This window comes from Dromiciops gliroides, chromosome 6 (genome assembly GCF_019393635.1).
Source record: "Dromiciops gliroides isolate mDroGli1 chromosome 6, mDroGli1.pri, whole genome shotgun sequence".
NCBI lineage: Eukaryota > Metazoa > Chordata > Mammalia > Microbiotheria > Microbiotheriidae > Dromiciops > Dromiciops gliroides.
The window spans coordinates 121,845,407-122,132,042 of NC_057866.1; the positions used below are offsets into that span (position 1 = coordinate 121,845,407).

General features: G+C 38.3%; 3 protein-coding genes and 1 pseudogene across 3 annotated transcripts; 1 reads left to right on the top strand and 3 right to left on the bottom strand.

The window, feature by feature from the left end:
• Nucleotides 1-5,302: 5,302 nt before the first annotated feature.
• On the top strand, nucleotides 5,303-29,839 carry NIPAL1 (NIPA like domain containing 1). The gene is made up of 6 exons (XM_043971815.1): nucleotides 5,303-5,414; nucleotides 18,250-18,516; nucleotides 20,572-20,628; nucleotides 24,793-24,883; nucleotides 27,119-27,279; nucleotides 27,831-29,839. The coding sequence occupies exons 1-6, from the start codon at nucleotides 5,363-5,365 to the stop codon at nucleotides 28,430-28,432; spliced, it is 1,230 nt and encodes a 409-aa protein (XP_043827750.1). The 5' UTR covers nucleotides 5,303-5,362; the 3' UTR covers nucleotides 28,433-29,839.
• Nucleotides 29,840-39,820: 9,981 nt separating this feature from the next.
• TXK (TXK tyrosine kinase) lies at nucleotides 39,821-77,868 on the bottom strand. The gene is given in 16 exon segments (XM_043971715.1): nucleotides 39,821-39,993; nucleotides 45,643-45,800; nucleotides 49,424-49,451; nucleotides 49,454-49,544; nucleotides 51,243-51,307; nucleotides 54,029-54,245; nucleotides 57,470-57,641; nucleotides 60,869-60,943; nucleotides 63,125-63,252; nucleotides 64,637-64,685; nucleotides 64,688-64,714; nucleotides 69,797-69,855; nucleotides 74,536-74,601; nucleotides 76,246-76,451; nucleotides 77,531-77,633; nucleotides 77,804-77,868. Coding segments are annotated over 16 exon segments (1,578 nt in total). The 3' UTR covers nucleotides 39,821-39,924.
• Nucleotides 77,869-86,177: 8,309 nt separating this feature from the next.
• Nucleotides 86,178-87,141, bottom strand: LOC122731203 (annotated as a pseudogene).
• A 17,552-nt stretch (nucleotides 87,142-104,693) lies between these two features.
• On the bottom strand, nucleotides 104,694-227,328 carry TEC (tec protein tyrosine kinase). The gene is made up of 19 exons (XM_043971048.1): nucleotides 227,250-227,328; nucleotides 198,856-198,939; nucleotides 177,630-177,817; nucleotides 142,515-142,619; nucleotides 136,829-136,910; nucleotides 134,925-135,053; nucleotides 133,408-133,448; nucleotides 131,017-131,189; nucleotides 130,245-130,310; nucleotides 124,356-124,410; nucleotides 122,337-122,416; nucleotides 120,262-120,395; nucleotides 117,390-117,464; nucleotides 115,177-115,348; nucleotides 114,863-115,079; nucleotides 108,873-108,937; nucleotides 106,929-107,047; nucleotides 106,686-106,843; nucleotides 104,694-105,665 (listed from the first exon to the last, which is right to left on the bottom strand). Exons 2-19 carry the CDS (start codon nucleotides 198,857-198,859, stop codon nucleotides 105,582-105,584), a joined length of 1,947 nt encoding a protein of 648 aa, XP_043826983.1. The 5' UTR covers nucleotides 198,860-198,939; nucleotides 227,250-227,328; the 3' UTR covers nucleotides 104,694-105,581.
• Between the last annotated feature and the right edge of the window lie 59,308 nt (nucleotides 227,329-286,636).

The following is a 286,636-nucleotide window of genomic DNA, read 5'->3' on the forward strand; positions in this document are numbered from 1 at the left end:
TTTTAAAAAATGGTTATGTAAAACATTACCATATTAGTAATTTTAAATAGAAAGACTCAAGTAAAAAAAAAACACAAAATAGCATGCTACAGTCTGTGTTCAATCAATATCAGTTCTTTCTCTGGAGGGGGATAGTATGCTTCATTGTTAGTCATTTGGGATTGTCTTGGATCATTGTATTGCTGAGAGTAGTTAAGTCATTCACAATTGCTCATAGAACAATAATGCCATCACTGTGCACAATCTTCTTCTGGTTCTGAGCAGTCATTCTTTGTGATGTTATTTAGTGCTCACCATCTCTAGCACTTACCAATTCATTTTTTAAGGAAATATTCATAATATAGAAGTGTAACCTTTCTGCATAACCTAAAGTCTTTGCCTTGTTCATTTCTTTCTCTGCACCATATTTCTACCCATAGTTCTCCCTATCTTTGCCTTGGTTTTGCATTGAAGTCACCAATTATCAGTGTATTTTGATTTGTTTTGAATGGTCTTATTAAGTTGTTCATAGAACTTCTCTGCCACTCCATCCTCAGCATCTGATATCAGTGATCAAGCTGTAATAATTTTCACTGTGATCTTTTTTGTAAATACTTACCATTTAGTATTGCAATATATAATGAACAAATGTCCAATGAAATAATATTTCTCATAGCTTGGGTGTATATGATAAAAACCCACTTTGCCAATTCATTTTATTGGCTCTCTAAGTCATACTTGTGAGCTGTCTAGCCATTTCACTGCAACTTCCTTCTTCCTTCTGGATTCCTTTATAGAAAGTCAAGATTGAAATGATTCAGTTCCTTCAACTATTACGGGTACTTAGTGGTTGGTAGTCAAGGATATCACATTTTGAGTACTACTATTAGAATGGCATATCATATTAAAGTATAAACTACATGATTCTTAGCATTCTCTGCCCTCTCTGATTCTTCTACCACTGTCCCTTCAGAAATAGAAGAGAGCTGCATAGGCCATTAAAAAAAAACTTTCTTTGCTGAGTACTTCATTGTCTATATATGATTGTTATAGCCAATATTCTTATTTTTTTTATTTTTCAATATTCTTATATTTTTAAATATAATTCACTCCATGATCCTTGTTAAAAGTTGAGGACACATGGCCAAGTCAAATTATTCTTTTGTGTTCTCAGGATGTAAATCTGAAAATGCTATATGATTGCAGAGTACTTAGTAACTATTAATGATAAATTGTTACTCCTGTATAGGATGCGAACTCAAATAGTGGCAGATATATTGTTAAACTTTATTCCTTTTGGGAAACTTCATTTTGTGCTTTCACTGAAAATGTACATAATAGGATATTTTCCTTTGAAGGAACTATTAGTTTTAAAAATTTTTCCTATAAATTTTGTTTGACCTGATAATATCTGGTTTTCTTTCCCCTGTGATATCCAGGATACTAATAAGTAACCTTGACTGACAGAAAAAAATATAGCAATGCTGGATTATCTGTTTAGTAGGCCAGTTTTAATCTGTGTGTATGTCTTGCTTTTGTCAGCATGCTGTAATCTTTCACAATCTGATTAAAACTAATTATAAATTCTTATTAGCATGACATTGACTGTATTGTACTTGCAACTTAATGACTATATTTAGTTGGGGGAGTAGGGTTTCTTTGAGTCTGAAATCATTAAGTGTTTGAAATTCTTGTTTCTAAATCTGAGAACTTTGGCTAAACCAGTCAATGCCAGCCTCTTCCTTTTCTTTTTTTGTTTTTTTATGTGTGTGTATTGTTGTTGTTTTTTTATTTCAGGATTCAGCCCATGAGAAGCAGAGGCAACAAGGCTGTTAACATGCTTGTAATAATGAGAAATATACCCCGACAGCAAGTAATGGGATGTTCATCCCAAAATTCTCCTAATATAAATCCATGACAGATGCAACAACAACAAAAATAAAACTTGCCTTTTACATATTTAGAGAATTAAATAGGAGTGTGTGGGGGGAGAGTACAGAATCTGAAAACATATTGTCCTTATTTAATTTTATTATTTATATTTTGAAAGCATGAATTCATCTTTGGCTTGTGATTTTTTTCTTAAGCTAAGTAGTTTTAAAAAGCTATAATCCATTTATTTCCATTGGTAAATTAGCATCAGATTATAGAAATTCTTTTTTTAAATAATATTGTATTTCTCCCCATTTATATATAAAGGCAACTTTTTTTTTTAGTGAGGCAATTGGGGTTAAGTGACTTGCCCAGGGTCACACAGCTAGTAAGTGTTAAGTGTCTGAGGCCGGATTTGAACTCAGGTACTCCTGAATCCAGGGCCAGTGCTTTACCACTGCGCCATGTAGCTGCCCCCAAAGACAACTTTTAACATTAATTTTTTTAAAAATTGAGTTCCAAATTTTCTTTCTCCCTCCTTTACTTCCCTCCTTCCTGAGACAGTAAGCAGTTTGATATGGGTTATATATGTTCAATCACGCAAAGCATATTTACCATATTAAACTACAGAAATTCTAAACATGATTGGAAAAATGAGATGGATTCTCTTTAGTTCCTAAATCAGCCAACAATTGTAAGGCAATGACCAACTTTTAGACCTCCAGAGTGATACAAAGCCTAACTTGCATTCAGATACTGTCAATCTAAACCTTTGCATGACAGCTAAGAGTTGTCTTATATAAGCCAAATTTTGATATGTTGAGGGGAGACCCTGGGACATGAATCAGGGCTGTTTGTATATGCGTTCTCATGTATATTCACACATGGGCATATTGCCCACATGTATTTATGTATCCATACATATATATTATATATATATGTATTTATGTATCCGTACACATATATAAACACACACATGCACCTACATGTATGTTCTGTTTTTTTACATTTTAAAATTTAGTGCCTTTTTTCCCCTCATATCATAGTAATTTCCCAATATCTCCTATGATGCACACCGAAAAATTAAGCAAACTTTCTAGGCAAAGTGACCACATGTGATAATGTAAATCAGACATGTCAAACACAATGCCTTCAGGCCCTAAGTGACCAACCACACTCCCAGGTGCCATGTGTTGCAGATTTAAAATGTAATTAGGAAATATTTAACAAAATAAATAAAATTACAATGAAACAAAGATAATACCATGTTATAAATATTCGATCTAATCCAATATGTAGCCTGAAAAGCTCTTTATGTAAAGTTTAGTGGGCCCATCCTTTCCATCTGATTTTGACACCATTAATTTAAATAACATTCAGTAGCCTTATTGCTCCAGTGAGAGGAGAAATATTTTTTCATTTTTTTCATTCAATTCATCCTTTGTTCTCTTCAACCATGATTTTTCATTGAAATTAATGTGCATTAAGCTGCATTTTAATGTTTTCACTTATTATAGCCATGGTGCATTTTTTTTCTCTTGGCCTTGCTTCCTTTGTTTTGCATAATTCATATGCTGTCCCATATTACTCAAAATTCTTCATATTTGTAATTTCTTACAGTTCAATAGTATTCTGTTACATTCACATACACAATTTGTTCAGCCAGGCAACAGTAGAGGGGCATACACTTTGTTTCTGTTTTTTTTTTTCTACCACAAATAGTGAGCTATGACTATTTTGGCACAAACCAGACTTTTCTCTCTGTCACTGACTTCCTTGGGGAATTTTTCCAGGGTGGAATCACTGAGACAAAGAATCCATCAACAATTCATGAATTTATCTGTTTTCCCATGAAGGAGGACCTGTTTTTTGGATTAGAAGTTAGTTATAAAACCTTACTTCTGTGTTCTCAAATATTTACTGTTTGCCTTCAGAATCCAAAATAATAACAAACACCTTCATAAAATAAGCAGCTCAGTTTTAGAAACTGATTTTCAACTGTTGGCACAAAACATTTTTCAGACTACTGCCCAGTTTACTTTTTATATCTTTTTTCACCTTACTTCCCTTCTATACTTTCGAAAGGTGGGATACAAACCTGTATGCAAGTATGTGCTTTAGAGATTTACTTTGACTAATTGCTCTTAATTCTTCCCCCATTAGCTTGAGAACAAGAAAAACAAGATTTATGCATCTACTGCATAATAAATTTAAGAGCACTTCCTGTGCAAAGAGTGGCAAAATTAGTTTTTACTCAATTCTTAAGTGCCAAAGCACAGAGCCTTTATAAACATTCAGATTCCCTTATTTTAAAAAATACAATTAATGAAAAATACCCTACCTAATAAAGTCTTGATTTAATCAACTATCCATATCACATGTCCTATGGCCTGTTATGAATTTATGATGTTTTCAATTTTCGATTATGGTAATAGTTTTCAGTGGAAAATTAAGTTTATTTTGGAGAATTTTAAGTCACAAAAAGCAGGGGTATTGTGAAAAAAGCACTAAACTTGGAATGAGTGGGATATGGGTTCAAACCCTAGACTGCTCCCTTACTGACATGTTGGCTAAGTCACCTAACCTTTTGGGTTTCATTTGTCTAAAAAATAAATTAAAAATTAAAAAAAAAAGGAAGTCGGGCACTATGGAATTCTAGTATGAAAACTGTTCCCCCCTCCCTTTTAAAAATTATCTAATCAACATAAGCAGAGCTAAAACATAGTTGCAAAGTAAGTTCATTTAACTAACTGCTTTCTATCGTCACTTTCAACTGTAGATGCTGAGAAATTAAAAATGACACATAAAAATAAAATTGTTTATAAAGTCCTTCATCCTTGGGGTTGGGGATAAACCAAGGACAAAAGGAGGTATTCGGTCTAAAACACCAGAACCAGCCTAGTATTCAGAGTAGTGGAGCCTCAAAGCCCAAAATACTACAGCCAATAAATAACAGCCGCCAATGCAAGACGTTTAAAAATTAAAAAAAACAAAAACAAACTACCTTCCCACAGTCAAGCCCTCTGGTCTATCCGAAGAGAAAAGGAGTGCGAATTATCTGCAAACTTTCTTAGGGCTTTCCCTGAGGGTCGCCCCTCTCGTTTGACTAAAAGAAGATAGACAAAGAGAGGAGGCCACAGCTCTCCTAGACGTGACTCAGGCGCCTTAAAGCCATTGACCTGAGGATATCTCCAGCCAATGAGGTGACCCACAGCGCAGTTGAGGACTCTACCGGCCAGGACCATGAGCTCTCTCCTCCTCACCCCACCCCTCCTCCCCTCCTCCCCTCCTCCCCTCCCCTAACGTGGGAAGGGGTGTGGCCAGGGCTAAGACCTCGCCCAGTCCTTCCCCATTGGCTGAGGGAACCTGCAGGTGTGGGCCGGTAGAGTGGCAAGTCCAGAACTGGGTGTGGGGGGCAGCGGGCTTAGGAGTTGTCTTGCCATGGGGCGGGGGAGAGGGGGAGGTCGGTGAGGGAGCCTGGGTCTGCTCCAGGAAGCCCCGTCCCGGGACCATGGGGGAGCGGGTGCTGGTGCCGCTGCCTCCCGGAGAGACTTGCCTCCAAGGTAAGGAGGGTATGTGGATGGGGCGGGGAAGGGGATGCGGTGTGGGCTGGTGGAGAGGGGAGTACTCGAGTCCTCTGCTGTGTACAGCAGGGCCATCGGGATGGAGAGACACGCCCTCTCTTTACCACCCACCCCACTGTAGGTGGCCGAGAGAGGAGTTTCTTGGGGCACACAAGTGCTCATCGTCCTCCTCTGACCGGGGAAAGAAGGGGAACCCTTCACTGCTTGACGTTAGCCCAGAATTTGCACCCTAGAACCGAGTCACGACTAGAATTGAGCACCTCGAGCCCTTGCACGAAGTTAGAGTGTTCCTTTGCGTTTGAAAATTGCGCCCGGGCTGGGGGGGGGGGCGGTGTACATCCGGTGTTCAAAGTCTCTGGTGTAGTTTGCATGACGTGACTAATTACAATATAAATAAATAAATACCTTTCGGGAAACGTAATTATCTGGCGTTAAAAAGTGATTACATTAAGAATATAGTCCTTCAACATAGTTTAGTATCTGGCATGGAACAAGCATTTTATTATTATTATTATTTTTTTTTTGCGGGGCAATGAGGGTTAAGTGACTTGCCCAGGGTCACACAGCTAGTAAGTGTCAAGTGTCTGAGGTCAGCTTTGAACTCAGGTCCTGCTGAATCCCGGGCCGGTGCTCTAGCCACCGTGCCACCTAGCTGCCCCCAGAACAAGCATTTTATAACAGCATACTGATTGATTGATTGACTGACGATATATATCGATATCGATATCGATAGATACACATACATATATATGTATATGTGACTATATAGACATACATACATATAATGACTATATTATAAATTGAAAGAAGAAAAAAATTGAATTATATGTAATTATAATGACCAAGTCTATCCCCAAAGAAGATGGTGGACTACTATTGTGGAAGATTTGGTTGATGTATTGAACTCGTTCTTCCCACTCCCACCCCTTTTTTGGCTTTTATTCGTTGTTACAATGGTAAATCTTTAGATAGAGGAGAGGGAGACGTATATATATTTTTGAGACGCATATTTTTTAAAAAGCATGATGTAAAACGAAGATTATTCATTTAACAAATTTAAAGATTGAGTTTATAAAAAGTGGTATTAAAAAGAATGACTGTCATCTGTGATCTACTTCCCACCCGCCACTGACAGAAAGAGCAAGACGTGCCTGCTTCTGTCTGACTCTGCTTTCTTTAATTAAATCTCTGCTGGGAGAAGACAAGAGCTGTTGAAATCCTGTACTTGCCCGTTCCTGGATGTGTGTTTGATGTGTCATCTTGACACTATTTCCTTAAGACCTTGGACTTTGTTTAACTCCCTTACAAAAGCACTCTGAGTTGGAAATCGCCTTTTCTAAATTCTTTTCAGTACTGACAGGCTTTCTATGACTTGGTTTGTGACACAGCCAAGACTGAAATGCAATCTAAAAATACTTTCAGAAGCTAAAAGGAGAAAGCAGGAATAACTACTGAGTTCATGGGTTTTTGTTATAGTTTTAGGATGGGAACATCCACAGTAGTAACAACAACAACAACAACAACAATTAGCTGGCATTTATATGGTGATTTAAGGTTTACTAGTGTCATCTCATTTTATGCTCAGAACAAACCTTTGAAGGGAGGTGATATTAGTATTCCTGTTTTACGATAGGAAACTAAAGGGAGGTTAAGTGACTTGCCCAGCATCACATAACTAATAAGAAGGATAATTCAGAACAATAGAGAGACATTTTAAAACTTTCATTTCTAACAAGTAGCAGGCTGTTTGGTTTCTTCTCCCTTTTTAAAGGATTCAAACAGTGAATTGTCCAGCTGGAAGGAAGGAGAAAAAGCTACTTGAGTAGTACATAAACTAGATTCGAGAGACTTGGATAGATTGTGCTAAGGAACTCAACCAGAATAAGTTCCTGATACTGCATATAATTTCAGAATTTTTCAGTGGGTTGGTTAATTTTTCTGAACTGATTTTTTTTTCCTTTTCAAAAATTCTTTGTTAAGAGTTGGCCGTAGGAGGCCTGTAGATGGTGAGATACAATGGGAAATGTAAATGTAAAGTAAAAGATATGTTTAAAAAATAGAATTACTTTCTGGTTAAGTCAGAAACTTAAACTTATTTCCTACCTTTCCTTAATAATAAACCAAAAGGCAAAGGCTTTTCCAAGACAGCCATCTCTGTTTGCCTAAGGATCTGCATGGACGGGGTGTGTGAATTACAAATCTCATTGTTTAAGATATTTGCAAAGTTGAATTTATGAATGTAGTTTTATTAGAAATGAAATAATCCTGTTTCTCAGGTCCTTCTACCAGAGCAGCAGTCAGCAAGGAGGAAAGGGGACTGATGGGATTTGGGTTTGAGGTTTTTAGTGGTATGGTAGAAAAAAATAGTATATTTGAAGTTGTTGGACTTGGATTCAAATGCTTTTAATCTTATTACATTGTATATCTAACAATGGTCAAGTTTCTTAACCTCCAGGTCTCAGTTTCCTAATCCATAAAATGAAGGATTTGGCTTGGACTGTATGGCTTTTGAAGTCCCTTTCAGCTTTAAATCTATGATCTTTCTATTGACCTAACAACCCTTCCACCAAATTTTGAGATAATCAGAAGTATTGTAGAATATAAAAGTGTTAAGACCTAGACAGCCTGCTTATTGTTATTTAGAATGGGTACAGTCCTCTATAAACCCATATAGTACTTCTACTTTTTCAAAGCACTTCTGTAGTTACTGAATTATCTTGTTTCTTCTTCATAAGACTCCTAAAACTACAACTGTTAAGAGCACTGATCTTGGCATCAGAAGACTCAGGTTCCAGTGCAAGCTCAAGCACTGGGCAAGTTTCTTAAACTGAAGCTCACGTTTCTTTCTTTCTTTCTTTCTTCCTTCCTTCCTTCCTTCCTTTCTTTCTTTCTTTCTTTCTTTCTTTCTTTCTTTCTTTCTTTCTTTCTTTCTTTCTTTCTTTCTTTCTTTCTTTCTTTCTTTCTTTCTTTCTTTCTTTCTTTCTTTCTTTCTTTCTTTCTTGTGGGGCCGTGGGGGTTAAGTGACTTGCCCAGGGTCACACAGCTAGTAAGTGTCAAGTGTCTGAGGCCAGATTTGAACTCAGGTACTCCTGAATCCAAGGCCAGTGCTCTATCCACTGTACCACCTAGCTGCCCCCTCACTTTTCTTATCTATAAAATTGTGATAATAACAATTCTACTCCTGACCTAAAAGAATTGTTATTAGGAAACCACTTTATAAACCTTAAAGCCTTAAGTATATCAAATGAGGAAACTGAGCCAGAGGTTAAATGACTAAAGTCACACAGCCAGTTATCAGCACTGCCCAAAATTTTGTGGATAATTTGGACTTCTACTTTTCTTCCTCACTACCATTCTTTTTTTGTTTTGCTTTGTTTTGTTTTTTGGCAAGGCAATGAGGGTTAAGTGACTTGCCCAGGGTCATACAGCTAGTGTCAAATGTCTGAGGCCAGATTTTAACTCAGGTCCTCCTGAATCCAGAGCCAGTGCTTTATCCACTGTACCACCTAGCTGCCCCCCTCACTCCCATTCTTGAGCTCATTCCACTATATGCAGGGAAATGGTCCAGGTCTACATATCTGTAGATCCCATCTAGCCCTGTGATAAAGCACAGGAGTTAATATTTTCCCACAATTTTGTTGAGTGAATAAATCCTTCATATACTAAAGCCAATAGATAGCTTGTGTATTGTATTAGAAAAACTTTCTACCAAATTAATCTGTTTAATAGCTTCAAGGCATGAACTCTTTTTTCCTGATTATAGTAGGAATAAGTATAGTGACTGAACCTTGACTATCCTAAGTACTTAATAAATGCTTTTCAGTTGTTTGATTAATTGGTATTGGAGACATCAGGAAACTGGACTACTTATAGTCTTAGAAAGTTGGCTGGAGGACCTCAGAGTTTACTAGCTATATGACCCTGGGCAAGTCACTTAACCCCATTACCTCTAAAAAAAAAAGAAGAAGGAAAGAAAAGAAAAGAAAAAAGAAAAGAAGTTGCTTAGGGTACTGAGAGTTTTAGTGATTGGCCCTGTGTCATAAAGACTGGTCGATGAATGAGGCAGGACCTAAACTCAGGTCTTCATGGCTTCTAGGACAGATCTCTAAACCAAAATAAATAATCCCTTCGATGTTGTACCTTTTTATTACCTCATGCCACTGACATCTCCTCTTATGGACCAGCTAATCAAATTATACAACATAAAAATGTTCAATTCTCTGAGCCATAATCAGATTGGAGCAACCAAGCTGCCTTTTACTATTTCCCCAGCACAGAGTTCACACATCCTACCCTGCCTCCAGTAAAATTCCCCAAATGGTGAAGGAAGTCCTTAAATGGTCAAAGGTAATAAAAATTTCCCATTAAAAGTATTGTTCATAGAATGGGATATTTATCTTGGATGATAATATTTAATATAAATTGTAAATAACCAAGAAAAGGACAAACAGTGGCATGTGAAAGTAGTGCTTGGCACTGTGTCGAAATGTAAGCAATGTTGTTAAATTGTAAGGCCCTTTATAGCAGGTGCCATTTTCATTTTTGTTTTGGTATCAGTGCCTAGAACAGTACCTGGCACACAATAGTTGCTTATAAATTCTTGTGACTGAGTCCATTTCCTACCCATTCATCCTAAGAGATTTTTGCCTCTGTTGATCTAGGAACATTAACAGCAGAAAGACAGTAAAATATGGAAACTACAAGAGAGGAGGTCCAAAATTTGACAATTAATAGCGCTTCGGAGTACTTTGGATTCCTGAATGCGTTCTCTCTCTCTCTTTCTCTCTCTCAACATTTTTATTTATAGTTTTGGGTTCCAATTTTATCCCTTCTTCCCTCACTCCCCTCCCCCTCCCTGAGGTGGCAATCAGGTATGGGTTATACATGTACACTAATGTAAAACATTACTATTTTTGTCATTTTCTACAAGAAAACTTGATTAAAAGAAAAAAATGAAAGAAAGTAAAAAATAGCATGCTTCAGTCTATTCCATCAATATCAGTTTTCTTTGGAGGTGGATAGTATGCTTTATCATTAGTCCTTTGGGATTCTGACTGCTTTCTTAACTGAAAGTTTGTTTGTTTGTTTGAAAATTATAACCCCAGTATTTAACTGTTGGATTTGACTAAAACTGGTACCTCAGCTTTAATGTTGTTTATTTAGGCAGTTTGTTTATATAGGTTGTACTTAAATATTTATCTTCCCCACCCCCACCCCCACCCCACACCCCATACTTAGAGATAGGCTTGCCACTGATCTTGATAATTGTATGACCACAGACAAATCAATTGACTTCTCAAGACCTCAGTTTCCTCATCTATAAAATACCTATTTGTAAAGATCAAATGATTAAAGTGTTGTATGTTTAGATATGAACCATTATCACTAATTTCCCAAATTTATTTTATAATCTTTTCTCTTCTTTTTTCCTATTGTTGAAAAACCTTTACGTGATATCATTTGTTTATTAATCACCTTCCTTTAAAAATATACCCCTGGGGGGGGGGGTACAGCTGGGTGGCACAGTGGATGAAGCATCGGCCCTGGATTCAGGAAGACCTGAGTTCAAATCCAGCCTCAGACACTGGACCCTGGGCAAGTCACTTAACCCTCATTGCCCCCCCCCCCAAATATATATATACTCCTCTCCCATTCTCTCTTCAGAGATATATATACTGCTAAGACAAGTCGATCCAAGCTGTATTTGACTTATACCTCACAACAAGTGTTCTCAACCAATCTAATTGATCCAATGGGTGACTCCTCTGATTCTCTACTCCCAAGCTGTGCTGCTTATCTAGGTTTATTTTTCAATAGCAACTATAGTATACATTACTTCCAGCTTTAAATTCAGTAGAAGCAGTTCTGAAATCTGTCCTATGACCCCTCTCTCTCTCCCTCTCCTCCCTCTCCCTCCTCTCTTCTCCTCTCCTTTATATATATCAATTTGAAAAAAAAAAACAGGGCCAATAATAGTAATAATAATTGGTGTTTATAAAAACACTTTAAAGCCTTCAAATCATTTAACTCACAACTCTGGGATTAATCCTACAAATATAATCCCCATTAAACAATCTCAAAGAGGTTAAGTGATTTACAGTTAACACATAGCTAGTCATATATCTGAACTCTAGCCTTTCTGACTCCAAGGTAAGGTCTATCCACTGTGTTTGATCTCATTGAGTGAGACCAAAGAGAATTGAATGCATGTTTCCTCAGTTATATCTCATTAGATCCTTATTACTTCTTATGGGTAATAACTGACTCCAATTTACCATTCACTGGGTTTCCCACTAAGTAACACTAAAATAAATACTTCCTTCATTTCTCTCTCCTTTTTTATTTTCTCATGCCACAACATCTCTCCTTAAGCACCAGTTAAATGTGACCACAACATGAAAACGTTCAAGTCCTGGAATCAGTGATCAGATTGAAACAACTGGACTGCCTTTGACTATTTTCCTGCCCCAGACACTACAGCATGCTCTCATCTATTCTAACTTCCACTGTATACAATGGGCACATTACAAAGATCATTTTATTTCCTGCCCCACCCTTCAACCTCTCTTCCCTCCTATAAATGTAGGAGACATTTTGCCATGACTACTTAGAAAGAACATTGTTTCCCTGGTATGGCATCCTCCTACACTGATTCCAGGGATGGAGTTTTTGAAATAGTTATGTTAACCACATATTAAGTGACATGAATGGGACTGGGGGTGGAATTCACTTGGCCAGTCAAAGCCAGATGTCTTGAGTTGTTTGTTTGTATTTTTTTCAGCTAGGAATGTAACTCATGCTGATATGGCTACGGAGATTTTTGCTACCAAAAATACATACAATCACTCAGGCTTTTGAGGGGCAGAGAGGTGAAGTGGTACAACAGTCGCATTACCTGGTGTCAGCCTGTATGGAAGCCTGCAGTAGTCTTTGATAGGAAAATACTGCTGAAAATCATAGAATAGCGATTAAAAGTATGTAAATGGAAGAAACCTCATCATTGTTGTCATAACAATAATGCTTAGTCATAATTTGATTCTTTATCTCTGAAATGTAGTCGATCCTCCAAATTATGGAAAGTATTTTAAAGTTCCTGGATTATTTAAAATACCCATTTCTCAAATCTCAGCATTTTAGATATATGCTTAAGCAATAGAAATGAGAATACTATCTGTCCTATCTATCTTGTGATCTTGGGAAGACAAGTGGACTAAGAGAAAGGAAACCACTAAGCTCTTTGATTTCACCATTATTTTAGACTGGAATATTTTCTTTCTTTCTTTCTTTTTTTGCGGGACAATGGGGGTTAAGTGACTTGCCCAGGGTCACATAGCTAGTAAGTGTCAAGTGTCTGAGGTCAGATTTGAACTCAGGTCCTCCTGAATCCAGGGCTGGTGCTTTATTCACTGCACCACCTAGCTGCCCCTGGAATATTTTCTTTCATTTCTAAATTCTTGATGTAGCAAAACTCAGGTGATCCTATAACATTCTGTCAGAGCCAGAACTATTTTGGTTCCAGAAAAGGGAAAGGGAGATCTGGAGTAGATGACCGCCCCATGGGAGAGAAAATAATGAGGTGGAGCAGGAACTCATTCTGGGGGTAGAGGAAAATCTCAAGATTTTAAGTAAACAGCATGTACTGCTTTTATTTTCATTGCTCCTCAGGTGAATTTCTCAAACTGGAAGAGGACTAACCCATCCCCCCAAATTTCAACTCATGCCCCTGTAGGGTGGCTGACAATCTTTTGGACAAACCTCCACTTCCTCAATCCCTGGTAGAATGAAAGAAGGGGAAGGGAAACGGACAGAGGGGGAGGATGGTAACGGGGAAAAGTCCAGCAGGAGTCACCTCACTTGGTTCTGGAAACAGACAAGAAATTGCCCACAGTATGGTAGGGCACTGGTGGCTAAGAGCTCAACAAGGGAGTTTGACCTGAATTCATGGGGCTATGACATGGGGTCAGCAGAAGGAAGCATGCCTCATTCCCATGCTGGGTGCCCAAGGGTCGAAGTCCTGACTCACTCTGTCCAGAACAACCCTGTGCCTTTTTTGTATGGGGAAAATACTGATTCTTTTACTGAAGTTCTGGATCATACCCTGATTTGTTCATCAAATATTAAAGAATTTTTCCTTGTATAAATACTTTGAGAGGTATGTTTGTATGGGTTTTCTTTTTATTTTGTTTTTGGTGGGGCAATGAGGGTTAAGTGACTTGCCCAGGGTCACACGGCTAGTAAGTGTCAAGTATCTGAGGCCAGATTTGAACTCAGGTCCTCCTGAATCCAGGGTGGGTCTTCTATCCACTGTGCCACCTAGCTGCCCCCTGGTTTTCTTTTAAATAGGCACATTCACCTCTGAGCATATGCATTCACTAAGTAAAGTGAATACTCTCTTGAACATGAACTGAAAGTCCTTTACTGTCCATGGGAATTCTTCATAATTAAGGAGAAGCAAATGTATCTTTATTTTAAAATTCAATTGCTGCTCTGCTTTTTTCCCCAAAATTCTAAAATTCTAAAAAAAAAATGTTTTGAAATTTTCTCCTGGACATTTCAATCAAATTCAACAAAAACTTGGTAACTGTCGCTTGTGGGAGATACAAAGTTTAGAGAAGACACATTAACTGATGACAATAATTTGTTTCTCTTTAGCATTATTTCACTATATGATGTTAGGAACTTTGGGGAGTTTTTCAATACTTTAAAATACTTTGATTTACTTTATTGTTGAATGGAATTAATTCAAGTGAGTCATTTGTTCATTTAGCCTTCAGTACATTTTTTAAAAAGCACAGGCACACAAGTCACTTTAGTGTTAGTCTGATTTTCATTTAGAAGGAAAGTTAGAAAACCTGAGAAATGGTTCCCTTCGCTTAACACTGGTATGGAAAAATAACCACAGTTGACTGGTTTAGAAGAATGCTTTCTTCTTAAATCACCAAGTAGATGATTTGGGTTCCTTGTGGAATAGCTATTGTTTGTTAAATGAGGCAAATGTGCCAAGTACTCTACAGAATTTTTAGAGGAAAGTTGCGATTTGGAGGAAAGAACCTTGGAATCAGAAGTCCTTGTTTTAAGTCCCAGTTACAACACTTAGCTCTATGACCATAGGCACTTCCCTTAAACTCTATTAACTTCAATTACCTTAAATATAAGATGGAGACGATAGTAATTACACTTTGAAAGTGATCCAGAGGTTATGGAAAGATACCGGGTGGGTCAGACATGGTTACACATTCCTATTACCCCTGCTATTGTTGAGTCTGAGGCTGGTGAATCACTTGTGCTTGGTAGTTCTGAACTTCAGTAGTTCTTAAGCAATTTGGGTATCCACACTGAATCCAGAACCTTTATGGTGACCAGGAGACTGATAGGCTACCCAAGGACAGAAACAGCAGGTTAAGTCTTCAGAGCTAATCAGCAGTGAGATTGGGCCTGGATGAGAGAGGGAGAACTCGTTGTCTCTACCCCTTCCCCCAATATAAAGATCTGTGGTATATGTAAGTAAGCTGCAGGATATCATGAACAATGACTTGCAGCTCTTGAGTAGGTAGGTAGGATGAGTAGTTTATTTTCAGCCATTTTTCAGTCATGTCCTATTCCTTGTGACCCCATTTGGGGTTGTTGTTGGGTTTTGGGGGGGGGGGGGTTGGCAAAGATACTGGAGTAGTTTGCCATTTCCTTTTCTAGATCATTTTACAGATGAGGAAACTGAGGCAAACAGAGTTAAGTGAATTTCTCAGGGCCACACAGATAGTGTCTGAGGCCAGATTTGAATTCAGAAAGATGAGTGTTCCCGATTCCAGTTGCAGTAAGCACTCTGTGGAATACTAGAAAATGAGAGTTAGATTCAATGGCTTTGAAGGTCACTTCTAGCTATGAAGCAATGATCTTATGATCATTTCTACTACATAGAAGACATCATCAGGGCCCTGAAAAAGAAGCTGACTTATCATGTAGTAAGAGTGATGGCTAATGAATGGAGCCCTCAAAGGATTACATGAAATATCAGTAAAATAGCTGCATGCCCAATTCATTGATATGCTATTTCTCTTTTATTGGTGAAAGCATTTAGAGATAAATTTCCCCATAAATTCTGGTTTTAGGCTGCATAAAGATCAAAAGAAAAATGGAACTAGCTGTGTGACCCTGGGCAAGTCACTTAACCCCAATTGCCTCACTAAAAAAAAAAAAAAAAAAAAGGAAAATCTCCTATATGTTGAATAGATCCTCTGCAGCTCAGTTAGCCATGGACATGAGTTGCACTGGATAGAAAGGCACAGAGGAGTTTCAATCTTTCCTGTAGAGGGGAATACATACACTGATTTCATACATTCATTGAAATATAAGACTCAAACTACCTAGCTCAGGGGTCTGTTGTTGTAAACCTTAAGAATGTGGTATAGCAGCAAAACCCACAGAAGAATGTGCTGAAATCATCTTGCAACCAAGGATGGCTTGGAAAGGAGGGAGCTGTAAAAGTCAAGTAAAAGAAAGGCAAGATGAGCAGACAGAGAAAGGTGAGGACCATAGACAGTTTCTTTAGTGACAAGGAAGATGGAGGTCCACCTTCAGAGGAAAATGTCAACGTCAGGGCCCCTATATCTAAAGCTTCCAAGAAAAATTTGAATTGGTCTCAGGTCATAAAGGTGCTCAAAAAGGACTTTGAAGATAAAGTTAGAGAGGTAGAAGAAAAAATGGAAAAAGGAATGAGGGTGATACAAGAAAGACATGAGAAAAAAGTCAACAGCTTGAAAAACCAAATTGGCCAAATGGAAAAGAAGGTACAAAAGCTCTTTGATGAAAATAATTGCCTAAGAATTAGGATTGAACAAATGGAAGCCAGTGACTTTATGAGAAACCAAGACACAATAAAGCAAATCCAAATGAATAAAAAAATAGAGGGCAATGTGAACTATCTTCTGGGAAAAACTGCTGACCTGGAAAATAGGTCCAGGAGAGATAATTTGAAAACTATGGTCTATCTGAAAACCATGATCAAGGAAAGAGCTTAGACATCATCTTCCAAGAAATTCTTAGGGAAAATTGCCCTGAAATTCTAGAAGAAGAAGATAAAATAGAAATTGAAAGAATTCACCAATCACCTCCAGAAAGAGATCCCCAAAAGAAAACTCATAGGAATATTATAGCCAAATTCCAGAGCTCTCAGGTCAAGGAGAAAATATTGCAAGCTGCCAAAAAGAAAGAATTCAAGTACTGTGGAGCCCCAGTCAGGATAACACAAGATCTAGCAGCTTCTACATTAAAGGACCAGAGGGCATGGAATATGATATTCCAGAGGGCAAAGGAATTGGGATTACAACCAAGAATAACCTACCCAGCAAAACTGAATATAATCCTTCAGAGGAAAAAATGGGACTTCAATGAAAAAGAGGACTTTCAGGTATTTGTGATGAAAAGACCTGAGCTGAATGGCAAATTTGACTTTCAAATACCCCTAGAGAACCATAAAAAATTGGAGTTGGGGGACATACCTGAGGTCAGAAAGTGGGTGACTTTCTTATGTCTGAAGTGGGGTTTTGGCTGGCATCCCCCTGGGTCCAGGGTGTATGCTTTGTCCTCTGTGTCACCTAGCTGCCCCATGATGGCATCTTTAGGCTTAAATTGAGGGGTGAGGGGAATGTACTTGAGGAGGGGGAAGGACAGAGGTAGCATGAGGTGAAATCCCACATGAAAGAAACAGGAAAGGGTTTATGGAGTGGGGGAAGAGATGGGGGAGGAGCAGGGCAGTAAATGAACCTTATACTCATCAGAATCGGCTCAAATACCTTAATCTCATCCGAGTTGCCTCATGGAGGGATTAAAACACACACACAGCACACACCCAATTGGGTGGAGTAATCTATTTAATCTGGGCAGCCTAACACTCATCAGAATTGGCTCAAGGAGGGAATAACATACACACTCAATTGGGTGGAGTAATGTATCTAACCCTGCAGGAAAATAGGAGGGGAAGGGGATAAAGAGAGAGGGGCAAAAGAAGGGAGGACAAATTGGGGGAGGGGACAGACAGAAGCAAATCCCTTTTGAAGAGGGATAGGGTGAAAGAAGATAGATAATAGAATAAAAATCATGGGAAAGGGAATAGGATGGAGGGAAACAGTTAACAATAGTAACCATGAAAAAGAGAAAAGGGGAAATTGTACAAAAAATATTTATAGCAACTCTTTGTGGTGGCTAAGAATTGGGAATCAAGGGAATGTCCATTAATTGAGGAATGACTGAAGAAGCTGTGGCATATGATTGTATTGGAATGGTATTGTGCTATAGGAAATGACAAACAAGATGATACCAGAAAAACCTGGAAAGACTCATGAACTGATGTATAGTGAAGTGAGCAGAACTGGGAGGACATTGTGCACGGTGACAGCAGTATTGTTCTATGAGCAATTGTGAATGACTTAACTACTCTCAGCAATACAGTGATCCAAGACAATCCCAAGGGACTAATGATGAAACATACTATCCACCCCCATAAAAAGAACTGATAAAAAGAGCACTTGTGAATTGTACATATATAACCTATATCAAATTGGTTGCTGTCTTGTGGAGGGGGAGGAACGGGAGGGAGGGAGAAAAATTTGGAACTCTAAATCTTATGAAAATGAATGTTGAAAACTACCCATACATGTAACTGGAAAAAATAAAATAAATGTTTGTTGCAAAAAAAAAAAAGAATGTGGTATAAATAGGAACAATTATTATTCCCCTGGCTGATGAAGGTGGGAAAGTAGGGGACTCAATAAAGCACTTTTTCATTTTTGTAATGTTTCTCCTATTTGTCTTCTTCCAGGCTCTGTGCTCTCTTTGGTGTGTTCCAACTCCTACCAGGCATGGTGCCAGATCACCAATGTGTCAAAACTAAAGGCTTCTTACGTCACCCATGAGAACCAGGATTCCAATGGAACAAACCTGAGCATTTCTACATCTGCAGAGAACCAATACAGCCTTTTCCTAGGTGTAGTCCTGGCCATAAGTTCCAGTGTTTTCATAGGCTCCAGCTTTATACTGAAAAAGAAGGGACTCTTAGAACTGGCTAAAAAGGGAATGACCAGAGCTGGTAAGAAACTAATGCCCCAAACAAATTGGACCTTGGTCTTTCCTTCTTTCTTTCCTTCCTTCCTTCCTTCTTTCTGCCTCTAGTAGAATCAGAAAGATAAGAATAGGGATTAGATTAGTGATTTCACTGGTACAGGGTACCAGCCAAGTGAGGAAACTCCCTTCTACCAATGCAACTGGGCACCTTCACAGAGATTTCTAGTCTTAAAGAGGTGCCTGCAGCCCTGAAAGCATTAGCACAAGTGACTTGCCAAAGGATACTTTAAAGCCACTATGGTCAGAGGCCAAGTGGAAGCCAGGTCTTCCTGGCTCCAAGGCAGTCCTTCTCTTTCCACTATACCACATTGGCTCTGTTGAACTCTAATACTACAAATATCATATTCACCACCAGCCTTTACCAGAACAGTAGAAAAAACACTGTTTCTGTAATTAGAAAATAAAGTTTCAAATCCTGCCTTAGACTTTGGCCAAATCAGTTGATGTCTCTAAACTTCAGATTCATCATCTATTAAATGAGGAGGTGGGATCAGATGGATTCTGAGGTCCCTTCCAGCCCCCACCCCACCCCCCGCCACGATTCTTATCTTTCTCTTCTAACAATCTCCTACTTTTGTCAGCTATGGAGACTGGGACTAGGTAATCTAATCTTGGGAAGTTCAGGGACCTGATGAGTGAGCCCAACACATTGAACCTGGTCAGTTACTTTCCGGTTGAGAGTAAAATTAAACTGCTTCTTAATTTATAACTTGTGTGAAATTTGCTTTTACTTCATAGCTTTACCTTTGCAATTTTAGTGCTTGGAGTTACTTTCCTCAAATGCTGTAACTGCAATTTGAAGCTTTTGTCATCAGGTGACAGGAGTATTCCAGTTACATTGTTTGAACAATAAATCTTAACCCACAGGTCTGTTTAGCCTAAAGTCTCATATGGTGGCTCCCTGTTTAAACCTCTATTCCCCTCCCCTTCAATCAAGAATATTATATTCCTTTTTTTTAATTAAAAAAGTCTATAAAATAATTAAAATTAAATGAACATTAGGTAACCTTTGTTTTTTGTTTGCTTGCTTGTTTGTTTGTTTGGGGTTTTTTGCTGGGCAATGAGGGTTAAGTGATTTGCCCAGGGTCAGTAACCTTTGCTTTTAAAGATGACACTGCAGTATTTTTTAAAGGAAGTAACTGCCTAAGATTTAATTCATGAGATAGAATAAGATTTTAGTGTTTAGTGTTAAGAGATTCTCAATCTTTTTGGTCATTGGTCTCTTTGGCAGTCTAGTGAAGCCAATGGACCCCTTCTCAGAATGTTTTTAGATGCATAAAATAAAATACATATGATTACAAAGGTAACCAGTTGTATTGAAATGAAGTTGATTTTTTTCCCATCCAAATTCAGAGACCGCCTGAAATCTAAGGGTCCATGAACTCCATGTAAAAAACAAAAACAAAAACCTGATCTAGCAGAATTCCCCTCCCTCACTATACAAATGAGAAAACTGACACCCAAAGAGGTAAAATGTCTTGTTAAAAGTTGTGACTCAAGTTAGTGGCAGACTCGGGTCTCCTGACTCCTCATTTATTACTCTTTTCACTATATCATATCTACTGTCAATACCCTTTTTTCCTAACTAATCTTATGTATTAATTCATCCTAAATCTTGACTTAGATCATTCAGAAAGCCTTTCCCAATGGGACTGATATCATGGTGCAGCATCCCTGGACTTAGTCATCTCTAATTGGGAGACTACTATCTATGCTATAAACAATCTCTTTTCCTTATAGATGGAACTAAATAGGAAAGATCATGTGCTTTTTATCCTTACTTCTTTTTCTTTCTATACCCAGAAGTAGAAAAGAGAAAATTTCAGTTCTTGGGAAATTACTGGTAAAACATTTGCCGAAGAGGCTTTGTTCTCACCACCACCATCACCAACACACACACACACACACACACACTCACATGCACATACTTTTTTCTCCATTTTAGATAATTCATCCCAGTAATGCTCCTCTGAGTTTGAGTTTCATGATTTTCCATGTTAGAATTTGCTTATTTTTCTAGGGCAAGGTGGACATTCTTACCTGAAGGAATGGCTCTGGTGGGCAGGATTACTCTCAAGTAAGTTTCCAATACCTACAATACAGCTGTGAAATGACAAAGATCAAGAGCATGATGCTTTTTCAGAATTTGATAAGAGTAGATTCTCTCTATGGTAGAGATTGTTTCCATTTACCAAGCCTCTATATAGAAGTAGCCAATGTATATAAGGACAGGGACTGAAGCTGATTTTACTAGTTTCCCAGTTAAGGAAACTTTCTCCACCAATGAAAGTGTATACCTTCTCAATTTATAATCCTAGGGGACAGCTAAGCAGCACAGTGGATAAAGCACTGGCCCTGGATTCTGGAGGACCTGAGTTCAAATCCAGCCTCAGACACTTGACACTTATTAATTGTGTGACCCTGGGCAAGTCACTTAACCCTCATTGCCCCACCAAAAAAAAAAAATTATGATCCTGGGGAGTTGGCAAGAACACCAAAAGGTTAAATGATTTGCCCAGGTCACACAACTAGTGTCATAAATAGAACAATATGTATGTTTTTGTATATTTATGTGAGTGGACAAATAATTTAATTTTATGGCTCAAATAACTTTTATTTCTTTTGTACTGTATCTTACAGTAGTGTACAGAAAAGAGTAATGTTAAAAGTGATATTCAATTATGTATTTCCCCTTTCAATTCTTGGCATACACACATTTTGAGAATAAAATCAAGAGTAGTGCTTTCTTTGCATACTTCCCTCTACCTAATTTTTTTTCTGCTCTGAAACTATAACTGTCTTATCAGCATATCTCTTACATGCATCTTGTTCTTGTTAGAGCAGAAGCATGGTTAAAATAAGTTACTGCTTGTCACTTGAGATGAGGAAACAAAAACAAGTCACACTGCCTCCTCAGCCTGCTCCCAGCTGTCTCTGACCCTTTGATTCCTTACCTCTGACTCCCTCCTGGGCTAGAGTTACAGAAGAGTCTGATTCCAGAGAAAACCTCCAAACCCCTTGGTGAGATGCCAGTAGGGCTGCAGCTGGTGTCACTTCCATCTCAAAACTGCAACTTCATTAAAAGGAAATCTTAAATATTAGCACCTTTCAACCATTTGCAAATCACCCACTTTTTGCAACCAAAAGATTGGGACTTTCTTGTCATATTATAATCTAGAGAAGTGTTTTACAGGAATCTTTAGAATTTGCTCATAGAAGGGAGACATTTTCAATTAGAATCAACTCTGCTACTTACTACTTTTGTCACTGTGAGATTCAGTGGGTAAGAATCTCAAAGATATGAATTAATAACAATATACTTCTTGTTTATACATCACTTTGCAATTTTCAAGGTGCTTTTTCATCATTCTAATTAGATTTTTTTTGCCTTTTTTTTTTTGCAGGCAATGAGGGTTAAGTGACTTGCCCAGGGTCACACAGCTAGTAAGTGTCAGGTGTCTGAGGCTGGATTTGAACTCAGGTACTCCTGTATCCAGGGCCGGTGCTTTAACCACTGCGCCATCTAGCTGCCCCCTCTAATTAGATTTTAATTAAGATTGTTGAGGATTATACTGGGCCAAGGACCAGAAAATTAAATAATTGGCACACACCCTTTCATTGAGCTAAGATATAAGGAGAAAATTGTGTACCCATAGAGACAAATACATACTCATTGAGCTAGAAGAGGGCTTAGAAATCACCTTATTGAAAGCCCCTTCATTTTATAGAGGGAGGAACAGTGGCCTAACAAGAAGAAGTGATGGGCCAAGATGAATGACTGGTTTGTAGCAGAGGGAGAAGTAGTACTTGGGTTCCCTTTGCTCAAACACAGGAAATGAAAAAAATTGATAATCAGCATTGAGGTTTGGGGCAATAAACAGAGAAGTATCTGAAATGAAATACAAGTGTACCTCATTTTGTATAATCGGTATGGTCCAGAGACATGGCCTTTGATCACATTTTCCATCATTTTAGATGTACCAGGTGAGAAAGTACATTCAGAAGAAGCCTACAGAGGCCTCTTCCTGACACAGCAATGTTAATGGGCTATTCGGATTTGAGGAAGAAAGACACAGCTCCTGTTCATAGGGAGTTTACCTAGATATTACTGATGTTAAAATAAAAGATACATAGAGGACAAGTTTCGGTCCATGACCCAGATACTCGGGGCACTTTTTGTCCTCATCTACACACCATTGAACACTTGAAGACCAACCAGGAATTGGTCCACTCTGTCAGTACTGTAGACTGATCTGAATAGCTCTTGATAGTTGAGGTTTATACTTTTGAATGTTCAGGAATACAAAGACAGCTGGTGTCTATTACAAATGTATTTCTCTAGGGTAAGCAGATACCAGATACCTTCAAATTCATCTTTTGAGTCTAGTCATGACATATATGTGTGTCTATGTATATGTGTGTTTATTTATAAACATACATACACACACACACAGATGCAGAGATTATAGAATTTCTTGGGTGCTCACATGAAGGACTGAATACTCATTCTAGCAGTTTCTATCAATAAGCAGCTAGGTGGTACAGTGGATGGAGTATTAGACCTGGAATCAGAAAGACTCATCTTTCTGAGTTCAAATCAGGCCCCATATACTTATTAGCTATATGACCCTGGGCAAGTCATTTAAACCTGTTTGCTCAGTTTCCTCATCTCTAAAATGAGCTAGAGAAAGAAATGTCAAATCCCTCTAGTATCTTCACCAAGAAAACCCCAAATAGAGTCACGAAGAGTTGGACACAACTGAAAACCAACTAAACAGCAACAAAAATAAATATGTCCCTTCTGTTCCTAGGGGAAGGGCTTAATCCAACCAGAAAGTATAAATAGCTATCCCCTGATCAATCTATTCTGTAAATTCAGATTTCCATATATCAGATTTTTTCCTAAAGCAATTTATACTTGGTAGGTTAGCTGTGTGACCCTGGGCAAGTCACAACTCCAATTGCCTCATAAAACAAAACAAAACCAAAAAAAAACCCTATGAATAGAGGCAAAAAAGGGAAAATTTGTTATATGACGCATGAAGGGAATACTTCTCTTACTGTTAGCCTTTTGTTTATTGCTCTATGTTAATCCCTCATGTAAGGCATATGGAGTTGGGGATAGGGAGTAGAGTTTGGACATCCTAAAATCTGTGAGCAAATTTCCAAATGGTGACAGGACAATACTTTGACCTCGGAATCATTATTGACAGCACGCTTCTAAGGTTTACTCTTGCATTAGAAATTAATTACATTTCAGGTGTAGAGAAGATTAAATTTGGAGATGATCTTATGATCTTTTCAATGTTGAGCATTTGTAGACATTGGTCAACTAAAGAGCATCTGATTAGATTGTTCTGTGATAGGTTCCAGGCTTCCCACTCCCTAACTCTCCTCATTTACTACTCTGTGATCCAGTGACACTGGCTTCTTGCTGTTGTTCACACTGGACATTCTTATTTCCCAACTCTGTTCATTTTCACTGGCTGACCCCCATGCCTGGAATGCTCTCCCACTTCTTCTCTGCCTCTGGGCTTCCTTCAAGTCCCAGCTAAAATTTCACCTTCTGCAAGAAATCTTCCTGGTCTTCCTTAATTCGAATGCCTTTCTCCTGTTGATTATTTCCAATTTATTCTTTATCTATCTTGTTTTTGCACATGCTTGTTTTTATGTTGTCTTCTCTGGTAGACTGTGAGTTCTTTGAGAGCACAAATTGTCTTTTACCTCTTTGTATCCCAGCACTTAGCAGAGTAGGCACTAACTAAATGCTTATTGACAGGCTATTACCTATATCACAACTTGGGTCACATCTGCAAATCCCTCTAATTTTGTTAACTCCATTCTTTGTTTTGCGAAACAGTGAAGCTTTTTATTCAGGAAGAGAAATGGCCTTTAGTATTCCCCATGCCTTCTCTTACTAGTTTTCATTTGGCTACCCAGGTGTAATTGGAACTGTATTTTGGAAGTCTTTTCAATGCATGTTAATCTGTCTTTGATTGTGACTATCAGCCATTTTGTATTTGATCAGTTTTATTCCCTAGTTTATTATATGATGATGTGCTTTGAAGCACTAATAGGTTTTCTGGATTAATTTCAAACCTCAAAACTTTTCATGTATAATTTATTTATTTTTGCTTAGACCAATCCTTGGTATGAGTTCACTGCTTTGTATGTGTTATTTATTTTTATCTTCTAATAAATTAAATTAACGTTCGTGTCAACAATCCTGTTTACTTTATAGTGGGAATAGGAGAGGCTGCAAATTTTGCTGCATATGCTTTTGCACCAGCAACATTGGTTACCCCTTTGGGGGCACTGAGTGTTCTTATAAGGTATGTGAGACTAAGGAAGAACTACGTATAAGGGTGTTTCATGCCATAATAATCTTAAACCATAAGAATATATATATGTATATATACATACACACATACATATATCTATATAGATATAGATATATATACACGTGTGTGTGTGTGTGTGTGTGTGTGTGTGTGTGAGGTACAAAGAAAAATATTCTGGGGCAGCTAGATGGCACAGTGGATAAAGCACCAGCCCTGAATTCAAGAGTACCTGAGTTCAAATCTGACTTCAGACACTTAACATTTACTAGCTGTGTGACCAGGGGCAAGTCACTTAACCCCCATTAAAAAGAAAAGAAATAGGGCAGCTAGGTGGTGCAGTGGATAAAGCACTGGCCCTGGAGTCAGGAAGACCTGAGTTCAAATCCGGCCTCAAACACTTGACACCTACTAGCTGTGTGACCCTGGGCAAGTCACTTAACCCCCGTTGCCCCACACAGAAAAGAAAAGAAAAGAAAAGAAAAGAAAAGAAAAATTCTTCTCTTGGGATACCCCACATAGTCATCAGTATCTGTTTGGTTTCTCACTTGGCTTAAGCTGAGCATATTTCTTTTTTTTTTTTAAGGGCATTGAGGGTTAAGTGACTTGCCCAGGGTCACACAGCTGGTAAGTGTCTAGTGTCTGAGGCAGGATTTGAACTCAGGTCCTCCTGAATCCAGGGCTGGTGCTCTAGCCACTGTGCCATCTAGCTGCCTTGAGCATATTTCTTAACATTTCATTTTACAAAGAATGCTGTCAAGCTCTTGCTTTCCTATGCCATTGTTAAAGGTAGTGATCATGAATAAGCCTAAAAAAAATACAGTATTCATCTGGAGTCACTTTTCGAGCTTTTGCTACAATTTTTACTTGTCTGCATTTTGTTTTTGTTTAGAATTCTTTTTTTTTTTTTTTTACCAAAAATTGTTGTTTTCCTATTTAAATCAAACTAAAGTATGATAGGATCATACAATTTCAACTGGAAAGAACCTTAAAAGCCATCTAATCCAACCCTTCCCCCCATTTTACAGATAAGGAAACTGAAGCTTACAAAAGTTAAGAGACTTGCTCAAGTTCACACAGCTAGTAAAATAGCAGATGCAGAATTTGAACTCATGTCCTTTGACCACAAATCCAGACCTCTTCCCTCTCTGTCAGTGGCCTGAACTGAATATTAAGTTCATGGAAGAACATGACTCCAGTTTTTCTGAGTCTGTCCTTATTTTGCCCCCAAATAGATGTATTTTGGCAGGTCCATGTCCTCTCCCAACTCCTGACCAATGCTGCTTTTACGCTCCTTTTCTTTTTCCTTCTTTGTCAACAATCACAGTTAACCCCTGGTACAAACCATAGAGCCTCAGACTCCTACTTTTTCCTAGGTCTGGCATAGGTAGGTCTTCAATGTGCATGTCATCTTCTCTGGGCCTTTTCTATATTTATCTATCTTAAGATGATATTCTGTCACATTGATAAGATATTAAAATAGAAATTAGGAGAGTGGGGTTTTGAATTTCTGCTACTTTTGTCATGAAAATTAGGAATATTAAAAATAATTGTACAAGATTTTGCAGTTCATAGAACGATTAAAGCAATGATGTTCAACTTTAAAGTCTTCCTAAAAAGAACTAAGGTTAGGGTTGAACACTGGCTAAATCAGAGGTATCAAACTATGGCCCCCAGGTCACCTATAGCCCCCAACCCTCCTGAGAGCAGCCTGGACCAGATTAAAATGTCATTGGGGGGGGGGGGCAGCTAGGTGGCACAGTGGATAGAGCACTGGCCTTGGAGTCAGGAGTACCTGAGTTCAAATCTGGCCTCAGACACTTAACACTTACTAGCTGTGTGACCCTGGGCAAGTCACTTAACCCCAATTGCCTCACTAAAATAAAAAAACAAAACCAACAAAATGTCATTGGGAAATATTTAACAAAATTAATTAAAATACAATAAACTAATGTTAATATGTAGTTTTAAAACACAGGCTACAGAGATCCTTATTTATAGTTTAGTGGTCCCTGTTTCCATTTAAGTTTGATACCACTGAGTTCAGTTGTTCCTGGTTTAAATTGAGGAAGCTTTGAAAACATTTCAGTATTGATCAAGATCAGTTGGTTAAGATACAGAATAGCATGTGCTGTACCTTGACTGTTTAGCCACCATGTAATCAAAAGTTCATGGAATCAGAATGATTGCTTCTCGTTGTTGTTGGTTTTTTTTTCCCAACCCTAACAGTGCTGTTTTGTCGGCCCATTTTTTAAATGAGAGACTGAATATTCATGGGAAAATAGGCTGCATGTTAAGTATCTCTGGGTCAACTGTGATGGTTATCCATGCCCCCAAAGAAGAGGAAGTCACATCTTTACACGATATGGAAATAAAACTAAAAGATCCAGGTATGTGATTAAAACTCTGTTAAACGCATTTTACTTCACTTTCTTCCTTTGTCTATGGTGTTTGGAATATTTATTGCCCTTTTTCTGGAAGGAGGAAAGGTCCAGACATATGAATCTATCAATTTTAATATAGACAACACTCTTTATCAATGCAGATTGGCATTTTATGTAATTTATAGTCCCAGAGAAAGGCACCAAGAGCTTAAGGGATTTTCCTATGGTCAAATTGATAATATATGTCAGAGACAGGATTCAACACTAGGTCATCTTGACTCTAAAACTGACTCTCTGTCCACTAACTAATAATACCTCTCAAATTTATCTGTTCCTTACTAGCTTTATTAAGGGGATTATGAGTTTTCCTTGGTCATTACTGTTAATTGACTAGAAAGAAAAATATTGATACTTACTGTCAGCATTGCAAGTGTGTGCACATGAGACACTATATTTTGTCTGGTTCCATGGCTTCCTAACAATATAAGTAAAGTGATTTTGAAGAATATCTCGAAAACATTGTCTGACTGCTTTTTTTTTCTTCTCTTTCCTAACAGCGTTTATTTCCTTTGCTGTAATTATAATTGTGATCTGTTTGGTGCTGATTGTGGTTGTTGCTCCAAAGAAGGGTCAGACCAATATATTAATCTACATTGCAATTTGTTCGATAATTGGAGTATTTTCAGTTTCTTCTGTCAAGGGTTTAGGACTCGCCATCAAGGAACTATCAGAAAAGAAGCCAGTTTACAAGGAACCCTTTGTCTTTATTTTGTTGGCAACAGTAATTCTCTCAGTTAGTACTCAGGTTAACTATCTCAACAAAGCACTGGATACATTCAATGCATCTCTAGTGACTCCTATTTATTATGTATTCTTCACATCTATAGTTGTGACGAGTTCTGCCATCTTATTCAAAGAGTGGTATAGTATGAATGCTGGTGATGTCATTGGGACACTGAGTGGATTCTTCACCATTGTTAATGGCATATTCCTTCTGCATGCTTTTAAAAACACTGATATTACCTGGAGTCAGTTGACAACTACATCGAAAAAAGCCCAGTTATCTCCACATGCCAATGAAGACAGACATGTTTTATTAGAGAACATAGAATGTGATGATCTCACTTTATTTAATCGAATGGACAATCAAGGTCACTGATCCCCCTGGACAAGCCATTTTGAAGAGGGAAAAAGGAATACATGCCTATTTTTAGAACTATTGGAATATTCTGATGTATATTTTTATGTCCATATATGTGAAACCTATGTATGTATGTCTTGGAAGAAGATACAGTGGCTATCTTTAATCTTCCTATCTAAGGTAATCAGTGCATAATTGGCAGTTCAGTCTAACATTCTAGATAAGTAATTAAGGGTTGTTGGTTTTTTATTTTGTTTTGTTTTTACGAATCATTCTCTGATGAAATTTTTTTTAGCATATTCATAACAGTCTTTTGAACTACATATTGCTTTCCTGTTAGAGAAGCAGTACATATAAAGGGGAGTCTAGCATAATAAGCATCTCATAACACTCTTAAAATATTTTTGTGGCAACTGTGGAATATAACAACATGGTCTTTTTCAAATATCAAGAGTTCAGAGTATATTTGGTTTTGAATTCTATTTTTCAAATTGAAAAATTCAAAGAAAATCGGTAATCTTCCTATGGGATATGTACATTTTTCCCCTGTAAATCTCAAAAAACTACTATTGAGTTTTATTTGTGTAATGTTGTGTTTTGTTTTCAAAACTTCTCCACAGGAAACTTCTGACTTCTCCATAGATATTAATGCTCAATATTTCCTCTTTACAGTTTCCCTTCCATAGTTCTTTTTTATTATTTTTTCTTCTTTGGGAACTTTGTGAGTTCAATAGGTTTGTTGTCTTATTTCTTTTTTAGAACAAATGACCTCTAGATATGCTTGTCACATGTGTACATGGCACAAATAATGTCTTCATAGAAAAACTCCATTGGTTTTTATGCTCAGTAACTCACAGGACAATATAAAGTGGCTGAAGATCAATATCAGCCCCTGAATATTACAAAATAAATTTTTTACACTACAGAAATGTTAAGCAACTTCTGCAAACAGAGCAAGTGAACGAGGAACCATCCTAATAAAGAATTCTATAAATCTGGAAGCATTTCTGGATCTCTGATCTGACTAGGATAAAAATATAGACTTACATGATAGGTTTTTTTTTTCTTTATCACCAAGTTAGATTGCTTATGGTATCTTCTCTCTCTCAGCCTGCCTTTTAAAAGTAGCTACGTTTTATATTTTCCTTATATCTTTCATTGGGGGAATGGTATAAAAAAGTATCTATCTTCTAAAATTAAGAATTCATATAGAAACATTGGGGTTTTAAAAATGTTAATGATTTGGCATAAGATTTTTTAAAAATGATTTTTACATGTTAAATTATCAAATTTCAAATTGTTTTTAATTCCTCCCTCTAAGTCAAATGGAAGGAGGATCAATGTATTTTGCACTTGAGTTAAACTTTGTTCATTATACACAGATGTTCTCATAATTCAGAGTATAAGAACATCACAAACGAGAAAAATGGCTTCTTTCAATAATACTTGATGTACTCATATAAAGAATTTCATTTGTTATTCTATAAGGTTTTGCTTAATATATAGTAAGTGTATTATTTACACTAAATCCCTTCTTCTCTAAGGGGTTTTCAATAAGCTATTTTTAAACACCAACTTCATGGTGTTTGTTCATTTATTTGTTTTTCAAATATGACAATGACCCTGAAATTCAGTTTTTATCACTTTAAGTAATACATTAGCTGCTATTTTTTTTATGAATCCTGTATTGTGACAAGTGATAGGTTATAAATCTTGTCCTTTTAAAAATGTGTGTGTGTGTGTATACATACATTGACATATATATATATATATATATATATATGCATTGACAAATTTTTTTTAAACAAAAACGTTTGCTTTCAGAGGGGTTTTGTTGTTTAGTTTAGTTTTGGGTGGCTTTGAAAATATAAGGCCTGACAGTTTCCCATAAAGATTAATTGGTTATTATAGATACCCTAAGTGATTTTTAGCATATCTGACTTTCATGAACTTTCAGCACCTTATTGCAGATGTGCAAAGAAGCAATATATGTCCATAGGTGGCTTTATTCTGGCATTATTTGTATACAGAGTCTAAATCATCCACTGAGGGTAAACTACCTTTAAATATCCAGCCATTCTCAGATATTCTTATCCCAAAGGGTTTTTTTACCCTTTTGAATTGATGGAATTTTCTCCAAATTAACATAAAAAAAGAATTCCTCTATGTACTGAAAATTATTCTTTTGGGAATGGCTGAATAAGCTGTGGTATATGATTGTGATGGAATACTACCATGCCTTAAGAAATGAGCTAGTTGATTTTAGAAAAAAAAAAGTAAAGACTTGCATGAAATAATGCTGAATGAAATGAGCAGAACCAAGAGAACGTTGTATATATGTAGCAATATTATTCAAAGAGTAACTGTGAATGACTAGCCTATTCTAAGCAATAGGAATATTCAAATCAACTATGAGGAACTTGTGAAAAAAATGCTATCCTCCTCCAGGGAAAGAACTGATATATGAAGTATGTGGTATATGGTTCCACGTATATACCTGTCTCAAAGGTTGGCTTCCTGTATTGTGGGTTTGGGAGGGAGGGAGGGAGACAACTTATAACTCAAAATGTAACAAAAAATAAATAAATGAATAAATAAGTGTGTGTGTGTGTGTGTGTGTGTGTGTGTGTGTGTGTGTGTGTGTGTGTGTGTAAAAGAAAAGCATTATTTTGAGAAGAGGTTCATAGGCTTTACCAGACTGCCAAAACAATGGATGAGACAAATATTCAGGATCTGGGTCTAATCCAATAGCCTCATTTCTTTTTTCTTTTTTTGTGGGTTTTTTTGCAGGGCAATGGGGGTTAAGTGACTTGCCCAGGGTCACACAGCTAGTAAGTGTTAAGTGTCTGAGACCAAATGTGAACTCAAGTACTCCTGAATCCAGGGCCAGTGGTTTATCCACTGCACTACCCAGATGCCCCCAATAGCCTCATTTCTTACAGATTAGGAAATCACATTTCAGTTTGTCCCTCTCTTTTTCCATTGCCTACAAAAATGTTCTTGTCTTCCCTATACTATGGTGTCCCTTGGGACTGTAACATTGGAATGACGCCACCTGCTGGAGACTTACTGTGGGAAAGCTCCACCATGAGGAGAAGGTCTCTGAGGGTAAGGCCATGCAGCTCTTCTTTGGCATGAGGAAGTGATGTTTGCTGGTGGGAGGAAGAGGGGGTGAGGCTGGCTCTCTTGCTCTCTTTGTCTTTCCTCAGGACTCAGGTGGAAAAGGGAGCTAGAAATGCACTCTCCCTTTAATAGATAGATGAATCTAGGCCTTTCTCTTTCTTTTCACCAAATTCTTATTCTCCTTAATAAATGCTTAAAAGTCTAACTCTTGGGGCAGCTAAAGTGGCACAGTGGATAGAGTACCAGTCCTGGAGTCAGGAGTACCTGAGTTCAAATCCGGCCTCAGAACATTGACACTTACTAGCTGTGTGACCCTGGGCAAGTCACTTAACCCTAACTGCCTCACCAAAAAAAAGTCTAACTCTTGCTAAAGCTTATAATTTATTGGCGAGCACTCGTTAGATATTTTAGACAGACTAACTAGAATTTTATCCCCTTACAACTAAAAAAAAAAAACCCCAAACTTCCTTTACTATCTTGCTATACTTTCAAGCTATCATCCTATTAATGTTCCTGAAGAGGAGGTTAGGCAAGTACATACTTACATACACACACACACACACACACACACACACGTTTAGTGCAGCCCCTTGACTATAGCAAGGGGAGGTCAAGATACTTAGATTCTAGGCCATGTTCTTAGTAATGTGATCTTGGGCAAGTTTCTCCCCCTCTATAGCCCTCAGTTCCCTCATGTGTAAAATTACAAGGTTAGAATGGATGGTTGATCTCCAAGGTTCCTTCTAGCTCTAATATCTGATGATTCTAAAAGGACATTACTTCTTTTAATGTTCTCTTGCTTCCATATGAACAGCAGGAGGAGGAAGGTGAGAGAGCATTAAAAGAAGTAATGTCGGGCAGCTATGTGGTGCAGTGGATAAAACCCTGGCCTTGAATTCAGGAGGACCTGAGTTCAAATCCATCCTCAGATGCTTGACACTTACTAGCTGTGTGACCCTGGGCAAGTCACTTAACCCTCATTGCCCCGAAAAAAAATTGAAAAAAAAAGTAATGTCTTCTTGGAATCATCAAATGTTAGAGCTGGAAGGGTCCTTTGAGATTATCCAGTCTAAACTTCTACAACAGAAGGAGAAAGGAGGCAAGTTTTAAATTGAACTTGGTTATCTTTTGTTGTTATTCATGTCCAATTCTCTGTGATTCTGGGATTTTCTTGGCAAACATACCAGAGTGGTTTGTCATTTCCTACTCTAGCTTATTTCACAGATGAGGAAACTGAGACAAACCAGGTTAAGTGACTTGCCCAGGGTCACATAGCTAGTAAGTGTCTGAGGCTGGATTTGAACTCATGGAGGCAAGTCTCCCTGATTCCAAGTCCAGTGCTCTATTCACCATGCCACCTGGCTACCCTTTAGTGACCAAGGCTTAGAAAATAAAAAAGGAGTTGGTTTGCTTTAAGATTTAAAGAGGAATGCTTGACATTATGCTCTAAAAATTACTAAAATATCTGTACCTTTGATACAGAAATCTTATTATTAGGCATATACTCCATGTAGTTCAAAATAGGAAGAAAATTCCTAAATACACCAAGACATAACCAATAGCACTTTTTTGTGGTAACAAAGAACTGGAAATAAAGTAGATATCATTTTGGGAACAAATAAACAAATTGTGGTACATTTTAAAAATTGAAGGAAATGCTACATTTAAATTAGAGGTTAATGAAAATAAGGATGTAATTTTTTCCCCATCCAAGTTCATAGACCTTCCTGAAATCTATGCATTGAACCCTTGGTGATCTAAAGACCCCAAGTTAAGAATCTTTAGCCTATATGCTTCCTCCAGTGTATTTTAGTTCTAAGTCTATGATTTGGTGAATGAGGGAAGGAATAATGGAAAGGTCACAGAAATGGTTTCCAGAGGTTAGTCATACCTGGGAGAAGAGTCACCTTATTCTTTTTTTTTTTTTTTTTAGTGAGGCAATTGGGGTTAAGTGACTTGCCCAGAGTCACACAGCTAGTAAGTGTTAAGTGTCTGAGGCCGGATTTGAACTCAGGTCCTCCTGAATCCAGGGCCAGTGCTCTATCCACTGCACCACCTAGCTGCCCCAAGTCACCTTATTCTTGGAGACTAGAAAGATACAGGAAGGAATGTGTGATGGTATAGAGAGATCTTGAGGGGAACAAAGACTCTGGATTATTGGGGATTGCATGAGCAAAAAAATTCAAAAGGGAGATACATGTACAGTCTAGCAAATTAGTTTGGTTGACCCAAGGAGTGAGTCATGTAAAATAAAGTTAGAAAGGAAAGTGGGACCAAGTCGTGGAAGGCCTAAATTGTTAGGATAAGAGATTTGGGGTTTATGCAGTAGGTGATGGGGAATCACTACAAGTTTTGTTTTTTATTAGAAAACTGATGTAATAAGATCTATGCCTTAAGAAAATCTAGTAGAAAGAGATGTGTATGATGAATTAAGAGAGGGGAGAGAATATATGTAGGTGGAATCAGTTAAAAGGTCTGTTACAATAGTCTTCAAGAGAGCCAGGCTTGACTGGTGGCACCTGGAAAAATAAATGGGCAGTAGATTAAAGGATCTGGTAGCAGTAATTCTGGTACCACTCCTAGTGATGAAAATTCTACCCAGACAAATCAAAAGGCCTAGTACATGGTGCTGGAAAAGTGTAGAACTAATATCTTATGATTCTGTGGTTTTGCACCTGATAAAACGAGGAGCCATTGGACTATACTATTCCCCAAGTGTTACTTCTATATTCCATCTCCATATATGAATGTGAGAGAATTCCCCATGCCTAAAATGTACTCCCTCATTGCTAATTCTCAGAGCAGAGATGACTGCAGTCAGAGATGATTAACAGACATCTGTGGAAGAAGTCCTCACTGGAATCCTAGCTAATGGTTTGTTACATCATGTTAATCACAGCCTTCAGACAATATTGGAGCATTTCCTGAATCAAAATTCAGGAAAACTAATTCCCTGTCCTTTTTCCATTGATTTTTTTTTTTTTGTGGGGCAGGGCAATGGGGGTTAAGTGACTTGCCCAGGGTCACATAGCTAGTAAGTGTCAAATGTCTGAGGCTGGATTTGAACTCAGGTACTCCTGAATCCAGGTCCGGTGCTTTATCCACTGCGCCATCTAGCTGCCCCTTGCCATTGATTTTTAATCATCACCACTCTGCATCACTGACAGTTTTAAATAAAAGGATGTTTGAATGTTAATCTGTTTTCTTTGTCTTTGGCCCCAGAGACTTTAAGATTAAGTAACTTTTGGAAAGAAGAGAAGAAATTTCTGGGGGGCAAAATTAGGCTTATAGTTTGTCATGAGTGAGAGGTAGTGGTTCTTAGGTATTCCTCAATAAAGAATTACACTCTCGCACACAGTCCAATTAGAATTAAAGTAGTCTTTTATTTGGCGCTAGTAAGGTGACTGAGAGGAGTCAGAGACCTAGCCTCTCAGGGAGGAAAAATAGTTGGAAAGAATTTCCTCCAAGACTGTAGGAAAGGCAAGGCTTTTTATAGAAGATAGGTGTGTGTGGGTGGGTGGGTGGGGAACCCACTTGAAAACTGTAAAGTTTCCTTTTCGGTTGGGGTGAGGAAAGCTTAGATGCTTGTCATATTCCTGAGAGCGGAAGGGGATTTTTTTAAAATGATGGTCGTGACCTTTGGGGTTATTTCTGTCTCCTGGCTCCTGACAGGTTTGTAGACATACCCAAACAAGCCAATACTCCTGCTATATCTCCCTTTACTTTCTTGGCATATCTGTCCTGCTATCTGGTCATCTTTGAGTCTCCTCACAAGAGAAATACTCTCTAATTGATTTCAAGCCTATATCAGTTCTAATTGCCAGGGTTACCCCTCTCAAACTTTAACGGTCCTAAATGTCCTTAGGAATGGGGGGGGAAACACTAAAAATACAAAGCATTTTACCAAGTTTGAAAAATATGCTTTTTGTTTTGTGATCTGATCTCTAAATATAAACAAATCACTCATTCAATCCTTTTTTCTTATCACAAGGCATAGGCAGCACAGAGAAGAAGCAGGAATCCTATGGCTCAATTCCTGGGAGGAAACGTGGCATCCTAGAAAGGCCCACTCCAGACTGTCTGGCAGAAGGCACAGGTTCTAGTCCTAGTTGAGCCACTCATGAGCTGTGTGAGCTTAGGCAAGTCATTTAACTTGAGTTTTCTCATATGTAAAGTGAGAAGCTTGGGTTTGGATGATTTCTGAGATCCCTTCCAACTTTACAGGTCTTTATGCTGTCAAAGTCACAGAGAGAAAAGAAAACAAACATCAGGGAGGGTTTTCTCTGGCTCAGAGTGAAACAGAGCAGACTCCCTCAAAACAAAGGAGTTCTTCTTGTTCCGTTCTGATTCATATAGGAAGGAGCCTGATGGCTGAAGATTAGCCTGAGGCAGAATGAAGAAAAAAAGCCCTGCCTGAGCAACTGGTTAAGCAAGATCAAAAGTTATACTTGGAATGGGAGTAGGCTCTTTTATTATGGAGGGTGAAGGGGAAAACTAATCAATGGATGTCCACAATTTCATGAATTTCATTCTCATCTGTGCCTTCTAATACTCCAACCAACTGTACACCTAGCAGCTTTTCTGGGATGGCACATTTCCTCCCAAGTTCATTGGGTGCTCTATCCAGCACCATTAATTCTTTCATTAGTTCGTTCATTCATTCATTCATGCATTCGGTCATTCAAGTTGCAATTAAGTGCCTGTGATGTTTCAGGTATTGCACTAGGTACTAGAGGCAAAAAAAGAAGGAAGGAAGGAAGGAAGGAGGGAAGGAGGGAAGGAAGGAAGGATGGATGATTTTTAAATTCTTTGTTAAAAGGGATGACTATAGGGAGAGATATATTGGGAGAAGGTGATGTTAGAATAAAAGATGATCATTTTTTTCAAAAGGAAAATACCTGCTTTTATTTCACACCCCTGTTTGAGACTTTTTAAAAGAAACTTATTTTTAAAACCTTCCCAATAATCATAACAAAATTGTGCATTTTCAGCAAACTTGATTGATAAAGGATATTTCCAACTATAGAGTGACTGAAAACACACAGTTATCCAAAATTCACCCAGTTCCCTTGGCATCTCCAGCATAATTGGCTTTCTGAGCCTGATCTTTTGGGGCATCTTCATTTTCTTCACAGTTGTTTCCATCTTTCCCAATTTCTGCCCCTTTTTTCCCTTTGAGAAATTTTCCCTTCCCTTCAGGTGTTTGGGTTCTGACTTCAGAGGATAAGTTTAGCTACTTAATTTTTCCTGAAGCCCTCATTTTAAAACTAGGACTAATGTTTACAGAACTTTTTTCCTAGTGATTATTGTAAAAGTCAAATGAAAAATGTATCAAAGAATTTTTGTTGTCACAAGATGCTATAAAAATGTAAAGTATTGTTATGATTAAGAGGTGACTTCCCTTTCTCAGCCCCTTTAATAGAATTCTCCCAAAGCTTAGCAGCATAATAATGAAGACTATATTATCTTTTTTTTATTTTATTTTTTTTAAATTTTTTATATTATCTTTTATAGTATGGAAATATCACTTAGCCTTTAATTCTCTGAAGTTAGGAATTCTTTCACTGGAAGTCAGTGTGACATATTGAAGAAAGCAGCAGATTGTTAGTAGGCCAGGCCTCAAAGATTGGGAAGGTAGCCTACCAGAAAAGTAACATGGATTTGAGACCAGAGTACTGTAAGGGCTAAAATTCTAGCTATACTGTCTAAAATATCTAATGAGTGGTCGCCAATAAATTATAAGCTTTAGCAAAAGTTAGACTTTTAAGCATTTATTAAGGAGAATAAGAATTTGGTAAAGAGAGAGAAAAAGGCCTATATTAATCTATCTATTAAAGGGAGAGCACATTTCTAGCTGCCTTCTCCACCAGAGTCCTCAGAAAAGAGAGTGAGCCAGCGTGACAGCCTCCCCTTTTTTCCTCCCACAAGCAAACGTCACTTCCTGATGCCAAAGAAAAGACACATGGTCCTGCCCTCAGAGGCCCTCTCCTCATGTTGGAGTTTTCCTACAGTAAGTCTCCAGCAGGTGGCATCATTCCAATCGTTACAGTACCTAGATTCAAATTCTGCTACTTATTACCTATATAAGCTTGAGTAAGCCACATTGCAGACATAGATCTCTGTTTTCTTCTAGTCCTTACTCCTGCAATCCTATAAATTCTTCTTCTAGTCCTTACTCCTGCAATCCTATAAATTCTAGTTGTTACTAACTTACTGTGTGCCCTGAGGTAAGCTACTTCTCACCTGTCTGGATTTCAGTTTTCTCATTGGTAAAATGAGCGGGTCCAATCCTAGGGTCTTCAATATAGAGTTGGACAGAACTTCAGAGGCTCTCTAGTCCAGTCCCCTCGTTTGACAAATCAGGAAGCTGAGGCCCCAGGATATGAAGTGGCTGTCCAAAGTCATACAGGTGAACATCAGAAACAGAATTTGAACCCAGGTCGACTAACTCCACAGTCAATGCTTTTCCCCCTATACCATGTTAGTTGGATTAAAGTCTCTCCAAGGACCCTTCAAACATTAACATTCTATGATGTTAGTTGTACCATATATTATATGTGGCCCCAAGCCCCAGGCTCTGGTTTTATAGGGCCCAGTTTTCATATTGGAGGCTTCCCCCCAAATCAAGTGTTAATGTGCTTTGATAATGTTTGAAACAGTGGCTGGATTTGGAATCATGGAAGTTGGTTTCAAATCCCAGCTTTACTAGTTTCCCACCTGTGTTACCTTAGGTGAGTCAATTATTCTCTCTCCGACTTCATCTTCCTCATTTGTAAAACCATAGGCTTAAAATAAGTGACCTTGGGGGCAGCTAGGTAGCACTGTGGATAAAGCACCAGCTCTGGAGTTCAAATATGGCCTCAGGCTCTTGACACTTACTAGCTGTGTGACCCTGGGCAAGTCACTTAACCCTCATTGTCCACCTCCCCCCCAAATAACTAAAATAAAATAAGTGACCTTTTAAAATCTCCTTTGGTTCTAAGACTAGGAGCCTATGGCTCCTTGCATCTGACACCCTTGTCCAGCTCTTACTTCACTAGACCTTTTTTTTCTCATGTTTCTCTGCATTTATGGGTCTAGGGTGGTATTGTGCTGGTACCAGGCTCCTATGTCTCACAAGAGCTGATTGTTAAATGTTCAGTAAGCATTTATACTTTGGAAATCAGCAAATGCTACATCTCAGGACATGATTTATTGTTTTGTTGATTGTCTAAATTTAAGAAAGTAATGTTGAAAATGTTAATACAGATTAACTTCAAAGTATGTCTTGAATACATTTTTCCCCTATAGAGTCAGTTGATAAACACTTATCCATCTAGGGATGATAATATACTTACTTTTTCTCTCCTGGGGGAAAATGCCTATATTCCCACTTTGCCCCCCTCCCAACACTGATGAAGAATAGTCTGTTTCTTTTTTTAAAAAAGGACAAAACCTCTCTTCTTCCTGTCCTCACTCTCTATCAACCACATGAGTCAGCATTGGCAGTCGCCATTTTATTTTTCATTTATATCAAGGGAATAAACTGATGAGAACTGAAAGTAAAGAAAGATTAACAGTTCATTTGGATTGTCAGCTGAAGGGAGCTGCAGAGAGTAGGGATGGCTTGAACCATTGGTGGAGAACAGGACAAGGAGAGATACTTTTCCACCTGAGTTGAGAAAGGAGGAAAGAAAGGTAAAAAGGGACTTGGGGTGACATATACCAATCTATCCACTTAGCTCTCAACAGTCTTTCTGACTTGACCCTTCAGCTTCAAATCTGCAAGAGTCTGTGTGTATGGGAGTGGTGGTAAGAGAAGAAAGGGTAAGGTGCCTCATGTCAGGGTATGCCCCTCTAAAACACCAACTCTACTTTAGATTCCTTATAACTTGGCAAGATGAATTCTTTTTTGTAAAATCTTCTGCCTTTTGTGGCTTCCATCTTCTCTTTCCAACAAACCTCTTCAAGGATCAAAAGTCTTGGCGATGAAAATACTTGGGAATCAGCATAAATCCACACTCCAGCAAGTCAGGCCCCTCCTCCAAGTCATTTTACTCTCTGTGGTTGTGGCCAAAAAGCCATTATGCTTTCATAACATAAAACCAGGGGGAAAGATGGGGTTTTAGTTAGAACCCCCAGAGCTCCCCCAGCTTACCACAAAGAAATTTTGGGTCCCACTTGCTCATTATTTTGCACCTATGATGACAATCTAGTAACCACACTACAAACTGTGGATTGAAGATATAAAGTGAAAAGCTTCATACATCTTCACAATGTACAAATGTCATCCATCATAAGCAACTTTCTAAAGAAGATCATTATCAATAACAAAAAAAGGAATTTCCTTTCCTGAAAGTTGGACAAGGAGGACACTGGTCTCAGGGTCTTTGATGTTCCATCTCAGGTCACCCAGTCTCTGCTATATCTGTGAGTGCCTGAGTCAATTCAGCAAAAGTGGGGCGGCCTTCAGGTTTCTGTAAGAGGTCAGATAAGAGGACAGCATAATCAGAAGATTCATTCTGACACAGGTTATGGGCTTGCCTGGCACACAGCCATAACCTCAAGCAGAAGTACGCATACAAGGAAGAGAGCCATCAGACATCATTTCAGCAAAGGCATCAGAGTAGAGTTAGCCACAAATAATATGCTCTCAGCACAAAATAAAGGGGTGTGTGTGAGAGAAAGACAGAGACAGAAGGAGGTAAGGGGGAGAAAGACAGAAAGAGAGAGAGAGAGAGAGAAAGAATGAGAATCTTTTGGCAACTGTAAAATGAGGGTAATATTACTACCTGCTTCACAGGGTTGTTATGAGGCTCCAATTAGATAACATATATACAGAATTTTGCAAACCTTAAAATACTTTATAAATGTTAGCTATTAGTATTATCATTACCTTTTGCTTTTTACAGTCACCCCCCTCATACACTCATGTGTATCATGCCCAAATATGAAAGATTCAGTATACTAGGTCAAAAAAGTCTTGTTGGGGCATAGGACGGGGTTTGGATCCCAGTCATGGGATGGCTTAAAGGTAGGCAGACAACAAACTTCTATTAGGTGCCTGCTATGTGTCAGGCACTGTGCTAAGTTGGAGTACAAATGCAAGCAAAAAAGAAAGACAATTCCTGCCCTCAAGTAGCTTACATTCTAGTGGGGAAGACACAAGAAAGCTGAGAAGCAGGTAACAAAAGGAGGCATGCTGACAAAGTAATAACTATAGCTGGGAGGGAATGAAGTATGGCCAGCCTGGGCCAGTCCCCTTAAACGGTTTAAAAAGAACATCATTATTCCGGACTGTTTGCTTTCTAGTTTACCCAGTGATTTTCTAAATCTAAATTATTTCTGAACCCTTAGGTCATATAGAAGCAAAAAATTATAGGTTTTGGAACAGGAAAACCCCTTAATAATGGAGTTCACTATTATGTTGTGTTTTAGGATTTGCAAAGCTCTTTACATACACTATGCCTTTTGATCCTCACAATCAACCTCCTTTTATAAATAAAGAAACTAAGGTTCAGAGAGATCATTTCCCTTCTTCCCAGTCATAATGACTCCTCAGTCATGTCAGACAAACAAACAAAAAAAAAAGCTGAGCTCTATATAACAGGCTTTCATTCCATATGAAAACTCTATGAGAACAGTTAGGAGGGAAACAATGATACTGATCATAAATCCAGAGGCAGGAGAGATCAGTGTGGAGACTGAGCAAGGCCTTGAAAAAATGGACAGAATCGTCAGATGAGAAGGAGTGTGGTGGGCATTATACATAAACATCATTTCACTATAGACAACCTCTTAGACCCTTTCCAACTCTAAATATATGAAGCTGTGGGCGTATTTCCCATTTCTGTGATATATCATTTATTTGTACATAGTTGTTTGTGTGTTGTCTCACTTGTTAGACTGAAAGCTCTTTGAGAGTAGAACTGTCTTTTCTAAATTCCATCTTTATTATCTTCCATGGCTCAAAAACCTACAATGACTCCTAATTCCTCACAAAGTCCAACACTTCTATCTAGTTTTCATGGCCCTCCATAATCCCTTCATCAAATCCAACTGAACCTCTTAGTGTCCGCTCACCCCACCCAACCCCTAGCAAAAGAGGTGCTCATCTGAACTGGTAGAGGAATTTATCCTTGGGAGTTCCCTATACCAATGTAATCTTGTCTGGTTTTTTTAAAAGAAAAGGAAGGGGAATATTGGAAACAATGGAACTCAAAAGCTAGTGTTTGGTAAAGTGGAAAACATCAATTACCTAGAAAAAACTCTGATGAAAATCACTAGGTAAAAAAAAAAAATAATTAAAAAAGAAAAAAGAAAAGAAAATCACTAGGCAAACTGAAAAACAGTCTGCCAGAAATTAGGAGTACTAGATTATGAAAAGATTAGAAGAGAAACAGATTGTACACCTCTCCCAAGTATGGGTAGGAAATGCATTCTTAACTAAACAAGAGATAGAGGTAATTACAAAAGATAAAATAAATAACTTTGATTACATGAATTTGAAAAGCTTCTTCACAGACAAAATGAATGCACCTAGAATAAGAAATTATTGAATGGGAGAAAATCTTTGTCTCAAATTTTACTGATAAGGGCTTGGTATCCAACTTATATAAACAACCAATAAATGCATATGTAATACTAATAGCCATTATCCAATAGATAAACAGTCTAAGAATATGAGCAGTTCTCAAAAAAAAAAATTGTAAAGTATTCACAACCATGTGAAAGAATGCTCCAATTACTAATAATCAGAGAAATGAAAATCAAACATGGCTGAGGTTTCACCTCATATCCTGCAAATTGGCAAAGATTACCCCCGAAAATGGCAGTAATTAATGTTGGGAGGGATTGTGGAATGAGAGGCACACTAATACATTGTTGGTGGAGCTGTGAAATGGTATAACCATTTTGGAAAGCAATTTCGAATTATGCAAATAAAGTGACTAAAACGTCCATACCCTTTGAATCAGAGACTTCATTACTGGGTTTATACTCCTAGGAAGTTATCATAGAAGAAAGTTACCATATACATAAAAATATTTATAGCATACTTTTATGATAGCAAAGTACTTGGAAATTGCGATAATCCATTGATTGAGGAATAGCTAAAGAAATTGGGATATGTGACTACAATGGCATATTACTATTCTGTTAAAAATGATGTATATAATGAATACGGAAAGCATGGAAAGATTTATATAAACTTTATATTTATTTACATAAATAGAACCAAGAAAACAACATACACAATATGTACCCCAAAAAGTAAATAGAAAACACACACACAACACACACACACACACAAATGAAAAGTGAATGTAGCAAAATTATAAAGATCAAACATGACTCAAATGAAAAGACATGAGAGTATAACTACACACTGCACATGTTTTTGGCTGTTTTAAACTATTGATCAGATGGATTTTTCCTTTTTTTTTCTTCTTTTTTAGTCTGGGTGGGGCCAAAAGAGAAAGGGGAGGGAGGGAAGTATTACTAGGGATATTATTACGATGTAATAACAGAAGACCAATAAAAACTTATTTTTTTAAAAAGGAAGGAAGGAACTTAGTGTGTCAGTTATTAGAGATTCAGGAGATTGGAATTAGGGAGACAATCAAAGAAGCTGTTGCAGTAACTATAGAATTAGAAGCTAGAATAATAGAATTTCAGAGTTATAAAATACTTCAGTGCCTATCCAATCTAATCTACTAATTTTACAGATGGGGAAAAGGAAGCCATGAAAAGCTAAATGACTTACCCAAAATCACACAGGTATGAATTGGCTGACTGGGGATTTGAGACCTAGGTCCTCTTTATTCTAAGAGCAGCTAGGTGGCATAGGTAGCTATGCACCATAGTGCATAGAGTGCTCGTACTGGAGTCAGGAAGATTCATTTTCATGAGTTCAAATCTGGCCTCAGACACTTACTAGCTGGGAAGTTACCTAACCTTGGGCAAGTCACTTAACCCTGTTTGCCTCAGTTTCTTCATCTGTAAAATTATCTAGAAAAGGACATGGAATACCACTCCAGTATTTTTGCCAAGAAAACCCCAAATAGGGTCATGAAGAGCAAATAAGGCTGAAAAATGACTCAACAACAACAAATCTCTGATTCTAAAATTTCTCTTCTTTCTACTACATTACCAGCTTCTAGCCATGAGATGGCAAGAACATGGATTAAAGTGTTTACAGTAGTGGGGACAGCTAGGTGGCACAATGGATAAAGCACTGGCCCTGGATTCAGGAGGACCTGAGTTCAAATACAGCCTCAGATACTTGACACTTACTGTGTGACCCTGGGCAAGTCACTTAACCCGCATTGCCCCACCCAAAAAAAAAGTGTTTATAGTAGGAATAAAGATAAATGAATAAACCCAAAAGATATTTTGTTTGTTTGGTTTTTTTAGTGAGGCAATTGGGGTTAAGTGACTTGCCCAGGGTCACACAGCTAGTAAGTGTTAAGTGTCTGAGGCCGGATTTGAACTCAGGTACTCCTGACTCCAGGGCCGGTGCTCTATCCACTGCGCCATCTAGCTGCCCCCCAAAAGATATTTTGAAGGAAGAAACAACAGGATTTGGAGACAATTCAAGTACAGAGGATTAAGAAAAAGGAAGAGGCAAAGATGACTCTCAGATGAGAAGCCTTGGGAAAATAGTGGTATCATTTAGAAAAACTAAGACCCTAGAAAGGGGAACCAAGAGATAATGAGATCAATTTTGAACATATAGAACAGGAGACAATGGTCACACATCTAATTGGAGATGTTCCATTTGGAATGTGTTTTCCAGTTGGAAATATTGACTGAATGAGGGGCAGCTAGATGGTGTAGTGAATAAAGCACTCTCCCTAAAGTTGGGAGGACCTGAGTTCAAATGTCAGCTCAGACATTTAGAAGCTCTGTGACCCTGGGAAAGTCACTTAACTCTAATTGCCTTAAATATCCCAGGCCATCTCCAGTTGTCCTGATATATATCTTGCCACTGGATCCAGATGGCTCTGGAGGAGAGAGTGAGGTTAGTGATCTTGCACAGCCCTGCCTCACTTAAATCCAATTCAGTTCAAGTCATGGCATCACCCTGATATCATGTCCTATTCCGGACAAACAACAACAACAATTGACTGAACATCAAGGTGAGAGGTTAAAGCTAGAATTGGAGACATAAGTACATCTCTTTAAAGGAGCAATTATAGAAAAATAAAAAGAGAGGGCCCAAAACTGATACAGCAGTGATACGCAATAAGGAAGAGGAGCCTGAAAGGGAGACCTCCCCAAAAAATGAGCTCTGAAAGGAAGCATAAACAAGAGCATACATTACTGAAAATAGAGAAGATCATTTCTTTTCTTTTCTTTTCTTTTTTTTTTGGAGGGCAATGAGGGTTAAATGACTTGCCCAGGGTCACACAACTATTGAGTGTCAAGTGTCTGAGGCCGGATTTGAACTCAGGTCCTCCTGAAAATAGGGCCGGTGCTTTATCCACTGTGCCACCTAGTTGCCACCACCACCCCCCCCCCCAGAAGATAATTTCAAGGAGTGGCTGGCACCTTAAAGGGAATGAACATCAAGAGAATTCACACAATAGGTCAGCAACCATCTAGACCTACCTATACCTAAAATCAATCAATCAATAAATAAAAATCCCCTCTACAGTATACCTAACAAATTCCATCAGGTGATCCTCAGATTAGAAAAAGGCCTTTGAGGTCATGCAGTTCAACCTCCCTAATTTTATAATCATGGAAGCTGAGATACAAACAGATCAAGTTGTTTACTTGCACAAGGTTACACAGCTAAGTGGTAGTGCTCAGACCTGAACTCAGGTCCTCTAACCCCAAAGTCAGTGCCCTTTACAGCTAAGGCCACGTTTACCCAAAAGAATGGATTTTTAAGAGGAAAAAAGTACACTGACCTTTGCAGAAGAAAAATCAACACAAAATAGCAAATAAGGAATAGCCACACAGAGAGGATCCTTCACTTAAGGTTCTAATGAGTCATGGATGCGAAACAGACACTTTCTTGCTCTTTTAAGGATGGCTTCTTGAGTCCATATGTGAAGCAGGCCAGGTCAGTGCCAGAAGAGAGAGCCTACAGTCTATGTAAGAAAGTGTGAAAGACCAACCTCATGCCAACAGCTGTACATGACTTCATACACAGTCATTGGAGCCAAGTGTGGACGATACAGCCTGAACCCTTTGGAAATAGCTTCGACAACTTGTAAATTGGATTCCTTGGCGAAAGGCATCTTGCCCTCAGTAAAAACTTCCCACATCAAAATTCCTACAAAATAAAATACACAAAGGCAAGTTGGAGAGGAGAGAAATAATTACTCAAAAAAAAAAAAAAAAAGGGCAGCTAGGTGGTACAGTAGATAAAGCACCAGCCCTCGATTCAGGAGGACCTGAGTTCAAATCCAGCCTCAGACACTTGACACTTACTAGCTGTGTGACCCTGGGCAAATCACTTAACTCTGATTGCCTCAAAAACAAAAACAAACAAACAAAAAAAGTTGGTTACCTGGGATGGCCATAGGGGAGGAATAGAGGAGGAAAATTATATACAGGAAAAACAAAAGATCAAATTTTATTTTTAAAAACACCAAATGTACAATACCCCCCTGCAATTTTTAAAACTTTTTTTACCACATAAGGAATCATAACCCTTATTACATCCTGTGTTATTTTATACCTCTTGAATAATTACCTAGAACTAAATAAACTTTGGTTAGAAAGTAGACTCAGCCTCTGAAAAGGATTGTAAACAGAAGTTGCCTCCTCCTGTCCCTTTCAGCAGGTCAAAATGGCACCCCCTTCAGGGCAGCTAGGTGGCGCAGTAGATAAAGCACCGGCCCTGGAGTCAGGAGTACTGAGTTCAAAATCCGACCTCAGAAACTTAACACTTAACTAGCTGTGTGACCCTGGCAAGTCACTTAACCCCAATTGCCTCACCAAAAAAAAAAAAAGGCCCCCCTTCCCATGTTCCCTGAATATGCAGCAGCATTCTTATTCCTAAGCACCATATGTGGTCCCCACATAGGTTTCTATTTCACTATTTGAGATACTCAAGATATAGCAGTATTGTATGGGTTACAAGAACACGACAGTCCTTCAGCTGAGCCCCACCTGGTAGCCAGCGTTGGATTCCAGTCTGCCTGACTGGGCTTAGGGGTAAGCACTGTGATGAAATAATGGGAATTTAGCAGATACTCAAAGACCCACCTGAGAGATTAATCTATACTGATTGAATCAAGTGAGAGTGATTGACTGCTGATTAGCCTACTTCAAGTTAACTGGATTGTAATCACACCTGGCTAGCCCTTAAGAAAGTATTGTTCTCAGAAGCTAGACTGTGAACTCTAAACTTGAGAACACCTTCAAACCAATATATTTGGATGATGCCAACCAATCAGCTTGAAGCAGTGTATAATATAAGGACCGCCTCTGTTCCAGACCTATAAAAAGCTTCCACAATCAGCTTGCTGGAGAGTTCCTGATTAAAGCAGGTTCATGGTGGATGACTTGAGGAAGAACCCAACCAGGCTGGAACTCTAGGTTAGATAGGCCTTTTCTTAACTTTCTGAATTCCATGTTAATACCTGTATGCTTTAATAAATGTTTAATGCCCAAAGACTGGTGCTAAAGCTTCTAATTTAAGGCGATCACACAACATAGATTTTAAACATCACAGCACACACATATTTGCACAGTAGTTGGCAGCTATGGCAGAAATGAAAGAATAATGGCTCTGGAACTGAAAAATCCAATTATTGAAACCCATTCTTATTATTTTCTCAGTGGCTAACCTTGGTCAAATGGTTTAGTCTCCTCTAACTCCTCATGGGACAGTAGAAAGAACCCTGGGCTTGGAATCAGAAAGACCTGAGATCAAATCTTGCTTCCAACACTTACTAGATGTACGACCTTGCAAAACCAAAACCTTTCTGAGCCTCACTTGTTTGAATCTATAAAACAGAGACAATTATATTTCTAGTAGCTACTTCAAAGGGTTTTTGTGAGGGAAAGAGATGATGTATGTAAATACTTGGCAAACCTTAAAGCAAGCACACATGTTCCCTCTCAGACTTGTTCTCATCTCTGTGTGTATGGGTGTGTGCCAGAAAAACATGGCAAGACCTATATGGAACTGATGCAAAGTGAAGGTGAGAACAGGGAGAACACTGTATATAATAACAGCAATATTGTAATGATGATTGCCTGTGAAAGACTTGAGCACGCTGATCAGTGCAATGATCCAAGATAATTACAAAAGACTCAGGATGAAAAAATGCTAATCTACCTCCAGAGAGAGAACTGCTGCATTCAGAATGCAAATTGAAATATAATCTTCTCATTCTTTCTTTACTTTTCTTGCTTTTTTGAAAGTATCACTAATACAGACATATGTTTTGCATGATTTCACATGTATAATTGATATCTTGCTTGCCCTTTTGGTGGGTGAAAGAAGGAGCAGAAGGGCAGGAGAGATTTGGAACTCAAAATTTAAAAGAAAAAAAAACCCGCTAAAAATAATAAATAATAAGATGGATTAAGAAGCATCCTTTACCAATGATGAAAGCACAGTACCCACATCCCGAGAGAGATGATGGACTCAGAGGTTCAGATGAACATATTTTTGGTCATGGCCAATGTGGGAACTTTTCTCACTTGACTATGCATTTTTGGACTTCCTTTTTTCTTTTTCTTTTTTATTTTCAGTGGTAGGACAGGGATGAGAGAGAGAGAAAATAGGTTTTCATTAATTGAAAAAATTAATTTAAAGAATTCTTTAGCACCTAGGACAGTGCCTTATACACTGTAGGTATTCAATAAATACAGTTAATTACAGGGACTACTTAAAGGCACTCCCAACAGGAATTCTTGAGTATTCACCTGAAGACTAACTTGGGTCTTTGCCCTGTACACACAGGGGTGCAACCTCTCAGCTAAATTGTTGACTGTAAGCTTATTTCCTCATCTATAAAATGAAGGATTTGGACAACACCATCTGCAAAGTTCTTTCCGGCTCTGATGTTCTATGATTCTATTATTCTAAAATGCTACCTGCTATTACAATTACTATTATAAGTAGTGAAGAATTAAAGAGACTGAGGTTGCCAGTTTGATACTGTTGAGGGCTTGAACTTTTCTGCATCTTTTCTCTGTTCTCTGGTCACAAACTCCATCCCTAACCATGGCCAGCCATTGGGCAAATGAAGGTCTTTGGTCATAAGGGAGACTGGCCTAGAAAGTATAAATGATGGAGTTCAGATCTATCACTAATCTTGGAAAAAAAAAGTACATGACCTACTGAGGATGAGTTTATATGTACCATCACCCTCCTTTATGAAGGCCAGCATATACATGTGTATCAAGTTTTATAATGTACATCTAAACTAAGGCTCTATGCTATATTTTAAATTACCTAAATCCCACAAAATCTCAAGAAAATGAATTAAATATGGTGGATCCATTCCATGAATAAAGTGCAATTAATTCATGTTTCCAGGTGAACAATAGGGACATTTTATAAGTTTAAATGCTAGCTCTATTTACAAATTCATTAACTGATGAGGAAGTTCATTACATAACAGCTACAGATACCCTGGGATCAATTTTCTTTTCAAGACAGTAGTGGGGGAGAACTGTCAAGGGACTCTTTGTTTTAATTTAAAATTCAAAGTTTTAATTAACTTCTCACTTGGAAAGGAAAATAAGCAATCTCATAAGCCTGTACATCATAGAAGCCCCCGAAGACTGTTTGGATGGTTCAGACCACAGAAAGCAAGACCATAGATCTGAGAAGACACCATGCAAATTTCATCTTGCACTAAGAAACAAGGTGAAATGATGGTACTCCTCTACTTTGACAATCAACATAAAACCAGCTTCATCAAGTGAACTTACCAAATGACCAGACATCAGATTTGCCTGACTGTATTTGTTGAAGTGAAAGACTTCAGGGGCTGACCACTTAACTGGGAACTTGGTACCTGAAGAGCTGATATATTCATCATCTAAGACATACCTACAACCAAGTGAATACAAATTACAGTGAAATAAAAGCATTAATTATAACAGGTTCCCCTTTTTCATTCAAATCCTCAGGCAACTTTGAGTTGGCTACATAGTGAAATCCCCCTAAAAAGGGGCAAGGCATAATTCTTTAATACAAAGAGGTTTTGTGACTTCTTCTTATTAACAGTGTAGATACTGTTGGCTTCAAACTTTACCAGTTAACTTCAGTATTTATGCTATTGTTTGGTTCTCATAAACCTGTAGCAATTCTTCAAACCAAATATGAACTTTAAAATCACAAGTTATCAGCATGGAAATGTTAATCATAATAATTATTTATGTATTAAAAGATACACACTAGCCTCAGTGAGCATACTCATTCTTAGGAGGAAGGTGGGGGGGCTATGGGTATAGAGTATGGTATACACAGAGGCTATTGTCATGTCAGCTTTGCTTAACTACTTTTCTTTGTTACAAGGGAGGGCTCAATGGCAGAGGCATATGTTGGGAAATGATTGTGGTACTAAAAACAAAAATCATCAATAAACTTTTAAAAGAGTAGCATATTGAAGTATTCTAGTAACCAATTCTGGGAAGGGAAAAAAGACATGAATCAACCCCAAGCATCAAATTTCATGAATAGATTTTAGCACAGAATGAATTTAAAATTCAAAAAAGAATTAAATTAAAAGTTGTTTCAATGTCTTCTTTCCTTATTTAGCTGTGAACATTTGAGATTTGCAACTTTTTAGGTAAAAATCCCTCATTTATTATAATGACCCTGCATGAAAAATGAACAGGGATAAGCATCACCTCCTTTGACAGAACTTTGGACTGGCTTTCAAGAAATGAGTGACTTCCTGAAAGACAGGGACTATCTGTCTCTGAAGCTTCAGATAATGATACTATGAAGATAGAGAAGATTAAACAGTTATACTCACATTGCCCCATTTCAAAAGAACACACATATCATAAACCCCTCTGGCCTATACAATACTTTTTGTCTGTTTCTGTATGCCTTTCTCTTTGTGTGTGTCTTTTTGTGTGTGTGTGTGTGTCTCTCTCTCTCTCTGTCTTTCTGTCTCTCCATCTCTGTCCTTTTTTTCTCTTACAAAGAAAAACCAAATGTTTCATTATAAAGTCTAAAGAATGATCAGAATTATGGTCAGACAATTATTTAGTGGAGGAAACCTCAACCTGACACCTGGACTGAATATGTTGCATAGCTGTTCTCAGCTCTTGTGAACTGGGTCAACAGGAAATAATAGCCACAAAAACAGTTAGCCCCAAAGCTAACTCGCCCTTAGAGTGCAGAGCTGGTTGATAGAATTCTCTTCCCCAACCCACCAGTGGTCCTTTGACAGTCTATGCATCCTTCAGAACCTGTTTCAAGTGCTACATCTTACATTAAACCTTCCTGAATCCTTGAGTCTTTCCTTTCTCCAACCTCCCTGCAGTAGTATGTCTCTATTAAAGAGTTTTAATACTTGGTTTTTGCATCGTAATTAGCCCATGTCCAATCCATGTGGATAGGACAAAGACTTTCTTATCTTTGTGCTTTGTCCACAGAAAGCTCATGATGGTCATTAAGTTAACACTGAACAAATGGACAAAAGGAAAGCTTTGAAAGAAAGACAGGAAGGAAGGAAGGAAGGAAGAAAGAAAGAAAAAGAAAATGATATCTCTAGGTTCTTATATGTTCTCTTACCTTGCCATTCCAAAGTCTGAAATCTTTACTATGCACGTAGCGCTGACCAAACAATTTCTGGCAGCCTGTGGATAAAGGCGAACAATATATGGCCAAAATTACACTCCAGCAAGATGTTTTTCTACTGTAGCTTCCCCCCTCCCAGTTTATTTGTACCCCCCTATTCTATCTTTCAGCCTCTGCCCCCATAATCCATTTCTAGAGACTGTCATGGACGATAATAACCCTACTGATTATTGTTGTTGTTCACTCATGTCCAACTATTGACTCTATTTAGGGTTTTCTTGGCAAAAATACTGGAGTGGTTTGCCGTTTCCTTCTCCAGCTCATTTTACAGATGAGGCAAACAGGGTTAAATGACTTGTCCAGGGTCACATAGCTAATAAGTGTATAAGGCCAGATTTATACTCACAAAGATGAGTCTTCCTGACTCCAGGCCTGACACTATCTACTTCACCACCCAGCTGCCTTCACACAATGGCTTTTTAAATGATACCACTTTCAATAAGATTTCTTGCTTTCTCAGAGAGTTGTCTGGGTCTCAGAGAATTTACTGGCTCATGGCTGTGCAACTAATAAGTGCCAAATGCAAGATCTGAACTCAGGTCTTCCTTACTCCTATCACTCCAACTTCTACAACAAGCTGCATTTATTTTTTAATACTAGGATAGAATGTTGGACTCTAAGTAGTAAAGATTGAGTTTAAATCCTGTTTCAGATATTCACAAGCTATGTGACCCTGGGCAAGTTACTTTAACTTCTCTTAGCCTCAGTTTCCTCATCTGTAACATAGGTATAAATAATAGCACTTATCTCATTTGTAAGGATCAAATGAGATGACATATGCAAAGCATTTTGTAAACCTTAAGGCTCTATATAAATTCTAACTATAATTACTTATTAATGTAGCAAAGAAAACAAACTCAAACAAAACCAAACTCAAACAGTTCTGTTCTCCCAAGAAATTGCTTGCTCATTATTTTTATTATACTCTTCCTCAAATGTCATGTTTGATATACCAAACCCAAGAAAGATTCACTCCCTTTGAGGGAAAACTCTTAAGTATATATCTTATCATAAACTTAACTATATATCTAAGCATTATTTCCTGAGCTATGTGGTAGATATAACTTACATTATGTGACAAAATAATGGAATTTGGCAGATACTCAAAGACTCACCTGGAGATTAATCTAAACTGATTGAATTAAGTGAGAGAGATTGACTTTTCTGGTTAGCCTACTTCAAGTTAATTAGATTGTAACCACACCTTAAGGAGGTATTGTTCTCAGAAGCTAAGGACTTTGAACTCAACTTCAAGTCCAGTGAACCAATGGATTTGGATGACACCTACCAGTCAGCTTAAAGCAGTGTGTAAGGACCGCCTCTGCTCCAGACCTATAAAAAAGCTTCCACACTCAGTTTGGGAGGAGTTGGTGGTTAAAGCAGGCTCGTGGTGGAGGACTTGAAGAAGAACCAGACCAGGCTGGAACTCTAGGCTAGATAGACCTTTTTCTTAACTTTCTGAACTCCACGTGTTTTCCTTTTAACTAAAACCTAGTATGCTTTAATAAATGCTTAATGCCAAAAACTAGTGCTAAAGCTTCTAATTTAAGGCAACCACACATTAGATTTTTAGACACACATATCACAGTTAGATTTTAAACATCACAATTAACATAAAACATATACCAAAAGTAAATGTTCTGTGTAGACAACTGGTCTCTGACTTAATAGTTAAGTTTGAAGGAGTTGCCTGAGTCAGAGAGTTCAGGGAACTTGTTATTAACTTTTATGAATACAAAGTACACACAAATAGAATATCTGTGTAGATCAACTGGCCTTTGACTTAGTAGATAAGTCCTACCAAGGGTGTTGCCCAAAGTACTCAGAGACTAAACCTCAGAGGAAATATTTAGACCTGTCTTCCTAATACTATGGCCAGGACTTCCACTACACCATAATCCTAAAATCCCCTCTCAATCTCATCTTTATACTTTGGTACTCCAGGCACCCCTGATTCATCTGAATAGGTAACCCTTCCACTCACATCGTACCTTCATTATAATTTAGTAGGGAGGTCATCAGAGATTATCATACTTTTAAAAAAATTTCCACCTGCTGGCCAACTTTCTGGTGAGGAACCTCTCCACATGTAGCTAGGCTGGTTTTCAGACAGGCAGTTCGTCCTTCACTAGGTTTCTATGCAAAGCCCTGGTAAGAGTTGCCAAAGCATATGCTATTCTGTGATCAAAGGCTTCCAGAACCCAGGGTCACTTTCACCCTACAAAAAGGCAATTTCTGTCCTAAAATAGTACTTTAGGCATGGTTCATATTCAAAGATTTATAATTTCCAATTAAAATCAAAGTGATTTAGTAGAATGTATGCTATTTTGCTTTTATATCTCTATCTTGACCACCTAACATTCTGCCTGGCACATAATAGGCATTTAATAAATGATTCTTTAATCAATCATTCAGTCAGCAAGCTTTTATCAACAACTTATGTAGTGCTAGGCACTACGCCAGGTGTTAGGCAAAGAAATGCAAAAATGATATAATCCCTGTCCTCAAGAATCTTATATTCAGAGGAAAAGGGTAAGGGTAGGGTAGGATACAATAAATGTAAAATAGATACAATTACATATTAGAGGCTTTCTCTGGTTGGTAGGACCTTCCACAGCTTGCCGCATACTGGCATAGTCTTCCAAGATTACATCCATGTCAGATAAGGCATTGGATAAAATACAAATGAAGCAAAACTTGACTTAACAACTCATACTTACTAAATCCCGGTGAATGAAGCTACTCCTCTCTAGGTACTCCATCCCTTCACATACATCCTGGCACATGCTCAGTAGCATCCCTCTCCTAAGTCTTCCTTGTCTCTGTCTGAGATAATTAAGCAGAGAGCCATTTTCCATAAACTCTGTTACAATGTAGAGTGGCTTCTGTTGGATGCATACTCCATAAAGTTGTACCAGTCTTGAATGAGATAATTTCCTGTTCAAGAAATACATTTTAATAATTGAAAATTTGTAATTCAACTATAATTCACTTAAACAGAATTGGGGTAGAAGGTTTTTTTTTTGAGGGGAGGGATTTTTAAACCTGCTTTGGCACAATAAGAGTACTTAGCATTTTCATCTTCTGGACACAATATTAATCAAAACTTATGATTTTACTATAAAGATGGAAAAGTAGTTTTATTCTCTTTTACTAACTTAAGAAATTGGGCTTGAACAGTATGACCAAATTGATAGAATTGGTCTATTTCAGAGTGTGAGATGAAATATAGTTATCTCCACTAATCAGTCCCTGATGCTCCCCATTTGCCTGGGAGGTAATGACAAGACCATTCCAAATTATCAGATGATTTTTGTTTTGTTTTGTTTTGTTGTTGTTTTTTGGTAGAGCAATGAGGGTTAAGTGACTTGCCCAGGGTCACACAGCTAGTAAGTGTCAAGTGTCTGAGGTCTGATTTGAACTCAGGTCCTCCTGAATCCAGGGCTGGTGCTTTATGCACTGCGCCACCTAGCTGCCCTCAGCAGATGGTTTTTTAAAATTCCAATTATAATCAGGAAAATAATAACTGATAGACTATAAGATTAAGAAGGGGTTGAGTGATGATTGGGGAGTTTGAGTTTAACATGTCTCATGATCAGAGTCATAAGTAGCATATAGTGATTGTGACTGAAATTTAGAGGATTAGGACAGTATTTGTATTTCTTTAGCAGGTAGAAACAACAGAGTTGAGTACTTCACTAGCTAAATGGAAAGCTACCAGATGGCATGCATCCTTCTCACACACCCCAGAAATTTCTTGTTCCCTCCCCCACATCAGCATCCCTGGAAGTGGCTTTGAGGTATCCCCAAGTCACTGTCAATGTCTCTCCCCAGGTGAGCTTGTTTTTAAAAATTGACTCGAGAACACATTTTATACTGGTTACTTTGAACAACAAAATTTCTAGTTATAGCCATAAGCAACAATCAAGAGTTGTTATATGATATTGAATTTGCTTAGAAAAAACAAATATCAAATTATGAAAAAACAAAAAGGAAAAAACCAAGACTATTTCAGCAGCTTTGAGCTAATTCTGATCTTCAAAGCAAACAGCTCAACAGATAAGAATAAAACAAAAATGTCCTTTCCATGAAAAATGAACTATATCACATTCCAACCATACTTGAAAGAATGGACTTGAGATCAAAGTGATATGTTTGTGGTTGTTCAGAAACTACAATTTCATCAGTGTGAGGAAATGATGCAGATCTTGTAACTCAAGGTCTTAGAGCTGCCCAGGGGCATACTGAGAGGATCATTAAAAATATGGTTGGTTAACATTTAGAAATGGAAGTGGTGATTACAAAGAGGCAGCTTGGCTTCATCAAGAACAGGTCATGCCAGACTAACTTGATTTCCTTTTTTGTTTTTTTTAAAACAGGATTATTGAAGTAGTAGTTGAAGGGAATTTTGCGGACATAGTTTACCTAGAGCTGATGTTATTCTTGTGAAAAAGGTGGAGTTATAGATCAAAGAATAATACAATAAAAAACTGATTGGATGGGGTAGCTAGGTGGTGCAGTAGATAAAGCACCAGCCATGGATTCAGGAGGACCTGAGTTCAAATCTGGCCTCAGACACTTGACACTTACTAGCTGTGTGACCCTGGGCAAGTCACTTAAACCTCATTGCCACCCCCCCCCAAAAAAAAACTGATCAGATGGCCAGATTCACAAGATAGTCAGGAAATAACTCATTATCAATGTGTCCAATAGAGTATACCAAAGATCTTTGCTTGACCTTGTATAGTTTAACATTTTTAACAATGACTTGGACAAATTCTTAGATTATATTCTCATCAAAATTGCAAATGGCAAGAAGCTTTTCAACTAACATAGTCAGGATCTGAAAGTATCTCGACAGACTAGAGCACAAGGCTGAATCGAATGAGATAAAATTAAGGAAGGATAAATACAAAGTCTTGCACTTGGATACAAAAAGTCAGCTTCACAAGTGTAAAATAGGAGGAGCATAGTTAGTAGTTGGTCTCAAAAAGATCTAGAGATCTTTCTGGACATCTAGCTCAATGTGAGTCACCAGTATAATGTGGCGGCCAAAAAGGCTATCCCTAAAAGCAATATTCCCCTTAATGCAACTGAAAAATCTTCTCTTGCTTGACCTAAAATCCAATTTTTTTTCTGCTTGCCTAAGAATCCCACTACTAACCCCTCCTATCCTTCCCCAACCCCTCCCTTTTTTTCTTTTCACATATTTTTCTTATACCTGCTAAATTCTCCAAATGAAATGTAAGTTGAAGGTTGGCTTTATGTAATGGTTAGAATTGAGACTGGGAAGAAAAAGGTAGAGTAACCACCAAAGAACCCTAGAGAAGCAGCAGCCTGGAGTTGCTCTTCTCAGTTCCTGAGATGATGGCATGATGGCATCATGATGAGTCATGATGGCAGAGTGAAACCAGGAAGCTGCCTGAGCTCTCCCAAATTTCCCTCAGAAACAACATTAAATTAAGCCTCTCAACAGATTCTGGAGCTGCAAAATCTACAAAAAAAATAAAACAAAACAAAGCAAAACCAAAAATGGAACAAGTCGCTCTCCTCATAACCCATGGAAACTTGCATCTATCTAACAAGAATAGAGCATTCATCCTCTTCTAAAGTTTCCTTGTGATGTTTCCTCACAGGGCAGAATTGACACTAGGTTCTTGAAGTCAATGAAATTCAAGTTCTTCTATGTCCTAATAAATCAGAAAGGTTTCCGGTATGGTCAGGCTACCACCTATTGTCAGCAGGGCTGAGGGCACAGGATACTATCTCTCTTTTTTTTTTTTTGGTGAGGCAATTGGGGTTAAGTGACTTGCCTAGGGTCACACAACTAGTGAGTGTTAAGTGTCTGAGGCTGGATTTGAACTCAGGTCCTCCTGACTCCAGGGCCAGTGATCTATCCACTGTGCCACCTAGCTGTCCCCAGGATACTCTCTTCATGATGATACAACTAAAAAGATACTCTATCAATAGACAGGATGCCCACACTAATTATTGCTGGCTAAGCAAACCATTCATCTTTTAGGGGCAATTTAACCCTTTTAGGTCAGTATGATGCTGTCACCTCTGAAAAATGAATCATGTTTTTCCCAGTTACCATAGGCCTTGCATTTTTTTCTTTGATTAAACCTTTCAACATTTCTTTGGGTGTTATACATACTTACGTCATCACTTTAGCCTCCTCAATGAAGTCATCTTCTGACATAGCTCCTTCATTGATGGCCTTAATAGCAACTAGGATATGTGATTTCCATTTAGCTAAATGGACTACACCAAACTGGCCTTTTCCAATTTCCTTTATAAAAGTCAACTCAGATTGATCAATCTCCCATTTCTCTGAAAAAAACCCCAAAAAACCTATATGTTACTTATGAAAAAGGGAGAGAATCATAGATTATCAAAACTGGAAGAGGCCTTAAAGATCATTCAATTTAATTCCTTCATTTTACAGAGGGGAAAACTGAAGAGCTAAGAAATGGCTTAATCAGTGAACAATATCCACCAAGTCCTAATTTTTGTTAAGGAAGAATATTTTCACTCAAAAGAAAACTCTTATGTTTTCTTGGAGGAAAATGTGATTTTTCAGGCATCCTGAACTTCATTCATTTGCCATTTTAGTGTTCAAAAGGACAAACACAAGGGGAAATGCTTTCCTAGTATTCCCTCCAATTAAACTGTCAAATGTTCTTGTTGGCATGTAAGTACAACATAACTCTTTTTTTAAGGTACATTTCTTCAAGAAATTTTCCTCCAGCAGGGGGCCACATTTTTCCATGCTTTCTAATTCAGATCTACCAAACACCAACATTGGATTAAATGATGGATTAATTAAAATTAAATTTGGATTCTCTGATAGATTTTAACCCCACTCCTAGTCAAAGCTGGCCATAGGCAGGGTATTGACATAGATAACATCTGGCTTTAAGAAATCTCTCCTTCTTTTCTACTTCCCCCTCTATCAGTCCCTTTTCTACCTCCTACATCAACTTTTTTTTTTTTGAGGGGGTGAGGCAATTGGGGTTAAGTGACTTGCCCAGGGTCACACAGCTAGTGAGTATCAAGTGTCTGAGGTCAAATTTGAACTCAGGTCCTCCTGACTCCAGGGCTGGTGCTCTATCCACTGCGCCACCTAGCTGCCCCTAAATCAATTTCTAAGGGGTTTTTTTTCTCCCTTTTATTTTCTCTCTTCACCTTGCCTCAGGCATCAGCTTCCAGGCTGACTTGGACCCTCTTATCAAAGAAAAAAATCAATAAGAAAATAATTTTCTTTTTTTTTTCTTTTTGCAGGGCAATGAGGGTTAAGAGACTTGCCCAGGGGTCACACAGCTAGAAAGTATCAAGTGTTTGAGGCCGGATTTGAACTCAAGTCCTCCTGAATTCAGAGCCAGTGCTTTATCCACTGAGCCACCTAGCTACCCCAATAAGAAAATCAGTAAGAAAATCAATAAGAATTTAAGTGCCTTTTTGATGGCAGGATACTAAATCTACTCACATTAAGATGATAGGATTTTAGAACCAAAAGGAATTTTGGATATCTTGGGGATTTAACCTAAAAATATGATTTTCCATTAATTTAAGCTCCTTTTGTATTTTTACACTCAGCAGAAACAAATAGGGAAAGGGAAATTTTTAAAGAATTGTATTTCTCTAATATAGAAGTTGTACTTTTATAGATGAATACAATAGGGAGAAGACTGAGAACTCACTGGTATTCTGGGATTTGTAGTTGAGAAGAACAAGTAGCCCCCTCCTCTCAGTCCTGAGAGGGATTTGGAACTTTAACAATCTCTGAGACAGAAAGTAGACTTGAGTCACAACCTACTCTACTGAAATGATCAAGATTGATCCTGTACCATTTATTACTGATGATGTTTATAATTAATTTATTTTGTACTGTAACTGCCCAAGTCAGGGTTCTTTGTCTCTGAACTTAGTTCAGAATTCATCTGGCCTGTAATGGGTTAAGTTTAGAAATCCAGTTCTCTTGCTAATAATCACTGTCCTATTCTTTGCTCAAGGAATTTGGCTCACCTTGGGGGAGCCATAAAGCATAAGGCATAACTTGCCGAAAGGGAATCTGGTCTACCATGTTTATACCACCAAGCTATCCTTTAAGGATGTCTGATTTTTTTGTCCAAAAAGTCTGGTCTGTTATCTCTAGATCTTGCTGCTGGACCCAAATAATGAACACTTTTTAGTGGGGTGGGAGGAGGAAGAAAGTGGGAAGGAGAAGATCATGGCTAACCCTTCATTACCCAACTTCCAAAAATCACATTGTTTTCCTGGCCTCAGCTATGTATGGAACCAATCGTGTAGTCCTCAACCCCATGATGTCATCTACCCTGTAATGTTCTTTGCTCTATGCTTATAAAAATGAACTGCGTTTTTAGTTCTGGGTGTTTGGCATAAACTGAGGCAATGCATTGACCCTTTTATTGACAGCCATAATATATCATCGTTAATAAATGTTATCTTGTTTGGAGAAATATACCTTGGTTTACTTTTTTGTTAAATTTCATTTGTGACACTACCCTCCACAGTAGTACCCACCAGTATTATACACACATCAGCATTTGGCAGCTTAATTTGAGGGAACACCAGGAAAGAGTTCTGAAGCTGCCTCCAGAATCAACTTTTAGGCCAAAATAATCTAGTGATTTACATACATATATTATTTTCTTTGTAGAATTCTCATATAATAGTTTGCTCCTTGACCCTTGCATCGATTTCTTTTCTAGGCATGGGAAGAGAACCCCTCGGAAAATGTCATTTGTTTCTATACAAATGGCCACTTTTATAGGAAGGAAAGATGACACTTGTATGCTAGAGGTAAAAGCACTTAAATGAGGTATGAATACTATCCTTCTTTAAAGATTTTTGCTAGCTTACAAACACAAGTGCAGCTTGAATGTGGTTTTGTAAGAGATTCAAGTCTAACCTATAGTTTGGTTTTTGAGGGGAGGGGAGAGTTCCTCTCATTATTCCACTTTTCAAAGGAAATGAAACTTTTCTTCCCAAAAAGCAAATTTTGGGATTTGCAAATGCCACATTTCCTAGAAACTACCCAAGCTGAATGATGAATAAATTCCACCTAAAGGCAGTTAGGAAGAAGGATGATCTAGAAACTCCCATGCTTAGCACATACCTGCAGCTGACCTCTCTTGAGTAACGTCCCTTTCCCTGATGTCCTTGTTTCTAGAGAGCACAGCTATTTAAATAACAGCTAGGTGGCTAGAATGCTAGACCTGGAGTCAAGAAGAATATGGCCTCAGACACTTACTAGCTGTGTGACCCTGGGCACATCACTGATTGTTTCTGCTTCCTCATTTGTAAAATGGGGGAAATAATAGCAACTACCTCTGAGGGTTGTTATATGGATCAAATGAGATAATAATGGTAAAGAGCTTAGCAGAGTGACTGGCACAGAGTAAGGGTATAAAAATGTTAACTATTACTATTACTTTCTCAATTGCACCTCATTTTACATTAAGCAAGCTGGGAACTTGGAATGGAATTTCTTTACTAGTTCTACTATTTTATTACAACAGAATTTCAAAGTCTACCATAGCTAAAACCAGCCGTTGCTGGCAAGCAGTTTCCCATGGGGCCAACTGGATACCGGAGACGGGTTATGAGCCCTAAGAAAGAAAAGAAGCTAGAGTTAAATTTCTTAATCACAAGCCTCAAGTATAACTGAATTCCAGTCATTTTCCTATAGATTTCTTTGGCCTCCAGTCTTACTCCCACTCAAAAATTATCTTTCTTCCTTCCTAAAATTTCAAATAAAACTTCATGGCGGGGGGGGGGGGACCTTCATCTGGATTCCTCCTTTACAATTTATATTTTGCCTATTATTATAATTATTTTTGTAATATCATCCATTGCCTCACCCACTAGATTTTAGGCTCATTGAGGGCAGTCTGTTATATTTCATCTCAGTATCCTTTTACATGGTAGACATTTAATCTATATTTGTTGAGTTGAATTGAATTTCTCTTCATGTTCCAGTCTGTCTTCATTATGCTTTAAAATTTTTTTGAAAAAAACCCTCCCCTTTGTTTGATGATGCTAACTCCTTAAACTATAAATTCTATTCTTCTTTCCTTTTACTGCCAAACATCTTTTGTTTGTTTGTTTTTTTGTAGGGAAATGGGGGTTAAGTGACTTGCTCAAGGTCACACAACTAGTAAGTGTCAAGTATCTGAGACCAGATTTGGACTCCAGTCCTCCTGAATCCAGGGCCGGGTTTTTATCCACTGCTCCACCTAGCTGCCTCTACTGCCAAATGTCTTAAAGAGTAGGCTATTATACTCAATGACTGTTTCTTCTCCACCTGCATAATTCTTCAATACTTGGCAAGCTGGCTTCTGCTTCTCTATTGAAACCTCTTTAATGTTGTTGACCTAGTTATCAAATCCAATAAAGGTTTTTCAGTTCTTATTGTCCTTGAACCGTAAGTATATTTTGACACTATTTGATACTCCCACTCTTTCCTCAAAAGTCTCACTTCCTTTGCCTCCCTTACATTTCCTCCTACCTCTTTGACCGTGCTTTTTTTCTCTTTCCTTTGATGGTTATTCTTTTCCTGTCCCCTAAATGTGGGCATCCACTAAAATCCTGACCTCAACCTCCTTCTCTTCTTTATATCCTCTCTGTGGTCTCATTTCTGCCCCCCCCCCTACTTCCCAATACATTATCTGTCACCTTTATTCAGGTCTTAAATGTATTTGTTTTTATTCCTGACTTCTCTCGCCTGGGTGCTAATTTCATATCTCTACCTAGATATTCTGCTGACTCTTCAACATGCCCCAAATGGAATTAATATATTTCCCCCCAAACAGCTCCTTGATGACTTTCTCATTTCTGTTTATGTCACTACCATCCCCACAATATGACCCCCTTCTTCCCATCAACCCCTATAGCACTTTATGACACTTGATAAGTTCTGCCTTATACTATAGTTATTTGTGTCTATCTTATCTCCCTATTAGACTGAAATCTCCTTGAGGAATTTTCTTATTCCTAATTGTTTTCTCTGCAGGGTTGGTAAGCCTCAGCCTTCCCAACCTTAAAAGCCTGAGAACTTAGCCTAGTATCCAAACCAGGCAGGAGTGTGGTTATGATAACTCTGAAGAAAAATTCCAAGAATAAATGAGTGAATACTGAGAACTTAGAAAAATCAGCCATTATCTCCATTTACATTTTCATTGAAAATAAGAGCTAATCTAAATTCTGGAAATTCTTAAGACACTTTTTAACTTGCCCATTTTGTTAATTATTTTAAATCCCAATTTCAATTGGGATGTTTCCTTGTAATGGCATAAATAAATCTCACCAAAACCATAAAAGAGGGTTGTGTGTTTAATTCAGAAAGAGTAGAACAGGGAAATTAGAAACCTGCACAAGAGATCCCAGATGAACGGCAGAATGGTGGGATTGTTACCAAAAGGAACAATAAAGTAGATCAGAAAATGTCTCTCTAAGGAGGTTAATATCAGAAGGCCCTCTCCACCATCCCACCCTTTATTCTATCCCTACTGCAAGACCATGGCTCTATGTCTTCTATTCTGGTGGAAAATAAGAAAATAATTGAAAGTTGGAGTTCTTCTTGTTGTTTTTTGAACTTATCGAAGGTCCAAAACTTTTGTTTACTCCTGGCTAGGTTTTAGAAATACCAATTGAACAAGTTTGTTTATTAAAAAAAAAAAAGTTAGCATCAAACTAACTTCATTCCTTTAACAAATGAGTTTAATCTGATGATGAAGAAACTGTTTGGCTGTCCTACACCTCCTTAGTTGAAGTTTGTGAGTGTTTCTTACCTGCTGCATTGTGCTGATGATACCGAATCAGTTCTGGTATTGATGGGAAAAGGTGTCTTTCACTCACATAGCACTGCCCTGAGTCATGGTTTTTAATCTGATAATGCTTGATGGGTATCTTATCACTCCTGTGACCAAAGAAGCAATAGTTAGTTATGTAAATAAAATCACTATGGTACCCCAAACCATCACAATACTATTCCACCTTAAAAATTCAGATATCAACAGTGCACACTAACTAGCCAATTTAAAAAAAAAATACATTCTTTAGACTTCAAGGGAGTGTGACCATTGTGAACAGTAAATCTGGTCTGAGTCAAGAAAAAAAAAATGGGTTCAAGTTCTGCCTCAAGTATAATTGAATTCCAGTTATTTTCCTACAGATTTCTTCCCAGTCAACACAGCTTTTAATGAGAAAATTTGAAAATTATGAGTTGTTCCAAATCTTTGTCTCTCCTCATGTATTATCACAACCTATTTTGTTACTATATTCATAAATCTAAAAGAATTTTATGAGTAGTGTATTAAATTACCCGCCCCCCGCCCCGAGATTTATAGCATTTGTTGTTGTTACTGAATGGGGTTTAAGAAACAAAAAGCTTTGGAAACAATTGCCCCACACCAATGACATCCAAGGTCTGGATTAAAAACCCAAACAAATCATGTGGTAGCATTCCAAGACAAGTCCTCTGGCCATTTCATTTGAAGTCCCAGTTTCATGAATGATCACAAAAAAAGCAGTCTCTGTCCCTAGATAGTAGTGGGTGCTCAATCCATGTTCTCAAATTAATGCTACACTATTGCTCCATCTATATGATATGCTAACCCTTTAGTTAACTTTCATTTCTATTTTATTTTGATTCTTACAAAGTCTTCATATAGAAATGTCTATAAAGATAGGATAAAAAAGTTGGAAATGAACTCAGAGGTTTATTTCGTCCAGGAGTTCTTAACCTGGGGTCTTTGAACTTGTTTTCCAAAAAAAAATTAATTCTATTTTGTACAGTTTTCTGACATTTTTCATAATTGTATGATTGGTTTCTTTTATAATCCTATGTATATTATTGCATGCATTTAGAAACATTCTAAGAAGGGGTCCATAGGTTTTACCAAGTTGCCAAATGGATCCATGACACAAAGAAGGTTAAGAACCCCTGCTCTAGTCCAAACTCCTTAGTTTACAAAGAAGAACCTGCTCTTTAGAATTGAGACCCAGATTTCTTGATTCTCTGATCCAGCATTCGATCCTTCTAATATGCTTCCCTAAGAGCTTTCTTGTAGGATTTTTGTTTTTGCTTTGTTTTTGCAGGCAATGAGGGTTAAGTGACTTTCTCAGGGTCACACAGCTAGTAAGTGTCCAGTGTCTGAGGTCAAATTTGAACTCAGGCCCTCCTGAATCCAGGGCCGGTGCTTTATCCATTGAGCCACCTAGCTGCCCCTCTTTGTAGGTCTTAACCCCACCACTAGCATGTACAGTTCTTCCCAAAGCAACGTAGATTTATAGCTACTGACCTTCTAACTCTTGAATACACAGAGATGGTGTAAGCTCCCAAACGTCTGAATCTCTGACAATAAATGCACCTTCTTTGACTGCAAAACAATATATTCAACATAGAGGCTTATTTCTTTTCATTGGCATAAAGGCAAATTGACACAGGAGTCAAGAGAATTGTGTCAAGGGGAGAATATTCACCCACAGAGGCCAGTCTCATTACTTTGGAGGTTTTTAGTTTCTGTTCCAGGAGCATTTAAAACACAAAAGCGACAAGTATGAAGTGAAGTAGCAAAGTTAGTCTATGAGCTGAGAGGACACTGCCTAGCATAGTACAATGGTTCTCAAGTGTTTGTTATTGCTCTTTAGCTTCAGGCACTTGAATCCTTTGCTATAAAGAGTCATGGCACAGTAAACAATAAAATTGGCAGGAAGGTAGGATCCCTGACTTCCAGACCTGTTCTCTAGTTTTGAGGATTGCTCCACCTTTCCTTCCCCTCCACCATATTGCTCCCTCATATTTCTTTCTTTTCCAAGGGACCACAGTAGGAAATGTGACTTTGTCCTCTACACATTGGTGCTACTGTGACCTTCCCCAAGGCAAACAGAGAAGAGCAGGCAGAAAAACTGCATCTGAGGGAAGAGCTGGGGGGATGTGGCAGTCTGAAGTATAAGGAGGAGGAAGACAGTGGGCAGATGAAATGGCACTCAAACAGATGAAGGTTTGCAACCACCTTGGAATGCAATCTCCTTGCTAGAACGATTATTTCATTTCTTGCCTTTGTATACCTATCTCTTAGCATTGTACCTTACATGTAGTAGCTACTTTATTAATACTTGTTGATTGACTGATTGAATGCAGTTCAGGAGGGTGTTTGGGTTTTGAAGGGACTGAGTCACAAGCACAAAAGAAGGTGAATTTATGGTGGAAATCATAGTGGGTAGTTTCTAATTTGTAGTTTTAAATGGATATGTGGGGGGCTAAATTTCTGGGCACACCCAGTGAAAAGTGCCACTCAGCAACATGATCTTTGGAATCCACTGGCCTACACACTGAATCAATATAGCTAAAACAGTGAATTACAGAAATATTGAATTCCCTTTACATCACCATCCCTAATAATTATAAGCCATCTCTAGCAGCCTGTCTCATCAGTGAAGTGAGGTGGCCTGGAAAGTGGAGAATAGAGGCTAGAACAATTTCCTTTACTACTTTCTCTCCCAGTTACCTACTCACTCATAACCTTCATTTTGGTCTTTCTCCCCCTCTTTTCTTTCTGCTTGAAAAATCAAAATACAAAGTGTGCCACATGTATGTTTGCTGTTTATCTCATCTGATTTTTTTTTGGTTGAGGCAATTGGGGTTAAGTGACTTGCCCAGGGTCACACAGCTGGTAAGTGTCAAGTGTCTGAATCCAGATTTGAACTCAGGTCCTACCTGACTCCAGGGTCAGTCCTCTATCCACTGCACCACCTAGCTGCCCCATAAGATTTTTTTTTTTTGCAGGGCAATGAAGGTTAAGTGACTTGCTCAGGGTCACACAGCTAGTAAGTGTCAGGTGTCTGCAGTTGGATTTGAACTCTCATCTGATTTAAAGATGAAATTTATTTATTGTCTTTCCCCATGTACAGTGCCAATCTCCACTTGGTTCCTTCATCAGTGCTTCATGGTAAGATGGAGATTCCTCTGGGTTCCCAAAGACTATACCAGTGGAGCACAAGTCCTATCAAACTGGAAGGCTTGCAAGTATTAGCATGGTGATGGATTGTATGTCTACTTATGAAGACCAGCCTCATCACTAAGTTGGAAATGCATTACTAGGTTGGCTGCAGAATGCAGAAGATGCTTTTTTGCCACACCAAATTTAGAAGATAATCACCTAGTCCATAGAGAATTACAATTTTTATAAGTGGAGGGACTGCTCACACTGATGAAGTAAAAGGTACTTGAAATATTTAAATGCAATGTCCAACAAATAAATAATTAAAAGTCAAGTATAATAACTACTGGGGAGAACACAGTTACATTCACTTGTGTACATGCCATAGATGATGCTATTGACAACTGCTTAATAAAATGGTGGTAGTTTCATGGTGGTTTCTTAAATTGCATGTCATCTTCTTCCAGAAAACTCTAAGACTTCCAGGACTAGAATGTCACAGAATGTAGGGTGAGATGAACTATTACAAATGAGTGTTCTTATTGTGGATTTAAGAAGCTGTCATTGATCACCGACAAGTGTTTTGGGGATATAGCAGTACTAGAGGATTATGGGATTATGATGAAGAGAACAAGGAGAAGGAGGAAGATAATACCTTAATCTGTACTTTTCCCCAAACTTTTCCAAGTTCTCTCATTTTATCTCATCTCAATTTATCTTCATAGCCATCCTGTGAACTGGGTAATCAGAAGGTAAAGGACCCCATTCCTTTGTGCTGATCCTCCCTTCACTCCTCTTCCTTTCTAGGAGGACTATTACAGACTCAGAAAAAAGAGTAGGGCATTGTGTCCCAGCCAGTGTATTGGAACCTGAGACTTTGGTATGTTGCAAAGACTACTTTAGTGTATTTTAATCATGTAGACTTTCTAATTCCTTTTTTTGCCACTTTATGACTGAGAGGATAGGGTGTAGAGGATGTGGTAGGAAGAAGAGAAAAGATAGTGTGGGTGTATGTGTGAATGTTTATACGTGTGCACAGGTGTGTGCATGTATGCATGCATGCATGCATATAGTATTTATAATGTCAAAACAGGTGGTGAAACAAGGATAGAAAATGTAAATAGTAGGGAAAGGATGATGCTCCCTAGTGCAACTTGGCCTGCCCCTGTAAACTCACAATCTTTTTCAAAAAAAAAAGACTAGGAAACACTGGATTGGAGGAGCGAACTGAACTGAACCATGAACTGAAAGATAATAGTCAACTGCAGGAATTCCTTCAATTTATTAACATGCGATGTCCAATGGACTGTTAAGAGAAGCTATTTACAGCTTCCAATTCCTATGTATCTTCATTTCAGTTCTAATGGAATTATTCTGAAAGTTCCTCCTTTCTAATGTCTGCTGTCTATTGCCAGCCCTCCTGTTCTTTCTGCTCTTAGCAATCATCATAGCTTTAAAACGTTTTCTTTTCTTATGGATATAATCATAATAAGGCAGAATCTGTATGGACTTCCTGTTTAAGGTTAATACTTAAAGAGTTTTCTTCCACTGTTGGGTTGGGAGGTGGGGGTGGAGAGTTGTCTTCAAGTCTCACAGGGTGATGGTTTGAAACTCATTAGCTGAGTAGATAGAATAGGAGTCAGGAAACAAGATTTTTTTAGCTATAATTTCATAGAATTTGAGTTACAGGGACCTTGGGGATCCATTGTAAGATAATTCTCTACTCTAGTTTCTTTAAAGGAAACTTTAATAATAGACTTTCCATTTGCATAACTCTCATGGATGATAATGAAGCAAATATGCAAATAACTTATGTTTCACCCACAGGCTATTTGCTTGTTACAGGCTAGTTCAGTATTTCTGCCTACCTGTTTTCCCTTAGCAGCTATAAAGTTCAACCTTGCTTTGGTCACATTTGTTGAACATGTTATCATTTTTGTACACCTAAGCAATGATCATTGGGTGCAACTTAAAGGTTATCTCAAGTATCCAGTGGGACTGCTATTTCTGCTTCTCTACTAGCTGAGAAAATAAAATATTGATTTTTTATACTTTATTCCATTCTGTAATTGATTATATTCGGTACTTATTTGAACAATGTTCTTTGTCCCTGAGTTAAGAAGTTCATGAGTCCAGAAGCTGAGTTTTCCATCTTTGAGCTAGTTTATAACTCAGTTGTCCTATAATTCGCCCTAACTAAAAGAAATATATTATCTCTATACAGCTTTGTATACCCATGTACAATTAAGGGAGATCTGATATCTTACTAACAAGCCTTACAGAATACAGGGGGACACCAAGAAATCTGTTGTCTCTGCTCAACTAACAAGCAGATGGATTCTACCAATCAACTTTCCCTGACAAAAGGAAGGAGGGGTTGTTGCTAGTCCAGCCAATCATATTGTTTTCTCTGCCTATGATACTTCAGATTTTGTAAACAGTCATACTGTTTTCTATCTGTGATGCTTCCTGTTCTTTGTTCTCTTGTATTTCCCAAAACTATATGAAGGTTAGTAAGCCCTACCTTGTACTCTTTTTGGTTGACAGAAGAGTTGACAGACTCCTTTTATTGATAATTGCTAGTCTCATCAATAAATTGAACATGCCTGGAACTTCGTGCCTCAGTTTATCTGAATTCTCAAATGTAACATAAATAAGTCAAAGTTATTTAACTTACACAAGATTTTTATATGATTAGGAGTCAGTGCTTTTCATCAAGACTTCATTTGGCATCTATGACTGCTGTATTTTAAAATATAATTAAATAAAATGAAACCACTACCATTGTCCTGTTAAGAATAACACCACTGGCACTTTGCAGTAAACACTTTATAAATTAATGAATTGATGTCACTGTCCAAGTGGTTCTTCAAGGCCAAAGCAAATTTTTAGACACCAGTTTCATGAAGTCAGTAAACACTTCCCCAAAACACAGGAAATAACAATGGTCTGTATTTTGATACATGGACTTTTAATGAGCCAAGGCAAAGATCACATAGTTTGAATGTCCATTTGGTCAGCTTTTGTTTGTGGAAGGATAAAGCCTATAGAACTAATATGTTTTAAAAAGAAGAATGCTCCTTGATATGAATGTTTAATTGAATTCTTTTTATTACTTTCAAAAATTTACTTAGCACTTTTTCTGTTTAAGGTACAATGATAGGTTCTGAAAATACAAAGATAAATATAACATAAGACCCTGTTCTGAAGGAGTTTGCAATCGAAGAAAGGAAGGAAAGACGGAAGAAAGGAAGAAATGAAACAAAGGAAAAAAGGAAGAAAGTGTATTAAAAATTATTTCAATGGGAGCATGTCATTATTTGATAAAAACAAAGATTTGATATAAAATTATTTGCTTTCAACTTTTCACAAATACTCATATAAAGTGAAGTTAAGTTTCACTGAGAGATATTTTTAAAAAGAAGCAGCAAATGAGTCTTTTTGATGAGTAAAAATGCCCACAACAGATTCTTGGAAATTTTTATTGCTCTCCACAGATTCACTCACAAATATGTAGACTTACCTCTTGTTGCAAAAGATCTTCTGCCTGATTTCTAGTGACGTTTTTATGATACCACCTATAATTTGATGAAATATCAGTTACCATTCTAATATCATGCATGCTTTATTAGGGAAAAAACACCTTTCTTTTCCCTTTAGTTTAAAGGGCTGTCTTTCATGACTTTAAGTATTTAAAATATGCATCCCTATTCAGAAGTTCATCCATTCATTCATTCATTCTGTTTTATTCTTAGGTTAGCTTTTTTAGAACATACAAGACAGGGGCAGCCAGGTGGCGCAGTGGATAGAGCACCGACCCTGGATTCAGGAGGACCTGAGATATAATCCGGACTCAGACACTTAACACTTACTAGCTGTGTGACCCTGGGCAAGTCACTTAACCCCAGTTGCCTCACCAAAAAAAAAAAAAAAAAAAAGAACATACAGGACAGCCAAAGTAAAAAAAGTACACAACTTGCTCTTTCATACCTTGCAGTTCAACTTTCTGAAACAGAGAGAATTTTTAACTTTTTTTTTTATGAAGCAATTGGGGTTAAGTGATTTGCCCAGGGTCACACAGCTAATAAATGTGTCAAGTGTCTGAGGCTGGATTTGAACTCAGGTCCTCCTGAATCCAGGGCCGGTGCTCTATCCACTGTGCCACCTAGCTGCCCCAACAGAGAGGATTTTTTTAAAAGTTTGAATGATATGATAGAATAAAAGAAGCTATAATCTTAGGCAAATACTCTCTTATGCTTACGGTAAGCTAAAGTGAAAAATGTCAGTTTTCCCTTTCCCCACCAAGAACTGCCTAAGAACACCTTTGTATGCTCTCTGTTAAACCCCATAAGATACTACCCCCTCCAAACTTACCCTAAGACTAAATAAGCAGACTTTTTTGGGGGGGGGCGGGGCAATGGGGGTTAAGTGACTTGCCCAGGGTCACACAGCTAGTAGGTGTCAAGTGTCTTAGGCCAGATTTGAACTCAGGTACTCCTGAATCCAAGGCCAGTGCTTTAACCACTGCGCCATCTAGCTGCTCCCATAAGCAGACTTTTAAAAACAAACAGCCTCTAAAAGAAAGTCTAAACAAATTGGGCCTTTTTGTGACTGCAACCACAGGAAAACATCATAAGGTGGTGACAATTGTCGTGAGCCCAAAGAACAAATGGACGAAAAAGAAAACAATCTTCCTTATGACCATGCCAAACAATATTACTCTCTGCTTAAAACCTTCAGTGGTTTCCCATTACCTACTCAAAAAAGAATACAAACTTCCTAGCCTTTCACTCAAGGCCCTCCACAATCTGACACCATTCAAACTTCTTACCTTTTAAAAAATACTATTCTCTTGCATTTATTAAGTACCAATTTTATGGAAAGTTGCAGAGCGGGTGCTGTCTTTCATTGGTAGAGAGCCTCCTCATCTGGGAGTTCCCTATACCAATTAAACCACACGTACAGTCCCTCTTCCTCTACCTATGTGCAATGTGCTCAGTAATGGGAGTGATTAAAAACAGCAGACGATGCACAATGCACAATTCCTTCTCTCAGGACTCTTCGAACCTCCTCATATACTGATAAGTGCTTCTTCTTGGGTAGCTGAATCTCATTTTAAATACAACGAATGAAACAACTATGATGCTTGAGGATTTTAGCTTTAATATAATTTTAGTAATTCTATAGTACAATGTCTCTACTGAATCGCTTCGCTGAGGACTCACTGAGGCCCGGAGGTAGCCCAGGGCTCCGAAAGACCACAGGAGAGCACAAGCTCTGGCAAGACCTCCTGAACTGGAAAGATTCCAGGCATGGAGCTGGAGACAGCCGGCTGTGCGTGGGGCTGAGAACCCAGCTGGCTAAGTGCAGGGAGGTTCATTGCCACAGCAATGTGTGCACCCATCCACTGCTATAGGTGAAGGAGCTATAATTCACATCAGAAGTGGGAATAATTAGTATTTCATAATGTGACCAGTAAAACTAAATGTGTGGTCACCTTATTCCTGTCCCCAGTGTGGGGAAAGCTAGCTAAGTTTTACTTAGAAATTAGAAGCTTTAACACCAGTTTAGGCATTAAGCATTTATTAAAGTATTTTAGAGGTTAGCAAAAAGAGAACATGTATCTCTGAAAGAATAGGAAAGCCTACCAAAGATCTATGGGAGAGAGAGGAGAAAAAGCTGCCTCTACCTAGCAGACTCAGGCTACCAAGAGAAAGATCCTGTGCTGTTAGAGGGGAAGCTCCCTGTGGGTCCAGAAGACAGGCAGTCCCTACACACTGCTCCAAGCTAATTGGCTGGTAGCATTCAAGTTCATTGAATGACATGACTTGAAGGCAGTCCATGAATCAGAATTCAGATCCTCTGGAGGGAACAAGGCTTTGTGAGGTAACTTTGGGACACTGGGTTGACCTTAAATCAAAGGCCAACCAGGCTCTCTCAGCAGGGGGGGGCCCTGGTAATAATATTCTCACAATAATAAGGGATTTTTTTCTAGAACTAAAGTATGATACCATCTGTGCTGGGTAGACTCCAATTATTAATATCTCTGAAGAAAAGGGGATTTTTAAAGAAGAAATCAGAGAGACCCTCATGGAAAATAGCATGACTCTTTTATTGACTATTCTCTGACAACCAAAATCAAAGTTAGTGGACTAACTTAGGATGATACGGTATGCAAATATTCTAATGGTTAATGACCTACCCTAAAGTTTACCAGGTTTAATGACCTAAACTCAGTTCTAAAGCAGAGAATAATAATGATTCACACATTTATGTGGCACTTTGAAGTTTGCAAAGTGCTTTACAATATTATTTTATTTAATTCTCACAACACCAATTCTATTATTGGTTGATGTTATTGTCCCCATTTTACAGAGGAGGAAACTGAGGCAAATAGAAGTAAATCAATTAGCATAATGCCTGGCACATAGTAGGTGTCTAATAAATATTTATTGATTGACTTCCCAGAGTCACACAACTAGTAAGTGTCTGATGCCAGATTTGAATTCAGGTATTTCTAACTCTGGCAGCTCGATGGCTCAGCAGATAAAGTTTTGCACCTAAAGTCAGAAAGACCTGAGTTCAAATTTGACTTCAGACACTTACTGGTTGTGTGACCCTGAGCAAGTCACTTTGCCTTAATCCACTGGAGAAAGAAATGGTACACCACTCCAGTATCTTTGCCAAGGAAACCCCATGGACAGTATTGATATGTACTATGATCCATAGGGTCAACAAAGAGTCAGATTCAACTGAACAAACAACAACAACATCAATTGCTGACTCTAGATCCAGTATTCTGTATACTGTACCAACTAGTAACCTAATTATTTCATTTGATCTTCACAAAAACCCTACACAATAGGTACTGTCATGGTCTTCCTTTTATAGATGAGGTCACTGAGAGTCAGAAAGCTTCAGTGATCTGCCCAGGGTCACACAGTAAGTGTCTGAGGCAGAATTCAAACACAAACCTTTTTTTAAAAAAATGTTTTTATAAATTCTCTCCCTCTCTTTTGTAAAAAATCACTTTGCAGTTGGGAATTTCCACTTTTCAATGATTCTGAAGAACTCACACTTAAAACAAAGAAGTACAGTTGAGCCAAACATGTCAACTCATTGGCGATGTCAGAAAATGTGTGCCTCATTTACCACCTACATTCCATTAACCTCTCAGACAAGAATCAGAAAATGTTCTTCACCATGTTTTCTAAAGTCATCACTGATCACTGCATTGATTAGAGTTCTGAAGTCTTTCAGTGCTGTTTTCCTGAACATTATTGTGACCAATCATGTTAATTGTAAGTACTGTATCCAAGATGCCACACAGACTCTTAAATATTTATATGGCACTTGACAGTTACGTTAAAGACTTCTAAGTCCCCCACATCCACCAAAGTTCTACATGTATGCCTAATCATAAAATGATGGGGGTTGGACAAGAATCAGGGATTCCTAACATGGAGTCTGTGACCTTGGTTTTTAAAAATATTTTGACAACTATATTTCACTATAATCGGTTTCCTTTATAATCCTATATATTTTATTTTATGCATTTAATAGCATCATTTTTGAGAAGGGGCTCATAGGACTGCCAAGGGGGTACATAGCACAAAAAATGTTAAGACTCTAGACTAGATCTCTACGGCCCCTGTCAGCTCTAAGATGTTATGAGTCTATGAAAACAGGTAAATAATGACTCAGATTTATGGATTTGCTTAATTCTTCCATTATACAGAAATAATTCTTGGTTTGGTTTACACTTTCCACTGGGAATTAAACTTTGTTCAATTTGCCATTAATTGAAATGTTCTTCATTCCATTTTTTAATGTATTTTACCTAATGTTTTCTTTATTCCATTTTTTATTTCAGTAAATAAAAAAGAGGACAATACTAATTGACATTCCTATAGCACTTTAAAAGGTGCAAAGCCTCAGGTTCCAATTTTTTATGGGAAATTTTAATGTTAGGACAAATAGCAAATTAAGATGAGGATTTTTTTAAAGCCCATCTCTTTGACAGCAAAAGTGGTCACCACTAAAAAGCCCAGGTAAAACAAACAAACCCTGAAAATCACATTGCTAATTCAACCCTGGGAAAGATCTCTGATAAGAATTATCTTTGTTACTAAAATTGTTCAAGGTGTTACTTCCTTTCTCAAAAACAAAAGCCCCAAACAATTCTTCTACTTATAACTACCAAACGTTATTCAAGTTTTATGAATGGATTACAACTTGCATTTAGAAAGAATACTTACTCATATATTTCCAAATTGGTTAGCTTGTATTCTGTCACATAGTTGCTAGGGATTAATCCTTCTTTCCTAAAACAAAAACAACAAAAAGCAATGTTTGTGTAAGTGTGTGTTTATGATAATTAACAAAATTATTATAAAAATATTAACAAGATAACCACATAATTTAGAATTGGAAGAGACCTTAGAGATTATCTAGTCTAATTCTTGCCCTTTACAGATAAGAGAAGTGAGACCCTGAGAGATAAAATATCTTGTCACATAGGTAGTAAGCACCTGAGGTGGGATTCAAACCCGTTTCCCCAGCACATTTCCACTCCCACCACGCTACCTCTTATATTTATGTGGCATTTTACAATTATGTTCTTCACCTTGTCATGGGTATAGAGGTGACCCTGAGTTCTTAAAAGCAACAACAACAATAAAAATAACTCAAATATCTATAATGCTTTAAGATTGGAAGCATCTAGATGGCACCATGAACGGAGTGATAGCCTAGAAATCAGGAAGACCTAAGTTCAAATTTTGCCTTAGACACTTTACTAGCTTTGTGGCCCTGAGCAAAGCACTTAACCTCCGTTTGGGAATAATAAAAGTACATATGTCCCAGGGTTGTTATAATAATTGAGATAATAATTGTAAAGCACTTTGTAAAGTTCAGAGGTGCATAAGTATTGTGGTTGGAAAGCAGTGTTATTATTACAAAGTTCTTTCTCATTTAATCCTCACAACAACTCTATGTGATAGGCATGATTGTTGTCTCCATTTTACAGATGAGAAAACAGTTAAGTGACTTGCCCAGAGTCACACAGTTATCAAGTGTCTGAGGTAGATTTTGAAATCAGGTCTTCTTGACTCTTCTAGGATCTATACCAAGCTAGTATCAAATAGTAACTAATCTGGAGTCAGAACACCTGGAATGAAATTCTTTCTTTTACTTAATATCCATGGGATCTTGGGCAAATCACCTGAGCCTCACCATCTGTAAAAGGACAGAAATCAACTAGATGATCTCGAAGTTCCCTTCCAGTTTGAAATCCTATTTAGGAAAACAACAATCATTTATTAACGAGTATTTATTAAGATCATATATGCCTATGACAGAAGGATTCTATCATATTAAGGCCGGAGATCCAAGGAAAAACGTCACTTACTTGACAGTTTTGAAGAGAACTGATTCTGCAGGCCTATCTACATCTCTCTGGTAGCATCACTGTGCAATAGAACAAGACTGCGAGGAATGTATCAACTAGGCCTCCTGGGACTGTTCTATGTGAGGAGCGGGAGCTTAGAATGCCTACTCTCACTCAGAACTACACTCATTTGCCTTTTTCAGACTTGGAACATGGAGGTTTTAGGCTAGATGCCTTGAAATCCTCTCCTAAGTACATCCACAGGCAGAACATGGCATGACTTGATTGGTCAAACACATTCTCATATAGAGAGTTTCAGGAGGTGAGGGAGACAATAGGTATTCCACAATTTTCTCAGAAGGTGGTTGATCCAACTGGGGACTAAAAGATACCCTGGGAAAGGCCATCTGTTTTTAGTTACTGTGCAAGACTAGTTAGTCTTGACAGACTGGAGGCTTCCCTAACAATTAGAGGGAAGAAATGTATAAGAGACTGAACTACTAAACAGGGTCTTCTCTCTGTATCATCATTTTTAGAGGACAAAAGAATAGATGGGCTTGAAACAAGCCACTTGTCTTACCCAGTTCGGTCTCTTGCCTTCCACCAGTGAGGATTGTATTTCTCTAGTACCAGGTATTCTTCTGCTCTCTTTAATGCTAAATTACAGGATTCTCTGGGAAGGAAGTCATAGAGAGCCACAACTCGGATCTTCTCCCCATGACTTTCCCCTTGTGGGAGGGGTGGCAATGGCTTTTTTTTGGATGGCTGAACATGCCCGCTGTTGGACTGTAAAATTAAAGCCAAAGAAATGGTATTTGTGTATATTTTATCACTTGGTCTCTGATTTTGTCAGTCGGTAACTCCTGTTATAAAGACTCCTACCCATTACAGATGCAACATCTACCACCCTCAATGATTTATTAGGGAACTTGGAGACATATAGAAGCGACTTGTCAAAAATCACATGGAGAGAGCATCAACAGGTAAAATTTGACCTCAGATCTTCCTGACTCCACGCCCAGTATTCTATCCTTATACCAAGCTGCCATGCTATAACTTTAGTGATGGTTATTATTATATATCCTTCTTTATAAGTTTCACCTCTGAGATCCATGCTTGTCTAGCATCTATGATGCAAATGAAGCTATATAAGAGGCATGGCTAAAATTTTCAGTAGAAGGAGTTTCCTTACCCAGGAGAACTCTGCCAGTGCTATCACATGTCCAGCATTTCCACACCACATATTATATATGCATGATGACTGCTGATCAAAAGATCATGAATTCTCTGCCAATATCACACTGGTTATTTTAAGTCATTAATCTCAAAAAAACAGGTTTAGTCTCCTAAATCTTGTTCTGATTTATGAGGATTATCTTTGGTTTTCACCTCAAGAAAATGAAAACTGGCTATCAACTTTCACCTCTCATATGCTTGTATTTGGATTCAACACATTTCTAGGGAACACTTTCTTCCCACCATTGAAATAAAATCTAATATTGAGCAAAAAGTCTTAGTAGCTATGATGTTATCCCTGCTCCCTTCAAAATTCCAATTTTCAAATTCTAAATTCTGAGTAAAAGCATAATGGATTATTTCTTTCTTTCTTTTTTTGGTGAGGCAATTGGGGTTAAGTGACTTGCCCAGGGTCACACAGCTAGTAAATGTCAAGGGTCTGAGGCCGGATTTGAACTCAGGTCCTCCTGAATCCAGGGCTGGTGTTCTATCCACTGTGCCACCTAGCTGCCCCCATAATGGATTATTTCAAACAAGTTTTCTTTTTTCCCTCCTTTATTTTAGGGGGGAATTTGAAAAGCAAATCCTTTCCCCAATATTTTCCCTAAAACAAATGGTTACTTACTCACTTGGTTCTTATGAGGAGATGCATAAGAGGGCTGCTTTGGGCACCAAGTATACTCTTCACTTGAATTTCCATCATTGTTCAGGTTCATTTGTGTTCTCACTTGTCTGATGGTGATGAATAAAAAAAAAAAACGATCTTTTTTTTAAAAAAGAGAAACAGGGCTAAAAGATAATTGTGTATTATTTTGGGTCATCAGAAAATATTAATTAATGAATGATATCAATTTGTGAATCTGATAAAGTTTGTGAGAAGCTGCATCTTAAAGTTGATTTACCTCTTCTGAACCGAGCAACAGCAACAGAAAATGGACTGGATGGTATTGTCTGAAAGACAGAACATTTTCAATTGTTAAGAAAAAAAACCAAACAAACCCCATATCCATAACCAGATATTAGATGGATAAGATTGATTTGGAGAGACTCCATAGGAGAATGACAATAATTATGTCAAAGAATTATATCTTTGAATATATGTACAACAAATGACAAGACTTATACACTTTGTTATTTGTGGTAAGTAGGGCAGGCAACTGCCCTAGGAAACTAAGGCCTAAGCTAGGAAAATTAGGTTGTACTACACCCTGGTTAATGTGGTTTCCCTTCTCAAGCCCCACCCCCTCAGTTTGGTTTATATATTTCCTTTAACTTGCTAATAGTGAATCCCCATTGCAATCTCTTTTTTCTAATTCACCAATTCTAATATTAGAACAGAAGCAACGTGGCAGCATCCAGGGCCCTGGAATTGGAGTTAGGAAGACTTGGGTTCAAATTCCACCTCAGTCACTTACCAGCAGTGTGGTTCTGCCTCATATTTCTCAGTTGTAAAATTAATGGGAATTCTCTTCCAGGTCTAAATCTATGATCCAATGACCTTATATACCACTCGCAGGGTAGTTTTTTTAGATCTTTTTTTTCCTTCTTCTTCTTCAGGAAAACATCAGAGGTCTAGATTTGACTGATAACTGGACAGTGATTAGATTAATCACATCTCACCATCTATGCAAAGGCTAAACAACCAATAGCAGTTAATGTACAAAAACTACAAGAATAATTAGTCAACTAAAAATCTTGGTTTATGCTTCCATTTTAATGTTGAGCCTAATTACTTGTATTATTTGTATAAAAATACTCAACTCTTTTGAATTTCACAAGCATATTTTATTTCACAGTCTATATTTCACATCAGTTCACACTTTCTAACACAAGGAATGAAGGTGTGCTTGAGCTAACAAACTATTATAATCTTTCATAATGATGAAAAAAACAGAACTCCCATTTATGAATGAGGAGATTGTTCTTCCCTTATTTGAACATTATTGAGTTTCAGGCTTTAGACATAATACATACACACCAGTTGTTCACTGGTAGCATCCTCACTTACAACAGCAAAAAACAAGTTCAACTCCCAGACAATGAGCAGTTGTCTTTTGTTCCTTCTTGTTTCTATGCATGTGAAGTTTTGTAAATATGAAATAAGTACAAAAGCTTGAGAATATTAGTTCTATTCCATCATTTGTCAGTGGCTTTACTGTATGACTTTTACGAAGTTACCCACTTAACTATAATTTCCCTTTGCTAAGGATGGTCATGCGTTTAATTAATAAATGCTTGTCAAATACCATGAATAACTAGATCAATTACTACCATGTACTGTTTTCCATTCAGAAATAATGTTTTTGGTTTTGTTACCATTAAAAGAAAAAAAGTTAAGTGACTCACCCAAGGTCACACAGCTAGTGTCAAGTGTCTGAGGCCAGATTTGAACTCAGGTCCTCCTGACTCCAGGGCCGGTGCTCTATCGACTGTGCCACCTAGCTGCTCCTATTATCCTAATTCTTGACCAAAACCTATGACTATCACTTGAGGAAGGATTTGCCAGACAATATTTAGAGGTCTCAGGTAACTTGCAAGGGTTTTAAGTTCCAGAGCAGGTTCTATTATCCATGTAATCACAGATTCAGGTAAAAAAAATTCAGAGGACTCACAAGCAGGCCTTAAACAGCAAAGCCTCCTTAGCTGGTGTGGACATTGAAGAGGAAATGAGGCAGGCACATCAATTCAATACATATTTAGAAGCTCCCACTATGTGGGGGCATTATACTAGGATCTCAGGCATATAAAGATAAAAACAAAATAGGCTCTGCCCTTAAGGAGATTACAAATCTAGGATGGAGAAGAGGGGGAGATAAGTAGCTGACTAAATAACAACAACAACAACAACAATAATAATAATAATAGCTAGTACTTATACCACACTGTAGGATTGGCCATGCACTTAACATGTTATTGGTTCTTCACAATAACCCTGCAATGTGTTGTTGTTCAGTCCTTCAATGGTATAAAACTCTTCAAGATCCCATGGACCAAAGCATACCAGACTCTTCTCTCCTACACTATCTCTCAGAATCTGTCCAAGTTCATACCTGTTGCTTCCATGACACTCTCTATCCATCTCATCCTCTGCTGTCCTCTTCTCCTTTTGCCTTCAATCATTCCCCACACTAGGGTCTTTTCCAACGAATCCTGTCTTTCTCATGGTGTGCCAAAGTATTTAAGCGTCAGCTTCACTATTTGACCTTCTAGTGAATAGCTTGAATTGATTTCTTTAAGTATTGACTTTTGATCTCCTTGCTGTCCAGAGAACTCTCAAAAGTTATCACAATTTGAAAGTATCAATTCTGTGGCATTCAGCTTCCTTACAGTCCAACTCATACATTGCTACTGGAAGAATGATAGCTTTGACTATACGCACAGTTGTTGACAAGATGATGTCTCTGCTTTTTAATATGCTGTCCAGATTTGCCACAGCTCTCCTTCCAAGGAGCACTTAAGTATCTTAATTTCATGGCTATAGTTGCTGGCTTTGGTGATCTTTGTGCCCAAGCATATAAACTCTGACACTGCTTTCATTTCTTCTCCCTCTCTTTGCCAGGAAGTGATGGAACCAGTTACTGAGATCTTGTTTTTTTGATGTTGAGCTTCAAGCCTGCCTTTACACTCTTCTCTTTCACCCTTCTCAAAAGGTGTCTTAATTCCTCTTCACTTTCTGCCATAGGAGTGGTATCATCCATATATATAACACTGTTGGCATTTCTCCTGGAGAATTCCAGCTTTTGATTCATCCAGCCTGAAGTGACAATATACAGCCTTGTCCTACTCCTTTCCCGATCTTAAACCAGTCACTTGTTCTATGTTCGGTTCTTATTGGTGCTTCTTGGCCTGCCTACAGGTTTCTCAGGAGACAAGATCATCTGGCACTCTTATGTCTTCGAGGACTTGCTATGTTTTGTTGTGATCCACACAGTCAAAGGGTACAAGATAGATGTTATGATTATCCCCATTTTACATACAGAGGTTAGGTGATTTTTGCAAGGTCACACAGCTAAAGTGTCTAAAGCAGGATTGGAACTGAGGTATTCTTTGCTCCGAGGAATTAAATTAAAAGTATATGCATTTCAGCGGCAGCTAGGTGGTGCAGTGGATAAAACACCAGCTCTGGATTCAGGAAGACCTGAGTTCAAATCCAGCCTCAAACACTTGACACTTACTACCTGTGTGACCCTGGGCAAGTCACTTAGTCCTCATTGTCCCCCTCCCCCCCGAAAAAAATATATGCATTTCAAGAGGGAGAGAATGTTAAGTTGGGGAGGTGAAAAGAGAAAGGTGGAAAATTAAGAAGTTCTCAGAGGTGTGGTACCTGGGTTGGGTCTGGAAGAAAGCCAGAGATTTCAAGAAGGCAGTTGGGGGTTCATTCTATACATAAGGAATGGCAGGAAATCATATATTGTCTGTAGGGAGTAGTTAGCAGGGCAGTTTGGCTTGAACAGAGTTCACGGAAGTGTGTAATATGAAAAAAATTGGGAAACAGATTGGGAAGGACCTATTTTGAATTTTGTTGTTGTTGTCCAAGGTAGGGAAGTACCCATTCCTCTCCCAATCAATCAATTAATTGATAAACATTTATCAAGTGCCTTCTTGGTGCCAGATCAGCAACTGCTTTGAAGGTTATTGTTTCAGAGAGTTGCCCAAAGCTTTAATCGGTGACTCTGGGAACTTGCCCACCATCACATGTATGTATAAGAGGCAGGTCTCCCTGACACTTAGGTCACAGCTACACCAACCTGCCTCGTTGTTGTTGTTGTTGTTGTTGCTGCTGCTGCTGCTGCTGATCATATTGTTATTCAGTCTTTTTCAGTCAAGTCTGACTCTTTGTGACCCCTTTTGGGGTTTTCTTGGGAGAGATACTGGGATGGTTTGCCATTTTCTTCTCCAGCTCATTTCACAGATAAGGAACTGAGGCAAACAGGGCTAAATGACTTGCCCAGGGTCACACAACTAGTATGTGAGGCCAGATTTGAAGTCAGGTCTTCCTGACTCTAGGCCTAGCACTCCATCCACTACACCACCTACCTGCCCCCAAGCCACCTCTTATAATCCCTTAATACCCTATAACATGCAGGATTCCAGAAATAGGATATAATTTGAAAGTTGCATAGGGATTGGAGCAGAGACACAGGGAGAGTACAAAAGGATAATTTGCCTAGGCTTATAAAATAATTATGCAGGAACAGGTGTAGGACATGTACTTGGGGCAGGAGAGGGAAGAGTCCTAAAGGCTATATTTCACTGCTGACCACAATCAGAGTCTTGACAAGGAATTTTAGGATGGATAAGTGATGGAAAGGAGATGTGGTTAGGGGTTGGTAGTAGAGTAGGAGACAAAGATGGGAACAAGCTGTCTTTAAACTCTCACAAGAAAAGAAGATGTTAGAAGAGGGCACTAGAATGTATGTAATACCCCTAAAAAAAAAAAATTTAAAAAAAAAAAGAATGTAATACCCCTGAGAGTAAGGTCAATCTCACTTTTATGTCTGTATCCTCAAAACCTAACATGTGGCAGGCCTTTAATAAAATAAATACCTGTTGATTCAGTGGTAATAATAAAAACTTCAGAAGACATCTCTAAGAGACTGTAAGTAAAGAATGGTGTTCGATAGAGGAAAGAAGGAAGGGGGAGGAGGGTTGTGGCTGGAGATCAGAAGTCTTTTCTAGTCCAAAAAGGAAGAGGTCACCCTTGTTCTGAGCAATCAGCACAAAGGTCCATCCTGTGAGAAACTTCTCTTAGATGTGTGAGAGTGTGGGCAGTTTATTACACCAGGGCTGATTTTATGCAAAAACAGACCATGGCCCTTGTGTGAATGTGACCATGTGTGTGCTCGCACACGCGTGCGTACACACACAAATACCACTTGACTTGAGGTTGGAAGACACAGTACAGACATGACATAGAAAATGTGACAGGACTCATCCCACGCAGACTCTTCAGTTGGGGAGATTACCTGGGTGGTGTTTTCTACCTATAACTGGCCAGTCCTTCACAATAGGTTCTGATACCTGGCAGAATATGCAGGGTTTTGGTGTTTTTTTTTTTCCTTGGGGTGGAAAACTAGAATTCTAGCCATCCCCTGCTCTCACCATCCACTTTCCTTATTGACCTAAACATGTTGCCTTTCACCCTTTGGTACTGACATTTTCCTCCAGGCTATTGTTAGTATCTGGATTAGCTTGGCTTCTCAAAGAGGGTGCAGCCCCCCCTTCCCCTTGACTTCAGAAAATCATTCAGATCCCCATTTTAATTTCAGAGATATCAGCTGCAGAGACCCCATGGCCATGCCTAATTATGGAGATTGTAACCTATCTTCACAAATCCTCTCCTCCTTGCCAGGTGAAAAGTCATTTGGGGTTCTCTAGTATTTTTCTAGGCAATCTGCAAATAAAAATTTTCTTTTACAATGTTCATCTAAGGCTATGAATGCCTAGCAGAGACTACACATTCCAACACCAAATTCAAACTGGAGATTTCTCCACCTTCCCAGCCAGGCCACAACTTGGGAAGGCAACAGGATTGGGAATCAGCTTCGTGAGTTACAACCAAATATTTCCATAGAACATACACACAATTACAACATTTGACAGACACATAAATGCACATAAGAGGGGGCAGCTAGGTGTCGAAGTGGATAGAGCACCAGCCCTGGGGTCAGGAGGACTTGAGTTCAAATCTGGCTTCAGACACTTAACACTTACTAGCTGTGTAACCCTGGGCAAGTCACTTAACCCCAATTGCCTTACAAAAAAAACCAAAACAAATAAATGCACATAAGACACACAAACAAACCAACAACTGTTAGATAGTGAAGGTTACTTCTTGTCTAGCCCACTCTGAATATATTAGGAGCTGATCAGTAGGCCTGAATACCTTAATTCTCCTCTCTCCTGTAAATAAACAGACATTTTGTGTTACAATAGAAAATTATTTGTTTCTTTTCACCACAATCTGTTCCAGTTTTTTAAAGATACACCCAGGGTGGGGGTGGAGGGGGGGCAGGGTGATCACACAGAATGCTCTCTCCTTGTCCCTTATCATGGCGGGTTGGGGCCAGACCCCACTGAAAGATGACCACACCTGAGTCCAAGTGGGCACTGACCAAAAAACCCCAAACACAAAACAGAAGAGTATTTCTCAAGTCAGGACATCTCCCAGCTATAGAGAAATGAAGATCCTGGTTATTCTATTCTGACTTCAGACCATGGGAACCCACCCAACTCGACTAAGGCTCCTGACAGAGGAGAGAACAGTGTACACCCCACCCAGGGAGTCCAAGAGCCAAATGAGCAGTCCCCTTTTTATCTGCCCCAGGGTTTCAGTACCAAAACACTGGGGGTGGGGGGAGGGACTTGTGACCTGGATCAGGGGACTAGGTCACCCAAAGAAATGGAGGCTAACTGCAAACCTTGTAAAATAAAAAAAAAATTATTAGGAGAGAAGAATATATAGCCAGGGGACAGATCACTATGGAAAACTGTCCCCCAAAATTTTCTATCAAATGTCCAATGCAAACTATACTGTGTGAAATCCATAACATTAATACACTTCCTCCTTAATTTTGCCTCTCAGGATCTTCAACTTGCTTCTAAACTCATCTCAAGCATTGCCTCTTACCTACTCTCATCTACCTCTCGCTCTACTTATAAGGCCTTTACTGATTCCCCCAGGTGTTAATGCCCCTCCCCTCAAATTACCATATATGTGTGAGTGTGTACATTTATATGTATATGTGTGTGTATTATTTCTGTGTGAATATGTAGTTTACCCCAAGACAAGGAAGGTTCCATCTCTATATTCCCAGCAGCTAGCACAGGCCTAGCACCTAACAGGTTTTTAAAAACACTCGCTGAAATCAACAATGGCCAACAATGGGGCTCTCTCTCAGAAAGGAATTCAGGGCGATCCAGGGAGAGCTGGAAGACTTCACAATTCATACATAGTGAATCTTAGAACGGTGAGTATGACAAATCAATTAATCAATCAGCAATTATTTCCATACCCTTCCTCAGTAAAATGAAAGTGTTGACACAATGATGGCCAACATTTCTATAGAGCTTTAAAGTTTCCCATTCATTATCTCATTTAGACCTCATTCATTTAACTTCTCAGGGCCCCAGGTATTTCTGTGAGGGTAGGGGATTTAAGGGGAAGTGCAAGAATGAAAGATATTGTTGCCAAAACAGAAAAAAAAAAAAGTAAAAACATGTCATTGAAGAATTTTTTTAAATGAACAGAAAGAAATTCTATGGGAAATATGGACTAGCAGAACAGCTTTGAAAGTAACATTTTCAATTTATTATATACTTTTTTTATTAAAAAGCAAGCTGGGAGCAGCTAGGTGGCACAGTGGATAAAGCACTAGCCCTGGATTCAGGAGGAACTGAGTTCAAATCCGGCCTCAGACACTTGACATTTACTAGCTGTGTGATCTTGGGCAAGTCACTTAAGCCTCATTGCCCCACCTCTCCCCACCCAAAGCAAGCTGTATGCAATAGATTCATGGGGTTTTGTTTTTTTTTTTGGGGGGGGGGCAATGAGGGTTAAGTGACTTGCCCAAGGTCACACAGTTAGTAAGTGTCAAGTGTCTGAGGCCGGATTTGAACTCAGGTACTCCTGAATCTAGAACCAGTGCTCTATCCACTGTGCCACCTAGCTGCCCCCTAGATTCATGGTTTTACAGATTCCTCTTTTTGTCCCACTTTTTATATGGAAAGTTCTCTCCCTTTTGATGTTTGTTAAATTCAGAACAAAAATTAAATTAAAAAAAAATACATACAAGTTCTTCCCTGGGCAACTCTCAAACTATTAGTTTCAGAAAAGGTGTTCAGGTATGATCTGATACATTCGAAGCAATTTCCTCACCAGGAGTTCCCTCTCTGTATGAAATCACATACTTGGTTTTAAAAAATAATTACAAAAAGGAAAATTGAGTCTCAAATAGGTTACATGTGGATTACAAGGTCACATGGCAAATAACTGATGGATTTAATTAAACCCTTATTCATTTAATTCAAGATAGCACACTAACTAGACATTACCTTATATTGTTGTTGTTTTTTTGCACTGAATAAGGTGACTTTATTGATGGTACGTACACAATATAGGACTCCAGGCTTCTCCCTCCTACTTCAGGTGTGTTTTGGGACAACAATGTGAATGGGGCATGGAATCCCCAGTACAGGAACATAGGTTAGGGATGTGGGCTCCCCAGTGGTGGAACTTTTCTTTTGGCTGGGGATGAAGATCCATGGCTTTCCACTTTACTCCTGGGAGGCCATGTAGACCTTGAGGTCTACTACACAGTTGCTGTAACCATACTCATTGTCATACCAGGAAATGAGCTTCACAAAATGGTTATTGAGGGCAATGCCAGCATCAAAGGTAGAAGAGTGGGTGTTGCTGTTAAAGTCACAGGGTACAACCTAGTCCTCTGTGAAGCCCAAGATGCCCTTCAAGGGTCCCTCTGATGCTTGCTTCACCACTTTCTTGGTATCATCATATTTGACAGCTTTCTCCAAACAGCAGGTCAGATCCACAACAGACACATTGGAAGTAGGAACACGGAAAGCCATGCCTGTGAGCTTCCCATTCAGTTCAGGTATGACCTTGCCTACAGCCTTAGCAGCACCAGTGGAAGCAGGGATGATATTCTGGGCAGCACCATGCTCATCAGGCCATAGCTTGCCAGAGGAGCCATCTACTGTCTTCTGGGTAGCAGTAATGGCATGGACTGTAGTCATGAGTCCTTCCATGATGCCAAACTTGTCATGAATGACTTTGGCCAAGGGGGTCAAGCAGTTGGTAGTGCAGGAGGCGTTACTGACAATCTTAAGGGAATTATCATATTTATCATGGTTCACTCCCATCATGAACATTCGGGCATCAGCGGAAGGGGCAGAAATAATGACCCGCTTGGCTCCACCCTTCGAGTGAGCCCCAGCTGACAACATACTTGGCTCTAGCATCTCCCCACTTAATATTGGTGGGGTCCTGCTCCTGGAAGATGGTAATGGCTTTTCTATTGATCACCAGCTTTCCATTCTTAGCCTTGACAGTACCCTTGAACTTGCCATGGGTGGAATCATATTGAAACCTATAAACCATGTAGTTGAAGTCAATGAAGGGGCCATTGATGGCCATGATGTCTACTCTGCTGGAGTTGAATGCAGCCCTGGTCACCAGGTATCCAATTCTGCCAAATCCATTGACTCCGACCTTCACCATCTTGTTTCAGGGATGTGACTGAAGCAGCGGATCTTGGCACTGGGCTTGGGAGAGGAGTTAAGAGCCACCTTATATTGTTATTTAATCTTTCCCTTAAGCATGTCTTATCTCCCCTACTTAACCACAGGTTCTTCCAGCAGAGTGCTGGCACATAGTAGGTGCTTAATAAATACTGGTTGACTAATTAACAGGAATTGTGCCTTATATACCCATCCTCAATAGTGTGGACATAGACCCTTGTATAATGTGGGCACTCAAGAAATATTTTGAATAAACCTCTCCATAATTTCTGGATTCTCTTTCTAGACAACTAGTTGTACAGATTAATATCAGCTTTGTCTGGGCCACAGAATGTAAGGTTGACCATGACCTTCAGGTAGAATAGCACAATTCAAGAATCATGTGCTTCCAGACAAAAGAATTTATGGTAAACCATCTCAAAGATGATTTAAGAGTTCATGTCTTCCTCTAAACTCTGTTTTCAATGGAAAATCTATTAACTGAAATAAGAATGCCAAACTTCAGGTAATAAGAGAAATTAGTTTTGTAAACATATATGTGTCCAGAAGGTAAACAGGAATACAAAAGTGTAAAAATGTCCGGAGTATATGTTAAAGAAGAGACAAGGTTGCTCCTATCAAAAAAGCTGTACAACATCACCACCATTATTCAATATTGTACTAAAAATATTAGCTTTAGCAATAAGAGAAGAAAAAGAAATTGAAGGAATTAAAATAGGCAATTAGGAAACAAAACTATCACTTTTTGCAGATAATATGATGGTATACTTAGATAATCCTAGAGAATCAACTAAAAAACTACTTGAAATAATTAACGACTTTAGAAAAGTCACAGGATATAAACCCATATAAATCATCAGCATTTCTCTATATTACCAACAAAGCTCAGCAGTAAGACATAGAAAGAGAAATTCTATTTAAAATAACTTATAGACAATATAAAATGTTAGAGAATCTACTTTCCAAGACAAACCCAGGAACTATATTAATACAATTACAAAACCATTTTCATACAAATAAAGTCAGATCTAAACAACTGGAAAAATATCAGTTGCTTATGGACAGACTGAGCTAATATAATAAAAATGACAATTCTACCTAAACTAATTTACTTATCCAGTGCCATACCAATTAAACTACCAAAAATTATTTTATAGAACTAGAAAAAAAAATAACAAAATTCATCTGTAAGAACAAAAAGTCAATAAAAACAAGGTAATCAATGAAAAAATGCAAAGGAAGGTGGCCTACCTGTACCAGATCTAAAAGGATATTATAAAGCAGCATTCATCAAGACTATTGGTACTGGTTAAGAAATAGAGTGGTAAATCAGTGGAGTAGATTAGGTACACAAGACACATAGTAAATTACTTTAATAATCTCCTGTTTTTTTGTTTGTTTTTATTTGTTTGTTTTTTTTTTTAGTGAGGCAATTGGGGTTAAGTGACTTGCCCAGGGTCACACAGCTAGTAAGTGTTAAGTGTCTGAGGCCGGACTTGAACTCAGGTACTCCTGAATCCAGGGCCAGTGCTTTATCCACTGCGCCACCTAGCCGCCCCTGTTTTTATTTTTTATTTTTTCACGGTAAATGGTCTGGGATTTTTTTTCCACGTTTTATTTATATTTTTCTGTTCCAATCTCTATCCCTCCTTCCCTCTCTCCCCTTCCTCTTTCCCCAGGCGGCAAACAATCTGATATGGGTTATTCATATTTGATCATACAAAACATCATCATATTTGTCATTTAATGAAAGAATGTGAAAAATATAACATGTCAGTCTGTTCCATCAATATCAGTTCTTTTTTTTGGAAGTGGATACTATGTTTCATTAATATTCTTTTGGGATTGTTTTGGATTATTGTATTGTTGAGAATAGTCAAGTCATTCTCAGTTATTCATCGAACAGTATTGCCATCTCTGTGTATGGTGTCTTCTTGGTTCTGCTTACTTCTCTTTTCTTTTTTTTTTTTTGGTGGGGCAATGAGGCTTAAGTGACTTGCCCAGGGTGACACAGCTAGTAAGTGTCAAGTGTCTGAGGTTGGATTTGAACTCAGGTCCTCCTGAATCCAGGGCCAGTGCTTTATCCACTGCGCCACCTAGCTGCCCCTGCTTACTTCTCAATACATCATTTCATAATATCTTTCAAGCTTTTTTGAAGTCAACCTGTTTGTCATTTCTTACTGCGCAGTAATATTCCATTACCATCATATACCACAGTTTGTTTAGGCATTCCCCAATTGATGAGCATACCTTTGATTTCCAATTTTTAGCCACCACAAAAAGAGCTTCTAGAAATATTTTTGCACAAATAGGTCTTTTTCTCTTTTGGGGGATGTCTTTCGGATATAAATCAAGTAGAGGTATTGCTGGATCAACTGATATACACAATTCTATAGCCCTTTGGGTGTAGTTCCAAATTGCTCTCCAGAATGGTTGAATCTTTTTACAACTCCACCAACAGTGGATCAGCATCCCAGTTTTCCCACAATCCCTCCAACAACCAATATTTTCTGTTCTTGTTATACTTGCCATTCTAATAGGTATAAGGTGATATCTCAGAGTTGTATTAATTTGCATTTCTCTAATCAATAATGATCTAGAGCATTTTTTCTTATGAATAATCTACTGTTCGACAAACCCAAAGACTCCAGCTTCTGGGATAAGAACTCACTATTTGAAAACACTGTTAGGAAAATTAGAAAAGAGTATGGCAGGAACTAGGCATAAACCAATATCTCACACCATATACCAAGCTAAGATCAAAATGAGTACATAATTTAGACATAAAGGGTGATACCATAAACAAATTAGAAGAGCAAGGAAAAGTTTATGGTCAAAAGAGATACAGAAGACTATGAAACGCAAAATAGATAGTTCTGATTACATTAAATTAAAAGGTTTTTGCATAAATAAAACTAATGCAACCAATATTAGAAGGAAAGCAGAAAGATGGGAAACAATTTTTACAGCAAATATTTCTGATAAAGGTCTCATTTCTCAAATATATAATAGAGAATTGAATAAAGTTTATAAGAATACAAGTCAATCCCCAATTGAGAAATGATCAAAGGATTTAAACAGGCAGTTTTCAGATGAAGAAATTAAAGCTATCTATTGTTATATGAAAAAATGTTCTAAGTCGATATTGATTAGATAAATGCAAATTAAAACAACTCTGAAATACCACCTCACATTTATCAAATTGGCTAATATGACAGAAAAGAAAAGTGATGTGTTGGAGATGATGTGGGAAAATTGGGACACTACTGAATTGTTGGTGGAGTTGTGAATTGATCCAACCATTCTAGAGAGCAATTTGGAACTATGCCCAAAGGGCAATCAAACTGTGCATACCTTTTGATCTAGCAATACACTACTAGGTCTGTATCCCAAAGATATCATAAAAAAGGGAAAAGGACCCACATGTACAAAAATATTTATAGCAGCTCTCTTTGTGGTGGCAAAGAATTGAAAATTGAGGGAATGCCTATCAATTGGGAAATGACTGAACAAGTTGTGGTATATGAATGTAATGGAATACTATTGTGCTATAAGAAATGATGAACGGGATGGTTTCATAAAAACATGAACTGATGCTGAGTGAAGTGAGCAGAACCAGGAGAACATCGTATATAGTAACAGCAACATTGTGTGATGATCAAAATGATTGACTTCGCTCTTCTCAGCAATACAATGATATAAGACAATTCCCAAAGATTCATAATGGAAAATGCTATCCACTTCCAGAGAAAGAACTATGGAGTCTGAATGCAGATCGAAGGATAGTATTTTCACTTTTTTTGGTAGCTTCTCCCTTTTCTTCTATTTCTTCTTTCAAAACCTGACTAATGTAATGTTTAATGTATATTAAACATGTATAACCCATGTCTTGGGGAGGGAGAAAGAGGGAGGAAAGGAGAAAAAAATTAGAACTCAAAATCTTATAAAAATGAATGTTGAAAAGCATCTTTACATGTATATGGGGAAAATAAAATATTATTTACAACAACAAAAAAGCAGCATGATGGAAAAATGCTGGGACCTGAGTGTGACTTTGAAAGCCTCAGTTTCCCCATCTATAAACAAAGAGGCTGAACTTGATTACCTCTGAGGACCCTTCCAGGTGTAGATCTATAAACTTCCTCAAGGTCCTCTCAAGGTGCTTACCCTCTGACTGGGGAAAGATCAAAATGTACTCAAGAGAAATAGGATAGTCAGCTCCCACATTTTGTATTACACAATATATGTCTCTATTTCAAGTCCTGATTGACATCGACTTTGGGCCAGATCCTAAGCAGAATGAAGCAGTTTTTCTTTTGGCAACCAACAGAACTCTCTCTCCTGACCCTCTTCTACTCAGTAAGACCCTTTTCTCTATTGTCCTCATAATCTCTCCCTTTTCTGCACTATTAAAAAGCTCTACCACTCCATCACAATAAATCTTCAGTAACTGATAAAAGGGTTCAGAGTGTTCTCCTAGCCAGGGGTCTGTGCATTTTAAAAGACTTCAGGACAGAGGAATTCAGACATTAGTCAGGTGGATTTTCACCATCACTCCTAAAATCACCCCAATCCATAACTACAAATCACACTCTGTGACCTGTACAGAGATATCCTGAATATAATTAAGCAGAGTAAGTTATAAGTTCCTTTGTCGATACTGTTCTCCTCCTTCTTTTTAATAATAAACATTTTTATTTATAGCTTTGGATTCCAATTTTTATCCTTCTTTTCCTCCCTCTCCTCCCCCCTCTCTGAGGTGGCAAAAAATCATATATGGGTTATACATGTATTAATACCTATGCTTTTCTACAACATGGACTCTAGGAGCCAGACCTTTGAAACCAAAACACTTAATTGGTGAGCAGTGGATAGAGCCTTGGGCTTGGAGTCAGGAAGACCTGAGTTCAAATCCAACCTCAAATTCCTACTACCTAGGGGCAGCTAGGTGGTTCAGTGAATAAAGCACTGGCCCTGGATTTAGGAGTACTTGAGTTCAAATCCAGCCTCAGATACTTGACACTTACTAGTTGTGTGACCCTGGGCAAGTCACTTAAGCCCTGTTTGCCTTAGTTTTCTCATCTATAAAATGGGGATAACAATAGCACCTACCTCCCAGGGCTGATGGATCAAATGAGATAATTGTAAAATGTTTAGCACAGTGCCTGGCACATAAGTGCTATACAAATGTTGTTACCATTAACGTTGTTCTAATAATTAATAAATTCATCACTCTAACCTGTGAGTGAAAAGTAAATGCTATTGAACCAATAGGGTTTAGGCTGAGGTTTTATATACAGAGAAGGGATGCTACTCCCAAGGAGGGAGCCAGGAGCAGACAAAAGTCCTTAGGACAGGACAAGGCTGAGAAGGTGCACATCTTTCTAGTTCCTCCTCAGTCAACTCTGTACAAGGAAGAATCATTTTGTTTGAAAGTTAATCACTGGAGTTTAAGGCACATCCATTAAAAAAAAAGTTTTACTGATGCTTTCTGGTTTTTAAATCAGGGTTATTCACCAATAACAGAACTCCTCTCTCCCAAGGACCTTCTTTTATAAGCGGGAAAAACAGTTAAACACACTTAAACCAATACAGTAGCTTTGAATGACATCATGTGGAACAATTTGTACCTGGCCTCCACCACCCCTTACCAGGAGGAGAAAACATATTTCATCACCAGTTCTCTGGCTAAACAAGGCTGGACATTGGGTATGAACTGGATTCTGATATCATTATAGTCACTATGAAAATTGTTCTCCCGGTTCTGTTTTCTTTAATCTGTATGAATTCCTAGAAGTCTTCTGTATGTTTTTGAATTCTCCAGATTTGTAATTTCTTGCCAAACAATAGCACTGTATCCCATTCCATTCCTTTACTACAGCTTGAAAAGTACCTGTTTTGTTTCCAGTTCTGTGCTATCACAAAGAGGGCAGGGACTTTTTAATAATGTAAGTCTCCCAATTTCAGTGAAAGACACATATTCCCTAAATTAACCTGCCATTTTAGCTTTCCAATGTCATTGCCACCATATCTTCCATTAGCAGGAATAATAAAGAATTTGCTTCTATATATGAGCTATTTAAAGAGAAAATTCATCAAATGCATCTGACAGTTTAACACTCACAGAAGGCTGATTTATTCCTGTTTAAAAAAAAAAAAAAGCCTGGACTTTGGCTGAAGCTCTACAGCCTCCCTAAAGAAGATGAAAATCCAACAGGGAGAGATGCCTGACGGATCATTCCATATCCTTGTCTTTCCACACGACGGGAGCCTGATCAGCTTCTATCTGCACTGAATCCCTGCTGCCCTGCTCCTTATCCTCCAACAAACACGTTCCATTGTGTACTTTGTCTTGGCAAATCAGGGAAAGGGCAATACATCTTGCCAATAATCTATCTGAGCCTTAGAGATTTGTACATCATGTCTGGGGCCGGGCAAGTGAAAGGTGAGACGGCCCATCTCATTTTCCTTAACATTTATTTTCTTCCCCAAAAAGGCCCCCCAAGCTTTGTAAAGAGCCTCTCCATCCTTTTCTCATCTTCAGAAGACAAAACCAGTGGGATCCCATTAACATTCCTTCTACCTCCAAAGGCTACTGCTTTCTAACTTTGAGACCACTAGAGGGAACCGAAGGACCACAAGATCCAAGAGCAGCAATTTCCAGATGTATTAGTGTGATTGTTTTCCCACCAATATTTGCACTTGTGGGAGATAGTATACGCCCCAAGGCAAAATAGCATAGTCTGAACTGTCACCACTCCTGGAAGCAGGGCTGGGCATCTGCACTGGTTACTTTAACTTTTCCTGTGATTCTAGTTCCCAGCTGATGGGTTTTGTTTCCAATCAATCCCTCAGCTGAAATTTTTCTTTTTTCTTTTGTTTTTGTTTTTGTTTTTTTGTTTGTTTTGTGGGGCAATGAGGGTTAAGTGACTTGCCCAGGGTCACACAGCTAGTAAGTGTCAAGTGTCTGAGGCTGGATTTGAACTCAGGTCCTCCTGAATCCAGGGCCAGTGTTTTATCCACTATGCTACCTAGCTGCCCCAGCTGAAATTTTCTAACAAAATTTGGTCATAAGTCAACTGCCATTTTAGGATTTTCATGAAAGATCAGGCATTTTTAAAAGAATTAAACTTAAAGGAATTCCAGCAATAATTAAATTAATCACAAGCTTCCCTGATTGACCCAAAGACAAACCAGACCCAGATCCCACTATTTTGTATGGACACACAAAGATTTTCTGATATATATATCGGTTCAACAGTGAACTGAAACAGATTGAGTTGCATGACAGTGAAATAAAGGCAGACAGAAAAGGAAGCACTTTAATGAAGAAACCATTCTCAAACAGACAATGGAACACGAGCAGAAACTCTACCAAGAATAAAGTATGGTGATCCCAGACATTGTGAATACAAAACAGCTGAGAATTTACAAAGACTTAGATGATGGTCGAAAGAAATTGCCAGATTTTAGAATGAGAAAACTTTGTGCTAAATGCTAGAGTTTTTTAAAAGAAAAAAAAAATGTCCCTATAAAGGCCTGGGGAAAATGGACAGGAAAGATGCATCAAGGGAGGAAATGCTGAGATGGCCTAGTTCTAATTGATTTGACTTTAAAAGGCTGTGTAGGCCCCTTTCAACTTTAAAACTCTTATGATGTCATAACACTTTACAGGTGGGTATGATACATAAATCAGTGAGTTAGTTTAATTATTTAACCCTTTAACTACCTAATTTAAACTTAGTAAAAGTTTAGAAAAGGCATTCTTAATCTTTCTTTCATCATGGACCCCTTTGGTTACCTGGAGAAGTGTATGGACCCTTCCTTAGAATAATGACTTTAAATAATCAAAGAAAATACTCATTTCAATTAGGGATTAGTGAAAATAAAAGTGTAATTTTCCCCTCCATCCAAGTTCATGGATCCTCTGAAATCTGTCTGTGCACAGCCCCTGCTTTAGAGCATCAGGTCAGTCACTATATATAGGATAAATTAGAAATAATCAACAAAGGGAAGGCACTAGAAATTAAGGGATATAAGGAAAGGACTCCTGTGGAAGGTGGGATTTGGGGTAGGACTTTAGGAAAGCCAGGGAAGTTGGGAGTGTGGAGGAGATGGAGTGTGTTCTTTGGGGAACAATAAGACCTGTGCCACTGGATCAAAGGGTACATGAAAGGGAATAAGGTATAAGAAGCCTGGAAAGTAGGAAGGGACCAAGTTTTTAAGGGCTTCAAGGGCCAAGCAGATGTTTTTATATTTGCTTCTGCAGATGATAGGGAGCCACTAGAATTTACTTGGGAGTATGATGGAGGGACAGAAGTTCTTTATCTGGATGTGACATGGTCAGACCTGCATTTTAGGGAGATCACTTTAACAGCTAAGTAGAGGATGAACTGGAATGGGGAAAGACTTGTGACTGGGAGACCAACAAACAAGCCATTGCAATAGTCCAGACAGGAAATTATGAGCCAATATCACATAATAGAAAGTAGATGATGAATTAATGAAATACAAAGCTAGCAAGTTTTAGTGAAGAGAGAAAAATATGGCAATCTACCAAACCATAAAGCAAGTTTGTTGGTTCATAGGGCCTCTAAGTAGGAAGAGTCTTGAGGAATTTGGAAGCTATATGAGGACTGTGGACACCTGGGAGAATCTCCAAAAAGGAGGGAGAAAACACAGAAAAGATTTTCTCTTACTAAGACAGGCTCTATTTTGTCCATGTCCAGCCCAGAGCTCTTGGAACCCCAATTATCTCTATACTTAGGAAGGACAATTTCTTTTACAAAAAGCAGCCAATGTGAGCCAGACATCTCTTCTTCTCCATTCTTCCTATCTTCATCTATTCCCCTCCCTAATGTTTGTTGCAAATATTTTTCCCTAAGCTCCCTTCTAGCTGTAAAATTCTATTATTCACAAGTTCTACCCTGTAATGTCATCAAAGGAAAATTAATCTTCTTGAAGAAATGTGGGAATTAAGGTACCTAGAGATAAAGTCATTTTCCAAGGCCACACAGTGAGCTAAGAACAGTTAGGGTTAGTACCCTCTAGTTTTTTGACTCCTAGGCTAGTCCTCTTTCCATTAACACAACAACCCTAAATGTCAGTGCCTTAAAAGGAGTACAGAATTTGAAGTCAGCAGATAAGTTCTAATGCCATCTCTCCTAAGGAATACCAATGTGATCCCTATGCATGCCACTTAATTTCATTTATAAAATGAAACTTGGACTATATGACATCTAAAGTTCCTTCCAGAACTAAATCTAAAAATCAGAAAAGGAAGTCACTATCTTTTCAGTAAAGATTACTATGACTCTTGGAAGGAGCATTAGAGATTATCTAGTAGTCCAAGCCCCTTACATTTAATTTTCTTTTTTTTTGGCAGGGCAATGAAAGTTAAGTGACTTGCCCAGGGTCACACAGCTAGTAAGTGTCAAGTGTCCGAGGCCGAATTTGAACTCAGGTCCTCCTGAATCCAGGGTCGGTGCTTTATCTACTGAGCCACCTAGCTGCCTCCCAAGCCCCTTACATTTAAAATGAAGAACTCCTTCCACTCTCCTAACTTGAGGGCTGACATACATATTTCTTCCCAATGACACTTCTAAACCACCTCCTACAAGGAGATGGATAATTCTTCCTCTTTGGAAGCCCAGACCATTGTTTTCTACCACCCGCTCCCAGTCCTTGCCTTTCTCTCCAGGATATTCCCCTTGAAAGCAAGAAGACCAGTAATTTGTCATTTTATTTTTCATGTGTTAACAAGAGTGTTAGAAAATATTCTTCTCTGAAGTAATATGGCCACCTGGAGACAGCCCCAGCCTCAGTTGGCTAACACAGGAAAGTGACTCAAGGGAGGGGGGAAAAACCTGTATGGAGTTGGTGGGTCTTGTGGCAATATCTTTCAAGTCATACCCTTATAGACAGTTCTCTATTCTGTTCAAACCTACTGCCTCCCTGTCTGGGATTAATGGCTTGAGTTTCTCATAGTATGACAGGGTGTCTGAATTCTTTTTTAAACCACTCAGCAAGTAAGTTGTATTGGGAAATTCGTATGTGTGGTGACAGTGGCTATCTCTGTAATATTTCTTGGTACTATTACAGGAACAAACATATATTTTACTCAGAAGAGAATGGAGTCATAGCTAGGTGTAACACATAACGGAAGTAAGACTCATTTTTCTTATTCTACAATCATAACATCAAAAAAGTGGAGGTGATAGTGGGTATTCATCAAGTCTGTTTTCCACAGAATAAAAAATTTATTTCAAAATATATCCCTGGCAGGTACTCTAGTCCTTATCCATTTGATATTATTATTAGTGATAATAAAAGCTAGCATTTATTTAGCGCTTCAAGGTTTTCAGAGAGCTTTTCAAATATAAAATTTTCTATTCACAACAACCCTGGGAGAAAGGTGTTATCATTACCCCTATTTTACAGATAAAGAAAGACAAATAAAGGTGACTTGCCCAGGGTCACACAGGTTTTAAGTGTCTGAAGCCAAAGTTTCTTAAATTCTGGGTCATGACCCCATATGGGGTTGCATAACTAAATGTGGCGGTTGTGAAAAATATGGCAAGAAGGGTCACAAGTGGAAAAAGTTTAAGAAGTCCTAGCCTAGACCAAGGAGAGTTTAAATAACTTGGTCTAGGGTCATATAGCCAATATGTGTGAGAGGTGCCAATTGAACACTAGCTCCTTGAAAGGAAGGCTTTGGAAAATCTGTATAGCATATTAAAAAGCAGGGATATCACTGGGCTGACAAAGGTCTGTACAGTCAAAGCCATGGTTTTTCCAGTAGCAATGGATGGTTACAAGAGATGGAATATGAGGAAAGCCGAGCACCACAGAATTGAGGATTTAGAATTGTGGTGCTAGAGAACACTTTTGAGAGTCCCTTGGACAGCAAGGAGATCAAATCAGTCAATATTAAAGACATTAATTCAGGTTTTTCACTGGAAGGGCAAATACCAAAACTGAAACTTAAATACTTTGGCCACATAATGAGGAGACATGACTCATAGGAAAAGACCCTGATGTTGGGAAAGACTGAAGGCAAAAGGAGAAGGAGATGGCAGAGGATGAGATGGATAGTTTCATGGAAGCAACAAACGAGCTTGGATAGACTTCAAGAGACAGAGGAGGATAACAGGATCTGGTGTGCTATGGTCCATGGAGTCACAAAGAGTTGGATACAACTGAATGAGTGAACAACAACTTCCTAGCTCTGAGACCAGTTCTCTATCCACTACCCCACAGCTGTGCTCATGTGTGCATGTGGGTAAAAATTTATCAATCATACTTTGTAATTGTGGGAAAAGAAGATACCATCAGACGGGATGATGAGGAAAGAAGGGCCACTTGAGTTGAAACTTTGAAAGAACCTAAGGATTCTAAAGTTCAATCCATCAGAAGAAACAAGTCCAAAGAACCTCTGTTTTCCCAAAGCCACAAAAAGTAGTAAATGACAGAGCTACAGTTCAAGCCAATATCTTTTAACTGAAATAAATTTTTATGATATCACAAAAGAGTAGAGATGTACCAAGAGAATGCAGGTAATAGTGGAAGTAACACTCGACTTTTGAGTCTGAGGTTCTAGATTTAAATCCTGATTCTGACTTTGTCCTTGAGCAAATCATTTAACCTCTACTTATCTCTAAAAATGAGGGGGTTGGACTGGATGACCTCTGATCTCTCCATCCCCTTCCAGCTCTTTGTCAATGGTCATATGTCACAACTTTCCTGGGCCTAAGCTTCCTTGAGGCAGGTGGGTAGTACAGTGGATAGAGCGTCAGGTGTGGGGTCAGGAACACTCATCTTTGTGAGTTCAGATATGGTCTCAGACACTTACTAACTGTGTGACCCTGGGCAAGTCACTTAACTTTGTTTGCCTCAGTTTCCTCATCTGAAAATAAACTGGAGAAGGAAATAGCAAACCACTCCAGTATCTTTGTCAAGAAAACCCCAAATGAGGCCATGAAGAGTTGGACATGACTGAAATGACACAACAACAACCTTCTTCACCTGCAAAATGAAGAGGTTCAACTAGATGGCGTCGGGGTCCCTTCCATCTCTTTGATCTAGGATCCTATGGCTTGTCCTTGTCCGTTGGCTTTTGATTTTTTTAATTAACTATATCCCTGTAGACTTGGTCATATAGGAGTTAAAAATTTGAAACAAAAAGGAATGTATTTCTTCCCCATTCTTGAATAATTCTGATTATTATATGGGCTACATGAGTGTTGCAAATGAAAATGTGCACTTGGCAAAATAAAGAAATAAACAAACAAATGAACAGACAGACGGACAGACAGATAGATAGATAAATGATACCACCCTGCATAGATCAAATACTTCCAAGGTGCTTTCACTTGGTTTATGTCTTCTTCATACCATATTTGACATGTAGGCAATGTGTAAGTACTTCATTTGGGGACTTTAGCCCCATTCTCTATTGGGAAAAAGGGCAGAAAATTTGCCTGGTCACACACTAAGAAAGGCAGGATAGGAAATAGGCCTCTTGACTTCCAAGTCTTTTTCTACTAAACATGGTTCAAAAAAAAACCCCAAAACATTTTTCTGGACAATTATATTTTTGTATGCAACATTCAAACCATAGGATGCTCCAGTGGTTTTCCTTTAAATTTGTAACAGTAAATACCTTAAAATTATGGAGAGGCAAAACCTTCAAATGTTTTTTAAATTATATAACATATATACGTATGTGTGTGTATGTGCATATACACACAAGTTATCTGTGACATGCCATTGGTCAAATACTCAAAACAAATACTCCATGCCAATACATCAGTAAATAGACATTATTAAAAACAAATGGCAAAATTTCTTACTTACAGGTAGAAAGAATCATTGTTGATTGAGCTTTCTTGTAGATGTGCCCAAACCAGTCTTCAGTTAGTCATCTATATCTGAACCACAGAACCATATGCACACATCCCCTTTTTAACTGAAAATGCAGCTCACTCAAGTAGTTTGTCACAAGCAAAAACTAACCCCACCTATCTTCCTGCTGCAAAAACATCAAAGAATGATGCATGCAAAGCATTAGAATGATGGTTTGATGGTCTACATAAAAAGTTTAGTGAATTTATATCTCTATATCTCTAGGACAGTACGCCTCTCAATTCTCCAAAGGGACTACAGGGACCATTAGAATATTATAGCTGGAAGGGACATCAGAGATCAATCCACTTATTTGACAGATGATGAAACTGAGGCATAGAGCTAAAGTGACTTGCCCAAGGTCACATAGATGGTGGCAGAACCAGTTCTCTTGAAATCTACTTCAGTGCTCTGTCCACATCAGTTTTAAGATGTAGGATGAAATGGGGAAGTATTCAGTTTTTTTAAGTGAATAACTTTTAAACAATCTAGCAACCTGCTCATCATACCCATTAAGTAATGAAACTAAGTCAGGTCTCTCTTCTATAAACCTTAAAGACCTGAATCTAAAGGAAAATTCTGATGAATTCATCTTCCAGTTAGAGGTCACTTTGATCTGTTTCTCAGCTTTTCCTGTCTAGACAATGCACACCTCTCAGTGAATCACATTTTGGAGATGGAACAAACCTTAAGGATAATCTGGTCCAGTGGTATCAAACTCAAATAGAAACAGGGGCCCCTAATCCACATATGTAAGGATCCCAGTGGGCTGCATATTAATTTCAAAATGGAATATCATCTATGTTGTGTTTTTTTTTAGTGAGGCAATTGGGTTAAGTGACTTGCCCAGGGTCACACAGCTAGTAAGTGTTAAGTGTCTGAGGCCGGATTTGAACTCAGGTACTCCTGACTCCAGGGCCGGTGCTCTATCCACTGCGCCACCTAGCTGCCCCATCTATGTTTTATTGTATTTTATTTGTTAGGTATTTCCCAATTACATTTTAATCTGCTTAGGTAGCACTCAGGAGTGTTTAAGTCAGTGTGTTGGACACTCCATATCTAGTCTAATCCTCTCATTTTATAGAAAACTACAGCTCATTGAAACTTGTCTAAGGTGGAACTAGTTTTTTTTTTTTTTACTCTGAGATCAGGGTTCTTTTCACTAACCATTCTGCTTTTCCCTCTTCCATTGCCTTCTTTGCTTTTCAGTCTAATACTTAAAAAGAGTCCTGTTGGCCTCTGAAGGGCAGCATGGGATAAGGAAAAGAACACTGTACCAAGATTTAGAGACCCTGGTTCTAGTCTTGATTCTGATGCTAATGAAAGGTGTTACCCTGAGCAAGTCTCTTCACCAATTTGGGTCTGAGTTGCCACATGTGTAAAATAACAGGGTTAGAATTATTGATCCCCTCAGGTCCTTTTCCAATACAAGATTCTAGGATCAATATAGAGATTAGTTTCTAGAAAATGTGATAATACTTAATAATTTCCATTTACCCTACTGAAAAGAACCAGAATAACCAACATGCGGGGGATCCTTTAAGGACGACAAATGTGAATATGGGCAACAGATCTACCTACCATTTCTGTTACCACCATGCCTGTTTCTTCCCTTTCCAGCCACTTCCTCATTTGTATTCTGTGTAAATTCTTCTGTTTTGTTATTTTAGCCTTTGCCCTCACTAAGCAATATAAGAAAAAAACAACATAATACTAAATGTTAGCTAAATATTTAAAGACCACTGGGTGAAAATACTAAAAGATAAAATATGGTAAGGTGCATTTAAAGGTAATTCCATTGAAAAACTAAGAAGGACTCCTTTCAAATGGAATGACATTTTATGATAGAAATATGCCCTGTGGTAATAAATGCTTCCTCAAAGTTCAACAGAAGAGATGGGGAAGAAAGGAAAATATTAGCTATGTCAAGTTTAAAGATTGCCTTATGTTCTATGTTCTTTAAATGTTCTTGTCCAAACAAACAAACAAACAACAACAAAAAAAACCAATGAAACTTCCCGTATTCAGTAATGACCAATTCTAGATGTTAATTAGGGAAATTCCTTTTCTTGACCATTTTTCTTTACATTTTAAAACTCATGAAGGTCTCTTATGTCCTGCCTAATATTTCAATGGAATTGCTTTTAAGTACATTTTATCCTCTTTCATTTTTCAGCATTTTTACCCAAGGGTCTTTAAATATTTAGTTAACGTTACCCAGTATCATTCTTTTTTTTTTTTTTTTTTTTTTTTTTTGTGGGGCAATGGGGGTTAAGTGACTTGCCCAGGGTCACACAGCTAGTAAGTGTCAAGTGTCTGAGGCCAGATTTGAACTCAGGTACTCCTGAATCCAGGGCCAGTGCTTTATCCACTGCGCCACCTAGCCGCCCCACCCAGTATCATTCTTTATTCTTAGATAGCTTATTATGGGTAAAAGGAAAAATAAGTAAATGGAAGCCCCCCTACACACACACCAATTCTTGGAAGAGCTCATGATTTTTGTAGGGAGACAAGAGCACAGCAATAGAACATCCTGAAACAGATTTTCCACTTGTTCAGTTGTCAAATACATGCTGCTAATCACTAGTACGTGGAAGCCATCTGTAAAATGATGGGGTTGGAAGAGGCACAGAGACCACACTCTTACTCCAGATCTGGTTTCTTCAAAACTTAAGCATATTGCATATGCAGTGTTATTTCTCAGCACATACTTAATGTTTTTCCTTTCAAAGAGATCTCAAGTTAGAAGCGTAATGTAAGTGGAAAGAGTTTTGGATTTGGAATGAAAAGATCTGAGTTGAAGACCCTGTTCTGTTACTAACTCACTGAATGACCAGAAGGTATTGGATTAGATCAACCGTCCTTAATCTTCTTTTGTTTATTTGTCTGTTTTGGACCCCTTAACAGTCTCATGAAGCCTATAGACCCCTTTTTAGAATATTTTTATTATTAATAACTAGCATTTATGTACTGCCTTAAGGTTTACAAAATGCTTTATAAATATAATCTCATTTTTCCTCACAACAACCCTGGAAGGTAGCTATTATTATTATCTTCATTTTATAGAGGGAGAAACTGAGGCAGACAGTAACTTGCCCAGGGTCACATAGTGAGTGAGTATATGAGATATGTTTTAAACTCAGGTCTTCTTGACTCCAGGTCTAGCTAGTTATCCACTGTACCATCTAGTTGCCTTTAAATCATTTTAGAAAATAAATCAAAGGACTAAAAAGGAAACCAATTATACTGAAATACAGCTACCAAAATATATTTTTAAAAAACAGGTTAATAATTCCTGAGTTACATGAACTCTGAAGTGTCTCCCAATGCTAACATTCTGAATTCTATTTGTAGGCAGTTTAGACTTGGACAAATAAGGCATTTGTATCAGAAAATAAATAAGGATTATAAAGGACATATTTGTGTATGCTCTGTACCCTATTATTATATACTTACTACTTATTGGTTGCCTTGAAACAACTCTTTATCATAGGCTTATCTGATTTCCTTTTTACAATGCCAACTTAGCATCTAATACTTGACATTTTACCACTGAAATGTATTTATTCCCTTGAATGAAAGGTAGAAAATAAAGCAAGAAACATAAGAAATAATGGAGGGAGGAAGAAAAGAGAAAAGGCAGAGGCAGATATAAAAGATTTACAAAAAAACGTGGCAAACAACAGATGGGGACAACTGAATTTCTGGAGAAATAAAGAAATGAGAAATGAAAATGCTTTTCGATAAAAAAAAAAAGGAATCTGTGTATGGATCCCAGCATCTGACAGCATGACCCTTTAAAGTAGGATGTCAGCAAATAAATATCAGACAAAAAGGGACATATAGTGAGAGTACACACCAGGAAGAGGGGAGAAGTAGACTAGTTTCAGATTAACAGAGAGTTAATGGGGGGCGGTTAGGTGGCGCAGTGGATAAAGCACCGGCCCTGGATTCAGGAGTACCTGAGTTCAAACCTGGCCTCAGACACTTGACACTTACTAGCTGTGTGACCCTGGGCAAGTCACTTAACCCCCATTGCCCCGCAAACAAAACAAAACAAAACAAAACAAAACAAAACAAAACAAAACAAAGCAAAACAAACCCAGAGAGTTAATGAAGCTGCAAAACACCAAGATGAGAAAAGGCCGTCAGATTTAGCAACAGAAAGGATCATTGACAACCTCTGAGAAAGCAGCCTCAGTAGAAGGGTGCTGTTGGAAAGTAGATTACAAGGGATTTAAGGATGTAGAATGAAGAAGCAAAAATAGTAAGCGTAGAGGGCTGGAAGAATTTAGCAGTAAAAGGGAGAAAAGATACAGAAGAAAAGCACAAGGGATGGCAGAGACAAAGGAAAGACCCTTCAGGGCAGAGACCATGTCTTCCATCTCTTTGGATCTCTCATGATGCCTAGTGCTACAGTGGGAATTCAGGCAACAGTGGATGATATTAATGCTACTTTAATCTGGGTTTACAGGGGAAAGAGCAAAATAGTGAATCTTGGGGATGGGAAAAAGAAGTAGAAGCACTGAAACTGTAAAAAAAATTAATTTGGTTTTAAATCAAAGGAGAACTCACATTTCTTATAAATATATAACTTTATGTATATATTTACAATACATACAGCTTGTCAATCATTTGGATTGTAATAACACATAATACTTCAATGGACCTGTGATCTTATCAAGGCAGATAGCCCTTTCCACAGTGCAGACCACAACCCATTCATGCCTTCTCATCCTCTCCATCTCCTCCCACTGAATTTTCTCACAGGATCTCACCCAACATTCTGTAGCCTTCTGCTAAATCTCTTGCCACCGAAGAGAAGCCAACAGAGTATAAAGGTTATCCGTTGCTCATTCTTGCTATGGGACTGGTCCACCTCCTTTCCCAATCTCATATCTCTCTGAAAACATTCTATAGAACTCTTCAGTAACACTGCGTTGCTGCCTGCTCATGCCTACTATATGCCCCCTCCATCACATTCAGATGACACACAATTCTTTGAAGAATGGGTCAATCCATCACTTTCAGTCATACAACATCACCTAAGTATTGAAGAAAGTTCAATAATATAAAAAAATGACCCCAACGATGGTGACTTATATGATTTGGGCTCTTTCCTCTTTCCGTTTCTATTTTCAGGATGAGATGCTGGGCTCCAGGTCTGAGAAAGCGATAAGGAGAGAAGCCACTAGGGCATTCCTCTAGCTTATGGCACCGTTTCTATTATCATTGGCACCGCTGTCTTCTTCCAAAGGACACAACCACGCTTCACCCCAGAAGTGTGGGTCTTTGAGGAGCAATCTTTTTGTACTTCCTATCTGCAAGGCTGTTATCATCACTGGAGAACAAACCACCCTTTTGGCGCTGTGGATGCTCCTCAAGTAAAGGTCTAGTGTATTTCTGGAATAAACGAAATAAGCTGTTTATCCATGTGCAAAATAAATTAAAAGTTCTGCACAAGGCACTCTTTCCCCTTGTGCTTTGGCACTGGGCAACTGCCAGTTACAGCACCATTTATCTTCCAAAAGTTTCTTCACATTCTGCCAGTTCATCTATTGTGTGCAGCAACTCTTCAAATGAAGGTCTTCCCTCTGGTTTCTGTATCAAAAAAACCAAAAATAATATTTTGATGCTTAAACTCATTCTAAAATGAATTTATCTGTGATATAATGTGCTAACAGCAGGTCCCTCACAACCTACAACATGCTCATATTATTGCAATAGTCTTTTAACTAACCCTTGCCTTCATCCCTTAAACTCTTTTAATCTACTCGGAATACCACAATCAGACTAATCATTCCAAAATACCACTTCCATCATTATCATTCACTTACAAATGACTCCCTCCTGCTCCTCAGGTCAAGCTCCTCGCCCCCGCCCCCCCCCCAATCCATTCTGCAAAGCACAGCTATTAGCTAGGCAATTCCCAAATATTTACTGTTAGCTGCTCTGCAATACCAAGAGTTAATTGACATATTACAGGGGCCAGATACCCCATGCAGCTACCTACCATGTTTCCCAACTGATTTGGGATCACATCTGCGATAGGAATCTAGGATGGTATGGAAAATCAACTCCAACTCCCTATTTAGATGGGTATCTCTAGAGGAGTGACAATACTCCTCAGGCATGAATTACTCCCAGAGCACTCTGCTGGTTAAAAAGCATGACCCAGTTCCCTTTGGCAAGCATACCTAAGTAGAAAGTGAGGCAGTAGCCCTGAATTTTAGCTGAGTTCATTGTTTTCCTCTTCCAGAGGCAGCATAGAGAAGTGGACAGAGTGGCTGAGCTTTGAGTACAAAATATCTGAGTTCAAATTCCACCTTTGATATTTAATAGTCCCTAGAACTTATCTATTACTAAGTCACAGATAGATGCTGGAAAGAGTTATGAGATCAAGAATTGCCCATTCTAAGTCACAGCTAGACTAACCTTCCCCACTGGTGTGTGGAGTTGACAATAAATACTTGAAATGCACTTGGACAGGCTACTAGAAATTACTAAATGTACACCAACAAAACTACCTATAAAATGATGAGTCCCCACCATGCATCAAGCCTCACCCACAACTGAATCTTTCTAGAGAATGAAAAGAAATATATAGGGGAAAAAACATACCTCGTGCCAACAACTCAGCATAATTTCATAAACATATCTAGAAGCTAACTTTGGCCGGTAAAGCCTGTGACCACGGCTAACCATTGTTACCACCTCAAAGTTGGCATTTTTTTCAAAAGGCATTCTCCCTTCGGTGAATACTTCCCACATTAACACACCTGGAAATTGACACAAATCACCAAGTTAACTTTGAGCATTTCTTCCACAAAATGGTCTTGAAGAAATGTTGAAAAAGGCACTTACCAAATGACCAGACATCTGACTTGCTGCTAAATCGACAGTAATTAAAAACTTCTGGTGGACACCACTTCACTGGAAACTTAGCACCTGAAGAACTGGTATACTGGTCATCCAGGACGTATCTAAAATGAAAAAACCAAGAGCTCACACTACACGCTTAATTCTAAGCAATGGCAACATGTGCTATTGTAATGTGCATTGAGGTGAGACTTGAATATGTAGCATTAGAGCAATATGTATATCTTTTTTTTTTTTGGTGAGGCAATGGGGGTTAAGTGACTTGTCCAGGGTCACACAGCTAGTAAGTGTTAAGCGTCTGAGGCCGAATTTGAACTCAGGTCCTCCTGAATTCAGGGCCAGTGCTCTATCTACTGTGCCACCTAGCTTCCCCAATATGTATATCTTTTACAGAAAGTATCCAGAACACAGAAAAAGAGCACTAGAATAAGAGTCAGAAAACCCTGTGTCTAAAGACTGTAAGTCTTGGTTCTGCCACTTATAGCCATCCTTTGGCAGGTAAATTATATCAAGATTCTCTGGGTCTCAATTTCCTCATTTGTAAAAATGAGAGGATTTATAATAGATGATCTTTCAAGTACCTTCCAGCTCTAAAATTCTACGATTGTGATGCTAAGATAAGATAAGTATATGCCTCCAGAAGATGCACTCAAGACTTAGCCTTTTAAGCAGATTTTTATAAAAATAACTTATCATAATGAGATCTCAGGAGAGAAAGGGCCTACAAAGCATTTAATGACATATACTACCACCTAGTGGATCAGGATGATTAGCACTACAAGGTAGATTCATAATTAAAGAACATTTATAAATGAAGACAATAATGAACCTCCAGTGGTACTTGGAAAGGCGCTTGATCTGAGAAGACATTTCTTATAACAAATAACTAGCAGGATCCTTTTATTCTTCCCTAATGCATTCTCCATCATACTGCTTATAGCAGTTGTTCCACATTTCATTTCTCAAGCTGCTTCTCTCTCAGAGGTGGACATCACCTCACAATTGAATGAGAAAGTAGAAATCATCAATGATGGGCTCCCTCTTCTCTTCAACTTCATATTCCCCTCCAAATCCTCTACATCATTCCCTAATCTCTCCTTCTTTGTTCTCGTCTTTGATGAAGAGGTGGTCCTTTACGTCAAGGCCATTCGATCCCATCTCTGACACCTTCTCCTCCACGAGACTGCCAGTTTATCTACTCCTCTACCCATCCTGTTCATCTCCAATCTTTCCTTATTTCCTGGCTCTTTGCCTACAAACATATCCACCTTTCCTGTGTCCTTTAAAAGCTTTCACATGGGGGGCAGCTAGGTGGCACGGTGGATAAAGCACCGGCCCTGGATTCAGGAGGACCTTTCCATCTATCTTCAATCTGTTCTGTCTCTGCCTCTCTTTCTCTCTCACTTTATATACATGTCCTTATCTGATCTTGATAACAATGCTGTAACAAAAAGGTGGTGGAAGTTATTATTTCTATCTTACAGATGAGGAAATTGAGGCTAAGTAGCTGTCCCAAAGACCCATAGTTAATATAATGCAGTAGATGGGGGCAGCTAGGTGGTGCAGTGGATAAAGCACCACCCCTGGATTCAGGAGGACCTGAGTTCAAATCTGGCCTCAGACACTTGACACTTACTAGCTGTGTGACCCTGGGCAAATTACTTAACCCTCATTGCCCCATCAAAAAAAAATAATGCAGTAGAACAAGAACTAAAACAGAGTTCTTCTGAATCCAAGTGAAATGAATAATAATAAAACTAGTGATAATGATAATAACATTTATATAGAATCATTTGATCCATACTACAGTGTTCTCTTTATCAAATATCACAGTTAAATGCATTTTATTTTCCAAATAAAAAGATATTCTCATATCAAATTTCATTTAATGAAAATATATAGAAAACATTCGTGCAAACTTCCTCCTACCTTGCCATTCCAAAGTCAGACACTTTCACAACTCCTGACTCATTCACTAAACAATTCCTGGCAGCCTGCAAAACAAAAATATGATGCTATATTAAAAAGAGGCTCTACAGTGAAAACTCATGATAATTTCATCTCTACTTGGTGTAACCCAAAGTTTGGCAAGAGGGAAAAAACATGATAGACTTTTGGCATAATAAATGGTCATAGAACTATATCTAATGAGGAACATTCACTTGGTAAATCATAAATGCAGAATTTGACTTCCTTATTACATCACCTTCCTCAGGGTTCAATATCCAACCTAGTACTAGGTCAGGCCATCAGCCCAGTCTCTTTCCTTCCAAGGTTATTCTCATTATGTTGTCAGATCCTTCTACTACTATTGTACCTTGAAATTAAGGTCATTAAGCCCGATTATCACCAGCACTAGGTCTACAGAACTCTATGGATTGCCTCTTGGAAGTATAATAGCCAAGCGACGGACAAGTGGTTCATTCCTTTTCTCATTGTGCATCATTGTGACTAAACACAACATGGGTGAACCAACCTAGGTCCAAGGCAGTCAAATCTAAAGCATTATGTAGAACCAATCTGCATTTAATCATCATCATGCTTTCAGTGGAATTTTTTTGGGGGGGGGTAGGGCAATTGGGGTTAAGTGACTTGCCCAGGGTCACACAGCTAGTAAGTGTTAAGTGTCTGAGGCCAGATTTGAACTCAGGTCCTCCTGAATCCAGGGCCGGTGCTCTATCCACTATGCCATCTAGCTGCCCCTTTTCAGTGGAAATTTAAATGAGAAATCAATGCTCATTCTTCTAATTTATATTTATCTATTTACTCCATGGGCTTTATAACATCTAAGGCAGTGGTCATCAAAGGATGTGTGTGGTAGAGCACTGGACTTGGAAGTCACACATGGATTTGAATCCCACCTCAGATACTTACTAGCTGGGTCACTTGTGCCAATCACTTCACTTTTCTGGGTTACAATTTCCTGATCTGTAAAACCAGAGAGGGGGTGGACCTAATGAGGTCCCTTTTAGCTCTAAACCTGTGGCCCTATAAGTTTTACCAGATTTGAATTTTAGATGTTATATAATTGCAGATATAAAAAAATTTTGAGCAATTTTGTTTTAACGTACCTTCTGCTTAACAAGTATACATAGTATGGTTAAGTAGAATATTTACCAAATAAACAAAACTTGCCTGTTCCATGCATGCACTAACATCAAAACACTTGCAAAGAACCTGACCAATGATGCATCTCTTGTGGAAAAAAAAATGTGCACTTTAAAGTCTCCATCTACCCCCATTGTGTTGCAACTTAAATGCTCATTGTGCAGATTCCTCACAACAAAGAATACTTTGCCAAAAACAAAAACAGTTTGAGAATCATTGAATGATGAAAATAGCTTGATTTAAATGTGTAGAAAGAAGATGGACTAATATCATTAACCAGTCAATGTTAAAACTGGGGCAGAATAGGTCAGTCTAACCTCCCAAATTTTCAGAGGAGGAAACTAAGTCTCAAGATGGGTCAGTGATGTGCCTAAGGTCATAGAGCTAGTCAGAAGTAGATCAGGAACTTGAATGCCTGACTCCTGTTTCCAAGTCTGATGTTCTTTCCCATACTACAAACCATTTTCATGAAGCTTTTTTTGTAGCATGACATTTGAAAACACAGTTCTGTTCCTCCAAACTGACAACAGCAATGTGAATTCCAATGGAAAAAAAGGCTTACAAAGGTCATCTTAGTTAATAAAACGGAAGGTAAGTGCAGAGAGAGTGGTTCATTTGGATTAGGTGCCCAGTGTTGAGAAGATGCTTAGTCTAAGACACAGGATGCTATATGATGACTAAGCTAAAAGGTCCAGTTGTCCCGATGACTTTCTGTGTCAGTGAGGTTAAATTCACATCCATCCTTCTTGCCTTTGACATACAATTTTAGGACCAGGAAGTATCTGGTGCTCTCAGTCCCAAATTTCTCACAGCAGGACTCATTCTATTCCATAGCGCTCAGAAAATCTAGTGCTACATAAATTATATTTCTATAAGAGTGAATCAACATAGAGGACACTGAGTAAAGCAAAAGGGTGGGTGAAGAGGCACAGAAAACAAAAAAGCAGAACAGAAACGGATGATGAAGTGATGAAAAGGTATTCATTTCCTCCCTTTTCCAAGCACCATTCTTCTATAAGAATGTTATTAATTTTTTATTCAATCTTTCCATCAAATAATCATCATAATATGTATGGAAATTTGGGGGAACTATGTGTGAACCAAGATTCATTTGTTTTTCTATTCATCTCCAATGAGATGAATTCTCTTCTACCATGCATCAAAATGAAAATCTGGTCAGGAACACAAATTTGTTGATGATAATAATTTGAGGGAGAGGGATTTTATCAAGGGAGATACCACAGAGTCTTAACTTGACAAAGTACACTTAAAAAAACTATTTGTTATGGGATTCATGTTTTGTTTTGTTTAACTGTTTTGAAGTTTTGATCAAGTCCTAAATTATTTTGTTGCCCGAGAGAAAGGTCAAAGGAGAAATACAATAAGACCTTTACTGGAAAGATGACAACAAGATTCTTACACCAATATCTAACTTCTGAATTAAAAAAAACAACTTTATTAATATATTTTGTTTTTACACCATCTACATTTCTCACTGTATTTCTTCCCCACACATAATAAAAGATGAAGATTTTTTTAATTCTGAAAAAACTAAACTACATACCAAAAAACTTCTATCATATCCAGTAACCCATATCCATGACCTTCCACTTCTGCAAAGATGTGGAGGAAGGTGTCATATAAAAGGTCTTTTTGGGGATCAAGTTTGGTCATTATAAACTGAAGCATTGTTTGTTTGTTTTTTATTTTTCACTTTATTTCTTCAATGAAAAGATGATTGTACGTGAAACTGCAAATCTACTATGCACAACTTACTATTCTTTTCAGATATACAACAAAATTATCATGTAAATTTCTTTTTTTTGCTGTTTTAATTTATTGTTCTTTCCACAGACACTGAAAACTACTGTAATCATTGTGTATGTTTTCCTGTTTTTGCTTACTTCGCTTTGCATCAGGTTCATATAAAGTCTTCCCATGTTTTGCTTGTTCATTATTTCATACCTCTAAACAATATTCCATTATATATCTGTATCACAGTTTGTTTAGCTATTTCCCAAATTCTTTCTAGTTCTTTGTTACCCCAAGAATTGCCTCTGTAAATATTTTGGCCTACATTACATGAGTCCTTGAAATTAGAATATATTTTTATAAAATCAGAATGGGGTGGTTTTATATTCATGAATTTGTTTTCAGACCAAAAATCACTCTAAAAAGTTTAGCCTGGGGGTAGCTAGGTGGCGCAGTGGATAAAGCACTGACCCTGGATTCAGAAGGACCTGAGTTCAAATTTGACCTCAGACACTTGACATTTAATAGCTGTGTGACCCTGGGCAAGTCACTTAACTCCCATTGCCCCCCTCCCCCCAAAAAAAAGGTTTGGACTTGCTAGCAGTAAAGATGAAAATTTAAATTGTGGTCAGAAATAATTCTTGGGGCGGGGGGAGCAGCTAGGTGGCGCAGTGGTTAGAGCACTGGCTCTGGATTCAGGAGGACCTGAGTTCAAATGTGGCCTCAGACACTTGACACTTACTAGCTGTGTAACCCTGGGCAAGTCACTTAACCCCCATTGCCCCCACCCCCAAAAAAAAGAAAAAAGAAAAAAAAAGGAAATAATTCTTTGATTCCATCTCCCCTTCTTCACCTCTAAATATAGCCTCTTCATCTATATGCTATACCTCCTTACTCCTCCCCCCTCCCCAATCTCTTCTCTAAACAGATAATTCTGGGGAGTTGGGAGGGGAAAAAGCAATAAATAGGATCTCCAGAAACATTGCATTCTAACCTTGAGTCTACATTTGCAGAATAATCAGAATATTTTCAGAAAAGCTCTGTCACTTCCAATTTGTTCCTCAGATTGGCCAAAGAGCCAAAATCCAATTTCAGTGCTAGTTGCACTTGACATGTCAGCTTATGCCACTGCTCTTGTATAGCGTTTACCTGCGATTAAGTGACGGAATGAAATAAAGGAAGTGCCCTTCCCCAACAAGGTTTAAGGCCACAGCTGCAACATCACAGTCATCGTGCATTTTCCATTTATTCTGAAATGCTGTTCAACAACTGAGACCAGCAGATACAGTTGCACAAAAAGAAACTTGGAACACAAATGCTTAATCTACCAAAATGATAGATCCTTGGAAGCAGAAATATCACTGTGCCTCCTAGCTGCCTCAAAGAGAAAATATATTTCTTGGCCTAATTCCCAGAATGTTGAAAGTAGAAAGTTAGAGACTAAGGAGTCCAACCAGTACCTGAACAAGAATCCTTTCTACAATATACCTGACCTTGTATATGCCAAGGGATGAAGTAGTTTTGACCCCTTGAGTGAAGAACTCACTATCTTGCAAGGCAGTTCACTTTCCTTTTAGGGAGCTCTAATTCTTGAGCATTTCTTACGAGAGCAAACCTGGTTCTAACCTCTAAATCTAAGGAACACAGGTCTAGACTGTCTTCAACAGAACAATCTTTCAAATATGTATAGATAAATATCATCGTCTCAAGTTTCCTATTCTTGAGAATTATATGGTTGATGAGGACAGGGACTTGGCCATCTTTCGTTTAGTTTTGAATTTTTATTGATATCTTTTGTTTGTGTATTACATTCATTCCTGAGTACTGAGCACTTCGTTTAACCTGGTTGTAGATCCAGAAGAAATCGACATCAGTCTCTATATGGGATCAAGTACTAGCAAGACAATTGCAGCTCTGGAATAAGCTGAAAGTTATAGTTCAGAGGTCACAATATTTCCTTATACCTGAGAGTAAAGAACAAGACCATCTAAGGCCCTAAAAGAGAAATAAAGGAATAAGAGGAAGAATGTAGAGTAATAGGTAAGGGCTAAGAGGAAAGGGAATGAGGAAAGGAGAAGAAAGGAAGGAAAAAGGAAAAAATAGAGCATGTGTTTTTTTTTTCAGGGCAATGAAGGTTAAGTGACTTGCCCAGGGTCACATAGCTAGTAAGTATCAAGTGTCTGAAGTCAAATTTGAACTCAGGTCCTCCTGAATCCAGGGCCAGTGCTCTATCCACTGCGTCACCTAGGTGCCCAAGCATGTGTTCTTAACCTGGGGTTTTGAGACCACCAATAGGTCCATGGATAGGTTTCAGAGAGTCCATGAACTTGGATGGGGGAAAACTTACACCTTTTTGTCAAATTGTTTATTTCCTTTGTAATCCTAAGTATGTTTTATGCATTTAAAACCATTTTCTAAAAAAAAAAAAAAAATGCACAAAAAATAAGGCAAGACCAGAATCACTCAGAAGACAAATAAGGCATCTTTGAAAGTCAAATGTTCAATTAATCATGTACTTAAAAAGAAAAACAAGCTGTACATAATAGAGATTTGATGTTTCATATACAATCTTCTTATTCTATTCTACGAAGTATAAGGAAATGCCTACTTTATTTGGTATTTGTTGAATTCAGAATAAAAATAAAATTTTTAAGTGTTTAAAACACCAGGGCAGCTAGGTGGCACAGTGGATAGAGCACTGGCCCTGGAGTCAGGAGGATCTGAGTTCAAATCCAGCCTCAGACACTTAACACTTACTAGCTGTGTGACCTTGGGCAAGTCATTTAACCCCAATTGCCTCATAAAAAAAGAAAAAACCACACACATATCACTGTCCACAACTATTTCTAATGAATTATTCCCAAATTAAAAAAAAACAACTTGTAGAACTAACAGCCTTACAATTCTACCACTAATTCTGAATCATAAGTTGTAAGCTGCTAGGGCTTTGAGGATAAACTTCAGAATGGATGTTGCAAATGCTGGCCAAGAACAAGTCCAGCCACGTTTAGAGATATTTATCACCAGAAAGTTTGGCTAAGAAGCAGATGTAAGATTACCAGATCTCTGTGGATGAAACTGTTCCTCTCCAGGTACTCCATTCCTTCACATACATCCTGACACATACTTAGCAGAGCATCTCTGCTAAAATGACCATGTCTTTGTCGAAGGAAGTTCAGAAGACAACCACATTCCATGAACTCTGTAACAATGTAAATGGGTCTTTGCTGGGTACACACACCATAAAGCTGAACTAATTTGGGGTGAGTTAGCTTCCTAGAAAGGCAGAAATCAAAAACAAAGTTATTGCAGGAAAGTCCTTCTGCGCTGACAGACACATGCAGCAGAGCCAAAAGAAGAGGCTAAGACTCACATCATCACTTTGGCTTCCTCAATGAAGTCTTCCTCGCACATTGCACCTTCTCGAATAGTTTTGATTGCCACCTTGTACTGGGCCCGCCATTTGCCAAGCCTGACTACCCCAAATAGTCCACTTCCCAATTCTCTCATAAAGGTCAGCTCCGAGGGGTTGATCTCCCATTTCTCTGTATGAAAAAGAAAGAAGGTATTAAAATTTGAGGATCACAGTTTGGCATAACTGAGCTAGAAGGAACTTTAGGAACCCTGGAGCCCAACCCTACTATTTTAAAGATGAAGAAACTGAGACAGAGTTCAGGCGAGGTCACACAGCAAGTTAGTGTTTGAGGTAGGATTTGAACTCAGATCTTCTTGATTCCAAGCTGAGCACTATGTTCATCATGCCAACTAGCTTATGTTGCCATTCATTCTTTATTCTCTTTTCTTTCTTTTTCTTTTTTGTGTGAGACAATTGGGGTTAAGTGACTTGCCCAGGGTCACACAGCTAGTAAGTGTCAAGGGTCTGAGGCCAGATTTGAACTCAGGTCCTCCTGAATCCAAGGCCAGTGCTCTATCCACTGTGCCATCTAGCTGCCCCTCGTTCTTTATTCTCAAAGAGGACCATGATATTGGGAGGTGATATCATGACTTGCACTGAATTGGATTTAAGTGAGGGAGGGCTGTGCAAGGTCCTCACCTCACTTTCTCCTTCAGAAGCACCTGGGTCCAGTGGCAAGATATACATCAGGATAACTGGAGATGGCCCTGGATGTTTTAAGACAACTGTGGTTAAGTGAGTTGCCCAGGGTCACACAGCTAGTAAGTGTCTGACTCAAGTCCTCCTGACTCCAGAGCCAGTTATCTATCCACTGTGCCATCTAGCTGAACTCTGAATGAGCACAAATACTTCCAGAACAGGACAGAACAGCTGCTAATTTTGTCAAACAAAATAAAACTTCATCCTTTGGTCAGACTTCAAGGTACCGGGCACTCTGTGTCTACAATAGCCCTACTTCTTCTATGCTGTACCATGGTAAAACATGTAAAACTGAAGACAGATCAGATAGTACTGTTGGGCATAGCAGAGCTGCTCACAGGAATGGGATAAGCAGTGCAGTAGATACAGCACTGGATCTAATTTAAGGAAGAAATGAGTTCAAATCTACCTTCAGACATTTACTAAATGTGCGTCTCTGGGGAAGACACTCAACTTTGTCTGCATCAGTTTCTTCATCTGTAAAAGGGGGATAATAATAGCGCCTGCTATCCAGGATTGTTGTGGACATAAAATGAGATAATATTTGTAAAGTGCTCTGCAAACCTTAAATAATTGCTATCTATATTTTTATTAACCTCAATGCTTTAGCAAATGGTTCAATTCCCCCTTCTACTATTTCCTTCAAGGTTTATTCTGTTTCTCTCCCTTTAAAAAGGCAAAATATATCATTGGTCATCTAAATGATATATCAATATGAACATTTTAATTCCATTTATTTCAACAAATATTGATTAGGCACCCATCATGACTTGCACTATGGTGGTGCAATGGATAGAACACCGGGCTTGGAATCAGGAAGATTTCAGGTCAAATATAGCTTCAGACACTTACTAGCTGTGTGACCCTGGGCAAGTCACTTAATGGTTTGCCTCAGTTTCCTCATCTGTCTAATAAAGACACACTGGAGAAGGAAATGGCAAACTACTCCAATACCTTTGCCAAGAAAATCCCATGGACAGAAGTCTATGGAGTCATGTAGAGTCAGACACAACTGAACAACCAAACAATGAATATGTATGGGGCACTGAGCTACGTGCTGAGGACACATAGATGAAAAATGATACTCCCTACCCTCAAGGAGTTTCCAATTAAGGTGACTAACTTAATAAATATTTTTTTCCTCATACATCTGTAAGCAAACAATAAAAAATGAGAATGTAGACATTGCATTAACTTGTATAAAGTCTAATATGATACTAGCATTTAATATTTTCTAAGATTAAAACCCTCTATTTTAATATAAAATATGAAATAAGCAACAGCAAATTCATACCTATAAAGTGAATTCATATTGGTAAGTGCAAGTTATAGTTACATGTAGGAAATTTTTTAAAAACTCATGTTCTGTATATATTAAAATTTTAAATTCCAGTCTTATTATTTGGAATTTTTTACACCATGAATTTCTTCTGTGATAAACTGCCCAAAAGGACTATAAAGAGAAATATTACCATAGCTGAACCCTGCAGTCGTTGGCGCATTCCTCCCTTTCACACTTACTGGGTACCGCAGCCTGGTGACAAGCCCTTAAGATGAGAGAAAGTATTAAAATAGAACATCTAATACTAACCCTCTTTGTTACTTTATATCTGTTCCATTCATTCATTTATTCATCTGATGAGAGACAATACAGTACAAAGTCAAAAGATTTGGGTTCAATGCATGACTGCCAGCTAGTCAAGTCACAACTTCTATGCCTTAACCACTTCATGTTTAAGTGAGGTCAATATTATCTGCAGCCTGCACCCAAAGTTCCTACTTTAATGCCTTACTAGAAAGTGAAGAGGACCCTGGATTCTCTAAGACTTGAACAGCAGAGTTCACACTATGGCAAGACCTACTACAAAGCTGCAGAAATTTTGAGGCTAAGCTTAGCAATGGATATCATGAATGCTGGCTAAAGACCAGCCTAGCTAAGTTTGGAGATACTCATCACCAGAAAATTGACCATCAGGCAATGAATTATTTTGGTCATATCATTCATGAAACCATGTGTTAAAACATGGAGGTGTTGTGATCTATGTTGGTGAAGAGAGTACCCACCAAGGAAGTTTGAAATCCTTAGAAGTCTTGGAGTAATATGCATCCTACCTATCTCATAGAATTGTGGCAAGAGTGAAATGAGATCATGTATAAAAAAGGGTAGATAGATAGAGTGTGGGGACTGAAGTCCAGAAGACCTAAGTTCAAATCCAGCCTCAGACACTAACTATGTGATTCTGGGCAAGTCACTTAACCCAGTTTGCCTCCGTTTCCTCATCTGTAAAATGAGCTGGAGAAGTAAATGGCAAACCATTTCAGTATCTTTGCTAAGAAAACCCCAAAAGGAGTCATGAAGAGTCAAAGATAATGGAAACAACTGAACAACAACATTACAAAGTACTCTGCATTTTCTAAAGTGCTATATAAATTAGAATGATTTATTTGACAAGCATTTAACGAATTCTTGGGGCTAAAAGGAATACATAAAAAAGTAATTTCATCCCCAAACTCAAAGTGCTTATAATATAATCTCACTTTCTTATTCACCCTAAGTGAATCACTTGTTAAAGTGTTTGGTTGGTTGGTTTTGGGGGGTAGGGGGGAATCTCAATTCTACGGGCAGGCTGCTCATCCTGTCTGTTCTAAAAGAGAACATACATTTGCTGTTAACAGTGGTTATGACAACAATCTTTTCAGATAGATTCCTCACTTGAGAAAATAAAAATTAGACCTATTGGTTAAGAATTATGGCTAGTATACATTATATACCCCAACATAGTTTTCATGAAAAGACACAAGAACTTTGGTATATGATGAATAGCTGAACTCAGAATGAAGGTAATTTTAGTAAAAATCAGATTTTAATTTGCCTTCAGCAAAAAAATGAATATTTTTTGTTTGGGATGGATAAAACCAATGAAACTGATATAAGAATAAAATAGAAAAGAGATGAAAACATACCCCCCTCAAGAAAAGAGCAGAAATAAAGGATAAAGGGTAAGGTTCTAAGAATGTAGACCAGGGGCCCCTAAGTACTTAGCATGCACAAAGAGAAGACCATATAGAATCCCATTATTCAATTTTGTTGTATCTATCATATGTATATGTTTGTTAATTTACAGATTATAATTTTTGCATTAGAAATATTTTAGTATTCTTATGGATTGGAGATTCTCATCTAATTAAGGCAATTTTATTTCATTAGAATTTAAATTTATCTAGATACTAAAATCACATTAAATTATAACAGGATAAGAATTCTCCATCTGTGAGAAAACACTTATTAAACTCTTATTATGTGCCAACATTGTTCTAAACGCTGGAAAAAATAGATAGCTTAGTCTCTGTTCTCAAATAGTTCACAGTCTAATAGAGCAAGATAACATAAAGAAGAATTCTGATGCCAGGCAGATGAAAAGGCTTAACAGTTCTTAGGGTGCAGTGACAAGGCAGATGGAATGTAGCCTCTTTGGTATCATTTCTACGGATAAAAACCATATCCATTTCTGACACTGAACCACCTGACAGTGATGAGGCGTTTGGTGAATGATGGATGCAATTGAAGCAACTAAATTCAGCAGGTTTAGATGACTTTGGCATTGGGAGAAGGCAAGGATTATCATTAATCTTTACTCCTAGTTGGTCCCATTTTTAATGCTTCACTTTTCCATATTTCTTCCTATCTAAATTAACCTTTTCCATAGTGGGTGTGAAACAGTATTGATTTGAAAAAGGTTAATTAATACTTACCTTTGTACTATCCATAAAGAAGGGATTTCCTAAAGCAATAAATAGTGCAAACAAAGCTGCCAGCTAAATTTTTTCCATACTTAAGGGGACCTAAACTCAACCAACAAATATTGACTGCTCCTCAGCTAAGGATTTTAGCATATGAATTGAATGTATGCAAATGCTCTTGCTAATTATAAATATTTCCTATCCTTTAAAGCAAGTTGAACTAAAGAATTATAAAGGAGAATCTCAGTGACACTACTACTCAAATAGTGAACAATATAAGACAGGAGGTTAAATTAAAGAAGGAAGATATTAGAATAATTCACTGTCCTAACAGATCAAGTTAGTTGTTGTAAGGGTCCAATAGCATTTCCTAGTTTCAAATATATGTGGATACACAAACAGATAGACATATATGCTATACTATGCAAAATGATGGCTATTCTATATAAAAATCATTTTCAAAGTTTGAAATAATTTAATTTATAGTCAAAATTTACATTTAATTACAAAATTGTAACTCCTGAAAGATTAACCCTAAAACTTTATCATGTCATTAATTATATTAAATAAAACACATTTTTTTAAAAGGTCAGATAACTTTACCTGCTGCATTGTGCTTATGGTATTCAATAATTTCAGGAATCGAATTAAATGCATGTTTTTCTGCTAGATAGTACTTCTTTGGAGATGTTGTTGTTTCCTTTATATGATAATGTCTAAATCCTGATGAGCCTTCCCTAAAATAAAATTTTTAAAAAGAATTCAGCTATACCAATATTGACTTACAATTTTTTTTTTACTTATTCTTGAAGGAATTTGTAAAGAGCTTTTTGTTATTCATCCTTCATTCTCAAAAAGTACCATGATATGGGGAGGTGATATCATGACTTGCACTGAATTGGATTTTAAGCGAGGGAGGGCTGTGCAAGGTCACCAACACCTCACTCTCTCCTCCAGAGCCATCTGAGTCCTGTGGCAAGATAGATATCAGGATGACAGGAGATGGCCCCACATGTTTAAGGCAATTGGGGTTAAGTGACTTGCCCAGGGTCACACAGCTAGTTAAGTGTCTGAGGTGAGATTTAAACTCAGATTCTCCCAACTTCAGGGCCAGTGCTCTATTCACTGCACCACTTAACTGCTCCCCCCCATTTAAAAAAAAAAGAGCTTAATGTACATCTCAAAGAAGATGTGGCTCTTCACTTGGACAAGCATTTGGAATAATTACAAATAAAATATTATCTTGCTATAATTTGTATATAACTGAGAGTCCTTCAAACGTATACTGATCTGTTTCCTGAAAGGTCCAAATTGTATTATGTGCACACAGAATACCAAATACCAAATATACCTTTCACATGACTGTCATCCAGAAACACATGTAAATGGAGATTAGAAGTAGTAATCACCAAGACTTAAGATGGGCTGCTTGTAAGCAAGTCATGCCAAATTAACCTCATATTTTAAAAACAGACTAGTCAATCAAGAGAATGCCCTGGATATGCTATATCTGGATCTGAAGGAGGCATCTGACAAAATCTCTTATGATATCCTTGTGGAAAATATGGAGAAAAATTACCTGAATAGTATTAAGTGAATCTGGAACCACTGACTAGACCAAAAAAGTGATTAAGGGATCGGTGTCTATCTGGAGGAGGTTCTCTAGTGAAGTGCTCCAGGGATTCCCTGCTCAACATTTTTTTTTTTGGCCAATTACATGGATTAAGGCATAGATAGCATGTTTATCCAATTTGTGGATTACATGAAGTTAGGATATCTAGCTAATCTAAAGAAAGAATTGGGATCCAAAAATATTTTGAAAAGCTATAAAGATTAATTTAATTGTGATAAATGTAAAGTCCTATACTTGGGTTCAAAGAATCAGGATATGGAGGCACAACTAGACAACAATTCACATGAAAAAGAAGTGTTCATTAGTAAACAATAGCTTAATAAGAGAAATGATATGATGGTCATTAAAACTAGTAATGAAGCCTTCATGGAGACATGATAGCTGCCTTCAAATATGTGGAAAACTGTCATGTGGAAGAAAAAATAGAACTGTTCTACTTGGGCCCGAGAAGACAGAAATAACAAAAATAATAATGACAAATAAATATTATTTAAAATAATAAAAATTAAAATTTATAGATGCGGATTTCAAATTAATGAGGAACATTTTTGTAACCATTAAAAGAAAGAATGAACTGCCTCAAGATAGTGAGTTCTCTTCCACTCAATATCTTCAAGGACAATCTGGATGGCTAGTTGTCAGTGAGATTGCAGAGGGAATACTTCTTCAAGAAGGGGTTGAGCTAGATGAACTGTGAGATCCCTTCTAATTCTGAGAATCTGCGGGTTTTTTTTATATGACTCAAGGGGGAGTACGAATTTTAAACACTTGAATGTAAGAGTTATATTTATAGCAAAGGAGTTTTTGTCATGAATTTCAATGTTTGCTTTTTTTTCCAAAGGCCTGTCATACTATGCTGTTGTCCACAGGAGGTGGCCTCCTCCATAAAACACATTGGGTTATGAATCCAGATAATAGAAGTGGCTTTAGAAGCAAAATTTAGATTATTTTTTAATATTGGTATAAAAGGTATGTTGAATTTTATGAATCTAGCAGTCTACAAAAGAAATCCAAACAAACTCTAAATAAAGGTTGAATGACTTACCCTCCAAATTTGGTATAAAGGGAGACTGTGTATAGGCCTGGTTGACTGGAGTCCCTCACAATGAAACCACCTTCTTTATCCTTAAATTGAAACACAAAGCATGTTTTATATGCCATAAACCATAATTCATGCCATAAAAATGAAACTGAAAAAATATATTTGCAATTAATCCACACATTTTTTTCAGTCCTTAAATTTTACATTGGACCTGCCTATATTGAATGCCACTTCCTCCCAGGCCTATTCCAACCCTACCTACCTCTTCCATATCAAAGCTAGAAGAGGTGACAAAAACATATATAGAAAATGCCCTAACCATTTCCCACAGATGGACATTCCCATGAAATCAAACCTATTCTCATTTCCTTTAGGCCCTGGCTGACTATGCTAGCAATTAGTAAAGAAAAATTATTCTATAATACTTGATTTTCACTTCCTATATTCTCTCTTTTAATTAAATCTTTCAATCTTAATTCAATACAGCTTTCTGCTTATACGGCAATTTTCCAAGTGCTTCTCTTTAGTTAAGAACTACATTCCTCAATTTTCAGGAAAGCAAATGGTTGGCAGCATTATTCCATAGATTGGGAAATGGAAGCATAGTGAGCCAGTGTTCTAGAATACTTAAAATAAAAACCGTGGAGGTTAGGATAATCTGCCTGAATATGTGAGGTAAAATTCCCCAGTGGATTCCTAGCCAAAAAGAAAAAGATAGAACTCAGAATTTTTATGAACCTCATGCTCTGAAACAGCTCTTCTACCAATAAAAAGTCACTACCAGAAATTAAGATTATGCTTTAAGAGCAAAAGTACACCAAATATTGTCAAAAAGGCAGATTTTGTTTCACTAATTCATAGTTAAAGATAATGGGACAATCCTTTATTCCCCTGGTGAAGTCCTAATTACATATCAATGTCTTTGGTGATCTTATATGATCTAAGAGCTTTAATAATTTATATGCAAATTATTTCCAAATCTACATATCTAGCCCCACCAGTCTCTCTCCTGAAATCCAGTCCTGCAATGCCAACTACCTTCTGTCCAGCTCTATCTGGATGTCCCTCAAAATCTATCCTTCTTCCCTATTTCTATTAAGGACAATGACCCACATTCGCAATCAATAGCTATTATTTAGTTTTTACTATATTTAGTTTGTGCTATATTAGTTATTTGATTTGTGCTATATTATTTAGTTTATACTATAGTTAGACTATATAAACATAGAACTAAAAGGAATATTAGATTCTATCAGGTCTAACACCCTCAATTCCCAGGGTCTAAAAATTGGAGTCTAGAAGGACTAAGTAATATTTTCCAAGTCTAGGTTTTACACACACACACACACACACACACACACACACACACACAGAGAGACACACAGAGTTTTAAAGGATAAATCTGCTAACTATCCTAATTAATAAGGTAGCATGGCAAATTAAAAAGTCAAGGAGCTATAGATTATTTCCCACTAACCAGTTCTGAAAAAATATGTGTTATATTAAAATGTTTATATAAAATACATTAATAATAAACAAAATTATTTTACAACAAAATATTTTACATTGAAATATTTCATATATATATTTATACTATTTCATATAACTATAAAAATATATCCATTAATTATTTTTCAGAGCTGGCTAGTGGAAATGAATCTACCTCCCTGACTCTTTTTAATTTGTTATACTACCTCATTTAATTTAAGCACATTAAGATAACTAGCAGATTTATCTTTTAAGACATATTTTATGAAGCTATTTTCACCTCACTAATTATCACAAGTATAAAAATGGTACCACATACTAGCAATCTAAATCATTTATTTGAAAAAAAAATTACAGTTTCAAGAACAGAGAAAAGGCTGACAGTTCAATGCGGAACTTACATGAAGCAATAATGAACAAGTAAGAAATAGAATGAAAAGGCGATAACATAGTTAACATCAACATCTCACTCCTTAGTGCCTATGGTAAGAGATAGTAACTGTATCTCTGTACCAAGATAACACAGTCACTTACTTCACTTTTAAGGAGTTGCTCAGCTTTACTCCTATTCATATTTCGACAATACCATCTGAGGAAAAGAGAAATGAAAAGGTTTGAAGTTAGTTTTTTTTAAGGCCCAATCAAATATACTCCATCCCATATGACAACCTGCTTTTAGGTACTGTGACACTACACTGTAATACTATCCAGGATTAAGTGTTTCTCACTATTCAAGAAAGGAAAAGATTTAAAAAAAAATTTTTTTTTTGGAGGTGAGGGTTTCTGGAGGGTACAGTCAAATGGCTCTCACCCAGATTAGTCTATTCCATAACCTTTCCATTCACCCTTTCCCAGCCTCTTGCTTACAACCCTCCCATAGTACTAGGGCCATAAGAATAAGGAAGCAAAGAACACTTGGACCAGAAACTATCTGGGAGGAGCCCATAGTTTTCATTGTGATAACAAAGTTCCTCTCATTTTAAGACCACAATCATTATTACCAACCACCTTGTAAAGATTTTTCACAAATCACTGGGCTGCAAGAAATCTACTTGATCCATATGATATTGGCTGCTGTCTTCACATTCATTAGTGTCACCACCCCACTCCCACCCCCACACACCACCTCTTCCAATCGTTCTAGCTTTTCTATTACTTCTCATGTCACCTAAGGAAAAGCTCCAACAGAATACCTCAAATTCCTTCCCAAACATCAATTCCCCAAATGGTGAGTCTGGAAGACAGAACAGAGGCTGTGGGTCTTATCTGAAATAATACAGGGTCAAGAAAACAGAAACAAAAGGAGAACAGACTACAGCTGTGGAAATCATAATAATGCACATGCACACACACAGGTAATACACGGAAAAGAAGTTTAAAAAAGAACAAAAAGGATTCTGTTACTACCTTGTTAAAATGATTACTACTAGTATTGGTTCAGACCCATGATTTCATTAGAAAAGAGATTAGCAACTTGTCTATAGTTTATGGTCCTAGAGATTTACCAGGAGCCACAAGAAGTCAAATGGTTTGCCAAGGGCCTCATAGCTATAATATGCCAGAGGTGGGACTTTAAGCCAGGTCTTCCTGCCTTCAAAAAAAGTTCTCTCTCTACTATGTCACACCACACTGCCTCTCTAAAGTTAAATAATTAATAGAAGCATATGCCAGATTTTTCTTTTGCTTTTCTTTGTGCGCTGCACATGTGTGTTTTAGATGGGTGTCTGAAATAATATTAATAATTATAATTATATTAGCATAATAATAATGCCCAAATTCAGTAGGAAAAAAAAAAGTATGAGACCAATTGCCTGCAGATAACTGGTACTCTTCCAGCTACTCTGGTTGTTGTCAGGTATCTTTCCAAGCCCTGGGGATCCCTCTGTTGTCACAGAAGTTGGGACTGACTCTATTCCAGGCAAGGAGGTGAGTTATGCTGCCTCTGAAGCAATAGCAGGAAGAGTCTCAGGAGTCAGAGATTTCAGGCCATGCCAAGTGATTCATGGAAGGACAACTCTCTACTTGTCGAAATAACCTCTGTGCCAAATTTCCAAGCTCAGTCAAAATCCTTTCTCCTTGACCACCCCTTCTTTAATGACAATGTATAGTCAGGGAATGGAAGGTCATGTATATCCCATGAAACTAACCTATTAGTCTTCTGCATCCTGAGTTCAAAATTGCTTATATATTGTGATATGAACAGTGATGCTAAAAGCAAATCCACTTTCCAAATATCTGACCTACCATTCTGCCCGAAATTCTACCATTACAAATTTGTTCCTTTGGTTTAAAATTTCAGAAATTTTGTGTTAAAATACAATTACCGGGGCAGCTAGGTGGCGCAGTGGATAGAGCACCAGCCTTGGAGTCAGGAGGACCTGAGTTCAAATCTGGCCTCAGACACTTAACACTTACTAGCTGTGTGACCCTAGGCAAGTCACTTAACCCCAATTGCCTCACTAAAAAAACCAAAAAACCAAACAAAATACAATTACCTCCTGGATATCAATATTATGTTAAGCCATTATTTGTCACCGAGATAGTAGAGACCTATACTAACCTCTGACACAGCCCTGAGGTGCACATGTGCTATATGTCCTAAGTTCTTACTCTCTTTCTAGAAAGTTTCTCCCTCTAAAATTCAAGAGTGAATCCAATATATAGGGGAGCCTGTGAATCCTCACTTACAAACCAAAATGTTCCCCCAAATTCTCCTTGGGAGTACAAAAGTCTCACTGAAGGGAGAGAGAAGGTAGAGAACAACCAGTGGGTTACTCAGTTCTGAATCACTACCCCAAACAACACCCAGCAGCACCAAGTTGGCATAGCCTACTATGCACCTCAAAGTTTAGCATACTGCTTTCCAAGATGTGTGTATAACTGATGTCAGTTTCTGATAATCCTGAGTATCCTTGTAATATGCTTTCTTTAAAAAACTACAACAGTGAGTACCTCCTTGTGGACACTTTTTGTATCTTTAGAGTTAATATGAATTTGCAACTGTGTAGACCAAAATAAACAGCTTAAAGCAAATTAGATTACCAGATTACTTGATCACCTAACAAGGATTCAGGAAATTTGAGTTTTTCTTTTTCTTTTCTTTCTTTCTTTTTTTTTTTTTGTTTGGAGAAAGGGAAGAATGAAGGAGAAAGGTTTCAAGGTCCTGGGCCTACCCTAGAGGAACCATGTGAGGAATCACCGTGCTGAGGTTTCAATTCCAGTCAATAGATTGACAGGATCAGGGCCCATGAAACTTGGTTTTTGTTCAGTTTTGATAACTGTACTTAAATATAATTGGTCTCTTTTATAATCTCATGTATTTTATTTCATGCATTTATAAAATTATTCTGAGAAGAGATCCATAAGCTTTACCAGGCCACCAAAGGGATCCATTGTACAAAAAAGGTTAAAAACCTTTCTAACCCTTTTCTAAATAAATGCATGCAATGGGCAAAGCACTGTCTTAGGTAGTTGGGGGACACCATGAAGATATTATGTGCTGGAAGAAAGGGGGACAGGAAGTAGAACAGAGATGACACAGGAAAAGAAAGGGGGAAAAAAGGGAAGTAGACGACAGCTAAAGATAAACTTTGCCTACTTCACAGTTCTGCTTAGGATTGACACTGCCCAGTAAATCCTAACCCTATTTATTCTCTGGGGTTCCTTCCTCTTCCCCATTCCCCCACCACCCACACATCCTGCAATGACAACCCTGCCTGACTCAATTCATATTTATTTTTATATATAAATGTTGATCATTTAAATAGGCATGACCCAGTGGTCTTGACCTAGGACAAAATACTTAATCTCTCTGTGCCTCTGTTTTCTTCCTTTGTAGAACAAGGGGACAGAACTGGACTAGAGGACTTTACAACTCTACATCCTCAATTGTAAGGAAGCATGCTAATTAAACACTGGAGATAGAGAGAAAAGGAAAAAAAATAATCCTTGCCTCAGAGGCACATTGTACTCTGGGGCAGGGGAGGAGCCAAATGGGGATGATGAGAAAGGAAGATGGTAAAGGTTATTGGAGGAAAAGGACAGTAACACTTTATGGGAGAAAGGGGAGGGTTAAGAGAGGTTTTGCATACACAAGTGGCACTTGTGCTGTCACAAGGAAGACAAAGATTCTCATGGCTTCCTTCCAGTGGCCCTTGGCTTCACCAAGGATATAGAGTCAAGAGCTATGTTACTAATAGACCCAAGGTCCTCAGAGACCACCAGATGGAGGCAAATAGCAACCACTAGACCTACTCTGCTGTCTAGGGCCCTTCCAGGTTCTATACTAAAAGCAGTATGGCTCTAGTCCATCAAATGGTCAGAAAATGGGTTATTTTTAGTCCTGGGTAAATTGAAAGCAAGATAAGGTGAGGCCTAGTGACCAAGAAACAGAGCTTTGGGATAAGATTGTTGTCTGGCTTTCCAGGCAAGATTCCCTTCAAGAATGGCATGATATGACAGGGCACCAGGGGGCAGAGAAGAGCTCTTTTCCTGCCCAAATTCAAGGTCCACCTTTTCCCCTCCCTTCAACTTCTCCTTTGGGTTCAAATACTGTGAATGAATGACAGACATCTCCACTTCCTGGACAGCCATGGAGGACTTCCTGGCAAGTTCAGCGAGTCATATGTAGGTGTAAGGCATGTAAGACATCAGTAAATGCCGAATTTTAGCTTACATAAATTTATTGAGAGGCATTATCTAGAATTCTTTCCTGGAACTAAATGAGCCACAAGGGAGGGGCCCCAAACAAATCAAGTTCCTATATTCTGCTAGAGAGCCAGATGACCTTAGGATCATAGATTTAGAGTAGGAAAAGACCTCTGAACTCATCCAATTCTCATTGTAAATTCAAGGAAACAAGTTCAGAGGTGACCTTGCCCAGAATGACACCAGAAGTTAGGATAGAGTGCCAGGCCTGAAGTCAAGGAGACTTCATCTTCCTGAATTCAAATCCAGCCTCAGATGCTTACTAGCTGTGTGAACCTGGACAAGTTCCTTAACCCTGTTTGCCTCAGTTTCCTCATCTGTAAGATGAGCTGGAGAAACAAACCACTCTAGTATCTTTGCCAAGAAAACCTTAAATAGGGTCATAAAGAGCTGGACATGACTGAAAAATGACTCAATACACAAGTAGTTAAATGGCAAAGTTAGAATTTGAACTTAAATCATCTGACTGCAAATTCAGCACTTTTTCTATAGCACCATGTTGATATGTCTCCGTGTTCTTCCCAGTGTCAAGAATCTTTACTTGGGGGGGCGGTTAGGTGGCGCAGTGGATAAAGCACCGGCCCTGGATTCAGGAGTACCTGAGTTCAAATCCGGCCTCAGACACTTGACACTTACTAGCTGTGTGACCCTGGGCAAGTCACTTTACCCCCATTGCCCCGCAAAAAAAAAAAAAAAGAGAGAGAATTATTACTCGGGCCTCTTGACCATATCACTTAAAAATTCCAACCCCTGCTATCTTCTATAATTATGCTAGTTTGGTTCTTACTCTCCTTGTACTTATTACAACAGCAGTCACTCCACCTGGGTCTCTGATCCCTATTAAAAATAAAATATGGGGTGGGGGGGCAGCTAGGTGGCACAGTGGATAAAGCACTAGCCCTGGAGTCAGGAGTACCTGAGTTCAAATCCAGCCTCAGACACTTGACACTTACTAGTTGTGTGACCCTGGACAAGTCACCTAACCCCAATTGCCTCACTAAAAAAATTAAATAAATAAAAAATAAAGTATGCTAGCACCTCAGTTCAGTTTTCATTTTCCATTTAAGCAAATATTACTATTGAGGAGAGGAATAACTGAGAAGGGGATATAAAAACTCACAAAAGGAATGAGTAAAACTTTGGCAGCCAGTTACAGAGCAGCCAGTGTGACTGCAGCCTGAACCCACATGTATATATTGCATCAAAAACAGGCCACTTTGTGCATCATAAGTACTTCAATTATGGATGAATGGGCCAGAAGCAGGATAACTTTTGGGTTCTTTTTCCTAGAACTGCTTTAGCTTGACCCTACTGTATTCTTACATGTATGTAAATACATGCATCTAAGCAAGACAGTGCCTCAAAGGAGGGAAAGGAGAGAGGAAAAGCTGGAGGGGGAGAAGCAGAAGAAGATCGGAGTGAGGAGAGGGAGGGGGAAGAAATAGAATGAGAGAGGTAGAGGGAGAGAGGGAAAAAGAGAGGAAGAAGAAGAGAGAGGCAGAAGGAAAGGGAGAAGGGGAGAGAGAATGAGAGAGAGGAAGAGGGGGGAAAAAGGAGGGAGAAGAAGAGGAATAGAGTGGGAGGAGGGGAAAGGGAGAGAAAATGGGAGATAGAGGGAGGAGGGAGGAAGGGAAGGAGAGGGGGAAATAGACAAAGAAAGAGACACAGAGAGAGGGAGATGATCTATTTTTCTTGGTCATGAAAATATTTACTTACTCATATTGATCTAAGTTGCTTGGTTTCTTCCCTGTAACATAGTTGCTTGGAATGTATCCTTCACTCCTAGAAGTAAACATTGAGTATTAACAGAGGGGGAAAAAAATCTCTCTGCTGACACTATAACTCCCACCAGAGCAATTCAGGAGGAGCCCTAAGCATCACTGAGTTGGGAGGCTTAGTAATGACTGAATCCTGCTAGAAAGCTATAGGCTAAGCAGGAGTGAAAGGCTTTGACCAGGAAGAGGGCTCTTTTCACATATACAGCATTTCAAAATACAAGTAGGGAGAGTATCACTGGGGCAGAGTTTGTGGGAAAGAGCCCTGGTACCCTGCAAATTAAGTCTGCAAGGTATTCTTGTCACTCAACCCTCTTCATTTTCTCTTAGGAAGCCTAAATTAAATTTTATAGCTTTTACTACTTTGACTCTTCGCTAGTCTCAAATATGATCACCTAAATGAATTTTAAATGAATGGGAAAAGTTTAAATTATGAAATTAAAGGGAATAAGGAGAGCTTAGCATGAAAAACATAAGCTTAAATTCTCTCACAATATTTGAAACCACTTAGCAGAGTCCCTGGAAGATAGGTGCTATATGAATACTCATTCCTGGACGAATGAGGCAGATCCCCAAGTAAAAGTATACCAAACCACCAATATGTAGATATCTATATAATAACATGTGACTTCTGAAATATCTTTTTAATTTAGAGACATCTATTTTTCATGTAATATTCCCCAAAAGGAACATAATGGAGAAAGTCTATTTACCCATACTTATCTCTTGCTCTCCACCAATGAACATCATTTTTTTCCAGTATAATATATTCTTGGCCTCTCTCTAGTCTGAGATCATGTGTTTCTGTTGCATGGAAATCATACATTGCTACAACTATTTCTTCATTTTTATCTTCTTCAGGCGGAAGAGGAGGTGGAGGCCTTCGCTTTAAAGAAAAAAAAAAAAGAAGATAAAAATCTCTTCTGCCCTAGGCAAGCACAAAGTTTTGACTAGCTCATTCCTTCCATCACTAGACCCATGTTTTGTTTGAAACATTGAATGTTCCAGACTTTTAGGGTAGAAAATAAGTAGAAACATCAGTTTCTTCTAATTTCATCTGGAGGAATATCATGCCATGCTGTGACAGTAATTAAAAAGAAACACAGGTTTCAAAAGGGAGAGAGAAGCTGAATGACAACCATTTCACCAAAAGAGGAAAGCCAGAGGTAGATGGAAAGATAACAAGGCTCGATGGAGGCATGTCGAGTTTCAGGTACCAGCAAAGCATCCTCATAAGATGTCCTGGTGGCATTTTAAGACATGGATTTCAAAATTATAAAGGGGCAAAGCTGGAAATAGATTCAAGAGAAATGTGCATAGAGTTGATGGCTGAATTCAGTCATGAGAATGAATGAGACTGCTAAGAGACAAAATGTAAAAAGAACCAACAAGATGGCTGAGAACAGCACTTTGGGGAAAACCTACCTTGTCCAGTAAGGAAGAGGACAGGGAGCCAGCAATAGCAATGGAGGAGCAGTTAGACAGGCAGAAGAACCAAGGGAATATGGTATCTCTTAAGCCATGGGAGGAGAGATACCCAGAAGACAGAGGAAGTCAACAATACCAAATACATACAGAAAGTTCGAGCAGAATAAAGGCTGAAAAAATCCTGAATTACAGTTTCCAAATTTTTATCAAGGAGAAGAGACAGTCATATTTATTTACTCACTGATAATTCTCCTTCTGTGAAACAGTGATTCTCAGGAAAACAGCTGTAACACTGATGAACATAATATGCTGACACAATTTCAGTCAACTATCTTACTCCTTATCTCATTCTTCTCAGAAACTATCCCAAACCTTCTCTTCCCTCCTGAAGCCTCCCCAGCTAAAGCCTCAGCTGAGGACCTTGTTGCTTTCTTTGCTGAAAAACTTGATGCCATTTGATGAGTCCCCTCTTCACTCATTCTCATCTCCCAACTCTCTTCTCCTTTGCCCCAGTCTTTAACAATGACTCTAACAAAATCCTTTTCCTTACTAAGGACATCCTCTTTCTACATGTGCCCTTGAAAGTACCCTTTCCCATTTTTTCCAACAAACTGAATTTTCAAACATATTCAATCTCTCTCATATTTTCTCTCCCCTTTTCAACTACTTCTTTCATTATTGTATTCAAACATGACCAAGTCTCTCCCATGCTTTAAATTTTCACTAGATCCTGCCATCCCCTCAAGAGATCATCCAATATCTCTTAAGCTTCTTGAAAAAGTTGTCTACATTTACTGTCTTCATATCTTCAACCTCTCATTCACTGATCAACCCTCTACAATCTTTCAGCTTCTTAGGTTTGTAATCTTGGCATCTTTGTGCCTTTGCAATAGAAGGCCCTCTCATACCTGGAATGCACTCCTTCATTACCTCCACCTTATAGATCCTGTTCTTTTTTGAGGATACAGCTCAGATACCATATTCTTCATGAAGCCTTTCCTGATTCCTCTCAACTGCCAGTGCCCTCCTTCTCAAAGTACTTTGTATTTAACTACTAGGTATATGAAAAATTATATATATATAATATATATAATTTTATATACCTAGTAGTTAAATATAATATATTAACATTTATACACATATGTGTATAATACACACACACATATATATATATATATATGATTTTTAAAAATTGTCTCCTTCTAATAGAATGTAAACTTGTGAGTCAGGATCATTTAATTCTTTGCATTTGCATCCTCATTGTCTAGAATAGTGCCTGGCATTTTTGTTGTTATTGTTGAGACATTTCAGTCATGTCTGACTCTTTGTGATCTCTTTTGGGGTTTTCTTGGCAGATATTGGAGTGGTTTGCCATTTCCTTTTCCAAGCCATCTTACAGTTGAGGAAACTGAGGCAAACAGGGCTAAGTGACCTGCCTAGGGTCATAAAGCTAGTAAGTGTCTAAGGTCAGATTTAAATTCAGGAAACTGAATCTTCTTGACTGCAGGCCCAGCACTATATCCACCGTGCCACCTTGTTTCCCCCCCTGGCACATAGAAAATGGTTAATAAATACTTGTTTAATCAACTAATTGATTAAACCAATATTGATTATTTAATCAATTAACTTATTATTGATTAAACTACAGACCCTTCAGTAAATTAGAGCTCCCCTACCTTATTTTTTTCTGGCGCTGGAGGTAGTACTTTCTTTATACCTGGAAATACCAACAAAAGAAGTGGGTCAAATTCATAATGAAACCAATAAGTTAGAAGAGAAAATGATAGTCCAACATGAATCAATTTCCAGCACACATGCAACATAAATAACTCATAGGAAATAAACATACACAGAAAAAATACCCTGTACTGATTCAATGGGAAAAATTAGAAAAATATATCAAAGACTTCATAAAACAGAACAAATAGCATTTCGGATACCTTGGGTTTGTCCAGAAGATACTTAATGTGATATAAATAAATATCAGAGAATCCCTGAAGAACTCAGGTGCAATGATTACTAGTATGTTGGGGTTGAAAGAGACCTCTGAATTCACATAATCCAACTTCCAAAGCTTTAGTGATCCTGGCAAGTGGCTATTTAGTTTTTACTCAATTACCTACTGTAAGTGGAGCTTACTACCTCCTGGGGAAACCCAATCTATTTTTAAATAGCTAAAATTAATTGACCAAGCATATTACATAGGTGTCAGGAAGGATTATGAAGTCGAATGAGATCAACATAATAAACCTCACCACTTTGTATATTTATGTTGTTGTTGTTGTTTTTTTAGTGAGGCAATTGGGGTTAAGTGACTTGCCCAGGGTCACACAGCTAGTAAGTGTTAAGTGTCTGAGGCCAGATTTGAACTCAGGTAGTCCTGGCTCCAGGGCCGGTTCTCTATCCTCTGCACCACCCAGCTGCCCCACCACTTTGTATATTTAATAGTTTAATCCCTAAAATTGCTATAATCATCATCAGCTATAGGCTTTATTTAGTGCATACAGGTGAGAGACTGAATTACATTGTCCTTGTTTCTTAGTGAATAAAAATGTAGCAATTCTAATTTATCCATAAGCCTGTAGCTCCTTTAATTAAAAATAAACCCTACCCTTATAAAAAAATACCCTTAAACAGTGTAATGATCCATGGTGAGATTCATTAGTTAAGTGAAAATTGCCGCTGCATTTATCACAATGAAGTCCTGATGTTTTTAGGTGACCACTGGACCAAAAGAAAAATGTACAGAGCATGATATCCAAATTTAGATATATCTGTGGTCAGGTTTAGGGTTTAATATGATATGCTTTTTAGCTACAAATATGAAAAGCATCTAGTTGGTAATAAATAAGGCAACAAAAACCCATTATTTGTAATGCTATATCATCAGGCAGAAATTGTGCCTGATTGTGTATCAAGGGAGTTGATTCTTATGCACATGTGTATATGTGAAGTCATACAATGGAAAGCCCCACCCCACCCCCAAATAGACCAATTTTTTCAATTCCTTAAAATGGATTTAGTAACAGTAATTTTTCTCAATCTAATAAAATATATCAATAGCAGGCTATTAGGAAGCAAGTAATGAGAATGACACATGACACATAGTTTCCTGACTATCTGCATTGATCACAAATATATACCTCTAAAACAAATATTAATGATAATTATAAAAAATCAAAATAACACTCACTACTCTCAAAGAGGTTATATTTCTCACATCCAGGTGCTAACTTTTCCGTTTGTCTACAACACTGATAGATTCCATCTGCCCAGAGTTTGGGATGGTATTTGACCATTAGGTTGTTGTTGTGTTTGATTTCTGTAATTCAAAGGAACATCCATTATTAGAGGAGACAATTCACCAAAATAAGAATTCATAAATGATATTTGAATTATATTATATGTTCCCTTTATATGGTATTTATTATGAAATTTCCATGATAAATAATTTAGGGTAGTCTGGCCCACATAATACAGTAAAGTTATCTAGTTTTGTTCCTATTCTTTTATTAACAGAGAAACCTTTGTTAACATATCTGATGTTTGCTACACTGTATGGTATCACAACAAAACAAAAAAACTCATAATCTTTCATGGAAGGGATGATAGAAGCTTATGCAAATTAAGATATCTCCATTTTTAAACATTTCATGACAAAACAATCAATCAACATTACTGATTTACTGGATTCCCATCGACTATGCGATCCTATGTTAGGAGATAAGGCAGTTTTCTATGGAATGAATATCAGTTCCTGCTTTTAAGTCTAGTATAGGGAATAATACCATAAGTATCTTTAATAATAAAACAATTATCCTACAAGGGGAAGTGAAATAAGAACAGAGGAGAGATATGGACAAAGCATTATGAGAAATTTAAGGAAGGAAAGGTCACTTTCACTGGGGGTGTAACGGAATAGCTTCATGGAGGAAAGACCACCTGAAGTGACCACTTTGGAAAGGGAAAGAATTTTGATAGAAAGATACAAGGGGAAAAAAAGGGAAATCCATTTCCAGTACAGTAGGAACACAAACAAATGCACTGAATAAGGTGATGAAAGTGTCATACAATCATTAATAATATTTATCACAACTAGTTCACATTTATATAGTATTTAAACATTTACAATGTATTTTATATTCATTATGCTATTTGGCCCCCGCAATAGCCCTGTGAAACAGGTACTATTATTATCCCATATGACAAAAGAGGAAACTGAGGTGCAGAGAGATTCAGTGACTAGGATCATACACATAGTACATGACTGAGCCAAGATATGAACCCAGAGTTTCATGATTCCAAGCTCCATTATGCCAAGCTATACCCCTTAGAGGAGAGTCCTATCAGGCTACAACAAAAAGCATATGAAGAGGTGTAACATGAGAAAAGTCTGGAAATGATAAGTCAGAGTGTGGAAGACCTGCAATGCTAGGATCAGGAATTTATATTTTATTAGACAGAATTTATTTATATTTTAATAGAAAAGCAAGATTATGGAGATTATAGTGACATGACAAATGCAGACCATTAAAAAGACTTCCTGAGCTGTGATGTGAAGGATATAATGTAGAGGAGATAGACTGGGAGAAAATTATTTAGGAAGCAACTAAAATAGGGAGAATGGAAGGGAGGATGAGAAAGAAATAAGCCTTGTTTATAATGTCTACTATGTGCCAGGCAATGTGCTAAGCACTTTTTTACACCACAGAATTACAAAGACAACCAAGGAGAGCAAGGAGACATGTATATGGCATGAAATCCAGAAACCAGCTCACCTGGTTCCACCTAGACAAAGTCAGACACTCTATATCAGTCTAATATCAATAGAAGAACCAACACATGGCCACTGACATCACAAAATTAAATAATATCAAAATTACTGCTTGTTCTAAGGAATTAACACACCACTGCATTTCTCATAATCAGCAGGGTTGTGTTCTCATCATGTCAGTAGATCTATCCTCTAATTTGCAACTATAAATGTGAATGACTGAATAGAAATGTTGATGGTATTTTTGTTTTTAATTCAGACATGTCCTGCCCCTTAAATTCCTCACATATCTATTTACATTTTACATTATATATACTTTTTACCTTCCTTTAAGCTCTTCACCCATCGATCCCTGCTTTGTGCAGTAGGGGCAAAAATGTAAAGTGTAGTCGAATCATGGACAACCTGAAATGAAATGAAAGATTAGCCCAGTGAGAACTATTCACATACAACTTTTTTTTTTAAAAGAGGCTTATTAAAGCGTATTTCAGATCCAAAGTACTTTGATCCCTTCCTTATACAAATACAAGTACTTCCTTCTTCCTTCCTAAAATGAAAAAAAAAATTTGAAAGGATTCTTTTAACAGAAGGAAAAAAAGATTAAAATAAGGTGAGAGAAATACACAAATCCCAGCTGCTTCTATCACCTTGATGCCCTGAAATGTCCTTAGATCCAACTGGTGAATTTTCAGTTCTTCCTTTAGCATCCTCCTTCAGTGTCTTAGTAGAACAATTTTATGTTGTTTATTTCAAACTTTTTCTCCTAACTACCAATAAAATGAACCCATTTTATCATGTATCTTTTATCTATGAATCATAAGTATACAGCTGTTCCTTACTAAATAATTCACAGACCACTGTAATTGTTGTAATCAGCATTTATTCTCTCATTATGTCAGTAGATCTATCCTCTCATTTGCAATTATAAATGTAAATGACTGAATAGATATATTGGTGGTATTTTTTGCTTTAATTGAGACATGTCTGTCTTGTCCCTTAAATACCTTCCATATCTATAGTTATTTATGTTTTTTGCCTTCCTTTAAGTTCTTCACTCATTGGTTACTGGTCAAATTCAATAGTTGAAAATCTAGAATTCTACCGAAGATAAAATAGGAGGTGATTGCTCCCTTTGCAAATGGATTTACATTCAGAAGGCTTTTTCTTTGAATGTTTCCTATTGTATTTAAAATAGGATTCAAATTACAAAAAGTCAATTTAAATAAAACTCTTCTGGAACAAAATCTTGCATAAAGCAATGCACTCATGTAGTGTATAAGCAAAAAGCAACCGTTTTTAATTGGATTATTTAGCTGCAAACTGTTCTGCTTGGCTCTGCCTCTTTGCTATTTTAGTATTAAGACCAGGTGTAGAGGCTGGGAAAGTCCTCCAGCACTTTTGCTTTCAGTCTATCATTTTACCCTAGACAGCTGTGAATTACCACAGTCACCTACCTTCACCTTAGTACCATTGCTGTCTATAAATATTTTTATAGTTTTTCCATTAATAAACCATTTAACAAATTATTCCTTTCTCAGTAAGTTTGCATATGAACAGACATGATGTAACAACTGTGAGAATATCACAGAATTGTAACAACGATAGGGGCAGCTATATGGCGAACAATAGATCACATTCACATAAAGCTTTAAGGTTTATAAAATTCTTTCTTCACAGGGCAGGTAATCAAATTTTTATTATCTCTCTTTTATGTATTTTTAAAAATCGAGGTTCAGACAGGTGATCCCTTGCCAATGATCTTGCATCTATAAGGTTTTTTTTGTTTGTTTTTTTAAGTGAGGTTAAGTGACTTGCCCAGGGTCACACATCTAGTAAGTGTTAAGTGTCCGAGGCTGGATCCAAACTCAGGTGCTCCTGACTCCAGGGCCAGTGCTCTATCCACTGCACCACCTAGCTGCCCCCGCATCTATAAGTTTTGAGGGCAAGATACAAGGAGTGACCTGACTCTCAGTCCAGCCCTCTTTCACTATGCCAAGCTTGCCTCTTAGAAAGAACCAAGGTAAAGCCAGGAATACAGGTCGATTTTAGGATAGATGTGTGCTCCACAGTCCCCCAAATGAACTAGAGTTTGGCTGTATGTACTCTTCCAATCCCACTTGAATATCAAACAAGGAAGCAACATGTTAGAAGGGATCTGGCCAAGATCCTACCAGAACAGAAAAAAAAGCGGGCAGTAGGAAAGGAACCAATGACAGTTGCCAGAAACAATACACTCTTAGAGAAACTTTCTTAATGATAAGTAACAAGATTTTCTTCAAAGATGTCAGCTGTTACACAAGGTGATTATGTAGCTTCAGCCCCAGAAAGTGAGAAAAAAAGGGAGATAAGAGTCAAAAGACAGTGAAATGACAGTACAGAGTGGCAATGGGTGACAAAGAGTACTGTAGTTTGGCTGGAACATAGTGTATGTGAAGGGGCACAGTAGAAAACAAAGATTTATTAACTTATTGATAAGAAATGGGGAACCACTGAAGGTTTTTAAAAATAGGAGTGACATGATCAGAATTCTACATTATGAAGATTATTTGAGCAGGGGTATTAAGGATGGATTGGAAAAGTGATAAACAACCAAGAAGTTCAGTTAGAAAGCTATTACAGTAATACAGGTCAATGTTGTCACACTCAAATAGAAATGCAGAGCCACATGTTGACTTAGAAAACCACAATTTAACATTATCCATGCTCTACTGTATTTGTATTTATTTTGTTAAACATTTTAATCTGGTTTGGGCTTCAATTTTCTGGCCGCTTGCACCTCTGATCTAGGTGATAAGATGAAGGCTTGCACGGTGGAAGTTCAGAGGCAGACAGATGTGAGAATTATTGGAAAGACAGGATTGAAACATTATGTTCATTCATTTGAGATAGGGAGTAAAGAGAGAGAAGTCTGAAAGATAATTGAAGTACCATCCTAAGTGATCAAGAGGTTGGTACTATCAAGAGAAATAAGAGAAGTATTTAACAATTCTCAATTTATAAATACCATGTAAGTTAGAATATAAAATTATATAAGTAGGGGCAGCTAGGTGGTGCCATGGATAAAGCACCAGCCCTGGATACAGGAGTACCTGAGTTCAAATCTGGCCTCAGACACTTGACACTTACTAGCTATGTGACCCTGGGCAAGTCACTTAACCCCCATTGCCGCCGCCCCCCCCCCACAAAAATATATATATATGTAACAATTATACTAGTAAATTCATAAAATTAATTTTAACAGAAATGTAAGAAGAAGACAAAAATAAGTAGACTTCACATTTGGCAAATCAAAAGAAAAGATTAACAGTAAAGAAAACATAGATCTGATCTGCTTGTTTAATATTTTGGAAATATCAGACATACAGATAACCAAATGGGAAAAGCAGGAAATATATGTTCTTTACAAGTATACATAAACCAGTCATAAATACTGATTACTAGTTCATAAACTATCCCTAGGCAAATACTGAGTTTATTTTAAAATTTGCCAAGTATATACTAATGCCCTTCATGAATATGGAAGTTAAAATATTACATAAAATGGTAGCTGATAGTATACAACAACACATTAAAAATTATTCCTCATGACCAAACAGAGTTTATACTAGGTATTCAAGACTGGTTCAACAACAACAGAAAAACTATGAACAATCTACCATATAAACAAAAAGTACTAAAAAAACCCCCAAACCTCATGATTATAACAATGGAAACAGAAAAGGCCCTTGATAAAAGGGCAGCTTCTGTCTTTATACCCTTTTCCTTATTCCATGCTTGGTACAGAGCAGCTTTTTAATAAACACCTCTTTTTTTAAAAAAAAAATTTATTTATTTGCGGGGCAATGAGGGTTAAGTGACTTGCCCAAGGTCACACAGTTAGTAAGTGTCAAGTGTCTGAGGCCCTATTTGAACTCAGGTCCTCTTGAATCTAGGGCTAGTTCTTTATCCACTGTGCCACCTAGCTGCCCCAGTAAACACCTCTTAAAGGAATGAATCCATGGATTTTTTTAAAACTAAGAATAACAGGAATAGAAATATGAAAAAACATGATAACTATAAACTACAATGTCTGAAATAAAGCAACTTCTTTATGATGGGGCACATTAACAATACATGGATAAGTTGGGGTAATTTAATAAAAAGGACACAGTGCTCTCAAAATTAATTTTCATATTTAATGTGGCAAGATATTGTGAAGTTCTCGCCTTGGAGTGATGAAGATCTAGGTACAAATCCAGCTTCTGGCACCAAATAGCTATGCAACCATGGATTAATTTCTCTAAGACTCAGTTTTCTCATCTATAAAATAAGGATCATAAAACTGATATTATCTACCTCAAAGAGTATAGATGCAAAATTATTTTCATCCTTTAATGTTCTAATATTAAATGTTAGCAATTATTATCAAAGCTCCATTAAAACTGAATAACACTGAATATCTACCCAGTGATAGTTTATTATGATAAGCAACTTCATCAGAATGGCTTAGAGTTGCCTCAGAAGTTGGGACAGTTAGAAGGTTATCGATGGGAGAGAGAAGATGCAGACAATCTGCATAGGAAAAGACATGTCATTTCCATTTGGTGGAGCCAAGTTATTTCCCATCTTTGAGACTTTCTTAAGACTCTGGGTGTCAGGGATAGTCTAAAAAGTAAAAGCTTAAAACTAGAGGCAGTAACCTCCCTATCAAAGAGCAGATGTCTGAGTTTGAGAGTGATTAAAGATATGTAGGTCTAAAAGAACAAACCCACTGTCCCTCAAAAAGAGGCAAAAGACAGTTCCTACTCTCAAGGAGCTTACAATCTAATTGGAAAGACAACATGACACACACACAAACACACAGAGGGATGCAGACATATACATATACATACACACACACACACACACAGAAGCTACATACAGGATAAACAGAAAATAATTAACAGAGAGAGGGCACTAGAATTAAGAAGGGTTAGGGAAGGTTTCCAGTAAAAGATGGGATAGCATATCCAGTATCTATAGTTATAGCTATTCTATTAACTAGCAGTAGATGGCTGGGAATTACTTAATCTAAGACTTATTTTCTCTTATACAGTGGAAGAATAATACTTGGGCTACCATTCCAATAATACATGTACCACTAATATTTGTACTAGCATTCTTGTGAGGATCAAATAAGAACACACATACACACCCACACCCCAAAGAATGATAGCTAGATAAAATTATTACATAGCCTCATAATAACTTTGAGAACACAAACGATGCTTAACACAAGAGCTCTTCACTCAGGCCATGAAAGATCACAGAGGAGGTCTATGACAACCTTTTTCATTTCCAACAAGAAACTACAGGTACTTCTTTATCTTGCCTGAGATAAAGTTAGTCTGACTGGCTGTACAGTGAGAGGACTATTTTCAGAGGCAGCTATTGGGTAACATTGTTTTAGGTCAGGGTTCTTAACATTTTTGTCTTGGGCCCTATATGGCAGTCTGGTGAAACCTCTGGACCCCTTCTCAGAATAAAGTTTTTAAAGGCATAAAAGAAAATACATAGGATTTCAAAGGAAATCAATTAGACTGAAGTATAATTTTTGGGGGGGGGTGGTGAGGCAATTGGGGTTAAGTGACTTGCCCAGGGTCACACAGCTAGTAAGTGCTAAGTGTCTGAGGCCGAATTTGAACTCAGGTACCCCTGAATCCAAGGCCAGTGCTCTATCTACTGTGCCACCTAGCTGCCCCGAAGTATAATTATTTTTGTAAAAAGTTCATAGACCCCAAGTTAAGAACATTTGGTTTAAATCAACAGAGTCAAACAAGTCTTGGAAAATTTCAGCACACAAGCAAATATTAAGAAACTCTAGGGGGAAATTTGTTGATAACAAATGTCTAATAAAGTGGTGAACACATTCAACATCAGTAGATGAAGAAATTCTAAAGCACTGAAATGATGAAATGATAATGGTAAATAGTCAGCTTAACTCAAAACCCTGCAACACGCAAAAGCAAAAGCAAAAACATGAACACTCACCTGAAATGGATATTTATTTTGACAAGGAATAACACCATCATCAATCTTCACTATTTCCACACATTTGATTTTTGAAATATCAACAAATCCTTTTCTATATTTTTTCTGTTAAAAGAGAAAAAATGATATATTTAAGATTATAGGATATAAGAAAAAACTTTATTTATTTATTTGGGGGGGGGAGGGTGAGGCAATTGGGGTTAAGTGACTTGCCCAGGGTCACACAGCTAGTAAGTGTCAAGTGTCTGAGACTACATTTGAACTCAAGTCCTCCTGACTCTAGGACCAGCGATAGTTTATTATGATAAGCAACTTCATCAGAATGGTGAGTTGCCTCAGAATCTGGGACAGTTAGAAGGTTATTACTATAACCTTATAAGGTTACTCTATCCACTGCGCCACCTAGCTGGTCCCCAAAACTTTATTTTTAAATAGCTTTTTAAAAAAATCTTTGTTTTGGGGCGGCTAGGTGGCGCAGTGGATAAAGCACTGGCCCTGGATTCAGGAGTACCTGAATTCAAATCCGGCCTCAGACACTTGACACTTACTAGCTGTGTGACCCTGGGCAAGTCACTTAACCCCCATTGCCCCGCAGAAAAAAAAACAAAAACAAAACAAAATCTTTGTTTTGATTTAATTTGTTTGTGAAGTAATTCAAAATATGAACATTATTTCCTCACAATTTGACAATCTTTTAATAGTTATAATACCCAATAAATGCTAAAATAGTGCACATTTCTTCAAAAAGATGAACCCAGTTAATAGAGCTTAGGTAATGAAAGAAAAATTGCTTCATTTAGGCCCTAAAGTCAAAAGAATCAACCTACTTTACTCCCACTTTGTCTCCACTTATACCCCCAAGAAGAAAAAGCTTAAAGACCAAAGAACAATAATTAAAAACTCACATCTACATTGCACTTTAAAGTTAACAAAGAATTTGCCCCACAACTCCATAAGGCAAGAAGGTAGAACAAGTATTATCCCCCTTATACAGATGAGAAAACTGAGGCTCAGAGAGTTCAAGAGGCTTAAACCCTTGTCCCTTCAACTTTTAAGTGTCAGTTCTCTTTCCTCCTGGGTTCAATCCAAGGGGGGGTCTTTTCACTACCTGGCACTGAATAAACTTTAACAAACCAAGCAAAACCACCCCATGGCCATGTCCTACAAACCCTACCCCAGCAGCTAGCATATTTTTCCTGTGTAAAGGTCCTCCTACTAGACATAATACAAAAGGCCCTAGGAAGAAGTGAGGTGAGGAGTTAAAGTAAATGTAGGAGTGCTCTATTCTACTTCCACCAAAATGCAACTTGCTTCAGATATAATCCTTGTAAATAATTAAATTGTGGGATCCTGGAAGTGGCAGGGACCTCTTAGAATAAATAGCTAGTGCGAACCTTCATTTCATCAACAAAGAAATGAAGAAGCAAGAAATTTCCATCACTTGCCCAAGGGCACTCAAATAGCTAGCACCTCAGGTCACCTGACTCCCAATACAAAGTTCCAACCGCACAGGGTGAGCTATTTCTATAATTTTTTTTCCTCTCCTTCAGGAAAAAACAAAACAAAACAAAACAAAAAACAACCACAAGAAACAACAGAGCAAGTCCTCTTGATCATCTATGCTAATTCAGGGCAAGACAGTGTGGCCAAAGGACTTTTGTGAATCATTTTACAAGGCCATTTCGAGCAATAGTTTCAACTTCCTGCCCACCAACATCTACTTTCAAAAAGCCAAATGAACTGGTTTTAAGTTTCATTTCCTCTGTTTCTTTGCCTTTGCTTGCTCTATGGAGAATGTATCCTAAAGATCAAAGAAAAACACAGAAAGTGCGGGAAGAGGGAAAAGGAAAGGGAGCTGAGTACAAACTGAATAATTAGCAATAGGGAACCAGAACTAGCATTAAAATCTCAAAGCAGGATGGGAAAAACATGGTAATTGTGTTGATTATATTATAAGCAGTTCTTGTTGAAACCTCAAATTCATAATCTAGAGACTTTACGATTATTATAAATGATAACCTGTAAGGAGAAAACTAGTTCCAGAAAGATAAATCCTCTGTCTAAACTCGAGAACACAGGGCTATCCCCAAAAGCAATGGCTAGAGATGGGCTTTTTGCAGATTTAGCGAGGGCTTGACATGAGAAGGCAGGAGTAAATGTATGTACGACCAATGAGAAATGAACAAATGAGCCCTTCAAATTTCTTATGTTTTCCTTGTAATGAAACCTGTGGCAATGAATTCTAGGTGAACTCTGAAAACTAAACCGTTTTAAATTTCTTCCTTAAATGCTAAATTCTCACAAACATCTCAAAGGATCTTTGTGAGACTAAAGTATGAATCTGAAATGAAATTGATTTAAGTAGGATTTTTTTTTTTTGGAAAAAAATCCCTCTTTATGAAATACATGGGCTCTTCTATGACATTAAAAAGATGTAGGGGCAGGTAGGTGGCACAGTGGATAAAGCACTGGCCCTGGATTCAGGAGGACCTGAATTCACATCCAGCCTCAGACACTTGACAATTACTAGCTGTGTGACCTTGGGCAAGTCACTTAACCCTCATTGCCCTGGGGGGGGGGTGTAGATGTTAACAGGCACTGCTACTTTGTTGGTGGAGCTGTGAATTGGCTTCCTATTCCCTTCAGGACCAAATATGAAATCCTATGACATTCAAAGCCTTTTATTACCTACTGTCTTCCCCTCCAAGTTTTCTTGGACCTTACTCCTCACCCCATATTCTTCAGTCTAGGGACACTGGCCTAATTGCTTTCTACAAACAAGACACTCCACCTCTCAGCTCTAAGTATTTTTTCTGTCTGTTCTCCATGCCTTGGAATATTCTCCCTCCCTCCTCATCTCTACCTCCTGTCATCCCTGGCTTCATTCAAGTCCCAAGTGAAATCTTGATACAAGAAGGCTTTCCCAATCCCACTTAACTCTAGTGCCTTTCTTCTCTTAATTATTTCCTATTTATGCTGTATATAGCTTGTTCGCACATACATATTTCTTTGCTTATTGTCTTCCCTGTTAGACTGTGAGCTCCTTGAGGGCAGGGGCTGCCTTTTGCCTCTTTTGGTATCCCCAGCACTTAGCCCATGCTCAGCACATAGTAGATGCTTAAAAAAATGTCTACTGACTGACTGAATTGGTCCATTCATTCCAGAAAGCAATTTTGTATTATGTGAGAAAAGTTGCTAAACCCCTTGTATACCCACCCTCTAAAATCTCACTACTCTGTGTGTGTGTGTGTGTATGATGACAGAAAAGTGCTATATATTCCAAAATACCCATAGCAGTGTTGTTATGGTAACAACAACAAAAAACCTAGCAACAAAGTGACTACTCCATGACTAGGAGATGGCTGGACAAATTAGGATATATAAATGCATGAAATACTAACGTGCCATAAGAAAAGACAAATATATGTGTATCTGCATGTATATGTATAAAATAGCTATATATGGAATTCAGACAAACATGTTAACACAAACTGATACAAGTGAAGAAAACAAAAACAGGAGGATAATATATATATATGAAAATTACAATAATATGAATTTTACTAACACTAAAAAGTAGTCAAAATCTTACTAATTGTAATACTCAATCTAGGTCATGGAGAAAATATGAAAGAATATATAACTCTTTTCATAAGAGATGTGAGAAATTATAGGTACGGAATGTTGAATTTATTGTCATATGAAGACAGTCAATTTTGATTAACTATTTTTGTTCAATTGAACATGAGGTATATCAGGAAATGACTCTGGTGTGTGTGTGTTTTTTTTAAAGGGGTATCAATAACTCTTAAAAAAAAGATCTGAACTTTAAGATGTCACATATTGTTCAACCCAGGTTTTAAGGAAAGGCAGGTTCTTAGCTAAAATAACAAAAAGTTTAATTTTTATGTCATTGAAAAAATACCTATAATTCTATATACAACACACCTCTATTACAGCCTACTTTTAATGGTTCATGATAATGCATAGGTGATCCTGGGTTCTAGAAAACTATGTTCTGTCAGATCTTATCAAACTGGTAAATGTAGGACTATTACATAGTAGGCAGGCAAGCATCTGAGGACCAACCTTGGTGAGTAAGGAGGTGAATCATCATGAGAACACTGGTCATCAGGTTCTAAATTTTTTCCTATCTGCAGTAATTCATGAGAACCACCCAATAAGCTATAAAGGAACTGAAATTTGTCCCAATGAACCAATGTAACCAAAATTATAAGGAAAGCAGAAAACTGGGAAATAATTTTTGCAACAAATATCACTGATAAAGACCTCATTTCTCAAATATATAGAGAACTGAGTGAAATTCATAAAAATACAAGTCATTCCCAACTTGATAGTCAAAGGATATGAACGTAGAAATACAAATTAAAACAACTCTGAGGTATCACCTCACACCTATTAGAGTGGCAAATATAACAAAAGGAAAATGTTGGATGTTGGATGGGTTGTGGGAAAAGAGGGACACTAATCCACTGCTGGTGGAGTTGTGAAATGATCCAACCATTCTGGAGAGCAATTTGGAACTATGCCCAAAGGGCTATAAAACTGTGTATACTCTGATCCAGCAATACTACTGCTAGGATTATATCCCAAAGATATCCCCCAAAATAGAAAAAGACCTATTTGTAACAAAAATATTTATAGAAGCTATTTCTGTGGTGGCTAAGAATTAGAAATCAAAGGAATGCCTATCAACTGGGGAATGGCTATACAAGCTGTGGTATATGCTTGTAATGGAATATTATTGTGCTATAAGAAATGACAAGCAGAATGATTTTGGAAAGGCCTGGAAAGACTTATATGAACTGATGTACAGTGAAGTGAGCAGAACTAGGAGAACATTGTGCAGTGACAACAGAATGGCTTGATAAAAAAAAAAAACTGTGAATGACAACTTCTCTCAGCAATACAATGATCTAAGACAATCCCAAAGGACTAATGATGAAGCATATATAATATCCACCTCCAAAGAAAGAACTGATATTGATTGAACACAGACTAAAGCATGCTATTTTTCATTTTATTTTTCATTTTTTCCTTTTATTTGAGCTTCCTTTTACAAAGGACTGAAATGGTAATTTTTACATTAGTACACATGTATAACCTATATCTGACTGCTTACTGCCTCAGGGAGGGGGGAAGGGAAGGAGGGAAAGAGGGATAGAATGTGGAACTCAAAACTTTAAATAAAAGTGTTTATTATCAATAAAAGAAAAAAAAAGAAATTTGTCCCAATGAAGGAAGTTCCTACACTGATTAAATCGTGGGCCAATGAAGTATCTATAATTTTCCCCCACAATTCATGTTTAAGATTGATTATAAGTAATACCTAGGGAATCCTAATTGGCAGAGAGGTTTTACTGATTCTCCCTTTTGGGGATGGCATACTGATTGCTTCAAGCCTAGGACATTTGGGGGCCTTCTCAATGGAGATCCATGGTCATTCAAAACAGATTTACCTAATTATTCTATACTGGAATAACAAAATAGATGAAATTTAATAGAGGCAATTATAAAATACTGTACTTGCATTTAAAATAATCAGTTTCACAAATATACAATAGGAACCAGTTATACAGAGTGGGAACCAGCTCTCTCACATATGCTTTATCAATGAACTAAAAAGGGACACAGGATCAAATAATGATCAAGAAATCCAAAGGGAAACATCAGTAAGCTCCTTTATCCACTCCAAGACTGTACAAAACAGAGCCAGAAATCATGAACTCTGGAGAGGAAGTCCTACCAGGAGGACTTCATGTAAACAGGCTAAAACCCACAGCAGCACCCTTAATAAATGTATATCAACTTTTCTAGGACTATTAACAGTAACTAAGTGATGTTTCCCCTGCCGTTGTCTTTATCTTTCATGTAAATGTCCTAAAGTACCCACAGGGGCTGATTCTCTCTTTGGGTCAGTGGGGACTTCCTTCCTGTTCTACTGAGAGAGCCCACCTTCAGCATCTGTGTCATATTATACTTTCGTACATAAAAGACCATCCTTGACAAGACATAAGTTTCCCCTTCGCTACATGGACTCCAGCTCCAAACCATTTTTCATCACTCTAACCATAAACCTGGACTGTAATAGGTGAGATTTCACCGTATCTTGCCCAGAAACAAGCCTCCACCTCACTTCCCAACCACTAGTTCCATGCCATCCCCATGTACTGTTCCCCCTTTCCCAGTTTTCCAGGTCCCCTTTATGTTATGCCTTTCCCCCATTTGAATATGTTATTTGAGGACACAAACTGTCTTGCTTACTTGTATTTGTATCTTTAGAGCTTGGCACAGTATCTGGTACATAGTAAACATCTAATAAATGCTCCATCTATCTACCTACCTACTTATCTATCTATCTACCTACCTACTTATCTATCTATCTATCTATCTATCTATCTATCTATCTATCTATCTATCTATCTATCTATCTATCTATCTATCTATCTATCCTTTCATTCCAGGCTTGGCTTCTTTCCTCATTCTGTAACTAGGAGAATCAAACATCTTCTGATGTACTGCTATTGCTTATTGTAGTAGACTAGATGTGATTCAACTTGGTCTAGTGTTTCACGTTCAGAATTGAAAAAAAGACTCTCTGACCATCTGACAGTTAACAAAAGGAGGTGCACTTAGCCATAGTATGGAAAGTACACTGGGCAAGGATAGAGCATGGATTCAATTGAATACAGCTACAATGTGCTGGCATTGATGGATCATTGATCAAACTTGAGGGAAAGTAACCCCACCCTCTCCTAGTGGACTGGCCATTGTACTTGGGCCATCAGCAAGCTGTGTCAACAGCCCAGGCCTTAGTCCTATAAATCAATTAAGTGTTGAAGATGGTTTCAATAACTTTGGAGGAAAAACTAGCCTGATCTACATGGCAGATATTATTCCCACTATATAAGAGGTAGTTAAATACTATGAGACTGCAGGGAAGTTAAGAAGGATAAGAACTCAGAAAAAGTTATTGGTTTCATCAACAAAGAAATCAATTATGTTTGGAGAGAATAGTTTCAGTGGGAGATGTAAGCAAGAGTTGAGAAAATAGTGGGAAATGAGAAAGTGCAGGCAACAAATATAGACAACTTTTTGTAGAAGTTTGGTTATGAAAGGAAGCAGAGGCATAAGTTGATAGGTTGAAAGGATGGTGGGGCCCAGTGAAGATTTTTCAAACAATCATTTGAAAACAAGAGGAAGAACTCAAAAGAGTAAGGGGCCGGGAACAGATAAGACAGTATCTGTTAGGAAAAAGTTAATAGGTCAAGTGAAAGCTATGCTTTACTTCAGCCAATTCAGAGATAGCTTAATTAACATTTATTCATTCAATAAGTCTTAAGTGAATATCGACTTTATGTTCTACACACTTATCTGGAAAGAATTCAAAGGCCTTCTCTCTAAGCTAATGATTGACCTCAAATCTTCAGTATTCTGTCTCTTCCTGTCCCAGCTCCTGCCAATCTCCATCTAATAAGAGTAAAATGGAGGCTTTCAGGTTTAATTTTTTAATCCATAGTCTCAGCCACTGTCTCTGTATCTCAAGCTTTCATAAATTTATTTTGCCATCATAACTTTCAAGGTGAAACTAGGAAACACCAGTGAATGTGAAACCCAGCTCCTCCCCTGACCTTCTACTTAAAACACTCAAGAGACAACTTTCCCACCACAGAGAGAAATGGTCGTATCATATGCTCACTTTCTTTATCTGTTCAAAGAAGTAGTTGGATTAGAATGAACCAAAAGGTCTCCTGTATCACTAGTGTTCTCTAACTGTCTGATTTCTGAGAAAGCACTTTCAGATGTGTCTTTATGCATATGGTTTGTTGCCAGGGCTGGATTAGAACTGAAAGGGGGGGCAGCTAGGTGGCACAGTGGATAGAGCACCGGCCCTGGAGTCAGGAGTACCTGAGTTCAATTCCGGCCTCAGACACTTAACACTTACTGGCTGTGTGACCCTGGGCAAGTCACTTAACCCCAATTGCCTCACCAAAAAAAAAAAAAAAGAACTGAAAGGGACCTCGGAGAGAACTTCTAGTAGAAGTCTGTATATTGAAGATTAGGGAAGGAAAGTCCAGACAGATTTGTCCAACCTCACACAAGCAGAAATGCCAATGCTTGGATTCGAATTCACTTCCTCTGATTCCAAATTCCCCATTCTTTTTCACTATACTACCCTGCCCATCCTACAAGTGCTGCTACACAGGTCTTTGCCTTCCTTTTCTCCACCAATAAAGTTCTTCACAGAAAGAATTTACTTCTGAATCAAAATTATGGAGCTTAGCTCCCTTTCCCCATATTCAGTGGTATCAAGGGCTATTTTTTTTTCTTCTTCTCTGTGTTAGAATATGTGCTTTGGCCATCAAAATGCTTCTTTTATTTCACAAATCAAAAATTAAATAAATAAGAATTTTTAAAAGAATATGTGTTTTGAGCCATCAATATGATTTTTCCCCAGGGAGCATATGACTGACTGTGTGTGGGAGGGGTGTATATATGTTTTTCCTCATACTTTAGTAGGGGTTGTAAAAGTAAACATTCACTTCTACAGGGAGAACATTGTACATAGTAACAGCAATACTATATGATGATCAACTGTGAATGACTTAGCTCTTCTCAGCAATCCAATGATCCAAGACAATTTCATGATGAAAAATCCTATCCACCTCCAGAGAAAGAACTGATGGAATCTGAATGCAGATTGAAGCATACTCTTCTTCAATTTCTGTATTTTTTTTTCATGGTGGTTTTTTTCCCCTTTGAGTCACAACATGACCAATATGGTAATATGTTTTACATGACAGACTATGAATAACCTATATCAAATCGCTTGCTGTCTCAGGGAAGGGGAAGGTGAGGGAGAGAGAAAGAAAAATTTTAAAATTAAAAAATAGAATTAATGTTAACAATTGTCTTTACATGTAATTAGGGAAAAATAAAATATTATTTAAAAATAAATGAATAAATCTACTGTAATGCTATAACTTTATTTCAGTCTACTACACAAACCCATGGGTGACTCCAACCAGAGCTTTCCCTTTAGAGTATGTTGTCACTATACAACCCATATAATACAATGACCTAGGAGTACCTACTGTCCAAATTTTTCTTTATTTACCATTTCTATTAGTAATATATCATTTACCAATTTATTATGCTATTTTTATTCATGACTTATTTGGGACAGCATGATTGAGAGAAATGATTATTTCTCTCTTATATTAATAGTCAATTATTAAATCTGGAGAGACCCAAGCTTTTTTTCCCCTGTCCTATTTCCTTGTCCAATCTTTCAAGTACAAGGCTGATGCAATATTCTCTTCATTTTGGGTATTGCCACACCACCCAAATAGCTCAAGCTTGGGTGGGAGATAGAGATCCTTTGTTTAGATTGCTTAAGTCTGGGGGTGATCTGGGAATAGGGATAGTCTCTGTCCAAAAGTGACATGATGTTACTCTCAGCCCCTCATTGGAGTGAGCTCACGTCTCTTTGTAAAGTCCACCCCTCATTAATTGTTAACCAATCAGAGTTGATTGCCACCCTTAGGAACACTCCTTTTCCAAAGGGCATATAAGCCATAAGCCTTCCATCATGACTGTCTTGGTCTAAGAGAGAGTGACCGAAACAACCGAGCAACAACAACAACAACAAAATTAAGGAGTCAAACTAGAGAAGAGATTATCAAATTTTTTTTTTCCTCACAGCACTGTATTATTCTTTGGTGTTAGAAATTAGAGCACACTAAACAGGAGACCTGGAAATACCAATATGATTGCAAGTATAAGTTACACATAATTCAAAGTACCCACAGAGAATTTCCCTTTCTCTGCTTGCTTTAGTACTTCCCTTGACTAGATACAAGATTCTTAACCTGGGGACCAGGAACCTCATTTTTTTTCTTTTAATAAAGTATTTTATTTTTTTTTCCCGTTACATGTAAAGATAGTTCTCAACTTTTGTTTATACAAGCTTTCCAATTTCAGATTTTTCTCCCTCCCTCCCCTAGACAGCAGGTAATCTGATATAGGTTTTATATATGTGTGTGTGTGTGTGTGTGTGTGTGTGTGTATGTATGTATATGTATATATAATAACATTAAACATATTTCTGCATTAGTCATATTATAAGAGAAAAATCAGAGCAATGAGGAAAAACCTCAAAATAGAAAAACAACAGCACCAAAAACAAAAGAAATAGTATGGTTCATTCAGCATCTATACTCCACGGTTCTTCCCCCCCAGATTTAGAGATCCTCTTCTATCATGAGTTCCCTGGATCTCTTCTGTACCATTGCATTGGTGAGAAGAATATAGTCCATCACAGTAGATCAACACTCAATGTTGATGATACTGTGTACAATGTTCTTCTGGTTTTGCTCATCTCACTCATCATCAGTCCACGCAAGACCCTCCAGGTTTCTCTGAACTCCTCCTGCTCATCATTTCTTACAGCACAATAGTATTCCATTACATTCATATACCACAACTTGTCCAGCCATTCCTCAATTGATGGGCATCCCCTCAACTTCCAATTCCTTGCCACAACATAAAGAGCAGCTATAAATATCTTTGTACATGTGGGTCCTTCTCCCCTTTCCATGATCTCTTTGGGAAAAAGACCCAAAAGTGCTATTGCCGGGTCAAAGGGTATGCACAGCTTCACAGTCCTTTGGGCATAATTCCACATTGCTCTCCAGAATGCAGGAACCTCATTTTTTAAAAATTTGCTATTTATATTTTATGAATTTTAAAACATTTTCCTGAGGAATCTATAGGCTCCACCAGACTGCCAAAGATATTAGGGATTCTGGACTAGGTGATCTCCCAGGTGCCTTCCTCCATTGAATCTGTCTCCAAAATTTATGTTTCTGATCCGCCTGTTTAATCCATTCTCCAGTTCTATATTTCCAACTACCTACATCTCTCCTTGTGTTGAACTGCTCTCACAGTAAGCCAACAAATCCAAATCTAAATTCGTGAACTTCAACCTCTGCCCCATAAAAAAAGAAATTCCAAATACCCCATTCCTGCCACTGGTGTCACCATTCTTCATGTTCAATTTCACCATTTTATTCAGTTGCCTACTTTACAAGGGAATACAAACTTGAGAAGATATAGTTCCTGACTATAAAGTCTAACAGAAAGATATCTATGCAAATAACTATAATACAAGATAAAAACTAATAAGTGCATAAGAGAAGTGTAACTATAATACAAGATAAAAACTAATAAGTGCATAAGAGAAGTGTAACTATAATACAAGATAAAAACTAGTAAGTGTATAAGAGAAGTGAAAAGAACTTCATATGTTGGGAATGAGGAAGAATTATTACAGAGAGAGAATATCAAAGAAGTCTTCCTAGAAGAGATAGCATTTGAGTGAATAGCTTTAAAGGGTAGGTGGAAATTCAGTGAAGGCAGGAGACAAAGAGTAAGAATAAAAGCATAAGAAACAACATCAGAAAATTTATGGAAGAAATAAGAGTGTATATAAGAGATAGCGTATCCAATTTGTCTGGGGCACACCGTTCAGAAGAGAGAGAAATAGGCTCTAGTTTTGGTAGTCAGTGAAGGTTTCAAAGTAGGTGGAATTTGTGTTGGGCTTGACATACTGAATAGAATATAGACAAGCAGGGAGGGAAAAGGAAGGCATTCCAGGGAAGGGAAACGACATAAACAAAACCTTGGTAGTTGTGAGATAAAGAATAAAACAGCCTGACTTGAGTGGTAGGCAGGCAGTAAATGAGACTAAAATAAGTTGAAACCAGATATTAGAATCCCTTGGATGTGAGGTTAAGGAAAGGAAAATTTTAAATTATCTCCTTTTTTACCCAGGAGAAACTAAGGCCCATTGATTGATAACCTGCTAGTATTATATTATTAGAAGTAACAGATCAAGACTGGAATCCTACAAAGTTTCAATTTTCCTAGAGTGTTCATTTCACTAGGACAGGCTCCCACCACCTTCGTATGAGGCCACTAATTTCAAATCACTTGCTTAAATTGCCAGTTGCTTGTTAAAGTTCTGAAGGAGGGTGAGTAGGGTAGTTGGTAGAGAAATACTTTTTAATTAGCCCAAGCTGTAGTACACATAAAGAAAAAAGAAGAGAGGAAGGGAGGAAACACGGAGGCAGTTTTCTATCCACTGTGCCACCCAGCTGCCTCCATGAGAAAAAAAGAAGCAATATTTCCACTGGCAACACAAATGACAGAACCTACCATTTAAATCAGCACTAAAGTGCTCTAGAAAGAGACTCGACATTTATTTAATAAGCATTTATTAAGTGCTTATTATGTGTCAGGCACTGTGCTACAGTGGGAATGAAAATAAAGGCAAAACCAGTTCTTGTCCGGGAGGAGGTATGATAGTTAATAATAATAATCATAAACATTTATGTACTATAACTATGGGAAATAAGTACTGTTATTATTCTCATTTTACAGATGAGGAAACTAAGGCAGACAGAGGTTAAAGTGCCATCCAGAGTCACACAGTTAGTGTGTATCTGAGCCCATATTTGAACTTGGATCCTTCCAACTCCTCTTCCATCACTCTATCCATTGCACCAGCAAGCTGAGAGAAAACAAGTAAACGGCTATGTACATATAAGATATATACAGATGGGAATAATCTCAAGAGGAAAGGCATTAGCATTAATGGGGGATGGTAACAGCTTCTTTTTTTTTTCAGGGCAATGAGGATTAAGTGACTTGCCCAGGGTCACACAGCTAGTAAATTGTCAAGTGTCTGAGGCCAGGTTTGAACTCAGGTCCTCCTGAATCCAGGGCCGGTGCTTTATCCACTGCACTACTACTAGCTTCCCCCTGGTAATAGCTTTTTGTAGAAATGAAAGATTTTAGCTGAAACTTGAACAAAGTGAGGAAAGCCTGTCAGCAGATGAAAGAGAGAAAGTTCTAATCATGGGGAAAGTCATTAAAAAGATATGGAGTGGGCCCTGGATTCAAGAGGACCTGAAGTCAAATCCAGTCTCAGACACTTGACACTTACTAGCTGTGTGACCCTGGGCCAGTCACTTAACCCTCATTGCCCCACAAAAACACAAAACAAAGAAACAAACAAAAACCAAAACAAAACAAAAAGATATGGAGTGGGGCAGCTAGATGGTGCAGTGGATAGAACACGGGCCCTGTATTCAGGAGGACCTGAGCTCAAATTCGGCCTCAGACACTAGCTGTGTGGCCCTGGGCAAGTCACTTAACCCCAATTGCCTCACCAAAAAAAAAAAAAAAGATATAGAGTGAGGAGATGGATTGCCTTGTGCAAGGAGGCCAGTGTTACTGAATTACAGGTAATGTGGAAAGAAGTAAATTGTAAGACGATTAGGAAGGTAGGAAGGGCCAGGTTATAAAGGTCTTTAAAAGTTGAACAGAGGAAGAAATAATAAGGCAAGCTGAGGGATGTCAAGGTCTACATACACTTCAGTTTCCCTACCTGAAAGAAAAGAGACTAATTCCTACCCTCCCTATCTAAAGGGGATGTTTTACTTAAGCACTACCTTAATGCAGATGGGGGAAGCTGGAGCGGGGAAGATGGCATCCTAGCATTCAAAACAATAAATACAAGTACTGAATGTACTTCCTCTCTCATAACCTTCCTGATAGTTTCCAAAAGTACCCCCTAAAAAAAGTCACTCAATAAGCACATATTCAGCAGATATTTCATGAGACTGGATTAGGATACAATTCAAAAGAACACCTGAAAACTGTGTAGAATTGACAATTATTATCCTTCCAAAAAGATGCCTAACCCATTGACATTTTCACTCTAGCCTCATTTTTCTAGTTTTTCCAAACACTATTGACATGTTCATCCTTTTCAGCATCTGGTTCCCAGTTTCCCAAGTCTGTTTGCTTCAAATGATCTAATGTTCTCTTAGCAAATAATTTTCTCAGGAGATACTCCCCCTGTTTTCTTCCAGGGTTTCAGATGATCTCTTGTGGACTATCCCCTGCTCAACTCTCTAACCACCACTACTAAGGGGCCACAACTCTAACACACAACCGGAAGGGGCCTCAGAGTGTAACTCATACATGAAAAAGAGTCCCCTATACAGCACGCCAGTTAACTTCCAATGTTAGGGAACCCACTATCTCCCAAGGCCCACCCATTCAATTTGGGAAAGCTCTAACTGTTAGCCCAATAACAACCCAGAGTTATTCCTACAAGACAACAGCACATCCATCCGCACAGCTGATTATAAACAGAAACTTTGTTTTTCTTTTTTAGTCTAAGGATTTACTTTGTATATATGTGGATTTTTCCATTTTTTCTTTAAAAAAAAGAAAATCTATTTATGAAATAAGCAAAATTAAAAGTTATTCAGGAGCATGTCAATCTAACATAACTAGCAATGAAATTTCATGATATTTGTTAAAAGAAACTGCTTTTTCCTGAATACCAGAGAAAGCCCACATTGTTTTCAGAGTGAGTACTATTACGTTTGCTACTTCAAAACCCAAGCTGAGAGTAGTATAATCAAACAGAGTACCCTCTTTATAAATAGCATGCTTGATCTGCTCTATGTAGATTCATCCTAAAGGAAATAAAAGAGCCAGTCATAGTAAGTACATGAAAGGCAGTTAAATCGAAGATTCCCACGCTTGACAGGAGCATTTATAACCTAGTAACAAGAAGGAACAACTGTGTTACTTAATGTTTAACAAGTAGTAACATCAACCTACCCTGGAAAGAAACACAACTTTTTCGAACAGGAATTAATGCTCCAGCGTCTTAAAACCACAGCATTGATATTTATAATTATTTTTTAAATTTAGTACTAATCTGAAAATGTCTATATTGCTCAAATAATGGGGATAGTTATTAATAAAACCCCCAAGAGCACATAAATCATTTCCCCCCTAATATTTTTTCCTTTCTTTGCTTTAACTTGATCATGGGTTATTTAAATATAAAATCATGGAATCTCAGAGTTGAAAGGGATCTGAGGCCAATCAGTTCAAACACCTGAAGAATCTGAGCTCTGCTAGCCCCAACAAATGGTCATTTGGCCTTTCCTTGAAGACCTGTAATGAAAGAGGAAACCCACCACCACCCAAGCCAGTTTCACTTTTAGATCGTTCTAGTTGCCAGGAAGCTTTTCTTTCTATCAGCTCTAAATCTGCCTCTCTGTGACTTCTACCCACTTCTCCTAATACTCCTAGTGCTGATCTCTGGTGCTGAGCAAAACAAGACTAATCCACAGGACAGTCCTTCAAATACTTAAAAAGAGAACTCCTTAAGTCTCCATGCTAAACATTCCCAATCCCTTCAAAGAATCTACCTATAGCATGATCTTGATGGCTTTCACCATAATTATTTCATCCTTCTGGATGCTATACAACCCTTCCTAAAATGTGGGATCTATAGAGGGATGGGAACAATCTTTTATTAAACACCTACTATGTGCCAGGAATTATGCAATGCGCTTTATAAAGAATATTACATATGATCCTCACAACAACTCTGGAAGGTAAGTGCTATTATTATCCCCACTTTACAGTTGAAGAAACTGAGGCACACAGAGGTGAAGTGGCTTGCCCACAGTCAAACATCAAGGAAGTATCTAAGGCTGGATTTGAACTCAGGTCTTCTTGACTCTGGAACCAGTGTTCTATCTACTGTGCGGCCCGGAGGCCTCATCCCCATCTGAACACTATATTTCTGATGTTGTCTGACCAACAAAGTATTTAAAAAGACTATCACCACCTCTTTCTGGAAACTATCTCTCTATTTCAACAGATTAAGACAGAATTAGTTTAGGATGGTCCCAAATTTCCACTTCTTTCAAGGTCAGTGAACCAATTCCCTCTAGGACATCTAAGTGGCCCTGTATAAACCCCACCTCATATGCCTGTGGGTGACTGATTCCTTCTGTTCTCCCCTTCCCTTCAGACCTTAGACTTTATGTCTTCCCTACTACCCTCCCCTCTTCCCATATCCACCTTCAGGCTGTACTTTATCTTTGCCATCAGGGTTGTGCCTGAGTTTCCTGTTCCAAAGACCCCAATTCTCAGGGCCAGGGTTTTAATGCCTCTGTCTGTCTGTCTGTCTGTCTGCCTGCCTTACAAGAAACATGGATGGCAGTAGTGGGATGGCAGAGGTAACTATGACCACCTAAACATGAATGTGCCTTCAAAACAATATTTGCTGAATTCAAGTTTTTAAGTGAAATAATTTTCTGGAGGGAAAATAAAGAATTGAATTAACTTTTTTTGTTGCTTGTCTGCTTCATCTTGCTGTTGATTCATACTGTCAGTCCAAAAGCATTTCTAAGTACTTACAAGGTGCCAAGCTAAGCACTGAGACTACAAACACAAGTAGAAATAGAGACGTGCCTGGCCATAATGAGCTTACATTTTAATGGGGGGGGGTGCAGTGAAGAAGGGATAAGAGGAACCTGGAAAGGGAATGGGGAAACAAAGAAATAGCATGAGAACAAAATGGCTTCTTATCACCAAATCGGGCACAATTTTAATTCACTGCATCATTTCATGAAATCCTAGATTTAGAGTCAAAAGAGCTTGGAGGCCATCTAATCCAACCCCTTCTTTTTCCACATGAGGAAATCAAGACCCCTAGGGGTTAAATGACTTGCCCAGGTTACACTGGTAATGTTATGTCTGAGACCAAAATTGAACCAAACTTCCCCTACTCTAAAGACATCAATTTACCATTTAAAAACACCCATAATACTAGGATACAAGCTAAGTACATTTTGCCCACATGCAGGCACTTTCTAAAGTTAATACTGTATTTCAGTTTAATCAGAAGTGAAAACTATTGCTTCTTAGAACTTCCCAAAATGTACTGTCTCCTTTATTCCACTCTGGTGATGTTTACTGCAAGTATCACAGTTGGGGTATCTGTTCTTTCTACCAACACAAAGAGCATCAGCTAAAAAAGAAAGGAGTCTCCCTTGCCCTTGGTAACCTTGCTCTGAATTGCAAATTGTGCCTCCATATCATTCTGTACATCTTTTCCCAAGAAAATTCATAACAATCTGTACACTTGTTTCTTTGTTGTACAGAACAAGGAGCAGCCCTAATCAGTCCTGGGTCAAACTCTGCTCAGATCAATACATTTTGTTACTTGAAATTCTGCAATATGTGAAAGAACTAAAAGAGTCCTTTTCAACAGGGAGGCATTGATTCACTGCAGGTCACAGGAGGAAATACAACATGGGTCAGTCATTGACTGACTTGGGAATCTACTCTACATGTAGTCCATTAAACACTTTCATAAAATATAGTAGTCAAAAAAACCCTAGCTATTATCAAGTTCTTGAGAGTAGCTTCCTATGTGAATAATCTCACTTTTATTTTTTAAAAAATAGGGCATGGTAAAGCACCAGCCCTGGATTCAGGAGTACCTGAGTTCAAATCCGGCCTCAGACACTTGACACTTACTAGCTGTGTGACCCTGGGCAAGTCACTTAACCCTCATTGCCCTGCAAAAAATAAAAAATAAAAATAAGGCAGCTAGATGGCACAGTAGATAAAGCACCAGCCCTGGATTCAGGAAGACCTGAGTACAAATCCAGCCTCAGACACTTGACACTTACTAGTTGTGTGACCCTGGGCAAGTCACTTAACCTTCATTGCCCTGGGAGGGGGGAGAGAAAGCATTTCCCTCCTAAGCAATTTCCAATTTCTATTTTTTTAATATAACTACGTATGGGAATAGCTGTTTCCTTTTCAGGCCCCAAGTGGAATTCAACAAGCATGTGAAAAGCACTGTGATATATATGTGCATGTGTCAGAGAGATACAAAATGGGGAAAAAAACAATTTGTCCTCAAAGTGTTTACAAACTAGCAGGGGACCCAAGATCTACACAGCCAACTATGATATAAATTATCACATGGAGTGCTATGAGATATCCCAGGGTGAATCAGTAAGTATTAGTTAAGTGCTTCTTATGTGCCAGGCATTGAAGAAATAATTTTGCTTGAGGAACTTTATGCCTTCTCTTGCCAACAGTGCTAATATCTTACATACACAAAGACACCCCCAATCTGGGATTGTGGAAAGACAAACAAACAAGTAATTAATACGTGGAAAGGGGGTGCTAGAAAAATGAGGAAGTAGAGAGAAAAGGAAAGGAAAGATGAAAATGAATAGCTTCTATGTAAAAGCAGCAGTGAAGTTAAATTATAAGGAAGTTGCCCCTTGTGGGAAGGAAGACAATGTGGTCAAACAGAAAACTACCATGAAAGATATATCTCAGTTCCCGAAGAGGAACTTGGCATATTACTTCAAAGAAGATACCTAATCTTGTGCCAGTTCTTCTTGCTCTTTGGTTTCTTCATTTGTAAATAGTTAGAAGAATGAAAATATCATGAGTCATATATAGGCCAACTTTAAAGATCTGTGGGGCATATGAGAATTAATACCATGGTGTGCTGAGATCTCTATAAAACAACTCCATATTATCTCACGAGGTTGGTGTGTGGAACAAATGAGATAATATTTGCAAGAACCTTAGCACAGTGCCAGGCACATAGTAGGCACTTAATAAATACTTGTTCCCTTCCATTCTCCTTTCCATTACAACATAGTTGATAGGAAACATAAGAAGCACTTCCATTTAAAAGCCCATATAAGTTGAATGATGTTTTAATCAGAGCTAAGTTTCATGTACCAAAAAGTCCACAAATTATTTTTTACCCAGTGACTCCAAGATAGATATACAAGCTCCTTTAAGAAGTTTCAGAGAGGGGCGGCTAGGTGGCGCAGTGGATAAAGCACCGGCCCTGGATTCAGGAGTACCTGAGTTCAAATCTGGCCTCAGACACTTGACACTAGCTGTGTAACCCTGGGCAAGTCACTTAACCCCCATTGCCCCCCAAAAAACAAACAAACAAAAAAGAAGTTTCAGAGATATGAGGGCAGCTAGGTGGCCCAGTAGATAAAGCACAAGCCCTGGATTCAAAAGGACCTGAGTTCAAATCCAGATTTGAACACTTAGACATTTGACACTTAGCTGTGTGACCCTGGACAAGTCCCTTAACCCTCACTGCCCCGCCCAAGAAAAAAAAAAGCGTGAGATGTATAGGAAATATTGTTCCACTGGGCAGAAAAATGTCCTTTTTATCTTCATAGTAATTTTATTTAAAAAGTTAAATCATGGGGCAGCTAGGTGGTGCAGTGGACAGAGCACCAGCCCTGGAGTCAGGAGTACCTGAGTTCAAATTCGGCTTCAGACACTTAACACTTACTAGCTGTGTGACCCTGGGCAAGTCACTTAACCCCAATTGCCTCACTAAAAATAAAAAATAAAAAGTTAAAAAAAAAAAGTTAAATCATTACTACACCTCTGTGACCACTCAACATAATACTCAATATATTCAACTTGTTATCTTACACACCAAAAAGAGAAAAATGTCTTCCTCAAATGCCCAACAAACATATGCCTTCAAGATAATAACATACTTGAAAAACAGTAGAGAATTTAGGGAAATTTAAAATAACTACTGATCGAGCTGACCAAGTTGGGAAGGTCAAGTCAAGGGATATTGGCAGGATGCCATCTATATGCCCAGAACAGAGGAAAAGTTAATCTCAAAACTTCTGTTATAATCCAGGAAATATCATTTGAGTCAGGGTTCATATGTCATGATTTGTGGTTCTATAAGATGCAAAAATTGATATAAAAATAATTGATCCAATAATTCCATTGGTCATAATATACCTTAAAAATGGTTTTTTAAGGGAGCAGGAGAGTTCATCTGCTCAAATATTTTTATAGGAGCATTATTTATAATTACAAAAATAGAAATCAACCTAAATGACCAGCAAAGAGAAATAAATTGTAGTACACTAAGGTAATTGAATTTTAAAAAATGCAGCAAGAAGGAAAAATATGAAAAAAAATGAGAGGCTATGAAAAGATATTTATGAAAGAATCCAAAGAGATTTCTGGTCCATGTAACCATTTGAAAGGTGAAAAAGGAACCCATTCCTTCTCTCTCTATATATATAGATATATTCTAACAATGATATATAAAAAGGGAACCAGACCAAATAATAATCAAGAAATGCAAAGAGAAGTATTGGTAAGTCTCTTCATCCAGCCCAAAAATGTAGAAGCCATACAAAGGCTTTATAATCACAAGCCACAAGTCCTAGAAGTTGGGGCCCACCAGAGTATTCAGTACAAGCTCAGGTGAAGAAGTCAAAAGGCAGTAGTTGTATCCCAATTGGGACACTCCAGGGGATACAGGAACAAATAACAGCATCCCAATCAGGCCCATACAAGTGCCCCAACTGAGGATGCCCTAGTGAGTTTAGAAGTTTGACCCTAGGAGTGGCAGAAGACTCTAGAGCCCTGACAGTTTTATTGAAGAATGCAATTGCTCTGAGCACAGGCATACCAAGAAAGTGAAAGCCATTGATAGGAACCCAGGAAATTGCGTATCAAGACCACACAGGGCATTTCTAGAGCTTGGAAGAAAGTACATAGATCCCTGGCTCCAGCACAAAATCCAGTAGAAATATGAGTAAATACAAGAAGATACTAAAAAAATACAATGAAATATAGGTCAAGAGAAGACCAAAAAGTAAACCTAGAAGAAAAGAGTCAGGAGGACCCGAATTCAAATCTGGCCTCATACACTTACTAGCTGTATGACTCTGGGCAAGTCATTTAATCCCAATTGCCTCTACCAAAAAATGACATGGTAACAAGGAAAAAAAATAAGAAAAGAGATCAAAAATGAAATTATAAGTGACATTAGTGCTCTAAAGAAAAAAGATTAGGAAAGTCAGTAATTTAGAACAAAAGGGTAAAAAAAAATCTTTACCCACGTAAAACTGTAATGAATAGGACTCAATGACTTTTTTTTTTTTTGCAGGGCAATGAGGATTAAGTGACTTGCCCATGGTCACACAGCTAGTAGGTGTCAAGTGACAGAGGCTGGATTTGAACTCTGGTCCTCCTGAATCCAGGGCCAGTGCTCTATCCACTGCACCGCCTAGCTGCCCCCAACTCAATGACTTTTTAAGATAAGAAACATTAGAACAAAATTAAAAGATTTGTTAAAATAATAAGAAAATGTAAAGAATCTATAGTCAGTATAAAAACAGACCTAAAAAACAGGTCAAGGACAGAGAATCATTAGACTCAGGGAAATCTAGGTGGTGAAGTGGATGGATAAAGCACTGACCCTGGATTCAGGAGGACCTGAGTTCAAATTTGGCCTCAGACACTTGACACTTACATACTAGCTGTGTGACCCTGGGCAAGTCACTTAAACCTCATTGCCCCGCCAAAAACCAAAACAAGACAAAAAATCATCAGACTCCCTAAAAACCTTGACAAAAAAGCCCAGAGAAATTATAAAAGAAAACTGTACAAATGTATTAGAAGCACAAGACAAAAAGAAATAGAAAGCACCCACCAGCGACCACCTAAAAGAAACTTCAAAATTAAAATCCCCAGGTAGGTTACAACCAAGATCCAGAGCTTTCAGATCAAAGGAAAAGTACTGCAAGAAGCCAGAAAGAAAAAAATCAAGTACCAAGGAATTAGAGTCAGAATTACACAAGACCAGCAACAACTACTATTAAGGATAGGAAGATTTAGCTTGATATACCAAAAGGCAAGAAATAAAGGTTTATAATCAAAAATAATTTACCCTGCAAGACTAAGATTAACACTGAAGGGGGAAATATTAGCCTTGAAGGGAAGAGATAACTTTCAAATATTCCTGATTTTTTAAAAAACAATCTGAGTAAAAACTTTGAAATGCAAACATAGGAATCAAAAGAAATCTCAAATGCATTTAAGCAATTGACAAGGGCTAAATGATGATAAAGTGTCTTACTGTCTTCAAGAATCATAGAGGGAATTAAAAAGGGAGACAAGTTGTTGTTTTTCCTGTTTTACTGGTCTGAAGAAAGGAAAGAAATGGGAAGGGTAAAAAGAATGTCACTGGGAAGAAATTAAGGAGATGGTGGTGGAACTTATTTCTCTCAGTTGGAATATGCAGGAAGAAGAGTATACAAAAATGGAGGAAGAAGTAATGAGAGTGGGCATCATATGAACCTTATTCTTATCTGAATTGAAAAAGGAGGGTTGAGCACACATATAAGAAAAGAGTTTGGTATTGTAATACATTAAATCAGTCTGGGAAATGTGATGATTGAGAATAGAAAAAGATAAGAAAACAGTCATAATTAAAATAAACTTCATATTTGGAAGATGGGTTGTAAAAGAGAGATAAATAGGAAAGAAAGAAAGTTTATGAATCAGTGACCTAAGTCCAGACAAGAAGGGGCAGTAAAATGAAAGACTGAAGGAAGTAGGGGCGAGGTGGCAAAGAAATGAAAAAGTATAAAAAGGTATTGTGGAGGGAAATCAATTAATGATTATAACCATGAATGGGATAGACTATCCTAAAAAAATGGAAGAGGATAACAGAATGGGTTGGAATGCAGAATCCAACAAGTTTACAGAAAAAAACCAAAACACTTGAAACAAAGATTCAAATAAAGTTAAAATCGGGATCTGGAGTAGAAGTTATTATGCCCTGGGTGACAGGTAGGAATCATGATCTCAAACAAGGCAACAGCAAAAATTGATATGACCAAAAAAGATAAATGGGGTAACTACATGATGCTTGAAGGCATTATAAACAATGAATGGTAGTATGAACCAAATAGCATAGCATCTAAGTACTTAAAGGAAAAATTAATGAAATTATAGGGACATTTGTATAGAAAAACTCTAATAACTGAAAATATCAATATATCTGTTCTACCCAGAAAAATCTAACAGAAAAGATAAGTAGAAATTTAGAAGATTTAGATATAATAGATGTCTGGTAATTACAAAAAAGGAATGGAAAGGAATAAACATTTCTCAGCTCTTGATGGAAACTTTACCAAAAGTGACCTTGTGCTAGGTCATTAAAAACCCTCAGAAAATTGCAGAAAAGCAGAAATATTAAACATATCCTTTATTGACCATACTGCAATATAAGTTATAATCAGTGAACGGCTTTTGAAAAAAACAAATGGAAATTGAATAATTTAATCCTAAAGAACTGCTGAATCAAACAAGTCATAGCAACAGTGGGTAATTTCATCAAAAAAAAAAAAAGACATTGAAGCAACATACCAAAACTATGGGAATGGAGCTAAAACTATCCTTTAGGGAATTTTATTGTTACTAAACACTTTCATCAACCAAAAAAAAAAAAAAAAGAATATATCAATGAACTTTTCATGTAACTAAAAAAAGAATGAATAAAAAAATCTGCAATAAAAATTCTAAAAATCAAAGAAATAGTAACAAAACTGGAAGCAAAACTAAAAAAAGTTTATTGAACTGACAAATAAAACTAGAAACTGGGGGGAAATTAACAAAATAGCTAAACTAGGGGCAGATAGACTTTTTTTAAAAGAGAGAAAAGCCAATTTGCAACTATCAGAAAGGAAAAAAAGAAATATCTATGAGGAAATAAGACAAATTAGAGTTTTAGAAACTACTTAGCCCAACTGTATGTGAACAAAATTGTTAAGAAAATACATTAAAAAAAGAAAATGCATGAATATTTACAAAAAAAATATAAAATACCCAAATTAACATAATAAGAAATAGAAAATTTTAGTAACCCAATCTGAAAAGAAAAAAGGAAGGAAGAAAATGGAGTGGGCCATTAATGAACTCCCAAAGGGGGGAAAACCAGGACCAAATGCTTTTACAAATGAATTCTATCAATAAAAGACAATCAATCCCAATATTATATAAACTATTTACAATAGGAAAATAAAGGATCCTACAAACACTTTGTATGACATAAATACGATCTTAATATCTAAACCAGAGAGAGAAAGCAGAGAATGAAAAATTTAGACCAAATCCCTAATGTATTTTAATGTAAAATATTGAATAGAACATTAGGAAAGAAACTACATGAACATATTTAGAAGGTTGAATTTGTTCTAGAAATTCAGGATTGGTTCAATCTTAGGAAAACTACAAACATAGTAAAATAAAGTAACAACTTAAACAATAAACATTACAATAGATGCAGGAAAAGCTTTAGACATGATAGAACACCAATTCATGTTAAAAACAAACAAACCTAATGTAAAGGATTGATTGTTATTTGAGGGTTCTGGGGCTCCGCAAACCTCACAGTGCTCCACCCCCTGCTTGTAGCCATTGCCAGGGATCTGGCACCTCACATCATCACCACTCGCTGACACCGACATGGGCCTGGCAAAATTATGATTGGAAACCTAGTGAGGGCAGTCATGTGACTGTCAGAGCAGCCATCCCATTGACTGGGGCTGTGTGGGGTGTTTCTAGGTTTGGGGGAGAAGAATTGGGCATTCTAGGTGGAAGCTGGAAAGTGACAGGCATTCTGCTGCATATTTTCATCTGATTCCTGGGCGGTGGTATTTTTTCAGGTATTATAATTTCCCTTTCCCCATTTTATTTCCTTTACCTTGATCCTACTGATCCTGTTTGTGTTTTGTTTTGTTTTTTTAAGTTCGTTCTTGTTAAAATAAATCTTGTTCTGTTTTGAGGGAGGCTGTTGGTCTCTTTCTTGACCCCAATATTGGGGTGAGCCGCTTAGCTAGCACTCCCCAATTAAAAATTGGTCCCCACACTAGGAATAAATGGATTTTTATTTAATATGCTAAATAGTAGCTACCAGAAACCTGTTGGTTTCCATTATATGTAATGGAAATACACCAGAGGTCTTTTCGGTAAAACCTGATGTAAAGTAAGGATGACCATTATCAATCATAATACTTTATATAGTTCTTTAAAATGCTACCTATAGCAATTAAAAAAAAAGAAATACAGAGAATAAAAACAGGCAAAGAAAGAAATGATCACTTTTGCAGATATGATAATTTATTTAGAGAACCTTATCAATTCAACCAAAAAATTAATTGAAATAACTTCAACAAAGTAACAGGATATAAAATTATCAATCTTTCTGCATATTACCAACAAAACCCATCAAGAAAAGATGAGAAATTCCATTTGAAAATCATTACAGAACATTTAACAACAGTAATTGTGAAAAAGAGAAAAGGGGGGAAATGTACAAAAAATATTTATAGCAACTCTTTGTGGTGCCTAAGAATTGGAAATCAAAGGAATGTCCATCAATTAGAGAATGACTGAAGAAGCTGTGGTATATGACTGTGATGGAATATTATTGTGCTATAAGAAATGACAAGCAGGATGATTCCAGAAAAACCTGTAAAGACTCATATGAACTGATGTATAGTGAAGTGAGCAGAACTGGGAGGACATTGTGCACAGTGACAGCAGTATTGTTCTATGAGCAATTGTGAATGACTTAACTACTCTCAGCAATACAATGATACAAGACAATCCCAAGGGACTAATGATGAAGCATACTATCCACTCCCAGAGAAATAACTGATATTGATTGAACACAGACTAAAAAATAAAAGAACACTTGTAGATTGTACATATATAACCTATATTAGATTGGCTGCTGTCTTGTGGAGGGGGGAGGAAAGGGAGGGAGGGAGAAAAATTTGGAACTCTAAATTTTATGAAAATGAATGTTGAAAATCATTACAGAATACATGAGGATAATATGATTACAACTATAAAATGTTCTTTACAGAAACAAATATAGATCTAAGTAATTGAAAAGAGTCATTGTTCATGGCTTGGTAGTGGCAATATAATAAAAATGACAATACTACCTAATAGAATTTACTTATTCAGTTCCATATAAAACTACTAAAGAACTAGGGGGAAATAGCTAAGATCTAGAAGAACAAAAGTTTAATAATCTCAAAGAAAATAGTGAAAAAAATTGAGAAAGTGGGCCTAGTAGCATTCAATCTCGGATATACTATAAAGCAATAATCATTCAAACTATGTTGTACTGATTAGAAAATAGAAAAGTTGGCAGATTAGGGATGCAAGAGATGCAAGATGCAGAAGGAAATGAACATAGTAATATCATATTAAAAAAAAACATTCCCAACAACTATTAGGGTAAGGACTAACTATTCATCAGAAAAAAAGATCAGTGGGGAAAAAAGATCAGAAAATTGTAAAGCAGTCTGGCAGAAATAAAGATGAAACTATCATCTCACAGAATATGCCAAAATAAACTTCAAATGGATACATGACCTTGATTTTTAGTCACATCAGAAGCAAATTAGAGGAGATAGGAAGGAGATACCTTTCACTGCTATGGATAGAGGAAGAATTCTTGACCTAACAAAGGACAGAGAGGAACACAGAAGATAAAGTAGACATTCTGATTACGTAAAATTTAAAAGATTTTGCAAAAACAAAATCCATGCAGATAAAATTCTAAGGGAAACAGTTTGTTGGGGAGAAAATTTTGCAGCAGTGTTCTCTGATAAAGGTTTCATATCTAAGACACAGGGAACTGACTCAAATATATAATACTGAGAACCATTCCCCAGTAGATAAATGCTGAAAGGATATTAACATGCAATTCTAATAATAGGGCTACCAAAAAAAAAAAAAGAAATAGGATCATTGTAGCATTTTTAAAAAATAGAATGAGACAGAAAAGGACAACTTTAAACTAACATTAATCATTATATTCCTTTTTAAAAGCACACAATATATTATACAGATTTGTGGTATTATGTACATTCTTCCTTTTCTGTACTTTTTGTGTATATGGAAATGCTCATGTTTGATTATGTGTCAAGTACCTAACAAAAATATTTAAAATGTTAATTTTAAAAAACAAAACAAAATGTTCCTGCTTGGTAGTTTTTTGTCAAGTTCCAAATAACAGAAATAAAATAATTTAACTAAAATAAAGAAATAAACCACAGACACAAAAGCAGGACCAGGAAAACAGAGGACATACCAACACCAACCATATAAAAAGAAAAGCATATAGGAATGAAAGGAAAAATAATTATGATAGAGACTTAGAGAGAGTGACTTAAAAAGCTGGTATTTTATCTCTGAAATATATTTAAATGCAAATAGTTGTAAATCAAATTTAATCTATTGTGCTATTTCATATAATAATTTTAATATATTTACATGTTATTAAAAGATACAAGGAGAAATGTGGTTGTCAAACCCCAATGAAAATTAAAGAGTCCATCCAATTTGGTCTGCTTCTAGACTTATTCCCAGACAGACCAGTAAAACAAACAAACAAACAAACAAAAAGCCCGTAGTGAAACAGATATCTTCTCTCCATGACAAGAGATCACACTTTCAGTCAGGTTACCTTTTCCTGAACACCAGGGTTATCATGCCCATCTTCCCAACAACAGAAGCAGAGGCTACATCAGGTCTTGGAACCCCTCTGAGACATCACTGTAATCACCATCCTCTTACATACCACCATCCTCCCCCTTAAGCCACTATTCCAGATACTAATCTACCTATCTCTCCATATCTTATATCACTTTATAGGAGATTAGATACATTCTATACTGGTTTTCCAGCTATTCATATCCACAGCAGGAGTGTTTCCAAGGCAATGCCAGGCAAATTATATTCCCTTACTAGAGATCCCGGAACAGGTTAGTGTTTGAGATGCAGACTAGAAGAAACCACATGTCTTCTATTACCAGCTTCAGTTATGGAATCAAAGGTTCTGAAACTGAGCTGAGTAAGAACACATTAGTAAGGCAGTCTTTGTGGCAATCGGCTATCAGGTGCTATAGCTAGTAAAGGCTAATAAGAGTCAGCATCACAAAAATCAACAGAGCTCTGATGGAATTGGGTTGACAATGTTCATGTGGGAGAGGTGAGATGTAAAGGTATCACTCAGATGCCTGGGAATGGCACCAAGGCAAACCGACTGGCTACACAGGCCTGTTTCAAAGGTTTTAAAACTAAGCCAATCCAGGAGCAGTTAGGTGGCGCAGGGGATAGAGCACCGGCCCTGGAGTCAGGAGTACCTGAGTTCAAATCTGGCCTCAGACACTTAACACCTACTAGCTGTGTGACCCTGGGCAAGTCACTTAACCCCAATTGCCTCACTTTAAAAAAAAAAACTAAGCCAATCCAAATAATTGGTAATTACTCTGTTTCCTCCAAAGAGTCCTAGACTTGCAAAGGCTGTCATACTAACTTCCCTTGTAAGCTATCTCCAAAAGGAATCTGGATATCAGAGCCCAAGTTCTCCCATAGTATTGATCATCTGGGGGAGATGGGAGGAAGTAGGGGAGGGGAGTGTGATACTAGGAGATAGTTAGACACCAGTGATCTTACTGGCTCAACCTGGAGCCATGATCTACCCTGCCTCCATCTAATTTGTAGGCCGAGTATTAGGGTATTAATGAGTCAATGAAAGTAGAGGGATGGAGTGGGGGAAAATCATAATAGCAATGGAGCTCAGCAAAGGGTTCTCAGTATCTTTGGAGCCAGAAACAATAGTTCTTATTTTATAACCTTACTCTACTAAAACTAGGAAAAGAGTTGTCACTTCTTGTGGGATAGAGGGGTTACTTTTATAATTTGTTTCAAGAAATATTAGTTACCCACAACATAAAGACAAAAACAATAGCCTCTGTCCTTAAGGTAATTGCATGGGATTTGTACCATAATAAAAAAAAATCTAAGACAACCTACAACTCCAGTCTTGTTTCATTTTATTCCCTTTCATGCCCTCTGCATTATTGCCAAATGATCATTAGCATCTCCCATTTCCATGCATCTGTACAGGTCATTCCTCATGCCAGAAATGCATCTCCATCATTCTTTCATCACCCTCTTCTTTCTAGCCTCAATCACTGAATGGGTGTTGTTTCAAAAAAACTGAGACCTGGGAAAGACCTTAGCTTTAAAATGCCAAGGTCTCCCACTGTATCCAAGGTCATCTCCAGTCATCCTCAGTCATCCTGATCTATGTCTTGCCACTGGACTCAGATGCAAACTCTTTGAGGACACAAACCATGTCACTTTTCATTTTTCTAAGTCCAGCAGTGTGTTCACAAGACTGACAAGCAACCACATGGATTCAGTTTACCACACAGCGAAGACACTAAATATTTGTTGGATTGGATAACACATACCACAGTCTGCTTTCTAGCAGGGTTATTTGTATATATGTTGTGTCCCCTCTTCACTAAGTACCAAGTGTCTTATTCATCTTAGAATATGACAGGATCTATTCCAATACTTCAAAGCTTCTTCATCACCTGTAAAATGAGAAAGTTGAACTAGACAGCTTCTGAGTATCTTCTGGCACTAGACCTGTGATTCTGGTAGGAAAATCAAAAGAATCAAGTTGTTGAATGAATGGATTACATAGCCCTTTGTTAGATAAACAACAAGCAATATAATTGGACCTCTGCCAATTGCCCTATTGCTTTCTTATCATCATCACCATCTTTCACAAACACTTGGTATCCACAAACATTTATTCTATTGTGTGCAAAGTGATGGATATAAAAGAAAGGTAAGATATCCCTTGCCTTCCAAAATACATTTTTTCTCTAACTCTTCCTTTCTGTTCCCACTACATTCACCCTAGTCTAGATGCTCATTATGATCTACCTGTCCCATGGTTTTCAACCTCAGCTCCCTCCAATCCAACTTACACATTATGTTGTTACCAGAATAATCTTTTTTATGGAAAATTCTAAACCTGTGATTCCTCTGTTCAAAATCATTCATTCCATTGGGGCAGCTAGGTGGTGCTGTGGATAGAGCGCTGGCCCCGGATTCAGGAGGACCTGAGTTCAAATCTGACCTCAGACACTTGACACTCACTAGCTGTGTGACCCAGGGCAAGTCACTTAACCCTCATTGCCCACCAAAAAAAATCATTCCATGGTTTTGAAGCTTTGCCACATTGCTTAGCTTAAAAAAAAAACATACGCCAGAACTTATATATCTAAATGATCATCCCTTGAAATTTATTTCATTGTTGGGAGCAGATGGGAGAAGAATAAGTATTTATTATAATGATGTTCAAAATCTTTTTCAAATGCTTTTTTGAGAACTGCCAGCATAGGCGTGAATTCCTAGATATATGGAATATTCTTCTGAATATGCTCAATTTTGTCCTTTATGGATAAATCCGATTTTTGGAAATGGCCCAAAGTAATCAAAAGCCATGTCTAGTGAATAGGATAAGGGAGCAAACTAGTCAATAGTTTGTGGTATAAAATGAAATGCTATATAAAGAAACACTACTGCATTTCTCTTGTAATGTATAAACAGGCTCTGAAGGTCATTACAAATGAAAAGTACCAGGGAGAGCTAGGTGGCGCAGTGGATAAAGCACCAGCCCTAGATTCAGGAGGACCTGAGTTCAAGTCCAGCCTCAGACACTTGGCACTTGCTAACTGTGTGACCCTGGACAAGTCACTTAACCCTCATTAGCCTGCAAAAAAAAAAAGTTCCAAAAAATGTCTTGGATAAAACAGCACTATTGTAATTAATATGTGTATAGAGTCCCAAAAAGATTTGGTAAGCACCTAAACTTTTATCGAATTGAATAAACCAATTGCACTATTGATGCAGACTAACAAACATTTATTAATTTACCTTAAATTAGTAGATGTGACATATGAAAGAGAATCAGATATAACATAATAACACTTTTAAACACAAGGGTAACAAGAAGTTATTTAAAATTAGAAAAGAAGAAAGCAATAAGTCAGGAGTAGAAAAGGAGAAAAAAATCTAAAAAGAGAAGTGGATGGGGCAGCTAGTTGGTACAGTGGATAGAGCACTGGCCCTAGATTCAGGAGGACCTGAGTTCAAATCCAGCCTCGGACTTTCTGATGTGGAAATTGAAGCCCAGAGACTTGACTAACTTGGCTAAATCCATATAGCAATTCAGTGGCTGGGCTGGAGTCCAGAATCACGTTTTCTGACTCCAAGTCCCATTATGCCCTATACATTATACCATATAATGCCAGACCTCATTCAAACAAAGGAAGATCTGTTTAGTCCCAATATATTTTGTTCTGCTCAGACCACTTCAGTATTATATTAGTTCTTTGCATCATATTCAGGAAAGGATACTAGAATCACATCATGAAAGGGAAACAAAATAATAAGAGATGAAAAGCCATGCCACAGAAGTACTGGTTCAACAGTTTAGCCTGGAGAAGAGGTAACTGGAGATGAGATGGGGTGATAAAAAGAAAGGCCCATATCTGACAAAATCTCTATAGCAACCCTTTCTTGTGGTTGCAAAGAACTGGCAACAAAGTAGATGGCCATCAATTGGGAAATGGCTAAACAAGATGTGGCACCTAAATGTAATGGAGTATTAGCATGTTGCAGGAAATGGTGAATATAACGAAACATGTAAAGACTTAAATGAACAATTACAAAGTGAAGTAAGTAGAACCGAGAAGAGAATATACACAGTATAACTAGATTTTTTTAATTGAAAGTGATCACTGCAAAATTGCAAAAGTTCATGGCCCCCCAGTAAGAAACATAAGAAAACATGTCCCCCAACTCCTCTGCAGAAATAGGGAATCTCTGGTTGTAGAATATCACACAGGTTGTCAAATTTTTTCACCATATCAATTGGCTTGGCTTATTTTTTCCCTATTTCTTTTTGCTTTAAACAAAATTCTTTGTCATATAGAATGGTTCTCTTGTAAGGGGGAGAGGGAGAGGAAAGGATGCAAGAGGAAATTTAGGCAATGTAAAAACAAAAGACATCAACCATCTGTACAATGATTCCAACAATGTAAGCAAAGAAAACAGGAAAATAAAGCTGAAAACTTAATTCTGATTCCTAATGTAATTCATAGAATAGAGATAATGAAAGACAAGCCAACCTCTTCTTTAGATAAGAAGGGGTCTACAGTTGAGGAATGCGGCATAAGCTACATGTGATTTTTTATTATTGATGGATTTTACTGCAAGGTCTTTGTCACAAAGAAAGATTTACTCTTGGGTGAAGGAGGGAATGTCATATCCAGAAATGACATCCAAAAACATGAAACCAAAAAAAATTTTAGACCTTAATTTTTTGTATTTTAGGCTAGCTTTGTGACTTTGGGTACAATTTTTTAAGTTTTCAGGGCCTCAGTTTCTTTATCTATTAAATGGGAGGATTGGTCAGACTATAATTCAGGTCTAATACTGAGAAATAGTTAACAAAATAAATAAGAATACAATGGAACATAAATCATGTTGACAGATGGTTTTCTAAGCCCATGGGGGGCGGTCTGTAGGGATCCTTATGCATGCTTTAGCGGCCATTTCTATTCAAGTTTGATACCACTGGTCTACTTGATTTTTAAGGTCCCTTCCAGGTGTAAATCCATGATCTCAATGTGTCTTTGATTCAACAGACACTCACAGAATTATATATATATATATATTTTTTTATGTAAGGGTAGAATAATAAGTTGTGAGGGCTGCAGGTATGAACCAAACAGTGATGAGATTCAGCAAATATGATCTAGAGATAATCCATCTAATCTATATGGCAGGGAGGATGATGGGGGTGATGGAGAAATACCACCAAAGTTCACCCAGGCAGTGCTGATTCACTCCAGGCCAGTCTGGCCCCAACAGAGAACCACTAGAAACCCCTTGAAATCTCAGCCCTGATCTTATGCCCTCCATAGCTTTCCACAGCTAGCCCAAGAACAAACTTACTGAAGCAGTGACCAGCCTATCCCCCTCAAACTCAGCCTGAGGAATCCCATGAGAACCTTAGCCTTCCCAGGGTACAAAATACATGTTGAGACAGTCTCTCACAATTTCTCTCAACCTTTGGCTAGGCTTGTCCCTGTACAGATGAGAATCAAGGATTCTACTCTCAAATGTCACTGTCAGTCATGAAATTGTACATAAACAAGACACTATTGTTGTTGATGATGATGACAGCCATGTTGGTCTATTTCTATTCAACTAGAATAAAGCCTTAGATTGAAAGCAACTGTCTAATACAAACCCTCCACTTTATAGGTAAGGAAACTTGTACATGACCTGTACAAGGTCATTCAGCAAGTTAATGGCAGAATCAAGACTAAAAACCCAGTTCTCCTGACTTCCATCACTCTCTTTCTACCTCACTGACAGAGAAAAATATAATTAATACCGATGCATCCATGTTTTCTCACTCTGTATTCTTTCAATGTTTCCATCACCATCCCTTGCTTCGCCTTTCACCTCTCCATCTCTTTGCTTTCTGTTCCTTTGAAGGGGGTTTCTACAAAGTCTCAGAAGATCCAGAAGCCATTCAGCAGTTGCATAATTTAAAAAAAACCCACAGATGCACATTTGCATATTATTCATGTCAAAGCTAGCAGAAGCCCCCTTCTGTTCCTGCTTTCTGAAATATACAGCTAACATTTCTATAGTTCTCTAAGGTTTACAAAATGCTGTAACATACATTGTATCATTTGATCTTCACAATAACTGAGTGAGTTAGATGCTAATATCATCACCATCTTATTAGCCCAACCTCAGATGAGGAAACTGATGGTGAAATGAGTTAAGTGACTTACCCAGGGTCACACAGCTAGTCAATATCTGAGGTAATTTGAACTCTGGTTTTCCTGGCTCCAAGTCAAGCACTCAACCTCTGAATCACCTAGTTCCTTACTGTTCCCCAGATTAATTCCTTTTCCTTTGATGACCTCAGCCACAACTCCTAAACAGCCCAATACAAACTCAAGGGTTGGACTGTCCCTACCTAAACAGCTTCTGTAAGAGCTAAACAACACCAGTTATGAATTCTCTGGTGTTCTTTGAAGTATAATCTAAGATCTGTTGATAGGAACAACATAAAACTGGCCATTCAGACTGCCAGTAAGATCCTTTTTAAACTCACTCAACGATGCAAAAATGTGAGCTCATTAGTAACCATGTGATTGAAAAGCCTGTCCTATAAGGGAAAACACAAGATGAAAAACTTACTGTTTGAAAATGGAAGGCTGGCTTTGCAATACCAGAGTTTGAGGAAACAGCCTGGCTGAATGGTTGATCACCCAGGCTTGGATTTCACCATTTAAACACACACACACAATATAACTGGCAAGTAAGTAGTATTACTTTCTTTTAGTTAAGGGGTTAAGAGAAGCAGGGGTGAGGATGATGAAAGGGGATGAGGTGTATCACTTTGTCCAAAATTCTGGTTAACTAAAAATTGCATTTACCAATTTAATATCATCCTATACTTGGTTGCTATGAGGCAACTGGAAATTACCTTCTGGGGTAACCCGGTTTACAAAAGCAATGACAGAAATGCAAATCCAGAGCTGCCTCTGGATGACATAGGAAGAGGGAAGAGACAGAATTTTTGGAAGAGGTGGGGTGTACAGTCACTAGAGCACTTTTCCATGGGCCTTTCCAGTGGGGTGAAAGAGATGGCCAGAAACTGGAGTACTTGAAATGCCAGTACCTGCTGCCACACCCTCTTTCCTATGGCATAATGGTAGGTAGGGCTTCCCAGTTGCCTCCAGGTTAATATGGGCTTCAAGTGAGAAGCAAGTTGGCTCCTCATCACACACACAAAAAAGGTTGCAGGCCCTGTTTTTCAGGTAAGCGATTCATCGTACCCTCAGTGACCATTCAGATTTAAGAAATCTCTCTTTAACAGTGCACAAATAGTAGGTTATCAGGATCAAAACACTAACAATTAACACACATTAAAGAGTGTCACGATGAATAAAGCAGCATTCTATGAAAGCCCTATCCACCACAGAAGCATGTAATAAATTACTTGATAACTTGAATTGTTATAAGCGTTTTATTTAATGGAACAATGCAACAGACTTGAGTAAAACTCTATCACACCCAAGACCTACTCAAAAAGATTCAGGACTGGAATTTTTTATTAACACATCTATTTAATTTCATAGGTATAGGGAGTTCCTAGTGAGTAACTTCCTTTATCAATGCACACTCACACCTTCTAGGCACCTTCTAGTCACAGAGAGTCACCTGGAACACAGAGATACTATTGTGACTTGTCCAGGTTCACATGGCCAATGTATGTCAGAGGCAGGACTGAAGCCCAGATCATTCTAACTTCCAGGCCAGCTCTCTATCCACTCTCTCAATGAGAATTTGACAGAACAACAATCACCAATATAGAAAGAGACAAAGTAAATGCTAATTGTTTCCTACCTCTGCTCGGCCTTCATAATAAGTCAACATAGACTTTGTTAGTACAAAAAGCCTCTCTTTGTAGTTTAAAGGTGAAGTCTTCTTTTTCTGCTGGGACCTTTTAATAAGAATCTCTTCAAGAAGAGTGTTATAATTCATCTCGGTCATCTGATTACTCCTCTTTCTTCTGCCATTGAAAATCCAATCTTCTAAATAGAGAAAACAGAAAGTTGAAGAAAGTTAAGCTTTAATTTTCCAGAATTTCTGGTAAAATGGACCTTTTCCTTACCATAAAATAAAGAAAGCAGTCATCTCAAACTTAACATTTAATGCCTGTGTTGGATTTACAATACTCATCTATTTTCAGTCTGAAAATTTTCTTCATTTCTCTTCTCAAAAAATTTGTAAATCTAATTGCATCTCTGTTTGAATAAATGGCTGTTTAATATGCTGGGAGGGGAGAGAAAAGATGGGTCTTTTATGAAAGCAACCCAGCTTTGAAATCACTCGTGAACACAACAGACAGATCTTATTTTATGTCATAGATTCCATCTGGTGAAGCCTATAGACCCCTTCTCAGAATAACATTATTAAATAGATAAAATAAAATGCACAGGATTATAAAGAAGCTACTCATCAAAATATTTTTAAAAACAAGTTAATGATGCTCTAAATCTTTACTGATTAGAAAATGCAAATTAAAACAACTCTTGCGGTACCACCTCATACCTATCAGATTGGCTATTTTGACAGAAAAGGAAAATGACAAATTTTGGAGGAGATGTCTGAAAACTGGGATACAAATACACTGTTGGCAGAGTGGTGAACTGATCTAGCCATTCTAGAAAACAATTCAGAACTTATGTCATTAGGGCTATAAAACTGTGCATATCCTTTGATCCAGCAATACCACTACTAGATCTGCATCCCAAAGAGATTTTTTTAAAAAGGGGAAAGGATCTATATGTAAAAAATATTTATAGCAGCTTTTTGTGGTCGCAAATAATTGGCAATCAAAGGGATGCACATCAATTGAGGAATAGCTGAACAAGTTGTGGTATATGATTGTGATGGAATGCTATTGTGCTATAAGAAATGACAACCAGGATAGTTTCAGAAAAACCTGGAAAGACTTGGATGAACTGATGCAAATGAAGTGAGCAGAACCAGGAGAACATTGTACACGCAGCAATACTGTACAATGATCAATTGTGAATAACTTAGCTATTCGCAACAATACAAAGATCCAAGACAATTCCAAAGAACTTATGATGAAAAATGCTATCCACCTCCAGAGAAAGAACTTATGTAGTCTGAATGCAGATCTAAGTATACTATTTATTGCTTTTTGTATTTCTGTATTTTTTTTGGTCTATGTTTTCTTTCGCAACATGATTAAAATGGAAATGTTTTGCATGACTGCATACATGTAACCTATATCAAACTGTTTGCCATCTTAGAGAAGGCGGGGAGAGAATTTGGAACTTATATTTTTTTAAAACAAATATTAAAATTTGTTTTTACAGGTAATTGGAAAAAATAAAATATTATAAGAGGTGCCAAAAAAAGTTAATGAACCTCCTCCCCAAGTTAAGAATCTTTGGCAAAGAATGAAATTATAATTACATTACAATTGGCATCCTAGCAGAGTATCTTTCACATAAATGGAATTCAATAAATGTGACTGAATTAAGTGAATGAGTTAATTTGCCTTCTATTCTAACCTGTCCTCTTTCCAGACCCAGGCATTCCTGAAGAAAAGAAAAGCAGAATTACCCCCACTGATTATCTTTCCCTATATCCTTGGACAGTCATGCACTTCTGCTTTCTGGACAGAGATGGAGAACTATGAGTATGGAATATGTCTGTTAGTTTTGATGAACTTTTAAAAAATTCTTTGTTATAAGAGATGGCTCCCTGGAAGCAGGAAAGAAAAAGTGGAACACATTAGAAAATATAGGTTATTTTCCTGTAATGCTATTTTCCTGGCTCCTCTCATTTACTTTATATCATTTCATATCAATTCATGTCTTTTCATATAAAATATAAAAACAAGAAAAACCAATAAAAATATAAAGGATCAGTTTTGAGGGATAGTCATCTCTGGAGATAGCTCCCCTGATTTTTATAGAATATAATGCCATTCTTTTTTTTTTTTTTTTTTGGTGAGGTAATTGGGGTTAAGTGACTTGCCCAGGATCACACAGCTAGTAAGTGTCAAGTGTCTGAGGTCGGATTTGAACTCAGGTCCTCCTGAATCCAGGGCTGGTGCTCTATCCACTGTACCACCTAGTTGCCCCTTATAATGCCATTCTTTAAGAAACTTACAGCAGGTAACAAGTAATATTCTTAGTATCTCTCTACAGATACAAAGGTGAGCAGAAAATAGGTATTATTATCATTATGAGTTAAAACCTATTGAACAATCACTGAAGAACACGAAGGTAACAAGAGATGGGAATGCAACAGGTAATGTCTAGAGGGAAATTAGCTTAGTGAGAATCAGGTTTCTCAAGTTTGAAGAAGGCTTGTATGTAGAATTAGATTGCAAGTTCCTCCAATAGACTTTAAGCTCCTCAAGGGCAAGGGCTTTCTTTTGTCTCTTTATGTATCCCCAGAACTTAGCATAGTGCCTGTCACATAGCAAATGCTTAATAAATGTTGACTGATTAATAGAAGTGGTATAGGTATACTGATGTAGGAGAAGGGATACCCTGTCCCACTGTGTCCACAGTGGTGGGTTTTCCTCAAGATAAGAAGCAGCCTATGATGGGGAATTAAAAAAAAAACCCAGGAGCAGACATGTCCCCATACATAAAGATGTCCATTTTGAGGAAATGAGAAAATTTCAAGTTGCCCAAGTTATAAATAGGTTCCTATGAGAAGAGTGGGATGACTATCCTTCTCCAAAGAAAATGGGTTCTTCCAAGATATCCTAGAGCATCATATTCATTTAGACAATGAAACCACCTTCCTCCAATATGCCACCAGATTTGTCCTTAACTAAAAGTACTGCCCACCCCAATGAACAGAACTAATTCAGGTCCTATGGGCCTGTCACCAATAGTAACCCAATTAAAGAGTTCAGACTCCTCCAGAGCATCACACCAATGTGTCATGATGAGGTAGCTGTAATGATGCAGCATCACAATGTGATGCAAGTACACCATTCTTTTGTTGTATCATCAGTACAGTCATTTAGTGTAATATTACTCACGAACATTTAAGTGCTAGTGTTTTGAGTTGGCATGATGTCAACTAGAAAAGAAAATGAGAACCCCAATGATGAAGTAGTTATTCAAAATGTTTGGGGGTCCTTGGTATCTAAGGATGGTTTGGTTTGGTTTTGGTCTAAACCTGCGATTTTATTGCTCTATAGATTTTTACTGGTGAGAAAACTCTCTCTAAGGAAGTAGCTTTACAAAGATCACATAATTTATAGTCTTGGATAGTTACCTGGGGCACTAAGAAGTTAATTGATATACCCAGAGTTACAACCAGTATATGCCAGAGTTAGAACTTGAACCCAAGTTTCTGACTCTAAGTCCAACTTTTTATCCACTATGCATTTTGGCTCCCTATGAGTTCATATAGGGAAGCAAAAGTCACCATAATCTGCAAATATTCACTAATGAACTAAAACTTGTGAATAGCATCTCACCACCCATCATGTCAATGTTTTATCTCTTGATCAGTCTCCCAGTGATTTTTCCAACAATGACCCTTTTCAATTTTCTACTGCAAAAGCTAAACGTATAGTTAAGGATGTTATTTTGTCCTATCATGAAAAATTATGCTCCAAAAATCAATAATTGATTTATCCTCTGTTCATTTAAAAATTACTATATAATTAGAATAAGACCAAAATTGTGTTAAATATTAGATAAAATGAACTTATTTTCATGATCTTTAACTTCATTTTTTTTCCAAGATAAAGGTCCAATCAAACTTTCCTCCCTACTATTCACCATATTTAAAGTGGATTCATTTATTGGCAGCTAGGTGGCTCAGTGGATAAAGCACCAGCCCTGGATTCAGGAGGACCTGAGTTCAAGTCCGGCCTCAGACACTTGACACTTACTAGCTGTGTGACCCTGGGCAGGTCACTTAATCCTCATTGCCCTGCAAAACAAACAAACAAACAAACAAAAAACTAAAGTGGATTCATTTTAAGTGTTCTTTTTTGGTATCAATTATATTTTGGATAACAAAGACTTCCTATGTGTGAATTATGCAAATAGACTGACTCAAATCAGTCCTATAATGTTTTAATCTATTGACTTGTTTTTTCATGTATTCAACATTCAACAGGCAACCTAACCAAGAAGGTGTAACCACTCCATGACTGATCAACCTAAACTAACTAGGAGAAAAATTATAGGTGGCCATAGTATACAGGCCATTACCATTGAAAAAGGTAAATCTAAAAATCATGGACCTAGAGAGAAGTTACATGAGTAGGAAAGAGCTCCTGAGAGACTAATTAGACTGGAAATTTTAAACAATGTTTACAGGGATAAATCGGGAAGTTACGAAGTAGTCCAAGAGCAGCCAGAACAATAACAGTAATAGCTGACATTTCTATAAGCATCTTGAAATTTGCAAAGTGCTTTAAAATCTCATTTCATCCTTATAAGAACCTTATGGATGTAGGTGACATTATCATTCCATTTTATGGATAAGGAAACTAAGGCAAAGAAAAATTAAGTGACTTGTCCAGGATCACACAGCTAGGAAGCATCTTAGTCTATCAGCTTCTTGATTCAAAGCTCAGTGCTTTATCTACTATGTCACTCTGTCTCTCTGAAGGTGGTTGTGTAGGGTATTGGGCAAAAGCAGGGATCTCTGGGGCTGGTAGCCACCCACTAAGTTCAACTCAGAAATTTTTGGATCCCTGCAGCCCTACCTTAAAAAAAAAAACTTGTCAATTTGGCAGAAGACCTTCAGTGGAGTGTCCCAAGGATCTCTGGTCAGTCCAATGCCACTTAAGACTTGTCATCAATGAAGTAGATAATTAATAAATGATATTGCTCAACAGATGTGCTGAGGAGATAATGCTGAGAGGGATAGCAAAAATACTGGATAATGAAATCAAAACTCAGAAAGATATTGACAATACAACATGGATCAAAACTAATTTGATGAAATTTAATAAAGTAGCCGGGCCCCCCAAAATCAAGGATTTTTTAAAAGGACTTAATGTGAGTCAACAGTGCAACATGGCAGGCAAAAAACTGAATTCAAGTCAACAAGCATTAAGTGCTTACTATGAACCAAGCACTGTGATAAACACTGGGGATTAAAACAGTCCATGCTCTCAAAGAGTTCACAGTCTAATGGGAAAATTCAAACTTAGGCTTCATTAAGAGAGACATGGTGTCTAAGATGAATTCCTCTCCTGGACCACATCTAAGCTACTGTGTCCAGATTACAGGACCACATTCAGAGAAGGGTTTGATATGTTTGAAAAGGCAACAATGATGAAGAATCTTAAGTTCATATCATAATGATGATTAATTTGAGCAACTGAGGGATATTTAGCCTAGAGAAGGCAAGAAAGATTGTCTCCAAGTATTTGAAGAGGTGGTATAGGTAAAAAGGAATTATCTGGGACCCACAGGGTACCTAAAGAAAAGTAGGTAGAGTTGACAAATACTCAGATTTAGGCTTGATATAAAGAAAAACTTCCTAATAAATGGAGTTATCCAAAAGTGGGATAGGTTGCCTAGAAAGCCAAGGGTTTACATCGTACAGAAAGTCTTTAAGCAAAGACTAGATGACCATGTAAATTTTATTGTAGAGAGAATTCTTTTTCAGGTGTGAGTTGGTCCAGATGAATCTTAGAGAATTCAAGGTCCTTCCTAACACTATGATTCTGTGAAAACGTTTCATGTCCCATCACTTCATTTACTCTTAAATACCTTACTCAATCAGCTCATTTACAGACACTTTTCGAAGTGTTACCTTGTCTATGTTATTATCTCCCCCCGCCCTTTGGCTGTAATAAACCTGTCCCTTTCTTTAGGAAGACTTTTATTCCTGCAGGCAGCATCCAAAACTGTACTAGGCACTGTCCGAAGGGCTAAGGACAGAAACAAAGGCAAACCCCAGTCCCTTCTCTGAAACTGCCTTTCCTAATCCTCCCCGCTACTGCTAGTGCCTTCACTCTGAGATTACCTCCCCATTTATACTGTATAAATCTTGTATGTACGTGTCATCTTCCCCATTAGAATGTTGCTAGGCAACTGAATCTACATATCAGGGAGGCAACTAAGTGACGTTTTGGTGTAATATTTTCTATTCAGTTCATGTCACTACTTTTTCCTTTCAATCTTTCAGATTTATTTATCAACATAATAAAAGGACCAGCTCCTCTGCATTTGTATTTTATTTACCTAGATTCATTAAAACAAAGAGAGTAGAAAGGGAACTTGGATATAACCCCCTCATTATATAGATGGAAAATCTACTTTTGTTTTAACCAAAATTGATCAGTATTCCTTTAGAAGACTTTGAAAAATGCTACATTACAAAATATAACCTTATTACCTTGAGACCAAAAATCTTCCCATAGGGAAATATCTCCAATTTTACAATTAAAACCTATCCCAAAACAAATGGGATTTCGTGATTTGCTGACCAACTTTTCAAGAATGCATCGATTCTATATGTAATGATGTCTTCCTTATAGAACGCTCCAAGAGTACATTAGTATATTCCCATAGCCCTTGAAGGTCGCTATTAATGTATAGAATCTCAAAGCATCAAAGAACAAAAAGGAAGGTTCAGAGGTCATTTAAGGCTAATCTCCCTCTTTTCAATAAAGCTATAGCAAATTGTCTAGGACCAAAAAAAAAATAGCTGGCATCTATATAGTGCTTTCAAGTTTACAAGCAACTTACATGCATTGTCTCATTTGATCATTGTAACAATCTTGTAAGGTAGGTACCGATGGTATTATTATCTCTATTTTATAAGATGAGGAAACTGAGGTTCAGAGCAGTTAAGTGATGGTCACACAAAACATTAAATATTTAACCTCTGAGCCTCAACTCCCTTCTATATAAGGTAAATTAGACTAAATTATCTCTAATGTTTCTTCTTAATTTGAAATTCTGTGATTTCCTTTAGAAAAAGATATATGACTGCTTTTCCCAGGAACTCACTCCAATCAGCCCTCACATTTCTTCCTTAATCTTCATCTTCCCTGTAAGATCCTTTTTGGTCCTGATTCTGTCACCTGGTACGTCAGCAAACAATATTAGCAATAACACCAACAAGGCATTTATATAGAGCTTTACAGTTTGTGAAGTGCCTACTTCCATTTTACAGATGAGGAAACAGATTTAGAGAGGTTAAGTGACTTGCCTATAGTCACACAGCTAATAAACTGAGTCAATTCGAATGCAAGTCTTGTTGACTCCAAGTTCAGTACTCTATCCACTATAACAGCTAGCTGTCCGCAGCTATCTCTCCCAGCTTTCTGTCATACACCAGTTTGATAAGCATATATCTATGCCTTTGTGGATGTTCAATTTATGATGATAGAATCCTAACTCTAGAATCAGAAGGAACATCAGAGGTCATCTAGTGCAACCACCTCATTTTGCACACGAGGAAACTTGAGGCTCAGGAAATGACTTGCCCAAGGTCACAAAGAAAGGCTGAATTAAATCCAGGTCTTCTGACTCCATACCCAGCACTCTTTTCTCTAACAAAGCACCAAACACCAATCCCTAGGATGCTCCACTGGAGAAATCTGCTACTAAGCCCATGGGTTTAGTAGCACTGAACCATTTATGAATATTATTTGAACCTAGTCATCTGACTAGTTCTGAGTCCACCTATATCTTCCTCACAATAATGAGACACTACCAAAGATATGCATGAGCGAGAAAAAAGCCAGGTCAGTCATATAGCAAGAGTGAAGGATGATAGATGGATACATGATGTGTTCCACAGAGTTAAGAAACTTAGAGAAAGGTCTCCCATATTCATGGTGGATCTTCTTTGGAGGATTTAGAGACATATAGGGATAACAGGCTGAAAGAAGGAAAAGGTACAGAGTAGATGTAATTTTCACTCCCTGAAGTACCCACATTGATGATATTAATAATCCCTTCAAAGATAGAGCAAAATAAAAATCAGAAAGTCACTAAATTAACCCTAGGAGTAATGGGAAAAAGGCATAAGATCATGGGAATCATAGATCTAGAGCTGAAAAGGATTTCAGAGGTCATCTCATATACCACCCTCACTCCCATTTTATGGATGAGGAAACTGAGGCCAGAGAGATTAAACAATTTGTCCAAAGTCACAAAGGTAATAAGTAAGTACAAAAGGCAGGATTTGAACTTAGGTATGTGACTCCAAAGCCAGTGCTCTTTCCCCTGTACCCCAGCGCCTCCTTATAGTTTGATAATTTATTGGAAGGCTAGGTAGAACAAAGGTTATTAGTACACTATCAGATACAGATTACCCCAGGATCCAGTGGTGATCTATCCCTCCCTGGTTACTGACACTGCTGTCTCTAAGGTGGGCTGTAGCTTGGGCAGCTTCCAGCTCACCCCCAAAATCATCATTGTCAGTGTCATACCTGGAAAGAACTGGAGACGGAATCCATAATTGGGAAGGGGAGGAGAAGGGAAGGTATGTTCTTAGGGCAGAAGGTTTTATGATGTTTTGTGGTGGGGAGTAACGCAGTCTGATCACCCTGGCGACATGAAGAGTAACAGCTGAGGTTGTACCCTAAAGGTGCAATTGGTATACTCCATCCGCCCTTTCAATTGTAGTAGATATATGAATTTTGACTTGGAGAATAGCAAACAGCCTAGAAATGTTCCAGGAAGTCCACAATAAGGGGAAGTGGGTACCACCTGATGATGATTATATTAAGGGCCCCAGTCACAGTTTATCATTTTTCCTTTTGATAACTGAGATGTTTCTCAGGGAGATTTGGAGAGGAGTTGAATCTCACATTTGACATTAGTACTAATACTCATGAATTACCAAAAGGTTCCCCAGTAGAATATTGTATGTGGTCCCTCTTCATTCTTGTCTCTGTGTCTCCAGCATATAGCAGGTGCTCAATAAATGTTTGCTGAACTGAACTGAGGTGAGCTGAGATGGAAAAGGCACAAGGGGATTGGACTAATAGAGCATGGGTCAGTACATAAAAAGTGCTGGATTTGGCATCAGGGGATCCAGGTGTAATTCCTAGTTTGGCCAATTAACTATATGTGTGGCCTTTGTCAAGTCTCTTCACCTTTATGGGCCTCAGTTTCCCCATCTACAAAATGAAAGGGTCAGAGGAGATGACTTCTAAGATTCATCTCAGCTCCACAGCTATGATCCTAGGAGCTCTAAAGTCTGTTCCCATTCTATTTCCTACAACTAGGATTAATGGAATAATCTAAGAGGCCAGAAACCCCCAGGGCAAGGCAAAGAGTACCATCTGTTATATTTGATAAGGAGGCAGGGTATCCACTTCAGTAGCACTAAAGAGATCATGATATTTGTCAGGAAGGGCAGGACAGTGACTATTAAGTCCAGGGCCCACAGTTAGTCTGCCAGTAGGCATCTATTAAATAGTTGTTATGTGCTAAGCACTGGGCTAAAAGCCATGGATAAAAAGAAAGGCAAAAACACAATCCCTAGGTTTCACATCCTAATGGGGAAGATGACACTTATGTATATACAAGACATATACGGTGTAAATGGGGAGGTAATCTCAGAGTGAAGGCACTAGCAGCGGGGCATGGGGGGAGGATTAGGAAAGGCAGTTTCAGAGAAGGGATTGGGGTTTGCCTTTGTTTCTGTCCTTAGCCCTTAGTACAGTGCCTAGTACATAGTAAATTAGGTGCCTAATAAATGCTTCCGGCATTTGACTTGACTTGGTCAGTGACACAGCTGGAGAGCATGAGGGGATTGGGATGTAATCTTTAACACCAAAAGAAGCTGTAATCAAGCAGGATCCATCAATGGGGGGGGGCAGCTAGGTGGCACAGTGGATAAAGCACTGGCCCTGGATTCAAGAGGACCTGAGTTCAAATCAAGCCTCAGACACTTGACACTTACTAGCTGTGTGACCCTGGGTAAGTCACTTAACCCTCATTGCCCTGGGGGGAAAATGAACCCAAGTGTGTAAGGATCCTGGAAAAACTTGACTGGCTAAAATGATAGTCTGGGTCTAACAGGATCAGTCAATCATTTGAGGTCAATAGAACAATTGATTATAAAATCAATCTAAAACTGCACTCCTCCTATTCTGCTTCTGCTTTCTCTACCAAATGATCTTCAAGCTAGGATATAAATAACAAATGAAACCCAAGATAAATGAGATGATATGAAACTACTTAGCTCCCCTGAATGAGTTTCAAGTCAGCAGGTCCAGATCAATTAAATCAAAAGGCAATAAAAGAGCCTGGTAAGACTGCCAAGTTTCAGTTGGTAATCATTGAAAAATTGTCAATAGAGGCACTGCAGGACTGGAAATGAGCAAATGTCTAAATTTCAAAAAAAGAAAAGAAAAATAAAGAAGAGTGCTTTCCCCAAACTATAAACACATTATTAAAGGAGCATTTTTGGAGAACTTTTAAAAAGAAAGCAAGAATCACTAAAAGCCAGCATGGGTTCATCAAGAATAGATCATACTAATCTAACCTCATTTCCATCTTTTTACAGAGTTCTAAACTGGTATATCAGAAAAAGTTCATAGTCAATATAGTTGCAGCTTAGCAAAACACTTCACAAAATCTCCCATGATATCCCTGTAAACAAGATGAAGAACCATGAGCAAGAAAATAGGAGAGTGAGGTGGGTTTTGTACTTAGTTGAATGACCTGACACAAAGAGTGTTGATTAATCAATCATTGTCAATATGAAGCAAATCCCCAGTGAAGTAAGAATAATAACTAGTATTTATAAATTGCCTACCATGTGCCAGGAACTGTGGTAAGCGTTTTGTGAATATTATCTCATTTGATCCTTACAACAACCCTTAGAGATAGGAAGGTGCTACTATTATCCCCATTTTCCAGTTGAGGAAACTAAGGCAAACAGAGGTTAAGTGATTTACCCAAGGTCACACTAGTAAGTCTATGTCAGTATTTGAAATCATGTCTTCCTGACTCCAGGCCCCAAACTCTATCCAATGGACAACCTAGCTGTGCCTAGAAAAATCTATCAAGTAGCAAAGGCTTTTGTCTTGACCCTATTCAAATGCTTGCTTATCAAATTTATCAATAATACTAAGTCTGGCAGGAACATGGTATGTTAGAAAGGACACTGAATTTGTAGTCAAAAGACCTGGGTTCAAATCTCAGCTCTACTAATTAGGACATATGCAGACCTTGGGCAAATCATTTAGCCTCTTAGCTCCAATTTCTTCATTTATTTTTTAAAAAGAGGCCAGATGATCTCCAAGTCTTGGCTTTAGTTTCTGTGGGTACTAGATAATAGCTAATACACTGGATAGTAGAATTGAGTTCCCAAAATCAAAACTTTTTACTAAGTAGAATCAGGAGCCAAATCTAAAAATAAAAAATCCAATAGGGATACATGTAAAGTGCTATGCTTGGATTTAAAAAAAAAAAACAGTCAAGTAGATTTGTTACACTCTCACAGTCCACATTTTAAGAAAGAAAGAAAGAAAGAAAGAAAGAAAGAAAGAAAGAAAGAAAGAAAGGAAGGAAGGAAGGAAGGAAGGAAGGAAGGAAGGAAGGAAGGAAGGAAGGAAGGAAGGAAGGAAGGAAGGAAGGAAGGAAGGAAGGAAGGAAGGAAGGAAGGAAGGAAGGAAGAAAAGATACTCACAATCTAGCTGAAGCACTTTTGTAGAAGAAAGCAACTAGGATGGTGGGAACATTCAAAAATCACACCTTAGCGGGGATCAGTTGAGAAAAATTGAGCATGTTTAGCATAGAGATGAAAAGACTTAAATGTGATATGGGAACTTCCTTTGAGTAAACAAATGGATTCTGTTTAGAAGAGGGATTAATCTTGTTTTGCTTGGCCCCAGCAAACCAAACTGGTAGCAATGCGTGGAAGTTGAGGAGACATGGATTTCAGCTTAATATGAAGAACAGCTTCCTAACAATTAAAATGGTTCAAAAGTGGACAAGACCTCCTATGGGCATGCTAGTGATCTCCCCATCACTGCAAATCTTCCCAAAGAGGCTCGATGTCCATATATATAGAATGTTGTAGAGAAGATTCTTGTCCAGCCAAGGACTTGACTAAAGGACTTGAAAGTTCCTTTTCAATTCTGAGATACCAGGCTACTGGTTTTTGGATTACCCAAACCCGTATCTACTCTCAGAAAGAGTCAAAAATAGATGTTTACACCTTTTATGTTCAATGACCAAAAAGAGACCCTAAGAACCATTTACTTATTTGAGGGGTTTTGGGTTACACTTTGAGTTTTGAGTTGTCTCCCTCTGTCCCAACACTGCATTAGAGAACGCCAGCATTTGATATAGATATATATGTGGAACCATACAATATATACTTCCATATATCAGTTCTTTCTCTGAAGGTAGCTAGCATTTTCCTTCATAAATCCTTCATAATTGACTTAAATGATCATAATACTTAGAATAGCTTGGTCATTCACAGTTATTCTTCAAACATCATTGCTATTACTGTATACAATGTTCACTTGTTTTTCAGTTGTGTGCAAATCTTCAGGACCCCATTTGGGGTTTTCTTGGCAAAGATAATTCTCCAACTCATTTTACAGATGAGGAGACTGAGGCAAACAGGGTTAAGTGACTTGCCCAGGGGGACACAGCTAGTAAGCAGCTGAAAGTGGATTTAAACTCATGAAGATAAGTCTTCCTGACTCCCTGCCCAGCTCTTTAGCCACTGCACTGCCTAGCTTTGGTTCTTCCCATTTCACTCTGCATTATTTCTTATAAGTCCTTCCATGTTTTTTGTTTTTATTAATTTCTTTTGCAGGGCAATGAGGGTTAAGTGACTTGCCCAGGGTCATACATATAATTAAATGTCAAGTGTCTGAGGCTGGATTTGAACTCAGGTCCTCCTGAGCCCAAGACCAGAGCTTTATCCACTGTGCCACCTAGTTGCCCCTCCGTGTTTTTTTCAAAGCCAACTTCCATCGCAATCATATACCTCAACTTATTCAGCCATTCCCTAGTTGGTGCACATCCCCTCAAGTTCTAATTCCTTATCTCCACAAAGGGAGCTGCTAGAAATATTTTAAAACATATAAGTTCTTTTCTTTTTTTTCCTGATCACCTTAGGAAACAGACCTAATACTGGTATTACTGGATCAGAGGATTCAAACAGTTTTATAACTCTTTGGGCATAATTCCAAATTGCTCTCCAAAATAGTTGGATCAGCACATAATTCCACCAACAGTGTATTACTGTCCCAATTATTCCGCATCCCCTCCATCATTTGTTATTTTCTCCATCTATAATTTTAGCCAGTCTGATAGGGGTAAAATGGTATCTCAAAGTCATTTTAACTCAGATTTCTTCAATCATGATTTAATGCATTTTATGTGATTATATATAGCTTTGATTTCTTTTTCAAAAACTGCTTATTCATATCCTTTGATCATTTATCAATTGAAAAATTATTTATTATTCTTATAAATTTGACAAAGTTCTCTATATATTTGAGATATGGGGCCTTTATTTGAGAAACTAGATAGAAAAAGTTTCCCCAATTTTCTGCTTTCCTTCTCATCTTGGCTACATTGGTTTTATTTTTATAAAACATTTTTTAAATGTAATGTAATCAGAATTATCCATTTTATATTATACAATGCTCTCTATCTCTTATTTATTCAGGAGAATTCTTTCCCAATATTCCACTTCAAACAACTTTAAAATAATGCCTCAAATCAAATTTTGGAGTGGCAAGGAAACAAAAGGTCAGATAGACAAGTTTATTCAGCATAAGACAACTTAGGTCTTTAGTAGAGGTCTGTAACACTGGGTTGGGTGCAGGCCCTCAATAGGACAGGAGCACCAGAAGAGGTCTTGGAGGTGGGACAACAGCAGGAAAGACAATAAGGGGGTTGAACAACTGGTCAGAAATAGATTACAAGGGACTATTTGCTGGCACTTGGGACAGGTGGCATTGATCGGTAACTCTATTGCCCATAGACAATTCTGGGTCACAGTTCTAAGGCAAAAGGAGTATTAATGATCAGTCAAAAGGGAGCAGGGCCCCTGGTCACAGTTCCAAGGTCAAGAGGAGCACTGATACTGTTGGCTGCAAGGGAGCAGGGGCCCTTCCTGGGAAAAGACCAGAACACAGACAAGTACAGCAGTGACCACACATCTCCCAGGATAACACCACTTTGGAAGTACAAAAAACTTGAAAATCCCCAAACCAGCTCTGCAAACAGCAGCATGAAAAAGCCTAAAGTTTGACACAGTGTTTCCCCACACCTAGGTGAAGAGAGTTCAACTTCAACATAAACTTCCAGGTCAAGAAATGGGCTGGGAAAATAAGAAAAACAAAAAAGGAACTTGACTATAAAAAGCTACTACAATGGCAGGAAAGACCAAGACAAAAACTTAGAATGCAGTTATCTCTTCCACATTGTAACTTTCCCCATCATGGTTTTCATGTGTCATGTGTTGGCATGAGAAATTAAATGGGAATTTTTTAGGAGTTTTGTGGAAGCCACAGAGACACATGAAGGCCAGCAGGTGACACAGAACCTATGACCAAATACTTAACCCAATTTTACAATAAGTTACTGGAAACATACCATAAAAGAAAAAGAAAAAATTCAGACTTTTTCTCTTATATGAAGGAACAAAAATTTTTATGCAGATTTTCCAGACTGTGGGGTGCTGTTCCCCTAACCCCTGAGATGTGGAAGGAATAACTGTAATGTGAAAACAGCTACAAGCAAAGTCTCATTGGACCCAAGTCCAGATAAGAATGGTAAAGGAAAAATTGGGAAAAGAAATGGGAAAGACACAAGACAATTATGAAGAGAATTAATAGCTGGGTAAAAGAGGTACGAAAAAATACTGAGCACTAGGCAAGTGGAAGCTAATGACTTTGTGAGATATTAAAAAGCAATAAAACAAAGTCAAAAGAATTCTTAAAATAGAAAAAAATGTTAACTATCTCATCAAGAAAACAACTGGAGACACCCCAGGCTGGTCACATGGAGGAGGAGTTTAGAGGACTGCCCCTTTGACTAAGAAGGGAGGAGTTTAGAGGGCTGCCCCTTTGACTATATTACATTCCAGTTGGCTAGTGTTTGGCGTCAGTGTCTTGGCATGAAGATTGTAACTGGGGAAGAAGGGCAGAGCCAGCCAGGTTAAGAGATAAAAGGGCTCCTGAGTCCCACACTCACCACCATTTCCATTAGGGAGCTGGCCCATTTGCACACAAATGTATAAATAAAGACCTCTGATACTTCTCCAAAAAGAAAAAAAAACAACTGAACTGGTAAGTTAAGGATAGATCATTTAAGAATTATTTGAATACCTGAACACCATGTCAAAAAAAAGAACCTAGACATTATATTTCAAGAAATTATCACCTGGGATCCCCTGTAGCTTGGGACAGTGCATCCTGGAAGCAGAGCTACACATTAAGAAGGAGTTAAAAGCTAAGAAATAGGCAGCCAAGATGAGCAAGCAGAGAAAGCAGCAGATCATTGAAAGTTTCTTTGGTGGCAAAGTAGAACAAAATACACCCTCAGAAGAAGATAATAACAAAGTCAAAGTTCCTACGTCCAAAGCTTCCAAGAAAAATATGAATTGGTCTCAGGCCATGGAAGTACTCAAAAAGGACTTTGAAAATAAAGTAAGAGAGGTAGAAGGGAAATTAAGAGAGGTAAAGGGAAAAATGGAAAGAGAAATGAGAGTGATGCAGGAGGGTCATGAAAAAAAAAAGAATTAGGATAGGGCAGCTAGGTGGTACAGTGCATAAAGCACTGGCCCTGGTTTTAGAAAGACCTGAGTTTAAATCCAACCTCAGACACTTGACACTTACTAGCTGTTTGACCCTGTGGAAGTCACTTAATCCTCATTGCCCCTCCCCCCCCCCAAAGAATTAGGATAGAGCAAATAGAAGGTAATGACTTTATGAGAAATCATGACACAGTAAAGCAAATCCAAATGAATAAAAAAAATAGAGGGCAATATGAAATATCTCCTTGGGAAAACAGCTGACCTGGAAAATAGATTCTCCGAGAGATAATTTGAAAATCATTGGACTACCTGAAATCCAGGATCAAAATAAGAGCTTAGACATCATCTTCCAAGAAATTGTCAGGGAAATTTGCCCTGATATTCAAGAAGCAGAAGGTAAAATAGAAATTGAAAGAATCCACTGATCACCCCCTGAAAGAGATCCCAAAAGGAAAATTTCTAGAAATATTATAGCCAAATTCCAGAGATCCCAGGTCAAGGAGAAAATATTGCAAGCAGCTAGAAAAAGGGAATTAAAAGACTGTGGAGCTATAGTCAGGATAACACAAGATTTAGCAGCTTCTACATTAAAGGACCAGAGGGCATGGAATATGATATTCTGGAGGGCAAAGGAACTGGGATTACAACAGAAAATCACCTACCCAGCAAAACTGAATATAATCTTTCAGGGGGAAAAATTGCACTTCAATGAAAAAGAAGGCTTTCAGGCATTTGTGATGAAAAGACCTGAACTGAATAGAAAATTTGACTTTCAAATACAAGATCCTAGAAGTATAAAAAGGTAAACAGGAAAAAGAAATCATGAGGTATATTTAAAAATTAAACTGTTTACATTCCTACATGGGAAGATAATACTTCCAACTCACAAGAACTTTCTCAGTAGTGGGGCAGCTGAAAGGAATTTACTTAAACAGAGGGAATTGAATATGAAGGGATGATATCTGTAAAACATTTATTTTTTGTTTATCCTAGCTTTTTGTGGGGTAGACAGTGTGGGGTGGCTTATGTCTGGGGCTAGATTTGGGCTTGGGGCCTCCTGGGTCCAGGGCTGGTGCTTTCTCCACTGTGTCACCTAGCTGACCATGATGACATCTTTAAAATAAAGTTAAGGGGTAAGAGAAATGCACTGAAAGAAAGGGAAAGGGAGAGGTGGAATGTGGTAAAATAGCTCACATAAAAGAAACAAGAAAAAGCTTATGGAATGGAAGGAAAGATGGGGAAGGAGCAGGGGAGTGAGTGATCCTTACTTTCATCAAAATTGGCTCATAGAGGAAATAACATACACACTCAAGTGGTTATAGTAATATGTTTTGCCCTGAGGAAAAGTGGAAGGGGAAGGGGATAAGGGGAGAGAGGCAAAGAAAGGGAGGGCAGATTGGGGGAAGGGGAAGTAAAAAGCAAAACACTTTTGAGAAGGAATAGGGTGAAAGAAGATAGAAAATAGAATAAATATCAAGGGGAGAGAATAGGATAGAGGGTAATACAGTTAGTTAGCAATAGTAATTGTGAAAGAAATGATGAGCAGAGTGCTATCAAAAGGACATATGAAAAATGCAAACCAGCAACAGAGAAAGAACTGATGGTATCTGAATACAGATTGAAGTATAATTTTATTTGTTAGTTCCTCTTTCTAAAGTTATTTTGTCTGTTTTCTTTCACAACCTGACTAATTTGAAGATGTTTTGCATGACTGTACATGTATGACTTATATTGAATTGCTTTATTTCTTAGGGAGGGGTGAGGAGGGAGGGAGGAAGAAAATTTGGAACACAAGGTTTTAAAAAAAATCAATGTGAAAAAATTTGGGTTTTTTTACAGGTAACCTGGGGAAAATTCTAAATAAATAAACTAAATAAAATTTAAAGAAATTATCAAGTAAAAATGTCATGATCTAAAGAATAAAATAGAAATTGAAATAATCCACCAATCACCTCCTGAAGGATCCCAAAATGAAAACTCCCAGGAATATTATAGGCAAATTCCAGAGTGACCAGGTCAAGGAGAAAATATCACAGGCAGCCAGAAAGAATCAGTTCAAATACTGTGGAGCCACAATCAGGATCACAGAAGACTCAGCAGCTTCCACGTTAAAGGAGCAGAAGGCTTGGAATATGATATTCTGGAAGGCAAAGAGGTTAAGATTACAACCAAGAATAACCTGTCCAGCAAAACTGAGTATAATCCTTCAGGGGAAGAAATGTACAATTAAAGAAACAGAGGACTTCCAAGTATTCCTGATGAAAAGATTAAATCTGAATAAAAAAATTTCACATTCAAACAGAAGACTCAAGAGAATCATAAAAAGGTAAATATGAAACAGTAGGGTAAACATAAACAGTAAGAGACTCAATAAAGTTTAACAGCTTATGTTCTTATATGGAAATATGATGCATGTAATTTCTAAGAACTTTATCATTTTAGGGCAGTTAGAATGAGTCTACATAGACAGAAGACACAGGTATGAGTAGATTATGTTGGAAGCATCTCCAAAATAAAAAAATTTTAAATGTAGGGTTGAGAAAAAGGGATGTATTGGGAAAAGGGGGAAGGAAGAGGCAATATGGGAAATTTTTGTCTCATGAAAGAGGCACACAAGGAAGAGCTTTTATAGTTGTTGGGGGAAGAGGGGGAGGTGGTGGACAATGCTTGACACTCACTCTTATGGAATTGGTTCAAAGAGAAAAGAAAAACACACAATCATTTGGGCATAGATATGGGAAATGGGAAAAGGGAATAAAAATATGGGGGGTTGAAAAAACAGAGCAGATTAAGAGAGGCAGTGGTCAGAATCAAAACAGACTTTTAAAGAGGGATAGGATAAAAAGAAAGAGGGCTAAACAGAAAACAGTAGGATAAGGGAAAATACACAGTAATCAATTGTGAATGTGAATGAGATGAACTCAACTATAAAACAGAAGCACATAGCAAAATGGATTAGATATCAGAATACAACAATATGTCATATACAAGAGACACACTTGAAACAGAAAGATGCCCATAGAAAAATAAAGGGCTGATGCAGAATCTATTATGCTTCAACTAAAGTAAAAAAAGGCTGGTGCAACAATCATAATCTCAGATAAAACAAAAGCAAAAATATACCTGATTAAAAGAGAGAATCAAGCAAACTGTATTTTGCTAAAAGGTAATATAGACAATGAAGTAATTTCAAATTTTTATAGAAAATTTCTCTAAGACCTCATTTCTTAAATATGTAGGGAATTGAGTCATATTTATAAATAATGAGTCATTCCCAATTGATCAATTGTTAAAGGATATAAACAGGCAAGTTTCAGAAGAAATCAAAGCTATCTATAGTCATATAAAAATGCTCTAAATCACTATTAATTAGAGAAAGATAAATTAAAGCAGCTCTGAAAGGTAAATTAAAACCTCACACATACCAGAAATGACAAGTGCTAGAGGGGATGAGGGAAAATAGATACGTATTGGTTTGGGGTTTGGGTTTTGGTTGTTTTTGTTTTTGTTTATGTTTTTGTTTTTTGTTTTTTTGCAGGGCAATGAGGGTTAAAAGTGACTTGCCCAGGGTCACCCAGCTAGTAAGTGTCAGAAAATGGATACATTAATGAACTGTTGGTGGTGTGGTGAACTAGTGCAACCATTCTGGATAACAATCTGGAGTGATATACAAAAGGCTATAGGGGCAGCTAGGTGGCGCAGTGGATAGAGCACTGGCCCTGGAGTCAGGAGTACCTGAGTTCAAATCTGGCCTCAGACACTTAACACTTACTAGCTGTGTGACCCTGGGCAAGTCACTTAACCCCAATTGCCTCACTTAAAAAAAAAAAGGCTATAAAACTGTGCATGCCCTTTGACCCGGTAATACCACTACTAGGTCTGTACCCCGAAGAGATAAAAGGAAAAGGACCCACAAGTACAAAACTATAGCATCTTTTTGTGGTAGTAAAGAATTAGAAACTGAGGGGATGCTTATAAATTGGGGAATGGCTGAACAAGTTTGGGCATGTGATGGAGTACCATGGCATTATAAAAAGTGACAAAAGGGGTGGTTTCAGAAAAATATGTTAAGACCTGAATGAACTAATGCAAAGTGAAGTGAAAAGAACCAAGAGATCATTGTGCACAGTAACAGCAATGTTGTAATGATGATCAACTGTGAAAGACTTGGCTATACCAATCAATACAATGATCCAAGACAACTCCAAAGGACTCATGATTTTTAAAAAATGCTATCCAAAGAGAACTACTCTGAGTGCAAAGTGAAGTATACTTTTCTCACTTACTGTATTTTTTTGCTTTGTTTTACAATACAGCTAACATGGAAATATGTCTTACATGATTTCACATGTATAATTGATATATTATTTGCCTTCTCAGTGGGTGGGGAGGGGTGGAAATTAATATTTAAAAGGAAAAAACATTATAAATAAATAAAGAAGAAAATTATTTGAACAAGATAACACATTCAGATTTATCAGAGATGGCCTAGTGCTGAGGAACATCAACAGTATAATTCTATTGCAATGAGATGGTCGTAAAATGGAGGTTGCTAATAAATTATTGGGGGCTAGCCAAAACTGTGCTGTTAAACCACACTAGTGATCATAGCCAAGGCTGTTGGTCATCAATGGATCTGTGCCCACATAGTCAATCACTATCATTGCAAATTGGGAAATAGAGAAGGAATGCAAGAAATGATGTTGTTTTACTAGGAAGAGAGGAAGTTCAAGTAACATAAAGTAATGAATCAAACTAGAAGTCCAAAGTTTAGAGGAATCAGCGATGAAAAAAGTGCAGGTCCATTAATAATTTCTAGCATCTGTCTTTATAGGGTATGTTTTTTCCATACTGGCTGGTATGCCTTAAAATATTCCCATAATGAGGAAAAGCCAAGATTATACATTATTGATGGCATGGGAAAATAGGATCCCACTTCTAGAGCTAGAATGTGGTCCAAACCCCTCACTTTACTGGAAACTTGCATGCAGAGAGAATATGTGACTTGCCCTCAGTCACACAGCAAGTAAGTGGCACAGCTGAAGTTTGCACTCAGGTTCTATGACTAACTTAAAATGATATTTCTCCTTTTCCATCTTGCTTCTCTTTCTCCAGTATTTATTTTCAACTGAAGTATTTTTCTCCCCTTTGTCAAAAGGAAATTAAGCAACAGAGGCAAGCATAAGTTAATAAATGACATTTATATAGCACTCTATAATTTACAAAAGGCTTTCCATGGCATTTGAGGTTATAACAATCCTAGAAGGTAACTATAAGTATTATTAACCTGTACATTTTATAGATGAATAATTTGAGGTTTGTAGTTTAAGTGACTTACCCATCGTCGCATAGCTAGGGAGTATCTGAAGTAGAATCTGAACACAGGTCTTCCTAACTCCACGTCTACCACACAATCCTATGCCTTAAATAAAACATAGATGCTAATCAATCACTAAACCATGAGCAATAGGAAGTTACTAGGTCTCATTTCCCAAAATTGCAAAAGTATTATGTGAGTGTAGCTTTTAGACAGACAACAGTGTGACAAGAGCTTAACATAAACTCTTTATCTGAAAAACATTTCCCTTCCTGTTTCTGATTCAGAGAAAAACAATGACCAACAAAAAATAAGACTTTTACATAGAAACATCCTACACTCTCTTTTTTCTGTTATTTCTGCATTTAAGGAATAGCATGCTCTACATTTGATGAGTGAGATTAAGTACCTAATGTATATAAAATTCAGGAAAAGAGAGAGAATAATTTAGAAAAACATCAAAGTAGCCAAGTCTTCAAACTCTCAATATGTTGTTCCTTCACAGTTTTTCTGAATTATTTTTCTTGAACAATCTTAGACTATAACAATTGGAAGGGATCTCACATCATCCAGTCCAACCCCTTTATTTTACAAATGACAATATCAAGGTTCACTGGGGAAGTTAGTAGTGGAGCCAACATTAGATGCTGTAACTCCTGACAACTGGACCGGACCTGTCCTCTTCCCACTACACCAAGGAATCTACAACTAACTCATTCTCTCTCTCTCATTCTCTCTCTCTTTCTCTCTCTCAGTCTTTCTCTCTCCCCACACACATATAAATATGCATATATGTAAATGTATATACATATATGCATGTATGGTGTATATGCTTATAAATTATACAAATATATCATAATCCTATAAATAATTCACATACTAGATTATATAATATATAATATAGTATAATACATAAGCTATTTTATATAATATAGCATAATAATAAATATATCAGTGCATCTCAAATAAATATTACATATTGAATATCTAATGTAATTATGTTATAGCATAATGATATAAATATAATATATACATATTATATACATACATGTGGTATATATGTATAAATAAATAAACCTAGAGAGGGATGAACATGATTCTTCTATTCTAGACTGCTTACACCCAATTCATAAGAAGATTTTTTTTAAAAAAGGGAAGTTGGATAGTTCTACCACCACCCCTAACCAGGCTCTGTCCTCATCTACCACTTTGGTATTGGTTAGTCAAGAAGACACAAAGAGAAGTAGAAAGGAAAGGAATAGCAAGAGACAGCAATGAGGACCTCCCTACCTCAAACTACTGCCACTGCTCCAAACGAGTTGCCAACTTCATTCCATTCTATCCTGTAGATAATGACAATAATAATTCACATTTTTATAGGACTCTAAAATCTGCAAAACATCTTTACACAATCAGGAGGCAAGTAGTACAACTATTATTATCTCCATTTTACAAATGAGGAAACTGAGGACCTGAAGGGGCTAAGGGATTTGCTCATGGTCACACAGTTTGTAAATGTTTGAGGTACCATTTGAACCCTGATTTCCTGATTCCATAGCCAGCACTCTATCTACTATGTCATGTTACAAGGTTGCCCTTTGTTCCTGGAAATCAGCAGTCTTATGATAATGTAATATAATACTTCTGCCTATCCTCAAAATAGGAATACTGTATGTAGTTTCTAGTGGCTAAAAATAAAGCCATGGTCTAATGTAACATCTGCACTTGTCTCATCTCCTTATTTCCACTCTTTCCTCCATTTCGAATTTCACATTGATAGCTGTTTATGAAATTCACCCAACTTCCCCCCCTCCTTTCTCTTCTAATCAGGAACCTCAGAAAAGGATACCCAAGAATCAATATCAAAACTCACAAGACTCAGAGTCCAGGCAAAAAGAAGTTTAACTGAAGAAAAACTTTGTATCATTTCTGAAGTCTGAGTACAAAATAGCCTGAACTGAAAGATTTGCTATTATATACCTTTTATGGTAAAGAAGACTAAGGAAGGTCATCCATACCAGCTCCCTTACTTTGCCCATACTTTTAACAATTCCCTGTAACAAAAGTGATGGACTTCACAAATAACATGAACAAAAGCTGTTTTAAGTGATACGTGGCTTTCAACCCAAATATGTCACAAAAATAGACTAAAGAGATAAGATGAGAAGAAGAAAGAGATGGAAAGTTAGGAGGGGGCAGGTTGTAAAGGACTTTGAATGTCAAAAATAGAATTTTATACTTTATCCTGAAGGTGACAATTTATTGGGATGCAGGAAGGGAAGGGGGGAAGAGGTGGATGTGGGCAGACCTGAACTTTATAGGAAGATTAGTTTGACAGCTAATTGGAGGATGGGTTGGAGTGGGGAGAGATTTCAGCAGGGAGACCAAAAAGCATTGCAACAGTCCAGATGTAAGGTGATGAAGGCTTGCACAATGGTAAGGAGAGAGGGGAACATATTCGAGAAATATTACAAGGGGTTAAGTTAACAGGATTTGACAACAGATTGGATATAGGGGGTGGGAGAAAATAGAGTTAAGGATGACACTTTGGTTGAGAGCCTGTTTAACTAGGAAGATAGTGGTATTCTCCATAGTAATAGGAAAGCTAGGAAGAAGGAATAATTTGAGAGTCAAGACGATGACTTAAGTTTTGGACACATTGAGTTTAATATGTAGACCGGACATCCAGTTTGAAATGTACATCAGGCAGTCAGAGATATGAATTTGGAGGTTAGGGAGGAGGTTAGAGCTGGATAAATAAATCAGAAAATAATCATCATAAATATGATAACTGAATCCATGGGAGCTGATGAGATGACCATGGAGTCACCCATAGCTATCAAGGAGTGACTGGAAGAAAGATTAAGCAATGAGACTGAAAAGGAACAGTAAGACAGAGAGGAAGAGAACCCAGTAGAGTAGTGTCATGAAAACCTAGAGAGACGAGAATATCAAGGAGGAGAGAGTAATCCACAATGTCAAAGGCTATAGAGAGGTCATGAAGGAAGAAGCTTGAGAAAAGGCCATTGGGGGAGGGGAGGGCAGCTAGGTGGTACAGTGGATAAAGCACCAGCCCTGGATTCAGGAGAACCTGAGTTCAAATCCGGCCTCAGACGCTTGACACTTACTAGCTGTGTGACCCCGGTCAAGTCACTTAACCCTCATTGCCCTGCCCCCCCCCCAAAAAAAGTGTGTGTTGAAAAAAAAAGGAAAAGGCTATTGAATCTGGCAAATTAAGAGATTACTGGTAATTTTGGAGAAAGCAATTTCAGTTAAATAATGAGGTCAGAAAACAGATTGTAGAGAGTTAAAAAGAGTAAGAGGAAAAGACTCAGGCATCAATTCTAGATGGCCTTTTCAAGGAGTTTAGTGACAAAAAGGAGGAGAGATGTGAGATGATTGCTAGTGGGGATGTTTAGATTAAATTAGGGTTTTCTGAGAATGGGGGAGACACAGGTATTTCTGGAGACAGTAGTAAATAAGCTAGCAAACATGGAAAGATTGAAGATAAATGAGAGTATCTGAAATGAAATAGGTTCATTTATGGATACTGAAAGGTCAGAACCTATCAAGGAGAAGGGCCACCTCCTCATAGGAGAAATAGGGAGAGGAGATGATGGAAGAAGGCACCTGGGTAATGAGAAATAAGGAATAGAGGAGCTCTGGACAAATGGGTCCCAGTGATTTCCTTGAGTTATTAGGGAAGGTTCTCAGCTAAGAAGGTGGGGAAAGAGGGAGCCTTGAGAAACTTAAGGAGGTTTGGAAAAGCCACTGTGTTGAGTGAAGTTGTAAATTAATTAGAGAAGTATAAAAGGATTGTCTTGCAGTAGTGAGTGTCCAGTTGAGATGATGTGACATGAATTTGTAGTGGCCCCAATCAGCACATTTAGTAATATTTTCCAGTTTCATTCAGCAGCAAATCAGGAGGGACTAAGACAGCAGATGGTGGGAGTACTCCAAGACTGAGGCTTGGCAGGGTAAGATCGGTGACAAAATAAGGGAGCAAAGGAATCAAAAGAATATGACAGCATAAAGATGTTTACCAAGGGGTCAAGATGGCAAAAGGAGATTTTTGGTAGCACAGGGGTAATGAATGGCCTGGGAAAGGACTGAGTGGTTGAGTGATTGGAGGTCATAGTGCTACTTAAGAATAGGGTTTGGGATTACTAGGTAGAGAAGAGGTGGGATGACAACAGACTGTGATCAGATAAGGAAATTTCAGAATTCATAGTATACCTGGAGATGACAGCAAGATGAAAAGTATGACTATCTCTTCGTGTAGTTGACTGAGGTAGGGTGGAGGAATAGACCAAGCGAAATGAGTAAGAGGAACTGGGAGGTCAGAGTGTTTGAGAGAGTATGAATATGTAACTTGAAGACCCCTAGTTCAAAGTTGGGGAAGAGAGAAAGACTGTGAGTCAAGCACTGAACTCATTGAGGAAAAAAGGTCAGTAAAGACAACAACTACTAGAATTTTGATTGAATTGTAGATATGGGTTGAGTGAAACCTTAAGGGTGGAAGGTATCTGAATTCCAGTGGTAGAGGAAGAACCTGGAGTATGCCAACTCTACACACACACACACACACACACACACACACACACACACACACACACACATACACACACCCCTTGACCAGTGAGTTGAGGTGAATGAGTGAAAGGTCAACCAGTGCTAGAAAGGGTAGCCAAGTGAGGCTGAGTCATCAGGAGGGAGCAAAGTCTCAGTGACAAAGGACAGAATGACAGGAGAGGAAAAAGATTTAAGATTAAAGTAAGTTTGTTACCTGTGGAGCAAGTATTCCAAAAAGTGCAGTGAAGGATAAAGTAGCCTTAGAATATGACCCTGGGGGCAGCTAAGTGGCGCAGTGGATAGAGCACTGGCCCTGGAGTCAGGAGTACCTGAGTTCAAATTCGGCCTCAGACACTTAACACTTACTAGCTGTGTGACCCTGGGTAAGTCACTTAACCCCAATTGCCTCACTAAAAAAAAAAAAAAAAAAGAATATGACCCTGGACTAGAGAGGGAGTGAGTGGAATGGAGATAAGGGATCAGGAGGCAGGGATCCTAGTGGGGAGGGGGGGAGGTCCAGAATCACTGGAATGGGGCATGTATGACAGGGGAATGAATTTAGACAGGTCATCAACATCTCTAGAAGTTTGGCCTCAGGGTGGAGTCTTCTCAGAGCCTCAGGCCACTCAGCAGCAGTGACCCATAAGGGGAGTTGAAGGCAGAAGATGGTGGAGTCTCCAAAAGGCAGAGGACAAGTACAGATGGAATGGTGGTACATAATAGGCAGACTACCCAACTCCAACATAACTACTCCAGCAAAAATCTAAATTCACAACAGTCCAAATGAAATCCAATGAAAACCTACATTAAGTGACATCTTTAATAACAGTTACCCCCCCCCCCAAAAGCAGCCAGAAGCCCACAGGTGACCAGAGAAAGATCAGAGACGCATGTATCCTGAAGGGTCTGTATCTGGAAGCAGCAGAATGAGAGCTCCCATGGGAAAACCTCTGCACTCAGACTGGGTCATCAGCCCAAGTGCTCAGGACCTTGCTCTGAGGTCCTTGCCCCTCAGTTCATAACTGGATCACTACCTTCCCAGGGATCCCACTTTTGAACAACTCTAATTCTTAGGGTGTTTTTCCCCCAGAATAATAAGATCACTTCTTTTTTATCCCCAGTAAAGCACATCTGCCTGTAGGTATGCCTATTTACACAACCTTAAGAGAATCTTCCTAAAGTTTATCCCCAGCTTGGCCTTTCATTATACTAAAAGATCATCTGCAGACTTGGGAATTATGTTCCTTCCTCCAATCATTTAGAATAAAAATTAAATAAAATCATGAGGAGTATCCATTTAAACCTGTCCTATTTTCTGAATCTTAGCCAGCTCTTTAAACATTCTTTTTTTTTTTTAATTTATTTTATTTTATTTTTTTATTTTTGTGAGGCAATTGGGGTTAAGTGACTTGCCCAGAGTCACACAGCTAGTAAGTGTTAAGGGTCTGAGGCCGGATTTGAACCCAGGTACTCCTGACTCCAGGGCCGGTGCTCTATCCACTGCGCCATCTAGCTGCCCCTTAGCCAGCTCTTTAAACCATTAAAAATGCATTTTTTTTCTATCCAATAGTGACTCATTGTGAACCTTTGTCAAAGATATTTAAAAGCCACTGCTCCTCTCTTATCCATATGTTTCTTTAGCAAAGTCTAGTGATTAAGAACTCTGATGAATATAATAACCAATCAAACCCCCCCAAAAACTAATTATGAAACCTACTCCCTACCCTTTGGCAGAGAGTTGGCATTCTAGAGGGGCAGAATAAAATAGCCAATGTGTGAATTTGTTTTTCCTGACTTTACTTGTTAAAAGGAAGGGCTTTGGAAAGGGAAAGAGGCACCTGGAGGTAGTAAAAGTGATGGGGGAGGGGGCAGCTAGATGGAACAGTGGATAAAGCACGGGCCCTGGATTCAGGAGGACCTGAGTTCAAATCCAGCCTCAGACACTTGACACTTACTAGCTGTGTGACCTTGGGCAAGTCACTTAACCCCAATTGCCCCGCAATTTAAAAAAAAAGTGATGGGGGAAAAAAGACAAGAAAGACTATATTGTCAATAAAGTTCAGAAGGGGACACAGACAGGCAGGGCCTTGTTAGTACTACCCTGTTAAACGTAATATACATCTAAAAAAAAACCAGAATGTGATAGCAATTGACAGTGTCATTTACCATCCCTTTGTTTCTGTTCTTTATATATGAAAATATTAATCTTTATTGATACTTGTCAAGTGCATACTAAAAAAATTTTTTTTTTAAATAAAAAGCTCTCTAGTTGGTTAGGCACTGTTTCCTCTAAGAGAAACCACAGAACTTAGTTTTCTTCTAAAATATACTGTTTAATGGATCTATTTCCTCTAAAAATTTCAAGAAAATCTTACAAACATTATATCTGAATTTTCTTTCAGGATCTCAGTAAGTCATTGCTTTCTATTAGTCTCACTTTTCTAACCCAGAAAATGAGGGTGATGCAAACTACCTGTTCTACCTGAATCTTGCAGATTAATTATTAGGGGATGCATGTAAAACAATGAGAGGGCAATAATGTACTGTACTGCAGTTAAACAGAACTTTATTTCTAACTACTTCAAAGCACTTTATGACATTAAACACGAACCTTCCTGAAGAATAAGATTTATTAATAATCTTTATTTATTAAGTGTCTTTATTTATGGAAGAATTGATTCACAGGAGAGTGAGAAAAAGAGCTCAGTTTTTACAGTATTCTACTCATCAGAGAGGCCTGATTTAGCAGGTAGCTAGGAGAACATTCTAAATTTGACCTCAGGAAAAGTCACTTCACACACACACACACACACACACACCCCTCCCATGCCTAAGTATCTTCACCTGTAAAATGAGAGGGATTAAACTAGATGACTAAATTCTTTTTATTTCTAACATCTATAATCCAATGAAACTGCTATAGAAATAATACTGGTAGTGATTCAGCCCTAGCACAAAGAAACTTGCAATATCCCCAACTATGTATTGTTTAGCAAAGGAGTTACTACACCTACACATTCATGTCAGAATTTTACTCTTGTCTTCGTTGTCCAGCACAGCTTTCTATACCTTATTTATTCATGAAGGTCAGACTAGAGGGGAAAGGGAATAAGTATTTATATAGCATCCACTATGTGCCATGTCAGAATGGGAAGTGAATAAGCATTTTTACAATGTACATACTATGTGCCAGGCACTGTACTATTCATAAATACTATCTCATTTGAGCCATCATTATTCTCATTTTACATCTGAGGAAATAAGGAAAACATTGGTTAAGTGATGTGGTTGGGGTAACAAAGCTAGTAAGCATCTGAGGTCAAATTTGAACTCAGATCTTCCTAACTCCAGGCCCAGTGCTCTATTATCTGTTAGCACCAATTGGCACAATAGGGAATGAATATAAGGGCTGGATTTCCCTAACAGTTTGTGATGCCTTTTCAGTTATAGGGAGGTCAAAATCAAATTCCAATATCATTGAAATAACACTCTTCAGCTTTTGGTATCAGAACCTAAGAAATTTAGGCATTCAATAAAAGTAAATTCATTTCAACAAGTGTTTATTAAGCTCCCATTGTGTACACCAGGCACATAAGCTATAAGGATGACACAAAGTTTGAATGAGATACTGTCCCTGTACCCATGGCACTTTCTGGAAAGGGATATGATATGTGTGTGTGTGTGTGTGTGTATGTGTGTATCACATCACGATACAAAAATGATACATGAAAACAATGACTTGGGAGGGAGGAAGGCATTATCAACCTGAGCAATCAGATAAGACTTCATGGAGAAAGTGGTATTTGAAATAGGCTTTAAAAGAAGAAGCCTTACAGGGGCAGCTAGGTGGCACAGTGGATTCAGGAGAACTACTAGCTGTGTGACCTTGGGCAAGTCACTTAATCCTCATTGCCCTACCAAAAAAGAAGAAGAAGAAGAAGAAGAAGAAGAAGAAGAAGAAGAAGAAGAAGAAGAAGAAGAAGAAGAAGAAGAAGAAGGAGCAGTGGGTTGGCCTTCAACAGATGAAGTGAGGAAAAGGGAAAGCATACCACACATAGGAAACAGTTTCATTAACAAAGGCATAGAGGTGTGAAGACAGGATACATACAGGAAACAATGATGTCAGGCTGTGAAGCTTCAAATTCCAAGCCAAAGAACTTTGTTGTTGTTTTTTTTTAATTTTTAATTTTTCTCAATTAGTTGTAAAGATATTTTTTGAGTTCCATATTTTTCTCCTACCTTCCGTTACTTCCCCCCTCCTGAAGCCAACAAGCAATCTGATGGAGGTTATACATTACTATCATGTTAAACATATTTCCACATTAATCAGAACCGAAGGAAAAAATGCAAGAAAGAATAAACAAGAATAATAACAAAAAAGCAACAACAAAAGTGAAAATGTTATGCTTCAGTCTGTATTCAGACTCCATAGTTCTTTTTCTGAATGTGGAAAGCATTTTCCACCATAAGTCTTTTGGCATTGTCTTGGATCGTATTTCTGAGAAGAGTTAAATCTATCACATTTGATTATCACACAATGCTGTTGATATGGTGTACAATATGGTTCTTCTCATTTCACTCAGCATCAATCAATTCATGTAAGTCTTTCCAGGTTTTTCTGAAATCCATCTGCTTATCATTTCTTACATCACAATAGTATTCCATTACATTCATACACCACAATTTATTTAGCCATTCCCCAGTTGATGGACATCCCCTATTCTTTGCTACTATAAAAAGAGCAGGGGCAGCTAGGTGGCGCAGTGGATAGAGCACCGGCCCTGGAGTCAGGAGTACCTGAGTTCAAATCCGGCCTCAGACACTTAATATTACTAGCTGTGTGACCCTGGGCAAGTCACTTAACCCCAATTGCCTCACTAAAAAAAAAAAAAAAAAAAAAAAAAAAAAAGAGCAGCTATGAATATTTTTGTACATGTGGGTCCTTTTCCCTTGTTTATGATCTCTTTGAATATAGACTTAGTAGTGGTATTGCTGGCTCCAAGGGTATGCACAGTTTTAAAGCCTCTTGGACACATGAACTTGACTTTGGAAGCAAAAGAGTTTTTAAATAGAGATCTGTTCATGAGACGTCAACTAGTAGGGTGAAGGGTAGCATGTATAAAAGACAAAATAGCATCCTTCTGGATTTTAGAAACCTAATGCAATTGTCCAGACAGGTGGCAGTGGTTGGAATCTACCATGGGGACAAAGCCTCTATAAACAGGCAAAGGTTTTATACATCACTCTGTCTCCTACTCAGATCCCCAACTACCCTGCTACTCTTATTTCCAACTTGCAGTTGAGGAAACTGTGGCAAAGCACACTGAACCTGTTGCCCCGAGACAAGCAGAGACAATATTATCTATTACCTATAAACATTTTTTAAAGCTAAGAAAAAATACAAGAGGATGTTGGGAAAAGCAAGGATCTGGCACAAGAACAGGCAGTTAAGTGGTACAATAGATAGAGTATTAGATTTAGAGTTAGGAAGCCCTGAGTTCAAATTTCACCTCAAGTATTTGCCACAAGTCCCTTGCCAAGTCATGTAGGCTATTGCAGGCTCTATTTCCCCATTTGCAAAATGGGAATAATAATAACAACTACTTGGTTGTTATGACAATACAATGAGATAATATATGCAAAGCACTTTCCAAATCTTAAAGTGCTATTTGAGTGCTACTATTATCATGAGAGGGCCAAGGCTATAGTGATAGGACCATTGTGGTGTGTTCCTGGTCACTATCAGTTATCATATGGACCAGAACAGTTGCCAATCAGAACTATGGCTGAAAAGCAAATGCAGTAGCGGGCCCCTCTACATGATTCTAACTACATTGGGGAAAGAACTGAAAAATGAGGAAACTCCCTTAAAAGTTTATAATCCAAACCTCTGTACCTACTAGGAGATGATAAACATGTTCCTATGCCAGAATCTGTGGGTTCAAATAAAATGCATGCCCTTTCCATTGCTATTTCAATGATAAAATTTAAGGTTTACTTTATAAAATTTTTTAAACTGACTATTTTTTTAAAAGCATGAAAGTACTTTTTTGTACTTTAAACCTACACCAAAATAAACCTCGAAATCACTCTTCTTGAGCAAAAAAAAAAAATAGGCCACAGTTTTATTCTCTTGAGGCATCATGTGGAGATCCCACTAGCTATGGCTGAAACACAATACTGGAGTAAATGAGGACACAGAATGCTGAAAATCTATGTCTTCTAGTGAAAATATGCTCAATTCAAAAAAATGTTCAATCATCAAATTACATTCACTAAATAGAATATTTGGTTTCTGTGGCCTTTGGTTGAAGACATATTAAATGAAATCCGATACAGACAGACATACCCACAGCCATCTGACATCCGTGCCAATAGCCAACAGCCAACAGCCACAGGAAATCCCTGAAATCCTGCTGCCCCTTGGGTTTTCACGCCCCTCCCCCTCCCTTTGCCAAGTGCCACTTGCCACCCTCTTTCACCTTAACAAGGCACAGAGTCTCAGTGCAGAAAGAGACCTCAATACCACCTAATCTAACCCATACTCAAACAAGAATCTCCTCTCACTAAAACATAATCAACAAGTGGTTATTCAGCCTTTGCCTAAATACCATGTCGGGGGAACCCAAAACCTCCATGAGGCAGCCTACTCCACAGTGGGATAAAATCTAAATCTGTCCCCACAACTTCTACCCATGACTCTTACTAAAACCCTCTTCCACATGACAGTCCATCAAAGACATGAGTGTAACTATCACATCTTCTCTTTTCCAGGCTAAATATTTCCAGTTCCTTTAACCTGACCTTCTATGAAATGAATCAATGTCCTCTATCATCCTGGCCACCCTCCTCTGATACCAGCTCATTTAATACCCTTCCTGAAATGTGGTGCCCAGAATCAAACATAATAATCCAGATGTAAACTGACTGGGGCAGAGTACAATAGTATAATGACCTCCCTAAGTAGAGACACAAGTCCTTTCTTAAAACAATCAAAAACTGCATTTGATTTACAGGTCATTATATCACACTATGGACTCCTCATACTGACCTTATAGTCCACTTCAACCACCTGATCTTTTTCAGCTAAACTGATATTTAACCATACCTCTCCCATCAGTACATGTAGGAAAAAATTTTTGAAGCCAAAACTTTATATTTATCACAATTTAATTTTACATTAGATTCAGTTCAATCTTCTAACCTGTAAAGATATTTAACTCAATTCAACATACATTTATTGGGCACCTAACTATGAGGTAAGTATTAAAAATTTTAAATATTCCCTAACTTCAAGGAACTTGCATCCTTTTTGAAAAAAAAAAACAGTCTGCATACAGGTAAATAAATAAAGAATATATGTAAAGTAAATGCAAAATAATTTGGGAGAGAGCTCTAATATCTGGAGGAGTCAATAAATACCTCAGGCAGAAGGTGGCATGAGCAAAGTGCTGAAGGGAGTTAGGGGTTCCAGGAGCTAAAAACAAGAAAGCAAAACATGCCAGGTATGGGAATCAGCTCATGCAAAGGCTCACTGGCAGGAAATGAAATAGCACGTAGCACCAGGAACAGCAAATAGAGCAGTCTAGCTAGAGCAAAAAGTTATATGATGGAGTATAATGTAAGAAGTCTAGAAAGACTGCATATAGATTATGAGGGACTTTAAATGACAAATAACAGTTTGTAAATGTTACCCTAGACACAATGGATTTTGTTGTTGTTTTTTTGTTGTTTGCCCTTCATTCTCAAAAAGAAGACCATGACACCACAAAAACACAGAGTCAGACTCAGAATATTCATGAGAAAGGGAACATCAATGTCAACTGCTTTAAGGAGCATAAGAAGGATAAGAACTAAAGAAAAGTGATTGGATTTAGCAATAAGAAATGATCATTCTATGGACAAGTGGTCAAAGAATAAGAACAAATAATTCTTGAAGGAATTGCTAACTATTGACAATAACCTAATAAAATGAAAGAAATAGAAATAAAAACATTTCAAGTTTCACTCAACACTTGGCAAATTGGCAAAGATTACAAAAATAGTCATTGTTTGGAAGGGTTGTGGAAAGACTGTAAAAAGAATACTAATATATACTCTGTTGGTGGATTTGTGAAGTGGTCAATTCATTCTGTGGAAGGCAACTTGGAATTAGGCTAAGAGAATAGCTAAAATGCCCAAACTGTTTGACCATGGAAATTCACTTCTACATAAATGCCTGAAGAAAATCAAGACAAAATGAAAGGTCACATGTATACCACCATACTGATAGCAACACTTTTTGTGGAAGCAAAGAATTGGAAACAAGTAGGTGCTCACTGAATGGGAAATGACTAAACAAACTGTGGTACATGAATATAATGGATTGTGCTGCAAAGAATCACTGTGAGGTTTAAGTTTCAGAAAAGCAAGGAAAGAATTATATGAACTGGGGCAGCTAGGTGGTGCAGTGGATAGAGCACCGGCCCTGGAGTCAGGAGTACCTGAGTTCAAATCTGGCCTCAGACACTTAACACTTACTAGCTGTGTGACCCTAGGCAAGTCACTTAACCCCAATTGCCTCACTTAATAAACAAACAAACAAACAAATAAATAAATAAAAGAATTATATGAACTGATGCAAAATGAATAAAAATAATCATGAAAACAGTATAAGAAATGATTACAGCAACGTAAATGAAAAGAAAAAAAGTGAAACTGCACAGTGTGTAAGGATAATAACCACACCTCACTCCAAAGAAGAGGTGAAAAAATGCAACTCCTTTCCTTCTTTCCCATATGGGCATCCATAGGTGTGGACCAATGCAGATACTTTCAGACTCAATTAATGTATTAGTCTTGCTAAAGCTTTTTTTTGTTCATTCTTGTTGAATCTTTGTTACAAGGGATAGCTATTTTCAGAAATAAAGATATAAAAACAAAAGAGATCAACAAAGTATTTTTTTCCACAGGACAATGAGGGTTAAGTGACTTGCCCAGGGTCACACAGCTAGTGTCAAGTGTCTGAGGTCATATTTGAACTCAGGTCCTCCTGAATCCAGGGCTGGAGCTTTATCTACTGTACCACCTATCCGCCCCCATCAACAAAGCATTTTAAAGTTTTAAAGTTTTAAATGAAAAAAAAAAAGTTGAGCCCATTTGAAAACTTGGAAAGAATAGTTTCAGTCCACAGGTAGTGTCAAAAGTTAAAATGCTGGTGGGCAGAAGAGTGATAGGTTAGGAAGTGGAGGTAAGGGCTGAAGCCAGGTTTAGGAGGAATTTGGCAGTGAAAGGGAGAGAATATAGAGGATAATAGTTGAAAAAGTCAGCAAAGTCAAGAGAAAGGTTTTTGTTTTTTAAATGGGAATGATCTGGGTATGTTTGTAGGCAGGGCTGGGTGGGGACAGTGGATAAAGACAGAAGGAAGACAGGGGAGGGATGGGAAGGATGATCAAAGGGTCAAGCTTTGGTACAGACACTTTGGGGATTACAACACAGAGGAGTACTGTGAAATATACAGGAACCAGTTGAAATTAGATATACAATAAGTAGTAGATCCTGTCAGCACAGTCATGTGACTTCCTCCAGCAGTATTCAGCTGCCCTGGAGAAGAAGCAGAGAAGGCAAAGAGTATAGGGTAACCCAGAGACGGAATTTGGAGAAAGGATGAGAGGCAATAGAACAAGGGAGCAAGGCACTCAAGGGTAAAGAAGAGTGTAAAGTTCAACTGGTTATGTGATTTAGCTGATGATCATAACCTATGTGACCTTAGGCAAGTCAATTATTCTCCTGGGGCCTCAGTTTCTTCATCTGGAGAATGGGGAAGTTGGGTCTATGATCCTATAAAGTCTCAGTTATAAAGAGAAGAAAGCCAATTCAGAGCAGGAGTGATATTCCCTGTACATAGTAGGCACTTAAATGCTTGTTTGGTTGTATTAGGTTGGACAGGGAAAGCAAGATCTTTTTTGTTTTTTTATTCTGAACTTAGCAAATATCAACAGATGTGAACAGTTCCATCTACAAAGAACTGATTGAATACAAAACGATAAATCTCTATTACATATAGATGAAACTTTTTTTTAAAAAGTATACATTAGGAGCAGCTAGGTGGTGCAGTGGATAGAGCACCAACCCTGGAGTCAGGAGGACCTGAGTTCAAATCCAGCCTCAGACACTTAACACTTACTAGCTGTGTGACCCTGGGCAAGTCACTTAACCCCAATTGCCTCACAAAAAAAAAAAGTATACATTAAATTTAACATGGCATAACCAATATTACACTGCTTGTCTAGGTCCCCTTCTAAGCTTCCTTTTGTTGTCTCCTATATCTTTCCAAAATGTTTTGAGATGCCTTTTTCTTTCTTTCCATTTTTTAGTTTGGTTTCCTTTTTTGCACCTCTATTACTAGACTCCTACTCTCTCTCAACTCCCTCCTCCCCACTGAAAAACATAAGAGCTCTCTCATATAACAAATGCATATAGTCAGCCAAAACAAATGAACACACTGGTCATGTCTGAAAATGTATATTTCATTCCACAATTACAGTCTATCACCCCTCTGCTGAAAGATGGGAAGCATGCTCCATCATAAATCCTGCAGTCATGACTCGTTAGTGAACTTAGGATAACAGCTGGGTTTCTTTACAATATAGTTACTGTATAGGAGGAAACTAGGTGGCTCAGGTGAAAGAGTGATGGCCCTGGAGCCAGGAAGACCTGAGTTCAAATCCAAACCCAAACACCCACCAACCAGCTGTGTGACCCTGAGCAAGTCACTCAACCATTTGCCTCAGCTTCCTCATTTGCAAAATGAGTTGTAGATGGAAATGAGCAATCACTCCTGTACCTAGCAAGATCTTTTTGAATCTTGACTTATCCATTGTGTTAGATGTCCCTCTCATCTTTCTGTCAGTAATAAGCATACATTATGCCTTGATCCAAGTTGTTGATAAAAGTGCTCAACAGCACAAAACCAAGCTCAGTGTTCTTGGGTAATCTGCTAGAACCTTCTTTCAGAGCCAATTATGCCAACACTTCTGGTCTAGTCATTCAACTGGACTCAAATTCGCCTGATCATACTAGGCTCTAGCCCCCATCTCTCCATATTTCCCACAAAAACAGATTTAGAAACTTTGTCAAATGCTTTGCTAAAGTCAAGAATTTTCCTGATTTAACACATCAGTAAACCTATCCAAAAAGGAAGTCTGACATCACATGGTCTTGATGAAATCATGCTGGCTCTCTGTGATCAGCACTTCCTTTTGCTCACTAACCATCCCTTTAATAAGATGTTCTGCAAGTCTGCCAACCTCACTGTCTTTTAGCCTGCAGACTCCATTCTCCACCCTGTTTCAAAAAACAGGGCATTTCTGACTTTGACCCAAGGCCACTGAGGAGGTCTGGGAGGAGGAATTCAGGAGGGAAGCCCAGGGAAAAAAACTATAAGCTCCTTGAGGATAATTTTCTCTTTATGCCCCTAACCCCTATGAAAGCAAAGCTGGAAACTTCCTAATTCCCAAATCCACAGCCAAAGCACACTCTTCCTCAGCTTGAGAAGAAATTCTCAAGATATAATCAATCTATCTCATGTCTAATGCAAAACCTCCTCATTTTATTTTTTAAGTTTCATTCTTGCCTTTCATTTTTACACCAGTCATTTCCTCTTAACCTTCTCCCCCGCTTCCTTGTGATCAAAAACCTCAAAGCATCGAACCAAAGCCAATCTACATAGCAACCATATCCTACCATGTAAAGAGTCAATTTGCATTATAGGCTCATTTAACTTTTTTAAATAACTGGACTTGAACACACTTGAAGCACAAAGAAAGACCATTCAGCTGCCTTTCCAAAGGCCACATTTCTGGTGCCACAGATCCTGCTTAGAGACCAGCTATGCATGAAAAGGGTCTGCTTCTGTATAGATTTTCCACTTCCTACGCATGCCCCAAGCAAATCCAACAGCCTCTGGCATGGTGGAGCAATGTAGGTAAAGGAAGCAAAGCCATTTGCAAGGGATCAATATTGGCTCTAAGGCAGGGGCTCTTAACAAGGGATCCATAAACTTGGCTTTTAAAAATATATGTATTTTGATAACCGCATTTCAATGTCATTGGTTTCCTTTCTAATCCTATGTATTTTATTTTATGCACTTAAAAACATTCTGAAAAAGAGTCTGTGGATTTCACTGGAATGCCAAAGGGGTCCATGACATAAAAAAGATCCTCCTCTAAAAACCACATCAGTAGGGCTGGTGTTCCACCCCCACCCCAGGTGTCCTTGGTTGCCTTCCTCCAATTCTTCACCCACCTCACTTCTGGCCTCCTTTCTCTCCATCCATGAGGGAGGGGCTACAATAATATAATTTAAGAGCAATTACAACGATGAAACAAAGAGAATGACTATACCTGAATTTCAGGTAGAGTCAAAATTAACTATTAATTTGTCTATAATCTAAATTGATTCATTACAAACTGACATTAAGAACTAATGAGGGGCAGGGGCAGCTGGGTGGCACAGTGGATAAAGCACCGGCCCTGGATTCAGGAGGACCTGAGTTCAAATTCAGCCTCAGATACTTGACACTTACTAGCTGTGTGACCCTGGGCAAGTCACTTAACCCTCATTGCCCTGACCCCCCCCCAAAAAAAAAACTAATGGGGGGGGGTGCAGCTAGGTGGTGCAGTGGATAAGGCACCAGCCTTGGATTCAGGAGGACCTGAGTTCAAATCCAGCTTCAGACACTTACCACTAGCAGTGTGACCCTGGGCAAGTCACTTAACCCCCATTGCCCTACATTAAAAAAAAAAGAACTAAAGGGGGAGGGGGGCAGCTAGGTAGCACAGTGGATAGAGCACTGGCCCTGGAGTCAGGAGGACCTGAATTCAAATCTGGCCTCAGACACTTGACATTTACTAGCTGTGTGACCCTGGGCAAGTCACTCTTAACCACAATTGCCTCACCCCCCCCCCAAAAAAAGAACCAATTGGGGGCAGCTACTCGGTGCAGTGGATAAAGCACCGGCCCTGGATTCAGGAAGACTTGAATTCAAATCCGGCCTCAGACTCTTTATTTACTAGCTGTGTTACCTTGGGCAAGTCACTTAACTTTCATTGCCCTGAAAAGAAAAAAAAAAAGAAAAAATAACTACTTCCCTGTAAGTTTTACCTCCATTGTACTGCATTCCATATAGATTCTCCCTGCTGAGAGGAGGAAAGCAATTTCCTTATCAGTCTTCTAGGACCAAGATCATTCATTGTAGTTCAACTACTTTTTGGTGTTATCTTTAACATTATTATAATTAACTATGGGGAAATTGTATTTAATTGTGTGGTTCTGCTTTCTTTGTTCTTCATCACTTCATTTAAGTTCTCCCATGTTTTTCTGAAATCCTCAAATTCATCATTTCCTCCTTTACAATAATATTCCTTTACATTCATATACCACAATTTGTTCAGCCAATTACCAATTAATGGGCATGCATTTGCTTCAATTTTTTTTTATCTTTGTCACTGACATCCTTGGGATACATACCCCAAAGTAGAACAGTTTAATGACTTTGCTTGTATAATTCTGAATTGATTTCCAGAATGGCTGGGGTAATGCACAGCTACACCAACAATATATTGGTGTGCCTACCTTCCCCTATGTTCTCCTGTTTCCATTTGATCATTTTTGGATGATTTGATGAAATCTTCACATTTTGCAGATGAGAGAACTAAAACCAAGAAAGGACAAAATGACTTGTCCAAAGAAACAAGACAATTAGTGAGAGCTGAGACTCTAACTCAAATTCCCCAGACTCAAGTCTCTTACTTCTGCACAAAAAAAGAAGGGGTGAAAAAAAAGAAGGGGTGAATTTTTTCAACTTTTCTCTGGGGCAAGGCTTATAGATCTTACTCTTTAAACGGTCTTATGTGGCTAACTCCTATGGCTGATGAATGACTCTGTACTCCATATGGTCTCTTTATTCTTTCCAATATGCCTAAAAACCTGAACCTGGTTTTCCTCTGAAATGTCAAATTTTAACCTTATTTGCCCATCTCCCTCCCACTGCCAATACAAACTATCTACAGTAGCACCTCAGTGTGACTTTGTCTTTTTCCTAGGAAGTCAAGTGAAAACAAAGGACAGTACATTTACATAACATTTATCCCTTACAAGTCCATCTGGGCCATTGTAGTAAAAGAAGATAATTCAGGCTTCCTCACTTGCACCATGTTGGTGGTGATCTTGCAACAGACTGGCATGACCTATGTTTTCTCATCTTTCATCTTTACAAATAAAACAGTTTTATCCATTGTTACACCTTCCCACAAATTCTTTGTAAACTTTGGTCTTTGAATCCTGCATCATCAGGACTCTCTTATTGTGCCGCTTTACGAGAGCATGCTCTAAAGCAAAGGGTCCCAAACTTTTTGAGTGTGGTGGATCCCTTTGGCAGTCTGGCAAAGCCTGTGGACCCCTTCTCAGAATCATGTTTTTAAATGAATAAAATTAAATACATAGGATTACAAAGAAAACCAAAGGTTAATGAAAATAAAGACATAGTTTCCCACCCCCCCCCCCAATTTTTGGAAACTCTGAAATCTATGGTAGGCCCTAGTGTAAGAATTCCTGTCCTACAGTTAATTTGGATTAGATCTCCCTGCTTGGAATCTTTTTCCACCTGGGTGTCCCACCAGCAGCTCCAACTCAACAGAACCCAAACTGAATTCATCTTTTCCCCTCAAAAAAATCCTAGCCCTTTCCCCTATCTTTTCTAGTTCTATTAATAGCACCACCAATTTCTTCATGACCCAACCTTTTTTTTCCCCCTGTGGGGCAATGGGGATTAAGTGACTTGCCCAGGGTCACACAGCTAGTAAGTGTCAAGTGTCTGAGGTCAGATTTGAACTCAGGTCCTCCTGACTCCAGGGCCGGTGCTTTATCCATTGTGCCACCTAGCTGCCCCTAGACCCAACCTCTTAATCTCTTCCAGTTTCAGAGTCTTAATTCTACTTTGACAATATCTCCAGGGTCTGTCACCCTTCCACTCCCATTGCAACCACCCTAGGTTGGGTAGTCATTATCTCTTGCTTGACCTATTGTAATCATATACTAAACTTATCTCTTATCTATCCTCTTTTCAGTTCATCTATCCTACATACCACTGCCTGAGTAATTTTCCAGTCTGATTACCTAACCTCTCTCCTCAAAAAATTACAGTGCTCCCCCCATGGCCTAGCAAATCAAGTGTAAATTTGTGATCCTGGCAGCTAATTGTCATGATGGATAGAGTATTGAGCCTGGAGTCAGGAAGATCAGAGTTCAAATCCAGCCTTAGATACTTACTAGCTGTGTAATCCTTAGCTGCTGCTGCTGCTGCTGCTGCTGTTCTTCTTAATATTATTATTATGAATCAAGGCTTTCCATAATCTGAATTCAACCTATCTTTTCAGAGTTCTCGCATGCTAATAATCTTTTTCTACACTCTCTTTGCCAACAAAATTTCTCTTGCCCATTTCTGCACCTCTGCTCCCATACCATTCTCCATCTACTTGGCTGAAACCTCTTCTTTCCTTCAAGCTTAAGTCAACTCTTCCATGAAACCTAACCAAATGATCCAAGTGATTAATGCTCATTCCCTACCCAACATGTCTCCTATTACTTTGCCTGAGCCTTTCTTTTGTACTTATGTAGTACATAAATAATAAATATGATACAAGGGAAAGTGTGATGTCTCCCTCCCCCAATACCTCCATTAGACTAATTTATTTGAGTATAGGGTCATTACCATATAGATTATCCTTGCCATCCAATAGAGAATCATATAGTAGAAATTTCATAAATGTTTGTTGAATCCAAATGTTGGTAGAAAGGGAAAGAGAAAAAAATTTTTTTAAAATAAGAAATAAGAAATTAAAATTAAAAAAAGAAAAGGAAAGAGCTAAGTCCTTGGGCTCAAAAAGAAAAGAAAATGGGGCAGCTAGGTGGTGCAGTGGATAGAGCACCAGCCCTGGAGTCAGGAGTACCTGAGTTCAAATCCGACCTCAAACACTTAACACTTACTAGCTGTGTGACCCTGGGCAAGTCACTTAACCCCAATTGCCTCACTAAAAAAAAAAAAAGAAAGAAAAAAATTAATAGGGAAGGAGAGAGAGAAGGAAGGGAGGAAAAGTACATCCTGGCTATTCAGAGTTTTTGTTAGAGGCTCCCCCCACCCTCCCAGGCTTCTTACCCTGACTCTCTGGAGAACTCATATACTTGATTCCTACAACCTTCCATAAGCCCCTAGTCCCTCTCCCTGCCCCTCCACTTCCCAAACTGGGCCATATTATAGCCAGGTCATTGGAGTTAGGGGAATCTTTTTTACTGTTTCCACTTGCCCAAAGGCAGGGAGGTAAAGAATCTTTATTTCTAAGGACTTATGACTAAACATATTTCCCTTTTCTCAGTGGAAGAGAGGGAGAACCATAGGTATGGAATGTTGCATATGTTGTCAGATGGTAATTTTGTCAATGTGTCTTGCTTGACTGTTTCTCTGTTAAAATGAAGGTTATATAGGAGGGGGAAAGAGAGGGAATTGAGTGAGATATGACGGTGATATGCCTTCTTAAGGAAGTAAAGTCTTTTAAAAATGTTTTAAAAAGAAAAAAAAGGAAATAAAGTCTTTATCCCACTGGGATCAGGCTAGTCAGAAATAAATATGTTCTATGAGATCCAAAGTGATCAAAGAAAGAGGAAAAGGATGCAAAAAATATTTATAGCTACTCTCTGAAAACTAAGGGATGTTCATCATTTGGGAAATGAATAGAAAAATCATGCTATTTGAATATGATGGCATGCTAGCTATTGTGCCATAAGAAATGATAAAAGGATCAGTTTTGGTGAAACTTGGGAAGACTTAAATGAACTGATACAGAATTAAGTGAGCAGAACCAGAGAGTAACTTATAAGGCAAAAACATTGAAAAGACAAACAGCATTGTAACAACAAACACCTTTGAAAGATTTTAGAACTCTTGTCAATGAAACTGACCAACCAAATTCCAGAGCACTGATGATGAACCATCCTAATTACCTCCTGACCAACAGGTGTTAAACTTGGGATGCAAAATAAGACAGATATTTTTGAGCACAGAAAATGAAGGATTTTATTTTTCTTCACTTCACTATACATATCTATTATAATGGTTTTGTTTTTCTTTTTTTTCCAAATTGGAGGTGAGAAAAAGAAATAAATTTTTGTTAAATGAAAATATATTTTGAATTCCAAACACATTTTTAGAATACCTTTTTGTAAGTTGGTTATTAAGTTTCATCAAAGCATTTATTGTATGTGTAAATTTTTGGCTTACAGTTTTTTATTGTGGTGGGAAGCATTTTAGATATCTTCTATTTCTTTCTTCACTCTACTATACCTGAGATGAAAAAAAATTCTTCCTTTAGAAATTAAAAACCTGCTAGACTAGATGGCCAAAATTTAGCCTATGTATTCACTCATGAAAAAATGTCATTTTTATCTACTGTAAAAAGTAAGAATAGGGGGTAGCTAGGTAGCACTGTGGATAGAACACTGGCCCTGAAGTCAGGAGGACCTGAGTTAAAATCTGACCTCAGACACTTGACACTTACTACTGTGTGACCTTGGGTAAATCACTTAACCCTCAATGCCCTGCCCCCCCCAAAAAAAAGAAAAGTAAGAATATTAGATCCCTGACTAGAAAACAGTGATGTGGTGGAAAGAACATCAGACTTCAAGGCTGAGAAACCTGGTTTAGATCCCCCCATCTGAAACTGAATGGCCTATGTAATAAGACACAAGTCACTTCATCTCTCTGACCTTCAGTGTCCTTATTTGTAAAATAGGACTAATACTTGCTCCACTGACTTCTCCAGGTTGTTGTAAGGAAAGTTTTTTATGAACTCTAAACTGTTACAGAAATAATAATAATAATAATAAGTAACACGTATACATTGGTTTTAATTATAACACTTCTATTTTATATAAGATATGATTTTCTATATTTATAATTATTTATAAATGTGTGAATTAATTTCTATAAACTTATTTAAATATATAACTACATAAATTGTTTATAAATATTTATAATGATATATAATATTATTTTATATAATGATATTTATGCATTTGTATACATACATATGCATGTATAGATACGTGTGTGTGTTACATACTATGTGTCAGACTGTGCTATGTGCTAAGCACTTTATAAATATCACATTTCTAGCGCAGTGGATAAATCACCAGCCCTGGATTCAGAAGGACCTGAATTTAAATCTGGCCTCAGACACTTGACACTTATTAGCTGTGTGACCTTGGGTAAATCACTTAACCCTCATTGTCCTGCAAAAAAAAAAAAAGTAAGTAAATGAACGAATGAATGGATAAATAAATTAATAAGTGAATGAATGAATATCAAATTTCATCCTCACAACAACCCTAGGAAACAGGAGCTATTATTTGCATTTTACCAATGAGGAAACAGAAGCAAACAAAGGTTAAGTGATTTTCCCAGGGTCCCAAAGCTAGTTGGTTTTTTGTTTGTTTGTTTGTTTGTTTGTTTGCAGAGCAATGAGGATTAAGTGACTTGCCCAGGGTCCCACAGCTAGTAAGCATCTGAAGCCAAATTTGAACTCAGATCTTCCTGATTCTAGGCCCAGAACTCTCTCTACTGTGTTAAATAAGAGTTATTGTTATGACACAGAAGAATGATAAGCTCTGTGCAGTCAAGAAGATTACAGTCTTGTTGAGAAAACAGAAGTAACATACATGAAATAATATATACTACAAAAGTATAATGAAGTGCTAAATTGTAAAAGCACCTTTTTAAGTCTTTGAATTCAAAGAAGAATTTCATTAATGATTCACATCAATGCAAGCTAATATGGTCAAAAAGAAAAATTACTCAAACCTTCAAGAAAGAGGTAGACTCTGAACTGGGCTTAGAGGGATCCAGGTTCAAACCTTAGAACATTTGAATAAACAGAGGCAAGTAGAGAAGTCATTCCACACAATAGGAGTAGCAACCCAAGGGAAGGCATGGAAAAATGACTTTAGTGCATTTGATAACTGAGAACAAAACAATGCACCTCATCCATATTAGCTCAGTTTCTATTTTTGATGGCACTTATTTCAACATGATATATGTAAGGATTTTATATTATCATCATCATCCCCAGCTTTATCAAGCCCTGCTCCCATCTCCCTCCAGGACAGTAACACTTACTGAATCTCCCATCTTATCCAAGTCAAATAATTTTCATTTTCTGTATATTACAAGGCAGAACGCACCACTCTAGGAATGTACATCTTTCCTTCTTGACCAATAACAGCTGAAATTTATGTGGAGTTGTGAGGTTTAGAAAGCATTCTTTGTTGTGCTGACAATAAGTTTAATGCCATTAAACAGTGGCGCCAGCTCCAAACAGATGGACCAGGGTGGCAAAGGTTAGCAGGCAGTAGAAATAGGGTTGGGAAGCAACACACAAGTCTCAGGAGCCAAAAATTATACAACAAGCATTTATGAACTAAGCACTCTATGCTAGGTGCTAGGTTAGACTCTGGAGATAGACAGAAATTAAATAGTCTCTGGCTTTGAGAGCTTCTGTTCCATTTGAGAACCTAATGTTTTATCTCTCAGAAAAGAGAGCCAAAGACAGGATGCTACCTGGGAGATGGAACCAAGGATCTCAGGGCCAGGGGAAAGGGTTCTGGGATAAATGCAAATCCTGGGAGGGCTAACACAGGTGTGGCCAGAGGGAGGTGGGGCAGGGTGGAAATATACATGAACACCCAGCCCCAGGAATCAACCCTTCAGTGAGGAGGGATGTGGGGGAGCTATCAAAACAAATTCAGGAAGAACCAAAAGCAAGGTCAGAATTAGAGTCCACATCTGAATATCTGAATCCCAGTTAGGATGCAGAAGCACAAGGGCTGGTGGATACCAAATTGCTTTTTTTGAAGGTAGAAAGGCAGGAATTTAAAAGGCCCTTGGCTTTGGTTGGAATCTTGGTAGGGATTGACAATTCAAGTCATTCCCAATAATTACAATGTTTAATACAAGGTTCCCAGTCCTTGTGTACCATAGGTCTGATCCCCAATCATTTGACTAACTCCCACAGGTCCTGCTGAGTTTCCACCCCAGCTCAAGTGAAAAACTGGAATCCCAGGGCTCAGCTCTCTACTTCATTTTGCCTCTATACACATTGTAGAAGAACGGATTTTTATGTAACAATGTCATCAACTAAGACTTTTTTATACCCACAGGGTGCATAATTTTGCACTAAGCCCAACATTGACAACCTTTCCATCATGTTGGAGCCTGCATGTATTCTAAAGAGAGAAATTATAGAATTACAGAACTGGAAGAGATCTCAGACATACACAAAAAAAAGGCAGAGCAGTGGGCCTGGAAACAGGAAGACCTGAGTTCAAATCTGCCCTCAGACATTAGTTGTATGACCCTGGGCAAGTCACTTAACTGCTGCCTGCCTCAGTTTCCTCAACTGTAGAATGGGGGTAATAATAACATCATAATAACACCTACCTCCCAAGTTTGTTGTGAGGATTAAATGAGATGATATTTGTAGAGCCCTTAGCTCAATGCCCGACACATCATAGGTAGGCACCTAATGCTTGTTTTCTTCTTCCCTAAAACACACCAAAAAGGGGGTCAGCCAGTCACTGCATGAAGTTGTCAAGTGCAGGGCTTGGCACATAGTTGGCGCTTAATAAATGTTGAATTGAATTGAATACCCACTACTACTTCCTAAGGCAGACTATTTCACTTTTGGATTCTTTAGTTATTAGACCAGCCACCTCTGTTCCAGGAAAGAGCTATTTCTCCCTAGACAAAGGGACAACGGGTGGCACACAGGTAAAAAAAAATCATCTAAATTTTGTATTTGTATTTATTTATATTGTACTTTATGGTTTAGGGTTACTCAGCTATTGTCTGAGACCAAATTTGAACTCATCCTAACTCTAAGTCTAGGACTATAATCCATGTACCACCTAGCTGCCTCTAACAAAATTTGTTTTGTGTGTGTGTGTGTGTGTGTGTGTGTGTGGCATACAAATAATAATATTAGCTAATAACAGTTAACATTTGTAGAATGCCTACTATGTGCCAGGCACTGTGCTAAGCACTTTATGATTATTATCTCAATCAATCCTCACAACAAACCTGGGAGGTAGTGCTATTATGATCCTCATTTTGCAGATGAGGAAACTGAAGCAAACAGAGGTTAAGTGACTTGTCCAGGGTCACACAGCTAGTAATTGAAGTTTTATTTGAACTCAGGTCTTCCTGACTCCAGGTCCAGCACTCTATCCACTGAGACACCTAGCTGCCTCTATACAAATGGTACCAGACTCAAATAGAAACCAGCCCTAGGCCACATGTTAGAAAGCCATTTATTAATGTTATCTATGCCTGGTTGTATTTTATTTATTTTGTTAAAATATTTCATAATTACATTTTAATATGCTTCTAGCCAATATGCCTGTTAGACACCTCAGATATAATCCAAGACCTTTGCTTTTTAGATAAGGAAGAAGTGAGACTCAAAGATGAAAAGATCCACACAATGCAGTCTGAGGATGATTTGAATTCAGATGTTTTTTCATTATCTAGTAAGAAGAAATGATAGCTCAAACTCAGATACATATAAGTAGCACAGACTCTTCTATTTTCACTCATTCAGTAAATTCAACAAACATTTATTAAGGGCCTGCCATGCACCAGGCACTGTGGTAAGCATAGGGGATACAAAAAGAAGCAAAAAATAGTCCCTGACCTCAAGGAGCTTATCATCTATAGGGGGGACAATATGCAAACATATACAAAGCAAGCTATATACAATTATCCCTTCCACATCGAGAGTTTCCCCATTGTGGTTTTGATATATCTTGGTTTGGCATAAGATATTAAATGGGAATTTTTCAGGAGTTTTGAAGAAGCTGCAGACAACACGCAAAGGCCAACAGATGACACAGAGCCTATGACTAAACACTTAACCCAAATTTTACAATAAGGTACCGTAAACGCTCCACAAAAGAAAAAGAGAAAATTAAGACTTCTTCTCTTGTGGGAAGGGAAGGCCAAAAAATTTTGTGTAGATTTCCCAGATCTCAGGTGCTGAGCCCCTAACCCCTTCTCCCTGTGTGGAAGGGATAACTGTACAGCATAAATAAGAAATAATTAAAAGGGGGCATATAGGTGGCACAGTAGATGGGCTTGGAATCAAGAAGATTTATCTTCATGAATTTCAAATCTGGCTTCAATCATTAACTATGTGACCCTGGGCAAGTCACTTAATCTGGTTTGCCTCAGTTTCTTCATCTGTAAAATGATCTAGAGAAGGAAACGACAATACGCTCCAGTATTTCTGAAGAAAAAAAAAAAACCCCAACCCTATGGGGTCATGAAGACTCGACAGGCTTGAACAATAAAACTTAAAAGAGGGAAATCACTGGATTTTAAAAGAGGAATTAGGGAAGGCTTCCTGTATTTTGAAAGACGTATTTAACAATAGGAATTGTGAAAAGATAACTAACTAAAACATTCTCTTCCACATCTAACCTTACAAGAGGGACTTTGAGCCTTTTCTACATCCTCAATCATAGCTGTCAATCAAACATATTATTTGTTATTACAGTATAAATGCCACATGGCACAAACTAACCTGTTAAACTTTAAAAATACAACGGAGGTTTCTCCGTTGTATTTCTCCCACTGCTCTTTAATTTGCTGTACAATATAAAAGAGTTTGTCTTAAGAGAAAAAAGGATTCTCACGATTTCCAGAGGAAAATAAACATATACATTTCTATCGGAAAAACCGGGCTCATCTGTGCACGTACACCCCACTGTCAGCCCTCGGGCCCTCTTAATCACCAGTCTTGTTTTGTGCTGACATTTATATTAACTCTTCCAATTAAATATTAGTCTGGCTTCCAAAGCATGTTAACAGTTCGAAACCTGATATGCCATCAGATTTTACTTGTCCATGAAAGAGATGAGGAAATCTAGGATACACATTTCCTAGACCAGGGAGTTTTCTCGTTTATAGACCAAACTAAACTTTTCAAGATTCAAGCAGAAGAGAAAACGTGACCCGGGGAGGCACTCAGACGAACTTCCACAATTTCCCTGGCTACTTGTTTTTGATGTTACACCCCAATGTCCAAAGAGCAGGAAAAGGGGAGGAGATCCCACTGGACTATCTGCTGGGAAATGCAGAGCACACCCGAATTGTGAGGCTGTCGATCGCAGTGCCTTCTCAACTCGAAAGGAAAGACTAGAAAGACAAGTGGCAGGAAAGTACTCAGCTACTGTAATCAGCTGGTTGGGAGATTGGGGACTCCCCCGGCTTAGACCAAGTTGCAGTGCGCACCGGTACCTGCCTGCCCGCCAGCCAACCTGCCTTCCCGGCCCGAGGAAACCCTACAAAAGTAAGAAACGAGAAGCTCGAAGGGACCTCGGACCCCATCTAGGGCAACCCCCTCGGTTTACAAATGAGGAAACTGAAGCCCGCAGAGATTAACCGACTGGCCAATGGTCACAAAAGTGTAGTTTCCGACGCAGGATTTGAACCTCGCTCCTCTACAGAGCCAGCGCAGCTTACCTGGTGAATAAGGGTCAGACCCAGTCACCTCCCCTTACTCTGAAGGGAAAAGTAGGAGCCATCCCCTCCAGCCCCTTTTCTGCCATTCCTCTGGGACAATTTCCCCGGAGGGATTTATGACAGGTGACCTCCCAGCTCGCCCATTTTCACCCCTTCCCCAAAGTCCACCAGCCTCCTTGCGGTCCGCAGTCCCCGCACCTTGCTAGGCCCGCCCCCTGGGCGGCGGCACCCTTACCTGGCTGGTGGGGCACGCCGGCCCGCTGCGCCACAGGCTGCGATCCACTAGGGCGGATGGAGCGAGTCCACCCCGCGGCTCTCGAGGCTAAGGTGGAAGAGAGGAGGAAGGGCGGGAAGGAAGGAGATGGCCTGGCATCGCCCCGCCCCGGGAGCCGCCCTCAACTTGCTCCTGCTGGGGCCGCCGGCCCAGGCCGGGCTACCTAAGTTCCCGCCACGGCTTGCCCGCCCCAAGCCTCGAGGCAGCCAAAGAGGAAAAAAAAGGGGTGGGTCTGTAGAGGTTACCCAGCGAGGACCACAACAGGTTCTGCCACCTCTCGCGGCGCACCCGGGTTGCGACCAGGGCGCAATGGGCAACCTGGCAGCCCCGGCGCTCCGAAGCTCCGCTTTTAGGGGCTGCTACGGCCGCTTTGCGTAGTTGTTGCGACGGCTAAGCCTGGTCGCTGTAAGCTCGCGCTTCCTATCTATCACATGAGGGCTTCGAAAGCGCACTGAATCCTCGAACCCTGTCAGAACTCTGAGCAGTGCCACCTGCGGGTGACTCGCCACTATGGCCGGCCAGTCCTTCTGGGTAGTCTCGAGGATCAGTCAGTCAGTCGACAATCGTTTATTAAGGGCTTACTCTGGTCCAGGCAATGTTCTAGGCGCGGGGAATACAAAGAAAAGCAAAAACATAGTATTCACATTTTTTGTGGTAAAAGGATAAAGTTGGAAGGGAACTGAGAAGTCATCCAATCCGCGCCTTTTGGTTTCCAGATGAGGAAAGTGAGATTCTGAAAACTTCTAGTGATTTATTTGCTCAGCAGAGTTGGCATTAGAACCTCGACTTCCTCCGGTAAGTAAGGGAAAGAGCTTTTAAAAAAAAAATAGGGAATTAAGAAATTAATAACATAGAAAAGAAACAGAACTTTGCTAGACAACCAGAAGTTTCTCCTTGGGTCTGCAGGGTCCTCTTACTCCTAAGACACTCTGCTTAGTGGTCTAGCATCCTGCTCTTTGTCTGCTTTATAGCTCAACCCAGAATGAGAGTCTAAAAGTTTTTGGCAAATTTTTAAAAGAGAAATTTGTCCATGACCTAGTTACCACCTATCTAATCAGTAGTCCCTTTCCATCTTCGATTCCAGATCCTATCCAAGGAAGGGTCGTTAACCCACTGTGTACAATGAATATTTGCACATTTAAAATACACCATTTCTTTATGATATATAATTTTTGGTCCGCCCATCATAGTGTGGCTCTGGTAGATCTTACTCAGGCTTTTTCTACATTCAGTATTCCATTAGAGACCAGCTCTCAAAAGGTGCCATAAAACTCCCCAATCCCATCCCAGCAACCCACACACCCTAACTAACAAGGCGTTAGTTGACTAGATTGGAAGAAAGGCTACATTCCAATTAACCTTTAATTAAGCAAGAGATTGCTGCATATTTCTGGGTGGGTCTTTGTACTTTAATCACTGAAGAAAAGAGACTCTCAGAAATTAAGGAAGGTAAAGATAACAACTGAGGAAGATAACCCAGGGATAACACTCAATTTCCTAGTTTTTTAGGCTGAAAACATACATCAGGAAAAGGGTGTCCAGGGGAGTGGAGGGGAGATCCTTTGAGGAGATCAGTATAAGAACTTTGCTTTTGACCCTCATATCTTAAGGGAAAAAAATGTTTTATATGCGTAACTAATAAAGTCCCTAAATTAGTGTCATTTAACCAGAACTTCTAGTACAGTGTGTCTATATCTCTGAGGTTAGAAAGTTTCAGATAGTCAAGATTATACCTATCAACTCAGTAGTTTAGGTATGGGGATAAGGTTCGGCATCTACAGAGATGTAATTCAGACTGTTAATTTTCAAATCAGACAGCACTGGCTACCTTATGAGGCAGGATGTAAGCCAAAATAGAACATCAGAGAGTTTCACATACCTCAATGAATAGGAGTAAAAACTGAATTCAGGATGTGGTTGATAACAACAACAAAAAGATTAAAAGCCAAATTGTTTATTTCTCACCTGAAAATATCATTACCTTTAACAGAAAACAGAATACAACTATTTAAAGTATAGAGGCTTTGTCAATTAACTACATTTTTAAAAAAGTACTTTTGGGACATAGGCAGAAGTAGCCAAGAGTAGACTTACAGGTCTTTTTTCTCCTACTATGGTAGGCAACATACCATCCCCCCAAAAGGAGCCAAATAAATTATTTTTATGGATTCATCTTAATAGAACTGTGATAGCATAGGTATATAGACTCAGATTATAAATAATCTAGCTTCTGTGAGATATAGATAGATAGATAGATAGATAGATAGATAGATAGATAGATAGATAGATAGATAGATAGATATAGATATGTGTGTACATATATGTATATATGCAACATCTTTCGGGTACAAGTTTATTTAGGTTTAAGTTGGGCATTATAAATTCATTCAGCAATCTTTAATTCATTGCCTACTTTAGGCATGGTATGTATTGGGTATGTGTGTATATACATATATACATATACACATATATGCATATATATAGTATGTACTTATATACTTCTTATAGGCTGTTGTGTGCTGGTAAATGTTTTTTAAAAATCACAACCAGCTCTCCAAGAGAAACGTACACTCCACACTTTCAAATTTAATCTATATCACTAACATTTTCTTCATCACTTTCTTAAGTCTAAAAGAAAAAAAAAATGAAGAAAACTCTGATCTGTAGATTTGCCCATTTCAAGGTATAAATGTTCACAATAAAAATGTAATAACTAGCTCTGATTAGAACTGACTCCAACATAGCCCTGTATATAAGTTTAACCGTAATAGGTATAACTATATAGTGCCTGCCTTCGGGAACCTTACAACAAGAGATAGATAGACAGATAGAGAGATACAGATATATCTAGATTGCTATCTAGCTATAGTTGCTTTAATACAGTTTTCCCAGGTTGGCACAATGAACATGAAGACAATTGGAACCATACTAGCACAATTATAATTTAGGCAAAATTTGTCTTTGGCTCCCCTCTCTCTTTTAGAATCTTTGGCTTTATGACCTTACTGTAGCATTCTAACTCAGTGGGAGGATGTCCTGTGCAGAGAGGAAAGTATATTTATTTGGATACATGTTGCCTCCTTTCCACTGTCCTGCCACAGTAAAATGTAAATTTTCTGAGGACAGGGAACTATTTCCTTTTTTAAATGTCATCAGTACCTAATCTTTAATAAACCCCCAGCATAGCAGGCATTTGATTGCTGAATTAAAGGAGTCTCAAAGAGCTCATAGAATTCTACTTCCCCATTCCAGAGGTGAAAAAAGTGAAGCTCCGTAAAAATTCTCCATGAAGTTCAGTGGTTGCGAAATCAGGACTGAAGCTAAAAACTCCTGGCTCCAGGTAAGACCCCTTGTTTAGTATTTCTCTTTGGTTAATGGTCTAAGTAGTTCTATGATCTGGGTGAAGCTGCAGAAATACAAGGAAAAGATTAGCAGTTCTACTCTAACAGTCCAGTATTATCAACTGAAACTCCGAGGGAATTCACATGGTTCTGGTGCTACCTGCCAAGGGTATGATGAAGTTTGAAAGGAATTTACTCACACCAACATAAGTATCAAGCTGGCCCAAAGGAATTCCTATGGAAGGGAAACAAGGTTGCCAAAAAAATAAAAATTTGTTATTTTTTTACCTAAGGGCTTTTTGGTTTTCTTCCTGTCTGAGGGTGACTACAATCCTCATTAAGAAAGCAGAGATAACCCTAGGAAGTGGCAGACTCCCAAGAGAGCTACAGCTCTCCTTTTGAGAAAAAAAATCTAAACAGTAATGTCAGCAGCAAAAAGAAAGCAATGTTATTTCAGCTCTTTTGTTAGTCAAGCCCTTATGTGGACCCAGATAGAACTGAAGCAAGTTTTTCAAGCAGTCTTTCTTTTTTACCCAGTTTATATTTAAGTTGGGGTGATTAAATTTCTTCTAGCCCCTACCATACTCCTGGCAATCAGCACCAGGACTATGGACATTACCCTAGAATTTTACATGGTCAAACTGGAAGATAGAGGTAAAGTTGACAAGATGGCAGAGTAGAAGCAGCAATCCAGCGAAACTCTCCCAATATTCTCCTCCAAAAAACTTTGAAAAAACATGTCAGCTTGAATTCTGCAGAAGCATAACCAACAAAAGGTTGGAATGGGACATATTCTAGCTTAACACAACTTAGGAGGTCGACAAGAGAGGTCTGTGACACCAGGGTAGGTGTCAACCCAGAGCACACATGGTGACAATATCATTGGCAGACCTTGAAGGCAACTGTGGCAATAGCTTTGTGAACTCTTGACCCAGAGTTGCTCAGGGAATTGGACAACTGGTCAGAAAGAAATTACATAGCACAGGACTGGGGACTCTTTGGCAATTTCATTGCCTATATGAAGTTCTGGGGTGCAGATCCAAGGCAAAGAGGAGCATTTGTGGTCCATCACAAAGGAAGGCCCCAGTCACAGTTTCAAGTCAGAGACAAACATTAGCACTTGTAGCTACAAAGGGGCAAGGGACCTAGTCATAGTATCAGGGCTGAAAGAAACACTAGCACTTGTGGCTGCAGGGGACCATGGGACTTACTTGGGTAAAGATCAGAGCACAAACCAGGAGAGCAGTAACCACACCTCACCCTGGATAAAAGCACCTTGGAAGCACCCAAAACCCTTAGAACTAGCTATGAAAACAGTGAAAAAGCCTGAAGCTTCAGACAGTGCCTCCCCACCCCAAGATGAGCAGAGCCCAACTTTAATATAAAGTTCAAAATCAAGAAACAGACTGCAAAAATGAGCAGACAGGAAAAAACCCTCACCCTTAAAAACTACTATGTTTTGTTGTTTTTTTTAAATGGGGGCAGCTAAGTGGAACAGTGGATAAAGCACCAGCCCTGGATTCAGGAGGACCTGAGTTCAAATCTAACCTCAGACACTTGACACTTACCAGCTGTGTGACCCTGGGCAAGTCACTTAACCCTTATTGCCCCAACAAAAAAACAAAAACAAAAACAAAACACTACTATGGTTTCAGGGAAGATCAAGACACAAACTCGGAAGAATATAATAGTGTTAAAACAGCTACAAAGCCTTAAATAAAAATACAAATTGAACACAAGCCAATAAGAATTCCTAGAAGAATTAAAGAGATGAGTGATAGAAGAAAAATTTGAAAAAAAAAATAAGAATAATATTAAAGAATTAACAGCTTGGTAAAAGATGCACAAAAAACCTGAATAAAATAACACCTTAAAACCCAGAATTGGCCAAATGGCAAAAAACACACAAAAATTTACTGACAAAATAATACCTTAATAATTAAAATTGGGTAAGTGCAAGCTAATGATTCTATGAGACATCAAGAAACAATAAAACAAAGTAAAAAGAATGAAAAGGAGGAAAAAATGTTAGCTCTCTCATCAGAAAAACAACTGAACTAGAAAATAGATCAAGGATAGATATTTTAAGGATTATTAGAATACCTGAAAGCCATCATCTAAAAAAGAACTTAGATATCATATTTCAAGAAACAATAAAGGAAAAATGTCTCTATACCTTGGATCCAGAGGATAAAATAGAAATTGAAAGAATCTACCAATCACCTCCTGAAAGAGAACCCAAATTGAAAACTCCAAGGAATATTGTAGCCAAATTCCAGAGCAACCAGGTCAAGGAGAAAATACTGCAGGCAGTCAGAAAGAAACCATTCAAATATCATGGAACCACAGTCAGGATAACACAAGATTTAGCAGCTTCCACATTAAAGGAGCAGAAGTCTTGGAATATGATATTCCAGAGGGCAAAGAAGCTAGAATTATAACCAAAAATAACTTACCTAGCAAAACTAAGTATAATCCTTCAGGGGGGAAAGCATATTTTAAAAAATTATTTAAAATTGTATTTTCCCCAATTATATGTAAAAACAATTTTTAACATCCATTTAAAAAATTTTGTATTCCAAATTCTCTTCCTTCCTCCTTCACCCCTGCTCCCCCTTTAAGAAGGCAAGCAATTCAGTATAGGCTATACATGTCAAGTCATGCAAAACATTTCCATTATTAGTCAGGTTGTGGAAAAAAAAACAGACAAAAAACCCTCAAGAAAAATAAAGTAAAAAAAAGAAAATATGCTTCAATCTGGATTCAGACACCATCGGTTTTTTCTCTGGGGATGGATAGCATATGTCATCATAAGTCCTTCAGAGTTGTCTTGGATCATTGTATTGCTGAGAATAGCCAAGTTATTCACCCTGATCATCTTACAATATTGCTGTTACTTTGTACACAGTACATTTCACTTTGCATCAGCTCATGTAAGTCTTTCCAGGTGAAAAAGGATATTTATTGAAATAGAGGACTTTCCAGCATTCCTGATGAAAAGACCAGAGCTGAATAGAAAATTTTACATTCAAACACAAGACTCAAGAGAAGCCTAAAAAAGGTAAACTGGAAAGGGAAATCATAAGAGAATTAATGAGGTTAAACTGTTTGCATTCCTATATGATAAGTTGATACATGTATCATGAGAAGAATGTTATCATTTTTAGGACATAAGAAGGAGTTTACATAAATAGAGGGCATGGGTGTGAGTTGATTATATTGAGATGGTCTCCAAAAAAATTAAGAGGTGAGAAAGAGGGATGCACTATGAGAGGGGAGGGAGAGGAAGAATGGGCGAAATTATCTCACATTAAAATAGCATGCAGGTTGTAAAGTACTTGTAATATTAGTTATTGCTTCATTAAAGAAGCTAGTTTTTTTGTTTGTTTGGTTTTTTGCAGGGCAATGAGGGTTAAGTGACTTGCCCAGGGTCACACAGCTAGTGTGTCAATTGTCTGAGGCTGGATTTAAATTCAGGTCCTCCTGAATTCAGGGCCAGTACTTTACCGACTGTGCTACCTAGCTGCTCCCAGGAAACTAGTTTCTTAACAAAGCACACAGCAGGGGGGGGGGTAGTGAGAAAATAATGATTAATAATGGATTTCTTGGGGCAGGGGGAACTCAGGGACCCAGTCTTAGCTTTCTCGTCACCTCCCACTTGAAGGTTTAGTTCAGGAATTCTGGCTGATCTCTTTCAGAGCCAGCCCGAAAGTCCATTAGAGATAAAGAAGTAAAGGTGAAATAAAGAGATTAAAACCTCACTTATCTGAAAGTGCTTTTGTCCTACGGGGGTCTTCCACTTGCCACTAGGATCCCCATGTCATCATGTTAGAGCTCATTTTAATATGGACCAACCAGTGGAATTGAATGGTGCTGACCCAATTAAGCTTTGATCAGTGTGTAGCAACAAACCTCTATTAAAAGAGGATAAAGGGGCAGCTAGGTGGTACAGTGGATAGAGCACCGGCCCTGGAGTCAGGAGTACCTGAGTTCAAATCGGACCTCAGACACTTAACACTTACTAGCTGTGTGACCCTGGGCAAGTCACTTAACCCCAATTGCCTCACTAAAAAAAAAAAAAAAAAAAAGACGATAAAGGTCAAGTGCAGAGGAGGCTCCTGGATAGCACCATCTTGGAACTTACTTTTGCTCTGGACCCTGAACACTCTCCTCATTAGATAATGTAGGACTTGAGGCCATATGCTCTCTCTCTTAGAAATATGGCACTTTGGGGGCAGCTAGGTGGTGCAGTGAATAGAGTACCAGCCCTGGATTCAGGAGGACCTGAGTTCAAATGCGGCCTCAGACACTTAACACTTACTAGCTGTGTCACTTAACCCCAATTGCCTCACCAAAAAAAAAAAAAAAAAAAGAAAAGAAATATGGCACTTGGGGTGGGGGGGTGTTTGGTCTAGCTTAACTGTCATGTAGTCAACTCTTTACTAACATTTACTATCATGTAATAAATATCTACTGCTGGGGCAGCTAGGTGGCCCAGTGGATAAAGCACCAGCCCTGGATTCGGGAGGATCTGAGTTCAAATGTGGCCTCAGACACTTGACACTTACAAGCTGTGTGACCCTGGGCAAGTCACTTAACCCTCATCGCCTAAAAAAAAAAAGCCTACTGCCTCCCCCCCCAAAAAAGCATGCAGGGAAGAGTTTTTATAATGGAGAGGGGGATGAGGGGGATGGTAGACAATGCTTGAACCTCACTCTCATCAGAATTGATTCAAAGAAGGAAGAATACATATACTCACTAAGTTGGGTATAGAAATCTATCTTATGCAACGAGGAAGTAGGAAGGGAAAGAGAAATAAGGAGGGGGAGGGGTGATAAAATGGAGGACTGATTAAGGGAGGCAGTAGTCAGAAACAAAACAGACATTCGAGGCAGGGGGGGGGAAGAAGAGATAGAGAAGGATAAACAAGAAAATCAGATAGAGGGAAATACACAGTTAGTAATGATAACTGTGAATATGAATGAGATGAACTCACCCATAAAATGGAAACAGATATCAAAATGGATTAGAAGTCAGAATCCAACCATTTGTTTAAAAGAAACACACCTGAAACAAAAAGACATACACAAAGTCAAAAATAAAGGGCTGGAGCAGAATCTATTATGCTTCAGCAAAGGTAAAAAATGAAGGGTTTGCAATCATGATCTCAGACAAAGAAAATGCAAAAACAGACCCAATTACAAGAGAATCGGGGAAACTACATTTTGCTAAAAAGGTGCCATAGACAAATGGGCAGCTAGGTGAAGTAGTGGCTAGAGTGCCAGGCCTGTAGTCAAAGAGTCATAGAGGCCTTCCCATGTTTTTCTGGAAGCATTCCCCTTATCACTTCTTACAGCATAATAGTATTCCATCACAATTATATACCACAACTTGTTCAGCCATTGCCCAATTGATGGATATCCCTATAATTTCCAATTCTTTGCCATTATGAAAAGAGATGCTATAAATATTTTATACACATAGGTCATTTCCTCTTAAATCTCTTTGGGTGGTGGGTGCTAATATTATCCCCATTTTACAGTTGAGGTAACTTAGGCAGATAGTGTTAAGTGACTTGCCCAGGGTCACACAGCTAGGAAATGTCTGAGGTCACATTTAAACTCAGATCTTCCCGACTCCAGGCCCAGTGCTCTGCGTGTCACATCTGAATAGATGAACACTGCATTTTCTAAAATGCCTTAAGTATTTAAGGACTATACCTTAAAGGAAAGAAGAATTGGCTTTAACGTAAGGAGACTTCAGTTGGTTTTCTGCCTCTGAAACTTATAACCTAACGAAATGAGAGATAGAGATAATCATGAGAGAAAAAATAGGCAAAACCAAGTACTATGTGAAGTCTGAGGAGAAGATTGCTACTGACAGGAAAGATAAAGCAGAACAGGTAAACTTTGAGTTGGTCTTAAAGGTAGATAGGAATAACAACAAGTTAGGAAAGGGCAAGAAAAGACATTTCATGCTAGCTGTAGCAGTAAGAGAAGAAAAAGAAATTGAAAGAATTAGGATAGACACCAAGGAAACAACACTACCACTCTTTGTAGATATGATGGTATACTTCAAGAATCCTAGAGAATCAACTAAAAGACAAGTTGCAGAATATAAAATAAGCCCATATAAATCATCATCATTTCTATATATTAACAACAAAGCTCAACAGCAAGAGATAGAAAGAGAAATTCCATTTAGAATACCTGTAGGCAATATAAAATACTTGAGAGTCCACCTGCCAAGACAAACCCAGAAACTATATGAACACATTTATAAAACACTTTTCACACAAATAGAGTCAGATCTAAAGAATTGGAAAAATATTAATTGCTCATGAATAGGTTGAGCCAATATAAAAAATGACAGTTTTATGACACTATATAACAACAATAACAAAAAGATAGTTTTGCCTAAATTAATTTACTTATACACTACCATACCAATCAAATTATCAAAAAAAATTATAGAGCTAGAAAAAATAATAACAAGATTCATCTGGAAAAAGAAAAGGTCAATATCAAAGGAATTGATGAAAAAAATCTGAATATGACAAAAAAATAACAAATATTGGAGAAGATATAGGAAAATTGGGTCACTAATGTACTGTTGGTAGAGTTGAGAATAGGCCCAACCATTCTGGAAAGCAATTTGGAACTATACCCAAAGGGTTATAAAACTGTGCATACCCTTTCACCTAGCAATGCCATATTAGGTCTGTCTCCCAAGGATATTTTAAAAAAAAGGAAAATTCCCTATATGTACAAAAATAATTAAAGCAGCTCTTTTTGTGGTAGCAAAGAATTGGAAATCAAGGTGATGCTCATCAAATGGGGAATGGCTGAACAAGTTGTGGTATATGATTGTGATGGAATAGTTTTGTACTATAAGAAATGATGAGCTAGATGCTCTCTGGAAAACCTGGAAAGACTTACTTGAAGTGATGCAAAGTGAAATTAGTAGAACCAGGAGAACACTGTACTCAGTAAAAGCAATATTGTAAGATGATCAGCTGTGAATGACTTAGCTATTCTCAACAATACAATGATCTAAGACAATTCCAAAGGACTTATGGTGAAAAATGCTATCCATTCCCAGAGAAAGAACTCGGAGGCTGAATGCAGGAAGCATACTTTTTAAAACTTACTTTATTTTTCTTGTTGTTCTTGTTTTTTGGCCTATATTTTCTTTCATATCATGGTAATATGGAAATATGTTTTACATGACTGCATATGCATAATCAATTTTTAATTGCCTTCTCAAAAAGGAGAAAGGGGAGAGAAAGATGGAGAGAATTTGGAACTCAAAACTTAAAAAAAAAAGCTAATGTCAAAAATTGTTTTTACATATAATTGGTAAAAATATTTAATAAAAAAGAAAAAACAAACTATTAGCCACCCCTGCAATATATATATATGTCAGACAATACAAAAATATTATATATATAATATGACATAAAGACTTTTATGAATAAAGACAAGGAAGAAAGTATGAAACATGTTGAGTAAGGCAGAGAATAGTCCAATTGAATGGTGAGTGAGAATGGAAAGGTAGGGGTAATGTTGCAAAATGGAGAGCTAGGCAAAAAAGTTTGAACTTAGTATGCAAGAAAGGGCCACTGAAGATATATGAGTAAAGGAATGACTTGACTAGATCTATGCTATAAAGATGATTTTGATAGTCTTTTTTTTTTCAATTATCAAGGATTAGGTTTTTTTCTCTCCCACCTTTCTCCACTCACTGAAAAGGAAGAAGGGAAGAAAGGAGGGAGCGGGGGAGAAAGGGAAGAAAGGAGGGAGCGGGGGAGAAAGGGAAGAAAGGAAGGAAGGAAGGAGGGAGGGAGAGAAGGAAGGAGGGAAAGCCTCTACTACTGCCTGCTTCAGTTTCCTCAACTGTAAAATGGAGATATTAAGAACACCTACCTCACAGGATCATTGTGAGGATAAAATTAGATATTTGTAAAGCATTTTGCCTGGGTATAGTAGGTGCCTAATAAATGCTTGTTCCCTCATCCCCTTCCTCATTACATTCATATACCATAATTTGTTTAATTATTCTCCAATTAATGGGTAACACCTTAATTTTCAGGGGTTTTGCTTCACAAAAAGAGCTGCTATAAAGTTTTTTGTACCAAAGGATGTTTTCCTTTCTCTTTGATCTCTTTGGGATATAGGCCTAGCAATGTTATATCTAGGTAAGAAGGAATATACAGTTGAGTAACTTTGGGGGGCACAATTCCAAACTGCTTTCCAGAATGGCTGCAATAATACATAGCCACACCACCCAAGTATCAATGATCCTGTTTTTCCACAGTCACCCCCTCACTCCTTACCAACATTTGTCATTTTGTGTTCTTTTTTTCTCAACCTTGCCAATATGATGACTGTGAGGTGGAAACTCAGAATTGCTTTAATTTGCATTTCTCTAATTACTGATTTGGAGCACTTTTTCCTATTGCTATTGATAGCCTTCATCCCTTGAGAACTGCCTGTTTATGTCCTTAGATCATTTATTGATTGGGGAATGTCTCTTATTCTTATAAATTCAAATCAGTTCCTTGCATATCTTAGAAATGTAACCTTTATCAGAGAAACTTGCTGCAAAGATTAAGGGGGTGCGGGGAGAGGAAGAGCAGAAGTGGGAAGACAAGTTAAGCAGCTAATACAATAGTTCAAGTGGGTGTTACTGAGGGCTGGACCAGGGAGTTGCCAGTGAGTGGGAAACCAGATGAGAGAATGATGCAAATGATATTATGAATGTGAGTGTTCCCATTCTACTAATCCCTAATCCTGGATCACCTCCACCATTCCCCTTTTCCCTTCCTAATCCTGAACTACCAAATGATGCTGGTGGAAATCAGCCATGAATAATTCTTTTATTCATTTATGACATACTTTATGAGTGGGGCAGAGACACTTCCCATAGCAGCTATTCTAGCCTCTTTTCTCAAGTCTTCAATTCAATTATATTCCTTTCCCCTTTTTATTTCGGCAGATGACCTCCCTGACTCCTTTTTTTTTTTTTGTGGGACAACGAGGGTTACCCAGCTAGTAAGTGTCAAGTGTCTGAGGCCGGATTTGAACTCAGGTTCTCCTAAATCGAGAGCTGGTGCTTTATCCACTGTGCCACCTAGCTGCCCCCACCTAACTCCTTTCTTAAGATGATTCAGTTTAGCCATCCTGAGCTGCCTCGTCTCCCATGCTCCATACCTCAGAACCTCCCTATGTTCTCACTGATCCTTTCCTTCTTTTCTCTAGACTCAGACTATAAGGTCACCTCCTTGAGAAGGCACTTGGATTTCTCAGATAGAGACTTGAACTATTGTTCATGTGATCATTAACAATGTATGTTGGGGGCAGCTAGGTGGCACAGTGGATAGAGCACTGGCCCTAGAGTCAGGAGTACCTGAGTTCAAATCCAGCCTCAGACACTTAACACTTACTACCTGTGTGACCCTGGGCAAGTCATTTAACCCCCATTGCCTCACTAAAAAAATTTTAAAAATAAATAAAAACAATGTATGTTTCCTCCTTTGAGGACTGTCTCTTCATATCCTCTGAGCCTGCACAAAAGTCCTATTCTGATGCTTCAACATGGCCCAGAGGTGACACCAGGTTCTCAAAGGATGTGTTCTAGCAAGTTCCACCTTTGTGAGTTTTGAAAGGTCAAAGGAATGATCCATCAAGAGATCTGGAAATGGAATCTATGCTGGGGTTTGCAGCCAGCTGGTCTACCTTTGAAGCTCCAAGGATTATTCTTATTTTTATGAAATACAGACTTCTATATTCCATTGCTCCTAGGTACTGCTTGTGTAGCAACATCAATCTGCTTCTATATGTATCTTTAACTAGTACCAAATAACTAAGGCTTTCTGCTTTATAATATAGTTCTTTTTTTTTTTTTTGGCAAGGCAATTGGGGTTAAGTGACTTGCCCAGGGTCACACAGCTAGTAAGTGTTAAGGGTCTGAGGCCAGATTTGAACTCAGATCCTCCTGAATCCAGGGTCAGTGCTCTATCCACTGCGCCACCTAGCTGCCCCTATAATATAGTTCTATAGAAATGTTATACTCCCTTCATTCTTGCTTTAAAAAATTATTTTAAGGATCTACACCTTTTGCTCCTCCAAATGAATTCTGTTATTAATTTTAGTTCTATAAATTAATACATCAGTTTGATTAGTATAACACTAAATCTTAAAGCTAATTAAGGCAGCATAGTCATTTTTATTAAAACCTTGAACAACAAATCTCTCTCCAATTATTTGTCTTCCTTTATTTCTGTAAAGAGTGTTTTGTAGTTGTATTTATAGAAATACTGAATATTTCTTATTATGTTATCTACAAGATAGTGTATATATTTTACAGTTATCTTGAATGGAATTTTGATTTCCTGGGTTTTATTAATACTGTATAGAAATGTTGATTCTTTTTAAAATTCATTTTGTATCTTCTTATTTTATGGAAGTATTAATTGTTTTGCTTAGTTTCTTCCATGATTCTCTGGGGTTTTCTAAGTAAATCATTCTATATTCTGCATGCAGGGGTTTTTTTCCCTTTTCAGTGAAATTTACACCTTTTATTTATCCTTCTTGACTCATTGCTATAACTGCTATCTCTAGAACTACATTAAACAGTGTTGAGAGGAATAGTAGCAACATCTTTCTTATATTTTTCCAATATTTCTTTCCTTTTTTATTTTGCTTATGTTGAATTTTCTTGTGGAAAAGATTTTGTTTTCATTTATTTAAATCTTTTTATCTTAATTTTACCTCCAGTAATATTGTGTATTTGTTTAATAGACATTTTCCTCCATAATTAAGGTAATGTATTATTATATTTTCTTCTATTGGAAATTTTAAAACTGTAACTCACCAAACTAGTTGAAATTTAATATGTGTTCTAAAACATGAGAAAAATGAGGACTACATCTATCCTAAATCCTATAATATTATGATTTTCAGGTCTTTTGAGTACATGCTCATTTTTTATCATTCTGCTATCAAATTTTACCAATGATTTTATAGAATATATTTTCCAGTGTTTTATACATTTTATCAAACACTAATGCCTTATGCACCTTTGATTTTATTTTCCAGTTTTCTATTCTTTTTCATTAAGCTTTTTTCTATTTTTTAATCTAGTGCTAGATAATTTTAATTATCACTATATTATAGTTCCTGTTGAAATCTGACATGGGAATTGCCCTTCATAATTTTTTCATCCTTCTGTTTGATATGATTGCTTGATTTCCCATACACATTCGGTTATTGCTGTAATTCTACCAAGTAACCACTGATATTTTGCTTGAGATCACCTTGGACCTTTAAGTCAATTTGGAAACATTGACATTTTTTACTATTCTGGCTGAAGTTAAGTAGTTATCCTCCTAATTGTTCAGTTTTCCCTTTATTGCCATTAAAATTAAATTAAAGCTAATCCACTGTTGGTGGAGTTATGAAAAAATTCAACCATTCTGGAGAGCAATTTGGAACTATGCCCAAAGGGCTATAGAATTGTGCATCCTATTTGACCCAGCAATACCACTACTTGGTTTATATCCCAGAGACATCCCCAAAAAGAGAAAAAGACCTATTTGTAAAAAAATATTTCTAGCAGCTCTTTTTGTGGTGGCTAAAAATTGGAAATCAAAGGAATGCCCATCAATTGGGGAATGGCTAAACAAACTGTGGTATATGATGGTAATGGAATATTACTGTGCAGTAAGAAATGACAAACAGGATGATGTTAAAAAAGCTTGGAAAGACATATGAAATGGTATAGATAGGTAAATAATAAGTGAATAAATGAATAAATAAATACATAAATAAGTGGATGGATGGATAGATAAATCAATAGATAGGCAAATGAATGAATGAATGATAAGAATGTTTATATAGCCCTTTAAGATTTGCAAAATACTTCACATATTATATCATGTTATTGTCACATCAACCATGGAAGGTAGGTACTATTATCAGCTCTATTTCACAGATGAGGAAACTGAGACAGACAGAAGTAAAATTAGTTGCTCAGGATAATACAGCTAGTTAGTGTCAGAGTTCAGATTTGAACTCAGGTCTTTCTGACTACAGATCCAGCACTCTATTATCTATGAGGTGGATAAAAAAATTCCTTTCTTTTTTTTTTTTAAAACTTATTTTTATTTATTATTATTTTTTTTTTTGCAGGGCAATGAGGGGTAAGTGACTTGCCCAGGGTCACACAGCTAGTAAGTGTCAGAGGCCGGATTTGAACTCAGGTACTCCTGAATCCAAGGCTGGTGCTTTATCCACTTCGCCACCTAGCTGCCCCCAATTCCTTTCTTTTTTAAGATAACAGGATTACAAAAATCATGGAATGGTGGTATTTTAAAACTTGGATGACATTTTAAATATCATCTGATTCTACTTTGTTTCATAGATGAGGACCATTCCAACATACATACATATGTGTATATGTGTATGTATGTATGTGTATGTATGTATGCACATATATATACACACATGTATAAGTCTTGGCTTGGATTTTAATCCAGTTTGTTTCTACCTCTGAGTATTTTTCGTTGTTGATCATAAACATTTTATTTATAGTTTTAAGTTCCAAATTTTATCCTCCTTTCTTCCTTCCCTTTCCCATCCCAGAGGTGGTAAGCCATCAGATTGCGTTATATATGTGCAATATGTAAAACATTACCATTTTAGTCATTTTGTACAAGAAAACTTGAATAAATGAAAAAAATGAAAGAAAGTGAAAAATAGCATGCTTCAGTCTGTGTTGAGTCAATATCAGTTCTTTCTTTGGAGGTGGATAGTATGTTTCATCATTACTCCTTTGGGATTGTCTTAGATCTTTGTATTGCTGAGAATAGTTAAGTCTTTCACTGTTCTTCATCAAACAATACTGCTGTCTCTGTGCATAATGTTCTCTTGGTTCTGCTCACTTCACTATACATCAGTTCATACAAGTCTTTCTGGGCCTTTCTGAAATCATCCTGCTCTGAGTATTTTTGTTTTGGTTTGGTTTGGTTTTTTGTGGGGCAATTGGGGTTAAGTGACTTGCCCAGGGTCACACAGCTAGTTAGGTATCAAGCATCTGAGGCAGAATTTGAACTCAGGTACTCCTGACTCCAGGGCTGGTGCTCTATCCACTGTGCCACCTAGCTGCCCCCTGCTCTAAGTATTTTTTTTTGTTTTTTTGGGTTTTTTTGCAGGGCAATGGGGTTTAAGTGACTTGCCCAGGGTCACACAGCTAGTAAGTGTCTGAGGCTGGGTTTGAACTCAGGTCCTCCTGAATCCAAGGCTAGTGCCTTATCCATTACGCCACCTAGCTGCCCCGCTCTAAGTATTTTTAATCATTTGTAATCTTAGATAGTTATCAGTAAAAATTTACCACCAAAGTCTCCATATTTGTTTTCAAATATATACTTTATAGTTTAGCCAACATATAACTATAATTTATTATAGGAAAACAGATTTCTTTAGTGATTACACACAATGAAAATTAGGTCAGCTAGGTGGTGAAGTGGATAGAACACCCATCCTAGAGTCAGGAAGATTCACTCATCTTTGTAAGTTCAAATCAGCTTCAGACACTTACTAGATCTGTGACCTGGGCAAGTCACCTAACCCTCAGTTTCCCATCTATAAAATGGACTGCAGAAGGAAATTGCAAACCACTCTAGTATTTTTGCCAAGAAAATTCCCAAGTGGTCACGAAGAGTCAGACACAACTAAAAAATGACAACGAAAATGCACAGGCTGAGACAAACTGACTTGAAGCCCAGCAAGAAATGAAATCGGTTTATATTAAAATAAGCAGAATAGATTAAAGATTGCTATAAGAAAGAACTACCTGATAAGGAATGTTGGGATCTCAGTCTAGTGCAGAAGTCACCAAGGAACAGCTAGGTGTCACAGTGGATAGAGCACTGCCCCTGAAGTTGGGAGGACCTGAGTTCAAATTTGTCCTCAAGACACTTACTAACTGTGTGACCGTGGGTGGGCAAGCCACTTAACCCTGATTGCCTCAAACATCTGGGGCCATCTCCAGTCATTTCTGATGTAGACCCAGTTGGCTCTGGGGGAGAGAGTGAGTCTCGTGACTTTGCAACTTTGCATAGCCCTCCTTCAGTTAAAATTCAATTCACTTCATCATGACATCACCTCCTGACGTCATGTCCCTCTTCGGGAATGAAAGAGAAACAACAACAAGTCACTAAAAATATTTCCTCCCACACTCAAATCAGTCCAGAGAAAGTATGGGCTCAACTTTAAAGCAATTGCTACAAAGCATTTACATATCCCTCCTCTCTTGGCAACTCCCAATATTCACTTCTTTGTGTAGCATATTGCTATCACTCTCTTTTGGCTGCCTTAGAATTACTTTATGCTAGATTTAGACAATTACTCCAGACTTTGCTCCTCACCAGGTTCAAATGTGCATAAAAATCTTTCATGGATTCTAGGTTTCCAGATCTCTGACAATTCAGCTTGTTCTCCCAGCCTTTTGAAGTTCTCAGGGTAATAGTTATCTACTGGAAAGAACAAACACCAAAAGACAAAGAAAGAGGACTGTGAATACACATGTCCACCCTAGAGGGTAGATTCATGTTTAGGGCTTTCTCCCACCCTCCCTGCCCTGAATCTTAAGCTACATTGGATGTCTGCCTCACTTGAACTTGCCAGGCAGAAAGAGGGAGGAGATGCCTCATGGTAGTTTTTTGTCAGCATCTTAGTTCCAGTTCAGCAACCAAAAAGGCTCGTCTTCATCATGAGTTAAATGGACCAGAAACAGAATACCATGGATGCTCCAAATCAAGAAGTAAGGTCCTTCCAGTCCTATCACTACACCTTCTCAGAAGCAGGTTCCCCAACTTTCCCACCTGGACTGGCATCAGGCAATGCTCTGGGGATGGGGTTCCCATTGGTCAATCCCTTTGTACATATTTTTAAAAATGAAAACATCCAAGTTGCCAAATTAAAGGAAAGCATTGGAAAGGACATGAACTTCTGTGGGAGCTTGGAGGGGGGTGGTTTTGGCTGTTGATTTAGATTCTGTTTCATTTTTTTTCTAAGGTTGCACATATTTTGTGGCCAAGAAGGTAAAAATATCTTGAAAAAATAGCAGACCTTAGAATCTCTATGTGGAGCCTCAAAAATCTTGTTGACCAAAATATGACCAACTTAAAAAGTTAAAGTCCATATAAAAAAAATACTCATTTATATTATACCTTATAGGACATGAAAAGCATCTTGTAAATTATGGTCAGAATCATTTTATACATGTAGATACATCATGCAAGAAGATAGTGCAAAAGTCACAGTTTTGTTGCCAGGAAGACATTAATAATAATGAAAGCAACAACTAACATTTATGTAGCCCTTACTCTGTTCCAGGAACTGTGCTAAGTGCTTTACAATTATTATTTCATTTAATCTTCAGATAAGGAGATTGGAGCAAACAGAGGTTAAGTGACTTGCCCAGGGTCACACAGCTAGAACAGTGTCTGAGGCCAGATTTTAACTCAGAAATAGCTACTGTGCCAATAAGGGAAAATATAAGGCAATTGGTCATTCCCTATCTTAATCACAGAAAAGAGGGCCACATAAGACATTAAACTCACTGTAAAATTCAACTGCCACTATTGTTGTTGTTGCTGTTGGTCCATCGTTCTCAAAGAGGGACCAATGACATAGAGAGGTGATATCATGACTTGTAGTGAATTGAATTTAGTGAGGGAGGACTGTGCAGAGTCACCAGCCTCAACTTTCTACTCCAGAGTCATCTGGGTCTAGTGGCAAGACAGACATCAGGATGACTGGAGATAGCCCCAGTGGTTTAAGCAATTGGAGTTTAAGTGACTTGCCCAGGGTTAGTCACACAGCTAGTAAGAGTCCAAGGACATGGGCCAGCTAGGTGGTGCAGTGGATAAAGCACCGGCCCTGGATTCAGGAGTACCTGAGTTCAAATCAGCCTCAGACACTTAACACTTACTAGCTGTGTGATCCTGGGCAAGTCACTTAACCCCAATTGCCCTGCAAAAAAAAAAAAAAAAAGAGTCCAAGGACAGATTGAACTCAGATTTTTCCCTACTTCAGGGCCAGTGCTCTGTTTACTGTGCCACTTAGCTGCCCTATTGCTACTGTGATCCCTTGATAGGTACAAAATTAGTCTTTTAAGTGAATCAAAAAAAATCAAAACTAGTAGCAGGATAGGTTGAGGAATGACAGGCCATACCTCAAAGTGATTTTAAAAGAAGTTTAGTAACTCTAAGCCATAGAATCAAAGAGGGGCCTAGTCCCTGATGGGATGAAGAGGAGTAGCTGGAGGAAGCAATATCAAACTGACAAAGTGGAAGCATCAAGGAGGGGTAACTACCACAAAGAAAGGGGTCAGGATTCTGAGGAAGAGTTGGCTTAGGCTAATCATCTATTAGGTATCAGGACAGAAACTGTGTTGCTGAAATCTTCCTTTTCCTAATCACAGACCCTAGGGTGGTAATCCTCTACTGTATCTCCATTCTCCCTTTAACCTCCTTCTTGGGAGCTTGAAGCCTTTTCTGCTAGGCACAGAGAAACTCTATTTACCATCCTTTGTTTTAAATGCTAACTTTGTCTTTGTAAACAGTGTTAACCACTAGCTAGGGTGCAGAATATTTTTGGGAGGAGGCAACTGATAAGGAAATCTGTCCCCAGAGAACAGAGATAAATTTAACACCGAAGGTATTTTACCAGAAGTGCTATCTCTAGCTGGGGCTTGGAGCTAACACAAATACAAAGAGCATTGCATGTCCTTTTATATTCCTTATAGGGTGGAATGTCATATTTGGAAAACCCATCTGGCCAATGATTTAATAGTAAGATGAGATACAATGTCCCATTACATTACTATATAGGAGAAGGATGGAAAGGCAACAATTTTATCTACTTAGCTTTTGTTCTTGCCCAACTTCATTTTCATACCAGTTTAAAGAGGGTATTGAGAGTGAGGTAAGATTTGTTATTCTATCCTTTGTGCAGCTGGAATTTTTACGTTTAGAGTCCCTGAAATAGATTTTGGGAATATAGGATTCCATTCAGGAATATGTTAAAAAGAATTCCCCAACCCTAAGTCTTATAGCTGTCTAGGACCATGGACCTAAATGGACTAAATCAGTATCTGATTTAGTTAAAAGAATAGACTGTCTTAGTCCTGGGAGAATTATCTTGGCCTTTATTAACTCTTCTGGCTAGGTATAGAGGTGCTTTAGCTTTGTACTAAAAAAGAACTATCAGCCTCCCCTTAATAGGAAGTGGGCTTTAAAGCTACCATCTCTTGGTAGATGGGAACAGAAGAGCCAGTAGATGGGAGCAGAGAGCAGTTTAATGACCAAGAGACTAACACAGACACTTAGGCGAGATAATATAATACCTAACATATCATGGGAATGTAACACCCAGCAGGAAGTAACAAGAACTCGAAATCAACTGAGAGCAACTGCCAGTCTTGCAGTCTCAGAGGCCTAATTTGCCCTGGCCATACATGTCTGCCACATGTGCTTCCTCATAAATGACCTCTATGAACATTGGCTGCCTGTGTTCCTGGTATATGACCCTTCACATATGTTCTCTGGCTATATATGTTCTTTGTAAATGTTCCCCAGACTCACATATTCCCTAGTATAGGCTCCTTTTCCCACTGAAAACTATACTCCATGTACATGAGTTTTCTTGTCATTTTATTTGATCTGTAATTTGATTAAGTGTCTTTTATTTTGAACTGATGTCTCCTCTGGCTTGCTGGTAACATAAATACATTGGTGGGGGCTTATGAGCTATGGGGTTGGTTTGTTTGTTTTTGTTTTTGTTTTGGGGTTTTTGGTGAGGCAATTGGGGTTAAGTTACTTGTCCAGATTCACACAGCTATTAAGTGTCAAGTGTCTAAGCCGGATTTGAACTCAGGTCCTTCTGAATCCAGGGCTGGTTCTCTATCCATGAGCTATGGTTTTAAGGTTTGGCGACCTGCTGAGTTCCTCAAACCCATGATAGTTTTTCAGAGGGCCATATATTAGGAAGTACCCCAGATGATATATGTATTCGTATAGCTTATTAGAGTTGCCTTAATCGGTTTCTTTTGAGTTTTTGGGGTTTTTGGGGGTTTTTTTGTAGGCAATGGGGGTTAAATGACTTGCCCAGGGTCACACAGCTAGTAAGTGTCAAGTGTCTGAGGCCGGATTTGAACTCAGGTACTCCTGAATTCAGGGCCGGCGCTTTAACCACTGCGCCATCTAGCTGCCCTTCTTTTGAGTTTTTTAAAAAATATCCTCAGAATAGCAACTATAAAATTAAAAATATTTTAAATGAACAGCAGCAAATTCAGGATATCAGGATAAAAATAGCATAAAGACAATAGTCTTATCCTGACACAGTAGAAGAGTAACCAAACTTTAAAGCTAGAGCTTGCCCTGTGACCTGAAGAATAACAATAGGATTCTGGTAATGCAGGGTAGCCAGAGAATTTTTTAAATGTGGGCCTTGACTGTAGATCCCTTAAGTGTAAATCTGGGAACTATTAGCAGAAGCCTACTAGCTGATGTCATTGTTGTAAAGCTGAAAAAGGAGAGAGATGATCTTTAAATTAGTCAGGATCCAAACCACTTTGGGTTTCACAGACTACGTCAACACCCAGAATTGCTTTTGGAAACACAGCAGTAGTCAGTCCAGATTCCTGAGGTCTGGTGTAATAGGTCCCTGAGTGGCTACATATTGTATCATCTAAAACTTTGGAACTATGTGGAGTGCCTTAAAAGGTTTCTGAATTAAGACACAGGAAAGATAGACAAGGAGATAGTGAAATAATGCAAAAATCATCATGTTGGTACAGAACAATAAGTCATTTTTACTTCATGAGAATTATATTTATTTATCAAACACAATCCATTTGATAAACATCAGTATATTCTATGCATTATGCTCCTATTAGGATCATATGTCATATATCAATTATGGTCACAAAAAGCAGATTAAATAGCCCTTTTAGTTAGTTCACTTTGTTATTTATCTTTTTTTTCTTTTTTTGCAGGACAATGAGGGTTAAGTGACTTGCCCAGGGTCATACAGCTAGTAAATGTGTCAAGTGTCTGAGGATGGATTTGAACTCAGTTCCTCCTGAATCCAGGGTCGGTGCTTTATCCACTGCACCACCTAGCTTCCCTGTTATTTATCTTAAATGCCACCCTCCTCCAAAGAGGACAGACTCCAGCCTTGAGGGTAGCAGGAGTAGGGTCATTAGCTAGCTACTCTATTCTCTGTGAGAGAAGGATACCAGACTAGAATTATACGGATCGCTCCCCTAATATTTCTGGTCTCAGGGCATGATTTTTTAATGTTCAAAACAACAAAATCATTAGCCTCCCTGGTTTCCATCTCTTCAAGAGGAAGGGGCACGGGTCGCTAGGTGGCGCAGTGGATAAAACACCAGCCCTGGATTCAGGAGTACCAGTGTTCAAATCCAGCCTAGACATTTGACACTTACTAGCTGTGTGACCCTTGGCAAGTAACTTAACCCCCATTGCCTGCAAAAAAAAAAAAAAAGAGGAAGGGGCAGCCCCAATTTTCTACCTGCAGACTTGCCCCTTCCCACAAATATGGAGAATTCAGAGAAGCGTGAGAAAACCTGGTGAATTGATGCTAAGTGAAGAAACAGAACTAAGAAAGCAATGTAAGGAATTATTACAAAATATAAAAGGAAAGAACACAAAAAAGAACTGAATACTTTGTAATTATATTGATCCTTTAAAAGTGTTAAATACACAAAAGGCCATTAGCAAGCACTTAATAAATATTTGTTTAATTGAATTGGACCACTACCCCCTTCCCAAGATATATGAAGGTAGCTCAGAGAGGTAAATGATTTACCCTTAGCCACATAGCTAGTGTCAGACCCAGACTTAAACCAAAATCTTATGCCTTTAAATCTAGTGCCCTTTCCATCATGCCACAGAGCAACATGGTCTCAAGTCCCTTTACTACCCCTTCTCTGAATTAACTGGGTTTTAAAAAATTTTTGGTATCCTTCTAAAAGATGGCATCAGAACTGGACATCGTTTTCCAGATGTATTCTGATTGATGTAGGATATACTTGGATTTTTCGTTTCCTTTCAATCTGGACATTATATTTCTATTAAGACAGACTTAGTGGGGGAGTGTTTAGTGGCACAGTGGATTCCTGGAATTCAGGAGGACCTAGTTCAAATCCAGCCTCAGACACTTGACAGTAGCTGTATGACCCTGGGCAAGTCACTAACCCCAATTGCCTCACCAAAAAAAAAAAAAAAAGAGACAGGTTTTTTGCTGGCCAGATCACATGCTCATTCAACTGAATTCCACTATCTTTTTTAGCCCTCATGTCTTTTTTTATGTGAAGTGTTTTCTAGCTAAATCTCCCCTATTTTGTACTTGAACAGTCGATCTTTTGATCCCAAGTGCAGAGCTTTAAATTTATCCCTTTTAAATGTCTTTAAAATTTCAGATTGCCCTTCTAGCTCACTGAGATACTTTTTCAATGCCAATTTTGTCATCCCTCCCAGCTTTGTAAATTTAATAAGCTTGTTAGCTATGTTTTCATCTTACTCAAGGCTAAGACAACAAGTATAGAAACCTGGGGGTGCTTCACTAGAGACCTACTTCCTGACTGATACTTTTCTTTTTTCTTTTTTTTTGCAGGGCAATGAAGGTTAAGTGACTTTCCCAGGGTCACATGGCTAGTAAGTGTTAAGTATCTGAGGCTGGATTTGAACTCAGGTCCTCCTGAATCCAAAGCCAGTGCTTTATCCACTATGCCACCTAGCTGCCCTATGACTGACACTTTTTCATTAAGCTAATGCTTTGGTCTGATCAGTCAATAAATTCTGAGCCCATTAGTTGAAAAATAATCATTTAGTATACATCTCTTTATCTTGTACAGAAAGATACCATTTACTATTTACAATGTGCCAGGTACTGCGCTAATTGCTGGATATACAAATACAAGCAGAAAGATAGTCCTTGACCTCAAGGGCTTGCATTCTAGTAAGGAAAGGCAACACATAAAAGGCAGCTGGAAAACAGGGAGTGAAGGTGGTAGTCATGTGTAGACATGCTAAAGAAGCCAGGAAAGTGAAGAATAGATCTCAGAGAGAAATGAAGAAATGCCTGACCTGGGCACTTCATTTAAAATGGAAGTTCTTGGAGGAATCTGCCTCTATTTAAATGTCTTTTATTTTAATGTCCTATAAAAAGGGGGGGTGTCTTTAAAGTATGTGGGCGTCCTATCCTAAATGGATGTATGGTGGTCTTCAGGAGTCTTTGCTTTTCAGTCTGTTCTGGCTGACTTGAAGGTGGAAGTGATACTATTTGATGGTCTTTGTAGTAGCAGCCTGGTGGACCTGGGTCCAGTTAGGGATGCTCTGACCCTGAGGGAGACACTATGACCATGGAGAAATATGGTTGATCAGGTGTTGGGGTCAGTTAGAGATGACTCTTTCCTTGGAGAAGCAAAGCAGTTGATTAACCCGGTAGTGGTTGGTCAACAGATAATAAAGCAGCCACCCAGAAAGCTGGGCTCCTTGAATTCACAACATGAGCTTAGCTGGGAGCCAGTTGTGTTTGCTATGTGATTAGGACCAGGTGGTGACAATAATCTCAAATTAGAAATGTGAATCTTATTATCATCTATCCAAATAGCTAACATCATCGTTTTCAAACTGCTGATAACTTTTCAGTCTTAGGTGTCTCCCCCCGCCCCCTTCTCGCCTCTATAAAATTGTCATCTTCTCTTTTGTTCTGGGACTTGAAGTTCAGCTTCTCTCCAGCTATACCTCTATGGCTGCCTGATTAAGGAACATGCCATAAACCTGTACCTCCCGGGAGTTGACGCACAGCTTCTTCTCCCAGCCATGTCTCTGTGTGCCAAATAATAAAAACTTTTACTTACATTTTGACTGGATTGTCTTGGTGCGAGTAATTCCTTTGAAAGAGGAATGTTTTCAAGAACCCATCAAGCGGTAACAGTCTTGCTGAGGTTTGAAAAGCCAACTCCCACACATGTATTCAGGGCCTTTCTCCCCTCCCTTGAGCTCTTCACCACATGGCTTAATTTCCATTTTGAACATGATTGGAAGAAACTCTTTCAAATGTTGCAAAAATTCTATTGTGCAGGAAACTTGTGGAAACATCCTGCTGTCCAAGGGTCATGAGGAGCAGAACAAAACTCTGTTGTGGAATCCACACAACCTCCTCTATAAATCTCTTCAAGCAACTAGGAATCAGCCTCTAAAGAAGGGGATAGATGAATTTTCTTGGCTGATTACCCTTGGCCTAAGGATTTTTTGTTTGGCTTGTTTGGGTAAAATTAAGGGATTGATCTAGATCAAGGGCTCTTAACCTATGCAACCCAGGCCTAGTAAGTCAATAAAGTATTTATTAAAATGATTATAAATCCCTCATTGAAATACAGGTATGTTATGTCCATGATATTGCCCCAATCCACTAACCTTGTTCCAAAAAAGGACAGTATGACTTAATGTCTGGTATAATTTAGTCTTAATAAAATGATTTTTAGCTTGCCCAGTACCCCGTCCTCACCAGTCATTTTCCCTATGAAACAGAAACCTAGAGGTGAGATCAACTGTGCCCCTGCTTCATGAATTCTGATGCTTAACTTCCTTTTTTTTTTTTTTGCAGGGCAATGGGGGTTAGGTGACTTGCCCAGGGTCACACAGCTAGTAAGTGTCAGCTGTCTGAGGCCGGATTTGAACTCAGGTACTCCTGAATCCAGGTCTGGTGCTTTATCCACTGCGCCACCTAGCCACCCCCAATGTTAACTTCTAAGTCTCATCATTGCTCATACCAGACTGGTGTAGGCTATGTATAGAGTACTAGCAAGCAGTTACAAGTTCTGACCAAGATGAGCTCATGTTCACATTCTAACAAACATACCATGAAAGACCATACCTAAAGGCCTTCTTTCATGAGGCCTCTGTTTTCATAAGAAAATGTTCTACTGCGAAATTCCAGCCTCTCTACTTGCCTACACATGTGCCCCATAACCACAGCTTCTCATTCCACGTTTCAGGACTTACCACACTTAGGCTAGCTTCCAACCACCGATTTACCACAGTAAGTCCTCTGCCTACGTCTTGAGGCCCTTAAATGTCTTCACAGAGAATTGCAATCAGTTTACTCCCCCCAATTCCAGTCACCCCTAGAAATATCAAAAATATGCAGATCTTCCTTCAAGAGTGATAGCACTCATATCTGGGGCTTCCATCCACAGTGTTCTGAGGCTCCTAATATCTTTGTAGGCTTATGGTGATCTCTTCTCTTCTAAATGCTCAAAAGCATTCTTTTGATAATGTATTCTAGAATTTTACCAGAAATTACCATCAAGCCACCTGCGGTTTGACGTTCCTACCTTTTTTTTTCCTTTTGAAAATTAGGTCATTTGCCATTTTCCTAAACCATAGGATCTTTTCCATTCACTGTGGTTCCTTACTAGGAACCATCAACAGAAATTCCCCTTACAAACCAACAAGTTATTTCAATAACCTGGGAGTGTAGTTCATGCACACTTCAGGGCTTGAACTCATCCAGGACTGCCAGATGCTTTCTTATCATTTCCCTAAAATCTTGGATTTTAATTTCGTGCTAATGGTTATTGTTCTGTCCTCCTCAGTCTGAAGATCAATTTATTTAGCAAAGGAAGCAGAAATAAAACCAGAGTTGAGAAATTCCAACCTCTCGCCCACCCATCTTATCTCCATCCATGTTAAGGCTGGGCCTCTATCCTTTTCTTGATTTTCTTGCTGTCAAAAAAAAAAAAAAACTTTAAAAAAGATCTTTGTATGTCTTTAGCAGTCATTACAAGTCCCTACTCACCTACCTGTGTTCTTTTTACTATCATGCTTTCAGGACAATGACAATTCTTCCTCAGTTACCTTCTCCCTTCCATTTACTCTAGTCAAGAATCATTTATTACAATGCTGACTGTGTGGCAAAACACTGCTAAGTACTGGAGTTATAAAGAAAGTAAAAAACAATCTCTGCCTTCAAGACTCTCAGAGTCTAATTGTAGGGGGGTGGAGGCAGACAAAATTCAAAAAACTATGTACAACCAGAAAATATAAATGAGAAACTGTACTTACCTCAGAAGGAAGGAACTAAAATTGAGTAAATTAAGGTCATTTTGAAATCCCAGGGTCTCAGTGAACACTCTTTTCAGCCATATGGGTCTCTAGATACTTCACCTTTCTCTTCCTCAATAAAATAGATTATAATTGCATCGATTCCATTTTAAGAGATATTTGATCCAGTCAAACTTTTAGAATCTCAGGCTACTCATGCTCCCTATTCTGTCCGTCTGTCAATTAACATTAGATAGGCACTGTGCTATACTCCGGAAATAACAAAGGAAGGCAGCTTGAAGAGCTTCCAATATCATGGGGTAATTGTCTCAGGTTGGGATGGGGGGAGGGAAAAGTATAGCCTAGTAGGAAAGGAAGAGATGACCGGCCAAGGTGCTTTCCTTGAGTGGAGGTCCTGGGAGGAGCTCTCCACCCTTCAATCAGAGGGAGGGAAGGAGCGGACCAGGGACAAAGCTGAGTTGTGAGTTCCGGAGCCCGAAGTGATCTTGCAGGATAAAGAGGACTGTTTTGTCATTCCTTATTGGTCATAATAAGGTTCAGAATAGCATAACCCTGATAGCGTCAGCCTCCTTCTGAAACATGTGATTAGTAGCAAGGCAAGAATTTCACAACTTCTCTGCTATTTAATAGCTATCTTCAGCTGATGCTCGGGAAAGTCATCCAATTCATTCAGCTGGCTTTGGCAGCCTGTGGTATATACTCCACCACTATATTAGTTTGTTTTTTCTCTTTTTTGGTCCTCCACCAAATGCTCTCCATTTGACCTCCCTACAAAGGTTCATGGATTTGCACTAGGTAACATCACCTTGATATCCAAAACCGAATTCATTCCTCTTCTCCTAGACTTTTCCCCTCTTCTAGATTGCCTTCTTTCTGTCAAAGGCACCACCCTCCTTCCAGTCCCTGAGGTTTGTAGTCTCAGCATTATCCTTGACTTTTCATTCATCCTCACCCCACATATCTAATCGGCTGCAAAATTTTGTCCTTCCTACCTTTACAACACCTCTTGTATCTCACCCCTTCTCTTCACTCACATAGCTACCACCTGCCTTAGCTCACTCAGGCCCTTAGCACTTCTCAGCTAGGTTACTTTGACAGCAGTAATTGGTTTCTCTGCCTCAAGTCTCTTCCCACCCCAGTCCATCCTTCCTATTGCTGCCAAAGTATTTCCTAAAGAACAGATCTGACCATGTGTCCTCCCCTACTTGTCAATTCTAGTGGCTTTCCTATATGGCCTCACAGGATCAAATACAAACTCCTCTGTCTAGCTTTTAAAGCTTCAATCTATCTCTCTAGCCTCATTGGACACTACTTCTCCTCCCTCTCCCCTCCTCCCTCCCTCTTGTGATCCAGACAACTTGTCCTTCTCTTAATTCCTCACACATGACCCTCCCTCCATCTCCCATCTCTCTGCCTATTCTACCTCCCTAGAAATGAATTCCCTTCTTACCACCACTTCAGAGGCCCTCTTTTCTTTTAAGATGCAAGCTGAAACCTTTCTGATCTTCCTCAATTTCTGTTCCCTCCCTCCTAAAGACCTTGTATTTAACTACTGTACATGGATGTGCACTTATATATGTATATACTACTACCATAATTACTATACATTTGCACGAATATATTTATATGCTTGCATACACACAGACATACATATTTGTGGAAATATGTATATTTATGTGTGTGTGTGTATATATATATATACATATATATATATATATACACACACACACACATATATATATATATTCTCTTTATATTTCTGTTACAGACATTTTTACATGTACTTGTCTCCATTAGAGTGTAAGCTCCTTGGAGGCAAAGGTTGTTTTCTTCTTTGTACTTGTATCTCCAGTGCCTAGCCTAGTGCATGGTACATAGTATGCATTTAATGAATTGATTGATTATGGTCTAGTCTATGGAGTTGGGGATTTAGTAGATATACTCCTTGGTCACCATGAACTGGGGTGTGTTCTCTCACTTAAGGAACCCAGCCCTGAATCGGGAGGGTTGGTCAAAAAGAAAAAACAAACCCCAAAACAACTTTCATTGCCCTATGGAAGGAAAGCTATCTCTCTCCACATTGCTACCCACTGCCTAGCAGAATGATTTGGCAAAGAGGAGTCAGTACCTCTCTCAACTGCTGCTACCTGCTGCCCAGGAAGTGGTAGTCCCTCAGAGTCCAGCCAAGGGAATAGGAAATGGAGAAGCTTCTGCAAATACCAGATTTAGGGCCTCTGCTCTTTTCTAGAAGAGGGGTAGCATTACTTCAGCAAAGGAAGGAGCCTGGACAGATAAACCCAGCAAAGGAGAGACCTTCCCCTGCCAGCCTTTCTGTTGAACTGCCCAGTTCCATACAAAAGCCAATTATCAGTGAACCTCGAATTTGCTGCCTTGTCAAGATTTAACTTCATGGAATAAGATTCCCCTCTGAGGATAAGCTCATCACTTCTAAATTTACCATTGAGCCTTGATTGATAACACCCCCCTCAGCTTCCTCTTCCCTCTGATTGGAGGACTGAGCACCAAACCTTCCAATTCCTTCCTTATTGAGGACAGAAACTGGATTCTCAGCTCATTCCACTTTTCATCAGTTGCCCTGCCTGGTTTTAATTCCACAAAATACGATTCCCCCAAAGCCAACTACCCCTGGTGTCCTGTTCCCCAACCCCTATCCTGCCTCCTTTTGTGTGTTGTCTACAGTGTTTAGATTGTAAGCTCCTTGATGAACAGGGACCATCTTTCTTTTTTTTTTTTTTTTTTTTTGCGGGGGCAATGGGGGTTAAGTGACTTGCCCAGGGTCACACAGCTAGTAAGTGTCAAGTGTCTGAGGCCGGCTTTGAACTCAGGTACTCCTGATCAGGGCCAGTGCTTAACCACTGCGCCATCTAGCTGCTCCACATCTTTCTTTTTTATAAATTGTAACCCCAGAGCTTAGTATAGCGCCTGGACATTCGTAGGAGCTTAATAAATATTTATTGGGATTGGACTAGATTGTACTTTGTGAGGGACAATTCCAAGAAAGACATTTTAGGCCCACAATCCAGAAGTATGGGTTGCCTTGTCCACATGTGTTCTTTGTTACCATCTTACTTTTAAGTCTGTAATATCTCTCTCACTGCAGCCACTGTATGTTTTTGAGGGGAGAATTCATCTCAGTTTATGGGTTTGATGTTATGAAATTATTGTTCTTCTTGCTTTGTCTTTTTTTTCCCACAAAAGCCATCCCCAAGAACCATGAGAGTCTTAGCAGCTACCCCTTTAGTGACCCAACCTGCTAACATAAGGGAGTTGGGGAGATGTGATAACTGACTTACTGAACCCCTATTTTATTGGATTTCTATTTTATTCCAAACAGTATTAATCAGTTTGATGTGATTCCATAGGGGTAGTGATTACAAGTTTCTGATAGGTAGGCCTGAGACCTGTGAATTGCAAATTGTAAGTTCAGTTGCTAAATTATAGGAAGCTAACTAGAAGAGCCCACCCTTGTTCTTCCTTACTATGGTGACCAAGCCCAAGCATGGCAGAGGTGATTCAATTACATGAAAAGCCCTCCACCCTGCCAGTTATTTTTTGTTGCTCCTCTATCCCTCTTCATCCCTTTATTGCCCAACATGGGAAGATGACCATGAGCACTTGGCCAATGAGTAACCCTAGTTGTTGGCCTTCAGCCTGCCTTGCTATTGGCCATCAACTTATATGGATGTTTTGGCATCTGTTTATCCAGCCCAGCCCATGGATGTGCTCATCAGCTTGGTAGGACCTCAGAAAGGTCGACAGATCTGTTAAGGTCTGCTCTCCAGCCCATTTGTCACCCAATGGGATTCTATATTTTCTGTAGGATGCCCCCCCCAGGGTCAAATGGGCAAGTTCTATCAGCCAATAAGATTCTGTGTTTTTGGTCTGCTTCACCCTATACATGTCTGGGTATCCAGCACCATAAAATTAAGGCCCTGGAGAAAAGGATTATCTCATAATTGTGTCTATTTCATTAGAGGGGAACCTTTAATAAGGTGCCATTGGCTCAGAACTCTGCCTCAGTGGTTTTTCTTGCAGATTGGGACATTTTGAAATCCTACAGGGAGTAAGCCAAGGAGCTGAGGTTGGGGAAAATTCTGCCACATATGTAATAAGAGAGTTCAACTTGAGTTTCTTCCAGATAAGATTCTCTTAAGAAATTAGTTTTAAGCATGTTAAGTTTAAAGTGATTGAGGAGAAAAAGCATATGAAAAAGAACTATCCAGCAGCAGTACTTCTCTGGGTACCACTAGTAATAACTTCCCCTTTGTCACTCCTAGAAGGAGGTACAGATAGCTAAAACAGGTTTGTATTACTTTTTAAAAGACAACCAGATAAGATAGTTATCTAATGATAAAATGGGGCATACTTCTTTTTGTCTTTTTCATTTATTTTATTATGAGCTTATCTTTAAATGTCTTTTGTTTAACTTTGTTCTGAGGTGGCCATGACATTTTTTTAAATGGTACTTTTTATCCATTCTTTTGTTTGATACTATCTTAAGAAGACATTCTGGCTTGTTTTGGAGGAAGGAGACTAAAATATCAGGTGATTCTTTTGGATACATAGCTCTGGGTATGCTGGATTCCAACTGAGACAGCACTGCAGTGAAGACAAAACACTCCAACATTCCAGGATTCACCAGTGTATTAACGTCTTATAAAATAGAATTGCAAATTGGTTTTTGTTTGCTTGCTTCTTTGTTTAAGAATTCAGGGAAAGATAAACCAGGAGAGTTCATTTCCATATTGTACCACATAGTTAGGCAAGTTTTAGGGGTATATCTAACCTGGAAATGTTTGTTTTCCTTCCTCCTCCATTTGCCCCATCCAGCTTTCCAATCAGAAAAATGAGAGAAAGATAGACATGATAAAGCTGATTTCATGTCCCTTCCAGCTCTAAAATGCTGACTCAAGCGCTTTTTAAAGACAAAACCATTTCTTACCACTAGATGGTACCTAACAGCTTTTGTGTAGTATACTACACAAGCAATATACTGTCCTTTTCTCTTTTCACCAAACTAATTGCTACCATAGTCATATACTGGAACCTCTTTACAATAGCCATATCATGATTTCATCCAATTATGTAGTTCATTTATTGTTGTTGTAGTTTGTCCTTTGTTTTCAAAGAGGACCAATTGGCATCATGGGATGATGTCTTGATTTCTGTCTGAATTGGATTTAAGTGAGGCAGAGTTGCACAAAGTCATCAGCCTCATTCTCTCTTCCAGAGTTATCAAAGTCCAGTGGCAAGACAAAGATCAGAATAACTGGTGATGACCCGGGATGTAAAATCCTCAGTTTTTTATGTCTGACCAAGCTCTAAGTGCTCCACAAAGTCTACTTCAGTTGCCTTCATGGACACTGGAACAAATTGTTCTCATCCACTCATTTCACCAGGGGTAAGTATTCACATGCCTTGGGGTGGATAGCTCCCTAAATGGCCAATGGGTCTGAAGCCTGTTGGTGATGTTTAGTCTGTCTGCTAAATGGTTCAACTGGTATGAAGCTGCTGTACATGTTACAGCTTCTTGGGGCCACAGATAAGAGTTGGATGAAAGGTGGATACCAAAGGTGGATGAGCACCCCTGAAAAGGAATGGCAAGTCCTTACCCAGAAATGCTAAGCTAAACACCTGAATACCTCATATACCCCATTTCATTTACTACTTGTTAGTGAAGCCCCCTTTGATGAATTCAGGAAGATCTTCCTTTTACTTGGCTCTACTCTATATACAAGTAGTATACCCAGGTTCCTTGAAATTCTAATTCAGTACATTTAATAAAACTTTACTAAGCACTGATGAAGTACAAAAAGCACTCACTTGATCCCTCTGTCCCCACTGCTATCATCCATATCTCTCCTACCTTTTATGGCTAAGCATGTCAGAAGGCATCTCCAACTGATATCTTCACTTTCTTTCCTCTCACTCTTTTTTAAACTTTCTACCTTATGGCTTTTTACCTCATCATTCAACAGAAATTGCTTCTCCAAAGTTATCAATAATCCCTTAACTGCCAAATCTAATTGCCCTTTCTTAAACCTCATTGATCACCCTCTTCTCCTTGATATGTTATCTTCTCTAGGTTTCCATGAACCTGTTCTATTCTGATTCTCCTTTAACTTTTGTGTCTCTATATTCTGGTCATACCTCCTAACTGTATGTGTCTCCAGGATTCAGTCCTAGACCCTCTTTCCTTCTCCTTTTTTACTGTTTCATTTGGCAAATCTCATCAACTTCCATTCAGTTATAGTTATCATTTCTATGCTATGATTCTCAAATCAATTTATTCAATCCAACTTCTCTCTTAACTTCCAAACTTGCATCTCCAACTGCCTCTTAGACACAGCTCAAACCAGATGGCCAGTAGACACCTTAAACTCAACTTGTCTAAAACAGAATTCATTGTCTTTCTCCAAAACCTTGTCCCTCTTCTGAATAGCCCAATCACTGTTTTCCCAGTCATCCAGACTCAAACCCTAGCTGCTATCCTCAACACTGTGACATTTAAAAAGGCCAAGAGACATAATTTCTGGGTTAAATTAGTATATTTTATTATAATGCTATTGTTGGTATTGGTGTTTGTCCTGCACTTCTCAAAGAGGACTAGAACATCAGGAAATTGATGTCAAGACTTACAATGAATCGGATTTAAGTGAGGAAGAATGTGGGAAGTCACTAGCCTCACTCTCATCTTCAGAGCCTCTGGGTCCAGTAGCAAGATATATATCAAGAAAACTTGAGATGTCCCTAATACTATGGGAGACCACTGGCCTTTTAAACTAAGGTTTCCCAACCCAGGTCTGTTTACCTGAGGGCAAACACCCATTCAGTGATTAAGGCTAGGTAAGAAAGGAGGCAAACAAAGTCCTCTTTACCTAGTCCAAAAAAAAAAAATAGATAGATGGGGGTAGAGGAGGTTTCTGGCCAAAAGAGATATAATGGCTTTTTAGACTCATTCCTGAGGACATCAACGAGGCCAAACAATGACAAAATGAGGTCTGGGCTATAGACCTATAAAAGAGATAAGTCACACTCTTGAATGTCAAAGACCCTCTTAGCAAGAAATTCAAGACTTATTATGGCCCTTGGGAGAGTAGGTGTTCCAGAGGGAGCTATCAACTCTGATTGATTTACAAGTAATGAGCGAATGAATATTGCAATGAAAGGCTGTACCTGGTCTAATGAACTTTTGATTGTCATTACTTCTAAATTTACCCCCCACACCTTGGGCAAATCTTTTTTTAATAGTATTTTTTTTCCAATTTGTGAGGAAAAGAATCCTGTTCAATAATCTCTGGAACTCAGTGGTGGTGATGTGTCAAAGGCTCATTATTTGTCCATTCTCATGAGAATGGGCAACCTAGTGTGCAGCTGGTGGGTAGCAAAGAATGGGGGCTCGAAGGCCCCATTTTAAACCCTAGTCCCTAACATGAATGGGCCCTCCCCTTTTTCATCATTGGTCCAATTACTCAAGGGTTACAATATACACGCAAAAACTAGCTAACCAGAATGCAGTATTCTTTGGGTTCTTAGCCAATGGGGGAAGGTAACACGGAGGCATTTCTTCAATCTTCCCTTATATGGACATAGCCCAGGAGCTGACCTAATTGAGACCAACTCAAGGCACCTTGAACCAATGTGACCTTGTTTGCTACAGGGTAAGGAGGGAAAAGGACCACTTTTTCCTCAACAGGTCTGGAGGAGTGTAATTTGAAATGGTGACTATTATATTCTTATTGAGAGGAGACCATTGCCCATTTCCTCACACAATTACATGTAAAAGTAGTTTTCAACATTACTTTTTTTTTCATTTATTAAGATTTTTATTTTTCCCAATTACATATAAAAACAATTTTAATGTCCATTTAAAAAAAACTCTGTGCTCAGAATTCTTCTTCCTCCCTCCCCCCCCTTAAGAGGCAAGCTATTCAATATAAGTTATACATGTATAGTCATGCAGAACATTTCAATATTAGTCAGGTTGTAAAAGACAAGAGCCAAAAAACTCAAGAAAAATAACTTTAAAAAATTTTGCTTCAATCTGTATTGTTAAGGGCTAAATTCTAGCTAAACTGTCTAAAATATCTAATGAGTGGTCGCCAATAATTATAAGCTTTAGCAAGAGTTAGACTTTTAAGCATTTATTAAGGAGAATAAGAATTTGGTAAAGAGAGAGAAAGGCCTACCTTCATCTATCTATTAAAGGGAGAGCAGGTTTCTAGCTCCCTTCTCTGCCAGAGTCCCCAGGAAAAAAAGAGGAGTGAGAACTGAGCGCCAGTCTCTTCCTTCCTTCCTCCTCCCACTAGCCCGCGTCACTTCCTGATGCCAAGAAAAGACTCCTGGTCTTGCCCTCAAAGACCTTCGTGGGCGGACTCTTCTACCAGTAAGTCTCCAGCAGGTGGCGTCATTCAATCGTTACAGTATTCAGACACCATCAGTTCTTTCTGTGGAGATAGATAGCATTTTTCATCATAAATCCTTCAGAATTGTCTTGAATCATTTATATTGCTGAGAATAGCAAAGTCATTCACAGCTAATCAATCTATAATATTGCTGTTACTCTGTACACAGTACAACTCACTTTGCATCAGTTCATGTAAGTCTCTCCAGGTTTTTTCTGAGAGCATCCTGATTATCATTTCCTATAGCACAATAGTGTTCCATCATAATAACATCCCACATTTTGTTCAGCCATTCCCCAATTGATGGGCATCCCCTCAATTTTAAATTCTTTGCACCGGGAAAGAGCTGCCATAAATACCTTTGTACATATAGGTCCTTTAACCCTTTGCTTTTTATCTCTTTTTGGATATCAACCTAGTAGTGGCATTACTGGGTCAAAAAGCATACATAGTTCTACATACAGCCCCTGGCCATAATTCCAGACTGCTCCACAGAATGGTGCTAAAGCTTCTAATTTACAAGTAAGAAATATATTAGAAACCCCAGCTAATTTTCCCTAAACTTGGGACAGAAATAAGGTGACCACATGTGTTTTACTCGCCACAATATTCCTTTGAATCCCTGATATGTCTGTTCTGTTGTCAGGTCATCTTTGGTTTTGCCTTTCACAAGAGAAAACCCCTTCTGATGAATTCTAAGCCCATGTTAATACTGTTACTACCAGAACAGTACAGGTAGCTTGGATTGTTAATAATTAAAAGTGGGGTTGCAGTGAGGACAGCTAGTATCAGTCCACAACCCTACCAACAGTGCATCAATGTCTCATCTTCCCCACATCCCCCAATACACCTGTTATTTTTTTTTTTCATTTTTTTTCTTTTCTTTCTTTTTTTTTTTTTGCTGGGCAATGAGGTTTAAGTGACTTGCCCAGGGTCACACAGCTAGTAAGTGTCAAGTGTCTGAGCTGGATTTGAACTCAGGGTCCTCCTGAATCCAGGGCCAGTAACTTTACCACTGTACCATCTAGCTGCCCCTACACCTGTCATTTTCCTCTGCTCTACCACTATCCAATCAACATTCATTTTTGTAAGATTTTGAGTTCCAAATTTTTCTTCCTTCCTCTCTTCCCTTCCCCTCCCGAAGTCAGCAAGCATTACAATCATGTTAAATATATTCCACATTAATCATGTTGTGAGAGAAGAAAGAAAGAAGAAACAATGTTGCTGTTTACTGTGTACAGTGTTCTCTTGGTCATACTCACTTTACTCAGTATTGTTCATGTAAACCTTTCTAGGTTTTTCTGAAATCTTCCTGCTATCAATTCTTACAGCACAATAGTATTCCATTGCATTCAATATACCACAACTTGTTTAGACATTCCCCAATTGATGGGCATCCCTTCAATTTCCAATTTGCCACCACAAAAAGAGCATTTTTGAACATATGGATCCTTTTCTTTTTTTTTATGATAAATAGTATACTTTGATCTGCATTCGGACTCCATAGTTCTTTTTCTGGATTTGGAGAGCATTTTCCATTATAAGTCTTTTGGAATCACCTGGATCTTTGTATTGCTGATGTGAGGAAATGGGTAATGGTCTCCTCTCAATAAGGATATAACCATCACCATTCAAATTACACTTCTTCAGACTTGTTTGAGGACAAAGGTCTCAGTCCCCCCCTTCTCTCCCCTCCTGCTAACAGGTCACAAGGTTCAAATAGTACTGAGCTGGTCTCAACTCGGTCATCTCCCTGGAGGATTGAAGGAATGTCCCTGTATACCCTCCCCATTACCTAAGAACTCAAAGAATAATTGTGGAAATTAGGGTTAAGAATATGTGTTCATGTTAGCTAACTTTCCCAAGTAGATTGTAACCCTTGAGTAATCCAGCCAGTGATGAAAAGGGAGGGTCCATTCGTGTTAGGGACTAGAGGTTAAACGGGACCTGCGAGATCCCATTCTTTGCACCCCACCAGCTGCACACTGGGGTGCCCTTTATCTCGCTGCCGCTGAGTTCCAGAGAATTATTGAGAAGGGGTCTTTCCTTCTCAAGGAAGTTACATGAATATTTTGACCCTCAGTCACCTGGAACAATTAAGTCTTGAGGATGGTATATCATGGTCTTTTTACAGACAAACTAGCCTGGCCTATAGGTCAGGGACCTTAGTAGATATTGTGTTGGGTAAAGAGGTGGAAAAATACTGGGTCCTTGGATTTCCTCTATTAAAGAATTAAAATTCACACAGGTCCTGGTTTTGGGGGAGGTTTGGGGAGGAGGAGGAAATGAGGGTTAAGTGAACTTTCCCAGGGTCACAACAGCTAATAAGTGTCAAGTGTCTAAATCCAGATTTGAACTCAGGTCCTCCTGAATCCACAGCCGGTGCTTTATCCATTGAGCCACCTAGCTGCCCCCAAAAGCAAGGTTTTTATTCAGCACAAGGAGATGTGGCCAGGAGAAAAGTCTAGAACTTTGACCTAAATGAACCAGAAGAAGTCTTTATAGAAGGTAGATTGGGTGACCACCTAAAAATGAAAAGTTCCTTTTTGGGGTGGGGTGGGGAAAGCCTGGATGTTTGTCATATTCCTGAGAGTCCAGGGAAATTTTTTTGAAATTATGGTCTTGACCTTTGGGGTTATCTCCTGGCTCGGACCAGGTTGTGGACATACCCTAATTGACATTCCTGCTATAGAATTTTATCTCTCCTTACTTCTTCAGTATGTCCGTCCTGATATCTAGTTGGTCAATCTAAACTTTAATATTGTGAGAAAATAATGGGTTTTGGGAAGCCCAGAGGCCACCACTGGAGAGAATAATATTGGGATTGATTGGATTGACTTTGCTGATTGACTCACTTGGAGTTAACTTGATTGGTACCACACCTACCTGAAGGCCTGGCCTTCAGGGTGTGTGTTCTCCAAACTCTGACCTTTGGACTTGTAAACTGCCCTCAAGTCCAGTAAACCAATAGACTTGAATGATGCTAGACAATTAGCTTTGAGCAGTGTGGAAGGGTTGCCTCCCCTCTGGACCCAGAGGAAGCTTCTAATCTCAGTTAGGGTCTCACATGCCCTCTGGAGGAGGACTTGGAGAAGGAAGCAGGCCAGGCTGAGCTGTTATCTCTCCTCTAGGGTAGATAGGCTTCTTAACTTTCTGAGCCAAGTGTTCTCTCTTTACTAATATTTGGTGTGCTTTAATAAATGCTTAATGCCCAAAACTGGTGCTAAAGTTTCTAATTTACAAGTAAGAAATATATTAGAAACCCCAGCTAATTTTCCCTAAACTTGGGACAGAAATAAGGTGACCACATGTGTTTTACTCACCACAATATTCCTTTGAATCCCTGATATGTCTGTTCTATTGTCAGGTCATCTTTGGTTTTGCCTTTCACAGGAGAAACCCCTTCTGATGAATTCTAAGCCCATGTTAATACTGTTACTACCAGAACAGTACAGGTAGCTTGGATTGTAATAGTTAAAAGTGGCGTTGCAGTGGGGACAGCTAGGTGGCACAGTGGATAAAGCACTGGCCCTGGATTCAGGAGGACCTGAGTTCAAATCCAGTCTCAGACACTTGACACTTACTAGCTGTGTGACCTTGGGCAAGTCACTTAAACCCTCATTGCCCCCCCCCCAAAAAAAAGTGGTGCTGCAGTGACCTTACTCTAGGCATGATAAGGTTTAAAGCTCCCCTGTTAGAACCTAGGATTCCAGGGGGCAGAATCTGAATTCTGGGGGAAGTTGTGAGGGCCAGAGTACAGTTGGCATATTTGGAAATAGCTAGGAACACATCATAGATAGATGAAAATATAAAAGTGGAAATTAATATGAATCTAAAAACTCTTTGCTGTCTCTGATAATAAATATGAACTAGTTACTAGGGCACTAATCATTCTCAGTGTGTCACCCATAGCAGTTCTAGGTATAATTCCATTGCATTCATATTTGAATTTGTTTGGGGGTTTTTTTGGGGGCGGGGCAGGGCAATGGGGGTTAAGTGACTTGCCCAGGGTCACACAGCTAGTAAGTGTCAAGTGTCTGAGACTAGCTTTGAACTCAGGTCCTCCTGAATCCAGGGCCAGTGCTTTACCACTGCGCCACCTAGCTGCCCCCCACATTTGAATTTGAAATTCTGATTAGCCAGAGTCTGCATAGCAGACTTTAGTATGGAGATCACAGAGTAACTAGAGCAAGATGACTAGAACTTTGCCCATTGGAGCATTGGTCATCTTCCAGCAGGTAGAAGTGATAGAACTTAACACCCAATTATCAGGAAAAATTAGTTAAATAAGGAAACCACAAGTGGTGGTGCTAGTATGTGAGTTCATCACTATACACTCTCTGTCATCCCAGTCAGTCAGCCTCCCCAATAGTAATCTTCCATTGGTGTCCCGAATTCTTTGTGTTCCCTACCTCAGATTGAGGGCACTTACCCAAGGTATAATGTGAGGAGCTGGTTCCACGTGAAAGAAAAATTATTTACTATCTCTAAGAGATTATGTTCCTGACTGTTAGGATTCATGGCTATTATAATGAAATGACTGCATAATTCACTTTTTACCTTTTTTAGTAGTAGAAATCTTTTTTGAAGGAAGCTGATTATGTAAGAATGTAATGTCCATTATTTATTTGTTTATTGTTTTTCCAGTGTGCCCACTCTCTTTTCCAATAAAGGATTTATTTGCTTCATCCCTAGAAATAACCTTAACTAGGCTCAATGCTGAAGAACCTGGCTTCTAATGAAGAGGAGTCTGGATTCCTTTTCTCACACCTTTGGCTTGTTAACCCCCCTGAATCAGATTGCCCCTTAGCAATCTTATTATCTGGGCAGCTGGTGTTGTAGCAGGGTAGCTGGGTGGAACAGTGTATATAGCTCTGGACCTAGAGTCAGGAAGGCCTGAGTTACCATCTCTGTGTTAATGATTCTCAAATCAACTTATTTAGCCCTAACTTCTCTCTTATTTCCAGACTTGCATCTCTAATGTATTCATTAATATGAAAAATTATATCAAATCTGAATTTATTCAGAAACTGGAGGAAGTAGAAGGGTGATCCACACCTGTGATTTCACTGGTATATGGAAATTCCTAGTGTAGAACCATACTCCACTAATGTATATCAACAAATCCTCTGCAAAATATAGTCCTGGAGAAGTTAAATGGCATTAGAAGCGCTGAGAACTTAAATGACTTGCTCATGGTCAATAGATAGTATTATCAAAAGCAGTACTTAAACCCCAATTTTTCCTGTCCTCTAATCCTGGTCAGCTAGTCCAGCCAGTGTCAAACTCAAATAGAAATGGACAACCACTAAACCATACATAAGGACCCCTATAAGATTGCATACTGACTTAGAAACCACATGCTAACATTATCTGTGTTCTATTATATTTTTGTCTATTTTGTTAAATATTTCTCAATTACTTTTTTTTTTTGGTGACGCAATTGGGGTTAAGTGACTTGCCGAGAATAACACAGCTAGTAAGTTGTGAAGTGTTTGAGGCTGGATTAGAACTCAGGTCCTCCTGATCCAGGGGCCCGTGTTCTATCTACTGCACCACCTAGCTGTGCCCCCCAATTACATTTTGGGGGGGGCAAGGGCAATGAGGGTTAAGTGACTTGCCCAGGGTCACACAGCCAGTTAAGTGTCAAGTGTCTGAGGCTGGATTTGTTTGTGTTTTTTTTGTTTTGGAGGGGCAATGGGGGTTAAGTGACTTGCCCAGGGTCACACAGCTAGTAAGTGTCAAGTGTCTGAGGCTGGATTTGAACTCAAGTCCTCCTGAATCCAGGGCCGGTGCTTTATCCACTGTGCTACCTAGCTGCCCTCCCCCAATTACATTTTAATCTGGTTTATTCCTGACTCATTGTTCAGCCAAGAGTTTGACACCTGTGTTCTAGTCTACACTGCACTGCCTCTCACAGAAACTTCTTATGATAATTACTCATCAATTGATGAATCTAGTCTAATTTTAAAACATTTATTAAGCACACAATTACTCTATGAGAGGAACTGGGTATGCAACAATGAAAAAACCCCCCACAACATTCCTAATGTCAAAAGGTTAAAATTTAATATAATTTGGACACCTATAACTAAGTGATAGATGTAAAGTCTTATATTTGATTTTTCAACTCAATTCAGAAACATTGGTTGGGTGGAGCATGGTTAATTGTCTATTTGAAATATGTTTTGTCACTCAGTATCCCGTTTTAGGGTGGCCCTTGCTAAGATAGAGGGTTTCCAGAAGAGGGTAACCAGGGTGGCAAAGAACCTCGAGATAGTGCCGTTTGAAGGTAGATAGAAGGAACTCGGGGTGTTTAGTCTGGAGAATTAGAATAATTACTTGGGGTCGAGATTCTTGTCCAAGAATCTGAAGGACCGTCACATAGCGGAGACTCTTGGCTCAATGAAAGAAACAAAGTAGAACAGGCTGCCTCAGGAAGATTCTCCTCATTAGGGGTTTTCAAGCCAAGGATCGGATGACCCTTTCTTCGATCATTCTAGAGTAGAATCGCATTCAGTTGTGAAGTGATCTACAGTCTTTTAGGGGCCTTCCAACTCTGAGATTCTTTCATTCTGTATTATGGTGTATGTATACACAATGCCCATTCTAACAAGTTAGAACATATTAAGTGCATAGAAGAAGTCAAACAGGGAAATTAAATCATTTTCTAACAGCTCAGAGCTAGTTGTGTCTCCTGGCTCAATAAATTCCAATATCTCTCTTTTACCTCTAGGATCACGTAGAAATTCTTCTGTTTGGCATTTAAAGTTCTTTATATCCAGTCTTTCTAGTCTTCTTAAACATTATTCCCTTCCTTGATATCTACTGGTTCTGCCATAATGATCTACCTGCTATGCCTCACATACAACAATTTATTTCCTGTCTCCATGACATTGCAATTGTTGCCACCCCTTGCCTGGAGTGCAGGCACTGGGATACTTCTCACCTTTGCTTCTTGGAATCCCTGGCTTCCTTTAAGACAAAGCTATAATGCCACCCTTGGAACAGGGACTTTCTGGTCCTTCCAGTTGTTAGTGCCTCTAACTGTAAGGTTACTGTTTGTATCTCTCTTGTGTATACATACACACACACACACCACACACACACACACACCACACATATATACACACACATACATACATATCTATATATCTACACATGTATGTACAGATACATACCATATATGTCATCTAGGGGGGAAATGGATGGAATGCCATTCAAATCTGCCCTCAGACACTCACTAGCTGTGTGAAGCTGGGCAAATCACTTAACCCCTGTTTGCCTCGGTTTCCTCATCTCTAAAAGAGCTGGAGAAGGAAATGGTAAACCATTCTAGTATCTCTGCCAAGAAAACTGCAAAATAGAGTCACAAGACGTCAAATATGACTGAAATGACTGAACAACAACATACAAATGTGAGAAAATAGGTAGTTGTCTCCTTTCAATGGGGATATAAACAGTCAATCATACTTTTCCTGACCTGTTTTTAGGACAAAGGTCTCAGATCCCCTGCTCCCCCTCCGGCTAACAAAATCACATGGTTCAAGGAGCCCTGGTCTCAATAAGGTCTGCTCCTGAGTTGTGTCCATATAAGGAAGAATGAGGTCCACTCCTGAGTTATGCCTATATAAGGAAGAGGGATGGGAATACTGTGTTCCAATTAGCTAGTTTTTGTGCATAGATCATAACCCTTGAGTAATCGGACCAATGATGAAAAAGGGGAGGGTCCACTTAGTGTAGGGACTAGGGTTTAAAACAGGGCCTTCGAGCCCCCTTTCTTTGCCACCCACTAGCTGCACACTAGGGTGCCTCCTTCTCAGGAGAAGGAAATAAAAGAGCCTTTGTCACATCACTGCTGAGTTCCTGAGAATCATTGAGAAGAGGATTGCTTTCCCTCACACAAGGGAGTGGGGGTAAGGGCGGGTGTGGGTGTGGGTGTGGGTGTGGGTGTGGATGTGGGTGTAGTGGGGGAGTGTGAGATTAAAATTGGTATTAGATCATAAATCTACCCTATTTAACCTTTCCCTTAATTTAACTCCCAGACTAGTAAATGGAAGAAGCTTCTGGTTTTCTAGATAGAGCTTTTATTGTATGGTAGTCACAAGGTGATGTTGATTACAAGGATAGGAAAGTAGAAATACAATACAAATCGTCTTAAGTCTATGCTTAGTCTATATTCCGAATAAAACTCACACAGGCCACCTTTGGGTGCGAGAGGAGACCAAGTCAAGTGCGTGACTGTTAGACCAAGAGTGGGCCGAGTCAAACTCCAGTCCGTGTCCTGTCTGTGCAGTGCAGCCAGGAGACCAGCGGAGCAGGAAAAAACATAACATAAACAGGCCCCCACTTCCGTTCTCTTCTTGCCTTTTAAGCTCGCACCCCAGAAGTCCAGTGCTCAGCAGGCACTCTGGTGTGCATCCCAGGTGGACTGGTGTGCGTAGCTCATGCTGTTGGTATCCTCCCCAAAAGGGCGGTCCTAAAAAAAACCTGGCCGTCTCTCCATTATCTAACCGACTGTTAAAACTTTTTACCACAGGAGAGACAGGCTAGAAATGAAGAACTGTTGGTTTGACCTCTACAACCAGATTTGGGGAATATTGATCTGCTTTCTACTTAAGATCAGCACTCCCTCCTTCTCCTCTTGCCTTTGTTTCCTGGTAGTTCAAGATATTAATTCATGTTTCTTCAGCTCAGCTAGCTTTGGAAATCAAGCCAAAAATCTCAAGAGACTGAACCTACTTCAGTGTTATATTAAGTAGCTGAAAGATACAGAACAATCTTGCATTCTTGGGAGTGGTTGCTGGACAACAATAATTCCAGGTTCCCATTCCTGTCTTTTTCAGTAGAATAATTTTTTAGTTTCAAACCATTGACTATTTCTGGATCTTCTTTTCTTTCTTAGAATATTATCAGTGTTGCCCAGAGCCAAAATAACTTCCCTCCTTTTCCTGGGCTAAGTATAACAAACACAGCAGATGGAATTCTCTTTTTTTCTTCCTGAAATGCATTATCAGAAGGAAACCTCCTTACCCTAGCAGAGGTTCCTGCTATCATTCATACAGCTCATTAATGTCGTGGGGTTGCTCATGTATAAGGGAGGGTTTGGAAACCATCTTTTCTTAATGTATTTTTCTAGTCTTGACTCTCAGAGTTAGAAAGGAATCTAACAGCCATAATTCCAACCCTTATCTCAACAAGAATCCCCTCTATCACAAAATGTCAAGGGGAATCTTCCCCTTGCTTAAAGAATTGTAGCTAGATCTCTTCCACTTTGGGATTGTTCTGTTAGAAAAATTTTCATTACATCAATTCTATCTGTGCCTCGCAGCTTAACACTCAAAGATGCTCCTAGTTCTTCTCTCTCTAGGGCCAAGCACAAGTCTAACTGATAGAGGAGGCTAAAAGGGTTAACCAAATCACATATCAATAGTAGCTATCAATAGTACATAAAAGGGGTTAACAGACAAATCTAATTTAGATCTGAGCTCAAGAAGGGCTATAACTTCAGATCTCAGTTCTGAAAGGATAATTGGATAATTTAAGATTGGGCCCTCATCAAAGTCGAGGGCCTAGGTTCTTATTAATCAGGACCTGGAGGTCTTGCTCCTATTAATTACCCTCATTAATCACCACCTACAACAAAAACATAAAGAAACAGGTCACAGAGACTCTAACTACAATTAAAACACAAAGAGACAGGGGGCGGCTAGGTGGCGCAGTGGATAAAGCACCGGCCCTGGATTCAGGAGTACCTGAGTTCAAATCTGGCCTCAGACACTTGACATTTACTAGCTATGTGACCCTGGGCAAGTCACTTAACCCCCACTGCCCCGCAAAACAAAAACAAAACAAAAAAAAAACCACAAAGAGACAGGTTACAGAGATCCTAACTGATAAATGTTAATACCTAGAAATCAGGCCTAAGAAAAAAAGAGATCAAAAACACAGGGACATTGACCTTGGCAAGTTGAAGTATGCTTTTAGGAACATGCACAGAAAGGACCAAATGTGTCCTTAGGTTCACCTTATGACATGTAAACCCCAAAAAAGACACCTCCAGGAAAAAAGGTACCTGCCTAATAGTCCTTTGGACAGTATCTTTTATAGACTTTCATATTTAGTTTTGTTTCATACATGTGAATGTATCTTATTACCACTACCAGGATTCAAAGTCCTTGAGAGCAGGGACCCTGACTTATTTACTGAAAGATTCCCTTTAGCACCTAGCACATAATTTAAAGGAAAGGGTGCTAAATTGCACTTGGGAGAATTGTTGTGAATGAAAATACTTTGGAAGCTTTGAAATGGCATGGAAATTTGAATTATCACCATAGATGTTCAAAATGTTTATTGAATTGAAATGAGGTAGAAAGTGTAGTTATGAGTGAAAATTATAGTTAATCCTGGTTCGTTTGGGTTCCCCCCACCCCAGTGGGAAGCAGGAGTGGGTAGAAGAAGATATAATTTCAGGGTTTTTCTACCTACTGAAGTAGTCCATTCATCAAAAGAGTTGAGAACCACTACTCCTTACACTTTACATTCTAGACATTTTTATTTAATTTTTAATATTTTTCCAATTACATATAAAATTTTCAACATTTGTTTTTTTTAAATTTTGAGATCTAAATTTTCTCCTTCCTTCCTTCTCTTCCCCCCCTCATTAGTAAGGCAAGCAATTTGATATGTGCATAAAACATATGTTCATATTAGTCATGTTGTGAAAGAAAATAGAACCAAAAAAAAAAAAAGAAGAAAATAAAGTTTTAAAAAAGTATGCTTTGAAGAACCAGGAGAACATTGTACATAGTATCAACAACATTGTGTGTTGATCAACTGTGATAGACTTGATTCTTCTCAGCAATACAATGTGTCCAAGATAGTTCCAAAGGACTCATGATGGAAAATGCTCTCCAAATCCAGAAGAAAAAAAAGAACTGTTGAATCTGGATGAAGATCAAACCATACTACTTCTATTGTTTTTGTTGTTGTTTTTCTTTTTTTTGAGGTTTTTCCCTTTTGCTCTGATTCTTCTCTCATAACATATCTACTGCAGAAATATGTTTATTGTGATTGTACATATATAACCTATATCAGATTACTTGCTGTCTTGGGGAGGGGGAAGGGAGGGAGGGAGAAAAATTGAAACTAGAAATATTATAAAAACAAATGTTTGAAAACTATCTCTAAATGTAACTGGAAAAATAATAAAATATATGAAAAAAACAAAAACACAAAAAAGTATGCTTTGATCTACATTTACACTCATCAGTTCTTTCTCTGGAGGTGGAGAGCAATTTTTATCATGAATCCTTCATAATTGTCTTAGATCATTGTATTGTTGAAAATAGTTGTCATCCACAGTCAATCATTCTTACAATATTGTTATTTCTTTGTACAATATTCTCCTGGTTCTGCTTAGTTCACTTTGCATCAATTCATGTAAGTCTTTCCAGGTTTTTCTGAAGTCATCCTGCTCATCATTTCTTATAGCACAATATTATTCCATCACAATCATATACCACAACTTGTTAGCCATTCCCCAATTGATGGCCATCCCCTCAATTTCCAATTCTTTGCCACTACAAAAAGAACAACTATAAATATTTTTGTACATGTAGATCCTTTTCCTTTTTTAAAAAAAATCTCCTTGAGATACAAACATAGTAGTGCTATTGCTAGGTCAAGAGTACTCACAGTTTTTATAGCTTTTGGGCATAGTTCTAAATTGCTTTCCAGATACAGTCTAGACTTCAAAAATATTGTAAATATTCACCTGCATCTAAAGTAAAGCAGTTCAAGTCTGCACTATCCTTTACTTTCCAGTAATTGTTTTTCTTTCTTTCTTTCTTTCTTTCTTTCTTTCTTTCTTTCTTTCTTTCTTTCTTTCTTTCTTTCTTCCATTCTTTCTTTCTCTCTTTTTTTTTGTGGGACAATAAGGGGTTAAGAGTGACTTGCCCAGGGTCACACAGCCAAGTGTCTGAGGCTGGATTTGAACTCAGGTCCTCCTGAATCCAGGGCTAGAGCTTTATCCACCATGCCACTATACAACTGATCATATCTTTCCTCATACTCACCCCCAAAAATTAAGAGCATTTGAAGAGAGCTCCCTTTTGCTCTCATCTCTCATTCTTCTGACTTTATTCTCTCACTATTTCTTGATGTCAGTGTCTCATGATCAAGTGACCCTTCTTGCCAATAGCAACCCCTTTATATGTACTTTGATTCCATCTTTTCCAGTAGATTGCCCTTACCATGTTCCTCACTGTCCTCTGCAGTCTTTAGTTTCTCCCTATCTGCTGGCTCTCTCTCTCTGTTGCCTACAAACAATGTCCAAGTCTCACCTGTCCGTAAAACAGACAAACAAAACTTCACTTTCTCCTATTATACCATCCAGTTATTTGTATGTATTTCTCTTTCCCTTCTCAACTAAATTTCTTGAAATTGAAGTCTATACCTATTACTTCCACTTCTTTTTGACTATGATGTTCTTGATAGTTTTCATTTTGAGGTTTGTTTCCAGAAAGTGGCCAGTAGATTTTTAAAAATTTCTACTTACCTTCTGGTTCTAATAGATCTAGGCAGGTTTCTTTTAAGATTTCTTGAAATATGATGTTTAGACCTCTTTCTTTGGTCATGGCATTCAAATAGTCGAAAGATTCTTAAATTATTTCTCCTGAATATACTTTCCAAAATCTATTCTTTTTACTCTGCAATGGCTTACATTTTATTCTATTTTTCTCAATATTTTAATTTGTTTTATTATTTTTTGTCATCTCATGGAGTCATTGGCTTCTATTTGGTCCATTCTAATTTTCAGGGAATTAATTTATTCCTTGGGCAAAGTTTCATGCCAAATTTTAATTCCCCTTCCAATTCTTTCTACTACAGATCCATTTCTTTTCTATTTTTTCCTCAGCATTTTCATTTCAAATTGATTTAAAAAAATTATTTTTGTAAACTTTTGTTTCATCTCTTCCTGTATTTGTCACTGAGGCTTTGCTAGTACATGTTTTGGAATTATTCTCTGGTTCTGGGTTTATGTCTTGACCTTCTCTGCACCTAAAATAGATCTTTTGGTGGATTCTTTTGTTGTTGTTGTTTTTTCATTCTACCAGCCTACCTTCTGATTTCAGATTTGATATTAGGGCTGACTTTGCTATGTTTTTGGAGGGAAGTTGTGAGTTAGTTTACTGCTTGCGTTCTTGGGATTTTGAGTGTTATTCTAAGATCTCAAGGACAGGCTGGCAACCTGCATGTTGTGCTCCCAAAGTACTCTCAAAGTGGTCTATCTAGGGCAAAGGTCTAAATGTCTGGTCCTCTGGTTTGAGCACTGCAAGTTTCCTCACCTGGGTTGGGTCTAAGCAATAGAAAATGCTGCTGGACTCAGTCAGCTAAAAAGCTTTGGACTGCATCCTGAGCTCCACTGCTCTTTGAAACACATCATTCCATCCCCCCATCTCCATTTTCTGGTAGGTGCAAAATAGTCTTACATTATTAGAATTTCCTTTCCTTTGTATGTTGAAGATCTTTCTCCTGAATGCTGTTCTTAATTGAATTGTTAAATGTAACCACTATGTGTTTTGGAGTTTGCAGTCTTTTTTTTTTTTCTCCCAGATGTGATTTGTGAATTCTTTCAATTGATATTTCATTTTCTATGTTCAGAAGTTCTGGGCAGTTCTCTTCTATTATCACCTGAATTATGGTGTTAAAGTTTTTTGTCCTTTCATGTTGTTGTAGGAGACCTAAGATTCTCAAGTTTGCCTCTATGATACCTGTTTTTGAGGTCAATTCTATTTTGCTTGCATAGTGAGCATGCTTATTTTAATGTTACTCTTTTGGGGGGGGGTAGGTGGGGCAATGAGGGTTAAGTGACTTGCCCAGGGTCACACAGCTAGTAGTGTCAAATGTCTGAGCTGGATTTGAACTCAGATCCTCCTGAATCCAAGGCCAGTGCTTTATCCACTGCGTCACCTAGCTGCCCCTTGCTTCCCTTCTTGAAGACTGTCCTTCATGTACAATACTTGTATTTCAATCAAGTGTACTCTCTTTTGTTTCTTTGGTGAGACTCGCCCTGCAAATTGCAATTTTTTTGTTCTATTCTTACCATTATTTTTTTGCATAGGCCACACATTCTGCTCTCATAATTCTCGTTTCTCTTTTGAACCACTCAGGAACAGTATGTTGTGTTTCATGTTCTCATATTCCAGAGTCTTCTGTCTCATCAAGTGTTTGATCATTTTCCTTTGTTTTGCAGTATTTATTCATAGATGATTGACTCATTTACTAGATCTGGAAGCTTATTCTTTCTGTTGTTAATGTTTTCCCTGTCGATTTATCTGCTTATGTTTAAAGCCTTAAAGTCTTCTTCAGATCTTTAGTAATTTCAGTCTTTTTTTTTCTTCTTTTTTCCTCCCATTCACTTTCTGACTCCCATCCCCTCTGACTGTGGTGTCCCTAGGGGCTGGATCTCAATTCAAACTTAGCCTCCTTCAACACAGGAAAATTCAACAATTCATTAACCTGAGACTCTGTGCCAAGTGTCTCTTGGGTGATCAGAATTGGCCCTAGCTAAATGCTGTGTCCTTTCCTCTGGCTTGGTGGAGTGCTGTGCAGACCCCCCCCCCCCCCCCCGCCACACACACACACACACACACACACACACACACACACACACACACACACACACACACGCGCGATGTATCCTGATGATTTGACCCACTCCTTCTGTTTCTCAGTTCTCTGGTCCAGCACCAGCAAGTTCAGAACTTTGGTTAGCTGATGTTATAGAATTGTCCACTGATTTTCTATCGTAGCCCAGGAAAATTGTATTCTGGAGCTGGGGTCTCCATAGCATTAGAAAGAAAAGGGGGGAGGTGAGAAGCAAGGTGTGAGGTTGGGTTTTGTTAGGAGTATTGGAATCTGGTACTGTGGGAGGTGGAGAAGAGCTGATAAGCTCAAGGTTAGTGGGCACTGGTTTAATTCATGGGTTGTTTTTGTTTGGTTTTTTAAATCTTCCTTTCTGTTCTGGGTGTCCTACACCAAGGGAGACAGCTAAAGTTGCTTTATTTTTTGGCAGGTTTGAGGGGTCAGAGAGATCAGAGAAAAATATCTGGTCCTCTTATCTTGTTTCTCACATTAACCAGAAGTCTTGCAGTAGTCTTCTGAGTGGAATCTCAGCCTCAAAGGGTCTCTCTTTCAATCCATCCTACACATTTTTGCCATGATTTCCTAAAGCACAAGTCTGACATGTCAGTCTTCTGCCAGTAAACTCCAATGGCATTGTAATCCCTCTAGGAGCCAATATAAACTGCCATTTGGCACTTAAAACTCTTCCCAGCCCCTTGCTATCTTTCCATTAAAACAAAACAAAACAAAAACAAAATACATTAGTTCTTTCCACACAATAAATGGTCCAACCATACTGGCTGTTCTTATAAGATGCCCTTTCTCCGGCCTCCATGCATTTGCATTAGATGTTCACCAGACATGGAATGCGCCTAACTTCACCTTATAAAATCCCTGGCTTCTCACATGCCGTTGCCTGTAGATCTCTCCCATTCTAGTTCTCCCCCAGTTGTCTGTGCCTTCCCTTCTAAAGTCACCTTCTACCTACTCTGTATTTATCTTGTATGTAGCCATTTTTATATATGTGATCTGCATCCGAATATAAGCTTCTTGAGGGCAGGGACTATTTTGCTTTTGCTTTTTATACTTAATGCTTACTTAGAACAGTGACTACAATATGGTAGTGCTTAATAAATACTTGCTGACCTTGATTGCTTGATAGGTTATTATAAACTGAAATAAAGTATATATTTTGAACAATGTTTCAATAGCTACAAAGTGTTCAAAAGGCAGCAGAGTACAGCCAGTGTCTGAGTTTGTATGCAGAAACACCTAGATTAGAATGTTGCCTTTGTGTGACTATGGCAAATCACTACCTCTATGTGTTTCATATTACCCCCCATTACTTATCTACTAAGCCACAGATGATAGATAGAGGGAGACTCTCATAGACCTTTTTCCATATCTATGAGCTAATGAGCTATGAGAAGAGGGTAAGGGGTATAGGGAACAATGATGTCTTTTGCTGGATGTGAAAGTGAAAGATTATTGTAATCTAATGTTTAACAGTTTCACATGAAGCCGCAGTGCAAATACATTGGGAGCTGTAGTACCAATCCTGCACTCAGGTGGCCCAAGCCACTGGACTGAAGCAGCAGTAGGACCCAGTAGCCCTGAGGTGTTCTGAGCAGCCTTTTAAAGGACTGTACTGCTCACTTTATAGTGTGAGGGAGGAGCAAGAAAAGGTTTGTCCTTTATTGTGGGAAGGTGGAAGTCCATCCTGTGGTCAAAACAACAAAATGTACAAAAACTTTTGTAAAGATGATTTCCACTCACCAGAAGAACTGGAATTTACACATGCTTACGAAATCCAGTAGACCTGAGAAACTAACAGCTCTTGTTGCAGAGAACTCAGCAGTTATTGTATCCAAATAGCAGCTCTGAGTGAAATAAGACTGGCTAGTAAGGTCAGCTTACTGAAGTGAGAGCTGAATACATGATTTTCTGGAGTGGCCACAGTGAAGGGGAGCATCATGAATCTGATATAGGTTTTGCAGTCAAAACTAATCGAGTCAATGAGTTTACATGCCTACCAAAAGGAGTGAATGATAGACTCATGACAATATGATTTGCCACTTGGCAGGACAATGCTGTACCACCACCATCAGTGTCTATTCTCCCACTTTGATGAAGCCTGATGAGATCAAAGAAAAATTTTATGAAGACCTGGAGATTCTTATCATCCAATACCAAAAGAGGACATACTTTAATTCTGGGTGACTTTAATATCAGAGTAGCAAAGACTATCAGACATGGCAAGGAGTCCTTGGAGCAATGGAATAAGAAAAAGCAGCAGCAATGGTCACTTTACTACTAAAGACTTAGGCTTCTCATAACCTTCTTATCACCAACCCTGTCCTCCAATTTACTTAAACTCAATAAAACTTTGTGGAATGTACTCTCACAGCAAACCACAGCATTTAATAGACTATGTCATTATAAGGAGAAGAGACAGACAGGATGTGGGTGTGATGAAGGCAATGTGTGGCACAGAGTGCTGGACTGATCATTGACTTATCCTCTCCAACCTAAATATTCGCATTTAACAAAAGTAGTGGGCCCCAAGGCAAAATGACTGCCAAAAGATTTAATGTCAACAGATTAGAGTGCTTCTCTGAATGTGAACAGTTGGAGGGAAAACTGAGCCAACACACAGTTGGCAAAAGTGAAGCAGAAAAGGGGTGGGCAACTTTCAGAGATTTGGTGTACACTATCGCATTTACTCATCTTGACCAGAACACTTGCAAACATCAAGATTGGTTTGGGAAATTGATGGGGAAATTCAGAAGCTGCTTAATGAAAAACAAGAACTCCACAGAGTTTACTGTCAGATAGTTCATCTGTCTTTAAGAAAGTAGCTTTTAACTCCATCCAAAGTAAAGTGCAAGTGAAGCTTAAGGAAATCAGGATTTTGGTTCAGTAAGATGGCAGATGAAATTCAGTTTTATTTTGATAGTAACAATTCAAAGCACTTTTATGGTGCCCTACTGAAGGGTATTTATGGGCCAAAGACTTATATAGTTTATTTCAACTTGCTCAGTTGCTAATGGAACCACACTGATTAGTCCTGGAGAGTTGGGCCACTGAACATGTCTATTATGTTCTCAGCAGACTGTGATCAATCAATGCTGAAGCTATTGGCTATGTATCTCAGGTTGAAGTCAATTCTCTCTAGCCAAACTTCCAACCACAGAATGGGTTCTGAATGCCATTAGGCTCCTCTCCTGTGGCAAAGCACCTGGTATTGATTCTATTTTAGCTGAGATTTAACAGGTAGAGGGTTCCAGATCATACAAAAGTTGACTTAAATTTTCCGTATTATATGGCAAGAGGAGGTTATCTCTAGGAGTTCATAGATGCCTCCATTGTTTATCTCTTTAAAAGGAAATTAATAGGGCAGCTAGGTGGCACAGTGGATAAAGCACCAGCCCTGCATTCAGGAGGACCTGAGTTCAAATCTGACCTCAGACACTTGACACTTACTAGCTGTGTGACCCTGGGTAAGTCACTTAACCCAATTGCCTCACCAAAAAAAAAAAAGGAAATTATATTATTTTTTAAAAAGAAAAGGAAATTGTCCTATGACAATCATGGTGGGGATAGGAGGACGCTAGGGAAGGGATCTCTTTCTTAGTCATTACTGGCAAGATTCTCTCCAGAGTACTCTTTAATAGGCTGATCCTTCACCAGGAAGATGGTCACCTACCCAAGAGCCAGTATGGCTTCAGAAAGGGTGGAGGGTTGACATGGTGCTTGCCGGTCCTACAACTCTGGGAGAAATGCCAGAGCAATGCCAGGAGCAGAACAGAGATCTGTACACAACATTTATCAATTTGACCAAGGCCTTTGATACTGTCAGTTGTGAGACTTGTACAAATTATGGCAAAATTTAGTTTGCCTGGAGTTCATCAGTATTGTATGCCAATTTCATGATGGTGCTTGCCAGGTTCTGGCTAATGCTCTTGGCTTTCCCAGTCACCATTGGAGTGAAGCAGGGTTGTGTGCTTATTCCCATGCTTTTTACCATGATGTCTTCAGCAATGTTGTCAGACAACCTTCAACAAGGACAAACACTAAATCCAGGTTAGCTACTGAACTGATGGCAGATTATTTAACTTGAAAAGACTACAAGCCCAGACTCAAGTGAAAGGAGAATTCGTGCATGATTTTTTCGTTCACAGTTGATTGTGTACTGATTGCAGCCTCTGAGATTGAGATGTAACAAAATATGGATAGATCCTCTGCTGCTTATGCTAATTTGGGCCTGATAATTAACACCCAGAAAAGACAGGTTCTCCATCAGCCCAGCACCACAGTATCCATACATGAAACTGTCTATTACAACAAGTGGAGAAATATTGAATGCTGTGGATAAGTTCACTTACCTTGGCAGTATATTTTCCAAAATATATACACATCCATGATGGTGGTTGATGCACACACAGCCAGAGCTTAGCTCAGTGTTTGGGAGGCTCTGAAGGAAAGTGTGGGAGAGAAGTATCAGACTGCCTACCAAACTGAAGGTCTACAGAGCTGTTGTGCTGATCTCATTGTTGTACACCTGTGAAACCTGGATATTATACTAGCTCCATGTCTAGAAACAATCATTTCCATTTGAATTGTCTTGGGAAGATAAGGTAGCAGACATTGAGGTCCTTTCCTGAGCTAAACTGCAGGCATTCAAACTCTTCAGCAGAGAATACAACTCTGATGGGCTGACCACGTAGCCTGAATGCCAAATCAATCTTTGTCTAAAAAGACTATTTTACCAAGAATTTACACAAAGCAAGCACTCACATGGAGGTCAGAAGAAATGATACAAGGACACTCTTAAGATCTCTCTGAAGAACTTTGGAATTGATTGAGTGACATGGAATATGGTGGCATAGGACTGCCCAGCATGGCATGCCCTCATCAGAGAAGGTGCTTTGTTCTATGAGTGAAGCAGAATTGCATTAGCTCAAAAGAAATGGGACGAGCAAATTTAGAGACACCTCTGCTCCGACTGTTCACGTGGACTATTTGTGCCCAACCTGCGGTAGACCCTTCTGAGTTTGTATTGGTCTGAGCAATCTCCATTGGACACACTATGCCTTGACTCCAACATTGTAATGTCATTTTGGTCCTCTTCAAGAACAAAGGACAACAATCAAGGCCTTATATAAATATTAGCTAGTGGAGGAGGGAAGGAAGAGGAGGAAGTGAGGAAAAAAAATCTCTCAGCAGCAGCATTTTGCACAGATTGGAGGGATGCAAAGGAAGCCAGGAGTTGGGGGGTAGATAAGGAATAATAGAAAATGATTAGCCAGGTATTTGACTATAGAATGGATGGGAAAATTATTATAAATTTGATAAGGGAAATGGGGTATGCTTTAGAAATGAATGCATATCGGGGCAGCTAGATGGCGCAGTGGATAGAGCACCAGCCCTGGAGTCAGGAGTACCTGAGTTCAAATCCGGCCTCAGACACTTAACACTTACTAGCTGTGTGACCTGTGACCCTGGGCAAGTCACTTAACCCCAATTGCCTCACTAAAAAAAAAAGAAAAAAAGAAATGAATGCATATCAATGACTAGCAATTTCTAATGATTCTTTTGGGGCCTCATTACAGATCTTGGATAATATTTTTAAGAGTGCAAGTCACTTCAGTGCCACTTACTAATAGGCATTCACACTGCATATTTTAGCTATTTGTAAAATTTTCCACTTTGTCAGGAGTTTTTCCTAAGCATCAACCTGCATGTAAGAACAGGTTATGAACAAGTGCAGTGCTTCCCTTGAGAGGCATTCATCTCAGCTCCAAAGTAAGGAATACTTTAAAAGATAATACAATGGGAATCCAAGAAACTCTGAACTTGTGGGACTGGTTGGGACATCAATTTGTACACTGCATACACCCAGACCTGTTCTTGGAATAATAAAGAGGTCAGTCATTTTCATACAAACTTTATTTTGTTCATATTCAGCCTTGTTCCTTGATCCAGTGTGGATCTAAACTTAGAAAAACCCTCTCTCTACTAGTTCCTGATGGAATCAAAGAATACTTCCCTTGGTACTTGTGGAGGGTTCAGATGCCGGTGAAGTTGCTTTAGATAATTTTAAAGTTTAAGAAATTTCCATATAAACCAAGGGATCAGCTAGGTGTGGGTGGGTAAAAATGCTGGGCCTGGAGTCAGGAAGACTCATATTCCTGAGTTCAAATCAGGTCTTGGATACTTATTAGCTGTGTGACCCTGGTCGAGTCACTTACCCCTCTTTGCCTCAGTTTTCTTATCTGAAAATGAGCTTGAGAAGGAAATGGCAAACTGCCAAGAAAACCCCCAAATGGGGTCAGGAAGAGTTGCACACAACTGAAAAACAACTGAACATAACAATATGCACATCAAAATATATAGTATTTCATATAGCATATAATTTTGATTTTTTTGCAATTGTTCCATTTACATTGTTGTTGTCACTGTGTATATTGTTTTATAGGGAAATTGGTTTTGCTCAGAAGCATTTGATTGGTTTCCTTAACATTGCTGGAAAGGAAAGTATCTAATTCAGCATGAGGCATGGAAGTTTCCTGACCTGGGGATAGAAGTTTCCAGAATAGAGCAGAAAAGTTGCTAGGTGAGTAGTGGAGGTGGAGGAAGGAGGAAGGAGGGGCAGGTTATGAGCAGAGACAGTTTGCTACAAATGCATAACAGAGGGCAGCTAGATGGCGCAGTGGATAGAGCACTGGCCCTGGATTCAGGAGGACCCAAGTTCAAATCCAGCCTCAGACCCTTGACACTTGCTAGCTGTGTGACCCTGCGCAAGTCACTTAACCCCAATTGCCTCACCAAAAAAACCAAACCAAACCAAAAAAAAAAAAAAAAACCCCAATGCATGAGGGAGTTCCCAAACTCAGAAAAGTTTAATTAACTACTTTGTAACAGCACACACACCCCTGCCCCCATCCAAGAAAAATAAAGTTTAAAAGTATGCTTTAATTTGCATTAAGACTTTTTCTCTGGAGGAAGAAGAGGAGAGAAATCACCTTCTCCCCCTCCCTACCTTCAAACCCTTTGCTGGAAGTCCAGTTAAAAGAAATTGATGATTGGTGTCTTAAAGGTAAAGGTCCCTAAAGAGAGCAAGTAGAAAGAACTGTTTCCACAGTTTTTATACTCTGACTGGAGTCTATCCTTCTTGACTCAAAAGAGTCCATCCTTCTAATTCTCAGTATCCAATGTCTTCAGAACAACTCCTCAGTCACAGGGACCAATCAGAATATGATAGCATTACTGTCCCAATTTTTCCACATGCCCTCCAGCATTTGTCATTTTCCTTTTCTGTCAGGTTAACCAATCTGATAGATGAGATAGTATCTCAGAGTTGTTTTAATTTGAATTTCAATAATCAGTAGTGATTTGAAGCATTTTTTCTGTGACTATTGACAGCTTGTATTTCTTCTTCTGAAAACCGCTTGTTCATATCCTTTGACCATTTAGCAATTGGGGAATGGCTTGTATTTTTTGTTTTGTTTTGTTTTGTTTTTGGGGGGTTTTTTTGGCTTGTATTTTTATAAATTTGGTTCAGTTCCCTATATATCTGAGAAATGAAGTATTTTTCAGAGAAGCTTGCTGTAAATTTTTCTCCCTTGGTTTTCTGCTTTCCTTCTAATCTTGTTTACTTTCCTTTCAATTTTGGCTGTATTTGTTTTATTTGTGGAAAGCCTTTTTATTTTAATGTAATCAAAATTATCTATTTTACATTCTGTGTTCCTCTCAACCTCTTGTTTGGTTATAAATTCTTTCCTTATCCAAAGTTATGGCAGGTAAATATTTCATGCTCCTCTAATTTCCTTATATCACCCTTTATGTCTAAATTGTGTACCCATTTTGGCCTTATATCTATATACACTGTGAGATAGTGGTCTATATCTAGTTTCTGCCAAATTGCTTTACAATTTTCCCAACAATTTTTGTCAAATACTGAGTTCTTATATCAAAAGCTTGGATTTTTGTCAATTATCAAACACTAGATTACAATGGCCATTTACTACTGCGTATTGGTGTCTAATCTATTCCACTGATCTACCCCACTATTTCTTAGTACCAGATTGTTTTAATAATTGCTGCTTTGTAATACAGTTGGAGACCTGGTACTACTAGGTCATCTTCCTTCAGATTTTTTTCATTGATTTCCTTGATATTTTTTTACTTTGTTTTTCCAGATGAATTTTGTTATTATTTTGTCTGGCTTTATAAAATGCTTTTTGGGTAGTTTGGTATGTCACTGAATAAGCAAATTCATCAATTAACTTTTTTTTTTTTAGTGAGGCAATTGGGGTTAAGTGACTTGCCCAGGGTCACACAGCTAGTAAGTGTTAAGTGACTGAGGCCGGATTTGAACTCAGATACTCCTGAATCCAGGGCCGGCTCTATCCACTGCGACACCTAGCTGCCCCAATTAACTTTTACAAAAGGGAATTTACTGAGAAAGTATAGTAAGAACATGCTATAAAACTTCCCTTTTAAACAAGGGCCAGACTTTCTCCTCTGTACACAGTGGTCCCTAGGGAGAGTGGGCTCAAACTTTAAGCACCATGTTAGTGAGGCATGTTAGGAAACATAGGTAAAGAACAAAACCCCAAACCTACAATAGTTTTTGAAAGAATTTTATTAGGTCATTTGGCAAAGGAGAAGGTTGGGAAAAGATGTGGCTCCCTCCTCAGTTCTTTTTGAGGTTACCTTATATAGAGAGTTCAGACAAGAGGGTAAGGACATTTGCCTGATTGGCTACAGTTATGCAGTTGTCAGAAA

Bases quoted from the DNA above. Each gene is read 5' to 3' on its own strand.
- NIPAL1 (XM_043971815.1), top strand. From the start codon at position 5,363: ATGGGGGAGCGGGTGCTGGTGCCGCTGCCTCCCGGAGAGACTTGCCTC. The intron at 5,415-18,249 runs GTAAGGAGGGTA...GTCTTCTTCCAG, and splicing joins CGGAGAGACTTGCCTCCAAG to GCTCTGTGCTCTCTTTGGTG. The intron at 18,517-20,571 runs GTAAGAAACTAA...TTATTTTTCTAG, and splicing joins AAAGGGAATGACCAGAGCTG to GGCAAGGTGGACATTCTTAC.
- TEC (XM_043971048.1), bottom strand. The intron at 133,449-134,924 runs GTGAGTGTTATT...TGGTATTTCCAG, and splicing joins ATATAACCTCTTTGAGAGTA to GTATAAAGAAAGTACTACCT. The intron at 117,465-120,261 runs GTAAAGTTATCT...TCTCATCTTAAG, and splicing joins CCATAAGCACAATGCAGCAG to GGCTTGTCACCAGGCTGCGG.